The sequence below is a fragment of the Rhinolophus sinicus genome, chromosome 17 (assembly GCF_057876585.1).
Source record: "Rhinolophus sinicus isolate RSI-liver-muscle chromosome 17, RSI-T2T, whole genome shotgun sequence".
NCBI classification, from domain to species: Eukaryota; Metazoa; Chordata; class Mammalia; order Chiroptera; family Rhinolophidae; genus Rhinolophus; species Rhinolophus sinicus.
The window spans coordinates 155,706,417-155,977,459 of NC_142517.1; the positions used below are offsets into that span (position 1 = coordinate 155,706,417).

Below are 271,043 nucleotides of genomic sequence, written 5' to 3' on the forward strand. Positions count from 1 at the left end.
TGGTTGCCATTGGCACTTCAGTGGGTAAGATTGACCCTCAAGCTGATTGGCTGTGGGGTTTGGCCATATCCACAGCTTATGGGCTGCTGTGCGAAGGGTTTACCCCACTGAGTGGGATTCACCCCACTGGGTTCTTGTGCCTGTTGAGACCTACCTTTGTGTGTGCCACTTGTAGGGCTAATTGGGTGGTGCTCTGCTGTGTCCTGAAGCCAACCTCCAAGTATGTTTATTCTGGGGCCTCTTGGAAGGGGCTCCAGTGCAGGCCCAGGTCACCCACTGCCTGTGACAAGCTGGGAGCTACCTGGTAGGACCTACAAAGCAATCTGCAGTTGCTTGCTACCTGTGCTAAACCTGAAGGCACGTGGGAGAGGCCATGTTGCAAACCGGGGACATCTGCCACCAGTACCGAGCCTGGGGTAGCTTCACAAAAAGCCAGGACACCCTGAGATCTGCTGTGATCTCCTGGCTCCCTTAAGGTTCAGCTGCTGATAGAGCCTCGTGTGATATGCAAGTTGGATGAGGCAGGGTTTCAGGGAGTCCCTAGAGTGGGAAGAGTTATGGTCAGCAGGTTAATGTAAATTCTGGTTTGGTGTCAGTGCTGAGCCTGGAGATACTCAGCAAAACTCTCAGGGCACACTGAGTCCAGTTACCGCCCACCTGTGGCCTGCCAGACTCCAACAGTTTTCCAAGAAAGATTGTAATATGGTCAGGACTGACTGCTCACAGAGAAAGTAACTCAGGCATTGGGCAAGTTGGGTGGGGCGGGGTCCCAGAGGCGCTCACCAGACCAATCAGATTCAGATTTGGCCTGTGGGGCGGGCTTAACACAGGAAAGATGGCAACCTCCTGGCAGCTGCACAGGAGAAGAAATGCTCACAGAGAAATAGTGACTGTCCTCCAGTCCTTGCCTTGAAGCCACACACCTCAGTCTGCTCCCCCGTATGCCTCCAACACCCCACATGTCACCGTCCCTCCACCGGAGCCCAAGGTGAGTGCCCATAAGTGAGTGAGTCTGTGCATGGGCTATTTAAGATGACGTCTGTGTTTTTCCGTAGCCTTCCATCTCACCCATATGGTCAGAATCCCCACTATTTTTCACAATCAAATGTTATGGGGGCTCCTCTTCCCAGCACCAGTACTCTGGACAGGGGAGTCTGGTCTGGGGCCGGGGTTCCCGCCCCTCCAAGAGCAACCTCAGTGGCTGAGGTATCCCTCCTGATTCTCAACCACCACACGGAGGTTTGGGGCCCATTCTACATTTCTGACCCTCCTATCAGTCTCAAAGTGTCTTCTTTTTTATCCTTTTAGTTATAGGGCCTCTCTTCAGCTAGACTTCAAATGGTTCTCCAGGTTGATCTATAATTTAGTAATTTTATGTGTTCACAGAATGTGTTCACAGATGGATGCAGGCACAGTGTTTACTCGGCCATCTTGGATCCTCCTTAGTTAAAAATATTTTCTAATTTCTATTGTGATTTTTTTAAAAAATCTTATTAGCAATTTAAAAGAGTACTGCTAAATTTCCAAATACTTAATGGATTTTCAATATATATATTTGTTTTGATGTGTAATTTAATTTCCCTTTATTAAGGTAATTTTTATCATTTAAATTTTAATCATTTAAACTCATTTTAATCATTTAAGATTTGAATCATTTAATCATTTCAATCAATTTTAATCATTTAAAATCACTTTGGGGGAACTATTTTGTAGCTCAGTATTTGTCAAATGTAACAAGTTTCATGTGTAGTTGAAAATAAAGTGAATTATTCAGTTGTTAGACACAGTGTTTAATAGATCAAGTTTATTAATCATGTCATTCAAAATATTGAATTCTTTTTTCTTTTTCTCCCTAACATTCACCAAGAGGGGTGTGTAAAAATTTCCCATTATGGTTAGGAATTTATTTCTCCATTATTCCAGTTAACTTTTACTATATATTTTTATTTTTATTTGGTTATTTGATATATATTAGATGCCTAAAATTTATAATTGTTACATTTTCATAGAGTGTTCCTTTTCTCATTATGAAATAGATTCCTTAATATCTATTAATGATTGCCTTAAATTTATTTTGTCTGATATTCTACCTACAATCAGACACCATTCACTTTGATGGTGGTTTCGTGGTATATCTTTTTTCATATTTTTACTTTTAATGTCTCTGTAATATCATAGTCAATATTGGATTTTATTTGTTCTGTGTTGTATCCAGCCTGACAATCTTTGACAATCACTCACTAACACACACACACACACACTACATTTGGATTTAAATTTTTTACATCTTTTGGATTCATTATTTGTATTATTCCATTTTATAAATTTTGTTGCTATATTCTTTGTAGTTATCCCAACAATTGACACATGCTTCTGTGACTTACTAAATTATAAAATAAACTAGTACTTTTACTAGTGTCTGTATATTGTTAGGATGTGAGAATACTTTATTTTATGTCTCTTCTCTCACCTTTTGTGCTCTTATTGTCATTTTACATATGTTTTAAACCTGGAGGACATTATTACAGTCAAAACTAACTTAGATTTCCTAAAATATTAATGCTTTTTAATCCTGAATTTTTTTACTTACCTATGGATCATTTTTCTTCTGCCTGAAAAAAACAAAAACGTTCTTTAGTATTTCTTTTACAGTGAGTCTTCTCTTATTGAATCTCTCAAGTTTAACTTGCCCCAAGGGTCTCTCACTTTCAATTTTGAAGAATATTTTCACTAGACATAGAATTCTAAGATTTCTTTTCTAATTTAGTATTTTGAGAACGATATTCATTGTCTTCTGTAAATGATAATTTCAAAAAAAAAAACAAAAAAACACCTAAACTATGTCTCTCATACCAATAAAAAAATAAATACATGTCAAAGATTAATGAGATTAAACTCATTAATTAATGAGAAAATCCATAAGAACCCAAACAGCAGGATCAAGTAAGGATTTGACTTATAGAGATCCATGATCTGTACCTGACAACATTTTTTTTTTTCCTTCTCTGTGAACAGGAAATTATCTGCTGGCCACAGGTGAGTGTAATGTGAACAGAGACTCTGTGGTTATTGATTCAAATTCCCTCTTCTCTGTATGTTGCTTTCAGATGTTTGACCCACTGTGGTTTTGGTTTTCTCATACTCTGCTTTCTACCCCTCCCATGCCAGCAATCCAAAGATATTCTGAATTCTCTTACACGTTAGGAGCAGACATGTGACATTGTAGCCAGTCTCTCAGATTCTTCCTGTACCTACATGACAGCACCACATTATTCCAGGGCTATGTCAAGTCATCTCTAAACCTCTTTCAACTTTCTTGGGATATGTCCCCCCAAATGAAAAATGCTTGGGAGGCACTTAAATCTGTTTTTGAATGGGGGGTGGTCTATCACCACTCCCAATATTAGTTTCAACTATGAGGTGGGAGGAAGAATCAGATCCAGTCTTTTTCTCTTAATTTCTTCACTTCCTTTACTCCACTGTCCAGCAACAGAAAGTGTTTTCCCTTTTCCATGAGGCAGGAACTTCCCTTACATAGTGCTATTCTTCCTGTTCTAGTACCTATATTTAATTCAGTTCTGTGAACTTTGAGTCTTACTATGCAAAAGCTTAACATTGTTATGGACTTCTAAATATCAAATTTGAAGGTGAGCAGTATTTTTCATTAGTTATGTAACTGATATCCAAATTCTTACTGTTTGAAACAAAAGCTTCTTGGTCTTCATGATGGAAGGAATAGGAGAGAAACTCCCTTAGGAGAGAAGTTAAAGTGTAATAGGGGACAACTCCAACATCTTGATATACATAATTACCTCATACATATTTTTAATTGATAAATCTTATAGTACATTGTTGCAGCCAATCTTTATGGGATAAGAAAGATTATTGCCCTAAGCTCAATTCTAGAAATGTTTCCTATAAATGGTTGGCATTCTTAGAAGGAACTCTGGATAGGTTTATAACTATTGCCATTATTTCACACACTAACAAGCATTCTCTTGCAAAACCAGCCAATATCTTAGGAAACCATATTCTGATGTGCCTTGGTTGGCCTTTTTTTGGTGGTTGCTCAAATAGTTAAACACAGAATCACCATATGATCTAGAGATCTCACTCTTAGGTATTTACCCATGAGAAATGGAAACATAGATCTACACAGAAACTTGTAGACAAGTGTTTATAACAGGATTACTCATAACAGCAAAAAAATGTAAACAACCCAAATGTCTGACATTGGATGAATAAACAAATTGTGATATATACATATAATGAAATATTATTCAACAATAAAAAAGGAATGAATACTGACACACAGTATAGCTTGGCTGAACCTCAAAATCATTATACTTAATGAAAAAAGTCAGATACAAAGGTCACATATTGTATGATTCTTTTATATGATATGTCCATAATAAGTAAATCCATAGAGTCAAAAAGCAGTTTAGAGTTTACCAGGGACTAAGGGTGGGCAGGATAGGGAGTGATTACTCTCTGTTATGGTGTATTTTATGGAGTGATTAAAAAGTTTCAAAATACAGAGAGCTTGTGATTGCACAACTGTGATACATGCCACTGAACTGTGCACTTTGAAATAGTTGTATTATGTGAATTTCACCTTAATAAAAATGTTATTAAAAAAAAAACAGTTAACATAATTGCAAGCCTATCCACTAGGGGACTCTGCTTTCATTAAGCAGTATGACTAGTACTCTTTTTGGCAGAGGACAAGAAGAGTTAGGTTTGCAAATACATTTTCTGCTTATTTTGCATCTATTTTAGATATTAAAAAATAGAATCAAATGTACATTCTGGAAACATTCTTGTAAAAACAATGTTTTACATTTAAATATACCTCTTCAAGAAAAAAAGTGTGAAGCATCCATGTTAAGAAAAGATTTCTTTGCTTAGGCTCAGATCTCATAGTTCAAAAATTAAACCAACCTGAATAAATTATGAAACTAAATAAAAGGTTAATGGAAAGGATTTCAGAGACTCACATAAACCTAAATGAACAAAGTGTCCAAGTATTTATATCAATATGAAGTTTCAAATAATTTTTCATTATTTCTGTAAATACTTAAGAGAATCTTGAAAATGTTTATCCATATTTTCATGAGCACAGCAAAATTTGGTGGTCCAACGTGTTCCCCTGATTCATGATATAACTCATCATTTATTAAATAATGCAGTACATTTGTTGAAGTCATATCATGGGTAAAATAATTAGACCATAATCTCCCTGAGCTACGGTGGCCGAGGGTTTTAACAAAGCAACTTAAGAAATGTCATGCATCCAGATGAGTGGAATATTTATTTTCAGCTCCAAAACCATGCAATAAGTTACTCTTCCTACAAAGAGAATGTCTTCCTGCTACTATACACAACAAATCCCAGTTGTAGCAGAGAAAAATTAGCCCAGGGAAACATAGTCCGCAAAGTCAATCTGATCCAAAGCTTTCTGATTAGTGCTACATAACTATAGCATTGAATAGCCACTCTTGGGTTAATGTATAAAGTTAACATTTACCAAGGCATTCTAAAAGGAGGCAAAGACTTTCTAAGGAATTAGCTGGTAAATACTATAAAGACCGTATTCTGAGCAAAGTCAGAATGATAACATACTACATCTTCCATGAAACAAGAAGAAGGCAGTTCAGTGTAGACAGCTTGAGACAAGACATGATGTGCGGCTTGGCAGAAGAATCCAGAAATCCAGAAACATAAGCTTAATCATAGGCTTTAACTTAGAAAGAGCTGGAAATATACCAGAATCTACTCTACAGTCAATATATAAATCATATATAGATTTTCCCATGGTGCTTCAATTCAGTTATTCTAAAAAACAACAAATGAGATATCGTTTAGTTATGTCCAGGAAATATCTTTCAGATATTGTTATTACAGTGCATTGGTTTTCAATTGCTGAATAAAAATTAACCGCAATGTAGTGGTTCAAACATCACATATTTATTATCTCACCATTTCTATGGGTCAGGAATCTGGGCACAGCTTACCTGGGTCCTCTGCTCAGGGTCGCACAAGGCAGTGGGTAAGGTGTTGGCCTGAGCTGGGGTCTCCTCTGATGTTTGGCGTCCTCTTCAAAGTTCACGTGATTATTGATAGAATTCGGTTCCTTACAACTTTGGGGTTTTGTGGGTTTGTTTTTTTTTTAAAGTTTTCCACTGCTGAAACAAACCAAAAATCTGTACTAGAATGGTTGTTGAAAACTAAATCTAGCTAGCTTGAACAAAATAAGATGATTTATTATAAAGAACCTGGGCATTTCCCAGAAAACAAGAACCAAAAGTGGGCAAGAATTAAGCTTGTCACTCAAAAGACAAGAATTTATGAAGCCTCAGAAAAGAACAGAATCCAGGAAATGGAAAACAAATAAGAGTTCAGCGAGCATGCTTTCTCCATCTCTCAATCCTACCCTCAGTGAGCAGACTTTATTATTCTTTTTCTGCACAGAAGTTTTATCAGCTACTTATCAACATGGCTGGCAAAACCAACTAAGGCAAAGCTATCAAATATTTGCATGGTGCAAGGTATGGCTGAATGGAGCTGTGATCAAAGGTAAAGAGGACATAAAGATAAATAAACAAACAAACAAAGAATCAGTGACCTGTGGGACAACATTAATTGGCCAAACTTATGTGTCACTGATGTTCCAGAAGAAGGGTGGGAGGAATAGAAAAATATTTGAGGATAAAATGACTGATGTTTTCCAAGTTTAATAAAATGTATAAATCAATAGTTCAAAGAAGTTAAATAACTCCAAGCAGAATAAAATTAAAGAAAACCATATCAAGGCCTATCATAATCAAATTGTGGAAAACCAAGTCATAAAAAGAAAATGTTGCAAAAGTCCAGAGAAAAAAGATAGACTAAATACAAAGAACAAAAGAAAAGAATAATGGCAGACTGGTCAAGCACAAGAGTGTATGTTTAAACATTTTTAAAATAAGAAAAAAACCCATTTATTCTAGAATTCTGTACCCGGCAAATCTATTTTTCAAAAATAAAGGTGAAATAAAAAACGTTTAGACAAACAAAAGCTCAGAGAACTTATTACCCGCAGACCTTCACTATAAGAAATATGGAAGGGAGTTAATTAAGCAGAAGGAAAATTGTATCAGAGGGGAATGTGAATCTTCACACAAAAAAAGAAGAGCACCAGAAATGTTAAGTTATTTGTGTAAATATAAAAAATATGTTTCCTTATTTTAAGTTTTTAAAAGATAATTGACTGTTTAATGCCAAAATAAAGACACATAGAAGAGGTTCAATGAGATAACGTAAAAGTAAAATATTTTACAAAAGTATCACTAAGAGAAATGGAAATAAATTAACACTTTTATATTAAGTATAAATAGTATATTACTTATTAAATGTATAACAATAAAGAAGTGTATTTTATCCCTGGCAACCGCTTAAATATAAAATAACAAGGCATTGCTAATAAGCCAATAATGGAGATAAAATAAAATTATAAAAATACTCAATCTAAAAGAAGGAAAAAAAAAGTAAAAGACAAAAAACAAAAAGACCAAAAAAGAAACAAACAAAAAACAAAAGGAAATAACAAGATAGAAATAACAAGATTTAAACCTTCTAGAATGACTAAAAAGTGTTGGTGAGAATAATGAGGCAATTCTCATGCAGCGTTGTATTTGGGTGTGCAAAATGGTACAGTAACTTTGAAAGCAGTTTGGGAATTTCTTACTTACCATCCAATCCAACAATTTCAATACTAGGTATTTTTACTTAAATGTGAACATTTGTTGAAACTTTGCTTATTTATAGTCCCAGACAGAAAACAACTCAAGTTTCCACCAGCTGATGAATGCATAAACAAATTGTGGTATATTCATGATATGGAATACTACTCACCAGTGAAATAATGAACTACTGATGCATGCAACAACATGAATGATTCAATACTCATCGTGCTAAGGGAGGTAGGCCATCTCTACTGTATGATTCCTTTTATATAGAATTCTATAAAAGGCAAAATAATAATGACAGAAAGCAGAGCAGCAGTCACCACATGCTGGAGGTGGAGGGAAGGTGGATGACTATGAGGGGTATTTCCTGACCCCTAGAGGTCACTGTCCTTTAGACTTTAGCCATTGCAACGAACAACCAGGAGCATAAGTCTTCCTCAGACCTTTCAAAACCTATGAATTTTATGACTTTATTTTCATAATAGCCTCTATGCCAAAAAGTGTAAGATTTGGGTTTTGATTGAAAAACTAATTGAAATTGTTATAGACCAAGGTTATCTTGAACTGGATTCTTGACAATAAACAAGAAACAATCCCTGGAATACAGTGCATAGCTGAAAGAATAATGCTGAGTATATGCCAAAGAATGTGTGAATAAATGGATATTTCTTCCAAAAAACCTGGTGACTAAAGATTGTATGCATCCCTGCTGTGGAAGACAGAATTTTAAGATGGTCTTCAATATTGTACATCCTGGTGTACACATGCTATTTAATCCCCTTTTCTTGGGGGTGCACAGGATCAGTGAATATGATGGGAGTACTCGCAATCAGGTTTCCAATCAGTTGACTTTGAGTTAATAAAAATGGGAAATATCTTTCCTGGACCTGATCTAATCATGGTGAGCCCTTTAAAAAAAGATGAAGTCTCCTGATGACCTCAAAGAAGAAGCCACCATGAATTCCACAGCTGCAAGGAAATGAATTCTACCAACAACCTCATTAGCTGAAAGAGGAGATTCCTGAGCCTCAGAGGAGACTCAGTCCTGGCTGACACCCAGATTGCTGCTATGCTTGCCCTGGGCAGAGAATGCAGGAGTGTGGCTCCTGGACTTTGGACATATAGAAATGGAGAAAATAAATGGATGTATTAAGCTGATAAATCGCTGGTAATTTGTTACACAGCAATAGAAAACTAATAAGCCTGTCTAGAGGAGGTGCTGAAGTTCCATGCTGCTAATTATGACATAAATTTTCAACAAAATATTTCTTTGCTGTCAGTGCCGTTTGTGCCTTTGTAGTGGCGAGAACTTCACTCATTACCCATAGTGTGCACCCCAAACTGTAGAGGAAACTGTCAAAAACCAAGTTGTGAGATAGTCTTTCCCTTCAAGTAAAACAATATGTGGTGTATAGTTTTATGTCTTATCTCTCCAACTAGATTTGGAGGGAGCATGTGTTGTATCTTTTGTAACCATTTAAAAGTAATTATATATCACTCAAAGTTTATTCAATGTAAAGTAGAAAATCAAAGGACTTTTTTAAATTAAAATGTATTGGGATGACAATGCTTAGTAAAATTACATAGGTTTCAAGTGTACAAATCTGCAATACATCATCTATATGTCACATTGTGTGCTCACCACCCAGAGTCAGTTCTCTTTCCATCACCATATACTTGACCTGATTTACCCTCTTCTACCACTCTGCTCCCTCCTTAACCTCTAGTAAGCACTAAACTGTTGTCTGTGTCTATGAGTTTTTGTTTCTTTGATTGTCTCGTTCCTTTGTTGCTTTCAGTTGTATACTCCACATATCAGTGAATTCATATGGTTCTCTACTTTTCCTGTCTGACTTATTTCGCTTAGCATAAGAATCTCAAGATCCATCCATGCTGTCACAAATGGCATTATTTCATCTTATGACAGAATACTATTCCATTGTGTATATATACCACAACTTCTTTATCCAATCATCTATCAAAGGACACTTTGGTTGTTTCCATGTTTTGGCCACTGTAAATAAAGCTTCAACGAACATCAGAGCACATATATCTTTACAGATAAATGTTTTCAGATTTTTTTGGTATATACCCAAGAGAGGGATTGCTGGGTCATATGGTAATTCTATTCTTAATTTTTTGAGGAACGTCCGCACTGCCTTCCATAGTGGCTGCACCAGTCTGCATTCCCACAAACAATGTATGAGGGTTTAGCAGCTTTTTCTCCACAGCCTCTCCAACACTTGTTATTATTTGTCTTGTTGATGATAGCCATTCTATCCGGTGTGAGGTGATATCTCATTGTGGTTTTTATTTGCATTTCTCTGCTGACTAGTGATGTTGAGCATCTTTTCATATGTCTATTGGCCATCTGTATGTCCTTTTTGGAGAAATGTCTGTTCAGGTCTTCTGCCCATTTTTTAATTGGATTGTTTGCGTTTTTGTTGTTGAGTTGTATGAGTTCTTTGTATATTTTGGATATTATTCCTTTATCAGAGACGTTGTTTGCAAGTATCTTCTCCCATTCAGTTGGTTGCCACTTTATTTTATCAGTGGTTTCTTTTGCTGTGCAGAATATTTTTAGTTTAATATAGTCCCATTCTTTTATTTTAGCTTTTACTTTCCTTGACTTTGAGGTCAAATTCATAAAATCCTCTTTGAACCCAACGTCCATAAGTTTAGTACCTATGTTTTCTTCTGTGCTGTTTATTATTTCATGTCTTATGTTCAGGTCTTTGATCCATTTTGAGTTAATTTTGGTACATGGTGCCAGATAGCAGTCTAGTTTCATTCGTTTGCATGTGGCTTTCCAATTCTCCCAGCACCATTTATTAAAGAAGCTTTCTTTTCTCTTTGCATGTTTTTAGCTCCTTTGTCGAAAATTATCTGTCCATATTTATGTGAGTTTATTTCTGGGTTTTCAGTTCTATTCCATTGGTCTGTGTGACTTTTTTTCTGCCAATACCATACTGTTTTGATTATTGTTGCTCTGTAGTATAAGCTGAAGTCAGGGAGTGTGATACCTCCAGCATTATTCTTTTTTTCAGGATTATTTTGGCTGTTTGGGGTCTTTTGTGGTTCCATACAAACCTGATGATTTTTTGTTCTATTTCTTTAAAAACTGCCTTTGGGATTTTGATGGGGATTGAATTAAATCTGTATATTGCTTTGGGTAATATGGCCATTTTAATTATGTTGATCCTTCCAATCCATGAACACAGAATGTCTTTCCATTTCTTTGTGTCTTTTTAGATTTCTTTTAAAAATGTCTTATAGTTTTCAGTGTATAGGTCCTTCATATCCTTGGTTAAGTTTATTCCTAGGTATTATATTCTTTTTGTTGCAATTGTAAAAGGAATTGTATTTTTTAATTTTTTTTTCTGAGATTTTATTGTTAGTATATAGGAATGCAATGGATTTTTGTATCTTGAGCAAAGGACATTTTTATTGGTGAATCTTTCACCAGTTTCCCAAAGATGGTTAATATCATTTAATTAAAATATTTATTTTATTTCTATGACTTTCAATTTCAAGATCCTGATAAAGACCCACTCAACTATAGTGCCATAATTTTTTCTGAAATTAAGCACTACTTAGTCACAAAAGGAATAATAAATGTTAGTTAGTTACTTTAGCCCGATAATTATTTAGTAATTACAAAAGTTTTTAACATCTGTAATAGGTAGCATTAATACAATGCTTATAATTCCCAGATAGTTAATATTCACATCATTATATCAATTGGTACATATTCTTAATGCATAGGTGAAAAAACAAATGATTTCCAATTTATTGACTAAGGAAAAATATTTAATCCAGTTTTTGAGAAACCAGGTCTCCAAACTTTTTTAGTTGCATACCCAAATCAGTAAGATATTTACAAACACGTGTCCCGAGTATATGTATATTTATAAGATATAAAGAATTATGTTATATTCCTTACATCACAAAGAATGCAATAGAATTTTTTAAATGAACTAAGGATAACATAAACATTATTTTAATAACTTTTAATTTGAAAAGGAACAAAATGCCTTTTCTTTAAAAGTATAATATACATTATGTTATAAGAAATGAAATTAATATTTAATGTCTCGTTATTTATAAAAACTTTTCTGTATTATAACAGTTTATAAGAATTTGTGAGTCTAAGTTTAAGTTCAGTTTACTTAGATATTTGGGTTTAGTAACCCATTTTAGCTGACAAAAAAAAAAAAAAAAGCAGACCCAAATGGAAAAAAAACATATATCCTTTTTTTTTTACTTTGCTTACCAAATTATCCTACTCATTTATCTGTTGTCCACTAAAGATTTTTTTGTTGAAATTCAAGCCACTTTTAACTTCCCTGAAGCCCATCAGTTTTTTTGTTTTTTGTAAACTAATCAAGTGTTAATTATATCTTTAAACAATAGTGTAAAACCCACTGAAGGCCTTTGACGATTTTTAATCTAGGTAGAAAATTTGATTTCCATGTTTTTAAGTATTTTAACAACAAAATTGTATAATGATGGAAACATCTATTTTCAAAATGATCTTTCTATAGCCTGTATTTTGTTTTGTTTTGTTTTTAGAAAAGGGTTATTTTCTTTTTATTGATCAACTTAGATCACTGTAGCTTAAGCCTCTTAGTTTTGTTGGGAAACAGTTTGCATGAGAGTGGGAAATGTTTCAGTTGTACCATTTTCAGGTAGCTCACTTGTAGTTGCATTATTTATGATGTCGTCAATCAGTCTCAATTCTTTTTAAGCCACTAGTGCATTTTCTGAAGGTTTAGGTCAGTGAAAATTAGAGAAAAAATCCATAAGTCCACCTAAATCAGTCCCAATGAACTGCTATGTGTTGTAATAATACTTGGATCAGAGTGCTGCTGTCAACCCCTCCTCCATGTTAAACGCCCACGTCCCCTCCCATAGTAGGTGACCCATGACTGGCCCTGATGATGGACTCACTGTGAATGTCAGAGCAAGAGTAAAGCTTAATGCTTTTCTTAGTTTTCAGATAAAAACTGAAAGAGAGAGAGAGAGAGAGAGAGAGAGAGAGAGATCTAGTATTTTCTTCCCCAATCTTCAATAGATGTCTTGAAATCACTTTGTTTGAAATCACTAAAGTTTGTTGTCACCTTCACCAAAGTCTGGTGGGGCCTGATAAAATTTCAATTCCTAGGTCCCCTAAATACCTACTGAATCTGAGTAGCCGGGGCAATGATCAGCCATAACAAGCTTTAGAGATTATTGCTATACACCACAAAGTGAAAACTTGCCTCAAATCAAGGATTCCCAAACAAAGCAGAAGAACAGGCTTACATAAGAATTAACTTGGGATGCTTGTTAAAAATATCCAGACACTGGATTCCACCCAAGACCAACTAAAACCAAATCTTTAGGGGTAGGACCTGGAATTTTGCATGATTTCTCATGCAGGAACAAGAATAGAAACCACTACAGTCCATAATACTGAAGTGAGTTTTCTAGTAAGAACTTACACTTTTCTTATTCCTCTCAACATTCTTTTGCTAGCAAGCTTTTAAATTTCGTTGAGGTTTTTTGATGTAGATCTGTGGTTCTCACATTGTGGATTCCGAGCCAGCAGCACCAGCATCACCTGGGAAATTTGGAAATACAGATTCTCAGGCCCCATCACAACCTACCAAATCAGAAATTTTGTGGTGGGGCCCAGCAGTCTGTGTTTTAACAAGCCTTGAATGTAATACCGATGTGCGCTTAAGTTTGACACCACTGGTTGAGGTCAAATAATGAAAATTACTTCTATTATTCTTTTTTGGGGGGAGAGAGGACTTTATAATGATTTCACATTTAAAAACTATCTTAATTCCTTGAAAGTTGTATTATTGACAATGAATAAAACCTCACGTTTTCTCTGTGTTTCTCTTTTATGCATTGTGCTGCAGATGTTGACAAGAATAGCACCATTTAAAATATTTGCATTGGGGAAGTCTGAGATTAGAATTGAGGAAATCTTTTAAGGTGAAATTCTCACAAATACTTCCTCCCGAAGACCTTGTGCCAGTCCATGATTTCCTGGCAGATGTTTTCCATTATACTGTTACTGGGTCATGACAGACTCTCCACGGTTTGTAGTTGCCATGACAACCACATTTTTTGGTCTGCAGAGAATAGTATAGAGCTCAGAGGTGTATGTTTTCTCTTAGTAATGGAAATGTTGATCCATCAAAAGAATTGATTAGGTTGACAACTGTGCATTTGATAAATCAGCAGGAAATTTGGAGGATCACATTTATTACACATGCTTTATCCAGTGGACAGTATGTTGTTTCCACTAAATTTTCTAGACAAATAAAGATCCTGTGGTAAGCACACCAGTCTTTAAAACTATAAAAAGCTGAGGAAAATGTATTATTATTGTTATAAGCCATAGTTTTTCATGACGGAGGAGATGATTCTAGGGGAAAATAGCCACAAATTTTAGTGATTCATATTTACTATTTTACATTCATTTTGAGCCTATTTCCCCCCTTGGTCACTTACTACAAAAAATAAAAGCAAATATTAATTTGCAAAGCATTGATAATTTAATCACATTGTAGACATAAAAACAATACATATAACATCTAACTGTTTGTAATTTCATTTGGGAACTTGTTACCTATCAGGTTTTACATACACAAAAATGCTATGGCAAAACATTTTCAGAATTAAGTTCCTTTGAAAAATGAACCAATTATCATTTTAAAATTAAATCAAGAGAAAGTTTCTCTTCCTTTCTTTCGCTATCTGTATATGGACATGATAATTTTTCTCTCAAGTATTATTTATAACATACTGAAATCATGTTGTTTGGTTTATGACCTATATGAGAATTAAAATCTTTCAAACAGAGATATTTTAAATTATGGTAATTATTTTCAGTACTAGGTCCCATGAAGTCTGGATCAAGTATAATTTTCATCTAGTAAACTATCTAATCTAACTCCATTTCTTCTACAACAGTGATTAGAGTCAAGCTCAATTTTCTACTTTTTTTCCTCCAATACTTTACCTTTTTTTTTTCCTTTCTTTCTTTTATTTATTTATTATTATTATTATTTTAAGGAGGGCGCAGCTCATAGTGGCCCATGTGGGGATCAAACTGACAACCTTGGTACTACCAGCACCATGCTCTAACCAACTAAGTTAACCAACCATCCCCTTGGGTTTATTTTGATTAAGTGTAATTATGTATATGCATCACAATGATAGGCAATTTTTCCATTTTTATCAATTTTTTATTTTTGAATTAGATTATTTTTTGTAACAATGAAAAGTTGAAAATATTTCCTTTTTTCCTTTGTCTTGGAAAATATAAAATTCTTCATATTCTTTCACTGACAAGCTTCTCTGAATTACAGACCTTCAAATTGCTGTATTTGGTATTTTTCTTTTACCAATTTTATCTTTTTGCCTTGGATAAGTGATATGTGTACGTCTACTATTTCCTTCTTGTAGATTATCTGCTTCCTAAAGTTCTATATTTTGTCTTTGGTTTGTCTTTGTATCTCATGTATTACCTAACACATGCATAGGTACTCAATAAATGCTTGTTATAATCAATTGAAATAAATACTCTATTCCCCTGTAGATTAAAACGGAATGGGTGCTAATTTGGTACTGTCTTATTCATTTCAAAATTTTCCAAATAGTTTAAAATTAACATAGATGATTTTTATAATCTGAAATAAAACTAATCTAAGTTCTAAAATAACAACAATGAAATTCAATAGCCTCTTTTCTGCCTTGGCATTCCTCTAAGCTCCATATCATCTGGCAAATATGAGTATGGTATTTATGTTTTTCTGACCCTCCACCCTTTCTGAAATTATGGATAAAATTTTTTAAGGTATTAAATCTGTTTATCAAAGAGAAGTACATTCACACTCATAGGAGAAGCTGAGAGTTCCCCTCTTCCTTCATTCTATTCTATCCTTTCCCATCAACCTCTCATCCTTTCCTGCTTCGTGTGCTGGCCTTTTAGGAAAAGGCGAATCATAGAATTTCAGAACTGGAAAGGAACTAAGAGACTATTAGGCCACAGATTACAATCTCTAAAGCTCCTGGAGCCAGGCAGCCCAGCAGTGAGTGAAGTGGGCTTGTTGGGAACTGTGATGCCTTGGAGAAAACAAGCCCCGTCTAAGGGGGCCGTGCTGACTCAGTTTCAGCCAATTATTGCCAAGCAAGAATGTAGGCCAGATCTACCAACATTTTCAAGAAAATATAAAAGTGGATGTTTATATAAACATTCTAATTTTTAAATGTGGGCAACTGATACACACAAAAGAAGTACTGCCTGTAAAGTTAAACACATCTTCAGGCCAAATGTAGGGCATGAGCTGCCACTCTTCAAAATGTGATGAGACCAAACTCTCATTTCACAGATGAGGAAACTAAAGTTCAGACTGATACAAAAACATGCCTAAGACCATCCTGGATCTTAAACAAAAATTTCAGTGTTCTTCTACCATACATGTTGGTGACTTGATATAAATATTTCCTTAACAGGTTATGGAGGAAGTTTGCAAGCATGTCTTCTGTGGGGATGAACTGTTTTATATCTTTGTTCATGGAAGCAAAAAGGCATTTGTGTTTGTAGATCAGGAAAGTGGCAAGACTTTGTCTGAATAGATGACATTAGTCCAACATTTCAGAGGCAAGTAGGGTAATAATATCTAATTTGTGTTCATTGCAATTTTTTTTTACAACTCCAAGCTCTTTTGTGCAACCAAACATAACAATCTCTGAATTTCAGTTAGGGTTTTGTTAATTCAAGGAAACTGGTGCATTCTGTATTACTTCTACTAGATTAGTATTTTGATGAATGTCTTAGCGATTACTTGTAATTTAGAGAAAGAAAAACATGATCCACTAAAACTGCAAGAATTATCTCTTTTCCCAAATTTAAATTATTGCATTACATTTTGTTTTCTGCATTTAAATTTCCCTTTCTCTAAAGTCTCAAGAAACTTCCAGTAGATCTTTGGTAAGTGTCCCCCAGACCATTCTTATAAAAAGTCAAGTTTCTATTTCTTAGATAAAATTTTGGCCCTTGATGATATTTTATATTCAGATGGCCCAGCAAGCATTGCTCCTTGTTTCACAAATTACATCGCATTGGAAATAAGATCAATCAGATCAAAAATGGCTAAAATCTGAAGATGGGAATATAGCTGCAAAGATTAAGGAAGGCCTACATCACAAAATGCATCACAAGACATACTTTTAATGTTTAGTAAAGACTATGCTCTACAGAAGTGATTCTTAGCCCAGATTATCTGGGCTACTGAAAAACAGGAAAAAAAAAAATTACCAGTGTCCAACCAGGGATTCCGATTTAATTGACCTGGGAGGTGGGCACACACATATCTCATTTCAATCCATCTCCATGTAATGGTACTTGCCCATGGCTGAAATAGCAATGGGTCCAGAGTGGTGTAAATCCCCATCTAAATCTTCACACCAATCCCTTACTGCATCCCAGGATATCCAGCAACAGTATCTAGAGAGGAGTGACAAGTCCATCTCAGTCCCACATTGATGTACTGATTACTGAAGTGGAAACCTAGAGCCTTGATTAGTTGTATCCTAAGTGCCAAAGCTGATAGAGTCATGATTGCCATTCAGGTATCAATTTTTCTGTCCAGTGGAAGGGCTCCCAAATAAAGTGCCCTGTATCTATAAGACTGAAGGCCCTCCAATTCTCTGGAGGCTCAGAAGCAAGGAATAGAGGAGATGGGGCATTGGTGGTACCAAGCACCAGTTACTGGACATGCTCAGGGACATGGTCACAGTAGAGTCCACCTAACAGAAATTTAAGAGCATTCCATAGATAGCAGAAGAATTTCTACATGGGAGATTGAACTTTGGCAGACAGGGATGGGAACAGGTCTTTGAAACCTGTTTTAAAGTTACATTTGCATAGGAAAAATATTAGTTTTACCTAGATGATAGGTTTATTTGCAATACAAGAAGTTACAGAGCCCTGAGAGGCTAATGGAGAATATAGGATTAACCACACACCCCAGCCATCTGTTTGTGCTGCCTGTGATGGCTTAAGAAGTGGCTGGTTGTCAAAGCTATCCTTGAACACAAAGAAAGGGAGGCTGAATCCTAAGTATGGCCACTGCCACAGGCCTTGAAATAATGCTTTGGGGGAAAAAAAATCAGTCTTCTGAGCCACACTCAGTGGTGAGGTCTCCATTCCTGACTAAACCTAACCACAAGGGTTATAGTTCTTAGTGATCATTTCTCTACACGCAACACAATCACATCCCAGGATGCCGGACCAGTCTTGTTTCCAGTATGTGCTATGCCATGGACTGTTGTCACGCAGCAGCCTACCCGTCTGTCCCCTTGTACCTGCCCCTAAAGAAAGGAGAGTCTGTGAGACTAATCCTTTCAGGGACTTTGCTTCACCTTTGTGCTTACACCTTACATCTCCCTGTTTGGGCCCGGAGGATGGCTGGTTAGCCAACAATGAGTAAGATTCCCCACGCGGAGGACAACTCAAGCCAGGCACAGTGGAGTGGGGCCAACAGGAGAATCCACAGGATTGATAGAGGTGGGCATAGACCCCCACCTTCCCCTATTAAGGAGAGCTTATGCCTTTGTGGCTGCATTCCTTCCCACAACCTACTTGGGAAGAGATTCAATGGTGTAATAACATCAGTTCTCCATCTATCCATTTCAGTAGGTTTAAGCATAAAGGTTCAGCTGCTTGCAGGCAGGGGTAATTAGCTCAAATCAGTTTCTTAGTATAATATGTGAATTCATAGACCTTGGAGAAAACAATGTTGCTTTCTTGTGTATGCATCAATAAAAGCCACAGGACGGGCCCCATTCAGGGCTCTCAGTCCTTTGAGGGTGTGAGACCCTTGGCCCCTGTTTCATAACTTTCTTGATGTCTGTTTCTTACTTTCTTAACCCTTCGCCACTGCTTCTCGTTCGCTCACTGCCTGTGTTGCGCTGGACGCGACAATGGACTCAAAATCCTCATTTTCTACTTCTTCCTCAATGTTTACTCTGATAGCTAATTTTTTGACCCTCAAAACATAAAAGTTCCGGGCCGGCACGCTGGCTCAAGCGGTTGGAGCTCTGTGCTCCTAACTCCGAAGACTGCCAATTCGATTCCCACATAGGCCAGTGGGCTCTCAACCACAAGGTTGCTGGTTCAACTCCTGCAAGGGATGGTGGGCTGTGCCCCCTGCAACTAGCAACGGCAACTGGACCTGGAGCTGAGCTGTGCCCTCCACGACTAAGACTGAAAGGACAACAACTTGACTTGGAAAAAAGTCCTGGAAGTACACACTGTTCCCCAATAAAGTCCTGTTCCCCTTCCCCAATAAAATCTTTAAAAAAAAAAAAAAAAAGCATATAAATTCTAATTATCCTTATCTACAGGATAACTGGGACAAATTGCCATGAACTTGCTCTTCCAAGAGAGACTAACCTCAGGGATTGCATGGTAATTGTGCCAATATTTAAAGAGTTACCACTTATCACTTTAAAGAAGAGAGAAAATATGGATATACACCTTTATTTACACTTGAGCTCTGAGCAATTCTCTGATTTACATTTAATCCTCTGAGTGCCTTCAGATAGAGGTTTGTATGGTAAATAACCAACTTTTATACATTTTCTAAGTTTTAATTTTGAAACTTTGTTTTAATACTTAACCTCAAAAAAAAAAAAAAAAAAAAAAAAAACCTCTAGTGAGTACAAAACTTTAAATCAGTACTTACCAAACTATGTTTTACAGATTTTGAGTTTTTTGGTTATTAACAATTGCCACAAATGCTCATGCGTGGGTGTGAATAGACACACACACACACACAAACACACACACACACAGGATTTACTAGATTGGGAAATGCTGTCTTAAATGTAAACTGGCTTATTTACTCTAAAACTTTAAAAGTTTATGCCAATTAACTTAGGAGGATACGTATGAACACATTTTCAAAATTATTCAACCAATCAATTCACTTTGAAGAATCATGTGATGAGACTAGTGTTTTTAAAAGACAATTTCAGGAAATGTGTCCAACACGATGAACTAGAAAGCCATGGACTTTGGAATCCCTTACAGGGTTCAAATTCCAGCTCTGTCACTTGCCCAGCTATGCAATCATTGGCAAGCTACTCAATTTCTTGAATAGAAATTGGATAAGTAACATCTGTTTCACAAGATTGATCTGAGATTAAAGGAAATGAGTTATGTAAAGACCTTGGGACAGAGAGGTCCTCAATATATCAATAAATCTGAATTTATTCCCTCCCTTCAGTTCAGAGTCTCTTCCAATGGCCCTTAATGTACATGCACATGTATTTATATCACTCTAATCAGATTTCACATATGGATCTTGTTCTTACTTCACTTAATTATTTACTATAAATATGGGCCTGTATTAACATAGTTCATACAACTTAATAGGCCAGGTACTATTCCATGGTATTAAACATTAGTTTCCTTGGACAATTGCTTATTGTTGGACATTTGAGTTATTTTCAAATTTTCCCTTTCATAAACAACTTTGTATGAACAGCTTGGACCAAATTACTTATTTGCTTTTAAATTCTTTTCTAGGACTATATTCCCCAAAGTCAAACTACTAGGTCAAAGGAAAGAAACCATTATATAGCTTTTGTCACAAATAGCTCTGCAGAAAATTTGAACCAATTTATAATGCCGCTTAAAATATATAAGCATACCTTTTTACCCTAACCTGCCACCAATGGATCTTTATTGCTTTTGCTAGTTTAATGGGTACATACTGGTACCTTATATTTGCTTTAAGGCAATTTTATTTAATCCCCAGAATGCTGTGGATTTTTTAGTATGCCAGTTTACTGCCTTTATTTTTATGCAAATGTGCCAGCTGTTTATTCTACTTCTTTGTTATTTATTGACTAGAATCTGAACATCGCAGTTACAAGATCTGCAGTCAACCTCATGTTTTAGGGCAAATATTGATACTATATAACACCTGCTTCTTTTTGTTTTCAATTGGGGAATATTGGGGGACAGTGTGTTTCTCCAGGGCCCATCAGCTCCAAGTTGTTGTCTTTAATCTAGTTGTGGAGGGCACAGCTCACTGGCCCATGTGGGAATAGAACCGTCAACCCTGTTGTTCAGAGCTCATGTTCTAACCCACTGAAGCATCTGGCCGCCCAACATCTGCGTCTTGAGGACGACCAGCAATCTTTGTCATGTGACTCAACCCTTTGCTCCCCCGCCACTTCCCATCCTACCTTCTGAATTTGTTAGAGCTTAGCGGGTTTCAAATTATTTTAGTACAAGAATGACATCACTAAATATTCAGTGTTTAAATCTCTGTTTATGTCTGGGCAAGAGTGTTTGTGACGTCAAAGATCCTCTTAAAAACCTGAAGAACCACGATCCCAAGCTAATATCAAGAATTTATACCTATGGGCAAGCCTTTAAATGAGAGCTTCATAATTTTGAAACTAATATGGAGAAGGGCTAGCTAGGTTATGTAAGATAATCACAAAGAACTATTTCATATAATGCCAAGCTCTGCCTGCGGTATTTTTCTCCCTTGCCAAGCCCACTTGGTAACTTTCTATCCTGCTTTTTAGGACCAATCCTGACTTTAGACAACAGGTTCTATCTCCATAACTATAACTTAACATTAAGTTATAGGTGTAGCCAGCCCTGTCTTGATCTTGCACTGCAGTAACGATAACTAATTTATTGGTCTTAAACACAAGGATTAAGATACTGCCTAGGTTTTACCTCTATTGGCACCCCATGGGATAGTTATGTTTCCCAAAACTCAAGCTTGTTGGTGACAGGAGAGTTGGTCTGTGACCTGTTGGGGCCATTTCAGTAACTACTAACGGATGAAAAGCTAGGTGAATCATAATCCAAGTCTGAAACTCTACTACTGTTTTCCAGAGAAAAGTGTGTGTGCTATTCGCATGGAAAACTGAACAGACCTCTATTTCTAAGGTGCGCAAAATGAGGAATTGCTTAGAGACACACACATGACTCAAAAACTGCCTTCTCTATATTGGGGAAACATGCATGCTTTGTAAAAGCACAGATATTGAGGGCTGTGTATTGAGAGAAAACAGGCAGAAGAGGGAGCTATAGAGGAAATAACCAGACAATTGTCTGCAGAAACAGTTCACTAGATGTCACCCCACACTTGAGTCAGGATTAATATTTTTCCTAACAGACTGCCTTAGCAGTAAAAGTGCCTTCTGTGTCCTGGCAAAGAACTCTCATTTCTTCCCAACCTAAATGGATGGAATATCTGTATGTTGAGAATGATTCCCAGTCATAAAGTAACCCTGGGCTTTAACCAAAGGGTTTTTAATGTCCATGACGTTTTGACATTTGAGTAATGATGTACTATGCTAACTTATTATATAATTTTATATAATGCATATTTATTATATAGAAATTTGAAATGCAAATAAGCAAAAAAGGGAGAAAAACCTACATATGACCTTACCTCCAGAAATAAAATTATAAACATATGACGAATTCTTTATATATCAATATGAATATACAATATCATTTACGTGGCATAGTATAATAATATTCTATTATTTATTAACCAATATAATCAAACATTGATACTATATGCTTGAGATCCTAATATGTTTAAAAAAAAGTATTTTTCTCGTGTGTTTTATATCAATGTGTATGATATCATCAAATCTTACTTAAACCATTTAACATTTCCCTTTGAAGTAATGGTTCAGACTTTCTTAAAAAATCTGATCTTAAGCCACCTTTATCCAAGTACTCGATATAAAAATCTGTGTTTGCCACTAAGTTTTCAATGTTAAGGAAGGAAAAATGATGACTTGCTTGATATATCTACTCCAAGGAGGCCTGATATGGCGCAGGTTTCTTATCTGGCTGTGAGTGGGCCCGGGGGATCCGTGGATAATATTTTGCGTGTGTGTATGTCTTTTACTGGCCAGAGATTTTATAGATTCCAAAGGTTTTCAAAGATGTTAGTGATATATTCTTGAAAGCCAGATGTTTCTGTGTTCAAGTTCCTTACTGGTTTAGTTCAGGCAATCTATTTAATTTCTGTGATCTCACTTTCCCATCTGTATAGTAGAGGTCATGATATCTACCTTGAAGTATCATTGGAATTAAATGAGATCATGCTTTTAAAGGTCCTGGTTCATAAAAGCACCAGGAGATTGTTCCTATTTATTTAAAGGGATCTTTTCCTTTTTCAGAAGTATAATCCATGATTCCTCACATTAGATTAGTGTATAAGTAAATAATACACGTTTAACTCTGTAAAATATGAGTATTTACAGACATTTTATTGAACGGCACAATTATGAGTGAACCATCTTCGCTGCTGTTATTTACATGTGGTTTTTATCAATACACTTTTGATCTGTTTACTCTAAGCACTATACATCCTCACAATTTTTGTCTGTTTTTTTTCCCACCTCACTTTTAATCCTAACCGACCTGGCAAACTAATGAAATCATTAAGGTCATCATGAAATAAGTCCTGTTTGGTTATGGATATACCATCTCAGTTATATTGGTATTCGTCATGTGCTTATGGAACACAGTGAGTTTTGAAAAAAAAATAATGATCTGATACTCTGACAGCTTATTCTCTACACCGTTTCCATTATAGCTTGAGTAATAATAGGAAAGAGGTTGCTTTTCTTTGACAAAGTTTCTTTGTTACCTAGCCTGGTCAAGCCTCACAGCTTTGTTTGCACCTACCCAGAAAGTGAAGAAATAAAACAAGAAAACTTCTATCCCTTCTCACTAGTACACACACACACACATACACACACACACACACACGCCCCTTTAACAGTTTCCCCAAGAGGATATTGTGTCCAAGGAATATTATACATTGACCCTTTGTATTACCTTTATCAGAAATGGATTCTTTCTCAGTCATATTACTAAATAGGAAACACCACTGTTCTAGACGTAGCGTGGAAGCAAATGTGTATGCGTGGTGTATCTGTGTACATGTACACAATTCTATATACATAAAATTTAGTTCTTTGTTTCTCAAAATTTTTACACCCTATAAAACTGACAATAAAAAAAAAAGCCCAGCTCAATGGGAATAGATTAATCTCTATTTGCAGGCATTGCTGTTCTAATACCTGGCATTTTCTTTCTTTCTTTTTCTTTCTTCTTTTCCCTAGGTGGGCTTGTCTGAATGTTTCCAGAAGTTAGTAGGTGGCAACTTTTATCTATGTTTTCTGCGCTAAACATGTCTGCTTTTACCCTGGATACTGTGCAAATTGTGGTGCTCAAGCTGTTTTACTACTTAAGGCTGTACTTGCTCAAGCTGTTTTACTGTTCACTGCTGCTATCACATCAAGACCTAAGCATTTAAAAGAAGGTCAAAATAAATACATTTTCATCCTTTACTCGGTGAGTATTTATGGAGTGCTTAATATGCACCAGACACTACTTGTGTTATTAAGTATTCGTTTCTGTTATTAAATTATTTCTATTAAATGCGTTTATTCTCACTTTTGGAAAAAGAAAATCTTTATGTAGACTATAGTTTTATATTCAATAGATACTTTAATTCAATTGCTGCTCATTGTGTCTGCTTCAGAAGTTTTCTGGTTCATGAGGTTTACTAGTTTCTGCGTCTCTGTGAACTTTGAAAGAAAAATAATGTAATTCTTTTGATTATTTTCCATCATTTTAAAGTTTAGGAAAGATTTAAGTTTATTGAAGTAGTCAGCATAATTACTCCTTTCACCTACCCACCCTCATTGAACAAATTCCCCATTACCTGTAAATTGAGATAAACTGGTGGGAATAACACTATACATTTGGTCTTGGACTCAACTGTAAATTGACATGTTATTTATTCAATTATATTTTGGAACATCTTTTTACACATCTGGCACAGTGCTAAACAATGGAGACATGAAGAAGAATAAAAGTCCTTGTCCTCAAGGAGCTTCCAAGACTGAGCAACATGCTAAACTATTTGCTCCCATTTGATATAAGAATGATAGAAAGTTCATTGGCCTTTCCCTGTTACATACACCCAAGGGTTGTATTACAAACTCCAAACTGAGTTACTAAGGGCTCCCAAGGCTAAGCAGTCATAAACTAAAATCAGCACGTGACTGCTATTTACTGAAGAATCTATATCAATATTTTATTATTTATTATTTTAGCAAAATTTATTTTTAAAGTATGTAGCATTATTTACAATAATTATATGCAATACACTAAATATATATATATATATATATATATATATATATATATATATATATATGTTTTAAGTGTAAACATTATCTTTTTAAACACAAAAACAACCCTACAAAGAAGGTATTATGGAATACCTTCTTTAATACCAAAAGAAGAAACTAAGGCTTAGAGAGATTTACATGATAAAGCCAGGGCTGGGATCCAGGCTCTGAGACACAGGAGTCCATGCTTTTAATTGTCACATTGTACTAGATGTTGGGGATTGAATGATGAGCACATCAAACACTTCCCCTGATCTCATGGAGCCTACAGTCTAGTTAGGGAGCCTACAGATATTATGTCACACAAATATATAGACGTAAATAGTAATATGTTTTAGAATGTGCAAATACAGATATTAGAACAAAATTATAATGAAGAACATGATACAATCTGACAAGGAAAGAGAAAACATTCCTGAAAGTTAGATTTGAGCTACTTTCTAAAATATAAGCCATCGTTAAATGGGTGACTACAATGGGAAAGAAGTTGGAGGTCAAACAAAGCATTCCTGGATAGAGAGCAAGGTCGTGAAGCAGAGAACTATGGTGCAATTAAAGGAAATCCAAAGTGCCCGAGACACCTTTCACAAGGAGATTGGCATGTAAAGTATTAGAAGCCCGATTAATGCTGGACTATACAAGTAATGTTAGTAAAGTTTTTCCTTTTCCTATGAACTCTGAGAATCCAGTCTGTGATTTTAAGCTTCTAAACCTCAAAACTCTTGGAAATTTTGCAAACCTACTGCACAGAAACACAAAGACATATTTGAAATTAATTTTTGTGAAGAGCATTTTATTATAAGTATATTTTGAGTTGTCTATGGTTTTTATTTGAAGTTATTTATTACTTTTAAACTTTAATTACTTTTACCTTATCCTCATTACCTATTTAGTTGATTGTAGAATTTTTGGCTAACGCCATTCATCTGGAATGTCCAGTGTTTGCACAGTAATATTCTTTTGTCTATACTTTTCGATATACTACCTCAAGGTAAGTATGGGACATGTTGTAACATAAATATTATCTTACTCCATTTGGGCTCTATAACAGAAGAATATAGACTGGATGGCTTATAACCCAAGGGGATAAATTTCTCACAGTTCTGGAGGCTGGAAAATCCAAGATAAAGCACAAGCTAATTCGGAATTCGGTGTCTGGTGAGAGCCTGCTTTCTGGTGCCTCGGCTGTTTTCTTGCGTGTCCTCACATGGTGGAAGGAATGGGAGCGATCTCTGAAGTCTCTTTTATAAGGGCACTAATCCCATTCATTAGGGCTTCATTTTATGACCTAATCAGCTCCCAAAGTCCCCACCTGCTACTACCATCATGTTGAGGATTAGGATTTCAACATATCGATGGGGGGGGGGGGGGGGGGAGGCACAAACCTTCTTATTCCATGACAAATGTGATGATGCCTATCCATATTTGTATAGAAAATGTGTACACAATTTCACCCTCATAGTTTTCTTATAAGTAGGCCCTTTATTGTTAATTAGGTACTTTTTTTTTTCTGAATTGAAATGTGGGAATGAGTAAAATATATGTTTTACCAAAAGTCTTTTTTTCAATGAGTCAAATTCAAACAGTATTTGAGAGTCATATATGCCCACATTGCATGAGTCATTACCACAAAGTAACAACATTTCTACAATGGAGAGTGGTACAAAGGATGGTAGAGGCAGGGGGAAAAGAGACCCTCAAGTCTGTGCTCATTGAAAGGAACAAGAAAGGCTTCAGATCAGGCAGGATCTGGGCTGAGGCTCTATAATGAAGTGGAATTTTGCCAGTTTTTTAATGGAAGAGAGCAGAGGAAATAAAATGTAGATATGCGTGGAAATGAGACAATATCACATAACTGTAAAGTTATGATGGATTTGGTATTTCCGAAAATAAACAAACCAAGGCTGGTGATAAGACAGGACAGGTAGACAGCTTGTGAGACATCGAGGTGGAAGTATCCAGTTTGCCAACTTTTGAAAAGAAATCTACTTTTCACAGAGGTAGATTTTATGACCTGTAATAACAGAGGACCTACAACCAGTAGAGGAACCAGTGACTGCATTAAATCGTGAGACTATTTCTAAGGTATCTGACTTTCATGTGAGAAATTAAATAAAAATATTGTGATGGATATTGCTGAAATGAAATATACATTATTGAGACTCATCAAAACTTCTTTTTTTATGCAAATCAGTAGTCAGGGAAAATACACAAGAAGGAGATGATCAATATGTATGTACAAAGCTTTGGCTCCTGATAAACACCCATATGATAACATCAGGTCTAGTCAGCACATTAGTGAAATTTGGCAAGATGTATGAATTGTCTTAGCAACCTCCCCTGGAAATGAAGTTTGGCTGATGCAATGCCATCTTAGGAAAGGCCAGATCTGCATATCATTAACATTTGTGTTGGTGGGTTCCCAAAAATGCTGTAGTCTGCCCCAGAGTGAGTGTTATATTGAAAGCCCCCACTTGCTATACAGGCATGTGAAACCATCTGAGAGAAGGAAAAATTAGACATTTCTTCAAGCACAAATGGCTGGTGTCTAAACTCGTTGCAATAGTGCAATGTGAAGCAGCTGCACCTGCATGGTAACTAGGGAGCTATCTGGCTATGAATGTTTGTTTCACACATCAGAATTTAAAGTAGAGGATGGAATATACTGGGCAACATCTCATGAAAATGGAGTAGGGTTTTCTTCCTCTCTTCATAATTTGTGCCTGAAGTCTTAAAATAGGAGTAAACCATGACATAATGATATTTTCATCTGTGGAAAAATACATATTTTTCTAGGCAACTAATGGCATTTAAAAGGGAAACATGCCTATTTGTTCACTGACCACTCCCACATTATAACTATCTTGGAATTTCCTTTTTAAGCAATCTTTCCTAGAGACCCAGTATTGGCTGGAGACCAATTTACTCTATGCCAAAAAGTTATTTCTCAGGCCCAATTAATTATCTAGAAAGCTCATGAAATGTGTGCCTTGGCAGGCTGGGAAAAAAAGATTTTTTAATCAGGTTTTCCAGAGGAACTCTCAGAGTTTCCAATCCAAGATCCCATTTTGGCTTGAAGAGGGTGCAAAGACAGAAACATTAATAAAGAAAACTAAGGAGTATGGTCTGTCATACAACTGTAGCAAACTTGTTGGACCAGGTCCCTCCTAGTGGATTTGAAGGGAATGGTTACAGTATCCAGAACTACAGATCTCCTAAAATGACCACAGTTATTTGGGTAACCTTAAGGAAAAGGCCTAGAAGTCAGAGTCAGGATAAAGGTCTCTTTTTGCAGCAATTTGGGCCAGATAAGTGTAACAAAATCAAAGAGGACCAAAAGGGTAGTCTGGGATCCATACCAGGTAGAGGTCCAGGAAACTGATAATAACTTAGGACTTTGCTTATTTATACCAGTTGCCCAGTGGCAACACCAGCTTCGAAGAGGCTTCAAACACACCTTCAGCTGTTCAGAAACTCCCCTGCGCCCTTATTTCTATAGCCCCAGAGGAATCCTCTTTCACACTCAAAACCAAGATTCACTCCCCTACATTTCTTCTCCCTAAGGAAAATGATACTCATTTAAGGAAAAAACCTTCAGATTACTTAAAAGGAAATGGATTTTGATCTTTAGATTTTGCTAAACTTAGCTCTTGTCATTTATTGCAATGAGCTTCTTTCAATTTCTGCCTTTGAATGTATCTCCTAAACTCCATCATAGAAACCAAAGGCATCCTCCATCCAGTTCTACTTAAAGTCCCAACGCATATCTCACCTATTTCAGGAAAGTATCCATGATATATCCGACCTAATCATGTACTATAAATTCTATATGCAAATATTTTATATTTCATGTATCAGAACTTTTGACAAAAATTCACAGGTTTGGCAAAATACTCTGTTGGCAAGACTGTGGCAAAACAAACACTCTAAACATGGCTTCTGATGGCCATACAAAATGGGAGAAACTTCTAAGAAAAGAAATTTGTTAAATTCTGGAAAAATTGCATATACATATCTTTAACCTATTATATCTCATTATTTTTAAAAGTGGAAATAAAGGGAAAAATAAGATTTATCCTGTTTTTTTCCTACATGGACTGTTAATTCAGAATAAAAATTGAAGAAAATAAATTTCTCCATTCTAGTTATTAAATGTACAAGGAATGATAGGATTAGATTGTCGCTAACTTTCAACTTCTAATAAAACAATGAATCTAAGTTGTTAAAAAATGAAATTCAACTGAGTAAATTTTAAAGAATTTATTGGCTTTTTTCAGTGATTCATGAATTGGGCAGCACCCAATCTAGCAGATGGAAAGGAGCTCCAAGGAGTTTTACGAAACGAAAGACTTTTATAGACAGAAGGGAGTAGGAACAAAGAAGTTATACTAGGCAAAAAAATGGTTTATTTATGGCAAGGTCACTTTCCTTTAGGGAAAGGCAGGGATCTATGTAACTAGTGCTAATTTGGCAATTCCTGATTTACTTGTTTAAGATTCCATTTCTGGGAGAGCCAAAACTAAAATTAAAGTCTAATTTTGGTCATGTGGATCTTAGTATAAGTGCTTCTATTTAGGGCCTGTTGTCTTGTTTTTAACAAAGTTATGATTATGAATGCCTAGTATCAGAAAAATAAAAAATAAAAAAAGAAGGCAACCTAACCTTATATTGCTAGTACACACACAATCTAGGAAGTAAAAACTTGAAAGTGATCAAACTTCTAGATCTAAGTACCAGAGGAACATGTTAAATAACGCCATGGGGATGCAATCAATAAAACTGGAAACTCGTATGGAGTATTCTCGTTTTCATCGTCATATAGTTACTTGCATAAGTTCAATAAGAATCTCTTCTCGTAACAGGACACAATTGGAAACATCAGTTATGTTACCAAGGTTTGGATTGGAATGTCATATTTGGCAATGATGTTCACAGACTCAGATGTGATCAGACAGTTTTAAGGAACTAAGGTTAAGTCAATAAAGCTTCCTTCACAAAAACAGCCTGGTCTCTTGCTGTCAGAGTTTCCAGCCCTCAGAGGTGAATGAGGAAAGTCATTTTATGGGAGGCCCAAGAACCTCAGGCTATTTGGGGAACCTTGAAAAGAGAGAAATTCACCCAAAGTTATAGGTATTATTGGTGAAATCTGATGGCAGGCAAGTCCTTGGCTTGGCTTCCTAGCCTCGAGAGGCTTTTAAAAGTCCAATCTGAGATTTCTTACCCTGAAAACAAGATTAAAAAGAGCCTCTGTGTCATCCCTATCCTTGTTTCACTCGTGTAAGTAATCAGATCAAGTTTAATGAGACTAAATTTATTTTGCAAACAAATTAGTCTTACTGTGATTATCTTTGATAGAAATGGGGGTGACTATCAATAGAAAAAATATGTTTTAATAGAAAACCATCTTACACCCTCGTGGAATAAGATTCTGGTCCTATGCATTGTCTTTGAGGTTTTATTATCTACCTGTAAGCTGGGCTGGATCCTGAATTCATTTAGTTTTCTCAAATATCTGGCTATCACTATCTAAACTACCATTTCTAATTTTCTTCCACCCTTCTGACTAGAATAACTAAGTTTATTCTTAACTTTCTACTTTAAATAAGTTCACAACTGCAAATTATGCTGTATCAGAAAATAATAATAATAATAAGCACCTCACAACATCTGCTTTGGTAGGATCAGAACTTAAAATCTTGATGTTGTTTTGTTCCCACAAATGGAGATAGGCAGAAAAACTGGAAGAACGATAAGACTTCAGAATTATGTGTGTGTGAGCGGTAAGGGAATATAGTGGTTTATATTGAACTGGTTTAAACTGGTTAGGAAAATTTAAGCTGAATGAGAAAATTGGCTAAGGCATTCCGTTACTCCCTATGGATTGCTTTACAGAGTCAGTTTAGTGTCTACTGAGTATCAGAGCTGTACTTCGAATCAGCTGATGCTTTCTTTTATTTTAGGAAAGAGGAAAACCAAAAGTTATTCTTTGAAATTTAAAGAAACACAGAACTATCTTTGAACTAATTAAGAACACTTTTTAAAATTGTATTAGGATTCTTAGTTTTTAAGGCCATTTTCAGAAAGAAAAAATTTGCCTGAAAAAATTTTATGCCCAAATCTTATAGGATGCCTGCTGCCATTTCAAATATTTGAATTCCATAGGAAACTTTGACCAAAACTCACATTATTGTATAACCATGGCAAGATTCCCCTTGTTCTTTTTACTGTTTTGCAAATGAAACTCTTCTGCTTGCAAGTTACAGATACCATTTATTTCATCTTGAACGAATAGGACAAAACAAATGAACTTAAGCATTTTACTCATAAAACATTATTAATTATTTTGTTACTTATTTTCTTTTACTTCCTGAAAATTCACATTTAAATAAAATTTTTTAGAATTTTTTAGAAATAATGAATATGCCCTCATTTTTATATTTAATATATATAGCCCTGGGTTGTTATGATTTCTTGCTATGATCATTCCAGATGTGTAATAAATATGTATTTATGATAAGGAATGAGTGCCGACCCACAATAATATGTGGAAGAAATGCCTCCCTGAGGGTTATGGCTGAGATCAACTTGGAGGTAATAAAATTACAAAGCATCTTTCACTTCTATCATTCTCTCTGAGATGACTACAGAAGAGTAGGATGTATAGTCCTGTAGTACCCATCGTAAAGATTTATACAAATTGTTCCTTTCTTTCAGATTGTTGCTGCTTTCCTCAGTGTTACATACTGTCATTAAATTCTCCACCCTCACTATTACAGCTTCCATTACCACCCACATGGCACTCCCGCTTTATCCATGGGTGGCAGATGTTATCACCATATGTCATCCGATCAATTTTCCATTCAAGGGTAATGTAATGTTTGGGGGAAAGCCAACTCACACTTTAGTAAAGGCTTTCTCTGTAGTCTTCACCAGCTATAAATGCAAGCATCTTTTCAACTTCTTGGCTCTGATACCTAACCAAAAAATCAGCAGGGATCTTAGAGATGCTTTGCATGTTTCCGTGTTAGCTGGGCTCTCTCTCACAATCACCTGCCAAATCGTTTCCTATTAAGGAGCTTGGCACTATTTTGCTTTTGTCTACTTTCATCTCAGAATATTCTGGACAGAGAATCATTAGATAGATGAATACTGGAGAGTAGCGGTTTCAGGTCTGGTTCAAAAGTCTGTTACTTCTTGTTTATTTCTAGGATCTCTAGCTCACCTCCTTGTTCCAGAAGTTGGCATTGCTCATAGATTTTGAAATTCTTATTCCATAAAATTCTAAAGTGTAGCCAAATTTAAGACAAGATCAATTTATCTGTATAGTTCTCATTTGTGCATGCTCGTTCTCTTTTCATTTTGTTTTCTTTTTTCTCCCAACTCCACTCCCACTTTTTCTTTGGATTTATCTTTCGACACTTATTGAACATGTTATTTGCCAGTCCCTGTGCTATGCACTGTATATTTAAATATTAAATAAAATACAATCCCTTCAAATTTTTCACATCTTAAAGATAAACGTTAGATTATTTTCAAACCAGTCAAGTCTAAACCAGTACATTTCCCATCCGTGGTGGGTAATTAAGATGTGAATGCTTGGGAAAAGAAGTGGAAACAATTACTTGTTTTTATTGATTCTGAAATGATCTCCCTCTTAAGTGCTGAAGCTGCCTACAATTTGGTGAAGGAATGTCTGTTTACATTATCCACAATCATCAATATTTCAAAGACTTGGATTATGTCCTTTTCCATTTTTGTCTTTTGATAACCAGTGTCAAGTTATCAAAATCTCATGGTCGAAACCCCTTAATTCCAATGAACACCTTGCCTTTCTCCAGATACTTTCTAGTTACTTTATGCCTTTCTTAACCTGTGATAACCAGTAATTACTGTGGCTTTTCAAATGTAGACAAGCTTCAATTTTATATAAAGTCAAACACATTTATTTTTTACATTTTGAATTTAGTATACTTCCAAAAGACATGTAGGTTTATAGGCATTTTTGGTAACACGAAATGATGTCCTAAGAACCAAAGTGATACCAGTCTTTTCATGAGTTACAACTAATGTTCAAACATCATCATATTTTAAGGTTTAAATTACTTTTTCTTAAATTGTAACTTTATATCTACTAATGAAAACCACCTACTACTCTATTGTTTACTCATGCTGAACTCTGAAGTTTCCTGTAGGATATTCTCGTTTGTTTATTATGGCACACCCCAGGAAATGTCAATAGAATTAGGACACTTGGATATACAGAGGTTGCCAAAAAAATGTATACACATTTTAAGAAAGGAAAAAACTATTAAAATTGTAATACTCAATATGTACCGATAACAAAAGATGTATACAAGTGATGTGTATACATTTTTTGGCACCCCCTGTATTTTACTGTTCCTCAAGAACATTTTATTAATATCACTTAATTATTGTAAAATTGGCAACTCTATTTGCAGCTGTTTTCAGCATGAATCCCTGAGGAACCCCTATTATCAATTATCTTTTTATCCAGAGCATATCATCACCAAGAAAATTCTTTATTTTTTGACACACTATTTCCCACAACCCTCTTCTAAATTAAAGGTCAGATTTTGTGATAGTTTTGGAAGCAATTTTTAAATTGATCAATTGCCCCCATAAAAATGTATACTCTTAAAGCTCTAACAAAGAGATCTTAAGGCACATTTTTTTATCCTTACAAAAATACATTGTCCCCTTTGCTCCCATTGTTATTCCTGTTACTGCAATAGTCCATGGTCTTCCTCTTTGTTATGCATTCTGCTGGGAAGCATCTCAGGGGCAGGAAGTACAGCTGCTGTTTACTCTGGGTCTTTACACATTGCCCGATTCAGCACTCCAGTTCCATAGTGTAGACCACATATGTGTATGTAAGAAACAATTTGTCTCTATTAGAATGGAATCTCCATCTCCTCAGAGACTTGGTTGTGTTTACTGTAGTATTTTATTATGAAGAAAAATATCTTTTGCATAGAAATGATTAATCAGTATTTGTGAATTCATACTATTAGAAGTACATTGCTAATTTTCTACAAATGACCAATGAATAGATTCTTAAGTTACATTGTCCCTAAGTTATTTTATTAATTATCACTGAGCATCTCTTACTGTCCGATGATTATCATGGTCTTCTCACACTTGTGGAGACCACACTGATGGTTTACTAGCCTCCTGGCACCGGGCAACGTATGGCAACCTGCACAATACTTTGGCAGTTGCACCAAATTTTATCCTTGAGTTCATACAAACTGTTTGGGGGGCTACCAACAGGTCTTGGCGTTGTGTTCACTCCTATGGATCAGCTACCTCCAGAGTAGTGTTAATACTCTTCAACACCTTTTGATTTGACACTGCTGAATCTCAATTTTAAAATGCAATTGAGGAATCCTTTAATGACTTCCTCAGTGAAGATTGGAAAGGAAAAAAATGATTACCCATTTTTTTTATGCCTTGATATGTTTATGAAACCAGAGACATGAAATAGTTCTACTGATCCTTCAGCTTGCATGAATATATTTAAATATTTTTTTTCTTCTGAAGTACATAATTTCAGATGCATCTAGATGATCATTCCTCAAGATAATCCAAATTCCATTCATTTGGCAAATCCTTGATTTTCAAAAATATAGATTTTATTAAAATAGTCTCTTTAGTCAGTTAAGCGTGAATAATTTTTATTTAATCAGTTGGTCTGTGCCAAGCCTCATCTATATCCGTAGTGGTCATTTGTATTATCCTAAAACTTTACATTTCAAATGGAGAAAACTTCACCCAGTTAATACACATTACACTGAAGTCCCTTCCAATTACAACCAGCTCTAATTTTGAGACTTCCTTGAAGGCTGGTAATTCTTTGACTCTTTTGGGTTATCTTCATTTTCCAGCTTTTTAAGACTTCTTAAATTATTTAATAATGGTGTTTAGCCTTTAGAGATTTTGTAATATTTCCTTGCCACAAAAGATTGTTAAAGTCACTCAGACTACTCTCAAAAGGTCTGTTACCTGTGCAGCTGAGTTCTCCTGGTGATCAAGGGTCCAATTGTCACGGTTCCTTAAGAAAGCATCTCTTCTGTCACTATCAGCCTCTCTTTTGCCCATCACTCTGTCAGAAGAGTGTTCAAGGTAGAGACATGTAGCAGCAAGCAAGACCACTTTTCGCCTCTGCTTATATTTAGCTTCTTTGAACTGAAGAGACAGCCTGTGGCTGATGTGCTAGAAGTTCCTCGTTCTGGGTATACATAAAACACTGACCCTGTCTCCATTTCTTTATCTCTCATTCATTCTTAAAACTACTTCCATATGCCTCCTGCCCCAACCACTCCACTTTCCGTTCACCAAGCACTAAAAGTCATATTCAATGGGTGACAACAGTGCTGCTAAAAATTAAGTCTAACAGAGAAAGACAAGTATGATATCACTTATATGTGGAATTTTTAAAAGCCAAACTTGTAAAACGAGAGAATAAAATGATGGTTACCAGGGGATGGGGGTTAGGGTGCAGGACAGATATTGTTTAAGTCTACAAATTTACTAGTCGAATAAGCCCTAGGGATCTAATGCACAGCACAGTGAATATACACAACAATACTGTACAATAGTCATTGAACTTGCCAAGACACTAGAACTTAATTATTCCAACCAGTAAAAAGAAAGGATAATTATGTAACATGGTAGAGATACTAATTATCACTACAATGGCAATCATATTACAATATATACATGTATCAAATTAACATTGTTATACACCTTAAATTTATACCATGTCGTATGTCAAATCTATTTCAATGAAAAATAATAAATAAAAATAAAATAAAGGTGCATCGGACTCCCTGGGGAATCTTGCTAAAATGTAGATTACGAGTCAGTTGACTGGCACAGGGGCTGGAAGTCTGCATCTCAACAAGCTCTCGGGCATACCTGACTTCAATGAAGTACACTTTGTATAGCAAGGCCCTAGATAGGGCATCTTCCCGAAATTCTCTACTCCTTCGGATTTTGCTACAACACTTTTTTGGCTCTCCTCCTTGCTAACTGTTCCTCCTAAGTATCGTTTCTTCATTCCATGTCCTCTGTTTTTTCTTTATGAATGTAAGTCATCCCCCGAGTTTCATGCTCAATCTACTTCTCTTTCTAGAGTGATGATTCTCAGACTTTAGTGCACAAAGAAAGTTAACCGGGAAATTTATTAAAACTTATTAAAAACGGGGCTTCCTAAACCCCACCCCTGAGACTCTGATTCAGTAGGTATGGGTGGAGTCCTAGTCTGCGGTTTTAATTTTGATAAAGGAGTTTGTCAGGCCACAATTCTGAGAAGCATTGTTCTAAAGGCATTCATTCACTCTCATTGCTCTAACCATACCCTAAATGATTTCTAAATTATACCTAGGCCCGAGTACTATCCAAGATTTCAACTGCCTATATAATATTTCAATTGGGATATTAAAACAATTCAAAATTTCCAAACTAAATCTGTTATCTCCCCTGCATTCAACCTATTTTTCTTCCTCTACATGAGATAATGGTGCCATAATTAACCAGAAAAAATCTGGTTAGATTTTGTGTCCAAGGAACACTGGTCTACTGAGTCCCTGATCTACAGCACAACTGGGATAAGAATAAGAGTTTGATAAAGATGCTGAGTCACAAACTCCTCAAATCCTAATTCCTGAAGTCTGGTGTCAGGCCCAGGGGTGTGCATTTTTAACAAGGCTTCCTTCAGTGATTCTGATGCAGATGGCTTATAACCCACTCTCTCAGAAATGCTACCCTAGGGATATCTCCAGCTCTTCCTAGCTGGAGACCAGAGGGGCTTCAAAAGCATTTTCCATGGCAGAAGGCTTGGGGTGGGTGTAAGGAATAGCTTAATCTTCCCCTTATCTTTCTCAGAGCCTCCAAAGCTACTCCAAATGACCACCCATATTAAGTAAAATCACTACACGTGTTCTATCTAAAGCCAGCTTCAGGTCACGTTACCAGCCACTCGCCTCCTGAGGAGAGTGACACCCCTAAACCTTTTCCTTACAGTTATTTCTGAACTACCAGTATTTGCCCTCATGCCAATTACTCCTGGAAATAAAAAATACTTTCTTGCCACTTCTCTCTTTTTTCTCCCTTTGATCTTATTTCCAGGAGGACATATTCCTGATTTAAGAATTGAAAGAGCAAAGCCTATAAATATCTCAGGTAGGCAGTACATGCCTTGAAGGTGGAAATAACATCCATTGTTTAATTTATAGCTCCCCGAGGAAACTTTTTCAGACCACCTCCACTAGAGAGAGCTCAGTTAATAGCACCTTTTATAATAAAGAGCCGTGGTTTGTATTGTATTTAAAAAATTAAAAATACAATTTGTATTTATAGTATATGCTCCTGGTCTGAAATCTTTGTTAGTCCCTACCTAAGCTCCTTTAAGCAAAAAGGATTGGCTTTGTTGTCTTAAAGAATTCTAACTTGATGTTTTCCTCAATTGTCCTTTTATACTTATTAGGCCTTTCAGTTCAGAAGTGAAGTGATTTTGCCCAGGTTATTAGAATAAAATTGAAGTTCAATTAGTTACTTTGAGACATGACAACTAAGTGATTACCCCTTTTTAATCTTTAACAAGCTCCATTATTTACATAGGCAAATTGATGCCAGCATTTTAGAAATCTGAGGTAATGCAAACCACATAACTTTGAAATAATGGAACATTCTGATACTCAGGAAACTGTATATGCATGCTATTATCTTGTTGTCCAGTCTCAACTTTCTCTGTCTACATATCACAATGTACCATGAGGAGATACCTTTTTTTCACTGAGAAAAGTCAATGGGAGATGAATAAATAGGCAATTTACTTAGGTTTTACCCTGAGTGCTTTGCTTTGATTTCAGGTGGGAGAGGCATTGATTGACCCTATTTTCTTAAATCCAAAGCAAGACATTTTACTTCAGCTGTGTTCACCTACAGGTATTTTCCATAGTTTGGAGCTATTCTTTGACATATCTTTCATCTCTTTATTCCATTCCTCTCCGTATTCCTTTTCTCCGCTCCCTTTTTCTCTCCCAGCTGCAAGTATTTGTCCTCCAGAAGAGTGGGGGTGGGAGGGAGTGAGGGAGGGAAGCAGAGCAGGGAGCATGAGCCAGAGAATGCCAGGATCTGGCTTTTGTTATTGGTCGGTTGCTGCCTGAAGGAATAGAGGAGGGTGGAGTGAACTCCTCAGTCTGATCTGACGGAGCCGAAGTACGGAAACCATATTTACAGGTAAGAGCAAAAAAGAAGAGAAAAATTTATTTTTCTTTGAAAGGGAATGCTATCAATTCCTATTCAGACAATTTTATGATATGAAAATCATTCCGTAGACATTTCCCGAAAGTGTGTCCTTTTCCTTACTCGAGGAAGCTTTGCAATTGAGTTGTCCTTTCTCCCTGCAAAGCCCTTAGCTGATAAAAACACCAGAGGCATGTCTTATCCTTGATAACTTTCTAAGCAAGTGTATTGAAGCAAAGTTAATAGATAAGATGAGTCGTCAAGTATCTTTATTTATTCAAGCTTATGTTATTGGGAATCAAAGGAAGGGTGAGGACAGCTTGCTAAATTCCACAGGTCCTGGGAAAATGGAGCTTTATCTTAATATACAATATAACATTTCATATGGGGTCTTCTAATACTTACAGTGTAGTAGGTGGTTTAGAAAATAATTTTTGTTCTTTGTAGACCCTTTTAGTGCTACTTTAGAATGAATGGTATGTGTGCATTTAAGCCCTTTAATTTACTCCTTTGATAAATTTCATGGTACTGAGTAGTCCTTTCATTTTATTTAGTAAACACATATGATAATTAAACAATTGTTTATGTTTGTCAACATACATACTAGGACCATTTTCTTTAAAAGCTCAGAAACCTATTTGTGAAGGATTAAACATTGCTGTAAAAATTGCATCTTAATTGGCAAGTTTCACTGGTAGTTTTGATTATCAATCAAATATATCAAGCTAAGAATGCCATCATAGCATTTGTATTTTTGGGAATATTTCTAGGGCAATGTGGTTTTTAAAGCTCAAAAGTTAAGATTTTACTTTACCAGTAGCTTATATCTCTTAATATTGTTTTGTTTTGTTTTGTTTTCTCTTAGGGAAAATAGGAGTGCAAAATATGCAGACTAAATGCTAAACTTACAGTAAAGACATATGAAAAATGATTTTACTCCAAGTCATTTCATTTTATAGTTATTTTAATTTATAAATACAGGTCGATAAGGGTGGGGGAAGCTCATTAAAATTGAACTTCTTTTAAGTAAGATTATTACTGCCATGGGCACACTGGCAGTTGAGTAATACTTGGTGATTATAATAAAAGAAGTCTTTCAATGATGTACAGATTTTTTCATATATTTTAAAAATACTTTTGAATGAATCACAGACTAATAGGAATGAATATGAATAATTTCTAAGTTTTTTAGGGGGTCTTATTTTTGCCTTTTGTTTTTTAAGATATGGATTTTGTCTTTAAATAGCAGATAAAAACGTAATATTTCTTGCAAAATTAACAAAAAGAAAAACTACTGAATATTGAGTAAAAATTATCTAAATGAATGGAGGACTATCTTAAATTTCCTAAATGTACTAAATATAGTGAATAATATGTTTACACACTTAAGTGCCATATTGGCCCATGCAAATATTCTTGCATGGTTCTTTTCTGAATTATTTCTAGATTTCAGAAATCATATGATACTGAGATGTTGCCATGTTTCTCACTGACAAATTCTTCTGATCTTGGTTTTTTAAACAAAATGATGGTAGGAATTAATTCACACCCTAGGTTGGAATTTAAGGTGATATATAAGACCAGATATTTGCCTTCTTCCTGATAAGTGTTAGAGAAAATAAGCCAAGGCAGTTATATTTTTTGGAAATTATAAATTCTGAGTAAAGCTACCTCCAGGAATGAAGGAGAATTGATGAAAATTAGAGAGCAGAGTTCCACATGGTTTTAAATTATTCTGTTTCCTTGGAAACCAGCTGCTGCAGATGCATTTTGCTTTCTTTGGCTAAAAATATCATCCTTTTAATAATCGCTAAGGGAAAGGTTCTGAATAAAACCAGAGTATATTGTTGCTGTTTTTTATAATTTCCTTAATGGTTCACATATTTTGGATGAAAAGTAGATAAACCCTCTCTCAGCATTTGCTATCGTTCACTGGCAGACGTCTGCATGAGCCATCTCCATGAGATAACTGGGAGTTTTTACTGCAGAGACTACAGGGGGAGAGGGAGAGAGAGAGAGAGAGAGAGAGAGAGAGAGAGGGAGGGAGGGTGGGAGGGAGGGAGGGAGAGAGAGAGAGAGAGAGACAGAGAGACAGAGAGAGAGAGAGAGAGAGAGAGAATACAGAAGAGGGGAAAAAAGCATGACAGAAAACAGTTAAGAGGTTTTTGTCCAAGTGAAGGCTGAAACAAGGCAAATGAAAACCATGTAAGGCTGCTTTGTGAAAGATGGCAAACCAAGACCATTTGTTTTTTGTTCAGTGCAAACATTAAGATTTGGATGTAAGTTTTTAATAGAGGACACTATATACAACTTTGACTCCTTTTGCACAATACTTTTCCTTTTCTCTTTATGTTTGTAGTGGTTAGTAGTATACTGAATAAGACAATACATTAAGAAACAGTTTTTTAATGTACCAGTCATTTTAATCATAAAAAGAAAAGCTTGAGATTTATTTCAAGCTATGGATAGTCAGGAGGATTAAATACATATTTTGACATATTAGAATAAGAATTTTTTATACTTAATGCCCACACCATATTTCATTAATGCAGTCATTTCCTTACCTTTGTAATCTAATACATGAAAAAACGACACATTGCAACAACTTAAAAATGGTTTAACATTATTAAACATCAGCATAAAAACTTTTATATTAAGGTAATATATTTGAAATTTAATGGGAATTATTGTAAATACACATAAATACCTTTTGTTTTATTTGAAGCCTTTTGCTTTATTTCGAAAATAAGAATTCATTTTATGTGACTTTTCTTTAGCAGAAATAAAAATCATAACTATCAGTATATTTTATCCTACGCAATTTCTTAAATTAAAAATTTTTAATTATTAATTTTTTTTCCTCAGCTGTTTGGTGAAAGGGAAAATCATCATAAAACTGCGACATCTTTCCTATTTTATTGTAATTTAGATGAGATTTCTGTTATCTGTTTTACCACTTGTTTAAGTGTTTTTGACATATAATACTTTATTTTTGTATATTAACCTCAGTTTATTAGATTTACTGTTAGCAGTGTAGCAAATAAAGTACCACACACTTACACCTTGTTTTAATATATTTAATATCTGGCCAATACATAACTTATAGTTAAATGAATTTGGTATGTCAGCATGTTATTTTTCAAAGAGAGTTAGGATAATGGGAAGTATTTAGTTTTTATCAATTAATATGAGCAGAGCACTTTAGTGGAAACACTTTCAGCCTAAAGATATGACATTAGAGAAGCACGCTGACAATAAATCAGTTAGACTAGTAAATAGATTATGCAACCTGTGCAAATAACCCATTTTTTAGGCACAGTCAAGATTATCAAGTGTATTTCAAGTTCCTGAAAATAATTCATTGCATAGACTTACTCCCAATTACAGATAAATTTTAAGCATTGTTTGTTCGTAGTGTCTCTTTACTCCTTTATGCTTCTACTGCTGGAAGTAGCTTACCATATTCATATGTGAGTGACATGAGTCTCAAAGTCTCACAAAATGTATTCAGGCAAATGAAATATTAATAACTTCCCCTGTAATATAGACAACTTAATCTTGATAATGAAAATATGCTGGTTTGGCAAATAACCCCACATTACTAGAAATGAAGGGTGGGATTTAAAAGAAATGGAAATTATACCAAGGTAAGAAAGCTTGGGTCAGGTTTCACAATGTTCAAATCGTGCTACGTATGTACTTACGGTAATTCAAACAAATGAAAAATTGCATTAACAGTTGTACTATGGTAGGCCAAATTGAAAAATATCAGAAGTTATTTTTGATGTAGTCTATATTTAATAACTAATAGTATCATATAGGACTTATATAAGTATAAAAATGGCATTGGTTCAAAGCAGCATTATTACTCTTTATTTACATTGTGTAAATCAAGGTGCAAGGAATGCCTTTGATTATCAAATTAATGGTCATATTTGGATGTTTCATATATCTCATTGAATCAGTTGGACAGACCATTTAATTTCTGAGTCAATTCTTTAGATCTCAGTTGTTATAATAGACTAAGTAGTTTGACCTGAAAATTGTTGCATATACTTATTCTGAGAATACACTCAATGTAACTTTTTAAGCATTTAATTCAAGATTATGATGATGTTGATAAATGTCAATATTAATTCGATGGGTCATGTTTTAGCAAGAAAACTACTTGACATGAGATCAAATTTGCCATTCATTTTAGTCTCATGGCTAAAAAGGTAGGTAGTAGTCATGTGATTTATTTCCAAAGATTCTTTGTACTCTAGTTAGATCAAGAGCTTAGCATATTATCTTTTAATACAGCAACAAAGGGTGGTATATTCAACACATTTCTATATTTTTCCTGACTCACATGCACATTTGCAAAATTATTTTAAACAAAACCACCAACCACCAGGAAAAACTAGCTGTTAGGTAAATTTTTGTATCTTTAAACCATATTGACGATAAAGTGATTTGGCAAATACTCATTGCATTTTCATGTACTCTCTTTGAATATTTCAGCCTTCCATTACCCCAGAATCATGGGATTGCCCTGTAGACATAATTCCTTTCTGGATTGCTCATTTTTCCTATGAAGAAAACAAGGCCCAGAGAGGAAGTTCCTACAATGATTTTTTTTTTTTTTTTGGTGGGAAACTGAGCATTTGTTTTTACAAAATAATAACAGCCAAATACGATGTGTTTGTATTAAATATTGGATATAATGCATTAAATACTAGACAAAAGAAAAACATAATTTAGGACCACTTTGGAAAGTGAGAAAACGCGGTAGGCTTAACAACACAGGAATTGTAGAGTTACACAGAACTCCTCACTTTAGACCTTCCCGTGGTATTCTGTGAGTTAATCGCTTTGACTTACTGTCACAGTGTCTTTGACTTTTTATGAGTTTGCAGTCAGGGTCAAAAATGCATCAGTTCGTTTTCTAGTAAGTGCTGATATAGTTGGTTGTTGTCATATTGTGGACATAATACAATATATTTAATAAATGACACAAATAATTGCCTAAACAGGACTCCTGAATGTATTTAGAAAGCTTTTCATTTCCTTTCTATCCCATTTAGGCTAGCCATGAAAAATCAGTATTTGTCGCCAATCTTTACCCAGGTAATATTGGTTGTGATGCTGTCAGAATATTAAGGCAGAAAGAACCTGGGAAAGGTTTTCAGAAGTTATTAAAAATTTTTAGCTTTGCTTCCTCAAAATTCCTTTCATGTACCTCATACAACTCAAAACTTCAAATTTTATATTGTTTGGCCACTGTGATATCTGAATCAGTAAGGGGCCCTAAGTGAACTCACTCATCATGGCCGCTGAACTCCCCTAGGGCTGAGCGTTTGAGGGGTAATTCTGAGCTTGGGGACTTCATTGTATGCTTCTATGTTCTGAGATCGTAATTCTGAGCTTGGGGACTTCATTGTATGCTTCTATGTTCTGAGATCGTCACAACTTATGGACAGGGCTTACAGGAGCAGCCTCAGGGCCACCTCAGGCCTGTCCTCCCTGTCGTGGCTTCTTTGTGTGGTCATTACCAGGTACTTCCTAGACCTCTCTATAATCTTTTATTCAACTATCACAATTGTAATTCTCCGGTGTCAGGGGGTTTCCTTTTTCTCTGTATTGGCAACACCTAATGGAATGCCTGATACATATTTTGTGCCCCCAAATTGTTTTGCTGACTGAATAAATAAGTGAATAATCTTATCAGATACTCATCTTACCCTTTTCTTACACCGTCCCAATGACAGACACCCAGTACATTCTAAAATAGTCCTTCCTTTCACATGCTTCTCTGTTAATGTCCTTCAACGTGACAATGTCCATGTCACATAAATGTCGTTAAGCCATGCAGAGTTTTGTGTTGTAGACTTTTTGTTGTATAAACTCCATTTGAATTCTCCTGCTTTAACAGAGGATTTTATCTGTATGCATTCCTCATTTCATGACTCCCTGCACTGTACTGTTTTGCTATATTACTATTCTGTTTCTGAGACATTATATATATATATATATATATATATATATATATATATATATATATATATATACACACATACACACACACACATACATACACACACATACACACGCAGGTCATCATATATTAAATCAATGGATTAATTGTAAATTAGTTATGTTTTATATTAACTTGTAATATCAATGTTAAATAATGTCGATATAAGAAAAGACAGAAAATACAGAAACATATTTTTTACCAGTCTCTGAGTGCTCTCATACATATATTTTTATTCAATGAATCACCACAGCATATAATTAAAATTAAAATTGTTCCACAGTATATTTTTTTCTGTTCTTCATCCACTTTCTTCCATTTATATTGTGTTCTGGTGAACAATTCTGAACCAATATATTTTTTCTGTTCTTCATCCACTTTCTTCCATTTATATTGTGTTCTGGTGAACAATTCTGAACCATAAGCTTGGCAAGTGATAATGCTGAATCAGCTACAAAGAAACCAGGGGTGCATGCTGAGGGTTAGTATAGCTATTTTATTGGAGTTTAATATACATGTGAAGGTAAGGGTAAGCAGATAACATTGGACTGGTGGAAGTCCCAAAGCCTACCACTGCTAGGCAGAACTGACCAAAAAAAAACAAAAACAAAGACGATGTTGGGCCCTGCTGTGATGTCTGGCTGGGAATCTGAAGAGAAAGAGTGATGGCTAATATACCGTAATTGTGTTCAGTTCATTTATATGGGACTGTACTGTGGTATACATATACCCCTTAAATGAATGATTTCAATCAGCCAGTCAGCTTGCCTTTTCTAGAAATGCATACTCTGAGCTAATGGGGTCTTCTAGCTTGACTTACCTATTAGTTCTTTAGGTCGTACAGCATAAAGATTGATGGAATGAATAATAGACTTTGCAGTCATACAGACTATAGTTCATACAGACTGTAGTTCAACTCCCAGCCATAGCCTCTTACTGCCTGTGTAAATTTGGGCAAGTTATTTAAACTATCTGACCCAAAGTCTTCCTTTCTGTAAAATTCAGCTATCTGCCTGCATGAAATTGCAAAGATTGGTGGATCTTTGTAGAACATTTTTTACCACAGAATTTGGGACATAGGAATTATGTGCAATTTTAATTGTTATTGCTAGTCATCCTTTCTTGCTTATTAGCCAAGAATGGGAGGAGCAACATAATACCCAGGGTTTTTAATGGCTTCCTAAATATTATTTTCATAGGGTATTACAAAATAATAACAACAAAAATTCCTCTGTATTGGTTAGTTTTTCTGTTTTTCCATGTTTCTACAATTAAATCATTATAGATCAACTGCTTAAGTTAGTATCGTATGAGATAGTAGAATTGTGAAAACAGTTTTAACAGTGAAATATCATCAAGAGTTAAGGAAGAGTATGATGATTGAAAGTAAGATGTCAAATGCCAAAATACCTGAGTTCAAATGCTGCCTGTAATTATTCTCTATATCTAACCTCTAGATAATTAGCTTTATCTAACCTCTGTGCCTCAAGTGTTTAATCTGAAAATGGTATTAATAATAATGCCTACCTTGTGGGTATGCGGAGGATTAAATGAGTTGATACACATTGTATTACTTTTCTAATGCGGTGCAACAACTTACCACAAACTTAACAACTTAAAACAACACCCACTTGTTAGTGTATAGTACTGTAGATCAGAGGTCATGCATAGTATGGCTGAGTTCTTTGCTAAGGGCTTCACAAGGCTGACATCAGGGTCAGCTCAACTGAATTCTTGTCTGGTCACTTTGGGGGGAAATCTACTTCCAAGCTCTTTCTCGTTGGCAAAATCCGGTTCCCTGTACTCAGATGACTGAGGTCCCTGTTTCCTTCTTGCTGCAGCCAAAGCCCTTCTCAGCCCCTAAAAGGGCCAAATACATTCCTTGCCGCATGACCTCTTCCATCTTCCGAGTCAGCCAGAGAGACTCTTGTGTTGAATTCCTTAGTTTCTGACCCCTAGTTTGAAAGTGTTCATGTGATTATGCCAGGCCCACCTGGATAATCACTCTATCAGGCCAGTAATTTGAAACCTTAATTACATACGAAAATTCCCTTTGCCATATAATGGGCACGTATGTAATCATGGGAGTGATATCTCACTATATGTGCAATACTGGAGTTATACAAAGCATGCACCCTAGAGGGCGGGGAATCTTGTACCCTACCTTAATCCAACCTAAAACGTATGTGGCACATAATGAGCGCTATATGTGTGTTAGCTATTATTGAGCATCCAAAAAATTCACAGAAATTTTTAAAAATAACAGTGTCACAGTAATGGCAAGGGTATGATGAAATGATATTCCAAAGCACCATAAAAGACATAAATTGGTAGAACCTTTCTGCCAGGTAATTTGGCAATGTGAATTGAAAACCCAGTAATTCCACTTTAAGGAATTCATCCTAAGGATATAATCAGAGATATACACGATGATATATGAAAAAAAAACTTAATTATTTGGTGGTTTATAATAATAAATATTTAAAAAGAAGCATGCATCTCCTTTAGAGTTGTAGTTGACTAGTATGGCAGAGCTAGTCAATGAAATGCTATATAGCTTAAACAAAAATAAAAATCAAATAAAACAAAAATATGTGGTTTTGAAAACTAATAAGAAGGGAACATGATCATGTTATAAATGAAGATATTATGGGTTACAAAACTGCTTATATAGTGTTAATCCCCGGAGTGTGAGGTAGGCTTTTGGCAACACTTGGTCATTTAACAAGGGAGGGAACACACCCTGACATGTTTCCTCAGATTGTTATAGGTAAGACTAGGCTTCCAGAGACTTCTTAGGGAGCCCCAGTATCCTCCTGGAGTTTGAGAGCTTTTAGCAAGAAGGGGTCACTTGACAGGGACTATACTGTGACACTGTCGGGTCACGCCCATCCATCAAAACAGCAAAGGCATCCTCGGAAGAAGACTGTATCATTTCCCCTAATTTTCTGTGCTGTAGCCATGCATTCAATGCCTCAAAGTAAAATGGCATGCTCTGGTCCCTCACTCCTAATTTATAGTCTTTGTTTATACTAAACTGGCCAAATGAACAGTCTCAGCCAAGATTTTACAGGATTGTTTTTTGTTTTGTTTTAGCTATAATGCAAGGCATCTGGAATACATAATATGTACCAATGAAGACTGTAGAAGTTAACTCTCAGGAAAGCAACTACAGTGTACATTCTAACACTATAAAACAGCTACTATTAACCCCATTTTACCGGTGAGAAAACTTTGGCTCAGAAAGATTAAGTAAGTTGTTGAAGAACTGAAGAACTAATTCCTAGTTAGGAAACGGTGAAACCAGGTGTTCAGGTTACTGGCTTCACCCTCTGCACCACAGCAGTGAGTCCTGGTGGTTCCTGGGAGTCTATATATATTTTACAATCTCCCTAGAAAATGTTAATGATTAGCCTAAATCCTTCTGTAGTACACATGACTTCCCTATACCTGAAGGCAAATTAGTGGTAACAGTATAAGTTGCTTTTTTCTTCTTAGCTTTTTCCAGCTCCAGACTCTCAGATCTTAAATTTCAAATTAGCAGATGTGTTTTTAACTGGGGGATTCAGATATCAATACAAGTATAGATTAAAACAGCTCTTCCTTCTCAACCAAATGGGAGATGTACCAAACTCCATAATCTTTGGAACTAGCATATCTCCATAGGCACTCCAAACCTGGCTAATTTTGTTGTACCTTTTACTTTTCTGTGACTAAATTCTTGAGAAAAATCAATGCACAGCTCTCTCAAACCACCAAATTGTCCACGTCTCCTTTGGGAATTCTCCCTCATCCTTCTCAGACTCTCCCCATGTCCTACTTTGCCTTCATATTTTCAGAACCATTCAATCTACTTTCACTTTTATTCAGCTTTAGTCTGCATCCATCTCTAGGTCCAATAATCTGTCCCCACTTTTTTTTTAAATTTTATTGGGGGAATATTGGGGAACAATGTGTTTCTTCAGGGCCCATCAGCTCCAAGCCATTGTCCTTCAATCTAGTTGTGGAGGGTGCAGCTCAGCTCCAAACCCAGTCGCCGTTTTCAATCTTTAGTTGCAGGGGGCACAGCCCACCGTCCTATGAGGGAATTGAACTAGCAACCTTGTTGTTGAGAGCTCACTCTCTAACCAACTGAGCCATCTGGCTGCCCTCTGTCCCTACTCTTATTTTAGTTTTTTGCCTCTTAGACTCTGGTACTCAACCCAAGCCTATGGTTATGTCCCAGCTCTATACAAAGTATCTTTGCACTGGGGGGAACAAAAGGAACATAAAAATACATAAATGGTTGTGGAGATTTACTATTTAGTATATTTGGACTCTCCGGTGTCATAGTTATATCATAAAACCAATCATTGGATATTTTCTGTAAAATTTACCTGTTAACAAATATTTAAGTTATTTGGGGTAGATCCATATAAGCTCTAAACATTATTATTTTTAGAAAAATAATTTCCATTTTAGCAAGGGTAATGTACTCAACACTCATTGTACTTTGCCTCAAAATGTCAAATTACGTTTTTACCTTTACATTCTTTAAGTGACTTGTCTTGATTCAGTTATTTCTCATTATGTCAGAGATTGAACATAAGAATTAATAGCTTACAATTTTCTTCTAGTCTTAATTACTAGTAATCTTTTTTGTCTTTTGAGTCTGTAGGTTTGTATAAAAGTAATAAACTCATTTTGAATATGTAAATTCAGAATCTGACTATTCTAGTTGATAGATACACAAATTGTAACTCTTAATATTAGAAGCATATTATAAAAAAATATATTATTTTGTATACCTCTCAAAAGGAATGATTGAATATAGAATCAGTACTAATACTGTATTTTTATTAGATAGATTTTTTTAAAATTTAAGGAGACACCAGTTTTTTTGGACATAGGAAACACAGAACCCTGTAAGGGGACTCCAAAATAGAATTCTAAAAATTTTTACTTCTAACAAAAGCACAACTAATAAAATAATCTTTTAGGTGACAGAAAATATAAATGAAGTCGTCTTTACTTCTCTCTGTGTGCTAACAGTTTCTTCCAGCCATATACTCTCAAAATAGCATTCTGTGTTACAGGGCAACTGTTAATATTGTTTAGGATTGCTTTCACTTGATATGGGGATGGGACAAACTCAATCAAGGATGTTTATGGTAACTATTTTTTTTCCTCAGTAGCTCTCTCTTCCCACTTATTACTGTAGACTTGAATAGGCGTAGCATCCTCATCTCTCTTCACACTTAGTTTATCCTCCATTATCTCACTTTTTGTTGCCATGGAAATAATTGTAACATTGCAATTTTAGTATTAATACTACAACCAGAGTACACTACACTGGAATCAGATTGGCAAATACAGAGTTGAATGAATTCCTCTCTCTCTCTCTCTCTCTCTCTCTCTCTCTCTCTCTCTCTCTCTGAACAATGTGCTTTGGCATATTTTTTTCCCACCCTTTCTTTGTGTTTACTCAGATATTTAATCATCAACTCAAACTCTTGAATGAGTTTGTACAAGATTCTTCAGGCCATCAGGAACTAAAAGCAAATCCATACAAATTATTTACATTGATTTTGTATCAGTTAAGGAAAAATTTCCAAATAGTTTCCTATAACTGATAAATTTAAGGTATGTCAATATTTAAAAAGAAATCCATCAGCAGCTCTCAGTCTTGAGGAGCTTTTCTGCAATTTGTTTTAAAACCTCCATAAGTCACTTGAAGATAAAATAGTCTCTTCAACCAAACAATAGTCACTAAGTGACTTTTTAAGATAGAGACTATCTGGCTTTCAAATAGGCTCAACCCAGAGCCAGAGTCCCATAATCTGCAGTAGCAGGTAGTGGCGGTACATTTGACTTTTTAAAAATCTTGAATACGTAACTTTAGGGAGAATCGTGGGTAACATAGTTATTAACTCTTTGCCTCCATTTTCCCATGATTAAGTAAATCCTTGATAGTTGTCACTATCCATATATTCCCTCTTCTCCACCAAAATAAAGTAAGTATTCCTATAGAGTGATAAAGGAAAGCAAAGCTTACTTTTTCATTGTTAATTTTATCTGCCAAAGCAATGCCATAGAATGGCATAATGTATCTGAATCTGTCCTATCTAAAACCTAAAAGGTAAGAAGTGAAATAAGTCAGACTGAGAAAGACAAATATCACATGATCTTACTTGTATGTGAAATCTAAAGAACAAGGAAACAACAGACAGACTCATAGATAAGGAAAAAAAAATGATGATTACCAGATGGGAAGGGGGTTAGGGAGCGAGGTGAAAAAGGTGAAGGGATTAAGAAGTAGAAATTGGTAATTACAACAGTTATGGGGATGTAAAGTGCAGCATAAAGAAAATAGTCAATATTGCAACAACTATATATAATGCTGGGTGGGTACTAGACTTATCGGGGGAATCACTGAATAAATTATGTAACTGTCTAACCACTATGCTGTACACCTGAAACTAATATAAAGTAATATTGAATGTCAACTGTAACTGAAAAAAAAATTAACAAAAAGCCCTAGCAGATAAGATGGCCTCCACCATCATAAAATTATTGGTAAATCTAGAGACAGAGATGGTTCTAGGTAAAATTAAAGGACCACATTGCTTTGGGAAGCACTTTGACCTTCCCTCCCCTTCTTCCTAAATTCTTTCCCCACAAAGGAAACTAGTGACCTCTCCAGCCCTCTGTCTCGGCAGGTTTTCTGATTTCACCTGCTCATCTGAACTACTAAGTCCTCTCTAAGTATCTTCCTTAGTTCTGAACCTCTCCCTTCTCCCATCAAATCTATCTTTCCTTTACCATAGGCCCTCTATTTTCTTACGTAATGACAGGCTAATGAGTAGTCTTTTAAAAATACAAACCAAATCTATCACCCCACCACTTAAGCCCTGTACTTGCCTCCATGCCATCTAGAGTTAATAGCCAGAGTCCTCACAGGCTCTACCCCAATGCCTGTCTGTGCTCATCGCCTACTGTGCCCAGCCCAGGGCCTCGGTACACATCATTCTTTTGTCCGGGACTGTTCTTCCCCCAGATGTCAAAATTGCCAGCTCCCTTACCTCCTCCATGTCTTTAAGCCACTTCCTCACTGTGACATTAGCTCACTAATCAGTTAAAAATTGAATGTTCTCTATTGGCCAACCTTGTAGTTAGTACACCACTTAACTGCTTATTTTTCTCCATAGCATTGATCCCCATATGAAAAATATTTAATTTATTTATGTTTATTATTTCTTTATCTTCCCCCAACAACACCCATTAAGTGAGCACCATTAGAGGAAGGAATATTTGTTGTTACGTTATTCTACAGTATTTAAAGTAGTGACTGGTACATGATGAAAGCTCAATAGGTGTTTATTGTGTAAATGATAGATGGCTTCTAAACAAAGGGTAGAAGTCAAATCCATTTTCTATAGAATGGCATAAACGACTAAAAAGGAACACTTAGGTTCCCTTTATCAGAAATCTAAACTGAGATAACACTGAAAGAACGAGTCAATTGGTGTTCAGAATCCAGGCTTTCAGGATACAGTGGAGCAGAGGCAGAAACCAAAGTCATGTTCCGGCTGCAGATACAAGGAAGCAGAAAATACAGGAAGAGGAAGCTAGACATCACCAGAAGGACCTGGAACAAATGTGTGCCAAGGAAATGTAGCTACAAAATTGAAGGAGACTGAGGTCAATGAGGGGCACAGGGACAGTGGCCAGTCCCAAGGTTGCTACCTTTTAAGAAAGTCACTCTAGTTAGACTTGTTTCTAACCATCAGAAGGGCATAGATAGGACTGGTACGCTGAAGTTGGATGATTTAAGTTGCCATCTCTCCTTGACAGCAGGTCATCTCTCCTTGCAGGTGTCTTTTGTAAAATATGTTCATTCCCCCAATTGATGTATTTTTAGCAAAGCTATTTCAGGTGTTATGTTGGGCTAAAGGGGAAGAGACTTTTTAATTTAATTTAATTTAATTTTTTTGTTAGTTTCAGGTGTACAAAATAATGTAATAGTTAGATATTTATCATTTATATCCCTCATAAAGTGATAACCCCTTTCTCCCAATCTACTACACCTCGGACATCGCATACAGCCCTAACATTTCCGCTGTCTATTCCTAATGCTGTACTCCACTTGTCTGTGTGTGTGTGTGTGTGTGTGTGTGTGTGTGTGTGTGTGTGTGTGTAATTATAGTTGATATTCATTATTGTTCAGCTTCAGCTTCAGGTGTACAGTGCAGTGATCAGGCATCTACATCATTCCTGAGGTGGTCTCCCTAATGGGACTAGTGTCCATCGGATACCCTACAAAATCTTTACAACATTATTGATTATATTCTCAACCTGACTTTTGTATCCCTGTGTCAATCTTGTGGTTATCGACTGTGCTTTCTAATCCCTTCACCTTCCCTCTCCTCCCCCTCCATCTTGCAACCCTCAGTTTTCCCTCTGTATCTCTGAGGCTGTTTCTGATTAGTTTGTGATTAGTTTGTTTTCTTTAGATTCCACGTATAAGTGAGATATGTGGTATTTGTCTTTCTCTGACTTATTTCACTTTACATAATGTTCTCTAGGTCCATCCATATTGTTGCAAATGGTAAGATTTCATTCTTCTTTATGGCTGCGTAATACTCCATTGTATAAATGTACCACAGTTTCTTAATCCAGTCGTCTACCGATGGGCATTTCGGTTGTTTCCATGTCTTGGCTATTGTGTATAGTGCTGCAATAAACATAGGGGTGCATGAATTTTTTTGAATTAGAGTTTTGGATTTCTCCGGATAGATACCGAGGAGTGGAATTGCTGGGTCATAAGGTAGTTCCATTTTCAGTTTTTTAAGATACCTCCATACTGTTTTCCATAGTGGGTGCACCAATCTGCAATCCCACCAACAGTGCACAAGGGTTCCCTTTTCTCCACATCCGCGCCAGCACTTGTTGTTTGTTGATTTATTGATGATAGCCATTTTGACTGGGGTGAGGTGGTATCTCATTGTGGTTTTTATTTGCATTTTTCTAATGATTAGTGAGGTTGAACATTTTTTCATGTCTGTTTGTCATCTGTATGTCCTGTTTAGAAAAATGTCTCTTCATGTCCTTTGCCCATTTTTTAATTGGATTGTTTGTTTTTTTGAAGTTGAGTTGTGTAAATTTTTTATAAATTTTAGATATTAACCCCTTATTGGATATATCATTGGCAAATATCTTTTCCCATTCAGTAGGATCCCTTTTGTTTTATCGATGATTTCCTTTGCTGTGAAAAATCTTTCTAGTTTGACGTAATCCCACATGTTTATTTTTTCTCTTACTTCCCTTTCCCGAGGGGATATATCAGTAAAAATCTTATTCCAGGTAATGTCTGTAATCTTTCTTTCTATGTTTTCTTCTAGGAGTTTTATGGTTTCAGATCTTACATTTAGATCTTTAATCCATTTTGAATTTATTCTTGTATATGGTGTATGGAGGTGGTCCATCTTCATTTTTTTTGCATGTGTCTGTCCAGGTTTCCCAGCACCATTTATTAAATAAATGTGTCTTTACCTCACTGTAAATTCTTGCTTCCATTGTCATAGATTAAATGACCATATAAGCATGGATTTATTTCTGGGCTCTCTATTCTGTTCCATTGATCCATGTGTCTGTTTTTATGCCAGTACCATGCTGTTTTGATTACTGTAGCCTTGTCGTATAATTTGATGTCAGTTATCGTGATAACTCCCACTTTGTTCTTATTTCTGAAGATTGCCGAGGCTATCTTGGGTTTTTTATGGTTCCGTATAAATTTTAGGATTATGTGTTCTATTTCTGTGAAAAATGTCCTTGGTAGTTTGATAGGAATTGCGTTTAATCTGTATATTGCCTTAAGCAGTATGGACATTTTAACGATAATTCTTTCTATCCTTGAGCATGGTATGTTTCCATCTATTTGTGTCTTCTTTAATTTCTCTCTTCAGTGTCTTATAATTTTCTGAGCACAGGTCTTTTACTTATTTGGTTATATTTATTTCTAGGTATTTTATAGTCTTTGAAGCAATTGTAAATGGTTTTCTTAATTTCTCCTTCTGATATTTTATTATTGGTATATACAAATGCATCTGATTTCTGAATATTAATTTTGTATCCTGCTACTTACTAAATTCATTTATCAGTTCTAATAGTTTTTTGGTGGAGTCTTTAGTGTCCTCTATATATAGTATCATGTCGTCTGCATGTAATGACAATTTTACTTCCTCCTTACCAATTTGGATGCCTTTTATTTCTTTTTCTTGTCAGAAGAGAATGTTTTGATTTCTCGGTATATTAACCCCTCCAAGTCACAGATCTGAACCATTCTTTGTCTATCTTGTAGAGCCAGTCCAAGTTGGACTTTAAGTTATAATGTAACCTAAAAATCGCCCCTTTAATTTTATAAGCAAAATTAATAAGGGAAAGGAAGATGGTGAATGGGAAACCTAAAAGGATAAACACTGCTTCTGAATGAGAATGGGGAATTGGCCTGATTTTAGAGTAGATTAAATTGGGAAAACATGGAGCTGAGATGACCTGGACCTGAGTGGCAGCTTCTCCCTTGGCCTTGGCTTACGTTTCTAGTTCACCACAGTTCACACTACTTATAACCTACTGTTTCCTTGGTTGTGAAATCAGTTTTCTTGTGCCTATGCTGTCGTTTTCCTTAAAGTAGGACAGTACTTCTTGATAACTTTTGTTACAAATAACAGTAGACAAAAAAGATTAAGATGACTTCATGATTTTATTACGTCTGATCCTCTTTGCTCATTGAGGTTACCTGCGTTTGTAGGAATTTGTGTTTGCAACTGCTGGTAACAGTTACTCTATGTATAGCTATGGAGAAATTATTACTCTCGGAGGTTTAATGACTCATCTAAATTGACATTAACCAATTTTAAAAAATGCGTTGGTCTACCTCTGACTGGCTTTTACTAAACATGTTGGTACAAAGAGTGAAGGGACTTAAATTGATATTTTACCCAGTAAAAGATTTAGGGACTGTGATTTACCCCTTATAAAATTTATCGCGCCTACCTCCTTGGCATAGGACTCAAATATTCCCTGTAGCTCTGCTGAATTGACTGAAAACATGATAAGGCATCTAAATTCTGCAGGTAAAGCCATTCCTAGCAACCAATTTGATTTTTGATGGACAAAGAGCCCCAGGAAAGTACATGCCTTTGTATCTGAGAAAAAAGAAATCCCAAGCAAGATAGACATGCCCTAATCAGTATGCTCTGCCTATGACAGCATGCGAGTGAGTGATCTATTTCATTCTGAACTCTGGCTCTGTCAAAGACGGTACACAATTTACTAGAACAAATCAGATAAATGTATTTGACTCCTGTTTTGATGTTTCAAAACATTGAACCATATTTCCTTATGCAGCACTATGGTTCCAATTCTTAATTTTGACTTCTCATAAAATACTATATCAGATGAGGATACAAATAACAACAAATCAAGGTAGAATTGTTTTCAGACAATGTGGAGAGAATAATTTCTGTATGGATATGATAATGGTAGATGTTCAAAAAACTATGGCCTCCAAAAACGATTCGGAAACCTTGCCTATGCAATGGGCGGTCAAATGTTGCAATGCTCTGTTTCTGTTCCTGTTACAGGTACATGTGACAGCACTGCAGCTATGAGTGGAATTTTAAGGGGGAATTGTAAAGAAGTTGACAGCTCCTCACTCTGCTCCTCTGTGCAGGAATCAGATCATGACGTTTTTAGCTGTGACAGTGCTGACAGTGTTGATAGTGCCAATCCATCCACTTCTAATCATTTCATTGGTGAGTATCTGAAGCTGTATTTCAGGTTTTACTCCAAATTGTTTTATATGGTCAGTTCTCGATGTTTCTGTTTTTATCCACTGGCTTATTTCTGCTCCCAAGTTTTTCATCATACCAGACTTATTTGTGAAACATGATATCATTTTGGTTAATTAAGTCTCAGTAATTAAGTCTCCTGTTCATCTCTTTGGAGTAAGTGTGACAGGCAGAAATGAGTCCAATGGAAGGTAAGCAGATAACAGTTGAAAATTATTTCATATGTGTTTTCAGCTTTCTGAAATAGATCCATCTTTCGAAATCTAATCAGTTGAGCTCTTTTGAACTTCTAATACGGGTCAGTGAGCTGTGGATCACTTGTAGGGCTGAGTACAACACATTGACTTCTTAGTAAAATGATGTTGGCTTTTAAAAGAACAATAGATGATTAAATAAAGAAACTGTGGTACATATATACAATGGCATATTACTCTGCCATAAAAAAGAACTAAATCTTACCATTTGCAACAACATGGATCGACCTAGAGAATATTATGCTAAGTGAAATAAGTCAGACTGAGAAAGACAAACACCATATGTTCTCACTTCTATGTAGAATCTAAAGAACAGAATAAATGAGCAAACAAAACAGAAATAGACTCAGATACAGAGAAAAAAACTGATGGTTGTTAGATGGGAGGGGGAATGGGGAATGCGGGAGAAAGCGAAGTAATTAGAAAATACAAATTGGTAGTCACAAAATAGTCATGGGGATATGAAGTGGAGTATGGGAAATATAATCAGTAATGTTGAAAAGATTATGTGGGGTACCAGATGGGTACTAGACTTATGGGGGGATCACTTCATAGATTGTGTAGATGCCTGACCACTGCTCTATACACCTGAAGATGATGTAGCATAACATTGAATGTCAATTATAATTAAATACATTTATATACATGTGTGTATGTATGCATATATATGCATATATACTATGTTTCCCCGAAAATAAGACCTACCCCAAAATAAGCCCCAGTTAAGATTGTCAGCCAGACGGATGCATTTAGTACGTTATGACGATGTTCCAGAAAAAGATGACATGACTGTATTTGAATAAATCTAGATTATTGTACATGAAAAATAAGACTTCCTCTGAAAATACATTCTAATGCATCTTTTGGAGCAAAAATTAATATAAAACTCAGTCTTATTTTGGGGGAAATACTGTATAAGACCTGGTCTTATTTTCGGGGAAACACGAAAATAATTTTCAGGGAAAATAATATATACATAATCATTGTGATGTTTTGTACACCTGAAACTAATATAAAAAAATTAAATAAAAGAAGTCAAGGGTTGGAAATTCCTGAGACTGCAGATGTTTGGACCCTGGTAAACCTCAGATTCAAGGCCAGATTCATGCACTACAGTTAAGTGCAGCTTTCTACACACATGTACTTTTTCTCAGCTGTCAATGTGAACATCACATAGCTTAATGTGAAATGTTCTGACTTAAAATTCTAGCCATTTGTAGTTGCATTTTTTGTAACAGATGTGCACATGAAGATTTTAAATAGGTGAATCTTTTCCAACGTCTCTGTGTCCATTCAACCACAGTCATTTGCGGAAAGAGGATCTCCACATTAAATTTAGAAGAGTTAGAATCATGCACAGCATAATTCAACAAGGTCAGTAAGAGCCCCATAACTTCACCTTCATAGGATGATGCTTATAAACTCCCTCTGAAGCTGCATTCCATAAGTAAACGTACAAATTAGCCAACACAAAATAGTTGGTGTTCTCCCCCCCATAATAGTTTTTTTCTAGCATTATTTTTCTGGGGAATTTGGTTTGGGGTTTTTTAACTCACCAAAACAGCCTTTTAAAATTTAACCTAAAGTTTATACAATGTGGCTCTGTGACCCCTGGAATTCCGTTTTTAATCATCCCCCCCAAGAATTCAGAAGTTTGTTTGGTAGTCATGAATTCTCCCTCATCACTGTTAGAAACATTTAGAATAAAAATAGGTATAATTTGTAAGAATGTTTAGTCTTTGTATTATTAAGCTCTTGACTAAAGTACAACTTTTTATGAACTTGTGGAAGTATACAAAAAATAAGGAGGTGGTGAAGGAGCATTTGGGAGAAGGAGAAAACAATAGCTGTTTTAAGAACAAGATTTTTTAGTTACAGTGAAAGGTTATTTTCAGTCAGGGACTTGAGGGGGATAAGTGTATTTGAGATGGATCCATAGCCTTTCCACTCCTTCCTCTCAGTGACCGTAGAGGACACACCTCACTGTCACCCATGGTGCATAGAAGAGTACTGAGCACTGAATGGTGCTGAGACTTCTTCATTGAGTGAATAGATTAATTTCAGACAATTCTATTTATTTCATTTTTATTGACAAATGAAGGTTGTATATATTTAAGGTATTCAACTTATGTTTAATTAACACATCCATCACCTCACATTCTTTCTTTTTCTTTCTTTTTTTTTTTTTTTTGGTAGTGGTGGTGAGAACACTTGAAATATACCCTCTTGGCAGATTTCAAGTATGCAGTATATCATTTTTATAATTTCAATTTAGTTTTTAAAAGCTGGTGAGAATTAGTGCACTGGATGTTTTAATCCTTAGAAAAAGCAACAGTATATACGTACATTTAAAATAAAGATCTTCAGGAGCACTGTATTAAATCCGTTTTCTGTGTAAGCTTTCCTTCTCTAAGCCCCGGGGCATTGCAAATGTGTCCTAGTGTATTCTTCAAGTTTTTCCCTTTAGCCAGTCCTGAAAAACATCATCAATCTCGACCCTACTTCTTTGAGATACCACCTCACTTAGTGCAGTGCGGTAGTTTCCAGACACCTATGATTCTTTTTAACCTCCAGCATGCTTACAACCTCCCTGGTGTCTATGCCTCTACTAAAATTACAAATTGACTCTCCCGGAAAAATCAATTGCAGGACTTCTCTATGCAAGATGCCTATTGATTTCTATAGCTTGTGAGTTCGCAAAGTACCTATAATGTTCATTTAAACACCATCAGGTCTTACAACTGTGGCTCAAGATGCTTTCCAGATGAAAATGATGTGCTGGTGGTTTAGAGGGGCTTGAAAAATTATAGGTCAGATGCTTGTAATGAGCACCTGAACAGTTCTCTGGAAGGGCAAAAGTTGGAGTGAAGAGTGGTTTATATTTTGATAAAAAACTATTTGACAATTATTTTGCTATTTGGTTATAATTTTTCTGTTTCATCACCATTATGAGAGTCTGTGGAGGTGGAGACATCTGATGTTTACAGAGGAGAAGTTAGACTGGTAAAGAAAGCAGCTACAAAGTTTGATGAGCATTTTCCAGCACTGCTGTTAATGTACTTTTCTTTGTGAAATTTCCAGGGTTTTGAGGGAAATATTTGCTGATACTTCTCTGTAAGGAAATGGAGATAGGCATCACCAAACAACTTGTAATAGAATGTGTGATCAGAACCATGATTCAGGGTAAATGGGAAGGAGGAGAAAGGAAGGATAGATGAAATATGTGACCTATGGGGGTTTCTGTTACTCTGTGCTATTTTATCTTGATCTCCAATATAAAACCTTATTATTTATTTTATAGAGTTGGGCAACTTGTGGAAGAGAACTCATTTAAATTTTTTTGAGAGGCTCCAATGCTCTCTGTGTAACTTACTAAGATAGAAACAATAGTAAGGAATCAACCCTCATTATGAATTCAAAGAAGATTAGAACCAAGGGCCTTTGGCAACATCTAGGCTGACTCCCATATATATATATTTTTTAATTGATGCCTAGTTTTTTTGTTTTGTTTTGTTTTTTAAATTTTATTGGGGAATATTGGGGAACAGTGTGTTTCTCCAGGGCCCATCAGCTCCAAGTCATTTTCCTTCAATCTAGTTGTGGAGGGTGCAGCTCAGCTCCAAGTCCAGTTGTGATTTTCAATCTTTTTGCAGAGGGCGCAGCCCACCATCCCATGCGGGAATTGAACCAGCAACCTTGTTGAGAGCTCGTACTCTAACCAACTGAGCCCTCTGGCCACCCCGATGCCTAGTTTTATTGTCTTAAAAAAAAGGGGGGGTTACTTATTTGAAAATACAGCTAAGTACATTCTTATCTATGATTATTTACATTCGTATACTGAACATATCTGGTATTTGGACAAATCCTGTTATATGCCATTTACTATAAAGTTCTTAACAATGAGCATGGGTATTTTATCCTTTTGAGATAATGAAAGAATGCATCATATCTTCATTTGTGTTCCAAACATTAGAAAGAAAGTCATCATAATAAATCTTAAGCCTGAGAAGTGGAGTACAGCATTAGGAATAGAGACAGTGGAAATGTAATGGCTCTATGCAATGTCAGAGGGGTAGTAGATTGAGGAAGGGGGTTATCACTGTGTGAGGGATATAAATGATAAATGTCTAACTATTACATTGTTTTGTACACCTGAAACTAATAAAAAAGGTACTAATACAAACCCCCCTACCCCCCCCAAAAAAAAAAAATCTTAAACCTGGAAAGCTATGAAAAAAGACCCACCCACAACTCTTCCCCTCAGCACATAAGTTGTTTTACAGATGTGGAGACTGAAGTCTGTGGAAGGTAACTTGACAAAAATCCAAATGTGAGCTAGTAGCAGAGGATTTCATTGGAGATTTCTGGAGTCTCTGATGGGTCTGTTACATCACTGGCTACAAGCAGAGGGACCCAATCATCAAGTGAAAGACATGGCTTTATCTTTTGTGCCAGCTCCTCTTAGAAATAGGATGAATGAGTCCATCATTCGGTAAAAGTAATTGGCGTCTTATCTCCTTTTGCCTTTTTTTTTTTTTTTTTTTAAGTTGGTTTCTGGTGAAAGTGCTATGTCCTAGATGTAATATAGTACCAGTGATGAGTTTATGAATAAATTCAATGAGCTAAAGAAATAGTGAACAGATAATTTAGTTGAGTGTGAATAAACAATTTGCCTTCCCCTTTCTATAAGTAAGTGACAGGGCACACTCTTGAGACTTTCATTGTATGTTACTGACATTGATGGAAATATCTTACAGCAAACATGTTGTTTTACATTTGTATGAAGGAAATTGGTTTGTCTTGGTGACATAATGCTGCTTGTGATAATGTGAAAGTGTTACAATGAAAAGAAGGTGAGATGAAGCATTCAATGTGCATCTTTAACAGGAACTAACAAATCCAGGGTTACTTCATTTACTTTAAAACTAAAACCTTTGTACATTCCACTTTTGCCAGAGGGGTGAATGGACATCTTGGGCTCCCCCCACCAAAAGAAATAAAAATAAAAAATAATGATATCTTTCCATTCCTTGAACTCCAGGGCCCTACATTACTTGTTCAATAATTCAAGACCTCAGAAACCCACTTACCTTGCATTTCGATTAGAGTCACCTAGTCACAGCTTCTGATTGAATGGAGTAATTATATTCCATTTGCTGGCTAGGTACAGAATAGGCTTTTTATTTGCTTATTTGTTTTAAGCTCTGAAAAACTTAACTTGAATTTGGCTTTAAATTTGAAAGCACAATTGGATCGAATTTCACATAACATTTTATATATTAATATCATAGTGAATCTAGAAAAATGCTTATCACTTGTGATTTTAGCTCAGTTAGCTATCATAAAAAACTATGTGTTAAGGTAGTCTTGGTGGTGTTAATGGTAGTATTTCTCACATCATTCAAGAGACAGGGCTCTATTAACATAAGAAGTACATCATAGAAAATCTTCCAATTTCCCACATCTATTATTTACTCAGGATGTTCATACGTGGAATTGATATTGTAGCTTTATTTCATAAAGAGCACAAAAATGAAAGTTACTATTAAATATTAATATTAAAGATACCATCTTTACTTTTGTGATCAGAATATTTTCATCAGGCAGTGTAGTTTGTTTAGAAATATTTCTTAGAGTATTTGCATTTTACAAACCTCTTGACTAGAATCACATTCTTATTTTGGGGTCGCCTAGGAGTAATCATGGCAATAAATAAATGACTGCCCAACTGCAATATATCATGACTTAAAAAATGTATCTAAATTTCAGCTTTGATTTGGGTACCAGAGATTGGTTGGCTTTATACTTGTTTATGATTGTGATGATGAAATCATAATGCCTGAAGCAAATGTCCTTGTGTTTCTCAAAAGATTTTAAAATTCATCATGCAGATCAGGCAATCTGATGCTTTCTGACAGCTTAAGGAAAATGTATTTGCGTGCATGTGAACGCAGAAGAGAATTAAACATGGTCCTGCTTAAAAAAAGAAAAAAAATAGGAGCCTGTTGGTGCTATTTCTGAATTGGCTGCAATATTTAACCATTTCAGTCTGGAAAGTACATGTTTGTACTCTGAAACTATTACTTCTTTTCTTGCCTCAGGAATTTGGGAATAAACTGGGAATGTTTTAGGGCTCTAGAATCATTGTACTGTATGTTTTATATGTTCACTGATAGTGAGCTGCAATGAACTAGAACAATTAAATGTCTCAAATTTACTGAATTTCATTGAGAGTTGAATTAAGATTAAAAGTGTAGTTTTTAAATGTAACGAAGGAAGAGCAATCATAATAAATATAACAAAAGATAAATACTGGGTTTTCAACCAAACCAACACATAAATCCTAGAAAGTCATTTTCTTTTAATGATATTTAATTTTGAGGTAAGAAAGTATTTGTAGTGAGTTAAACTTGAAATGGAAACTCAATTCTTTGCATTTGGTTTTATCTTACCTCACAAATATAATAATGGGACAGTAATAAAGATTGATGTTTGTAATTTACAATTTTAGGAATATAATGAAATATTATGAAACTTGGGTTTTATAATAAACTATTAGTAAATCACTTTAAGGTCCTTAATGGATAGCTGCTGTGGTCTAAATTAGCATGACCTCTCTCCCCTCCACAAAAACCCCAAACTCTATGAAAATAATTTCCAAAGCACTGTGAGTGCTGGTGAAGATTGCTAGGCAGAGTGTTAAAAGCACTAGATATTTCTGATATTTCTGATCGAAATACAGTAGTGGCTCCCATTATTTGTGACATCATGGAGACCAGAAATGCATGCAGTGCTATATACTTTTATGCCATGATTGGACAATAATGTTGGTAGAATTAATTGTAACATGAAAATGCACATATTTTAATTTTAAATCATATTAGTAAAATTCCTTTGAAGTATTCACAATGAGAGAATACTTAATATATTTCATCTTTAAATTTGCTCTAATACCTGTAACTTCTACATTAAAAAAAAATGTATAGACTTTAAATCTTAATGATGTCAGCGTTGGGGGTACTTGATTCCATCTTTGAGGAAGTAGGTTTGGATGAAATAATAATTATTAATTTTAACATAGCTAATTTTTCTGGCATAGCCTAGTTCATGATTTCCCCCAATATGTTGTCCATTACCTTCTTGCTATGTCAGATCTGACTTTCTGCTATTTGCTATTTCTATGACGTCATTTTGGCTTGAAGAGAGTAGTACATATTTTATATATACACATTTTCATCTGCTATGTGTACTATCTCCAAGCCAAATGATGTTATTATAATATATGTGATATATTACATATATATATATACTATGTATATCATATATATATTGGCATACACACATTTTAAGGACTTGATACTTAGCAGAAAAGTTGATGATTAGGCTGCTAGTTATGTTGGTCATTAATCAGTACTAAAATTAAATGCTATGCTAAGATCATGGCTACATAAGACATCATACATTTGGCCTAGATTTTTAAAAAAATGCATAAAGTTGGAGAGATTGCCAAAGGAAGCCTAGGGAGTAAACTTGACTAAGTAATTTATGGACACTAATAAAGAAGCCTGTATATTTTAAAATTCCCCTCAATATGAGATAAGCAAATGTTTGATGAAAAATTAAAGAATAAATGGAATCCCAAAATGATAAACACAGGTAAACATTGTTATTTGCAGCAGAATAGCTCTTTTTTAGCATTTACTAGCTTTGCAGCTAGAAAATGGAAATGGTTGCAATTTATAATTACAAATTCTTTAAGCTCCTTGGTGGCAAGTGTGGTGTGTCCTATATTCCCCTACATTGTTTAATGTTAATAATCATAATACCAAACTTGATTATATGCAATAATTTCGTCATTTGCCCGACATTGTGCTAGATACTTCAAACAAATTATTTCATATTATTCTCACAGTGTTAGGTACTAAATAAGATTATTTTGGTTGGCATGCTCATGACTTTTTCCTAGATATGACATGACAGTCAAATGATTTCTGACATCTTAAAAATGACACGAGTGGTCTGAAATAGGCTAACTAATTGTCTAAAATTAATTAAGACTGTTGGATTCAATTGGGGTGTCCTTTAATAGGTACAAACCCAAGAAAAAATTGTTTCCATATCTGATGTTAATACACTTTTTATTTATGCATATAGTATTGTCTGTATAATCAAAATCACACCCCTTACTCCCTATGTAGTTTATTGACCTTTAAAATTTTTGTAAGTTAGAATTCAGTATTCTAAGATTAGAACTTTGAAATATTTTAATCAATATGTTTTTATTTATTACTTTAAAAAGCCAAATATATCAAAAGCTGTAGCTTTAAAGATGAGTTTTTGCAGTATTTTTTCTTATGGTAAAAAATTGTACAGAACTGATATACTATGCAGTTGGTCAAATAATCTATGAAAACCCATGCAGTGAATTACTTTGTGGCCAATAAAAACAGTGGAATGAATGTATTTATTGACATGAAAAATACATTCAGATTAATAAAGAAGTTTGCAAAATTCTATTACAGTTTCATCCTATTTATAAAACCTTATGTGTGAGGTATGAATGTAGTAAGATGCAGAAGTGAAAGAGAAACACATATTTCCTATAGAAATATAATAAATCTTAAGAGAAGTGTTCTATGGATAGTGGAATTGTAAGTGGTTTTTGTTATTTATATATTTTTCAATACTTCACAATATCCGTTTTCTCAATTTGTTTTCATATATTTTAGCCTAACAAGACTTATTGTATTCATTCATTGTAATGGCTTTCTAGAAGTCCTGCTGTTATGACATGCTTATAAATATATCTTAGGATAAATCCCTAAGATGGAAATCATAGTTGAAAGGGCATCCTTTTAATTGCCCTCCAAAGCTTTACCAATTCATATGCCTACTTCTAGTAATAGAATGCCTGTTTCTCCAACATCTGGTCAAACTAGGTATTCATTTCTCTCTCTCTCTTTCTCTCTCTGTCTCTGTCTCTCTTGCTTTGTGCATACATGTATATGTACATACATACTGTATAACTTGGCCAATTTGGTAAGTAAAAACTGATAATCCATTGGTGTTTTAACTTGAATTTTTCTGAATACTAGGAAGCTGATTCTTTATATATTTATTTATTTATTTTTGTGAGTGTGTAAATTTTCTATTTTGGTTCTCTTTTATTATGGTGATTTTCTTTTTCATTGTTTTGTAATATTAAGGATTACTTGATTAACACATTTACAGTATCTTTCCTATCTTTTCATTTTTCCTTTAACTTTTTATGTTTGCCATAGAAATATGTGTATGTGGTTAGAGATATCACAGATTTGGCCCTTAGGAAATGCTTGTTAGGCAAGCCTTCTCTGCTCCCAAAATAAATTGCACACAAATAATCTTTTCTAGCACTTTGATAATTTTTATTACGTATCTAAATCTTTAGACCATTTGAAAATTATGTTGGCATATTGTATAAGAGAGGAAGATAATTGACTAATTTTTAAAATCATATATTGATTAATGTAATATTTCCTATTGATTTGAAATTCAATTCTTATGTTGAATTGATTTTTACACATACGATCAGTGTCTGTGGTTTCCTTTCTATTTCATGTATGGTTATTCCTAAACTAATAATAGCATTATATTATGACTCTGTAGTAAGTTTTATCTTCTTACATAGGAGTTCCCAATTTTCTTTAATCAATACTGCGAACAGAAACATAATACATTATCATACTCTTTAAAGACTCTATAAGTTATTCTCACATGATTATTATTAGAATTTTTAAAAGAACATTGTCAAGATTGACATCTTAACAATATTGCCTTTCAATTCCAGGAATGCCATATATCTTTCCATATTTTACTGTTACTTTACCCAAAATAGAGTTTTGTGATTTTATTTTTTCCTTGCAGTTTACTTTCCTTGCTGAGTTCCTAAGTTTTTAAAATATTTTCATGCCTTAATTAAAAAGAAAACCAAAAAGCTTTTCTGCATTAAATACAGGTGGTTTTATAGGCCTCATCTACATTAATACTAGTTAGGATAAAATAAAATACAATTGAAAGTGGTAGAGATTGAGATTCTGGTCAAGTACAGCATATCTATGCTCATTGCCACTAAAATTAGTTTTGCTAAATGCCAAAACTCTCATGTACCTGCGCTTAGTACCTGCCATGACTGAAGGGATATAAATCCTCACATATATCACGAGTCTGTTAAGATTCTATTCTTCTTTTTTTTTTTTTTTTTAAGATTCTATTCTTAAAAGAATTAATGGAGCACTGTTTATTGAAGACCACATTGCAAATGTATTACAGAGTACAGACAGTAAAAGTGTCCTCCTGTCCCAGGAAATATACATGCTAGATGAGAAATCAAGATGAACAGACATGGGAAGTATCATTTTCAACTGGTTTAGTGTGTAGAATAGAGAAAAATTAACTCTGATATCCAGGAAACTTTGACCTGGAGAGGGTACATCATTAAATGGAAGCAGACGGGTTTTGTGGTTATAAGTTAATTCTTAAAAAAAGAAAAAAAAAAAATACTTATTGTCAAGTAAAATTTGACTCCCAATTCTAGATAATTAAACAAACAAAACATTGTTAACCACCTTTAGGATTCCAAGGATTTCTATCCTATAACTCAAAACCCATGGATTTCAATTTTCCACTTCACTGGGGAGTAGTGAAAAGATGAAGTGTAGATATTGCTTCATGCAAAAGGAGGAAAATATAGAAACATTAGTATTCAGTACAAATAAATAGATACAGTATTGACTGGGCCTCCTTTAGGTTTTTTTTTTGCAAATGGATTAAAGGATAAATCATCCACTTATTTTATTTAAAAAAAATCTTTCCTTGATTGCTAAGGTAGGATAAAAGGACAAAATTCTCTGTTTAGCATCCCACATATTGTGGCTGCAGTTTAAATACATTTTTGTTTCTTTGTGGACAATTTTTGTTTTGATAGCCTCCATCTGGCATTGATCTACATTCTTTTTGTAGTCTGATTACAGGCATGAATCAAAGAAATCAACTGGCTCCTCTATCTTAAAAGGCTGGGAGAAATTATACACACTCACACACACATGCTATTTAAATTTTCTGTTTAAGATAAAAGAGAAGTCATTCAGTGTTATGGTCAGCCAAGACCTGGCAGCATAACCACGTTCACTTAACTTCTTTTACTACTAATCATGACTATATCCATTCCTTTTTAAAATTTAATTTTATTAGTTTCAAGTGTACCAAACAGCGTAATGATTTAGACATTTACACCCCTCACAAAGTGATAACTCCACCAAGTCTACTACCCCTCTGACATACATATCTGTTACAATACCATTGACTATATTCCCTATGCTGTACTTTATATCGTGTGAATATATATAAATATATACATAGTACCTCATTGCTGAATATCACTATGGTCACCTTCGAAGTACCCTTGGGAAGCTATGCACCGACACCAGTGTCTAGTCCACCCTTCAAAGCAATTCTGGAACTCTTTTTCTGGAATGGCCATCTGAGCTGTCGTCGTATTACCCTTCATGTCCTGAATGTCATCAAAATGTCTTCCTTTCAATATTTCCTTTATCTTTGGGTTAATAAAGAAGTCATTGGGGGCCAGATCAGGTGAGTAGGGAGGGTGTTCCAATACAGTTATTTGTTTACTGGCTAAAAACTCCCTCACAGACAGTGCCATGTGAGCTGGTGCATTGTCGTGATGCAAGAGCCATGAATTATTGGTGAAAAGTTCAGGTCATCTAACTTTTTCACGCAGCCTTTTCAGTGCTTCCAAATAGTAAAGCTGGTTATTTGTTCAGTTGGTACAAATCCATAATGAATAATCCCTCTGATGTAAAGAAAAAAGTTAGCAATGTCGTTGCAACAAGTTCGTGACTTAATTGTCAGACCTCATATATATATTTAATTACAGTTTACATTCAGTAGTATTTTATATTAGTTTCAGGTGTACAGCGCAGTGGTTAGGCATTTATATAATCTATGAAGTGATCCCCGATAAGTCCAATACCTGTCTGACACCCTACATAGTCTTTACAACATTATTGATTATATTCCCCAAACTATATTTCATATCCCGTGACTATTTTATGACTACAATTTGTTATTTCTAATCCGTTCACCTTCTCACCCATTCCCCAACCCCCTCCTGTCTCGCAACCATCAATTTTTTCTCTGTATTTATGAGTCTATTTCTATTTTATTTGCTTGTTTATTCTTTAGATTCCCCATTAGGTGAGATTGTCTGGCATTTGTCTTTCTAAGTCTGACTTATTTCATTTAGCATAATATCCTCTAGGTTCATCCATGTTGTTGCAAATGGTAAGATTTCATTCGTTTTAAGTGCTGGCGTGGATGCGGAGAAAAGGGAACGCTGGTGCACTGTTGGTGGGAATGCAGATTGGTGCAGCCACTATGGAAAACAGTTTGGAGGTATCTCAAAAATCTGAAAATGGAACTACCTTATGATCCAGCAATCCCACTCCTAGGTATCTATCCGGAGAAATCCAAAATTCCAATTAAAAAATCTTTATGCACTCCTATGTTTATTGCAGCACTATACACAATAGCCAAGACCTGGAAACAACCGAAATGCCCATCAGTAGATGACTGGATTAAGAAACTGTGGTATATTTATACAATGGAGTATTACGCAGCCATAAAAGAAGAAAGAAATCTTACCATTTGCAACAACATGGATGGACCTAGAGAACATTATGTTAAGTGAAATAAGTCAGAAAGAGAAAGACAAATACCATATGATCTCACTTATATGCGGAATCTAAAGAAAAGAATAAGTGAATGAACTAATCAGAGACAGTTTTGGAAACATGGAGGAAAAACAGAGGGTTGCTAGAGGGGCGGGGGGGTGGGGATAAGGGGAAGGTGAGAGGTTTTGGGAACGTACAGAGGGATAGTGGATGGGGGGAGGGGGGTTCACACAGTGTGAGGGATATAAATGATAAACGTCTAAGTTTTGCTTTGTCTTGTGCACCTGAAACTAATTAAAAAACAAAAACAAAAAACAAACAAACAAAAAAAAAGATTTCATTCGTTTTTATGGTAGAGTAACACTCCATTATAGAAATGTAACACAATTTCTTTATCCAATCATCTATTGATGGGCATTTCAGTTGTTTCCATATTTTGGCTATTGTGAATAGCACTGCAGTAAACATAGGAGGTGCATATATTTTTTATAAACTAGTGTTTTGGATTTCTCTGGATAGATACCTAAGAGTGGAATTGCTGGGTCATAAGGTAGTTCCATTCCCAGTTTTTTTGAGATACCTCCATACTAATTTCCATAGAGGCTGCACCAATCTGCAATCCCACCAACAGTGTACAAGCGTTCCCTTTTCTCCACATCCTCACCAGCACTTGTGTTTGTTGATTTATTGATGATAGCCATTCTGACTGGAGTGATGTGGTATCTCATTGTGGTTTTCATTTGCATTTCTCTGATGATTAGTGATGTTAAGCATCTTTTCATATGTCTGTTGGCCATCTGTTTGTCTTTGAAAAAATGTCTATTCATATCCTCTGGCCATTTTTTAATTGGATTGTTTGGGTTTTTTTGGTGTTGAGTTGTATGAGTTTTTAAGTAAATTTTGGATATTAATGCTTTATCATATGTATCATTGCCAAATATTTTCTCCCATTCAGTAGGATGTCTTTTTGTTTTGTTGATGGTTTCCTTTGCTGCAAAATAAGTTTTCAGTTTTATATACTCCCATTGATTTATTTAAATTTTGTTTCCCTTGACCAAGAAGATATATCAGTAAAAATATTACTAAGAGAAATGTGTGAGAGTTTACTTTCTATATTTTCTTCTAGGAGTGTTATGGTTTCAGGTCTTACATTTAAGTCTTTAATCCATTTTGAGTTTATTCTTGTATATGGTATAAGAAGGTGATTCAGTTTCATTTTTTTGCCTGTATCTGTCCAGCTTCCCCAGCATTATTTATTAAATAGACTGTCTTTATCCCAATGTAAATTCTTGCTTTCTTTGTCATAGATTATATAACCATATAGGCATAGATTTAGTTCTGGGTTCTCTATTCTGTTCCATTGATCTGTGTGTCTGTTTTTGTGTCAATACCATGCTTTTTTTATTACTATAGATTTGTAGTATAATTTGTTGTCAGGTAACATGATAACTCCAGCTTTGTTCTTCTTTCTCAGGATTGCTGGCTATTCAGGGTCTTTTATGTATTTATTTATTTTTAATTGGGGAATATTAGTGTGTTTTTCCAGGACCCATCAGCTCCACATCAAGTTGCTTCTTCTCAATCTAGTTGTAAGGGGCGCAGCTCAGCTCCAAGTCAAGTCGTTGTTTTTGTTTTTTCAGTCTAGTTGTGGAGGGCACAGCTTACTGGCCCATGTGGGACTCGAACTAGCAACCTTGGTATTATGAGCACCGTGCTCTAACCACTGAGCAAACCGGCTGCCCATCGGCAGCTCAGCTCCAAGCTTAAGCCGTTGTTTCTCACTGGTCCATGTGGGACTCGACCCAGCGACCTTGGTATTATGAGGACCATGCTCTAACCACTGAAACAACCGGTCACCCTATTCAGGGTCTTTTATGGTTCCAAATAAATTTTTGGATTATTCTAGTTCTGTGAAAAATGCCATTGGTATTTTGATAGGGAATTGCGTTGTATTTTTATATTGCTCTGGGCATGGACAGAGTAATATATAAACATCTGGGTATGGACATTTTAACTTTATTAATTCTTTCCTATCCATGAGCATGGTATGTGTTTCCATTTGTATCTTCTTTAATTTCTCTCTTCAATGTCTTATAATTTTCTGAGTACAGGTCTTTTACTTTCTTGGTTAAATTTATTCCTAAGTATTTTATTTCATTTTTTGATGCAGTTGTAAATGGGATTGTTTTCTTAATTTCTCTTTCTGTATATCCATTCTTTAATTTCATTTTGTTTAGTGGTGACATTCGGCATTTATCCTAGCATCTCTTTAAAACATTTAGTTAATGAACATGGTCATATTAGTCAAGACTTTTTATTGCAAGTGAAAAAAGCCCTACACAATCTAGCTTAAATAAAGAAAAGGTATCTTAGTTTATGTAACTGAGAAAGACAAGGGTCATATCAAGAAAAAATGGTCTGGGGCTCAAATGACAACCTCAGGTGCCCTCCCGAGCCCCTGTTATTTGTGTCTCTTCTTTGATGGGAAGTCCTCATTTTCTCCTACTGCATATGAGGTTATAGCTTTTCCTAATGATCTGTAAAAGATTATGTGCCTCCGCATACGAGACATATACATCTTCCTAGCACTGTGATCTTGAAGTTAAGGAGCAGTGTCTGCCACTTCTGGCTCCAACAGTATAAATGGTGAAATATCTGATGTCTTTGTGAGGATTTTCTTAATGTGTCAATTATGTGTCTGTCCACTTGTGTTCAGGTCCAGTCTTGCCCTTCCTCTGAAAATTGCATTTCCTCTGACTTCATATGGATTTAGCTAATAAAAGGCACTAGTGGGACAATGGGAAGCAGGATGAAGGGATAAACCAGAGTATTCCAACCCACTCATCCATGCATCAGGTGGTATCTCCTTCCAGTGGTCACTGCAGCTTCTCTCTGGTTCCAGCCCTTGCTGTAATAACACTGCTTTTATGGTCACAGTCCCCACGCAGCAGCAGCCTCCCTCACAGATCTGGCTCTCACCCGGAAGCACCAGGTCTTGAGCTCTAGTGACATCACTCCTTCCTTTGTGCCTCCAGGTAGACGGGTGTAAGCATCTTCCTATTGTTGCTAATCTCTGAGTTCCTTTGTTTTCTCTGTTTTGTTTGGCATCACAGCTCTTTAAAAAAAAAAGAAAGAAAACAATAACAACAACAACAAAACACCAACTTTATATCTAGTTCACTATATGAAATTTCTTCCATTGGATCACATAGTATTGACTCTTTTCTGAACTGAACCCTGACTGATAACCCAAGCTTTGGTCACAGGCCTTTCACTAAACCAATAAGTGGCCAAGGTATGAGGTCCTTTGATTGGCTAGATCTCATTCATTTACCACTTTTGTAATAAGAGTAATGAGATGTAGAGTATGATACCAGAACAAAAATGGGAGGATTAAAAATATATTGGACGACCAATAATAATGGCTACCATATTAATAATTCATTTTCATCCCATAGTTAATAAACATGAAGATCTAAATTATTTTCTGAAAACAGCACTATAATATACAATAAAATTCTTCATAAATGAATAGTGAAACTGTCTCACACCAATTGACTTTAATATTTCTAAAGATCCTATCCTATTCTGTCCTTTTTTACCTTTTTATGGTTAATAAAGAGAATTAACACATTAAAGATCTGCTATAAGTCACATATTGTTTTAAATGCCTTACTTATCTTCCTTACAAAATACAAAACCAGAGTTCATATGCCCATTTAACAGATGGAGAAACTCATGTTAAGTAATTTGCCCAAAGTCACAGGGGTAAGAAAGATGAAAAACATCAGAAAGATGTCAACCTGTGTTTTTGGTAGTCTAGAGCCTACGCACTTTTTATTATGTTACCATGCCACTAATATTTCTCTCCCAACTGCATTGACTCTGCCTTTCTCTCATCATGTTTTTAAACATATTCACCCAGAGTTCATTCAGTATTCACTTTATGGTAAATTCACTTGATTGTAAAGTCATCTATCTTGAAGTCTATATGCAGATAGACTTCTGTAATGAAATCCATCGTATGTCTAGAATGGATCCAACTTTCCTTTATCCACACTTTAAACTTGATATTGGAACCATGTGCTCTATGATGTTACAGGCAGACCAATTTGGCGCCAGATCACTCTGCCACAGCACGCAATGTGTCTGAAATGTAAAGAAGTTAAAAAAAACATTTATTAAATATTAGATGCTGGGCACTCTCTAGAGGGGAATCTTTGGGAGGCTTTCTTACATCTTATTGTGGCACAGGAGGTAAGGACATATTCTTATATGACAGAAAGTCTGACTTGTTCCTCAGTTTTTAAAAGAGAATGAAAGTTTTCAGGCTAGCCCCACCAATAATTCAAGACTTTATTCAGGCATTTCTACCCTGTGGGACAGTAACCCTCTGGTTTCCAAGAGGGAAAATGCCCATCACAATTAAGACAGATACAGTGCGTAGGCTGCTCCATTAAAACTTGAGAGAACAAATGCTGGAAAGATCTTCCTTTTTTATTCTTGTCAGTAGATACTGATTTTTCTTTTTTTAGGTTTGATTTCTATTTTCTGCAGCTGAGCATGAAAGTACATTGACTAACACTCTGCAGTTTAGCTGTGTTCCTAAGGCCATCTGTAAGAATTTATGCATTTCCTGGGAATCTGATCAATTCTAGCAGCGATTTTCTATTTTTCTCTGAAATTAAGGAGCCCGGCAATCAATTTGATATTTAAAAGTTGGTTTCTGCCTGAAAAAATATGTGGGCCCAATGTCCAAACAAATTTTTATGCTTCAAAATTGATTTCCCTGAATAATTCTCTTTAATGTAGACATGCATGATGAATTTTTATGTGAGGTCATAAATATCATATCACAGAATTTGTTTAATCTTCTGTCTTCCTCCCTTTCTCCCTTCTTTTTTCTCTCTTTTTATTTTGCTTGGCTTTTCCCTCTCTTTCCCCTTTGTCCTTCATCCATATCTCTTGCTCTGGTAGGTAACTCTTATTGACCTAGTTAATATTCTTTTATATTTTTAATATCATATTCATAGATAAACATACATACATATTCCCACAACTATTTTTTTTCAAAATGAACCATATGTAAATTTTTCTTCATCTTTTTTTTAATTGAATAATACTTTATGGAAATTTTCTGTGTTATTTGTTATAGATCTTATTTTATTCTTTTTAATGGCTGCAAAATATTCCAAGGTATGGAAATATCACATTTTAATCAATCTCTCCCCTATGAGCATTCATTTGTTTCAGCTTAGTTTTTATGTTTATGAGCAAGGCTGTAATGCATGTTCTTTTGAAAATGACTTTGCATACTGGTGCTTTACTTTTTATGGGATAGATTTCTCAGAGAAGGAAAATTGACTCAATAGATATTGGTATATTGCTTCTTCAGAAAGGCAGCAAAACCCATACTTCTACCAGCTTTGGGTGCAATTACACTTTCACCCATAAGTCGCAAGCAATAGGTGTTTATTTGCTCATTCAACAAGATAAATTCCCTGCCATCATGATGTTTACATTGCTAGTCAAGAAGAATAATAAACTAATAAGTGAGTAATATGATAATGTCATAAATATGCTATGAAGAAAAATAAAGCAAGGTTAGGATTTAGGAATAGGGGTGGCTAGTTTAAAGAAGATGGTAGTAAGAGGCTTCTCCAAAAAAATTCTATTTTGATAGAGACATGATGAAGTGAGGGAGGAGGCCATGCAATATGTGGAATGGAAAGAGACTTCTAGAGAGATAGAAGAGCAAATGTGAGATGTCAGTAAAGAGCTTAAACTTGTTTGAATAGGCAGTGGGGGAGCCAAAGGAGAAGACAAAGATACCAAGTGGGAGGTTATTGTCAGGTAGGAGAAGCGAGAGATGTGGGGACTTGATGAGAAATGGTCAAATTCAGGATATATCTTAAAGCAGGGGAGTCCAAACTGCGGCCCGCAATCCATTTTGTATTGGCCCGCAGCAAATTCCAAAAATATATTTAGTTTACTTAAATAAACCAGGTGAGGCAATACGTACTTCACCTCGAGTGAGTGGCCCGGCTGTTTGTGTCTTTTACCGCATATGGCCCTTGGTGAAAAACGTTGAAAAAAGTTTGGACACCCCTGACCGAAGAGACTGATTGTTTGGATGTGGGGTTTAAAAGAAAGAGATAAAAATGAATTCCTAGGCTTTTTAAACTAAATTTTTACTTTGCAATAATTTTAGATTATTGGAAAAATTGCAAAAATAGCACAGAGATGTTCCCACAGACCCTTTGCTCAGCTTCCCCGATGTTAACATCTTACACAATATGGTACACTTACCCAAACAAAGAAACTAACATTGGTATATAGTACGATTAACTATATACCATTTCAGAGTTCAGAAAACTAGACTCATTTCAGAGTTCAGAGTTTATCCACAAATGTCCTTTTCCTATTCTAAGATCTATTCAAGGGTACCACATCAAATGTAGTCATCACATCTCATCAGTTTCTTCTCACTGGTGGCAGTTTCTCAGTCTTTCCTTGTTTTTCATGACCTTGACTATTTTGACAAATACAGATAGATTATTCCTTACATTTCTTTTTCTCTGGTGTTTTCTCATGATTCGACTGGGGTTATGGATCTGGGTGGAGGATACTACAGAAGTGAAGTATACTTTTTATTTAATCATATCAGAGAGTTAATGATATCAGCATGATGTATCACTGGTGATATTGTTAGTCATTTGATTAACATGGTGTCTGCTAGGGTTCTCCACTGTAACATTACTATTTTTCTTTTACCATAATCTGTTCTTTGGAAGCAACTTACTAAATACAGCTCACACTTAAGGTGGGGGTGGGGATCAAGCTCCACTTCTTGAAGTAGGGAGGGTATCTGCATATGTTTGGAATTCTTTTGTAAGGAAGCTTTGTTCCTTATCTCCTATTTATTTATTCAGTCTTTATTTATGTCAATATAGACTCATAAATATTCATTTTTATTCTTTGGGTTATAATCTAATAATATCATTAATTTTTATTGCTTAAATTATTCCAACTTTAACCATTGAGAGTTTTTTCGGGTAGGTTCTGTGTCCTTTTGCTGTGCCTCTTTTTTTTTTCTTTCCTTACTTCCCATCACTATAAGATGCTGCAGGTTCATCTTGTATCTATCCTGCTGCAATTCTTGAGAAATAAACCATTTCTCAAGGAGCTAGGACTTTAGTACGAGTCACTCGGTAAATAATGATACCATTTACTGAAATGGGAAAGACTGAGGTAAAGGAGAAAATCTGGACTATGGTTTTCCTTTCTTTCATTTTTGTTATTATTTTACAAGTTAAGTTTGTAAAGCCTATTAGCTATTCAAGTGGAGCTATAGAGTAAAGTAGGCAGAGGATATAAGAATCTCAAACTCAGAGATGAGATTTGGGAGTCATACATAAATGGTGGTATTTAAAGACATAGGATCTGCTTTCCCAGGAAAGACTTAGACAGAGAAGGAGTGTCAGTCCACTGAAGGATATAGAGGTCGGTAAGAATGGGAGAAATCAGGCAAGGGATTGAGAAAGGGCAGCAAATGAGGTAGACTAGCCTACCTCATGCATGGTGTCCTAGAAGCCAAGTAAAGAAATGTTTCAAGTAAATGAAAGTGATTGAGTCAAAGTCTCTTGAGATATTAAGAAAGATCAGGACTAAAAATTTACCATTGGATTTGGCAATATCCAAGTTCACAGCTGACTTTGATATTACTATTTCAGTGGAACTGTAAAAATGAATTTTGGAGAGTTCAATACAGAATTTTATCTGAGGAATGGAGAATGCCCTCTTTTGGGGATTTGCTATAAAATAGAATGGAGAAATAAGGTGGTAGTGAGATGGAGAACTGATGTAAAGGAATTTTTTTTTTTTTTAAAAGTTGGGAGATATTACAACATATTTGCAGATAGATAGGAATTATCTAGTGAAATGGAGAAAAAATGACAATGCAGAAGAAAAAGGGGATAATTGAAGTAGCAAAAACCTAAACTTGGCGAAAGGAAATGGAAACCGAGGCTTAAAAGAAGGGGTTGACCTTAGGTGGGAGAAAGAACAATTTCTCCATTATAACAGGGTTGAAGGCTGATTATATGGGTACAGATATCAAGGATATACAGGATATAGTGATGAGAAGAGGAAACTGAACCATGCTTCTTCCAAGTTTCTTAGAAGCAATATCATAAACAAAGAGACAAGATGGGAAAAATGTTGAAGAATTGTAACGGAATATAGGTGACTGACTCTTTTCATGGGATCAGAGTTGAACATGAATTGATATGGAAAATGTGACAAGATTGTCAGGCACTACTGGGGACTCTTGAAGTCTTTATCATGTATCAATAGTTATGCCAGTAATGCAATATTCTACATTTTCTCTAGTTAATAATCATCTGTTCAGCTACTAGGGGCAGGTTCATAGTAGGAAGACAGGTGAACTTACTTAGGTGATTTTTTATTTTCTAATTTTTTTGTCACATTGATTTGAAGAAGAGAGAGAAAGGCCTTGTGAGTGTATACGAGATCGTATGCAAGGGAGTGACTACCATGATTAATGATGGACCCTAAATTGGGTAAGTGGGGCAGTGTGAACCTGAATGGGGTGAGTGAAAAGTATGTAGAAGTCAAGAAGCTTTTTTACTGGTGAAGTATATGATCTAAGCAATTGGGAGACTCTTGTTGTAAATGTTCTTTTAAGGCTTCCCTGTACCTTGCTGATACTGTGTCCATGCGATGGTAGAACCTGAAACACCTTTTCAATGCCTTTTATGATAATCTAGCCAGTCAAGTTTGCACCTCTTCTTGGTTCAGTCTTGCTAACGTACAATCTTTTGGGACATTATCTACTTCATGTCTTTAATTTTTTTAACTAATGTTTCACTTATATTCTGTTACAATTCATGCAAATTCCCAGTACTTATGGTTATATGTTTTCCCATGACTTTACACAGAGATCTAACTGAACAATTTTAGAGAACTGTCTGCATACATTCAAGCACAGCTGATTGAGTAGAAGAACCCAGTGGGGACTATCTGATATATAAATAGCCTAACTAGGACTGATTTAATTTGTTTCAATAACTTGTCCACTTTACTGAAATAGAATGACTAAGTACTATTATCACTTTGGAAACTTTTTTGATCATGTGATATTGATTATTACACTTCAGCACATGTTAGGAAAAAATGGAAATTTATTTTTTATTGTTTGTTAAATGAGTGGATGAAGGTTTCTGTGTATTTTGATAACTGCACTTCAGCATGTGAGTGAAGGTACAGAATTGAAGTGGAACTGTTACTTACAAAATAATTCTAAGTGGAATCGATGTGACTGTCAGTGAGGTTTTAGTCTCTTAAAAAATAGGGTCAAACTTTACATGGCAGATTGATCTTTCCTGTTAGATTTCTTTGCTCTAGGCTCTTTGCTGCTACAGTCAGGGAGCTGTCCTTCAGAATGAATGATGCTTTTGCTTGTTGCAGGCATATTAACTATGCAATACGATAGTTTGCGTCGCAATTGCAAATGCAATTAAACTATTGAACTTATAAGTCTTATTATCACCTTAGAAACACTGAGCAGGAAATTCACATTTCTTCACTTGTGCTCCTTGATGGGTATGACCCAGACTTCCAGACATGCAGAAGTGGTCAGCTTAGAGGTCTCAAATTCTGTGATTCTGGGAAGAAAAAGTTTATTCTTCAAACCCCAGCATTTGCAAAAAATATATTTTTTAAAAGACAGGAACACAATAAGAATAGTATTTTAAACAAGTTGTATTTCCTTATAGCTAATCATTGAATCGTCCATTAAAAATAACAAGCTGATGTTATAGCTCAGTGATGGCTACCCTTGAGATGTGACCTTCAGGGACCTCAGTGAAGTCTAGCATGGCTATTGGTTAAAACACGCCAACAAGAACTTTGTACCTAAATGACCTTCTAAAGGTGCCCTTTAGACAACACGGTGAAAAACATGAGCTGGTGCCTTGCCCCTTGCCCCTCCGAATAGATGGATTTGTAGGATGAATTGCAGTAATGTCCATGGGAAACTGGGAAACCAAGGGGCCTGGGTCAAGGAGAGGTGGTGTTCACCTTTCCCTCTAGGCCTGAAATACTGCAGGAATTTTTTCTTTTTTTTCTTTTAAGATTTAATTGGGGAAGGGGAACAGGACTTTTATTGGGGAACAGTATGTACTTCCAGGACTTTTTTCCAAGTCAAGTTGTTGTCCTTTCAACCTTAGTTGTGGAGGGTGCAGCTCAGCTCTAGGTCCAGTTGCCATTGCTAGTTGCAGGGGGCGCAGTCCACCATCCCATGCGGGAGTCAAGGAATAGAACTGGCAACCTTGTGGTTGAGAGGACGCACTCCAACCAACTGAGCCATCTGGGAGCTCAGCGGCAGCTCAGCTCAAGGTGCCATGTTCAATTTTAGTTGCAGGGGCGGAGCCCACCATTCCTTGCAGGACTCGAGGAATTGAACTGGCAACCTTGTGGTTGAGAGCCCACTGGCCCATGTGGGAATCGAACCGGCAGCCTTCAGAGTTAGGAGCATGGAGCTCTAACAGCCTGAGCCAACGGACCGGCCCAGGAATTTTTAAAGTTAAAAAAAAAAAAAGAACTATTTCTAAGGGAATTTCTCAGTTGAACCCCAGGTATCAGAAAAGACCAGATATGAACCCATAAGTGTTAAGTGCACATTTTTAAATGATAATTTAAGTTCATGTATGTTTTATTTTTCATAAAACTCATAATCAGAAATGGGTACTCTTTAGATGAGCACAAAAAAAGATGTGTGAGGACAAATGGCTTTACATTTACATTAGTATACATGTTCTGAGTCTTTTATAAATTTCACCCTCCTTGAATATTTTGCAGAGTACCTTGGATGGGTATATTTATCTGCAAGTCAGTCCCAGATGTCACTTGTCACTGCTAAGGCCACCGATAGGAATGGGATCCCATTCAAGAAGTGGTATAACAGGCTCTGCTGGGAATATTCAACTCATAGACATAGGTTACCAGGAAAATGGCAGTTCCCACAGATCTTGTGTAGACCACCACTGATGTGCCCAGAGGGCCTGCCGGAAGAATAGCAGCCCCTAGATCTTCCTGAGGTACAATATCTAGGGATTACTCCTCCGCAGAGTTGCCTGGGTCCCAGACTGAGTGCTGTTGATGTGTAGATCTTAGCACCACAACTCTTTACATGCTTTCTTTCATATGTGTGCACACACACTTTCTCACAGTCTCACACACCAATGTCTCCAAGTCACATCCACACAATCAAGGTGCTGAATTGGAATGGTCTCTTCTAGCATCTACTACTGTACATTGTGCCTTAAACTGACAGTGGTCCTCATATCCCCAACACTTGGAACTATGTGTTGACTGTGACTTGTTCTTCCAGAATTCTTCCTTTGTGATGGACTCTCTCCTGAGGCTGGGCTGGCCTCAGTTAGTTGTCTATCAAATATATTTTTATGTCTGTGACTTTCAAACAGTTTGAGTCTCTCTTTTATATTGCCCAGGGGTCCTTTGCTTCTTTATAAATTACAGGTTCATTGCAGGTATGTAAATTTAGATCACTAGATTTCTTAATACTTTTGCTTCTCTCAATAGGCTACCTTAAATACCTAAAGAAAGACTTATTTATTTGGTTGTAAAATATAATTATGTTTTTAATTTAATTTCAACCACTGGTAGTCAAAAAAATCTTAAGTTCTTCTTTTAGATTTAGCTACATGTCTCAAATATATAGTAGTCAGTTTTCTTATTTGTAAAATAGGGAGACTGAACTAGATAGCAGTTTCCCACTTTTTTTATAGCAGCAAATATGTATTTTTAGGATAAAACTTTAAATGAAACCTCAACAGGTAAAAATGACATTTAAATAATATGTAATTAATTTTCATTAACAAGAAAATTTGACTTGAGATTATAAATGACACTTATAGACATATTCAATGTAGCATGTAATTTATTTTTAGTATTTTGTTTTAATTGCAAATAATTTTTTTAAAGTTTGTATTTAATGGACACATTATAAGCAGGTAGAGATCTGTTAGCAGGCTTGCTTGTTGATTTTTAATTGCTTGACTTGCAATCTCAGGATATATATCATTAACAGTGGAGGCAGAAAAAGTTGTATTCTGAAATATTTCTCAAAGTGAATGCAACAGGTGGTGCAAGTTATTGCTTCAGTTCTCTTTAGTTTGTCATCATTTGAGTGTAATGTTCTGAACAGAATTTTAAGGTATTTAAAATTATACTTAAAATTGAATTTGAATAAATCTTTCAAAAATCTCTCAAGTTCTTGTACTGAATCTGGGTTTCTCTGGAACCAAACTGGACTCAGTAATCTCTATTAGTTCTATAATTCCAACCACAATTTGAAAGCACTGTGCTACTGTTATACTACAGATATTGTAGTTTGTTCTAATTTCGTGTATCCAGACATATCCGTGAAGATACACATACAGTTTAAAGGGACACAGAGGCTCCTGGAAACATAGTCTTCCTCAGACAATTTTATTTTTCTTAAAGATTTTTGATATTTTAAGCTTGCTTGAACAACATCAGCATAAGTTGCTTGCTCAGGCTATTTCTTCATTGAAGTAACCCATTTATCGTATTTCTATATTAGCTATTGTTGTCTATGATCAGTGAGACATAGTTGATTTCTGCCTATTGTAGAAACACAATGAATGAACCACACTTTACAAGTTTCTTGACCTTATTTTTTAAGAAATTTTTTACACTTGTATGTGGACATACTGACTTACCTTAACATATTAGAATGGAAAGTTCATTAATTCTTTTTAAAAAGTGATTATATACATATTATTCTGAGGAAATAAAAGTGTGTAATTACTACCAGAATTTCATCACCTCTTTAAATGATTGCACTAATCATTTTGAATAATGGCACTATAATTTTAAAAAACAAGATTTTTCTTAAATCATGTTTATTTTATAGAATTTTTTTGTTTAATTTTTTTAAGTCTAAGTTATCTTAGCACCAGAATGTATTAATGTTTGAGTTACTTTTAGGATTAAATACTTCCCTTTAAGCAAATGAAAAAATGCAATAAATATTCATTGTGATTTTCAACACTATTTAGCTATAACATTTTGGTAAATTTTCCTGGATTTTTGTGTGTTTTAAAAATACAAATCTATCTCCTGGAGACTACAAAGTTACTTACATCTAACTCAATGATGATTAATAAGATGGAAGGCCTTTAACTTGTTCATAGAAATATTTGATTAACAGGTAAATAAATGCATGAAAGTGTGTATCGATGATTAGATGTTTACTACGTTCTTCTAAAATGGATATTTTTTCTGCTCTAAATTATGTACAATATGATCATTCAGTTTGATATTTAATGCCTTACCTACATGTCAAGCTACCTATTGATTTTCCTCTAGGTCATTGTGTTTACACTTTGTAATTAGCTTTACTCTTTGAAAATATAATCTTATATACATATTGAAACAAATTTTCTTTTTAAAGGAAAAAATAAGAAGATGTCAACAGACTAAAAAGATGTTTTCAGAGGCATAGAGTCTTCAGGAATATACTGGAGTTCATGAGGTCTCAAGGTTAGCAGTTTATACATTATTTTCATGCTTTACAGATCTGAGATACAACTGTAACTGTTCCAAGTTGTTACTGCTAATGTGTAATTAGATAATAAGAATAATGTTCTTACTTAAAATATATATTTTTAACAAAATCTCTTCAAAATTAAAAAAAATAATAATTTATACCATAAATGTATTATTTGGTTCAACTGGAGATCGTTAAAATATTGTTTTAGTAGAAAACCAAATTATAATATGCTTCACTTTTTTAAAGAGTAGCCCTGTTACCATAAAAATAAATACATATTAGGCATCCCTATAACATTTTATAATGATTTGTTAAGGAATGTACAACTATTTAGCACAGTTTTCATTTTTTTTTTTTTTTTTTATCTTTGGTTACAATATACACACATGTACATACATAATTTAGAAAAAAAAAGCTAACCAGCAATCCTTCTAAAATTATTTGAATCCCATTCCTTGACCCAGCAATCATACTTCTGGGTACTTATCTGAAGAAATCCAAAACAATAATTTGAAAAGATGTATGATCCCTATGTTCATTGCAGCATTATTTACAATAGCCAAGATATGGAAGCAACCTAAGTGCCCATCAATAGGTGATTGGATAAAGATGTGGTAGATATATACAATGGAATATTATTCAGCCATCAAAAACAATGAAATTGTGCCATTTGTGACTACATGGAAGGACGTAGAGGGTATTGTGCTAAGTGAAATAAGTCAGACAAAGACAAATATCATATGATCTCACCTATATGTGGAATCTAAAAAACAAAATGAATAAAAAAACAAAAGAGAAATAAATATAGATATGTAAATAAACTGATAGTTGCCAGGTGGCAGCAAGTGTTACTGGGCTGGGTGAAAAAGATTATGAGATTAGTAAGTACAAAATGACAGTTACAAAATAGTCATGGGGATGTGAAGTACAAGATAGGCAATATAGTCAATAATATTGTGATAACTATGAATGGTGTCAGATGGGTACTAGACTTACGCATCAGGGGAATCATTTTGTAAGTTATATAAATGTCTAACTTACTATACTGTAGACCTAAAACTAATATAATATTGAATGTCAACTGTACTTGAAAAAAGTAATAAGTAAAAGCAACTGGAAAAAAATAAGAAAAATATTTTTTAAAAAATGCAGCAATGTTTTTGCCTTAGAGCAAATTAATTCTAGTGGGTAGAAACACATAAGCCATAAAAACAAAGCAAATTATGTATTATGTTAAATAGTGATACTGCTATAAAGTAAAGAAAATGGGAAAAGGAATATACAGTATACGGAGCGATGGAATTTTAAAATAACCCTAACAATTTAGTACTGCATAATTTACACAAAAGAAATAAATACCACTTTTGCCCACATCGTGCCAACTAAAAACAAGTGTGATGAAATACAACACCTGCTGGTAAGTTTTCTAAATCATCATTTGCTAAGGTAAATGTTGTTAATTTATATATATATATATATATATATATATATATATATATATATATATATAAAAACTAATATGCGTCTGCCTTGATTTTGCCAGAAAGAAAAGACATAATTTTTAAGTGATAACACATTTACTACACACACATATTGTCAAAATGTTTGCAATAAAGAAATATACAATGAAATATGGATTAATCCATTCACTTACTAAAAGGGTAAAGACTGTATTTATCTGTGTATGGGAGGGCCAATTCATTTTTTCAAATTGAATAAATACTATAAATTTTAAGTAGTTGACGATCACTATGACAATACATATAGATGATACATGGTGCTAGAAGTCTCTCTCTCTCTATATTTTTTTTAATCATTCCTACTTTTAGGAGAACACTGAATACTGGGACTGAAGATTGAGGAGAATTATTTAAATACTACCTCATTCACATGATACGCTAATTTTTTACAGGACATATGTCTTCTTTTGTATATTTGACTTATTAGATTTGGAAATGAAATCAATCTATTTTTGATTATTAAAAAATGAGTTATCAGGTTTCTTTTGATGATAATCAGATTGGAATTTTTCTATTAAATGTTAGGTGCTGAGCACAGGAATCTGGAGGTGTTTATGGCCCAGATAACACTGTCCATCTATACTATACAGATGAACCCATCACATAAATTGACATTATCTTAAAAGTCATTCAGTCTTGACGTTAGTGGATAGAATTGAAAGGTTTAGCCAATTTTGTTTCAGAAATAGTAGTTAAATCAGTTCTTTTCATTGTTAATAAGTCAATGTGAAAGGAATATCTAGCCATCCAAATAAACAAAATTTGGATTAGGAGTTCTTAAAACCTATTAAATATTGCAACTCCTTCAGTCTTCCAAAAGGCAGGTATTATAAACAACACATCATCTAAAGGAAATACATGTCTGGTATTAGAGTAGTAAAAGAAGTTCAAAGTAAAGGGCATCATTGTTAGAGGGTCTATCTTAAGTAAGCCAAAGCAGAGGGTATTTATTACATGTTGTATTGTAGCCAGAAGAAATGGTCAGCTCTATGACGTTGACCAAAAAAAAACAGGCAACTGGTAATTTATATAATCCAATTTATAATTTATATAATCCAGTTTTCTCAGGCTGAGCACTGTTGACATTTTCATCAGATGATTCTTTGTTGTGGTGGCTGTCCTGTGCATTGCAGGATGTTTAGCAGCATCCCTGGCACTAGATGCCAATAGTATTCCACCCCGCAGTTGTAAAAACCAAAAATGTCTCCAGACATTGCCCAACGTCCCCTTGGGACAAAATTATCACAAGATGAGAACCACTGATTGATTATACCCTCACCTCTGCAACCTCATTAAACGTCCACTCCCTATCAACCACAAAACCTAACCACCTTACAGCATCTTGTTCTCAATTAGAACTCAACTGAGACACTTTAAATTCCAACCTCCCTTGTTAAAGTGGAACTCACCTCTGTTGGACCATCTGTGTGTTTTAGTTTCCTTTTATCTGCTTTTACTTGACCTTGTATCTAAAATGGTCTTACAAAATAATGAGTGAATGTAAAATAAGAAAAAAATTAGGGAAAAGGAAAAATAAGGTAAAAACTTAAGATTAAGTCAGGAGTGATGTTAGGTTACAAATGAAATTAAACCCTTTTTCCTCTCACTTTTTTTTCTTTTTATCCAAATTCCATGATACCTGGATCTTTCCACATTCTCCAAGTCTTGCTTGAAATTATAGCTTGTATACCAGCAGCTTACCTTCCATTCTACAGATTGTCCTTTCTTACACCATATATGCAACCTTGAATCCAAATATAGTGACTATTCTCTTTTCTTACCTCCAGGCACATGAGTGCTACAGGAGCAAATTATACCACTGCAGATGCGTGGTTTTCTGAGTTAGCTGTTCAGTAGCTTTCACTAATCCTTTTTCTCTGTGGTCAGCCTCTGTTCCAAAGGTTTCTCACCCCACTTAAACCATACAATCTCTCCCCATCGCTCTCAGTGCACCTGCTATTTTAACAAGAAAATTGAGGTCATTCTATGGAAACTACCTGTGTATCTTTGCATTTCCCTCCAGTATCAAACTGCTACATCTATCAACATTCTTACCTTTTTTCCCTTTAACTTAAAGAATCAAGAATCCTTCCTGCTACTGCAGGCAAAGCCAGTGTTTGAGATTTTTCCCTATCACTGATGCTGAGAGGCTTTTGCCATTAGTTCCTTCCTTTTTGTCCTTTATCTTCAATTTCTTCATCTTTGCTGGCCCCTTTCCTTCAACCTATACACATTCTTCAAGCTGCTGTCCAAAGAAGTGAATCAACAAACAAAAACAAACCGAGCTTTCTTCACAAGATTACACCTCCGCTACCATTCAATCTCTCTCCTCCCCAGTTCATTCAAGCTCTCCATAGAAGCAGTCTGCAAGCATTATCTCCAGTTTCTAAGATGCAGTCACTCCTGAGTACAGCGCTATCTGATTTCTAACCCCATTTAATGGAGCATGCTCTCTCTAAAGGTACTGATGACCTGCAGCCCTTTATCTTGCCTGGCTCTCTCCAGGGGTATTTGACACTGTTAACTTCATTTTTCTTCTTTCACACTCCCTGGGCTGTTGTGACATCCGTCCCTCTTGGCTTACCTCACACCTTGTGCATCCTTTTGTGAAGGCCCCTTTCACAGGCTCATCTTTCTCTGTTCTTTCACAGAGTCACGAATCACAAATTCAAATATGGATAGGTGGCCATAGACAATATAAGTCAGTCAAGTCAGCCCATTGAAAACAATAAATGCTCTAGCAGCCAAACAAACATGCCCACAAAAGTTCTTTTTTTTTTTAATTTTTTATTGGGGAATAGTGTGCTTCTCCAGGGCCCATCAGCTCCAAGTCGTCCTTCAATCTAATTGTGGAGGGTGCAGCTCAGCTCCAAGTCCAGTCACTGTTTTTAATCTTTTAGTTGCAGGGGGCACAGCCCACCATCCCATGCGGGAATTGAACTGTCAACCTTGTTGTTAAGAACTCATGCTCTAACCAACTGAGCCATCCGGCCACCCCTCCAGAAGCTCAGTGGCAGCTCATTGTCTTCAAATCTAGTTGTGGAGGGCGCAGCTCACTGGCCCATGTGGGAATCGAACCTGCAACCCTGTTGCTCACACTCTAACCTGAGCCATCAGGCCACCCCCCCCCCCCCCACAAAAGTTCTTGATATTTTGCTTTTGCTCAAATGACTTCCTAGAGACATTTCAGCTTATTCTCCTGCTCTTCTTCATCAAGCAAAGCCACGCTTATGACTTCACTATTAACATAGATGGCAATGATTCCAACCCTCTTCTTTGATTAAGCTACAGAATTGCATATTATGATATAAAATTGAGAAGAAGGTACAGAGATTTCCCATATATTCCCCACCCCCACACATGCATAGCTTGCCCCATTATCAGTATCCCCTACCAGAGTGGTACACTTGTTACAATTCATGAACCTACATGGACACATCATAACCACTCAAAGTCCATGGTTTACCTTAAAGCCCACTCTTAGTGTTATACATTGTATGGATTTGGACAAATGTATAAAGACATGTATCCATCACTGTACTGTTATACAGAGTATTTTCATTACGCTAAAAATCCTTCCCTCCACATTGTCATCCCTTATCTCCACACCCTAACCCCTGGCAACCACTGCTCTTTTTACTGTCTCCATAGTTTTGCCTTTTCCAGAAGGTTTTATAGTTAGAATCTTAACAGTGTGTAGTGTTCTCAGATTGGCTTCTTTCACTTAGTAATGTGCATTTAAGGTTCCTCCATGTCTTTTTGTGGCTTGATAGCCCATTTCTTTTTAGTGTTGAAAATATTCCGTTGTCTGGATGTACCAAACTTGATCCATTCACTACCAAAGAACATCGTTGTCAGTTATGAATAAAGCTTCTAGAAACATTCATGTGCAGATTTTTGCACAGACATAAGTTTTACCTCATTTGGGTAAATACCAAGGAGTACAATTGCTAAGTCATATGTTAAAAGTGAGTATATTTGGTTTTGTAAGAAACCACCCAACTGCCACAATGCCTGTACCATTTTGCATTCCCCCTGTCAGTGAATGAGAGTTTCTGTTGCTCCACATTCTCTCTACCATTTGCTGATGTCAGTGTTTTGAGTTTTGGCTATTGTAATAGATATGTAGTGCTATCTGATTGTTTTAATTTGCATTTTCCTAATGACATGATGTGAAACATATTTTCTTATGGTTATTTTCCATCTGTATATTTTCTTTGATGAGGTGTCTGTTCAGGTCTTTGGCCCATTTTTCAATCGTTTTTTTTTTTTTTTTTTTTTCCTTTCTTCCTCTTGTTGGATATTAAGAGTTCTTTGTATATTTTATTTTTTCCCAAATTTTACTGAGTTGTTTTCTATTGTTGAGCTGTGAGAGTTCTTTTTAAATATTCTGGATAAAAATACTTTGGGAGATGTGCAATTTGTAAACATTTTATTCCCCTTCCATGGCTTGTTTTTTGTATTCTAGACTGTTTTTTCTCAGAGAGTTTTTATTTTTGATGAAGTCATATTTATCATGTTTTCTTTTATGCTTATTGGTTTTGGTGTTATATCTAAGAGCTCTTTGCCTAACCCAAAGATTTTCACCTATTTTTCATCTAAATGTTTTATAATTTCAGTTTTACATTTAGGTATATAATCAATTTTGCATAAGATTTTGTATGAGACTGAAGTTCAATATTTTGCATAGACATTCAACTGTTCCATCACCATTTTTTAAAAAGACTATCTTTTCTCCATTAAATTGCCTTTGGACCTTTGTCAAAACTCAATTGTATTTGTGTGGATCAATTTCTGTCCTCTCGAGTCTGTCCTATTGGTATGTGCATTTATAGTTTTTCCCATTAACACACTGTCTTGATTACTGTAGCTTTATAGTAAGTCTTGAGATCAGATAGTGGGTATCCTTTTCTTTTTCAAAATTGCTTTGGTATTTTGACTCCTTTGCCTTGCCCTATAATTTTTAGCATCAACTTGTTGCTATTTACAAAAAAATCCTGCTGTGATTTTGATTGAAAATTCATTGATGTATATTAGAAAAGGCTCCAATTTTAACTTAAATAAGGAAAGACATTTTAAATAACATTCACTGCATGTATAAGATACAAAAATATCAATATTATTAAAATATAGAAAATTGTTACACATCACTAAGAAAAGAATACCTCATTGGGATAATTGGCAAGGCCCTGTGGGAACTTTTTACAAAAGAATTTTCAGTCACTTCTCAACTTAAAAAAAAAAAGTTCAACATAATTATCAAAGACATTTGATATGTAATGGTCATATAAACAAATATGACTGAGAAATAATGTGGCATACTAACATCATTTTTAAGATTAGACTGAACTTTGAGTTCATTTTTACTCTCTGTGGTAATTTAAGCAAACTGTTTAAATTTTCTAATGTTCAGACACTTTACAAGTAAAGTAGATACAAAGTCTGGCATATTGTAAACACACAAATGTGGATTATTATCATAAATACATTCAATGTTGGTAAAGATGTGGGGAAATGAAGCCTATCATACTATAAGTGATGGACAGGTAAATAGGTTCAACTTTTCTAGAAGGCAATTTGTTATTATCAAATAATCTTACTCCTTGCCTAATCTTTGACCTAGGGGTTCCAGATTATTTTTAAAAACTTCCATGAGATAATTAGTTATGAACTCAAAACTATGTACACAAAATATTCATTGAGGTTGTAAATATAAAACAATGAAAATGAGAACCTGCATGACTGAAAATAATGAGATAACTAAATCATTAAATATCTATGTAAAGTAATATTCTGAGATGGTTAAATAAAAGTGTATCTATAGCATTTTTTATTATTGGAGACCCATCTGAAATACAATAAGTGAAAAATGAGGCTATAAAATAGCTTTCACAGTATGATGCCCTTTATGCTTTTAAATTATGTATGTGCATGGAAGAAGGGATGATTATGTAAATTCATGTGTATGTGTGGATGCACATACACATGTATAATAAAAGTGGTTAGGTGTAAATTTAATTTATTGCCTTATGTTTTTCAGTAGTCTCCTAATTTCCTGAAAACAGGTCTTATTATTAAAATAAAGATAATTTAACAGATGAAATGTAAAGGGATAGAAAATCATAAACTATATAAAAAGATAATCAGCCAACTACTTGAAACATTTATTTCATAGTTTCAGTGAAGGGTGATTAGCCTCATTATTTAAAGATATCCACAAATTAATAACAATAAGATTCCAGTAGAAAAATGTAAGAACAACATGCATAAGAAATAAGTATGAATAGCTAATAACACACGGATACTTCATCTTCAATGGTACTCAAAGAAATGTGAATAAAATGTTATTTTATGTTTATCAAATTAGCAAAAGATTTTTATTGCACATCTTTTTCACTGTCATATACTGTTGATGAAAATATATTAGTAGCAAAATATGTTAAGAAACTTTTATATGCTTATTGTTTCTTATCTTAAAAAAAAAACCAATAGATTTGGGGTGGCCGGTTAGCTCAGTTGGTTAGAGCGTGGTGCTAATAACACCAGGGTTGCCGGTTCAATCCCCGCATGGGCCACTGTGAGCTGCACCCTCCTTAAAAAAAAGAAAAATAAAATAAAATAAACTGTTATATTAAAAAAAAAAAAGCAATAAATTTTCAGACAAAAGGAAGTGTATCATGGCATTATATTATTATATAATTGTTTGAAACATTGAAAATACATGTTCTGTATTTGGAGAATTATTTAAAAAATTGTGGTACATCCAGAAGGCGGATAGTATTTTACAGCCACTAAAATATCACTTATAAGAAAGTTTAATGACGTGAAAAATACTCAGAAAAAGTTAGATGAGAAAAATAGACATGAGAAAGTTGAGATAATATATAAATTCAATATATAATAGCATTAAAGTAAATTAAAGACTGGGAGAAGTTAAACCAAAATAGTCACAAATATTTTAAAATAACATAAATATTATAAATAGTATTTGAAGTACAAATATTTCCTTTCAAAAGTAGAATGACAAATGATTTTTCCTTTTACTTTATTCATTTAGAAATGTTCATAAATTTTATTGGGAAAAAAAAAAACCCAGAAAACTGCCAATTTCTTCCCTGACCCAACTCTTTTCCTGCTACTGTGTTCACCATCTCAGTTAAAAGTAGCCTAAGTCAGGATCCTGCAAAGTAACTGAGATTATTCCTTCTCGTTCATCAATCACTTCCAGAAAATGATGACCAAATTCTACTGAGTTTTTTCCTCATGCTATTTCTCATCCCCTCCCGAGACTTGTATTGTCACTACCACCACTTTAATTCCATTGCTCTTCATCTATCACGTGGATAAAAGTGGTAGCCAATTGATGTGTTTCCTTGTTTGCATCCTTCAGATCCATTCTCAGTACAGCTGCCCAGAGGCTCAATCTAGAAAAAAATATCTGACCATGACCTTCATTCACTCTCTTAAATATATTCAAAGATTTCCCATACATTGATCAGATCCAAGCTCTTGTCTCAATTATCCATCTGCCTTTTGCATTCTTCTTCAGCATCTTCGCTCACCATGCTCAGTTTGATTCTACATTTCGTCAGTCCTGAACTCTTTTATAGTCACCCCCTTAGTTTCATACATACTTGTTCTTGTTTGGAATATTATTTTCATCTCCTCCTCCCCTTTCTTCGCTTCACTCGCTTTTTATGCTGAAATGCTTGTGAGTAGATCTAGTGACTCCTCCTTCAGAAAGTCTTTTCTGAGCACTTTTCATGTTTTAGGACCTTATGTTTACTGTCAGATAATTGATGACTTTATTCAAATTATTTATTTACATGCTATCCTCCCCTTAGACCAGTGAACTCCAAACCATAATGCATATAACCTATGGGGTAGACAAGATCTTTTGAGAAGCCAAGTAAAATTATTAGTGTTTACTATATGTATGTTTCCTCATCATTTCTCACATCTATGCTTAAATATCATATGATTTAAATAATATATTTGTACAGTAATGCATTACATTATATATAAATACATATATAGGAGTGGAGTACATGCAGAAACTTTTTTTTACTGGTGGGAATGTATGATTAAAACGATTGAAGACCTTGCACTGAAGCTACAGAAAGGTGAGGAATATGGCTTATTTATCCAGAGCACATAGCAAAGCGCTTGACACATAGGGACTTTGTTGAACTTAACAGAAATTAAAATTTTAGCAAACTCCTATCCACAGTTAGGAAGTTAGTTATGAAGATTATAAATTTGGCTTAAGGTGGGAAATTCTCATTTACTAAACCTGATGTCTAAGAGAATTAGAGGGAATTTGAGAGAAAAAAATAAAAAGCAGTAGAGAAAAATCCATACTAAAGTGACTTTCATGATTGCAAAGTTTTTAAATTGCAAAGAATAAGAACAGATGTATGCTTATAGTTTCCCAAAGGAATCTACAAGCAACATTGTCATAGACTAGAAGATCTGCGAGGATTTACTGAAGGGAGTATACATTTTCAAAGCAAATGAAATTCTGAGCATAGAGTATGTTATTTGACCCCAAGTCTACAAGCTCAGAACCTATAAGTTCTTTAAAAATTTCTTTTACAGGGAGCTGCCCAAATTATATCGTATTTGTATTTGTATGGGGATACTTGCCAATCAGTTTCAATACTAATCTGATAGAAGGGCCTGAAGTCCAAACCAGAAGAAGCATTCCATTCCAATAGGTTTGATTATCTTATAGTGAATGACTCCTAATTTTCATAATATTATAGTTCTAGTTATCTATAATTCCAAACAAAGAATGTAGGGAAAATGTACAGAAAAGCCATCTTTAGGGTTTCTATTAAGGACAAATAGATACACAAATGAATGAATAAAATATTTACAAACTATTTTGGTGTTGTCTTTAGGGTTAAGTTGAAAGTAACTATCTAAACACCACATCAGATGATGGAAAAAATGTTTCTAATTAGGTTTTTAAAAAATTTTTGTAAGTATGATGAATTAAGAGGCCCTCTTGGATTTCTTATTCAATGTTATTGCTCTATGTTTTCCTGCCCTTTTTTTATTTTATTTTAAGCAGAGCACATTCAATTTAGTTGTTTCTTTAGGTTTTTAAATCAAACCAAAAATAACCATCTAAAAATTTGTGTTTCTCTTGGACAGTTTTATCTCGTTCTAAGGCACACATTTCCTGAAACAATGTTATTTTTATCTCACTTATGACTACCTTTAAGAATTTGAAGAAATAAAACTATATAGGAGAAGATCCAAGATGGCAGATTAGGTAAACTCTATGCCTGCTTTCCCAGCATCACATCAAATTTACAACTAAATTATAGAACAATCAGTGTAAAGAATCATCCGAAGACTAGCTGAACAGAAACCATATAACTAAGGATATAAAAAAGAGGCCACTTCAAGACTGAAAAAATAAATATTTTAATTAAAAATAAGCAAAAAAAAGGGGAACGAAATATATGGTAGAGATCTTTCTCATATGGCATCGTAGATTAAGAAAAAATAAAACTGACAGATGAAACCTATTTTAGAATAGCTAAAAAAAATCTTAGCAATTATATATATATATATATATATATATATATATATATATATATATATGTGTATGTATATGTATATGAAATATATACAGGTAACCCCCATATAACACGGTTGTTAGGTCCCTAAAAAGTGCCATGTTATGAGAATCTGTGTTACACAAAACAAAGAACTAGTACAAAAAAGGGAGTGAGCTTCCAAAAATTTAAAAACATACTGTTATATTTTTAATTAAGAGAAATGTCTTTATTAAAGCAATTTTCACTAAATGTATAACATATTACTATGTATTAATATTTTCTTCATCATCACTACTAAGCACCATTAACCGAGGGGATTTCTTTTTGACAAGATATCTTCATCCTCTGAACGTAATACTCCATGAACAAAACGGATTTAAAATTCTAATACATTTTAAAATTCTGCAGTCAAATCTGATACGATGTCCACACTTGAATGAAAAATTTCAAATGAGATAGCTTTTGCTCTTAAAAGCTCTTATTATGTTCTATGTTGTTCGGGGATTTTCCTAATTTCGAATGAGATATGCTTTGCTCGCAAAAGATCTTATTACGCTCCATGTTGTTCCGGGATTTCTCTAATTCTCAAACCGTGTTAGAGTGAAACCGTGTTGTAGAAGCGCCATGTTATACAGAGGTTACCTGTATTTTATTCATCAAAATGATTTTTCAAAACATAATGATATGATTTGTTTTGAACACAAACACTTAAGGAATTATCCTTAACATAGGTTTGATTTTCACTTGTCAATATCATATAACTATTTCTTGTACATCCAGTAAAGGTGGTGGCTTTATCTTTTTCTTAAATACAGTATAAACTGGAAGTGCTGATAACTGGCTGCAATTTTATGCTTTATTTTATCTCTAGGTATTTTATTTCTTAGGTCTTTAAACAAACAAATATAGTATAAATAATGGTCAAAAAATACAAAAGTACAATCAGAGTAACATAACTGACTCATTTCTAAACTCTCCTTAATCATTATTATCCTCATCTCAGACTGAGGGACTATTCTACTTTGAAATCCATTTTCAGTGCCTCCTGTAGCAATGGGAATCCCTCACTAGGCCATCTCTCCTTGACAGTCTCATGAGGTTAAAGGGCATAACAAGTGCTAAAAGAAGGCCAAGCTGCCTCATGCTCACATTGTGTGATCTATGTTGAAACTTCCAGAGGTTTATTGATGCAGTGGGACTAGAAAAATGAGAGCAGAGCCAATTTTCTCCATGGCCTTCACCCTTTCTCACAGACCACAAGATAACCACTGTTATCAAAAGGAAACTAGAATTTTCCTCTTCTGTTTTTTGTCATGCTAACATAATGGGATTTCTTTTTCTTCTCAAGGACGTTTTACTGGGTTAAATATAAATGTTTAAGTAGGATAGTGCTTACATTCAGAACAAGTAGTGTATTTCCATTTCTTCTCTCTCTTACTGATATATAAATAATAGTATTAAAATAATCTTATATTTAAAATTGAAGCCATTACACCAACTTGAGGAGAGTTACAAAATTGTGTTTATAAATAGGCAAAATATATACGATGATATTTTTTGTTTTCATAATACCTATCATAGAAGATTTATGTTGATTAAAACAATACAACATACAATGAATCCTAAACCTAGGAGAGAATGATTCTTCTCATAACTGTAAAATTTGAAAAAAATATAAAGAAAGAAAATAAGGTAATAATAAGATGTATGTAGTAAAATTATCAAAGATTGTACTGCTTTCTGTAGTAAAGGCACATCTATGCTTTAAAATTAAAATAATCACAACTAGGTGTATTTCATTTAGACAAGGGCTGAAAACTAAAGATATGCTTTGGCCATCATAGTCTTTTTCTTTTTTTAAATTCAATTTTCTGATTTTCTACTACCCAGTTTCTTATTGTGAGCTACTTCATGTTTTTTTTTCAACTGTCTGGACTTGAGGTTGTGTGAGTTTGATACGCCAGCTTTAAAAAGTTATTGCATGATTTAAAAAACATTGACGTGTGTAGGGCAGTTTTTCTTATATACTATCGGCAGATATGTAAATTCTTTGCAATGCTTTTGACAGTAGTATTTGGCAATATTTATTAGACTATTAATTCCTTTGAATTTTCCATCTCCCTGAAGTTATTCTACAGAAACACTCATATAGGTGCATAAAAGATGTTCAGTGATAAATTGATGAAGAGTAAAAACTCACAAACCTTCCAAATACCTGTCAATAGGTATTAGTTTAATAAATTACAGTAAATCCATATAATGGAATATCATATAGCTCTTTAATAAAAGAATGATATAGTTCTAATATACCCTAACGTGGAAGGACATCAAATAAATGTTATTAAGTAAAACAAACAAAGTGGCAAAATATTTTCATGTTTCTGTAAATAATTATCACTTATTAAAATAATAACACATTAGTATATTGCTAATGTAAACCAAATCGGTAATGGTAGCTATCAAAGGGTGGGATTATGGTGGACTTCCTGTATTCTACACCTATATTCCTGTAACATTTAAATTATTAGCACAAGCATACATGACACACAATAAAAAGCTAAGATATAGACACTGAAAGCACTGAAACATATAAAAAATAATTAGATAAGATGTAAATTTCCTATATTTATATCTGAGGCATAGTTTGGCTATTGATACAGTAAGAATAATGGTATGCAATATGGTTCAAGTTGTAAACACTTATTGGATTATGTTTAGAAGCTTTTAGGTACTTTTTGTCTTTTTATTTATATGATAAAATACATTTTTAGAGGTAGAAGTAAAATGTTACTCATTCTCAAAAAGAAGAAAAACACTTAAATATTTAGGTACATATTCTTCATAGACATAAAAAGAAACATTTGGAGCCTCATGAAAAGTTTTAGGCTGGGGACCAAGTCTATTCTAAATGCTTTAGATGTCTATTTTTCTGACTCACACTTTAAAATTCTACAGTAATCTGTTTTGAAAGATAAAAACAAAAAAACAATGTATTCCTCCTGCTGTTGAGAAGAAAAAATTGTCAGCTCTGCCTTAATCATGAACCAGGCAGTGGGTTGCAAATAAACTTGGCAAAATTTAGATGCCCTGTCCTTGTAGACCATTTGGTCTACAAATGGACAGATGATATACAAGATGGCCTTCCTGTCATCAAGGATAGAATCAAGAATGAGGCAACTTGCATGCAGGAGAAGAAATTTGTGTGCTAGCCTTGGAAAATTTTATGTCTGACTTGATCACAACGACAGGTTTATTGCCATGATGAGGGAGAATTAAAACCTTGCTGTCCTAGAGAGGAACTCGAAAATGAAGAGGGGATCACAGTCTGGAAAATGAGATCATGGCTTGGACTATTGTCATCATTATCAATAACAAACATATCCTGAGAACTCACCAGATGAAAGGCATTGAATTAAGTGCAGTGAGGCTGATATTATAAAACCCACATGAGAAGCTGACAGAATGATATATATTTTACACAGTTTATTTAATGATATATGTAGTCATTTTAGCCATCACCAGAATTAGTAACATTTGAAAGTTTCTGTTTCCCATGAAACTATGACTCCTCAGAAAAATGCAGACAAAATTTCCATGTTAAATCAGAGGTTCTCTTCATTCATATGTTCTTGGTTTTACTTTAACTTGATTTTCTCAGGTTCACACTAGAGATAGAAAAGACAATCTGGTTTTGAACTCCAGGGTACACACACATTTGTGTGCCAGTAATATGGTTACACAATTCTTTTTAATTAAATCTTCACTTTAAATACAAAGTGTCATATATTCTAGTAGCTTGTCAGGTAGTACTAGTACTTTTGTTATTGTTCTAATCTTAGTTCAGGACAGACAACCTCAAAGTTTTAGAATGCAGATTGCATTTGACCTCATTTATTTACTATTAATCATGCTTATACAATTTTCTTCAGAATGCATGTGAGTATTCTTTTTATTCCTCCCTAAGAGTGAATAGACTAATATTTCTGCAATGTCTCCATAAATTTCAACTAAATATAGTTTTTACATGATTCCACCTGTCAATGAACATGCCAGTATCCAATGACCACATGAAAACCATCCTTATCACTTAAAATATTTGTTTCATCAAGTGACACGTAGACTAACTGTCTTTATGACTTGTATATTTTTTCTAGATGTTTATTGACCCCACCTTTATAAAATTTCGCTTAGAATTTCTTGAGTTTGTAACGTTAAACATGTGCCAAGCCCTTCAATACATTGAACAGAAATGTGTATAAGAATATTTGAGCTCTGACTATTCTACAGGGACACAGGTACAGATGCAGATTCTGGCAGTATCTGCCATCCTTCCAAAAGTTAAGTGGATCATTTAATCATGATCCACTATATGGAGTTCTTTCATGTGTGTCAGTTATTGGGCACATTAAATGCTACCACAGAAGAACAAGATTTTAAATTGTGTTTTCAATTAAATAGTGAATAAACAATATGCCTTATTATTATTTAAGATGTGCTGTAAGACCATATGTTGTTATACTTGATACAGCCATTCTTTCCACATGGTATCAGATGTATGGTAGTCCCCATCAAGAAACTGAAAACAGAATTTATAAAACAAACAATCAAACAGGAAACTCTTCCTTCCCTTTCCTCTCACTATCTCAGTGGACTCTACAAAAGAACCATCCACAACAGCCCAGATCTCTCTTTTTCACATTGCGCTATTGTTTCTACTGCCCAGGACATAAGATAAATCAACTTCTTCAAATGTCAGGAGAGAAGAATGGTGGATAGCAAACTCTATTGTTACTGACCCATTCAATTCTGTGCTGCTTTTCAGCGGGGACACAAAAAAAGGGACAAAGCAAGGAGAAAAGAAGCTACTTACTGAGTGTCAGTGGGTTTACAGATCCCAACCTCGTGAGTACTGAGCTATAGGGATTTGTTTATCACATGGTGAAGATATTCAGAGCCCAAATAAAGTCCCTTAGTGCCAGAAACCTCACCTCGCGTTTTCCAAATGAGAATGTCCGTGGATGCTATGATGTAACGAATGATATTTATCTGCTCTTTCAAATCAGCATTATGAGTAGCCAAAAGTTTTATCATCATCAATTAATATTTTCTGTCAGTATTATAAGTGTAAATGGGAGAAAAATATTATTACTAACTTTAAATTCATTTGTTTTGAATTATTAGCAATTCAGAATGTAACACATCCTCTCATAATTTTTTTTTTTTTTTTTTACGTTTCATTTATGGTACCTCAAAGAAGTAATCAGAACTTCCTTTTTCTGTGTGCTCTAAATGCTTTTTTCACTTCTTTCTTCTGTTTTTCCTTTTCACCGCCCTCCCCTTTCTATTTTCTTCTCTTATTGATCTCAGAGTTTCCTTCTGCCTACCTTAATTACATTTACAACCTAGAACTGCTGTTTGCCTTCCATTCTTATTTTTGATTTGTTCAAAAAACACTTATTATCTCCCATGGGCACTGGCACTGAAAATCCTAAGTGAAGAAGAAATAGCTTCTGCCTTAAGGAAACTACAGATTTCCTTTTCCTTTTGGCTTCTGCAAAGGAATTAGAAAAGCAAAACCAGAATGACTGAGGATAAAGGAAGCCGATGGAGTTGACCTTTAGCATTATTAGCAAGGACCCACTGCTCTAGCAGTATCGCCATCAGTTCAGTGATGGCTACAATTCCTTTAAAGCACAAAATCTTTCATTCGACACTATAGGAATGTCTATAAATACAAACACCCCCGAGAGAAATCTAGTTAATTAAGCTCTTCCTATGTGGGACTCCCATGGTGCATTGTTTAATTTATTTTATTATCATTATTATATACCATCTTGCCTCTAATTGTGCTATCTCCCAAAAACCGGTAGGAGAAAAGTGGGACAGATGATTTTGAGGCTCTGGCATTCCAATCTCCAATGATACCTTCCTTCCTCTCACTAGAATTCTTACTTCTTTGAAGACTGTATTAGCTGCCTCTACTTTCCCATATTCTTCATAAAATGATTAGCTCTGTGTTCTCTGCCACTTGCCCACTGTCCCCATTTCCATTCTATCTCTTCCTCCATAACTCTTAGGGAAGAAGGGGCATGTCTAGTCTTTCATTATGTAGCCTTAAAAAGCCATTTTGTGGAATTGCTTTTGAAATGGATCATTGACATTTCCAATGGCTTTCTCCAGTATCTTTCCTTGACATTTCGCCCACTTTTTCATAATCATCTCCATGGATAGAAATAGATATTCTATTCCTCTGCTTCAGTTGAAGTATCTCCCCCTCATTAATTAAAAAATAATGAAATGGCTTCTTTTTGCATTGAGTCTTGACTTATTTTTTGGAATGTGACAATACATTTGTGAATACTATTTCAGGGACACACTCATCATCTGTGAAGGATCTAGTGTCTGTCCCCATTGCTGTGTACTGGCCTTAGCAGATTCTCAAATAGCAAAAATTGCTGAGTAGAACATTTCTATCACTTCTTACTCTACAATCATCCCAAACATATTTAGGCTCCCCCCCACCCCCACAAATTTGGTGAAGAAATAATCTTAATGATGGACTATAGCAAAAATGAACTATCATGGGGTAGCGGGTTGAAAAGGTGAGGTGGGTGCTATTTAAGCAACTGTGACAGACTTCAATTTTCTTTGAGTCTTGTCCTTTTTTCTTAAAAATCCATGCAAGTATTTGCATTCAACTCTATAGTATACTTACATGTATCATAATACAATAGGATATTTTGATGACTTGAAGCATTTTCTTCAAGTATTTTCAGTAAAACGAACAGATCAATATGCACTACTTTTACTCTGGTTTCCTAAGTCTATCATACCTCCCTTGATAGAAAAGGAGGACTAGACAAGAATTTGCTTTTCCCTTCACTCTATTGAACTAGGCTACTGAATTTTCATGGCTAACCTACTTGATTTTCTTCCTCATCGTGTACACACCCACTTTCCCCCTTACTCCTACGTAAGCTGACATTTTACCTGACATTAATGTAAAAGACTCACCTGTTGGTTCAATATTTGATTATTTTTCCCTATTGCTTATGTGTTTTAAACATTTTTACATAGCTCCTTTTAAGATATGTTTTCACTGAGAACTCCAAGAAGACAAAGACTTTGTTCTATAGTATAATTTACAGTGTGGGTACATAGCCAATGTGTAACAAGATGTTTAATAACTGCATTTTGGTGATAATTAAAACATTTTTTGACAGTTTTCTTTATATAACCTTCTAGCTTGAACTAATTTGGATTTATATTGCATCCAGGTGGTTGCCTGATATGGTTAACAGAAAGATAAAAGTAGGCAATTATAGTAATAATAGTTGGTATAAGAAAAAGCATAAATTTAAAACATTAATTTAATATGTACCTGGGATCTTTTTTGTGTGTGTGAGGCTGATTCTTGGTTAGGAATGTCTGTTAGAGATTATGCTGGAGCAAATTGTAAGAAACTTTCCTTGCTTATAACGAGAGGTGCTGGAATTCAGAACACATCTATAGGTGAAGCCTTATCCTTGAAGTTAATAGAACTCCAGAGTTGCTGGTCATATGCCAGTGAACTCAAAGGATGAAATGCCAGAAGTGTTTTGACCTGTAGACCATCGCCCAATAAAACAGCGTGAATTGCAATGCTCTCCTGTCCAAACCTCCCTCCTATTACTGTTCCTGGAGAGCACAGTGCATTCTCTCACTGAGGCACGGGTGTTGGCCGGCAACCAGTTCTCTCCCTCTTTTTGCTCTCAAATGCATTGAATACGCTGTTGAACTTGTTTATATTATTTGCTTCAGTGGCTTGCCCTGGCAAATTACTCCCTGTCTTTATTGTTAAATTCAGTGTACTGGTAGTGTTTTAATTTAGGTTTGTAGCCCAGTGTTTAACATTTCCACTAGTCTAAACAATGTTTGGGTAAGTTGATATTCTCTCTGAGACAGAAGCTTATAATGCTTATCTCTTCCTCTATTTGGAGGTCTTTTACCCAATACCTAGAAAGTCTTTATTTTTGCATTTAAAATTATCTTAATTCTATGGGAAACATAATTAATACCTATGTTCTTGTTTTTTCTCTACTGTTATCTCCTTGGGATGCTTACCTGTGAAGTCAGCCGCTCCCCATTCTCTGCTCACTCAGCCCTGGAGACATGCAGACTTTCCCCCTCTATTTCACAAGACACCTCATTGATCTTTCTAGTTTTATTGCACCAGTTCTTTGTTTTCCACAGGAATCCCTGCTGGCTTGTCCCTACAGTATTCCTGCTGAATTCTGAATTACCTACTTAGTCTAAATCTCTAAATTCTGAACTCTGGATTCAAGTAATGTTGAGGGGAACTCAGCTGCCTGGCCCTGCTTGAAAGAAATAGTCCATTTTCTGTGGTTAGTAGTTTGATAGTCCTTCTATATTTATCTTTAACGTAATTTCTGGATAATTTGTGTAATTTATGCATCTAGAAATAACATCACAGGAACATTTTGCATATACTTTTAAAAATCAAATATTTTTATGTGGCAGGCTTTTTTCTGAAAAAGTATGCCTTTCCAAAGAAAATGTTACATTATAACATCTTGTATTGCCCTGACTCCTTGAATTTGGAGTCAGTATTTTATATTCCATCAATCAATCAACCTCTTTTACTTGAATATCCATCCATCTACAGGGTCAGTTACTGTTCAGAGTTGAAAGTCTAGCTCAGTCTATATCTGGAGCTCTGGCCTCCTTCTGTCTCATTTCTTGTCAAGTTATCACATCATCTCTACCAACTGGATTTTTTTAGACAATGAGGAAGGGCTGTCAGGTTCTTTTACGTATTGTATAACTCACATATGGGAGATTAGAGATGTTTGTAAAGGAAAAGCCCTTTTGCCTTATTTTCTATGTGATGGCTTTTCCCATAGTTGCTGGAATTCGGCTTCTCAGTACTCACGAGCAGTGTAGAGGCTGTGCAACAGGACACTCGCTGTCCTAAGGCCTCGTTCCTCTGTTTTAGCTACTTTAGAGTGACCTAATTGGAGGTCTGCCTACCACATAATAGGTGATATCTCCCCTCAAAGTTTTCTGCCCATTTGATGACACATATTCTTCTCTCCACACATCTAGAGCACTGTGGGGCATCCGGCCCAGGTGACACACACCCTGGGATACAAAGATGAATTAGATCTATGTCTGTAGTGACCACAAATCCAGATGCAATGTCTGCTGACCTCTCAAGTTGTCACTGTAGATCTCATACCCCTCAGCAGCTCTTTCTGCTCTAAATGCTTAGGCCGTACACTGAGCAGTTAGCCCCATCTCTTCCACTGTGCACTCAGTGAAGGCACAAGTCTCCGATTACCCCAGGTTTAGGGTGAATGCTTATATTTGCCAAGGTAGGGGAGTATAGACTCAATTATTCCCTTCTATAGATTTTGTATTCTTCAAAGTCTTTATATAGCATCATAAAGGCAAAATCGTGTAGGTAGAGGGCAAACCTGCCTTCTTACCAATGAGGAAACTGAGACTTTGGTGGTCAGTGAGACTTTGGTGGTCAGGTGATTTGTCCAAAGTCTTGGCTAGCTCTAGAACTTGAAAATCTGTTCACTCCTGCAGTATCCTTGCTGGCAGTTTCCAAATACAGCTATTGCAGCCTGGAATAGTGATTAGAATTTTTGAAGACTGTTTTCCATATTGCCCATTCCCTTCCAGAACTTTGATACACCATTCTAACACTCCTGACATTCTATTCCCTTCTCTGCAAAATTAGTTTGTCTAATGCAGAATATCACTGATGGGACTGTTCTGGACGAGTGAATGGTATGGAGAAAATAAAAGTGTTGAGAACCAGGCCTTTGAGAATTAGATAAAGCTTTCTGGGGGCGGGGGGAAGCCCATACACACACATTTTTGCATATAATTTTCTTGGACTCATAAATCTCTTAACTTACTAGTACCATTGAGTGTTGATCCTGTCAGCATTAATGAATATATGCGTATATAATATATACACACATATATATTATATATAAGGTATACATTATAAAGTATATATAGTGAAATACAAATGTGTGTGTGTATATGTATACATATGCATGTATATATATATGTGTGTGTGTATATATATGTATATAAAACACTTAAAAAGACTCCAACAATTGATTAAAAAACATTAGCTTTTTTTTTCAGTTGTCAGTATGTTACGAATCTCTTTTCATCTCATCAAATGTCACTAACCTCATAATAATGTGTCTACATTGTATGGGTGTATCAAATTATATGATAAATTATCTGCTTCTAAACAGTGAGATTATTTATATTTTCCCACTATTCATAATGATCCTTAGATTTAAAATTTTAAATACATACACAGTTGTTCTCCCTGCATCAATGCCTAGAAATGAATTTTCAGACTTTTGATAAGAGATGCCAAATAAATGGACATTTACCTTGTAACCATTCTAGTTGCAAATGATTGTAACGTTCTCTCTTGGTAATAGGTTTTTACCTTGGAATATACGTGATTATTTAGGAATAGTCGTACTCTTTAAGATCTCTGGTGCAAATTTTTATGGAGTATTCAAGAGTAAATCTGAATGATTTTTTTTTTCTGAATTTACCAAGAATCTGTGTGTAGTAAACAGCAGCGGATGCTGAAACTCCTCTGAAACAGATCAAACAACAGTCGGTTTTTATTAGCAGTTGAAATATGCTGTGTGGCTCTGTCCTTTTCTGAGTAGGCTGAGGGTGACAGTTATCTGGCTTTCTGGGATAGCTAAAACATCAATTGACTAACATTTAATTTGAGGCCTTGGGATTTTTCTCGGACCTTTACTAGACCAGTTTGTCTCATCCATCTTCCTTAACTATGCCAGACATCTACCGGGACTTCAGAGCTATAGCTGCCCTTGTTTGTAAGGTTTTCCTGGATTCTTGTTATCATTTTCATTAATGAAATTTTTATCTAATTGTTCTGCTTTTTTTTTTATTAATAGAAGACAATGCTTTTGTTAAAGACATGCAACTTAAAACTACACCTTGCTAGTAAAGATAAAAATAGTTGAAATGATTTACCTAAGAGCTTGTGAACATTTAAATTATATTTTAGTTAGAATTTGATACTGGATGTGTGATCATTACCACATGTCCAGTATCATTTAATTACATCTTGAAAAGGTCACATATATTATTTTGTAAATATTATTTTAAAAAGCAGATTTACCTGGGGTAGCGGCAGAGACTTCTCAGTCACCAAACTCAATTATTTTCTTTCTATGCATGATTGTGTTGATGTTCTCCTGATGCAGGTAGAAGTTGATAAAAATAGTAAGGTTTAGCTTGTTTTGAAATTGCAATAAAATCAGTTGTTTTAAATCATTCATTCAATAAATATTGATTGAGCATCTATTATGTGCAAGGTACTATTCTAGGGCCTTGAACACATCAATAAACAAAACAGATCAAGATACCTGTGCTCCAGGAGCCTACTGTATAGTCTGCATACTTAGAATATACAAAATACCTTACAGTATTTTAGAAAGTGGTATGGAAAATTGAAAAATAGAATTGGGAAGTGGAATCTGAAGTACAGAGTAGGGAGCAGATTGTGATATTAAATAAAGTAGACAGCTTAGGCTTTTCTGAGAGGGGGAGAGAGTTGAAAGAAGTAGAGGAGATAGCCAAGGGTTACCTGGGTCACTAGAGTTCCAGGCAGAGGGGACAAATAGCACAGAGGCCCTCAGGCAGAGCGAGCTCGGCAATGAGGCCACAAGTTTCTGGAATGATTGGTGATAAGAGTCAGAGAAGTGAAGGGTGCTGTTTACATAGGCCCTTTAGGCTAATGAAAGACTATTACTCTGAGTAAATGGAGGGGCAAACCTTGTAGGCTTCTGAGAAGAAGGTGATGTGATCTGACTTACATATTTAATAAAAGGTTCTGCTAGGCTACTGTGTTAAAAATTGACTGTAAAAAAGAAAAAGAAAAAAACAGAAGAGAGAACTCTTAGTAGGCTTGGACCAGGGTGATAGCAGTGAGGGGTAAAAAGTGGTCTGTTTTTAGATATGTTTTGAAGGTAGTTCCAGTGGGATTTATTGACAGATTGTGAGCGCTACAAAAAGAGAAGATATTAAGTATAATGAGCAAGTAGGATCAAAATATGATCAGTAGAGATGGAGAAGTTCACTGGTAGCAGGACTGAGTGGAAAATCAGAAGTTCAGGTGAGGACACAAGTTTTAAAATATCCATTATACATTCAAATGGAGATATTAAAGAGGAAGTTAGATATTGGGGCATGGAGTTTAGGAAAACAGTCTGGACAGAATATACTAGTTTGGGAATCTGCAAAATATAGATGGTATGTAAAACCATGAGAGAACATTAGATATAACAAATGTAATATCTAAATATAAATTAAAGGGAAGAGCCAAGAACTGAGACCTGACCTTCTCCAATTTAGTTAAGAGTTTGGAGTGATGAGGAGTACCAGCAAAGGAGATTGAGAAGGACCAATCAGTGAAGTAGGAGGAAACCAAAAGATGCGTTGCCCTAGGTCACAGGTGAAGAATAAGCATCAAAGAAAAGAAAGTGATTGGTTGTCTCAGTTGCTTCTTATGGGTCAAGTAACAAGGCTAATTGAGCATTGGCTATTGCATTTAACATCATGGAGTCCACTGATGGCCTTCAAGAGTGCAGTGTTGTAAGCTGGTGGGATGCAAACCCAATTTAAGTGGGTTTTCGAGTGAATGGGTGAAGATTTAGTGTGTGTGTATAGATAATAATTTCAATGGGTTTTGCCACAAAGAGGAGCAAAGAAAAGGGGCAGTAACTGGAGGGGAAATAGTGTCAGGAGATGGTTGTTACTTTTTAAAATGGGAGAGATAGCAGCATATTTATGTGAAAAGTTAATGATGTGAGAGAAGGAAAGAATTGCTGGCTCAGTGTACCTGAGCAAGCAAGATGGGATGAGATGCAGTGCATTAGGAAAAGGAGCATATTTGAGGAATTTTAACCTATTTTGACACTGTATAATGATAGTGACATTATAAATAGTTTAAGGAGTGTAAGATTCAGAGTGCAGGTTGGGGCATGTGGGTAGGTATCTTTGGTTATTGTCACTTCTTTCTAGGTTATTAATTCTCAACCAGAGTTCCTGAGGATAACGACCATATCTATCTTATCTACTCTGTGTGCCTGGTGCCCAGGATGGATCCTGGCATATTAAGTAGGTACTTAGTAAACATTTTCTAGTTGACTGGTTAGGTGAAGGGGATATATTCTTTTCTTTTATCTGTGTTTCTTAAATTTAACATAATGAATGTTTATTAATTTTTAAATTAAAAAATGAATATTATTAATCTTAAAGAGATAATGCATCCAGGAATCAATAATTGGTAATTTCAAGTGAAATGCAATATTTGAAAAATAGTCTACCTTGGGGGATATGCTAAGTACTGTATAATTCTGAACCAAAATAAAAATAATAATGTATTGGCTGCCAATAATATCGTAAGGTTTTATATGTATGTAGTAAGATATCATAATTAGCCCCATTTTATAGATGAGGAAACTGAGGCTCAGAGATGTTAAGTATCTTGCCTGAAATCGCAATGTGAAGTTAAAAACCTGAACTCAATCTGGGGTGCTGTCTGACTCCCTCAATCCCTTGCTCCCATTTAATCTACTACTTCACAAATCTCTGTTTGCAATGCTGGTAGCCTGCATTAAAAATATTAGGCCCAAACCTAATGCAGTGTTTTCTTTTAGTCAGATTCATCCTAAGCAGTTTCTTCACCACATAAATTCAGAACTGTTTTCTAGCAGTTTTATGTTGGCTTAAAGAGTGTTTTTAATTAGTAGTCTTTTAAAGAAGTAGAGAAGCACATTTTAATGCGTTCAGATAATTTTCCTCAAATAACATAAGGTGTACCAGATTGCTTTTTTGTGACAGGTGCCTAACCTTATTACCTGGGAGGTGGGGGTAAGAGTAGGAGCTTACAGTATTGAAACCTATCCATAATTTGGGGCCCTGAAAAATGTTACAACGTGGAATGTAAATTACCTGTGCTTCGCCCCGCCCCAAAGATGGAATTCCAACTGACTTAGAGAAAAGTACAAAACTTAAGTCAATTTTAGCTATTTTCTGATTTTTAAAAATGTTGAGCATTAGTAAACATTGTAAAAATCTTTCCAAATAATAGTGAATCTATTAAGGAAAAAGTGAAGGTTCCTCGATATCTCCTTTCAATGTACTCCCCTCCTAATGGTAAGCATAGTCAATGCTGACCAGGTCTCCTTTCAAACCTTTTTCTGTGTACAGTAAAAAAAAAAGTTATCTTGATGTTCCCTGATTTGGGACATACTGATGAATCATGTTCATTTTTACATCTGCAGAGCGTCCCATATTGTGCGTGTGTCACTACTCATTGAACTATTTCCATATGGAAAGACATTTGAAATTCTTTTCAAATTTTCACTATCACAAAAAAAGTGCTACAGCAAGCACCTATGCCTTTCCACAGGATATGTTCCTAGACATTGAATTACTAATTAAAGGATTTGAACATTCAAAAATTTTGACAGATAATGCCACATAACTGAATAAAAAAGCAGACTGTTCTCTCCAGCGATCTCCGCAAAAGCCTGCTCTCACAGCACAGTGCCAACGCGGGGTGTTTACAAGTCTTAAATCCTGCCAGGCGCGCGCGAGCTCGTGCTCGTGTGTGTGTGTGTGTGTGTGTGTGTGTGTGTGTGTGTGTGTGTGTGTGTGTGTGTGTGTGTGAGAGAGAGAGAGAGAGAGAGAGAGAGAGAGAGAGAGAGAGAGAGAAAGAGAGAGAGAGACCCAGACAGAGATGTTTATTTGTGTCTCTGGGTTTTAATTTGTATTTCTTTGACCATTAGAGAGGTTGAGGAGCTTTTTAACTGTATATTGGCAGTTGGTATTTCTTTTTTCTTTTAAGTACTTGCATAGAATTCAAAATGTGCCCAGTTTCTCAGTGGTTTCTCCTTTTAGGTTTTGCTGAAATATGCTAGAGGGCACCCAAATTTCACCCAAGAAATAAAAGTATGTATACAGGTCATTATTTTCAAAACAGAAATTATTTCTTTTTGTGGATTATTTTTTTAACTATAAAAGTAAATCATAATATGGTTTAAAAAAAAGATTCAGGTGTGCAGAAACCTATTTAAAAAGCTATTAAGACTACTAAGAAAAATGTTAAAACCACTTACAATAATGACAGAGGTATCCACTATTAACATTTGGAGATATATATATATATATATATATATATATATATATATATATATCGCCATACATATATATATATGGTTTAGTAGCATATCATTTTACAAAAGTGAAAAAGGATTAATTACACATATTGTTTTGAAAGCTATTGTTTTAAATTTTGAAATTTATTTTGTTTCTATTATGAAATAATGCACACTCCTGATAAAGCACACAAATACATAGAAGATAGTGATGTAGAACTCAAAAGTTTGTGCTCTACCCTGCCCTTGCACAAGCTATTTTTTGGTTTGCTAAATTACTTCCTCAAAAAACTGCCTTATTATTTTGGCATTCAGACCCACATAGAAAGCCTACATAAGTAATATTGAAGTGGAAACTCCCTCAGAATACTCACTAGTAGTAATTAATCATGGAATTTTGCTTTTCCTGAAGTGTCATGGATAAAGCATAGCTTTGGGGTTTGAAGACATGATTGGAGTCCCATTTCTGCCATTTACTAATAGTCTGACATTAAAAACTATTTCACTCCTCAGTTGTAAATGGGATTAGTCACACATACCTCTCTAAAATACTCTTAAGGATTAACTGATAATACTGCCTGACACATGGAAAGTGCCCAATAAATATGGTTTGAATTTGAATTATCCAAACTATTCCATATAACTATATCTTATAATTTATATAGGAAATAATGTTGTTTCACCTCATTTATTTGTAACCAAAAATTGTTGTCATATCACAAATATGGCAGACAAGGTTTTTTTGTTGTTATTGTTGTTTTTTAAGTGTTGTGACATAAAACCTAAGAGCTTTCATAGGTTGTAACATTTATTATTTTCAAACAAAGGGAATCTAAATTATTTGGAAATCATTGTCCTAAAAATTAAGAGAAAAATAAAGATGAGCAAGCACATAAAACCTACAAGTAATCTCTGCCTTTTATATTTTTGTTTTGTTTGTTTTGGTGAAATTAGAGTGATATTTAATCATGGTATTTCAGTATTTCTGTGAAGAATCTATTGTGGACAGGATAGTCTTTAAAGAGAAGGTTTAGCCAGAATTATTTTAAAAATTAATATAATCCATATTTGTGGCATTTTTTCATAAGAACTCCTTTAGGAATTTCTATGCCAGTCTAAATAAAAAGGGAATTAATTTAAAATATATATTTTCCCACTACTTGCTTTCCTATTCTTTTAACTTTCTAAAAAATTATTTTACTGAGGTCGCGTCTGATTTTTTTTTTTTTTTAATCTAGTAAAGACTTTTATGCTTTACTTAAAGGACACTACTTTTGAATTCTTGAGTTCTTTGAATCTGGCTACTTAATCTACCCTTAGCTATCCTGAGATTGCCCAAAAGGCCTTAAAGGAATAATTTTTGAGCTGGTGTTTCCTACTGTGAAGATGATTCTATTTATAATCTGTGCTAATAGAGTCTACATTGTTATGAAGTCTCCATCTCAGAACCGTATTATAGCTGGTAAAGACCAGAAATGGTTGTCATTTTTTTAGTATGAAAGTAGAGCTTTTCCAAGATTCACAACTGAAATCTATTCATTTATTTGGGAAAGTTGAAAGTCAGAAGAAATATAAATTTAAATTTAAGAGATCAATTTGAATACTTACACCAAGTGAATAACAAAAACGGTCTGCTTATGAAATTAGGCTGATACAGAACTTGAAATCTGTAGCATAGAAAGTGCCTGGATGCAGTCAGATTTTTGCTTTTGCTTAAGAAACATACCCTTGTTACTTAAGCTTAATTTGAGCTTAAATGTGGTAGCTCTCAATTACATATAATATTGTTCTCAATGAGCTGTTACATTTTTCTTCTATGTTATTCCATTTAAATCTTCACAAAATTGCTGAAAGGCATCTCTTCACTAGGACTCAAATTGGGAAGAATCGAAGGGGTGGGGAATATGACACAATCTAGCATGACAAAGAGATAGAGACTGTATTTTTTTCTACCCATTAAACTCCCCTACAAGGCCACAGAGGCTCTAGAGTACAATGAAGATTCATTGTTATGGCAGCCTGAAGGAGCTTTCAGTCTTTCTGTAGACCATATGGTACAGATGATGTGTCCTTTCATATTTGTACTGATGTCTAGAGATAATCATCAAAATGACCTTGGAAATGTGCAGAGGTGAAAAAAAAAAGATCAGACCAGCCCATGTCTTTCCCGTAGTCTGTGGCTCCTCACTGAAGAATCATAACATTTTACAGTGGGAAACATACCAAGTCTTCAGCAATTAAATTGTCATTGTATATATAGAACCATGAATAATTTAAGATCTGGCTAAATAACTCCAACTTAGCAAGAAATTCAAGATGTAGTGAAGTAATAAATATTCTTCCCAGACCATGCTGATCATTGTTAATGATTCAAGGGCAAAAACAAAGACATTAATGAAACAACACCAAGTTTTCAAGTGTTACCACAATATATGAAACAGAAAAGGAAAGAAATGGATGCCAACTGAAAGAAAGCCAAATGTTCCTTTGCTATTATAGAATATTATTGTAAATAAGACTTTATGTTAGAGAGCAATTCAGTCAATCAGTGAGGCTGTGGATGATACGATGTCCTGTGGGAGAAAGAAAATCAAGGGGAACGGTGTGGATGATTTATTTTGAATAGACTGGCAAGGGTATTAACAGCTCAATTAAGTGCCAACAGTTTAGAATTAGCTAAGAGTCACTGTCTCCCTGAGACAAATAAACTCTAGCCATCCTGACTTGCTTTATGTTTCACATAAATGAGAAGTAGAATGTGCTTTCATTGTTCCTGTTGACAATAGAACAAACCAAAAAAGTTTTCATTTGCTGAGTAGAAATAAAGATTCATCCATCCTTGTTTTCTAGAACACTGTCAAGGCACAAATTCTTTTACATTTCTATATTTATACTAATGTAAATAAGTATTCACTAGAGAAACTTGACCAATTGTCATGCAGGGGACCCTGCTCGCTGCGCCATTTGTCATGCAGGGTGCCAGGCGGGGTCTCTGCTTCCGCTCCCCATACAAGAACGCAGGATATGGTGAGGCCAAAAAGGAACACACAAGGAGCCATAGATAGGGGAGTCATACCACTATATTCTCACTGGCGGCACTATACTCTCACTGGAGGCTGGATCCACACTGTCCGCAAACCGCCATCCACGCTTGCCAGCCCAGCCGCCATCTTCTTGCTAGCCCCATTCTTTCTCTTTTCTCTCCTCCTCTAGCGTAGCCACAGCAGTTATATTAGTGGCCAATGGCTCACTGGTTACAGCTGACAGCCAACTAGCCACAGCTGATGGCCATGCAATCACAGTTGGCCATTTACTACCTGAGCCAACACCTTTCTATGTGAGGCCGAGAGCCTGGAAACTGCTTTCTGGGGCTCTGTCCCCACACTAATCTTCTGAATCTTGCCCATTCCTTGCTGTCCTTTCTCCGTCTGTCTTCATTCAGCACAGGTTTGCTGGCTGTGTCGTAGGAGGCCACCGTTACTCGTAGATGAATCATTTTTCTCATCAGTTCTTCTGCGCTGGATTTAGGGCTTTGATAAGTATAGCTGTTTGCTAAAATGACAGCTATCGGCTTTTCCTCAAATACTGTTTCCCTGCATTTTTAGTTTTATCACATAACCTTGTTTTCTCTCCCTGATCTCCTGAAGAAGGCATATTTTCTTACACCTCTGTAGTCATCACTCTTTCATATCCACCTTCTCTTACCTTTTTCTGTTTGCTTCCAGAGCTAGACAGCTTTTACAGTCCCTTCGTAGGCTATCTTGATTCCAAATCTGCCTGAACTTTAAATGCAATTCCAAGGTCATTCCTTCATGGAGTGGTGAAGCTTCTGTTTCATCCTTGGTAGATCAATCTAATACCCGTAGTTATTTCATGTCTATTCAGAATCCTAGGATAGACATACTGTTTTGTGTTCTCCGCACTCAATATAAACTTGATCAAAGAGTATTGAAATAGACATTTTAAAAGTTCCTGCTAAGAGAAAATGAAGTATCCGTCACACCTTACTTCCATAGTGCCTTATCTATTTCCCCCAAAATCTTATAGTCTCCCCAAATACCAAAGGAAATAGTGGGAACCCCTACTGTCTGCCTGCCTGCCACTCATCTTTTTCTTTCTCTGTTGTCCCTAAGTGTTAAATCAAGTGGAGACGGAGAAATTATATGTTAAAAACTCTCACATGTACCCAGCAATGGAAGAAGTCAATTTCAAAAGCCCCTGCAGATCTTGATAATAACTATTCCTTTCTAAATCTAGCTGTTCATTGCTAAAATAGAAATCTGGGAGCAGAACAAAGTTGGATATCTAGAGGAATGTAACTGCCACCACTTCATAACAAACTAAAAATTATGTTCACTGAAGTGTTGGCTTGCAAATGCTGTCTATATCATAAAATAGTAGGTTACCACTTTGGATCTGATAGCAAAACAGGAATGTGTTGATTATTCCAAAAAGAACAGACCAGTTCAGAATTCCATACAGGTTTAAGATGTAATGTCAACCTAAATGAGTCAGATACTAAAATACAGAAAATCAATAAATACAAAAAAGTATGAAGAAAGTATATTTGTTTTCAATGAAGAGTCTAGTCTATTAATTTTCATGACTTGCTAATAAATCAACAAGAAAGCCTACATCCTTGGTTTATTAAGACTTTATGAAGAATACCATCGTCCAAAGTATGGAGAACTCACATTGCTGGAAAGGCCTGTGTTCTGACATGAAATCTCTGATGACTTCTCTTGCCCTACACCTTCCTTTTATAAGCATGTTGGGTAGGGTGGCTCAGTGGAAATATAATTAAAAGAGGGAAAAAAATATTAGTTTTTCTGCAAATAAGTAAATCACAATTTTATGGAATTACTTATTGATATAAGTTTATTATATACTAAAATAGACTCTTCACAGAAATTACACTTCTGGTGCTTGTAATCCCACCCCATTTAGACCCCTGCAGCCATCTCAATTAGTAATCTGGATAGAAAACCAACCACCCATTCCAACATAAAATTCATCCTCAGTGGCTCATTATTAAGGTGAGTTATGCTTGGGTATTGGCAACATTGTTGCCAGCTGTAGACATCATAGGATAATAAAAGTTGACGTTTATTGAGTTCACCATGGACTGGATACTCTTATAATCCCTTTACATTCATATCTCCTTTAATTCTTAGCAAAATGCAAGATATAACTTATCTCCTTATACAGTCATCTACAGACCCCAAATCACCCCTTCCTTCCTTGACAGTTTTAGCTTTTATCCCACTGTTACTCTCTGTAACATCACACTTCATAATTCTTGGTTTTATCAATGTCCATGTAGATGATTCTTCTGGTGGTAGTTTTATGACTACCTTCTCCAACACTGTTACCTTTCATTTTTCCTTCTGTGGACAAACCATATAGCTTTTCATAACCAATCATTGCAACCCTTCCAAGGTCTCAGTCTCGAGTCTGTTCTCCAGCCCCTACCTCCTATTTTTCTGTCTCCCTGATTCCTGTATTTCTTCAACCTCACTGGGACCTACCATGTATTGATACCACCTTTTCACTCATGTCTCCCTTTCTTCCTGAAATAAACTAGATTCCATGTCCATCACTGTAATCATTTCTTTAAATTTACCCTCAACTCCCTTTGCCCATCTCGCCTGCTTTAGAGTACCTGCCTGGCATGACCCCCAGCCCAGGTTCAATCTAATACTCTGCTTATTTTTCACCTATTTCCACATGGCTGGAGAAAAATGCACAACTATACTGATTTATTTCTATTTAAATTCATAACCACTAATTTCAGCTGAGCTTCAGTGGTAGCCACTAATCCCATCTTATTTCCCACGCCCACTAAGTCCCACCCTGTAGTGAAAACATCCTCTCTCTTCTTAAAACAAAACTCTAACACTTCCCCCCACCAGCTTCATGATCAATTTATATGGTCTTGTTTCCTATTTCACTGAGAAAATAAAAACAAGAGACATTTCATAGGCTCTCCCCCCATATCTCTACCTTTTATTTGTCATTAGGGATAAACTACTTATGCTCCTATCCATGGCCAGATACTAAACTTGAGCACTAGAGCTCATCTCCTGTTGCCTACCCAAAGATATTTCTCTAGTGGACACCCCTCTCTCCTGTACCATCAGCATCTCCCTCTACTATGTCTTTCTGTCAGTACGTAAGTATACTTGTTTTTCTTTAAAAATGAAAAGTCTCTTCTCTCACATCACCATCCATCTACTGCCCCATTTCTATTCACCCACTTATCAAAACCCTTTGAAAGTGCTATTTACACCCATCAAGGTCACAGTGTTCTCCATGTTTGTAAATCTAATGGTAAATTCTCAGTCTTCCACTTACTTGACCCACTAGTAGCTTTTGGGGGAGTTGATCACAACCCCTTACATGTTTCCCTGTTTTTTTAATTTTTTTTTTTAGACTTTCTTTGCTGCCAGAAAACCACACTGTCCTAGTTTTCCTCTGTCAAAAGTTCAGAAATAACAGAAGTAAAACCAAATGAATCACCGAACTAGTAATTAGTAAAAGATTATTGTGCACACATCAACAAGACAGTTTGTAAATGGGAGGACTCAAACCAAAACATGAAATGGAGGACGGGTAAATTGTTATAAAGCAGCTTATATAGTGAGTATACAGTGACTGTTTTCTTCACAGTGATTGGTTATAATATTAGAATTTTCAGTGGTTACATCATCTCAACCTTCGGAGACAGTTCAAGTTTTGCTTAAGGTTTCCAGAGATGGGGTGGCTGGATGGCTCAGTTGGTTAGAGCACGAGCTCTCAACAACCAGGTTGCTGGTTCAATTCCCTCCTGGGATGGTGGGCTGTGCCCCCTGCAACTAACGGTTGAAAATTACGACTGGACTTGGAGCTGATTGGCACCCTCTACAACTAGACTGAAGGACAATGACTTGGAGCTGATGGGCCCAGGAGAAACACACTATTCCCCAGTACTCTCCAATAAAAAGTTATTAAAAAATAAAAAATAAAAAAGATTTCCAGAGGCATTAAGTAAGAAATGACCGAGGTCAAGTTAATTTTGCAAAATAAGCTAAATTAAGCTTTGCTTGTATGACTAAACTGGTTTTGTCTGCTCAGGAATTTTCAAGGTTGGCCTCCGTTTGTTTTTTATTTTAACACCTCTTACTAAGTTTGCTGCCTCTTCTCAATTTCCTTTGCTGGTTCTTTTTTCTTATCTCCGCAGTGACAAGACACTGGAATGCACAAGACTCAGTCCTCAGACTTCCTCTCTTCTCTATCTACAGTCTAGACCAGGGGTGTCCAAACTGCAGCCTGCGGGCCAACTGCGGCCCATGATCCATTGTTAATGGGCCCGCAGCAAATTCCAAAAATATAGTTAGTTTACTTAAATAAACCAGGTGAGGCAGTACGTACTTCACCTCGAGTGAGTGGCCCGGCTGTTTGTGTATTTTATCGCATATGGCCCTTGGTGAAAAACGTTGAAAAATGTTTGGACACCCCTGGTCTAGAGGCTTTAAATATTATTTTTCAATAGAAAATTTTTATTGTTAGCTTAAAATCCTTCCATGAACTTCATCTCACATAGACAGACAGAACTGCTATCTGACATCTCCACTTGAATATATAATAGACATCTCAAAGTTACTTTGACCTTATCTGAACTTTTGTAGTCTTTCCCAGCACAAAGTGCAAACGCCCTCCTTGTAATTGCATAAGTGAGAATCCTTGGAGTCAAGGTTGTCTCCTGTCTTTTACCTCACCCAACATTCATCAAATCCTTTGACTACTCTAAAATATATTCAGAATAAATTATGTTTTACCACTTTCATCTGATCAAAGCCACCATCATCTTTCATCCAGATTATTGTAACACCCTCTTAACTAGTCCCTCTTTCTACTCTCCTCTCCTATAGTGTATTTTCAATATAGCAACCAGAGACATTTTTAATCTTATTCAGATCATTCACTCCTCTGTTCAAGACCCTCCAGTGACTCTGTGTATCACTCGGAGAAAACGTCCAAGTCCTTACAATGGGCTACTAATAATAGCACTGTCTGCCACTCTTCTCGCTCCCCGACCGGGTCCCCTCTGTTTCCGAACTTGTGTCCTCCTTTGCTCACTCTTTTCCAACATCCTCACCTCCTCGTTATTCCTAGAACTTGCCAGATCCTTTGCATTTACTATTTATTCTTTCTGGAATGCTCTTCACTCCAGATATTCCCATGGCTCACTTCCTCACCTCCTTCAGGTCTTTGTTCAAATATCACTTCTCAGTGAGGCCTTGTTTTTAATTTGTCAACCACCTTCTAAGCTGCACTTCACTATGTCCCACTGTTATTCCCTGTGCACTTAGTACTATAATATACTGTATGTTTTATTTAGTTATTGTCTTTTTACTTATTTGCTTCCTTTGGCTCCTTCTTCCCCGTTAGTATGAAAGTTCCTTTTCTGGGCCTAGAGGAATGACTGAAACATAGTCTTTATTCAATAAGTATTGTTTTCATGTATGAATTGACTTTCCGTTTTACAACTGAGGCTTAGAAAGTATAAGCTTAAAACCCCACAGCAAGTAAGCTGTGCTGCTGGGAATGGAATCCAGGCAGTCTGACTCCTCTGCTTCGCCAAGTACTTTCTACCTAGGCCTGCTTACCAATATTGGAGTCAGAGTTGGAGTGGCAATGAGTAAACCATACCTTGCTTATTCATTAATGGTGAAGCTGGGATGGTTACAGAAGAGAGAAATTATACTTTCAATACAATTTGGAAAATAAAGTGGAAACTAGTAGAAAGGGCTCTTAAGACAATTTTATGAATCTGGAGGCTGAAGCTTAATGGATGAATAGGCATTAGCTAGATGAAGGAAAGAGGAGCTATGTTGATTGATAGGAACAGCATGTGCAAAAACATGGAAGTGTATAGTTGCATTTTATGTTCAGTGTCTTATCACTGGGGAATAAAAATAAAAACATTTTGATAAAAGATAAGACTGAAACAGGAAGTAGATGGTGGAGGGTCTTGGTGTCATGCTAAGTATCCTGATAGTAAATTACTCAGGAGTTCTTTGAATACATTTGTGTTTTTAGATTGCACAGCTGGTGACAGTGTGAAGAAGGATACTCGTAAGTAGACTAGTGCAACAGTCACTCTAAACAAAGAAGGCTTGGACCAAAATAGCAACAGTAGTAATGCCACTGAAGAAACAGAACAAAGAAACTTTTGGGGAAAAAGTCAGTGATTCTTAGTACCTAAGTAAGTAGAAGTAGGAGTGAAGGCAGGAAAACATTGAGAATGATTGCAAGTTACTTGACTTTAGTGACGGGAGCGGTGTTGCTGAATGGGATGAAAGAGAAGCATGTCTGGTGGGAATGACTACAGGTTCGTTGTTCTACACACTAACTTTGAGATGCCTGAGAGAAATCCAAGTGGTGAAATGAGTGTGAAGATCTAGAGAGATGTCAAGGTTGGAGACGTAGACATGAAGGTCATCTGCATAAAAACAAAAAATCGATCCCTGAGAATGGATCAGACTGCCAAAGCAAGAACAGGACAGGAAGCAGGAGATTGATACTTTGGGCAATATCATGTGGGAATTGTTGCAGGAGAGAGGCCTCAGTGAAGAAGAGCCAGCCATGGCAATTAGGAATCAAAAGAGGGGTGGAAGATAATTAGGGGAATTTAATGCAACTAACAGAAATAGAAGATTTTGAAAAAGTCTGAAAAATAAGAATGGGGGAGTTTCTTCTGGAAAGGTTAGTTTTAAAAGAATGGTGGGAGCAGCTACCTTATTGAAGAATGGATGAGAGATGACAAATTAGAATGATTTTTCAAAAAATTGCATGAAAACAGAAATAATATCAAGATGTCAGTGCAAGAAAAGCTTTGTTTTGCTTTTAAAATGAGATGAGAAGGTGTAATATGGGCTGATACTTAACCTGTACACACTGAGATTATCCACTAGTTGTTTATGGCTGGTACCAAATCTGATTGGCTGGTTTATCTATTTCGATTGCTCAAAATTCAGAGTCGTTAGACGATGTCCAGAGTCATTTCCAAATATTCTTTATTTTCCCTTCAATGTGTATTTAGGCTAAGGGGAAGAAAGTAGAAAATGAATGGTAGAAGCTGTGGAAGAATGGCAATTGTTTATATCTGAGGCCAGCAAACTCGGGCCAAGAGTCAAATTTGGTCTACTATCTGATTTTTATGGCTCTTAAACAAAGAATGGTTCTATATTTTTAAATAATTGAAAATATAAAAACAAGACAAACATTTCATGACACATAACAATTTTATGCAATTCATATTTCCGTGTCCACATGGAAAGTTTTATTAGAAGACAAACACATCCATTTGTTTACATATTGTGTACAGCTGCTTTCACATTACGGCAATAGAGCTGAGTAGTTGTGACAGCTACCCTGTGTCTTGCAAAAGTCTAAAATATTTACTACCTGGTCTACTACAGAAAGAAAACTTCTTGTTGAACACTAATTTATAGCACAATTTCTGAGAAGAAAGAGGGAGAAGATGGGATCAAGGGTACATGTAGAGGCATTGGCCTGGAGCAGGAAAGAGGATGCTTCACCCTATAAAACTGGGGAAAAGGCTGGTAGGATTGTACAAATGCAAACAGCTTTGTAGATGCAAGAGGAGGGAGTTCCACCACTACCACATACACTCCACACCCTCAGTTAAATGTGTTGGCTGCCATCGATCATGACATTCTAGAGGACAAAACTGTGTCGTATTCGTCTCTGTCTCCTCCACAGCTTTCAGCACAGTGCCGTTATTTCAGCCACGCTCACTAAATATTTAATTGAATCCCAGGTGAAACTCTATTATAAGCACATTCCTAGAAACCTCTGCCCTTAGGGCCTTGCATTTAATTCTCTTACTATCTGGGCCCACCTTTATTAAAGTTTGATGTTATGTTTAGAGGTGTAATGGAAATGGAAGCTGGCTTCTTATTTAGTTAAATTCCAGTTCACTAAAAAGAGTCAGTTACCCAGAGAGTTAATATTCTTATTAAAATTGGCCTGTTTTCTCCTTTTTTTTCAGGCTGAATAGCTCTATTAGTCACTGAGGGGTTTTGAGAATAAATACTATACAAATATTAAGTATTGATACAGGTTTTTTAAGCTACTAACAAGGTAAAGAAAAAATAAGAACTACAAGGCGAGTTGACAGTTTAAAAGAGAAAAATTACTATAGAGTAGCATATATGGCAATTGTTAGTTATTTTATTTAGCCATCATGGTCAGTTTTAAATGTTTGAATTTGACGCACTTGGGTATACACTACTCTTTCACTGTCATTGTCATAATTTCTACTGTCTATACAAATATATCACAAATATACACATACAAATACATCACAAGCCTGGAGCTGAAAAATATTTAAGTAATTGCTAATGAGGAATTATTTAAAAGTGTCAGAATAGTCCAGATGACCAGCTTGAGGTTTACTTTTATCAAGGCTTAAATATACAGGTGTGCGCGCACGAGTATTTACAGGAATATACATATATTTGCCCTAATCACCCAAATCATCAGATATTTCTTATTTACTTAAAAGTAACAGCATGGCAGTGGTAATCATATTGCAACATATAAATAATATCAAGCCAATACGTTGTATACATTAAATTTACATAAAGTTATGTGCCAATTATATCTCAATAAATAAATAAGCGCCAAATTTAAAAATATATAACAGCATGTATGTTATATATGACAGCATGAGTATGTCAGTGATTATCTTTTACTCAATCTATTGTGAATACGAAAATTAATTTTGCAAGCACTCAGTTATTTAATGTTCTTTAGTCCCCCCAATAAATCTTTGCATATATGTGATGACCTGTAATGATATTCACCTTGGCATGATGCTCCTAATCATTAATCTCCTAGTAAGGCATAGATTGCTGAAAAGAATATTCCAAAATGACTGATGACAGTGTTATAGTGCCCAATGACAGATAATATATCTGTACATGAAACATAATAGTAACTAGGCACATTTTCATACTTCCATGCCGCAACCTCTAATCTACAAACTAGTGTAACTTATGTACAGTACAGCACAAAACTTACAATAAAGGGATGTGTCAGAAGCTGTTGAAAAAGAGAAACAAAATGAATGTGCAATGAAAAATAAGCAAAGTATTTTGCCTGTTAATCAATTCATATGGGAATGGGAATATGGGAATTTTAGATTATTCCTTCTGATTGCATTATTTTTCAGCATATCCAAAATTTTGGTTCTTTGCCACTTTCTTCAATAAAGCACTTTGGTACAAGAAAAAAAAAAAACAACAACAGTGCTTGACCTGTGAAGGTGAGACAAACAGTAATAAAAATAGTCTGTCAGCTGTCTCTATTGATGGAGGTATAGCTTTAAGGTCACTTGTTCTAACTGGTATTAAACTCCTCACAGATAAAGACCAGGAGAAACAGGATATGGTCGTCAGTTGAACATGCTTTTTACTAAGTATTTTATTTTAGGCTTTCTAACTGAACAACACTGAAATGCATTAGACCAAGATAAATGTTGAGAAGTTGACTTTTTTTTTCTTTTTTTTTAAATGACAAAACATAATTTATTAGGAGACTATTCTTTCTTTGGAAGATGTCCCAGAGTCATCCATGAATAAAGAAAAGGGATGTGTAATGGAACTAATAGTTGTATTAATGAGGAAAATCAGGTCCTATTGTCACCATCTAGTTTTAACTTATTAGAATTTAAGAGGATATAAATTAAGAGATCTACAAGAACAAATAGGAACCATATTAAATTCGTATTTTGTCATCTTCCTAGTCTTCTATTGGTCCCATATTATTAAATTACTCTGTATGTAATACTTTTTAAAAACTAACAGACCATTTATAATTGGTCCTTTATCCAAGGATAAAAGGTTACAGTTAGGGTCTATTACGTTTCTTAAGAAGCTCACAAACTCTTATTATTTTACCTGGAAACTTACCTCTTGTTAAATGATGGAATGTATGGATTCTTTCCTTAAAATATTTTTTAAATGGGAATAAAAATTTTAAATAGCATAGTTGTACTCCTCCTAGAGGCAAAGGAAATTGCTCAGTGACTTCTGTAAAGCCTTTTTGAAAATGACCCATGGTATTAGTATTAGATTGTGTAGTGAGAGAATTGGATAGTTACATCCCCTTGTTAGCACTTACCTCAGCCACACTTTTCATAACCAACCATGAAAAATCCTTACCTATCCATCTCTTTTCCTGAATTGTCTTGCATTATGTTACTTTCTAGCCAACCCAAATTTTATGCTCTTTTCTCTCTACCCTTATGCCATGGGGTTCTCACCGAGTTACTCCCTCTATGTCAACAGCCTTCTCTTCTCTGACAATGTCCATTTAAACCACCGGAAGCTCGACTGCCACCTATGTTGCAGCACTTGGTACCAAATTGAGCTTGAGTTATTCAAGTCATTCTGTTTTTGACTGGAAGGAAAGCAACATAATAACCAGGTGAAGAAGGACTATCTGAAAGAAAGCTAAACTCAAAATGTCTAGTATAATTTGGTTAACTACTCCATCAGATATGAAAGGGAAGTCCGTATGGTGAACCAGACTTTTTCCGTTTATGTACTTGGCTTTCAGATCTACTCTGTTAGGCATCTGTCTTTTAATCTTTAAACTGTTTGTCTCACTAGTGTTCATGATGTGATCTGATTTATTTACTGAGACTTAAACATTTGAGAGATCAAAAATGCTATTGTTCTTACATTTAGCTGTAGCTGTCCACTTTCACACAGTGCATTTAGGGATAGGAAACAGCTCTTTAAACACTATCCATTTATCTAACATTTAAAAGAAAATAGTTTAATTCCTTATATTTGTTACTAAGAACTACTACTTGTCAAATACAATTCTGCAGTTAAATAATGAAAAGCTAAGTACTTGAGTGAAAAGAGCATTAGTCTAATCTAAGAAAGTGGCCACTTGAAATATTTATGCCTTACTTTTCCCTTCAGTAAAACGGGATAAAGTTACAAGTGGTCCTTCTACCTTGCATCACTATTTAAGGATGAAAGAAAATGTTTCAGACATCTCAGGAGAAAAGTAAAGTCTGTCAAAAGGTTGGATTCAAGTTAGGCAGCACAAACCTCCTAAAAGGCCATATGAACTTGGACTCATACAGGGAGAATGGCTGAGATCTTTTTTCTTCCTCTCCAATAGTAATTACTTACTTTTCCAATTCAGTAATGATTCTTCTGTTTGTTCTGTGTTCTTGATATTTCACAAAAAGTCATTTCAATTTTGGTAATATATTCACTGAAGCCCAAAATGGACTGTTCATTTGGATTTTATGCTCTCTGCAAATATCGTAAAATTACATTTTCTCTCTTTTCTATAACTTTAATGCCAATATTTATAAAATTACTGCAATACAGGACAAATTATAATCTCTTGTCTTAAGAAATTCTCCACAATTAAACTAAAATCTTACTATTTTCTGCAGCACAGTATGTCTCTTGCCTCAAGAAGAAAGAAAAGACAAATGTGACAGACAGAAACTTAGTAAGGAATTTCTACTTTGTAAACTCCTTTTCTTTCTGGTCCATCTGTTGTAGGTTTGTTGGTAGGGGGAAGGGGTTTTCATTATCAATTAGTGTCTCAATAAGTATTTCTTATGTTAATGACTGTTAAAGTCCAGTGAAATTAATGTTGAATAAATATAAAACTCTTCTATATGTAGTATTAACACATGGACATTTTAATCTATGTTACATAGTTTTATTTAACACATGCCATAAATTGACAAGAAGTTTCTGTTGAGAGACATAGTATTCTTAAAGTGACTTGCAAATTGGCGGACCTGTGGATCCAAAATATAAAAATGCTTGTGAAGGCCCATTAGTAATGCCAGAACACAACACCCTGGATATGCAAGTATCTGTGTTCCAGAAGAAATCTACCTGTGACTTCAGAGAGACAGTATTAGATAAATAAGTATGTGCAAAATCAGAGACTGTTCCTGGACATGGCAATGGTTGAAGCACATCTTTTCTGTATTTGAAATAAAAGGAGGGAAGGAAAAAAAAAAGTATTGTCAAAAGGGGTAGTAATGATGATTGGTACTCGAGAGAAAGGCCCAAGAAGTTTTTTTTTTAAGTTGGGGGAATTTTTAACAAGGCTGAAAATGTGTTACCAGCTGTGGAACGGCTACAAGAGGCGAAAAATTGCAAGATATCCTGTCTGATCCAATTCTCATAACCTTGTTGTGGGGGCTGGATGGAGAAAGTCTGTGCAATATCTCCAGTTTTCATCTGTTTTTTATTTAGAGAAACTCAGAAAACACAAACTGGAAGCCAGTGTTAAGCAATAACTCTGTCCTCTGAATAACAACCTCCATATTACCATATTATCAAACATTCTAAGGACAGCTGTCTAAAAGCTTGTGTACACTTTTATGTCTATATTCCAAAAGCACTTTCTCAAGAATTTGTTCAACAGTATTGAGCATCTGTAATGTGAAATGCTTGCGATAGGCTCTAAGGATATAAATATGAACACCACAGAGCCTTTATCTTTGTGACCCCAGTTTATGTATATCTTTCTAGAAATGCAAGCACATTAATACAGCATGATGTATAATGTATAGTAAAGTAATGACAGAAAAACACAGAAAAGGGAGAAGGGAATGACCTTTTCCTCCCTACATACAAAAGATATGGAGATAGGCTTTAAAGAGAGGGGACTTTTGAGTTGAGTTTTAAAGACAGAGCAAGAGTCCACCTGACGAAGGGAAGAAGCGAGTATAAGCAATCAGAGGGCCATCTTACAGTTAATACTGTGTTATTGACTGAGAATGGGCTTCTGTTCCAGTCTCTCCTATTTAAAGCCAAGGATTTATTGATCAGTACAGATTAAAAGTTGCTTCTAAAATTGTTACCTGAGAAACACTCTCCAACCATGTTATGTTTGGTTCTTTTCCTGTATACAGTTCATAACTAGAACAAAATCCACTGATAGTCTATTTAGATTCAGAAGTCTTCAGCATCATGTATCTCTGGGATAGCAAGAAAGCAAGAGTTTCAACTGCTGGACTTTTGCATCACAGGCACCCTTCAAGCAGAAGGAAGATTTAGTATGAAGATACTAATATTTTGCCAATTAGATACTTTCACCTCAGGGTTGCCAATGTTTCTGCTCTTAAATTTCAGCTTGGACTACATAACGCCCAGCTATAATTTTTTTTTTCTTTTTGATTTCTCAAGATTTTCCCCCAATTTTAACATGTATCACATTCCTCTAGTGTTCTTACTTTTTTTTTTTTTTTTTTTTTTTTTTTTTGTAAAAATGCAGTCTCTCTCCTCCAGGCAAGTAAAACAATTAATCATAATGTAGGGCTCAACCGCTGGGTCAGAGCCGTGTTACTTACTGACACCTTATCATGTCACCTTTTTGGGTCCACTGCCACTTAGAAAAAAAGTGAACCTCCTTATAGTCCCTCAAAAGTGCATTTAGAAAAACATCATCATGTGTGGTCACTTAAAGACAATGTCGAAAGGGTGTCTGTTCATCAATCAAAAGCAATAATGTCTTTAGGGAGCCTCGCATCAAGCATCAAATCCAGCTGAAGGGTGGAATGTGGAGACAGAGTTCAAGTTCCTAGACATCTGAAAGCTTAAACTTACAGTAGTTGAAATAATTTGAATAATATTCTTATTTTTAAGAACTTTTCTGATTATTAAATTTGTTTTGGCCTAATTAATATCAACATAGTAACAATTCCAGTATTATTAAATTTTACATTGTATTAGTAACAAGACACAGAACATTTGTAAAATATAGAAAAATCCAAAGTCAAAAATCACCTATTACCTAATGTCCAAGAGATAACTATTTCTATAATTTCATTCTGTTTTTCTAATTATTTTATGCTTATATATATTTAAAAACATTGAGGTCACAGTGTGTATGTTGCTTTATACTCACACATAATCCCTTAATTCCCTTAGTTCCTCTCCAGTCTTCTTCTGTATATATTAGTTGAAATCATATTTGTTTATATTTGTGGTAATTTTTTTCACTAATTATTGTTTTGTAAACATTTTTATTGTTTGTATATAGTTGTAATGATTCTGATTGTGCTGGTTATCTGATAGTACACTATATTGATAAATATATATTACATATATTTAGGTGATTTCACATTTTAATTTTAAGTGTAGTTTTGTGAAATACCTTTGTATTTAAAAGCCTCATTCTTTTTGCAGTCCATTAAAGCATAAATTTATTGTTGACACCTAATTACACAATAGCCATAGAATATAGTACATTACAGTAATGAGGAAATGGAGTACTATAGCCATGGTTTCCTAGGTCAAAGAAATATTGTATGACTGCAATGGAGCAAACATATGTAGACAACAGTAGTCACCTCACTGTGAATCGCTGGAAAACAGTAGCAATATGAGGCCCAATTTTGTCTCAGCCATCATAATTGCATGTTCCATGGATAACTATCAGAAATCAAAGAGGCAAAGATCCAAAGCATGCTATAGCCTCTGAAGAATAGCCATCCCTTTAGTATTCACAGTTGTTAGCTAAAGTTATCACAGGTGATGATACTCAGATAAAATATATTTATAATTCTTTCTATTCTTAATCCTGCAAGGTTTGCTATTTCCATAAGAAATTCTTAGACTATCTAGATAAAGTTTATTGAGACTGCGATCAAAACTAGTTCTTACTAGTTTATTTACAAGGCTAATGACTTTCCTTCAATAGCATGTTGGTATTCTAAACTAAAACAGGTGTGAAAGCAATAGCTGTCCTTTCACCTGACCACTTGAATTAAATAACAACATCTTCTAATATGAAGGAACACATATGTACTATAATCACCTGTGTACATAACAACCATATACCAGTATAATGAGCATGTGCAGTTTCCTTCCTTCTATAGGTAAAAATTAGAGCCAAACATGCTTGGATCATGGTTTCATGTAACAGTGCTCCCTGATAAAAATAGACATGAATAATGAATACTAAATAGGAAGCTGACTATATGAACAAGAAAGAAAATGCATGCCTCGTTTCAAAGAAGCCAGTCACTAGCGTTAAAAGCAAGCCACGGGATTTAGCTCATTAAAACATTTGCCTCAAGGAGAAATCTAATTTATTTCTTCATGTTGTATGATTCATATAAAGCATGGAGGTGGATTTTGTGATCCGGATCATGATTTTAATGTGCATAGAATGCTTTTATATAGCTTTCTTATGTGAGCACCACAATTAAATTCAATTGATGATATTCCAGATTTGAAGTTTTATTGTGAAAAAGGTAGTCATTCTTTTTCTTTTGTATCCTTTAATCAGGCCACTGAGAAATTCTCTTAAAAAGTTAGCTGTGATGGAGGGAACTGTGTATCTGGGTAATAAGTTTTGCTGTGAGCTCTTCTATCAGACATTGAGTATTCAGAGGCCAAGATGGCATCTTTGTATCCTTAGAATCTTATACTCTTGCTGATGCACGGTAGGCATTCAGTGTTTGCCACTGCATATCTCTATACCGAAGCTTCCTCTTGTATTTCTAACTTTGGTTAATGGTGCTATTATTCATGCTGTCTCTGAAATTAAAAACCCTAGATTCAGGGTTCTCCCTCACTCTTAGCCTGAATATCTGTTGATTTACTTCCTCAGTATCTTTTGTCTCCATCCCCAGGGCTGCCATTGTCTTCAGTCATGGTTTTTTAATATTTTTCTGGGATATTTCAACAGTATCATTTGGTATCCCTTCTTCCAGGCCTCCTCTCCAATTCATTCTCCAGAGTTACCTATTAAAACACAGTTGTAATCAAGCCACTTAAATACCTGCTATGAGTACAAATTTACTCTAAGATAAATTCCAAACATTCAAATGCACAACTCAAGATCAGATATTGTCACCATTTTCACAGTGAAATTTTTAGTTTCCTTCATATATACATTAGTCATGCCTCAGAATCTGTATATATTCCAGCCCTTCTTCCTAGAATGCTTTTCTCCTTTTGCACAAAAGGACTCCTACTCATATCTTAATATTTATTTCCCATGCCATTTCTTCTGTGAAGCCCACCAAGACTACCTTAGATAATATGATCCCAGTAGAGCTGCCCTGCATTGAAGTCATACTGTCTGGTTTGGAATCTGACTCTGTCACGTTGGCAAGTCACTTGATCAGTCTTGTCCCATCTATGCAATGGAGATGCTAAAAGTAGCTACTTCATAGGCTTGTTGCAATGTTTATATGATTTAATTAACACATGTAAAGCACTTCAGTCTTAATAACTGCTTCATAACTATTAGCTATTTTTTATAGCATGATTCACGCCTGTCTTTATGTTGTTGTGTATTCTATGATAGAACTTATCCCAATATGTTGTAACTGTTAGTATCTCTTTATATCTGTCTCTGCCTCTCGATAAAGAACCACTTAGCTCAAAGACTGTGACTTATTCATCTCTTTAACTGCCAGAGCTCTGAACCATGTTCTGAACATATCAAAACATATCAGTGCATGTCAAATGAATAAATGTATGAGTGAATGAATGAAAGAATGAATGAACTCGGGTAAGTAATATGCCAGAGCTGTTTCTGTATGTCTATTATAGAAAGCAAAATAGATTCAATCTATTAGACAAGTGTTTGTAGACTTGTATTGGTGAAATAAAATATAGGAAACTCTTTTTCTTATTCCTTGACCCCCAAAAACTGTCTCACAGCCCCAGTAGTTATGATGGAACCTTTCCATTGACATGAAAAAGTCACTGGTCCTATTAAATCATTCTTTTTTTTACTTGCTCAATTCATGTTTGATTTTTGCGTGTGTTGTTTGATTCCATATTTTCTGTCCCAGTTTAGACATCTAATTCAGCATAAAAAGAAATCATCGTAATCAACTTTGGTCACTAAGAAATCAATGTATCCTTTATCTTCTCAGAGAGGAGGTTTGCTTCATTTATTCTTTTCTCTTGATAAATGCTGTTTTCTAATGCCTTTTGGTGATAAAAGAGACTGAAGTGTAAGAAGAAAATCTGGACACTTTCTTCTCTGTGTCGTTTTGCATAAAGACTTCTTTAGAGCAATGTTCAGATGATTTGTGTGCATATCGTGTATGTAGTAGTGGCAATTATTGAAAGATTCCTACCATTTAACCTACATCATTCTCAGTGGCCATTCACTGGCCACTTAACATCTGCTACTTATAGTAGTCTAATATCCAGATAGAGGAAGAATCAGAAAGCTAAAACTCTAACAGACTTGTTTACTTTGATAGGTAATGGTGTGTGTGTAGGGGTGGGGGGGTGTTTTAAATCTTAGTTTGCATTATCCAAAATTATTTGTTTTTTCATCTTTGCAGAACTAGGACATATTTGTCTTGTCCCTACATTTTTTTCCTAACTTAGAAAGCAGATAACAGAAAAAAATATAAATATTCTCCTCTGTGTACTTTATTTAAGGAAGGTCTTGTTTTGTAGTCTTTCACAGCCTCCCAAACTGAATATTATCAATATTAGATATCAATAATTTTTCATGATATTTGACAGTTGACAAAGTGCAGACCATGCAAATCAAAATACTTGTGAAATTACAAAATCTGTCTAACAAAACTAGTTTAATGCTCTCTACATGTCATATATAAAACTGGTAACTGATGCATAGAATCATTGACTTTTAAGGTTATAAATGAGATCAGAGACCAGGTTATCCAATCAATTTTAAATTCTTTGTTTATGACAAATTTCTTTCTCCTCATTAGACCCTCATTATTTCTTCTAATCTCCTCTTCACCAGACTCCCTGCTGCTGCCTCAATGTTCCACCAGTCTAATCACTCCGTAAGTGTCATAGTTATCTTCTTTATTCATCATTTTGACCATACTGTTTTCCTTATGCCTGGGTAACTTCCCAGCATCTTATATGTTGCAAAAGTCTCCTCACCTCAAGCTTCAGACCACTTCAAGGAGGATCAGATTTCTCCTTCACTCTCCCGACACATGCCTAAATCTCCTGTCACCCAAATTCCCTCCAAGTTCTTCTCATTAGTTAGTAAAGCTCTTGCTCTTGCTTCCGAGTTTTTCCCAAAGTATCATTTTGCAACTGGGAATCCCTTTTCTCCCAGCTAGTTATGCAATCTCACTTAACTATTAATATTAGTTCAGAGCCTCCATTCCTGCAATACAATTTTAGATAACTCTGTCCTCCTTTGCTTTGGACCCTGCCTTATTTTTCTTTTGTTCTTTTCTTCTCTCTTCCACTCTGCTTAGTTGTATTTTCTTTTAATGTACGCATTGAATGTATCCATCTTACTGAATGAAAGTCAGTGATTTTACTGAATATGTATATCTGACTGTTGTTTCATGTACTTTTAGGTTTATTATGTTTTCTGTATCATACACATGTAAATATTTTCCAGGTGTCTACTGTTCAGTAACTATCAGGACAATTAGTGGCTTAAAACAGCAACCATTTTATTATGTCTTATGAATGCTATAGGACGAGGATTTGAGAAAAGCTCAGCTAAGTGATTCTTCTCCACACAGTCACAGCTAGGATCACTTCATGCTGTCCAGTTGGTGGGTGGGTAGGTTTGGAGAGTCCAAGATGGCTTTACATGCATGTTAGGCATCAGGAATGGCTAGAACACAGAGCTGGTTTGGACTGTTGACCAGAATACCTATATGCGGTCTCACAATGGCAGTCTTAGGGTAGTCAATTATCTTACATGGCGTCTCAAGGCTCCTGGAGAAAGTGTTCTAAGAGGCTCAGGTAGAGACTACGAGTTTTCTTAGGATCTAGCCTTGGAATTTCCAGGACATTACTTCTGTAGCCTCTTAGCAAATCATTGGTTAAGCAAATCATTAAGAGTGGCTTAAAATAAAAGTAAGGGAAATTAGACTCAACCTCTTCATGAAGGATAACATAAAATTAGCAACCATTCTGTGTATGTATTTGACAAATGATAAATGATTTTTAATTATAATAATTTTCTGAGTTTAGGAAACAATATTGAAAATAAATTGTATTGATTATACATAAAATGCATGTTAAGTCAATATATAGTCAAACTTTAAGAAACATATCCCTACTTTATCTCCCTCCAATAATATGCTCAGCAATTTATTTTTTTTACTAGTTACATAAATTGTAATCTTCTTGGGAACAGTATACTTATATATATCCCTAGTAACTGTCTCAGGGCTTGCTGCATAGTAACCGCTCAATAAATGTTTGTTGAATTGAATTGAATTGAATTAGTCCTGGATTTTGAGGCTGTCATGGCCAACTTATTGACTTCTCTGAATGGGTTGTAAAGTTGGATGAAATTTACCAAAAATATCCAGCCTACTCAAGGGGTATATCTAATAGGAGGTACTGGTATATATGCCAGTTAATACAGTTCTGGGAAACACAAGTCATGGTATCAGTAAATCTTCTCCATCTTCCTTCATGCTGTAAAACGTTCAAGGGTTTATCCATTTAGCATGTCTATGTTCACATTACTGAATGAGCTAAATAGCATAAACATTTTAGATCACCTCTGACAAGACTTAGTTATTTTGTAGAAAAAGGGAGCAAAAAAATGGTTCTATTATGGCTCTTAGTCATTAGAGAAAAAGTAAGCTTATAGAAGAAGTCAATAGTAAGAATCAAAATATATTTTTTCAATTCCCAGCTTTTAATATAACAAAGTAAGTTAAAATGTCCTTTTAATCTCGAATGGAATTTTTCTTCTTTAAGTTGTGATCTTGTGTTTTTTCATTAATTTCAAATTTAAAGAACTCTTGGCTGATAAAACAGTTATATAAGCACAGGCAAACTTGTTCATTGTGTAATGTGAGAACCAAAAATTCTGCTGCAATTCTCTTGTCATGTCTCTGACAGAGAGTTCCAGAATTTTGATTGGAAAGATAGGTATATTTTGTTTTAATCCTGAAGTTATTTTATGAGATTTGTTTAGAATTACTAAATTTATTTCTATTTTTTCTCATGTATTAGGGAAAAAAAAAATCACCTCTTATCTCTCAAAGTCCTATCTATTTATTATTTGTCTCTGCTTTTAGGATAATGCATTTAAAAATTATTTTAAACAATCATTAGGACTTACATAATTTCTTCTCGTTTTACCAATATTAGATGACAAAGCTTGGTTAAAAGCAAATTAGGGAATTCATATTGCTGTTTATTTCCATGACATGTTTTCTATAGACTTTTCTGTTCCTGTTTTGCAGACCTGAAAACTGAGGCATGAGATCCTAGAATAACTCACCAAGGTCATTTAAGATAATAATAGACCTGGAAAGATATTACTATTTCATGATCATTCTGTCTCTTTCTAGATCTTTCTAGCTCTGTTGTCTACCTTTAAATATCTTTTTCAATATTAATGAATTTAATGGGCGCTTACATTTAATACATTAAGTTTATAGACTATTGTCTTTCCATTGGAGAATCACTATTACTGATAGCTTGTTTTAATTGCTAGCTATTTCTATATTCCTAGCATTTATAGTTTTTTCTTATTGTAAATTATTTTTTTACATACATTCATATAAACTTCACATATATGTGGTTTTTATTTCCAGTTTTACATCCCTGGCTCCTCCCTCTCCCATAATTTGGAAGCACCTTAGTTTTCTGCTGATTCTTTCCTTCCATTGGGCAACCATTTTATTTCACTGTTTTTGAAGTGATGCAGTAAGAGAAAAATGGCTGCCTTTTGTTTATTTCCTTGTACATAAACATGATGACATCATCAAAGATATTAGCTAGACTGTACATATGTTTAAGAACCCAGAGGTGCACTATAAGTCAGGAACAGTCTGGTTGTTGTTGTTTTTTCTTTTAATGCCCCAAGGTTTTTGAGCTTTAGCGTAGCTCTTGTATGCAGAGGGGAAAATGAACATGAGCATTTGGGAACAAGTACATTTAAATGTTAAGAAAAACCCACCAAAGGCTTTAAGTCATGAAACATTCTAAATCAGTGCTAACCCTACAAAAATATTATAAAGAATAATATTAAATTATTGTATTTAGAGACTGGGCTTTTTTAGCCACACTTGCCTATTCTGGCTTTAAATAATTTTTTAAAATTTCAATTGACACACAAAAATTTTAGTTATAATTATTTGCAAAAAAATAATTTATTAATGGAATGCTTAAGCAGATAAATATCTATATCTATGTCTATTTCTATATCATCACTTCAAAAACAGTGAAATAAAATGGTTGCTGAATGGAAGGAGAGAATCAGCAGAAAACTAAGTTACTTCAAAATTATAGGGAAAGGGAGGGGCCAGGGATGTAAACTTGTATATATCTAACTATAGTATACATCTAACTATACAGAAAATTTGTTTTCTTTTGTTCATGTTCATTTATGGTGCTTCTGACTTTTCCTTCTGTGTTCTTTGTTGCACATTGCATTATTTGTCACAAGATTTCCACTGGGATTAACAAGCATCTAGCTTTCAGTTACAATTCAGTTTAGACAGATTATTGAATAGTAAGAGATTTTTTTTCATCAAATTCCAATAACTAAATGTGTGTTTTTTTTTTCATTTGGAAATCTACAATCCATTTTCAAACTCTGAGAAATACTTTTAAGTGTTTATTTAAAAATATGTTTTTAGAAAATCTCACAGTATGTGTGTGTTTGTGTGTGTGTCTATATTAATTCAGTATTTATACAGTAGAAGATTCCTGTGTATGTTGAGTAGTCAGCTCTGAAACTACTTGTTAACATTGAAATTAGATAAGGTAAACCATATGCTTTATTGAGGTAAGCTGTCTAAAATAAGTTACTGTGATTTTAAGAATTAATATGGACCACATGTTCTTTAGATCTTTAAATTGAAATCTTCATTGTTCTTTTAAGTCAGCTGTTCTAAGAATGTGTCATCTTTTTAGAAGATAAATTAATCACCTACCTCATTTATATACATCAATAAAAAAGACTCACCCTCTCATCTACTTTGTCATAAGTAATTAGAATATCTCTATTTTTATTCTTATATATTATCTATTAGTGATTGAGATTTTCACTGAGGAGATTTTAAAGGAAACAGCCACTTATCCTTTTAGAAAATAACCTCCACCAAGAAAAAGAGACACCAGCAATTTAAAGGTTAAAACATACTGTCAAATCATTCAGTTGATCAAGGCTCTTTAATAACACTTGTACAAAAGTACTTTCAGAAAGCAGAAGGTAGGAAACAGCTTTTTGCTAGTTCCCCTTCCTTAAATTATTATTCAGCCTCTTATTAAAATAAAATCTAGTTAACTTCTTCTGAATGCTGGCTCAAACGTTTTCTATAATAAAAAAAAAATGTTGTGAAGGGATTTCCATAAGTTATGCTGCATTAATGACTTAGAGCAGCTTCATAATCTGTTATTTCTTCCTCCTAGCAGACCTCAGATGATAAAAATATCCACAGACACAGTGAAGTCAGTGGCATGCCTGGCTTTCTCAGACAAAACTCCCATGTGATCACATATAGGCAGCCTCAGTGAGGCTGATGCCGTGCAGCTAGCAGTAGGTAATGAGTCTTTGTGCAGAGTGAAGCTCTTGTCGCTGAACAATAAAGCATACGGTACCAGCAATAAAACACAGGGCTGGCAAATTTAAGAAGATTCCGCTGAACCAGGGAGAACCAGTGCCTTTGGTGATGCTGACACATATTATAAAATGATAATCCATTTATTTTGGATTTTAATAAATAAAGACTGCAAGGACTAAGACTACAGCTATTTGAACAGGTCAGTGATTTTATAAATTACTCCAACACTTTCTTGTGTTTGATCGGATTTAAATTAGGATGGGCTGGTGTGTGTTTTGCCTTAAACAAAAACTTTGCACGATATTTGCAGTGTGTAATATGAAAGATGCACTTGAACTGGCCCAATGTGATTAAATTGTTGATGTAGTCAGAGGTGCTAGAGAAATGTTTATATGATTATAGTAGACTGAAAAGTTATTTATCCTATTTAAAAATTTATGGGTAAGAGAAAATTCCACCAATAATTTCTAATCTCCTATATATGCATGTTTAATATAAAACACGATACTACTAATAGCTCAAATCAAAAGCTTCAAATTTATTTCCCAGTATTATAATGCAACAAAATGTTTTATTGCAATAGATTTTGTGTCTTATAAATTGGATGATATATCATTCAGAATTTATGGATATCTTTTGGCATACTGCAAAGAGGAAGGTTTAGAATATTTAAGTATTTAAATAAAATTTCAAAATGTTAGTGATACTGTCTACTAGAACAATGCATTTTATATTCAAATACAGTATTATATATATTAATCTGTTTTGTGCCTTTTATTTTTTATTTTATATTTCATTGATTGATGGAAAATGTTGTTGCATGAAACCTTTCATTTCATAGATATTTATTCATCAATAGACAAAATAACTTAGCTTAATTTTTAAAAGAATGGATTAATTATGGGATGATGCATATTTCCACTAATGCATCATTTAGAAAAGAATATGTGCCTTCATGTGTATTTATAAAAAATATGTTACACATGACCTTCTGTGTCTAGAAAATAACCACTTCTTCGTTTATGAGTAATAGAGAAGTTTATGTTTTAAATAGAGAGGTTGCTGTATGTAGGAAGACGAGGAAAGAGATTATTCTAGCAAATAATAGCACAACATTGACCGTCTTTGCCAAAGACAGACAAGCATTACTGCTATATGAATCTTTAGATTTAAATACATAGTTTAACTTTGGTTTACGTTTTTATTACTGTATTGTTTTAAAGGCATCCTACGACCTAAATCCTTTACGATTAATTTCTTGGACACCGTTTAGGATGATCGTCTTTAGGGCACTTCAACATTTTATGGAATTACTATAGTGACTTTATATATTTTTATAGTGAGTAAAATAAATGTATCCCTGTAAAATGCTGTTTAAACCACAACAAAAAGAAATATCCTATGTCCTTGATTATGCATGCAATATGTATTCCAACGGGAAAAAAATGAGCTGTACCAAAAACAAGAGAAGTTAATGAAAATTTTAAATTGGCCTTCCACATGTATTTAAATTAAGTATTTGGCTATGTGAGTTTCCTTAGTTACCATAGTCACTGCTGACAGCTTCTTTTGGTGGGGAGCAGGGAAATAGGACTCTACAACAAAGAGTTAAAAACACTAACCGTTAATAGACCTGGGGGGCTGTGATGCTGCCAGCCCAGTGAAGTCGGTGCCCACTCCCCATCATCTATTCCAGCTCTCTGGTGATTCAGGTATTCTGGCAGAACTGCAGCTCCACAATTCCTTACCCAGCATTCCGTTTCAGCTGCTGGAAGGCTGCCTGAGCCTTATGCAAATGAGACCAGCTGAGGCTTTGACTGCAGAGGAGAGGGGGCAGAAGGGAGTTCAAAGGTCACAGGGCTGGTGGAGAGCTGGATCAGTTGCCAGACAAAAATGTACTGAGCTCCTCTGCAGCAGTGTTTTGCAGCAGTTAAATGAAGTGTGCTTTATTTCTCAGAGTGGAGATTTTACAGCGTGAGTGCCGTAGTCCTTTAAAGTGCATGCAGGTACGGTGATAGATTTCATGATGCGCCTGATTTTATTTCTATAAAAGGCACTTGATGAGGATTGGCTATTTTAATTCATTGGCAGGGTGTTCCCCATTTTCAGGTTTCCCTTAACTAGTTTATTATTTAAATTTTCTTAGTATTTCCTGGATTTGAAACATGGGTGTTTTGTTCAAATGGAATAATTTCATGTGAGAAAATACTGGGTTTGGGCTTCTAAATAATTATATTTTTTTGGAAAGTTTTTGATGCAGAGAGATATCTAGGTTAAAACATCTAGATAAACATCAGGACTTAAAATTTTTAGAGGATTTTCACATTTTTCAGAAATGTATTTTAAGTAAGAACTGATTTTCTAGCCTACAATTCTTGTGAGGTATCTGGAATTAAATAATGGAGTTCTTTTGTTCATATCCCATAGGACGTCATAAGGACAGTTTAAATAAGTTATATTTTCATTTCATTTTAGGAGAGGGATTCAGTTTTGAGAGTCTTCATTCCATATTTTATTGCTAAACACCTTATCAGAAATAATTTCTTATTTTGGGGTGACATCCTTTAAATGCTTCTTTAATTTTCCTAATTGTTGTTAATTTTCTTAGGGAATTTTCAGATGATACTAATTTTAATTCAACACATTCAACTTCCTATGACATTTCCTTTGAGTTAAGTCTGGATTGTAAAGTGATACTCATAAATGTCACAGGCAAGACAAAAGTCTGTTTTCCCCCCATGCACTAAATATCCCACTTTTGTAAAGTGTATGATTACATCATAGTAAAGTCTGACCTGTACCAAACAAATGTATACTCACTTTTATTGTTTATATTGCTTTAAAATTCTCAAAACATAATTTTAAGTAAACTTAAAGTGTGATCAGACTATGTTTATATCATTAAAACTTTAAAATATATCAACTCAGCAATTACAGTGTTGATGGGAAATAATGTTATTTTAATTTGCATCCAAGTGTCCATCTGTCTACATCACAGGATGTATGTGTATGAAAATATTTTGGAAAGATGAGGAAGCAAAATAATGTTTAGTCACAGAATTACTGCTTTGTGCTTTTATATTTGCATAAAATATTTTAAAATGGATTTTCTAAAACTTACATGATAATGGTTCATGTTTAGATAATTACTTTATTTGCATTGAAAAGAAAGTGTTACTTTGTTATCCTGATTAAGATTTGGTCATTTGGCAACAATGTATTTTATTTTAATATGGGGATTGGTGTGGGTGGAGGGTAGACCGGAATAGGAGGTTGGCCAATGAAACAGTGAAGGACAATCATTTCAAATATTTATGAAATTACTTTGTAGTAGTCATGCAGGGCCAGATTCTCACTCTTCATCACTCTATGGGGACAGTATGACATTTATCTAGGATCCTGAGATTAATTTAGGAAAAGGAATTCATGCTTTGTGTGAGTTTTATAAAAATGGAAAAACTGCCATTTTTTTCTAAATTCTTTCCATTTTGAAACTTTCAGTAATGACTGAAGCTAACGGGGTTATATTTCAAATAAATTGTTTCCTTCTTATGTTGAATAGAATATGCTGTCCTGTAATCCAAATAACATGTTTGTAAATTTTTGTTTTCTATATATATTTGTGTGTGTATTATATATTATGAAATATATGTATATGTATAGAGGGTGCCAAAAAACTATACACATGACTTATATTCATCTTTTGTTATCGGTATATATTGAGTGCTACAATTTTAATACAGGTTTTTCGTTTCTTAAAATGTGTATACATTTTTTTGGCATCCTCTATATTTTATATGCCTATATTACATTATATATAATATGTATTATGTATGCGTATGTACATAATATTTCAAACAGCCAAATAAAATCTTTCTTATGGTCAACCATATTTAATTCAACAATTTTGAAAAACAAAAATTTTTAAATTTACTTTTAACTCAAGTCATGCCTATAGTTTGTATTAACTAACCTCTGTCTTGTTCTAGGCAGAGCATAGAGAGGAGGAATGAACCCAGTTTATAATTCATTTAGGCAGTCCAATACTATTAACTTTGTAAATGCAACCACTATCAGTTAGCACATTCTGAATATAGAAATAAAAACGGGGCAATGGATAGCCTGTGAAGATTCTTGGAGAAAACGTGATAATAGACAAATGTGAAATAAAGAAAATTATTGTGCTTCTGCGAACCAGGAGAAAGCTGTATATGTCCTGCAGCAAATTTATGGCTTTGAACATCCTGGATAATTTATGTGTCTATGCAAATTCACTCAAAACTTTGAAGTCTTTTTTGCATTAGCTTGAGCCATGCTACTTACATGCAAATCTCAGTAGCTTGTTCATAGTAAATTCACGGTCTAGATATTTAAATGTACACAGAAAAATGTATTTGTGTGATACAATTCAAATCAAATTGGGAAGCAGAAGTAAATAGAATGATGTAAAAAGAAATCATTGAAGGATATGTGCAGTTAGTGTACCTGAAGATTCAAAATGGTGTTGTATCAGACTTCAAAGGAATCTTTAGGGACTTTTCAAAAATTAATTTCCTCCTTTCTGATTACCAGTCTGTCTTTGTCATCCCTTGAAACTAGAGACCATACTGTAAGCTTGGAAAAGATTTTAGGGCAAACATGTTGTACTCAGTCTAGTATGGAACAGAGTCTAAAATCTACAAATAACTGTTGTCATCTCAAAACTGCAAGTGTAGGTTTTAAGTTGTATTATCACTCTATCTGTCCTTTTCCTGATCTTCTGGTGCCTATGAACCAGAAAGAAGAACAAAATTACTTACATGAAAAGAAAATGCTCAAAATATTGAGTATTCAAAACAGTCATATTTTTTTATTTTATCCTGGCATTTATTAAGAAACATTAAAAACAAATGACTGCATTTTTAATCATCTATTCTGGAATTAGTATAAAATTGTATCAATTTTATTGAAAAGTACAAGTACAATAAAATTGTAAAATGATCTTAAAGATTTTATTTTTATTCTATATTATTGTAAACATAACAATTATATTGTACTTGGTCAAGAACAGTTGGAAAATAATCCATGCTAAATAAACCAATTTTCCAAATAGTTAAAATTTATAGTTTTAATGTATAGTTTTTAAAAATGTTAATTGCTTTCATGGAAGCAAAATATAGTACATATCATTCTGCTTTGTTGAACAAGGTGGAATCCAGTTTAGGCTTTTCTTCATGTCATAAGGATCATTATTCCCACCATTGCACTGACTTATTGCAAAAAAGATAAAATTGTTCCCTAACATCAAGTGGTATTGCTATTACATACTTTTTGCATATAATTTTATATGCTTTTTATACATTTCCTATGCTTTTTATAATTCTTTTCTCATGTTAATGTTTATTGTTTTTTAATACAGTTAATAATTGCTACTTACTTATCCAAGAGCAACTCAAAAATCAAGTTTATGCACTTTGTTTTACGTTAAATTCTAAATCATTTAGTCTTTGGTAGGCAAAAGGAGAGAGCGAACCAGCCTCCATACTACTTCTGTATAATGAACTTCTGACACATACATATACTTAGTACAGTGAGCATAGAAACAAAACAAAATTTATCTTAGTTTTCCTTGTGTTCAAGATTTTGAAAATCATGTTTGAATTCAAGATCAATTAGAAATTATTTTTCTTGCTACAATGAGAATCTGTCATATTAAACCATCAACACAAATTTGAAATTATTTTAATAAGGAAATGAGGAATCGCTAATAGATATACCACAGAAGATACACAGACCAACGTTTTTATTGTTGCAGTTGACTAATCATTGGTGACATATACCGATTCTTGCCAACTTCAGGCGTTGTGGTTTATTTCATTCTCAAGTCCTGGGGTTTTGAGATTCATTGCCTCCCACCACATGCCAGCTAGGAAGAGTTGTGACTTGGGCAAACCTTCATCTCCATGCAAGCTTATGAATCCTCATATTCATTTAGAAATGCATTTAGTCATGTGTGTGTAGGTGTGCATGCATGCATGTGTACACACCTTGCATTTCTCGCAGATCACATGCAAGAAAAGGAAGACAACTGAACCATCCATCAATCCATATATCTTTGAAAATTCACTAATTCAGTTATGTGTTAAGTTGCACAAGGTAGCTAATACTGTACCCACTAACAGACATTCTCATCCATTCTGAAGAACTTTGCAGATCTGAAGGAATATGGGTTCCATAAATTTAGTGTCAAAAGATACTCTGAGAATTATTCCAAAGTGTTCGGGAAAAGCTTCATATTATCTTCGTCTTTTGCCCATTATCATTTTAAAAGGCCCAAGAACTACTTTGACAAAGCTGGGTAAGATTGTTAAATAGAATAAAACCTTGTAGATTTAGGGCAATGCATGAATGCCTAAAAACCAGGAAAATGTATTTTGTTTTTTTGATAGGTAAGTGCTTTTATTATGTATTGGCTATGTGCGTTCATGGTGCAACATGGCGTTTCAAGCAGCTGAATAGGATAGTGGTCAGGAGCTTAGGTTCAAGTTCCAACCCGGGTGTCACTTCCAAGATACAGTCTGCCACTTACAACCCATGTGGCCTTCGACATGGTACTTGGAATCTGTAAGCCTCATCTTTTTCATCTGCAAATTAGGGATAATTATCTATATCAAAGAGGTTTTGTGAAAATAAAATGGCGTGCATGCCTGGCACATCATAAAAGCATTATAAATGATAGTAAATATTACTTATTTTTAAACCATCGGATTTGATACCCTGGTATGGATAAGGCAAGTTCAGCTTAAGCCTAGAGTTCGAGAATCTTGATGAAATATCTTAGATTTCATGGATGAGGAAGAGACATATGTTTTCCAAAAATAGAAACCCATGAAGAATGTATTGGAGGTCATGGCTGGTACGTGTAGTTCTGAGCAGCTGAAACCTTCCGTTCCGATGGGGCAAGTAGAGAAGACAGTCACCATAGTCATTCATCAGGGTTCAAATTCTATGGGGCTTCATAGATACCTTTCATCTTTGCAACTGGAAGAACAGCCACAAAATCCCCACAGGTGATGTGGTAAAATGTACTTTTTTGAGCTCTTTTATTTTATATCCATTATTACTTTTAAATTTTCCAGTTGTGCCTTTGCTCTACCATTTTTTCATCTCCATGGTGACTTTGTACAGTGTGGGCATCAGTCATTCATGTCTGCTCCATCCTCATCTGTCTCATACATAGACAGTGGACTTGTCCGTTATAGAGGTTGCCTAGGACATACTCGGTGTCCAGGGAATCTTTGCTGAGCCAATGATGTTATGGACCATAATGAGTGTAATTCTACCTAATGACTTAAACATGCTAATTTGTCTGAATTGTGAAACAATCTCTGTCACAGATTTATTGCTATTTTAAAACTTCCTATGTATCAAACTGATAGTTGGAAATAGCACATTAATTGATTTGGCCACAAGATTTTTCAAAAGAAATTTGAAAAATATATTTTATTTATTTATTACTTAAAATTATTTTAATAGTAGTATACCTAGAAGTGCTTTTTGATAAATATACATTGGTAACAAGTACTGGATAAATTGGTGGGGATAAATAACATGACTCTCTGCTTTTGTGAAATTTGTTTGAATGGCGAAGCTTCTCCAGATAGTGGGTTTCCAACCTTTAAAACACTGTATGAGTTTGGTGTGATTTATTTCTATAGTGAAACACATTTTAATTTGTGCCAGTAGAACCTTCACTGAGACTTGAAAATTTAGGTATTTAATCTTACACTCTATATTATTTTTACTAATTGCTGCTTAGTGCATTGTCAGCTGCAGGCTGCATAACTACGTATTCTCTGTCTCACATAATAAAAATCTATACCTTGCTTCAGGTGGTGATTTAGTGTAAAGAACATCCAAATTGTTTTTTTTCTACGTATTCTAATTTTTTAAATCTCCTTTATTTCCTACATAGTACTTTTGGCAGGATCCCAGTGCTTGGATGGGAATGGTCCTAAAGTTTGACCATCTTTTATTCTGATGTCCACTTCAGAATATTTTATGAGGGAAATGTTTTTAAAAGTTCCTTTCCCTTCAGACTATTCTGATGATGTTTCTGAAGGAAAAGGATATCATATCCCTTAAATATCCTTATATATACACTGGCAAGTCTACTCTATTATTTTATCAGAATTTTTCTGAAAGACTGAAGAGAAACTTCGTAAGTGCTAAGGAGAAAAAAACAAAACAAAAACATGTTATCTTTCAGTGCTGCAGTGCTAATTCTAAATTCTTCCACATTTGTGTGGTCTTTTTTCCGCTCAATGTGGTAAGTCTTGTCAGTCATCTAAGGAATTAGAGTAAGTACTGTTCTTTAGCTTAATAGCAAACATGTAAAATAAATTTTTCATTGGTACTTTTGTTAGAGTACAAAAAATAGGCTTACGATAGGTACTCGATCAATTTTCAAGTTTTAAAAGCCTTATTATGTTCTTGGTCAGTTATCTCTGCTTTTGCTAGCTAAAAGAACATCCTGAAAGTTAACTTTAGGGAAGGACTTTGGACTCCCAGTCCATATGTATTTTATTATATCATGTTGCCAAAGACCAAGTAATGATCAATGTCTAGGGTTAAGAAGCATTAAAAACCAAGTTCTGGCTTTTTATGGATATTAATTCAATGGCAGGTACATGGAAACTTCTTGAGTTTCCCCCAGCCATCCAGAGTCATAAAGAACCCCTTTCCCATTAGTAAGTGGAGTAGCCATCCATCCCTTTGTCAGCATGGCTTAAGTTAATTTAACCTTTGCAATTTGTACAGAGTGCGAGAAGAGGATAAGGACGTTAGAGGCACCAACCTTTGATGGAAGCCAAGGCTTTTAACACTTACTCCCAGGTAGTGGAGACAGCATTGCATCAGAGCATACCATGTTTCCCCAAAAATAAGACCTAGCTGGACCATCAGCTCTAATGCGTCTTTGGGAGCAAAAATTAATATAAGACCCAGTTTTATGTTATGTAAGACCGGGTCTTATATAAGAGCCAGTATTATATTATGTTATGTTATATTATATTATATTATATTATATTATATTATATTATATTATATTATATTATATTATATTACATTACATTACATTACATTACATTACATTATAATATAAAGACCTGGTCTTATAGTAAAATAACACTGGGTCTTATTTAATTTTTGCTCCAAAAGACGCATTAGAGCTGATTGTCTGGCTAGGTCTTATTTTCGGGGAAACACGGTATTTGTACTACTTATGCCCTGCCCCTTATTTTGATAGAAGTGGAAACCGAGATCCAGAGAGCTAAACCTAAAATTAGGCCACTTTTTAGTAGTTGATCCAGGATTAGACTCCAGATTTATGACCATTCATTTACAGAGCAGGCACAGGAATACATATTCAGTCAAGTGTGAGAAAATGTCAGGTAAATTAGCAATTATGATACAGTGTAGAAAGTACTGTTAAACACATCAACCAAGTACTGTGAATGCCGAGAGGTCACTTAACCCAAGTGTGGTTCTGGTCAGAGAATATTTCTCAGGGAAAGTTTGTGTCAGGCTTCTTGTGCAAATTATCTAGATTTTTGAAACCTCAGTTTCCTTTGTTAAAACTATCAGGGTTTGGGAAAAGATTACAGAGAATAGATACAAAGTATCTGGCCCATAGTAGATGCTCGCTAAATGCTGATTGGTATTATAAATGGAATGCAGTAATCAAATCAAACAACCTTTTGGGAAAGGCAGACACTGTTTGGGGGAAAGTGTACTTATTCTAGAATCATTCTAGTTAAGTACTCACCAAGTCACAAAGTTATAGATGAGGGCAGTTTGGGGTAGTTGTTTTAGGGTAGTATGTGACAGGCAAGAGAGCACTGAAATTAAAACAAAACAAAACAAAAAAACCCTTTAAAATGGTCAGGAATGTCCCCAGGAGGCCCTTTGGTATACATGGCAGAAGAAACTGAGGGAGCCAGAAAGAAGCCTGCCTCAGAAGTGGATGACCCTAGTGGTAAAGGGAACAGATGCTCAAGTTTCTTTGGTACTTTGAACTAATGTGTTCACAATGAATCATTTCACCAAATTCAGCCAAGCTGGGGAAATAGTATAAATCACCAGTGCAAAGGTTCTTAACCAGGAGTCCGCAGATAGCTGGCACGCGTTTGTGCTTCTGTGCACTATGTTTCTGGGGAAAGCATTCATTTCTTTCATCAAATTCTCTAACTGCATATCACCAAGCTGCAAAGATGTTGAAACCCAAAGCACATACACTAACTCAGAACTTTAACTCAAGGTCACAGGCAACTCTGGCACAAGAAATACATACATAATTGGGGAACCCTACAATTATTTCTCTAACAAAAATATTCATTGAGCAGAAATGCTCCCAGGGTTCTTGGCTTAAGCAGACACCTGGACAAGACAGGTGTATTTGGCCAACTTGTGCTTCTCACATTGGCAAACCACCAGCAGCATTTTTCACATTGGTGGTGCCCCATGGAAACCCCTTGCGGGATTTTACCCTGTGAAATCATTGCCAAATCCCTATCCTGTTGGTGACAGATATGTTAATTTCTTGCCAAATGGTTTAAGTCAGAAATGGCCCTAGTATTGTTGTTTAGAGAGACGTATAAGCATTCTAAGAATGTGTGGAGTGATAAGTGTTCAAGGCATTAAAATCTGGTGCCAACTTAAAATAATGATTATCTTATTTAGCAGAGGCTTTAGCCTATAGTTGGTGTTTGATTAACATAATAGTGTAAGGGAAGTAGAGTGTCTTAGGGGAAAAACATCACAGATTACTCAGAATCACGGTTTAAAAAAATTAGAGATGAAAGGATTTAAAATGAACTGACATAGTTAAAATTGTATCCTGATAGTTAGGAATACATCTGGATAACTGAAGCTATCGCACCAAAGAATAAAAATAACATGGCGTGATTTTTTTTTTTTAAGCCAAGCTCTTATTTCTTAAATATTGGAGTAAAACCTGTATACAATCAATTGAGCAACTGTCTTCTTCATCCTCTATCTGGCCCACTAGACAATCTGGTTGATGAAGTGTGACATTGTGAATAATCTTGCTTTTGCCAGCTAATCTTTTCCCACCTGCTACCACAGATGAGCCACACGCCAGTGTTTCCATCATCCTTTTTGCAAGGCCTCTCATCTCATCATTTGAATTTGGTGAAGCAACCAGAAGAGACATCCACATTGCTTTCCTTTCTGAGTGAAAGTAAAGAAGAATAAGTTTGTTTATGCAATTTAATCCTGACACTGTGTTTCCTGGACCCTGGCCTTATCAAAGTGGTTGGAATAGAATGTTACCATAATTTATTTCTTAGCTTTTTTGTGCTTGCTGAAAGAATTTGATGAGGACGTAAAATAAATTATTTTGTTCTTTGACAAATCATGAAGGAATGTCCTCCCATGTCATGCTGTAATGCAGGTGGTTTAACATGTCCCTTTGATGTATACCACACGACCAAGGCAGAGGGACTTTTGTTAATGACCCTGACAGATAAGGTTACTTAGACTTTGATTAGCTAACAAACTAGCAAGGAAGCAGTGCAAAGGGTAAACCCAGGTAAAGGGGAACAGAGGGCTCTCGATGCCTCCCTTTGTTTCTGACAGAGTACCACATAAGGCTCCCAGTCCAGCAGCCAACATGGAATAAGGACCTACCAGGTCAAATCAACTAGGAACTCAGCTCACCACCATTTCTTTCATCAGACCACAGAAGAGACAACATCTCATTAAAAAGATCTCCCATTACCATATAAGGAAATTATTTGCCATGCCATAATTACTTCCTTTATAAATTTATTTCTTCCTGCATCAGTGTTGGGTAAAGCTGGTCCTTAACCTATTAACCACCACTCACCTTTTTTTAATTGTTTGATAAACTCATGATTCACCCTAATGACCTTACATGTTTTATTTACTGGGTTTCATCTGATTGTAAAGGACAGGCATATTCAGTTATGTTTGGTAGGTGACATTTCTTATGTAGATGTTTTTATTGATTTCATATCCATTCTAATTTCTCGTTAAGAGCCAAAAGCACCAGTTAGGGTTGTTAGAGAAAATGTGGGATGCCCAATTAAATTTGAATTTCAGATAAACAACAAATAATAAGTAAAAAACATATCTCAAATGGTGTTTATTTTATTTTTTTTATCTAAAACTCAAATTTAACCTGGTGTCCTATATTTTTATTTGCTAAATCTGGCAATCCTAAAGTAGTCCTTTTGCAAATTCGATAACTTGCTCCTCAGAATTGGGGGATTGATGATATTGTAAGGCATATTTTCTGTGATCATTTCCTTACAATATGTAGCAAAGTCTTAGGAAATAAGGACAGCGTGTAAGAAGAAAAAAGGATTAAACATTAGATAATATAAATGTGATAGTAAGAACTCAATGTGTTACCTATGGAAGCTGAGAAATATTTAGGCTGTCAAAAGAGAGTAAAATAAATAAGATTCTAGCAAATACCCAAAGTTTAGCTACAGCCATTCTTCCAAATGCCTTAAATGATACATTTTTATCTAACTTCTTGATTTGGCATTCTTAGGCAAGCTCTCCCACTTCGCTCTACATTTTTCTGGCTTTTGGTATTTTTTTCCAGAAATATATTAAATAAAATAATTGTAATTATAACCATAGAAAAATCTAGTGTAGTTTATCAGTATTGTTTTGAGGAGAGAGACGGAAATATTTATTCTGTTTACCACTTTTTCATTAAATGCTGAGAGGCTTCTGAGCAATGGTTACACCCAATACAGATATGAAATAAATACTATATGTTAATTAAGAACAACATATCCCAAATCACAGGATGTTTAGATGAGAGTTTTAAAATAAAGTAGTTCTTAATTAAATTTGATAATAGAAAGGGCGCATGGGTGCAGGAAAAGAGGAAGCTGTCCAAGTGGTGAAATCATGGACTATATTAATGAATGAAAAAACGAGATAAACCAATATTAGACAAGGAGAGAATATTGGCTTCGAAATCCAATTAAACTTATTGCAGCCTCTGAGTGAGAGTCTCTGGAGCAGTACCTAATTGGGTGGCCCCTTGCCTACTGGCCAAGTAGTTGAATGATCAGAAGGTTGACATCTGATCCAACCAAAAAATTGTTCACCCTTTGAGGTATTAAATTTGAGCTCCAAGACATAGAGAGCAGTTACTGGGCTTAAACCTGTAACAGTAGTGTACTAGAGAAAAGATCAAGGAATTTCTGCAGCCGTAAACCTAGAAGCTGTCCTTATTCCTGCATTTCCTCAATTTTGAATTTTAGCTCTATCTTAGATTGCATGAACTAGTTCAGTATTTTTCCAACAGATGTCTTTATGTTTAAGTTAGCTAGAATTGGCTTTTGGGGTACTTGAAAGCAAAAAAGCAAAAAAAAAAAAAGATGTTTTGAGGTTAATTTCATGTTTCATTTTGATGCTCATTCAATCAAATATACAGTATTTTGCTAGGACAGATGGAGTGCTGAATGAGATGAACATGATTTCTACTTCATGAAGCTTTCAGTCTAGCCAAGAAAACAGACACTGATAAGTAATTAAAGGACGGAAATAGAGTGGTTTCATTCATTTATCAAATATGTCTATTAAGCACCTATTATATCTATGGAAGATCAGTAAAGAAAATAAAGATCTCAGCCCTTACAGCCTTTAGCAGGGAATGAAAATACTAAGTAATAAACCTAGAAATACATAAATAAATAATATGGATTTAGAAGGTGGTAAGTGCAATGGGAAAAGAAATTTAAAAATGGATCAAAAGGAACAGTATATCAAAAGGCCTAGAGGCCAGAGAGAAATGGCAGGTTGGAGAAACTGAAAGGTTATTAGAGCTGAAATATTGACAAGACTAGTGGCTCAAACTGAAGATCAAGAGGTTAGCCAAGGTAGATTGTTAAGGACTTTATAAGCCATTTTGAAGATTTTGAACTTTATCCTAAGGCAATCCAAAGCCACTTAAGAGTTTTAAACTATAGACTGACATGATCAGATTTGCATTTTAAATTTATTGTTCTGCCCAAAACCTGGAAAACAGGTTGAAAGCAAACAGTAGTGGATGGGAGAGAATAATTAGGAGGCTTTTGTCCTAGTCCAAGTGAGAAATGGTGATGCCCTTGACTAACATGTGTTTCATGAATTGGGAAACAGAAGCTGTGTTAAAATAGCTGTTATCGAGTCTTAGATTTTCAGTTACTCAAAGTTATTGAGTCAATTAATACCTGCCAAGCTTCATCTTCTGCCTAAATTCTTGTATTCTTTTCTTCCCTAGTGAGATGGTATAGATGATGTAGTAGAAAACCACCTGCTCTGTTTACCACTCCACTATTAGGTCTAGATCAAGGGTGACATACTGGTAAGCACTGAGTCATTTGGCCCTCGTAATTTGTTATGACATCTTGTTATACTCATGTATTTTTTTAAAGGCAGTAACACTAGATAGGTGTTATGATTGCTGCACAAACAATTTAGCGCTTAACCAGTTTCATAGATATATGTTACTTTATATAATTATTGTTTTTTTTAATTTTTAGCATAGATACTAATCTACTCTAAGTGGTTCCTTCTTTGACCTGGGTCTAGCTCAGGCTCTTTCAGTCCCAAAGATATAGACAGAAATGACATCCAATCTTTGACTCCATTGCTTCAAGTCTTGCCAATTCCAAATGTAATACCAAAGGGAGGAAGAGACTTTCGATCCATTCAAAAATGCCCCTTCTTATTCTAGAGGAAGTGAGAAAAGAAGAGAACCAACTACCACCTGTTGCCATATTGGAACATGGTTCCATGTGGCCCAACTGAGGGTCCTTGATTCTTCAGAAATCTTCCCTTCGTAAAGAAGGTGGGGGAGGTGGATGGGGAAGTAGAGGTTAAGGACATGTTTTTTAACTGCACCAATTGCAACATTTTATTGTAAAAATGTACTTTTTAAACATGTTTCCATCTTGTATTACTTTGTCTTGGAATTTCTCCCTCATGCATTACTTTGCATCTTGTTTGATTGAAGTGAACCATTTTAAAATTTATATCCTGTCCTACTTTTATTTCAAGAACTTACTTAAAATATCTTTTTTTCTCTTTGCCCTGCTCAGTTATGCATGAACATTTTATGCCTTTCACACTCTTTTAGATGGAGAAAATAATATGCTAATAAAACCGGTCAGAATAGAGATTTTATTCTCAAAAGAGTGGACACTGCAGTATCTTCTTATTGCTGTCACATCTCTGGTGTTAATATGTCATGCAAAAGACATGGATTAGTAAAACAAGGCCATAGAACATGAGCTTGGGAGTGTTCTCAATTCGATGGAGCCCAGTGTAGTGGATGTTTACTCCTTGAGGGCAGGTAACATGTTCTACTTCTTTTTGTAGCCCTTATTCCACTCTAGGAGTCAAGCATATCCGTACCAGTTACATGTGCTTAGGTGAGTGGGGTAAATTGAAATTCATGATAATTACTTAGTGGCTTCTCATACTGTACTTATTTTTTACTAGAAATCACACCAGGGATGGCCAAAGAAGAGATTTTGATTAGGAATTGAGTACTGGGTTATGTGACTCTCTAGGGCTGGTATATGAACATACCCAAGAAGGGGAAAGTCCAGGGAGAAGCTACTGGAAAATAGACTAGAAATTAGATAAGCGATCCTCCGGTTTGAATGTGTATCCAGGTCACCTGGAGGACTTCATACAGCACAGGGTTCTAGGCCCTGTCCCCTGGGAATTTCTGATTCAGGAGATCTGGAGTGTGGAGCCTAAGAATTTGCTTTTCTAACAATTTCCCTCCCACATGATGCTGAGTGTGCTAATCCAAGTAGCCTACTTTGAAAACTACTGAATTAGACCTTGGAGAGCTGGGCAGGCTGCTTGCTCTGTGATCTGTGCAGGGAAGGGGTGATTTCAGAGATCTGTGAGGTCAGTACCTAGATAATGTAACTAAGGAGATGTCAGAATAGTTTTAAAGGTCTTGATTTCTCCCGATCAACAGGAATGATGGCTATACTCTGGCAGGAAAAGGAGAGAATGGCTTTAAGAACTCAAATGAGAGTTCAAATGAGCTGACAAATGAGATGGAAGATAGAATGTATAGAGTAGACTTAGTAATACTTTCAGCTAAGTTAACCTAATTTAGGAATGTAACACCATGTACTTATATCTAAGCTTTTATATATATATATATATATATATATATATATATATAATTCCCCCCAAATAATCTTGCACTGCAAAGCAAAATTTATGCTCTTTATTTGGGAGATTGTGCATAGTCATGAGGTAAATGGGAAGGTGGAGAAAGCCCAAGGAGAAGGGGAAAGCCATTGATCTTAAAGAAAGTATTTAGGAGAAACTGTGCCCACTCTCTTCCCCTCACCCTCCCCTCTCAGTCAGTGCTATCTTCCAGGTAAATAGCCTTAGGAAGTTTCTGAAACTGGCAACAGCTTCAGCAACCAGGTATCATGGGGACAGATTTCACCTTATTGCAACACTGAAATGGAAACTACCTAAAATTTAGAAACTGATTTCATATGCTTCAACTGTGCTCAGCTAATTAGGTTTCTCGCAAGTTAAAACTTGAGTATGAAGTTTTTGCATACTTATCTGTGTTTCTTCCGGATGAATTTTATACAAAGCAGTAATCATTTAGGACTTTTGGGGCCACTAGCATTTGTTTTCATTACAAAATTTCATGGACTCAGGTGGATTTTTCTCAATTTACCAACAGAAAGGTATAGAGGTATTACATTAAAATGAACTATGTAAAAAAAAAAAAATGGTACATTTTAGTAACCAAAAGTTCAAATGCTCATATTTAATTTAACTTAATTTTTGTTAATTTGAATTTTTTTTTTTTTTTTTTTTTTAATGAAAAACCTGCTTAGCGATCCCTTCAAGGAAAGCTCAGCTCATGTATAAAAAGCCACATAAAAATGACTCTGGAGACCTTGGCTACACATCCAGCGGTCAAATATTTCAATGCTTCATTGCTCCCGTTCCTGTTACAGGTACATGTGACAGCGCTGCAGCTATGAGTGGAATTTTAAAGAGGAAGTTTGAAGAAGTTGACGGCTCCTCGCCCTGCTCCTCTGTGCGGGAATCAGATGATGAAGTTTCCAGCAGTGAAAGTGCTGACAGTGGGGACAGTGTCAATCCGTCCACTTCTAATCATTTTCCCCGTGAGTACAGAAACCATACCTGAAACTGATTGTCTATTCTACACTGAAAATAATTGTATCATCTTGGTCATTTTTTTAAGCCTTCATACACACACACACACACACACACACACACACACACACACACAATTGATCTGAAAACCAATCATGATTAAGTAAAAATGAAATATGCTGGAGGCATCAGTGAATTTCTTTATTTAGATTGCTGTTCACAGGAGATTATTTGGTCATGTTAACCAACTGATAGAATGGAAAAAGACGTTTTATTATTATTACTTTTTGAAGAAAGTACCCCACTCTGGGAGTAGATGGGAAAAGATAAGTACAGGCACAAAGTATTTTATCCTTCCACAGCTGAAAAAATATTCTGGGAGGAAAAAAAAGGGGGGGGGATGTATTTGAGAATTGAAGGTTTAGGGTAGGATGAGAAAAAGCTTAACCAGCCATGCATTAAGAGATTAAAAAAAAAAAAAAAAGAAAGAAAAGAAAAGCAGCAAAACTCTCTCAAGTGTGCAAGTGCATGTAGTTTATCCCTTTATTCTCTCAGCCCCACGAATAATATTTAAAGCCCACAAAGATGAAGAAATGTATGGTTTCTCTGATTCATTTTCCTGCCACACTGCAGCAGCATCCCTTCCTATCAGGCAAGGTGTTGTGAGGTTTGAAAAAATGATGAGAAACATTCTTAAGGTAATACAACATACAAGCTAAAGGATACTCACTAGTAATAGCTAAATAATCTTCTTGAATTTATGTTTCCAACAAGAAGATTTTAATATACCATGATAGATAACTAGTCTCAGTTTCTTTCATTTTTCAATTAAGTAGATGATTATATTAACATATGATTCTACAGTGTTAGAATTTCTTTTGGAAATGTGATAACCCAGAAAACCAAAAGAATTAACCATGTTTTTAAGAGGTAATAGGGAACTCAATAAAACTGTTGAACATAAAATAAATATACCCAAAACCATAGTGTTCCTTTAAGGAAGCAAAACAAATAGAAAATACAATGAAAGATCAATTACAACTATTATAGCAGGAAAAAAAAATCGTAAAATATTTAGGGACAACGTTATTGTGTGATGTAGGTAATGTACAAATACATTTACATGTGTCATAATGAGAAGAAATGAGCTTATGTTTTTTATTTAAAAAAAGAAATATCTTTACCAATTTTGTCTTTATATTGATAGTGATAATAATGGTATCATCATCAAATAGGGTTTTGTGAAGATCAACAGAGCAGGTGAGATAATACACATGAAAGAACTTTGTAGAATGTCAAATACTAAGCACATGTTATTATGAATTATGATCATAGCTAACATTTATTAGATACAGGTTGTGCTCCAATAGCTTTATATACATTGTCACTATTCTTTACAGAAATCCTGGTAGTACCACTCCCTTTAGTTTACAGAGGAAATAACTGAGGCTCAGAGAGGCTAAGCATTTTGCCCATGATCAGACAGGATTTGAACCTTGTCCCATTCCATAGTCTTCAATTTTTCCATTATCTCCTTCTGCCTCTTAATTATAATATTGGACGTATCTTTAAAATATTATTCATTGTGAATTACAAAAGAATGCTGTAATTAGTGAAGAGACAGGTTATGTTTCTGGATATAACAATGTAGTAAAGCTAAATCTTTTCACATTAATTTATAAATATAAGAGTATAATCTTAAAATTCTCAACTGGATTGTCTTAGAAGGTGATAGACTGATAAAAATCTATTTGGAAAAATAAGCTAATGAGAATAAAGGGATTTTTTTTTTTTTTCAGTTCTTTGAAAAAAGATTTTATTAGTTTCAAGTGTACAAAATAATGTAATAGTTAGACATTTATCATTTATATCCCTCACAAAGTGACAACCCCCTCCCCCAATCTACTACCCCTTAGACATCGCATACAACCATTACATTTCCACCATCTCTATTCCTAATGCTGTACTCCGCTTCTTGTAACTACATATATATATATATATATATATATATATATATATATAAAATTGTAGTTGACATTCATTATTGTTCAGCTTCAGCTTCAGGTGTACACTGCAGTGATAAGGCAACTACATCATTCCTGAGGTGGTCTCCCTAATGAGACAAGTGTCCATCGGATACCCTATAAAATCTTTACAACATTATTGATTACATTCCCCAAATTGACTTTCATAACCCTGTGGCAATCTTGTGGTTACCTACTGTGCTTTCTAATCCCCTCACCTTCCCCCTTATCCCCATCCCCCGCCCCCATCTAGCAACCCTCAGTTTTTCCTCTATGTCTCTAAGACTGTTTCTGATTAGTTCGTTCATTTATTCTTTTCTTTAGATTCCACATATAAGTGAGATCATATGGTATTTGTCTTTCTCTGACTTATTTCACTTAACATAATGTTCTCTAGGTCCATCTATATTGTTGCAAATGGTAAGATTTCATACTTCTTTATGGCTGCATAATACTCCATTGTATAAATGTACCACAGTTTCTTAATCCACTCGTCTACCGATGGGCATTTGGGTTGTATCCATGTCTTGGCTATTGTGTATAGTGCTGCAATAAACATAGGTGTGCATAAAGTTTTTTGAGTTAGAGTTTTGGATTTCTCTGGATAGATACCGAGGAGTGGAATTGCTGGGTCATAAGGTAGTTCCATCTTCAATTTTTTGAGACACCTCGATACTGTTTTCCATAGTGGGTGCACCAATCTGCAATCCCACCAACAATGCCCAAGGGTTCCCGTTTCTCCACATCCTTGCCAACACTTGTTGTTTGTTGATTTATTGATGATAGCCATTTTGACTGGGGTGAGGTGGTATCTCATTGTGGTTTTTATTTGCATTTCTCTAATGATTAGTGAGGTTGAGCATTTTTTCATGTCTGTTTGTCATCTGTATATCCTCTTTAGAAAAATGTCTCTTCATGTCCTCTGCCCATTTTTTAGTTGGGTTGTTTGTCTTTTTGGAGTTGAGTTTTTTATAAATTTTGGATATTAACCCCTTATCAGATATATCACTGGCAAATATCTGCTCTCATTCAGTAGGATCCTCAAGGGATATTTTTAAAGAAAGCATATGTGTTGAAAAGCCATTCCACATAGCAAATAATAATAGAAAATGATATAATTTAATTTTTGTGGTACTGGCTAGATCTAAGAATATATAGAAAATCTCAATATGTTACATACAAGAATTTAATATATACAAGAATAGAGCATTATAGACCAATGGGAAAGAGAAGGAGTATTTAATAAATGGTTGTGGTATTAGAGTTAGCAAGCAAAGTAATTTAGATATACATCTCATAACATAAACAAAAATACATTAGAGATAGATTAAATAGATAAATATTTTTTTAAATCAAATCATGGGGGAAGTTGCATATTTGTCTGACATTTGGTAGGATCATTATATGAGCTTTGAAGTAACAAAAAGGTCACATTGCAATATACTTAACATATTTAATAATGTAAAATTACTAAACTTATCTGCTGGAAAAAAAAAAAACCCTACACACAAAGCCCAAAGTATTGTCAAACAACCTATATTGAAAAATAATATTTGTGGTTTTTGTGGTATACAGTTATTTTCTAGATAGAGTTTAAAAAAACACAATTTTTTTTAGGTAAATACTAAGACACATACCCCAAGGGTAATCCACATAACAGAAAATATGATTAGCAAGTATTTTAAAACATTTAACAACAGTGGTAAAACAATACTCGTGATATTTCCTTAGTATAAAATCATAATATAAAATTTTATCTCCATGAAGTTAGTGTTCCTCTCTCCAATAAAAAATACTGATATCTAAATCCTGGTGAAGGCCACAGTACAAATCACAGGTATAGACATTGCTATTGATGGTAGTGAAATTTAGAAAGCACTTTGGAAACTTGAGAACCATGATAATATTCACGTCTATAAATCTATACTTCAGATAATTTATCTAAAGGGGGAAAATCAAAAACAAGGGGAAAAATGCATAAATGAAAATGTTGGTGCTTGATGATAGTACCAAAAGCATGGGTTGGGGGAAGGGAAGAAGAACATAACATGTTTAGGTGTGGTGAAATAATCCATGAATTTATGGTAACTCATACATTAATTTTTCATGAAAATTCAATTTTTTTCATGAAAGTTATAAAGATTTTATGGCAATATGTAAAATACTTATGAGGTAATGTTAAAAAAAGCAGAACACAAAATTTCACCTATAATTTTAGTGAAAGTCAGTGTATAGATAGGGCAAAGCATGATAAGGTGCTCTAAAAAGTGAAAGCTATTTGACTTGTTCAGATATTACAATGATGGATGAATTTTTATATTTATTAATTTTTATTTCTGTTAATATTTTATGTATCCCACAACAAATGAGTTTTAAGCTAAAGTAACTTGAGTTTAGATTGTATGTATGTATGCAAACAGCAGATTGAAATGGCATGGTCAGCTAAATTGTGCAATACACCAGCTGACTAGTAAAGACTTTTTTGAGTTACGTCCAACAGATATTTTCCCCACTGAATAGAATAGACATGTTTTATGATGTCCAAAAAGTTATTGAAAGGTTTTTAGCTCATCAGTTATTATCAGTGGTACCGTGTTTCCCCGAAAACAAGACCTAGGTGGACAATCAGCTCTAATGCATCTTTTGGAGCAAAAATTAATATAAGACCCGGTCTTATTTTACTATAAGACTGGGCATACTAATAAAATAAAATATAATATAATATAATATAATATAATATAATATAATATAATATAATTAATATAATATAATATAATATAATATACTGGGTCCTATATTAATTTTTGCTCCAAAAGACGCATTAGAGCTGATTGTCTGGGTAGGTCTTATTTTCGGGGAAACAGGGTAATTGACAATAGTTAGTTTACTAAATTGCTGATTTAACTTTGTATTGAATGAAATCTGGCAGAGATTTCTCATGATTTTTAAAGATAGTTAAATCATTAATTTAATTAAAACTGTTCTTTTCATTTAATAGTCTTAGTTTACCAAATTCTCATTATGAAAAGGAAAGAAAAGTGGGAGAAAATGAAGAATCAGAAGATGAAAATTCTACCTAGAATATTTAATGTATGAAAGATCTGAGCATGTTAACCAGTTTGAAAGGAGTAGTTAAAGGGTTTCTTGTTTCTAGTAATATATTTCATATTATTTGCTAGTCCAAAAATTGATGCACAGTTTTAAGAATATGTTTTATTTATTTTTTCATCTAGATTAAAATATGTACTTATCTGAAGTGGTCTTATTATCTGCATGCGAATCTATGGACAAAGCCTTTTGGAAATATTATTGATGAATTCTGGTTCTTTAATATATTTTTTCTACTTTCAAAAACTAAAAATGAATACCTGCTTAGAGTAGAGAAGGATTTTTGATGACTATCAAATTTGTGTACTATTAGGAAACCAAATTTAATTTCATGTTAAGAATTTTAAAAATACGGTTTTTGAAATCTCGTGGAGCTCATCTTTCAAATTTAAAATAGTTCATGTATTTAGTGCTTTCTAAGCACTAACATATTGTGTAACATAACATTTTGTTATCATTACAAATATTAGACTTGATAAGAATGACACGTCAGCAGTTATGGTAATAAAAAATTCCATGATATTCTAAGCTTTCTGTAAAGATATTCAATATGCAACACATCACATTATGATAATAAAATCTTCCAAATAGAAATTAGTAAAGGCTTATGCCTTTTTCCTTGGACTTCTGAGTTTTGCTAGGCAACTAGCATACTTAGCAATGACCAACCAAGGTCATATCTTGTACTTCCCTTGAGATACAAGCAGCTGGATTCTGTATTGCCGTGGAACAGTTTGTTTCATCAAATCCCTGTGGCTTTATAGCCAATCAGCCTGTACTTGAGCACTGTCAAAAGGAGAGTTACAGAGAAGCTAGAGAGGACTGATTTTTTTTCTGTCCTCTCAAGGTTTTTGGCACTTCACATGAATAAAGACAAGCTGTGTGATGAAACATCCTTCCCAAAGGGAATACATTAATTTTCCTGCAACAGAGTTTTTCTACAAATAAATGTATAGTATTTAGGAAGTGAAAATATCAAGAGGTAAAAGGACAGCTATTCTAAATTGCAGGTGAAAACAGGTAGTGGATGTCCTACATAAGGATAAGAGTTCCATTTTTCTTTTTCTTTTTTAATTAAAGTTTATTAGAGTGACAATCGTTAGTAAAATTACATAGATTTCAGGTGTACAATTGTGTATTACATCATCTATATGTGACATTGTGTGTTCACCACTCAGAGTCAGTTCTCTTTCCATCACTCTATATTGGATCCTCTTTATCATTATCTACCACTCTCCCCTCCCCCAATTTACAAAACACTTTCACATTCTTGAGTCCATTTGATATCCAAAAATTGTTGTGTATTAGAAGCCATTATTGTACCCATTTTATAAAAGTAGAAATTAACACTCAGATGTGTTCATAATTTACCCAAGAGCTGAGATTATTATCTATGTTTTCCTTCCTCCTTTATTACTTAACCTCTCTTTACTCTCTGAATACGCAGGGCATAAACACACCACCACGTGCACCCAATTCAGAGTCTTCCACCAATGTTATTTCGTTCCCAGTGACTACACATTTAATGATCGATTTGGGAATAAATAATCAATAGAAAACAGATTTTGACATGAAACTTTACTCTACTGGAAATATCACTGAAATATATCTCTTCTCTATCAAGCGGTTAAGATGCCTTGAAGATTTAGATTCAGTTTCAACAAATACAGTATATCTATGTTACAGGCTCGGTGCTAGGTGCTTTCAGGAAGGTCAAAATGATAGACTACAAGTAGTAAATACAACTTGGAGATACCGTGACAGATCATGTCTACCCAGCATTGCCGTTTTAATTTCACAATTTACTATAGCAAAGACAAGTATAAGAATCTACCCCAGAATCAGTGATTCTTCAAACAATGGAAGTGTGTTCAGGGAGAAACTAAACAGTATTTTAGGGGAAGTCTTCGATTGAGCAGGATGTAGGACCACATGACCTTCAAAAGCTCCTTCCTACTCTGTGATAATATAATTCTAAGAACAAGGATCCAAATAGCATCTTAAATTAGAGCAGAGTCCAAGTAGGAAAAAAATAAGCAAGGTCAAGACACCTCTGTAAATCTACTGTTAAATTAAGAGATTCCCAGACTTTCTGCGTCCCCTTACATTGGAAAACAACCAATTAGCCAGGCCTTGTCAGATCAAACATGGAACTAGTTGTCGATCTATACTAGGTCATGTATCTAAACACCAGATGTAGACTAGTTGAATCATTAGGTGTTTAGTTTGTTGGAGATAAGGGAGTTAAGTAGCTGGGATAATTATGAGTGAAGGAAGATAGATATGACCTAGTGGTCTTTTCAGAAAATACTCACATGAATGTACTGTAAAGCCCATTGACTGATACAAAGGAATTGTTTCAGATCATTTCATCTGAGAGCTCCAGTAACGATACATCAGTAAGTTAACCACTGCTACTTCTTAGACCATCCTTCAGGCTGAAATGTGTTCTCTGCCTTCCAATCTCGGACTGTGAAGTTCTATACCTACTACAAGGTCCCTATCAATATTTCTTTCTCTATGAAAAATTTACCAAGTGTCTCCTACTAATCGTCTTTGCCATCTCCCCAGAACCTCCTGGTAGTTCACCAACATTCAAAATCTTCGGCAATGATTTTTTTTACTATCCTTTCCATCCCTGCATTCCCCACTAAGTGACGATGTCAGCAGCCCTGTGATGAATGGCTCATGGAACCACTAGTCTTGTATTTCTTTGACCACCTCTATCTATTCCATTCATGTCTTTTACCTCTACTTCACTTAGCAGCATGTCCACAGCCTCATCCAGAATATTTTCATAAACTAACATGGCTTTACAATCCTCCAACATACCAAGTTTTAGTATTCCAAACTCAGACCACACCCCTTTCCCTTCCGTTTCCTTTCTCCCTGTATGCACTTTTTTTCTTTACCTCATCCTCGTTTTCCCCAACATAGCACCATCTTGTCTATACACATTTTTTTCACCCTTCGTTTGCTCCATTATTTCAGTCTTTTTTTTTTTTTTTGGGTTTTAATTTGAAGACCAGTACTCTTAACCATTTTTCTCCCAAATCCTTCACTCCATGTTCCCTTTTTATTCAAAGTACCTGAACACTTTAAGAAGCTTTGGAGAAAAATGACAAAAATGTGTGTTTTCAAACTCAGCTACTCAGTATTGCCATGGAACCATCCTACCAGATGCCCACAGTCATTTTTTTCTCTCCATTTCAAAGCACTGAGTGTTTACCAGCCTCCTCAAGTCACTCGACCTCGTCTTACCGTACACGTAGCACATTTCCTTGCCTTCTCATCCTTCTGAAACCTGCCTTAATATTTGTCCTTTTCTGCATACCCTTACCTTCTACCTTTAAGCAAGGTACTCAAAATGAGTTTTGAATGAATGAGGATAAGTTCATCAAAGCAGGAGTTAGGTATTTGTATATGTAGCATCTAGTAAGCGCTTAAAACATATTTGTCTAAATGGATGAATGAATAGGCACTTATTATGCATTTACTATTTGCCTTTCACTGTACTAGTATGAGCAGCTGGAAATATAAAAGTAACTGAGACATAATCCAGTTTCTTCAAAAGCTCACGAACTAACAGCACTTTAGCACTTTTCCAACACTTACCGTATTCTGTTTTACATTGTCATTTGCACATAAACCTTATCTGTTTTAGAGATTTGTAGAGCTTAAGCATGTGTTCTTCTCAGTACTTAGCCTGGTGCTGGTTCACTTACTGTTAAATACTTGATAAATAACACTTTGCTGTGTAAAGAGTTGTCCTTTTTTTAGTACAACTAAACCATATAATTGAGAAAAAAAAGATGCGTTTATTGTAGGTCTTCATAACAGCATGAACATTCGTGGAAATAAATACCAACTTACAAACGAATCCTGTAATTTGTGATTGTGATATATCAGGATCCTGATTTATTGGTTATTAGATTCGAATATATGTAGCGGTGAACTGTGTTTTAAGTAGGGTCCCACTAATTATATATTCCTAACATGTACCTTTCACATTTCATTTGCTTATATATAGCTTTCCCAGGAAGAAACATCACTGTTTAATTGGATGCTGTGCAACTACTTATGCAGTAGCCAGTAGCTGTATAACACACTTGAAGGAATCCAAGTTGCTGTCACCTCATCATCCTTTGAATCAGCTAGGAAAAAAGGCATTACCACGTCAGATCACTAACATTATATAAGTGCAGTTCATTTAGTTGTCATTTGGTTTGGTTTCAGTTCAGGATCAGGACTTCACATTGAACCTTAATGAATTGGAACTTATTAGATTTAGCTCTTTATTTCAGCCTGCTGAGATATTTTTTAGAATTATGTTTGTCTTCTTACTTATTTGCTTTTTCTTCCACAGTCATGTGTTATATAAATATGTATCAAGTCCGTCCACTTCTCTTCATTTGTACTGTATCACTCGAGTACATTTAACTTTCCTATCTCTCTTGGACTGCCACAGGAGCTTTCCAGCTACTCTCTCTGCTTCCTCTCTCCGGAGCCTCAGCCTCTTCTCTATGCAGGACTATATTGTAGGACATCACTTTCCTATTTCAATTCTTAAGTTGCTTCTAATGGTGCTTATAACCATGGCCTCCAGAACCCGGTAGAGCCTCATGTGAGTAAGCCTTTGCTCTCCTCTCTGTCTTCCCTCCATCTCCAAGCTGCAGCCACATTGATCTTACCTCAGTTCTTTGAACATAACAAACCTTTCTTGCCCTAAGATCCTGCCTGAAACAGTCCTCCCATGACTGACTCTGTATTTCAGGTTTCAGTGATTATAGCCTGATCACTTTGTCCACAGTGTGCAGGTCCAAAGTCCTCATCTCTTAAAGACATGTATGAAAGGTTTTACAGGAAAATAGAGATATCTTGGATTTGCTCCCAAATAACCCAGCAAAAAAGAGAAATAGATTAAATGAGACTGAAAAATACTGAAGCTGGAGGTTTAGTTTACTATGCTATCCTCTACATTTTTGTGTAATTAAATTTTTCCTTTATGCATTAAAAAAATATACATAGGTCCAACTTATCCTAAAATTTCTGTGAAAGGGTCAAGGGCTAAAAAAATGACCAAGTACGATTTCGAAAATGAATCAAGAAAGGGAAGGGTGTGCTTTCCCTAACAGACCTCAACACATAAAATGTTGAAGTAGTTAAAACGCATCAGATTAGCTCAGATAGACTACAGATGGAACAAGCAGAGAGCTTAGAAACAGACCCTCTTTAAATGACAACTTGGAATGTGACAGAGGAGGCATTGCAAATGAGTTGGGAAAGGAGGAACTGTTCCAATAAATGTCGTTTTGACAACTGGCCAGTCACATTGAAAAAATGAAATTAGATTCCTGCCTCATACCACAAATAAAAATAAATTCACAATGAACTAAATACCTAAATGTTAAATTAAAACTGTAAAACTTGTAGAAAAAAATATAGGAGAGTATCTTTATATTAAGTATGATGCAAAAATCACAAAGCCTAAAAAATAACATTAAGGTAAACTTGCTTAAGTGACCAAATATGCCATCAAGAGAGTAAAAAGATGGGCTACAGACTGGAGGAAGATACTTGCAATTCATTAACTGACAAAGAATTAGTATTTAAATATAAAAGGAACTCGTACAAAAATAAGGATGAACTAATACAATAAAAAGTAGCCATAGAATATGAACAGATAATACACAGAAAAAAAGAGAATACAATTATGAACAGATGCACAAACTCCATTAGGAATTAGGGAAATTAAAATTGAAAGAAGCCCTGTTTCACACATATCATATCATTAGATTGGCAAATTTGTAAAGTTTGACAATATCATGTATTGACAAGCATGTGCTGAAGTAGGAACTCTCATAATGAGAGTCACGAGTGTCAGATGTTTCAATCACCTAGGAAACCTACTAGTGGAAAGTTAAAAGAAAAATTTATTGTACATTAGTATAAGATTGGGTAAACTGGTTTGTTCATATAACGATAAATTGGATAAAACGTTAAACTGCATAGTCAGGTTTACATATATATACTGTTGAGTGAAATATGCAAGTTACAGCGTTCTATGATGTGATAGCACTTACAGAATTAAATCACACAGAACACTATATTTTATGGAAGTAAAAATATACACAGGAAGAGATGATACACAGCAATGTGAGGATTCGTTCCTTTGGAAATGAAGGGTGGTGGGTGCATTAGCTGTATTTTCTCACTTTTACTTAGATTTCAAAAGGAGCAATCTGAAATGACTATGGGAAAATATTAATATCCATTAAATATGGATAGTAAGTGCACGTTATTTCTGAAGGTTTGAAATATTTTATAATATTTTGAAGTATTTTAAAATTTTAACAAGTTTTACATAACTTTCACTTGGAATAGAAGTCTGTGTCACCACGCCATCCCCGTTTCACTTTCTTCCCCTTCATAGTACCTACCACAATTTGCAACTATTTTATAGGAGAGCTATTCACTTTTTTGTATCTGTTTTATTTACCACTGTATTCCTAATAAGGAAAGGTGAAAGAGACCTGTATGTAGCACTTTAGAAAGTTCTGGGCCAAATATGGTCATTAAATAGAACCAAATATATTCATTCAAAGACTTCATCTTGTCCACAATGATAGTCAAGTGACATTGTCAGATGCTTTCCTTAAATTCTTTCACACAAATTCATTATTTAAGTCCTAAAATGTAGGGAACCATATCTTCCCCAGTATTAGGCTCTAGGCTGCATGGTGACATTTAGAAAAATCACCATTGAAAAGTGCTTCTTGTGCTTACAAAATACAATAGACAGTAAGTCCCACGTCACCTTTTTTTCCCCCCCTTATGGTGTTAGTATATTGTTTCTTTAGTTAGAAATGGTTGCCTGTGTTTGGAAGCCATTGTGAAAGAAAAATATTTAAGTTTGCTGTGATTTTTCTTTCCCTTGTGCATTAGCTGAATTTGTGAGAATGGGACTCTACTGTAAATTCCTTCCGTTTATTATAATTGAAAATGCCACAATCAAGGAGCCAGAAGATCTTCAATCTAGTTTTAGTTGTTTACAAGTAGCTCTGACCGTAGTTAGATATTTAACCTGTTTCTTCATTTGGAAAATGTGAGGGTGGATTAATTTCCAAGGTATTATAATTTGTATAAGATTCAGGTAATCCTTCTTTCCTCCAAATATGCTCATGATACACTTCTGATAGTCCTTTTGAGCTTGAGTTATTTATAGTATCATATTTGAGGACATCTCTGTTTTCATTGTTTATGCTTGTGTACCATTAGTGTACCTATATATAAAGTCCAATAGAATATTCCATTTTGTGTTTTTAGCTTGTAGATTCAACAACAACAAAATAAAATTACGTGAATTATTTTAATTAATTTTGTTTCGCGATGTTTTGATTAAACAGATAATGCACTCAAAGTATAGTACTTTAGAATGTTAAAAATGACAATTTAATAATGTAGCTCTGAGTAAAAATAAGTCATGGTGGTTGGAGTAAGGAGTTGTGTATGTTGGTCCGTTGACAGTGAAATACTACAGAAATAAATAGAATATTTATTTGCATAATGAATTTTAAAAATTCTCTTCAAAGCTGTCTTTAGTTGAAATGTATAAGTGAGCACTCTGGAGCATCTCATTAGCACAAAGGAATATTCTAACTGAAAATTTCTAAGGCAAATCACAAAATAATGAAGAATTAGAAGGAATGATATATCTGAAAGAGTTTTCAAATGCATAGGCATTTGATACTGTGAAATGTTATTTTAAAACTAAATGTCTACATTTGTCTCATTTCTGTGCTAATTGTATTTTAATATTGGTGAGGTCAACCCTACTTGTCAACATGATCTCAGGCATTTAGGCAATATATTTTAAGAAGCTTCTCTGCTTTAAAATGTCTTCTACCACATGACTGAAATTCCCACCATTAGTATAATCCCTTTTGTGTGATTCCTTGGTGGTGACTATTAAAATCCACATATTGGTGGCCTATCTATTTCTCTCTAGTAGTTAAACATGTAATGTCTGGACTCAAATTGCCTAATTTCTCAAATTCTCATCAAAGATTGTCAACTCAGAGGCAAGTAATGTAATATCTCTGACATTTGGCTTCCTCATCTATAAATCCTGATAAAAAATAGTACCTACGTACATTATAAATTTGACGGTGGCTTAAAAGAACAAATACAGGCAAAATGCCGTACATTGTACTTAATATTTAGTAAATGCCCCATAAGTGTTTGCTATGGTGATGATGATGGTGATGATGATGATGACGATGATGGTGTTTCCAATGAGGGATAACACAAATTTTATTAATAGTTACTCTGGAAAACTACTTATACAGAGAACAGTTCTGTTTTGGGTAAAGTGAGAGAGAAGTATGGACAATATCTAGATTAAGGATACAAACCCAAATGTTTTCAGATCCAGACAAGTCATAACTATGAAAAAACTGCCAGGTGTATGACAAGAAGCCATTATGGATCTGTTATTGAGTATACCTTTCTAAAGGGTTTTATATTTAATAATAGTAGTTTTATATTTAGTAGTAGTAGTAGTAGTAGTAGTAGTAGTAGTAGTAGTAGTAAGAAACCTATCTAATCTATTGAAGTTCTCCTTGAGTCTATACTCAGTTTACCAAATACCTGTTTGCTGTTCCTGATCTAGGTAGAGGAACATTATTCAGGGGACATTATGAGATTCAATCACAATTACTGTGGAAGTAAAAATTTCCAGAGTATACTCTCCATTCTTGCTGGAATTAGTCCTAAATAATTGTAAGAGTTCAGAATAATAATTATAACAGTAATAACTGTTATGATTAATAACTTTGATTAAACATTCAATGCTGGGGACTGCACTCAATATTTTACATGCATTATCTTAGTTATCATAACCTAAGAAGCTTCTAATGGTGATTTTAAGTAGCTGCCCAGAATCACAAAGCTAATAATTACAGCTTTTGCTCTTTATGTCAGTCTTACTCTGGATTCTGTATTTTTATACTATTATGTTGTTTTCCATAATTATTGTTGAAAACAATGTTACGAATCTTTTTCATTCTAACATTGCTTTTCAGACTTTGAAAACATCTAACAGTTTGTGTCCAATTCAGAAAATATAGTAAAGTCTATTCCTAATTAATAAAATAGCATATAGAGTCCATTTTATATAAGAGAAGCTCAATAAATATTAAATGGGTTGGGTTCAAAATGAGTAAGTTGTATTTGCTTACTACTTCTTTCATGTGTACAGCTTTTTGTATTGGTATCATAAACCTTTGTAATCAAATGATATGGCTGATAGAACTTTGTCCTCTTAGATTTTCTGAAGCTGAGCCACTTAGTCTTTTTCTGAGTGCTATTTTCTTTTCAGAGTAAAAGGAGCAGGGAAGAAGAGCTGCTGACGTTGTAACTGAGTAGCTAAGACTGGTCCTATGGCCCCTCTTATCCAGGCCCACTTCCCTACAGGAAGTGCTTCAGAGCTATAGAGAAGGGGGCTTCTTGGCAGCTGCCTCCCCTCTGATTGACCACATCAGGTTTTAAAAATATCTCTGGGCTCATTAGCATGAGCCATTTGCAGAACTCTCTTGTAGACCATCCTAATGGAAACATGTGAGAGCTTTTATGAGTGCACTCCAAGATGAGATTTATGGGAAGTAGTCACAGCAAATGTTTGATGTCTTTAGGACTTATTCTGGACTCTAAATACCATCAGAACATTGATAAAGCGTGACTTTTATGTAAATACCAGAGGAGAAATAAATGTTGGCACAGGTATTTCTGGAAATTTTCCTATAACATTTATCAAGGACAATTTGCTAGAAGAAATGGATAGTAACTTGAAGCTAAAAGTCGAAGAGAGAGAGGGAGGGAAGGAGGGAGGAAGAGAGAGGATAATGCAGTCGATTGGACTGAAATTGGATACTTATGCACTGAGAATATGGGATTAGGAAAGGAGAAAGGGTAGCCAACAGGAAAAACATTGCAGGGTGGAGGCCTGTGCTTGGCTCAGGCACACAGCAGACAGCAAGTGAGTGATAAATAAGAATATGCACTACAAAACCAATTGCTACTGTTCCAGTTAGCATCTCTTCGAATTTCCAGTCAAGAGGTAGTATCTAAAAAAAAAAGAAAAGAGGTAGTATCTATTGCAACCTTATAAGAAGGGTAGGTTTCTTTTTGAATGGTAAAAGAAATGTGAGATTTTAAAAAAAATGGTGTTTACTACTACACTTTACATTCATTAACACATTTAATTCTCACAGCAATCTTAGGAAATTGGTATTACTGTGAATCCTAATTTTACAGATGATGAAACTGGATTTCAGAGGCTAGTGACTTTTTTCAGAGTACTGGAGGTGGCAGAACCAGGTTCAATCCTGGGTCAGCCTCACTCCAGTGTTTGAACCATACACCTTTCTGTGGAAGCCTCAAAGGACCTGATCAATGAAACCTTCTTTTTCTTCTCTGATAATGCAGTTCTTAATCTAGGCTTGGTTTTAATACTTGCAGGAATCTATGTGGGTATGTTTTAATCTTCTAAGGATAAAATAAAACCATTGTCAAATGCTTTAATTGAAGGTCTTCATTGAACAGCTTTTATTTGTATTGCCTAAAAAGTAAAAACATTTATAGTTTTACATATTTGCTCTTTAACTTTTTTTAGAAAACCTTTATATTGTCGAGGTGATATTCACAAAACCACAAGATGCTTGTCACAGTATTAAATGCTGTTTGCCCAATGCAGAGTTTTTTAAGAAACATTTTTGTGATTATTCTTGGTAATCAATTAGTTCTCCAGTTTTCAAAATGGTGTTCTGTATAGAGTAGCAAGACTTTAGAATTCCTGAATAATAAAATAATGCATGTGTAAAGGAGTATGTGAGAGTATTATATGACCTGCATTCATTGTTTCAAAGGTTTAAGAACATGTGGGTGAAAATACCAGTTATAACCATAAAAACAGTGAAATTCTAGAAAGGAATATTGTTTTACATATATTAAATAAAGCCCTTTTGCTTTTGTCTGTATGCTTATAGTGTGGAGACTTAAGAGAGCAGTGGAAAAGATGGGAATAATGCAAATTGAACTTAAAATTTGATCTTTTCTGTAGTTTTTACATTATGCATTGCACAAAAAGCTGAATAATAATTCTTGTAGTCAAAAATCATTATCCCATTTAGCAAAGAAGTCATTGAAGTCATTGATGAGTAAGTTAAGTTTCAATATGTTTTTGTTGTCTCATTTCCCTTTTACTCATTTGCTTAAGTGAAAATGTCAACCAATATTTATATCCAAACTACACTCATCTGTCAGTTGCAACCAGAAGTTGGCAATGGATACAAAAATTAGGCAAGAATCAATTAACAATTGATTCTGCGAGAATCAATTGATTAAATAGAATTGCAATAAAAGTATATTTTATTATTTGTAAATTGTGGGCTACACATTCTTTATATAAATAAAATATATAAATGCATACATTTTTCGTGGGGAACCAGTTGTTAAACATTTACCAGAATACTTTTGGGTTAGCTGTATGATTATTTTTAAACTCACCATGGTTTTTTTTGTTTTGTTTTGTTTTGTTTTTTTCCAATTTTCTTTTTATTCTTTTAAATACCCTGGGTATAAAATGTTGGTGTTATCTGATAAAATTATATTTTGTGAATTTTCATAAAGATTAACTTATTACAAATTATGAAAACTGGAAGAATTTGGGAAAAAGGAATTACATGCCATTCATTATAATGAAATAAAAAAAGAATTTGGGAGCTAATTTGTAGATGTTTTTCGTTTAAGTATGTTTTTTACAATCCAGCTGTTTTCCTATGTTTCTGAACTATTTCCTGTCTTTTGCTGTAAGCTTTTGTCTGATTTGCGGTCAGTAAGCTCAGTTAGTTAGAATTTGAGTTTGTGTATTAGGCTCAATCCCAGATTGACCGCTGGATCAGTTTCATTCTCTTCCATTGACAAAGGCTAGCCCTAATTCTGAACAGGTAGCTGCAATGTCGGTTCTTCCATACTACAGAAAATGGCGAGAGGATAAATAAGTAAATGAAAACATATGACAATAACAGAAAAACAGTTCAAAGTGTATGGTGCTCGATGGTCTTTGTACACAGACCGTACTCACATACGACATTATCAACAAAAATATATTCCATCTGTGACTTTTCAACACAGTGGTGAGAGGTCTTTTTGCTATGTTGTCTTCTAGCAGTTGCTTGAAAAACTATGAGCATCATTTTTCCCCTCTTGGAAATTGAGGTGTATCATCTTATTAGTGTAGCTGTCACTGTCATCAACATTACCTAATATTTAACACCCAAACAGGACTGTCATTTATTTGGACTCTATGAAATTCATAAAGTTAGGCACCTTTGCTATTGAGGAGCACTGACAACAGGAAGATAATATGAATCATGAACCAAACAAACTGATATTTACACAGATTACATCATTATATATAATTGTGTGGCCAGCATTAGGAAATCTTTGCTGTCAATTCACATCTTCCTCCTGTCCATAGCCCACACAGGGCAAATTATATACGTGGAAGGATTATGGGATGCTAGAAATAATAGCCTTCACAGAGATAGGAAATACTCTGAAGTTAATTATAAAGGATTTATTAGGAGAAACAAATTTTGAGATGGGCCTAAAGAATGATTTGGTAATGCATTAGAGGTTGGAGAAAAGTATATAGCAGGATTATTGCTGGATTATCTTTTTGAATGTTGTTGTTTATGTGGTGTAAGTTTGGGGAGCTGTTCAAAAATTCTGTAACATGTCAGGAACGCATTTCTTTTCATTTAGATCCATCATTCCCATTCCTTTTGTGATGGTTAATATCAGGGCTTCAAAGTTATAAAATTATCAGTCACACATAAGGTAGGAAGAGTGACTTTGTTTTTAACAGAAGGTTCATGGGGCCCCAGTAGTGTTTTGCATGTTTGAATTATGGAAAAACTATAATAAAATCAAGAAAAAGAGTAACACAAAAGAGAAGTCAAGCCAATTTTTTTAAATTTATAATTTTACCTAAAATTGTTCCTAGAAAGATTCAGAGTAGATGAGAGATTTATTATAGGAAAATCCCCTCTTCTTTGTCCTAAATTTCTATTTATTGAGCTGTTGAATTAAAAATCACAAAGTATTTTTACTTCTTACCTGAACTTTTGAGTCGAATTCAGCAGTCTTAAGATCCCAACAATGGAAATCACATTGAACCACAAAACATTTTATTGCATTAGCCGTGAGCCTTGGGAGCAAATGGTGCTTCTTGGCGAGGAAAGTTGATGGGGGCCACATGTGGTCACCCCCTCCCCATATTGTACCTCATAGCTGTTGGCAAAATCAAGAAAATGGCAGAAATATCAAGAGAGAATCATTCTGAATCATTTAGAAGGCTCTATACACACAATGTAAAGCCTTATCAAAAAGAGAAGAATTGGAGACTCACAAAATCTTGTTTTATGTCCTAGAATTTATACACTGGCAAATAACATAGTATAGGTCATTTGGACCTGGGTTATTTCTCTGCTAGCTCAATCTGATAAAGATACTGAATTGCGTATATAACTACCTAAGTCAGAAGGACTTAGATATTTCCCAAGATAAAAGAGTTTGAAGAGTTCTTTCAAACTTACTAGTGAAGTCAGTCATTTATTTAACTATGAATTAGGCTAAGATTGTTATTCTAGCTGGAGGAATAGACTCTTAATAAGAGTAAGGCTTGGAAATCAAAGAAAAATTCTCAGATGAAGGGCATATATGTGAAGTGGGCACCCAAAGGAAATGCAACCATTTTTTCTTATGTTTTGGAATTTTATGTATCACATAAGCAAAAATATTTAAAAAAAATTTTAAAGTGAAATTAAAGGCAGTTTTGTAGTTAATTACTTGTGACATGATTTTCTATGTTACAAGATAAAGCATATAAGCACTTTGAAATTGTATTGCTTTCCATTTTGATCAATTTGAGCCAGCAGAACTTATGCCTAGATAAACCTTCCAAAAACTATCTAAAGTATCTGATCATCTACTGTTCAAAAATAGGAAAAAAAAGAAACTTTGCTTGTAGAGTGAATATTTTTAATTTTCTATTTTTTAAAATCAATGCAGATGCTATTATAGTTAAATAAAATATATTCACTTAAAATAATTACAAGTCCAAAGTGGCTTTTTTTTTTTCATGTATTTCCCAATTAAAAGATCATGCAGGGGATGATAGTTTTGATATTAAAAGGGAACCTCAGTCTTAACATTGAGAAACCGTTGCTCTAGATACTAAAATATGATTTATTCAGAAATAAGGATATGTCCAACGGGGTTGATAAGATAAACCATTCAGCACTTACTAGTATCACATAGATGTCTCTGTCAATTCCAAATTAATTACTTCGTTCAAATCAAAACCTGTAAATGTTTATTTTATTACAGCATTGCTTAGCAAATTAGTAAAACAGAAAAGATTTATATAAATATTACCATAAAATTCATGAACTATTACAAACCCTTGATAAATTGTAACTAATTATTCATTATATTCTGTAATGTAAACTCATAGTGGGTAATATAGCATTGGTATCCCTTAAATGCAGTGGGTGATATCTTACATTTGGTATTTGTAAGGTGCCTCCTCATTCAAAGGATGCTCACATATTTTCATACAAGGACTTTTATCTGAAGGATATTGCATTATAATTCCTTTTCTATAAGCAAAATGTCAAGGTTGCCTATGGATCAGATGGCCTCAAGTTTTGTTTTACCATCTCGCATTTTTATCCTCTTTCATGTGTGTATGAGAGAGATACGTAATTAAATAATTCTTTATCTGATATCTTTCTAGTGTGTTCTTCTTCAAATTTACACTTTAGGAGGGAAGTCACCATATAGTAACCTCACTTCTCCTACCTTATTTTAACTTCTTTATCCATTGTGAAAAAACAGTAGTCTGCTCTCATTATGATAATATCTTAAGCTGGAAATCAGAAGCCAAACTAAACAAACACCAGTTCTTCGTAAGCAGTCTTGGATCGTTGTAGTCCTGGGTGTTATGCTGAGTCTTCTCCGACCACAGCTGTTCTTGGCAGCTTTTACTGCAGGCGTCCTACCAAATATTATTATTTGTGTTCTGCTTGCCTCCTTCAATTTTTTTATTGAAATATCATTGATGCCAACCCCAGCTTTCTTTTTTGGCTTCTCATTTCACTTTATTCCCAGCAGGCACAATTTCCTCAAGTTGTCTTCAATTTGATATGCTAAGGATGGAAGACACAAAGACATAAAATATGGCCCGGCCCTCAGGGAACTCCTGGTTTCACTGATGGGAAAAGAAAATGTAAACAATTTTTAATAGAGCATAAAATTAGCAGAAATAAGGAAAAATGTGTGAAGCAGCACACAAGCAGAATATTTCTGTTTAAAAAAGGTTTGGACCAAGAAGTGCTTACAGATGAGGGGATGTTTGAACTATTTTGTTTTTATTTACTTGCAAATAAATATTAAAGAGAATTTAATATTTGTTTATTAAAGAGAATTTAGAATAAGTCCTGATAATATTATCTGTCTTTTCTTGCTCTGGATATAGTTTGTACCATGGGGGGGAAAAATGTCTTAAACAGTCTCACCACATTTTAGTCTTCATACCTGTGTGCACGTAGGCACGCACAGTACTTTATCTTGCTTCCCCTATTGCCTTGACCTCATATATTCCTTGCTTTTGCTTTTGTGACTTCACACTTGATATTTCTGTGTGCTATTAAATGTTTGTACAGAGGAGAATGTTTATTTTGTTCTTTGGAGCCGTCAGCTTTACCACTTACACATTTTTTTTCAGCTCATTTAACATATTCCCCTACTCTTACAAATCTTGAAAGGCAGGCAGAACTACCCTGTTTGCACCGGTCATTCTATTCTATTTTGAAATGTTTCTTTTCTAATAGGCATCTTACTATATCTTTACCATATTTTCTACATTAAAAATAATTTCTGAAATTACTGTGATAGAAAAGAGAGTATATCAAATTGAATGCAAAAAGTTCTTTTTTCTTTATATATGTGTATATATATTTATATATGTATATTTTATATATGTATTATATATTATATTATATTATATTATATATAACTATACATTATATTACATTATATTACATATAGTATATATAGTATATACAGCATATATATATATATTATATACATAATATATATATTTAATTCTGCAGCCCATTTCCCTTTTTCCATACGTATATTTTCCATCATGTTATTACCCACATAAGCCTCCCTAATTCTCACTTGGCTTATAGATCTCTTCATGGGTTAGTTCTGGGTCTCTATATTTTTGTAAGAATCAAAGTATGTACTTAAAAAATAATATATTAAAGAAAAGCATGTATTTGAATAGCTTTTTCTTTGGTATCTATGTATTGGTTTGGATGCTATAACAAAATAATAGTAGCTTTAGCTACATTATAGAATAGAGCTTATACTTAAGCTTTTATTATGTAGCTTAAATAAAATAGAAGTTTGTTTCTCTCTAAACGTAAGGGTGTAATTATGAATAGCCTACTGCTGATAATGGCAGCTCCCTGGTTTGGGGAACTCAGCTACGTCTGTCCTGTTGATCTACTGCTAGTATTTTTTTATAGCATCCAAACCAATACATAGATACCAAAGAAAAAGCTATTCAAATACATGCTTTTCTTTAATATATTATTTTTTAAGTACATACTTTGATTCTTACAAAATATAGACCCAGAACTAACCCATGAAGAGATCTATAAGCCAAGTGAGAATTAGGGAGGCTTATGTGGGTAATAACATGATGGAAAATATACGTATGGAAAAAGGGAAATGGGCTGCAGAATTAAATATTTATAATATATATATATATATATATATATATATATATATACTGTATATACTGTATATACTATATATACTTAATACACAATTTCCTTCTTGTGTTTAAGTTTGGTTCTTTGGTCTCTTTCCACCATGTTCACATTCCTGCCAGTGGGTAGGGAGTAAGAAAGGAAAGGGGGAAAGACACTTTCAAAACAAGGCCCAGAAGTTGCATATCCTATTTTTACTCATACCTATTGGTCAGAATCCAGTCAATTTATGACCCCACTTAACTGCCAGTGAGTCTGGATGACTAGCTTAAAATGATGTCAAGATGTTGGAGACAAAATTACCAGTCTCTAAGTCAATCTACACTCAAAACATCTTCCTTCCTCTCTCTCTCTCTCTCTCTCTCTCTCTCTCTCTCTCTCTCTCTCTCTCTTTCTTTCAACAGTCAGAGGTCTCTTATTGTTTTCACACTTATCATGCCATGGATTCAGCAGCTCGGTCTCCTTTTCGTTGGTTCTCACAAAGTGTGCCTCTCCAGGTGAGGCAGGCTGGCGTTTCAGTTGAACACAGGTACCTTTCTTGTTGGCTTCCTTCTTTTTGTGATCATTTTCCTTCACCCATTTCAGGAAGCTATCTCGGCTCTTTAGAGTGCTTTATATGCTCAATACGTACATTAATTCTCTTGGCAAGAATCTTGCCCTTGTTTGCTTATAACAGTGCCAACCGCGTGCTGGGTAACATTGTAGACTCTTCCAGTTTTGCCATGGGAATATTTATGGGGCATTCCTTTTGAACAGTGCCCATTCCCGTGATGTCTGCAGTATCACCTTTCTTGTAGATTCGCATATATGTGGTCAACATGTGAACAACAACTCCATGTTTTCTAAAAAACCTAGAGAACATATAGCGGGGGCCTCTCCTCTTTCCCTTTGTGTTGGTCATTTTGATGAATTACTGGAAGATGGCGGTTCCAACGGAAAAGCACACATCCTACTTTCTTCTCCCACACCAACCGCCTGTCTTTAAATCCATTTGCACTTCACCTTTCTGAAGAGTCTCTATTGCCAGGCCTTTTGACATAATCAGGCTTTTGTATTATATTATATTTATTGGTTCTTTGATGTCTCTATGCAGCAATCTTCAGCCATCAGATACTGAATTTGGGTGGTGTAAAGTCAGTAATTTTCTCTTTCTCTCCGTCCTAAATTCCCACTTTTGAGACTTGGATTCCACTTCGAGGTGGCTGTTGTCTAAGATTTTTGTCTCCTGCTGTTAACATTTTCTGTTTTATCTTCCCTTTTAGAGCAACCCCAAGTGAGGTAACTCTTGCTTGTCTCCTCTTCACAAAAGCACTTGTCTTCTTCCTTGGCTTTTCTATCATGTAGCACAGGAAGTCTGCCAGGTTAATTTTCTATCATTCTCCAGAGGTTCCTCCCAGTGTCCTTCCCAATGCACTGTTACTACAGCTTGGTTACCTTGTGTCTTCTTTCATCATGTGCCCTAAAGAAAATTCAGGAAAACCGTTCTGAAATGTTGTGGGAAAAGAGGGAAAATAGTCCTTATTTTACATAATTCTGACTTTTTAATACAGGAATTTGATTAAATATTTTTACTTATTTTAAGCTTTTCTACGTATTCAGGAGCTAAAGGGTAAAATAATCTTTATCAAAACACCGGCCCAGCTTTTGGATTCTGAATACATGCTCCCCTCTACTCCCGCCCCACCACCATCCATGGAATCTCCTGAGGGAATGAACAAAGAAAGGCCTCCATGCCTGCTCTGTAGAATTCACCACAGAGGGCTTCCATCAGGCCAGTCCTTTCTTCTTCCTGAAATGTGCTCCAAAGTCAGTCTTTCTTTTTTTCCCTCCTTTGATGTAAGCTAACAGTTTTCTAACTTTTAGGGATTTAAATTACTACAAATGGACTGTGGGTGCAACCCTTTTTTTCTCCTTGTGTTTTGTTTCATTGAGGTGAAAGTCACATAAAATAAAATCAGTATTTTTGAAGTATATAATTCAATATAGGATATATTTTTTAAATTTAACCTTGATTTTTTTCATTTTTACCATGAAGGATCAAGATACATTTCATTATTTTTAATTAAAAAAAAAAAAAAAAAAAAAAAAAAATATATATATATATATATATATATATATATATATATTTAAGCTATATGTTTGATACATATACATAGTAAAATTAATTCACGTATCCATCTCCTTACATAGTTACCATTTGTGTGTGTGTGTGTGTGTGTGTGTGTGTGGTGAGAGCACCTGAAACCTACTCTTAGTAAATATCCAGTCTACAATAGAATATTATTAACTAGAGTCATCATGCTGCACGTTACCTCTCTAGACTTACTTATCCTACATAACTGCAATTTTGTAAGGGTTCACCCATTTTGGGTACCGTAGTTAGTACCTAAAGAGTCCGTTACTGGCTCGCTGTCTAATCCATTGTTAAACTAGCACCTCATAAATTTCCCTGTAGAGGTCCTCCCTCTTCACAAAAGCTTCCTGAATTTTCTTCTCTTAACTAAGAAGCCTTCTGTTCATCCTATAGCCCTTGAGGAAAGCCAAATATACTTTGGAAAGCCAAAGTTCTCACCTTTCCTTCCCTTGCCTTTTTTTATTTCCTCCTCCCTCCTAACACCTCATTCCTTTATTTATTCTGCCCACTCCAGTAGTCGCACCTACCATTCTCTAGGATTTGCTTAAGTGCCAGACATTATACTTCTTAATCTTCACAACCCAGTGAGGTAGATATTCTCATTTTACAAAGAGGAAACAGGCATAGAGAGGGTATGAAGCCTGAAGAAGGTGGGAAACTAAATAGTGGCTGACCCAGGATCAAAATCCCATTCCGACTCTGAAGCCAACACTATGTCACACCGCCTTTCAGACACATTTCTTGTTTTTAGAGAAGTCATGCAGAATAATTGAAACAATGTGACAGTCCAAAAGTACGTTTTCAAATCCTGGCTCCATCTCTTTGGTCGTATCCTAGGCAAGTCACTAAACCTCCTATTTAATTTCCTCACCTGTAAAATGGGGCCAGTGATTCATTCTTTTATTCAATAAATATTTACTAAGCATTTCTATGTTTCAGCCACAGTTCTAGGCATTTAGGGTTTGGCAGTGAATAAGACCAACACAACCTTGCTCTCAAGGAACCAACATTTTAGTGACGAGGCAGATAATAAATATCCATATCACATAGTTGTAAGTGCTCTAAAGGAAAAAACAAGAGAGAGGAGAGGGTGGGAAAAAAGAGGGTAATAAAAGGCTTTTCCAAGAAGGTGAAACTTAAGCAGAGACACAAAGTAAGGGAGGGAGCTACATGGCTATCTGGACTAAGAATATTCCAGGCAAAAGGAAAAGTGCAAAGACCCAAAGGCTGAATTTATTAGTAACTAACTCAAAAGCTTCTAATGATTAAGTTGAACCTTACAGCATATATGTATTGGTATGTTTGAGGCACATAAATATCTTCTTTCCCCCTTCAAAGTCTCCATGTATTGCTAAGACTCAGTATGTCCTTGTTTAAAGCACATTTGAGAGCTGAACGCATCTAAAACCTTACTGTTTTTACCTCATTGCTATGACATGCTGCCTCTTACCACCCTCCAAAGAAGTCAGCCCGGAGGGCCTGTTGCTGTCTGCTTTGTGTCCTGCCACCTTTCGTTGCCACTGCTCTCTCTTTGCACCCGCCAAGTGGTGTCACTGCAGTGTTGATCAATCTCTGCCACAGGTGAAAGCTCTTGATGTTTCCATGCTTTTTAACAAAATGATAAAAAGCATATTCATTCCCAAACCAGAGAAAATCCTACCACTCTTGCCCCCAGTTTTCCATGCCCTCACTTACATCCCGTTTCCCCATGAACACAACAAAAAGCGCTTTCCTTTCTCTAGTTGCGCTTCCTTTACCGTGGTATAGCCCGTGTTGCTGGCCTCCTTTCTTCTCATGTGATGCGTGTTGTTGTTTTCTGGCTTTATGGTTTCATGCAATTTAGAGACGGTTACTCCTTCATGGCTTCCGTTGAACTCCTTCACCTGCTATTCCACTGTTCTCTTTTAGCCCCTGCTGGTTATGTCAGATCTTTTATGAATGAGTCTTCTTCCTGCCCAATATCTGACCACAGTGAGCCCTTGTGGGAGCCATTTAACTGGGCTTGATATTCCCCCTCAATATTCTCCTACTCTTGGCCTGAGAAGCCCTTTACCTCTGACGCAAGCCCACCCATCTCCTTTCCAGCAGGTGCAATAATTTTCCTGCCATTTTCTTGATTTCTCTATTGTCCATTCAGGGCTAGTTTGTTTTTCTTCCCGTTACCTGAAATCCTTTGTCATTTTCCCTGCAAGCTTTTTTGCACTAGCTGCTCTGTCTATTATAGCCACAGGTAGCTTGCCTGAGTTCTTTTCTCTTTCATTCTGGGCCCTTGAAGTAGGCATAGCCTATTTTTACTGAGAAATGATTTGTGGCAGTCTGCTCAAAATAGCCTTTTCTGTCTCTTTTGAAAGAGCACACTGATATTCTCTCTTCTTTAAAACCCCTATACTCCCTTCACATTGCACTAATGGCTCGAATCACATGCAAACCATGTTTTTGGGGTTCTCACTTTCTACCTAGAAGAAAACTCTGTCAGTAAGTAACACTTTCTTCCTCTTGCCTCATTACCTTGTACCTTAATTTTCACAGATACCGCTCCACCTATTAGTATATTGATTAGTGATTGAACAAATGCCTTTATCTAATCCTCTTCACCCAGAGACATGGTCAGAGCATAACTTTTGTCCTTTTGTGGATAAAACACTATGACCGGAGAGGTTGTGCAACACCCGTCCTCCCCAACCAACACACAGCCAATGAAGAGAGAGCTGCAGTTTGGATCCTTTCTTCTGTAGACGACTCTCTCTCCAGTGCCCTACAATACATGGGCCAACCAGTTGTACTGGAGCTGTCAATGCCTCACAGTGCTTGGTGAAACAAACAAATTCTCTTGGAGCCATTGTTGAATTCCTGAAGGGAGTGAATAGGTAGTTTTTAGTCTCAGCCTTTTCAGTGGAATTACATCAAAATGGTTTCTAGAAACCCAACTCTGGTGTCATTTGATAAATAAGCCTCACAGTTGATTTCCAGGAGGTTTCTCCTATTCTTGCTTAGTAGATTCACATTCTGTATCAGCCCTGGGGGATTTACTGAAGATACTTCCCTACCCGCAACCACAAACATACTGTTCTTTCAGATCTACTCGACTTTTAATACACCATTTCATCCCCTTAACCCCCATTCTACTTCTGTTGTCCTCTTGTCTTACCCATGTGCCACCACTTTTCAATTTTTCTATACTTACTATCTCCAATGTTTCTCTTCGTAGACCAGTGGTTCCCAAATGTGGTCCCCAAGATGGAAGCATCAGCATCATGTGGGAACTACTGAATCAGAAATACTGTTGGTGGTGAGGCCAGCAAGATGTGTTTTAATAAACCCTCCAGGTAGGAGCATACTGGGGCCAGCTGGTACAAGCACCTTAGCGTGTGTTGCTCCAGTCCATGTTCAGTGATGCTACATTGGTTGCTCGAAATTGGCCACGTTGGGAATATAAACAGCACAGGAATTGGGAAAACATTACAAATCAGAGCTTTTCATCCTAAGAGCCATTTGTTAAACATTTCTCCGTTTGCTACTGCCTCTAGGTAACTCGGATACACACTAAAGTTTGAGAATATTTTCATAGATCATATCTGACACTCACCCTGCTCAGGAGGATTAGTCTGCTCTGCTTCTTCAAGTTCTTACCAAGTTGTTCCCCTGACATTCCATTCTCCTTCTTGCTTGCAGTTCCAGGGACATAGAGGACTATCGTGTGCACTGTTTGCTTCCTCCTGTCCCGTTAAACAACAGCAGATTCTGTGGCTCTGAAATTCTGCCACATCCACTTCACTTATAATAGCTATGCTTTCTCGTTCCCTGGTTCATGTATTTCATTCACACAGGTAAAAGCTACCATGATTTTTCTCCAAAATGCTATGAATTCAGGAGTGCACTTATGACCAGCCCCCCACTCCACCCCCACCCCCCATCTCTGCGAAGTGGCTGAATCATCACAGGTATGTGATTTGTCCAAGGTCATCTGGTTACTTGTCAAGGCAGGAGAGATGACAAAATCGGAGGCAGACTGTAATCTCTCCCTCCAGGATCACTTGTGAAGTAGTCTACCAAATGTAAAATGAAGATATCACTAAACAGGTTTGATTCAGAAATCAAGTTAGTAAACATCAAACTCCAGAATCCTCAAGTGACCATGTTTGTGAAAACCTGAATCAGCGGCCTAGCATTAATCCTATTCGATCACCCTCTTTTCTTCCCTTTAAAAGTTTTCATCTTTATTTCTCTTCATTTTGCACTCTAACTTTCATCGATCGCCTCTTTTATTTCCGGATGTTCTGCCTGCTACATTCAGCAAACTATTTCTTCTTTCAGATCTAGATGACTCCAAGCTGATTTCCCGTGGTTCCGTTCTCAGCCACTTAAAAGAAAGGTTGCAGCTTTTTCTTTTGTAGTCGGGTGGATTTGATTGTTTAAAACAAGCTTTCTTTCAAAGACTAACAGACTCTACAAAAGCTTAATCATCGTATCTGTGTGTAGACTAAAATAAGACCTAGGGAGCATCATCCAAGGGTGCCTGTTCTTTGATTTTTGAGGAAATGAAAGAGCTCCTTTTGTCTCCTTTTCTGTCTGAAAAATTAAATTCTAATGTTCTCGGTGAACAGTGTATTAATTCTAAAACTATGCGTGTATTTTGAATTGGTCTTTTTGTTTTCTACCAAGGCAGCATTTAGAGTTGTGTTTTATTTCTTCTGTACCAAATCTGATTCCCTTTCCTCCAAGTGTTTCTTCACCTAGCCTTATTGCCTTTCCCAATTTACCCATTTGTAATGCCTTCTTAATCACTTTGAAATCCACCGTACTTTCTCCTGTTAGCCCTCAACCTCCCCAGGACATTAGCTGCAGTGAGTGGTGGATACATTTTGTGTACCATGAGGGCCTGCCCTGGAATTTTGTCCCTTCAGCTGGACGCCAAGCACTTTCCCTGCCTGAGTCTCCAGGAACCTCTCCAAAACTGCTCTCACACTGCATCTCTTTCTCTCCCAGAGAACAGATGAAAAACAAAGTGAGACATTTTATATTTACTCTGTGCATGGATATATCTCTCACTGGTCATGATTTCAATGCCATTTTAGGAATCATTGACCTTGTACAGTTATCCTCTACTAGGAATTTTATCAGAAATTACCTTATTTCTCATATCATAAAACTGCTAATATTCAAAATATTCAAAGTCAGCTCTTTGATGCTTCAGAACTGATGGAGCAAAGGCCTATTGACTTCATTCATTCAACATTTATTAAAAGCCTGCCCAGGGACACACAGGGACATGTGGATACCCCAGGGAGGCTAATTATTTGTTCACCATTTTCTTATTAGGCCAGGGTTTTCAATTATTTGTATACCATTTTCATTATGTTCAAAATGAGAGATTTATGACAGCACTAAACATCCTGTAACATTATAACTTAATCATAATTGCCTTGCTATTGCAATTTTCTGAACCAGAGGACTTCTGAAGAGGCATATAAAGGGTTTTAAGTTTAAATGATAAAATAAATCACATCTTCTTGGCAAACAGCAGCTATGCCATGCATTATGCACTTTCAAGATTTCGGCTGCCAGTGACTGTGACTTCAAGCAACGGACCAGGGAACGAGGGCAGTGTGTGTATGTGCAGGAAAGAGGCTCTTCCCGTGGAACAAGGAGAGCATGTGTGCACACCATGCATATCCTCCACAGAGACGAGTGGTGTCAGTGAAGGCTCTTTTATATTCTCACTCATGGGAGCTGTTTCCTTTGGTGGGAACAAGACCAATTTATAAGCTGCAAGTCTCCTGTGGAAATCCAGCTTTACTGGCACACGTCTTTTATTTATTCCAGTGATATTAAGTAACCCATTCTGGATATCCTTCTAGGAGCCCTTGGCAGTTGCCCAGCTATCCTGCCTTTAATGTATAAGGGATATAAAGGAAAAGCAAGATGCACACCGTGCCCCCAAAGACCTCTGTCTAGCAGATAATGCAGAAGTGGAAACAGTTAAATTATACAATTCAGTAATTAGACAATCAGAATATATCATGGTCTTTAGATTATATTTTTATAATAATCTATTATACAAATCAGAGTTCAGCAAGCTACAGCCATTGTAGGCCAAACCTATCCTGTCACCAGTTTTTGTAAGTTTCATTGGCACATAACCAAGCTCATTCATTTACATATTGTGCATTGTTTGTACTATACTGACAGTTAAATAGTTGCAAGTGATTGAGGGGCTCAGAAAACCAAAATGTTTACTGCCTGGCCCTTTATAGAAAAGTTGGTTGACCCCTGCAATAAAATATGTATGAACTTGTTTCAAAGGGATGGAATCAAATAGTATTGGCATTTAAAGCATCAACTCAAGACTTGCATGTAGTATTTTCATAATTTCTGTACTGTGTGTCCAGGCCTAGAAACGGTGATGAAATATGGCCATCATTACACTAATGATAATAGAAAACCATTAAGCATTTTATGAGTGCTTAGAATGCAGCCTAGGTATTCTGAATTTAGTGAGAAAATGTTCTTTTTATTTTCTTATCAATACCACAAATCTGTCATGCAATTAAGGGGGTGGGGAGTGAAATAAGAGAAACCAAATGTTCTCTCTTTTCATTAATAGTCTGTCCCTGCAATGACACTTTAGAGATTTACATTTACATTTTAGAAATCTAAGTCTAGAAACTAGCAAATCCAAACCCATTTATGTTTTAAATAAACTCTCCATTAGAATACTTTCTTTTGATTCATTAAAAAAAAAAAACACAAAACTTGGATTAAGTGAATATTTCTTCCTGGGCTATTTCCAATAAGTATAATTATGGCATACCCCATGATTCACCCAGATCTTTATTTTGCTACTGTTTTTGTCAGAACTTTGCACTTTCAAGTTTAGTTGAACATGGACTAAGTGCCTTACCAGATGTCAATTTCCATTTCCTATCTGCATAATAGATGCCCTTTATCTCGTTTGTAGTGCTGTGCCAAAAATTAATGAGATAAAACCTGAAAAACACTTAGCACTGTGGTAGACATGTGAAAATTGTTAGCTTCCTTCCTTTTTTTGATTCATTCTGTAATAGCTGAATATTTTTCACGTCATACTTAATGCAAATGGTCCTGTCACCTTAAATTTAGCAAAGGACCATCTGAATGAACTAGACACCTATTGTGTGGTTAAGATTATTTAATGTGTCTTAAAGCATTCATCCCAATCATTACCTGATAATACCATTTCAAGTTATTTAAACCTATTTAAACCTCTGGAGTAGGGATTCCCTACTCTAGAGGACTGATAATGCAATAATAGTGTTAAAAGGGAGGTAGCCAGGACTGTCTTTTGTTTCTTTCTATCACTTAAATCTCCTGTAACTGTGTTGGAATATGGAACATGAACCTCCTGGAGTCAGCAGGTTTTCAGTTTCTATCTTTAAGAAAGAATGTAACGGCCTATCATGAGGCCTCAAATTCTGGTAACCATAATATTTTTATCTTGTTGTTTTTTTAGGATTTCTTATGAACCTCTATGGACATATTTAGATGCTTTTTAATTACACACACACACACACACACACACACACAAAAGGCAACCTCTTCTGAGAATTGCAACTTCTTTATTCTTGCTTTATTCAACATCCGAATGCCATTCTTTGTTTTCTACATAACAGCTTCAATCCCCCAGCTCACAAACATTCCAAGACTCCTCACTGCATACAGAATAAAATTCAGTTTCCTGATCACAAGATTTAAGCGTAAAATTAAGCTAGCCTATTCACCTATTCCTTGTTGAATATTAGGGTTGGTGTCTTATTCCTTTGTTCATTTCCTCAGTGCTAAGAATAGTGCCTGGTACATAGTAGGTGCTCAATAAATATTTATTAAATTTAACTAGTAACTAAAGTATAAGCAGAACCTCTTCTGTCACCCCCCACTATTCGTGGGTCCATGAATGTGTTTTGTCCCTTACAACCCTGCGGTACTTTTCAGAACTATTGAAATACTTCCCATACTTTCAAAGCCCTGCTCCACGAAACCTTTTGTGATCCTTCAGTAACCAAGATTAATTTCTTTATTAAGTTTTCATAGCACTCCCTATATCTCTTACAATATTAAAGCAATTCATTCATTATACAAGTATTTATTTGTTATAAAATATGTACTGAGCACCTATTTTGCAGTGGTCTAGGCATTGAGGATACAGTGGTAACCAAGACTGACCATTAGGATATAAACCATTTTTACAGAGTTTATATTCTAATGGTCAAGATGGATAATACAGAAAAATACATAACATCAGGCAGTGATATAGACTAACAACAATAAAGGAGGAAGAGGAAATGGAGAAGGATAGATGGGTGGCTTTTCTATTATAGACTAGGAGGTTATAGAAGGCCTCTCAGGAAAAGGCATGTGAATAGAAACCTGGATTACTCCAGGAAGTGTGCCAGGCCTTGTGCTTGGCGCTGAGAATATAAAAACCGTGAAGCATGTTCCGTGCTCACAACATCATGAAGAGATCGCCCTGTTAGGTGACAATAATTGCACCCCAGGGTGTGGAAAGTACACTGATATAACCTGGGGAGGAAATCCATTCGAACATCGGTATGCTTGCCTTGCTTTTCTATGGCTTCTGTGCCCTTTACTATATTGTAATCTCGTCCAGGAAGGAACCATGTGTTGTTCATTTCCAGCGTGCCCCAGAATGCTTAGAGTCCCAATGTGTTTGAGCCCAGCAGGCTGTTAGATTCAGCCAGTGCAGTCCTAAGGAGAGTCGTCCCAGCACTTAAGCTGTAGCTGGGGGAGGAGCCACCTGCAGCTCTTGTCGTGGTTCTCAGCAGAGGGAGCTGATTGCCACCCCCCTGTGAATTACTGTACATACTGAGAAGCCCCGGGGCAGCATATCTGATGAGTGGGAGAGCTGCCAAAGCAATGCTGCCAGGCTGGGCCCCTGCGGTGCCAGTGAGGTCATCCTCTTCCTTTCCATTTGAAAAGCTTATTGTGATCATAGTGGAGGTGAGTGGGCTGAACCTGGAGAAACTCCATGTTTTTTTCTCTCTATATCTATAAAAAATGTACTCCAAGACCACACAGGACAACTTGATTCATCTTGATTGACAAAAGCCTGTCTCTCTTTCCCTCCCAGGAAAAGAAGGAATTTTAAATGGAAAGTTTAAATTCCAAAGTCTTCAGAAACCCTTACTCTCATTCTCAGAGGCACTTCTGAGACTTTATACTCTGGGATATTCAGCTGCCTTGATAAGGACATTGGCATTTGGGAAGGAAGAAAGCAAGCGGGTGAGAAAGTAACAGGATAATTTGTGCTCAAGTAGGAACATGGCATGTAGAATGTTCGTGTACACTGGACAAGTACCTATTTTGAATCCCTAGTTTTATATATTACATTATTTACATATGAGACAATATTGTCTACACATGGTGTCTTACCTAATGATAAGACTAGTCTAGACTGGTATAGATTTTCTGTTGATGACAGTAGGCATCTAGATATTGTGGTCATGGTCCAGTGCAGCTCACCAGGGTTGCAGACTACAATTGCATGATTCTGTAGAAATGAAAATCTGTTTTAGAGTCATAGGTAGGTATTACCCAACAAAACAATGTAACCTCCCTCCGTCTCACTGGCTCTACTCTTTCTCACATCATACCCGTTCTCTCCTTTCTCCTGAGTTGCAACCTAAGAGCTGTAAGTCACCACCATCCATTATGCAAAGCTCTTTAGCTCCCTCCCTCCAGCTTCTGCTCCTAAACTCAAATATCCAATCACAGCATAGGGAATAGCAGACCTAACTCCATGTTCTGTTGTAACCCAGTCTTCTGAATCTAGAAACATATGACACTGTGTTTTAATAGTACTCCTACTCATATCAAGTGAAACTATTGGATCAAGTAAACTTTGTTCTTTTTAGCTGTGGCTAGTGACAGACTCATATGTAAGAAGATTGGCGTTTTATGCAGAAGCCACTTGGAAATTGCCTGGGTTATGGGGGCTTAATGTATATTTATTCAGTGAGTGAATAAATATGAATGCATGCATGTGTTATTGGATGCATAAATGAATGGATAAATTAGGAGTGTACAGGTGAAGAACTCCTTGAAGGACTGAAAAATGTAAGATGATCTATGTGGTTTTAGAGATCTGTGAATGAGGATAACTGTTCTAACTCCATCAATAAGATAGGTCTTGAGATGCTTTCCCAGTAAAGTTGATGTATTTGTGTTATTCAAATCTAACTTTCCCATTTAGTTCCCATATCTAATAGCCCTGATGGGCAAGACAGGACAGATGATCACTATTACCACATGTGACCTTGGCTTCACCCTAACCAAATTAGCAAATCAAACAGATACCATATTTATCATGAATGGGTGTGTGACTAAAAACATACATACCGAATGTGATATTTGTATATTTAAGTCCCGTGCGTATTTAAATTCTAGAAAAACTTAGACTCTATGGATATTTTCCACCCAGCCCCAAATTCCGTCATGTGAATGTTGCTACATTTTTATTATTATTATTTATTTTTCCCTTTTTATTTATATATTTATTTATTTATGTATTTATTTTTAAATTTATTGGGGTGACAATTGTTAGTGAAATTACATAGATTTCAGGTGTATAATTCTGTGTTACATCATCTATAAATCCCATTGTGTGTTCACCACCCAGACTCAGTTCTCCTTCCATCACCATATATTTGATCCCCTTTACCCTCACCTCCCATCCCCCACCCCCCTTACCCTCTGGTAACCACTAAACTATTGTCTATGTCTATGATTTTTGTTTCTCATTTGTTTGTCTTGTTCTTTTATTGTTTTTGGATTATATACCACATATCAGTGAAATCATATGGTTCTCTGCTTTTTCTGTCTGACTTATTTCGCTTAGCATTATACTCTCAAGATCCATCCATGTTGTCACAAATGTTCCTATATCACCTTTTCTTACCGCCCAATAGCATTCCATTGTGTATATATACCACAGCTTCTTTATCCATTCATCTATCGAAGGACATTTTGGTTGTTTCCATGTCTTGGCCACTGTAAACAAAGCTGCAATGAGCATTGGAGCATGTGTGTCTTTATGTATAAATGTTTTCAGATTTTTTGGGTAGATACCCAGGAGAGGGATTGCTGGGTCATATGGTAATTCCATTCGGAATTTTTTTTTTTTTTCAATTTATTGGGGTGACAATTGTTAGTAAAAATTACATAGATTTCAGGTGTATTATTGTTAATAACTAGAATATTAAGCATTAGTTGGCTCATCAGCTTTTACTATTTTGGATTTTTACCAGTGCCAGAGTATTGCACACAGAGGTTTGGTTTATGACTGAGACTGAGACTGAGGGCAGTCACTAGGCCGTAGGGCTGACCCTTATGCAAAATGACCAGCAGTCTTATTCACAATACCTGGTCACAATGCTCAGTTCTGATCTAGGTCTGTTTTCTGTTTTGGTTTTTATTTTGTTTTTAGCTGAAATGTCTGACATGGTGGAAAGAAGTGTGCAAGAAAATATTGCTGGATCATATAAACAGGCAGATCACAGAACTATGATTCTAAGTTAATTAAACAAGGCTATATAACAGAAACCCATAAAACAGTTTGGAATTAAAGGAACAGACCAAGTCCTGAGTAGGATGAAAGAGCTAAACAAGAGTAGGACTGTGCTAACGACGCTTGAATTCTAACAGGGAAATGGAATCAAATCTCGAACAGAATGAGGCTGCTTCGAACTGTCTAGGTCTTTATATGGAGATTTGGCAGAAATGCCACTCTCTAGTGCATTTGAGTCTGCCCTGAGAGGAAGAACAGACTAATCGTATACCTGGCATGCAAATGGAGAGGGTGCTATTAATACATTTCTGGCTCATTCTCATTGGCTTAGAATTTGGTGGGATTAGTGCTTACAGCTGGTTGTGATGGGACCAGCAAGGAATGACACGTTCATAACCATTATGGAGTGGTTTATGCTCTCAAACATACTTTATGGAATTCTATGAAGAAGTACTTGTGCTTATGTTTAATGGAATTTTGAAAATGTGAAACACATGGTCATAAGTGCTAGGGTATAAGATGACTTATTTGTACTAATACCACTTCATAAATGTATTACACATTTTTATTGTCTTATGTTCAGAAAAGTATAGAAATGTTTCTTAAAGTAGAAAATAGAGAATTTACCATCTTTGTAGGTTTTCTACTTTTTGTGATGTTCATTGCATAAAAGTTGGAAAGTCCAAACCAGTGTAAAGAAAAAGATTTAAAAGAAAAAAAAAACTACAATGTTATCACCACCAAGACAACCAAGATTAGCATTGTGGTTTTTGGCCCAGTATTTTTTGTATATATTATTATATAGTTGCTACATATCATTAAACTTTTTTTTTTCCTATTCGTTTGTTCACTGAACACTGTATATGGCATTTTCTAGTATTGTTACATCTACACAACATCTACAAAAATTTATTAATTTTATTGGTTACAGAAATATCCCTTCACACAGATAGAGCCTCATTTTCCTCAACCATATTTACAGTGTCGAGCATTTAGATAGTTTTCAATTTGTCACCGTTATACATAACTTAATGATGAACATGTGTGGACATAAATAATTTTTCAAATTTCCAGTTAATATCTTTAAGGTTGATTCCTAGGTTCAGAATTATTGTAATTCAAAAAGATGAAGATTTTTTAGGTTCTTGGTAGACATTAAGAAAGTGCTTTCTGAAAATGTTCTAATAATTTATATACCACTCAGTAGTATAAAAAAGTATTCATCTCTTTTTACTATCGTCACAGATTAAGATGATTATAATTTTGTGTTATTTGCTAATTAGATGTGAGAAAATTATACTTCGGTATTTTTATTTTTATTTATTTGATTATTAATGAAGTTGAACACTTTTTTGTATAAACATTTGAGCATCATTTTCTGTCAGCTTTCTCTTTATGAACTTTGCTCATCAATTAGTTGTTTAAAAAATGTCCCACAAACACAGAAAAAGTACAGCCGATTTTCATTATTGATGGTAGTTATTTTCTATAAACTTATAGTGAACACTAAATTCACAAATACTGAACCAATGTTCTCAGGAGAAATACAGGGTTAGGTTTCTGGGAGCTTCTGGTCATAACACTTTCAGCCACTAATCAATACATGTCTTGTTTAGTGTGTTTCTGTTTAAAGACACCTTATTTAATATATAGTTGATTGATTTAGATTAAACTCATGGCCAACAGCATTGTAACTCACGCCTGGACAAAGCATGTCTAACACATGGATTTTCTCCTTCAGGCACATCACAGCCTTCTTGTATCTAGCAACACTAACCAGCACTTCAGGACTACGCTTTGGGGCCATTTTGAATAGAAATATCACCAACAAAAAGCACAAAAGTGCAAATAGTGTGGCACTAAACATACCACTCTAAGGACGCTTGTTTACACTGAGAGAGCCAAAATGAGAAGGCAGGCAATCACCTTGTTCAGCCTCAGTTGGGACCGTGTGGCTACTCAAATTTTTCACCACTCTCTGCATGTCTGTGAGTGACTGTGAAAGTGCCGCAAGTAATGATGTGGGGTTATCAAGAAGTTTTTTTAGCAAGTAGGCAAATTCACAAACACAGAATCCATGAATAATGAGGATTGACTGTATCTTCATATCTTAGCCATCTGGCCACAGGTGAGGGGTGATAAATATGGGTGAGTAAAGAAATGAATGAATAGACAGATAAATATAAATCAATTCATTCTAAAGGCAACAAGTCAAAAGAACACTCTCCTTAAAAACCTATAATTTTGAAATATAGACAGGTGTCGCATACCTAGAGCAAGGAAGAGCAAAATGAGAATGACAAAGCCAATGTGCTGACACCTGAGTAGAAACAGCAGACAGGAAATGGAAAGGGCACCAGTGTGAAGCCAGACAGAGGTGAATGTGTCTCATTTACCATCTTGTGATCTTGGATGAGAACCACTCTGATGAGAAAACCTCCATTTTCTCCTTCACAAAATCAAAATTAAAATACCCACCTTAGACAAAATGGCTCTTTCAGTTACATTTTGTCTCTTATTCACAGTAATAACCCTAGAACTTTGCATAATTCCCAATATATATGTCAATTATCTGTCATATATATACGTCAGGTATTCAATGCCCAAAATGTACCAAAAATAAATGCAAGAAAAAAAATTTAAAGTCCAAAATACTGTATATTTGAATTGTAAAACCCTTATCATATGGGACTAGTCACTGCTAATGAATGCAGAGGTTGCCAAAAAAATGTATACACATTTTAAGAAAGCAACAAAACTATATTAAAATTGTAATACTCAATATATACCAATAACAAAAGATGAATGCAAGTCGTGTATACATTTTTTGGCACCTCAGTTAACAATCTGATTGCTTGATTTCAGGCACTCTACTGCTTCATATAAGTGATTTATGTAAATTCAAATTATATGAATGATTTGTTGATTTCTTTATTTTTACTTAACATTTATATAGTACTTACTATGGGCCAAGCATTATTTAATGCTTTATAAAGACTAATTTATTCAATTCTTGTAGCAACACTATGCAGTAGGTATTATTATCAAAAAAATGTTATGCATGAGGCATGGAGAAAGTAACTTGTCCAAGGTCACACAGCAAATAAATGGCAGACCTAGGATTTGAACTAAGTGCTTTCTCTGCAGAGTTCATGTTTGTAATTTCTATTTTGTCACAACAATCCTAGGAGATTCCAGATAAAGAAATAGTGATTAAATAACTGACTGACCTAAGGTGGTATTGAACCTTCTGGTCCAGTCTGACTCCAAAGCCTGTGTCATTAGGATTTATAGCTCTAGGCCACTAGAGGTCTGGTAATAAAACAGCAAAAGCTTACAATGGTTTACTTCTTCAACTGCTTCTAACTGCTTCTAAGACACAGGCAACTTGCTTTCTCTCTTCCTGTTTTAATAATGCAGCTAGATCATCAGTGCCATAATTCTAGTTTTTGTCTAGGTCCTGGGAGGTGGCGCTCATGGAATATAAGATGGAAGAAGAAAGTATTAGCCCATTCCAGAAACTAGAAAGGGAGGCAGTAAATTATCAAGATTAATGGTTGGAGCTGTGGATTGCCACTGTCTCCTTTCAAATCAGGCTACTCTGCTATCAGCTGTGAGGTTTGGGTAAATTACTTCACCTCTCTGGACTTCAGTTTCATTTATGAAATTGTCACAGTTCTACCTACCTATTCAAACCATGATTGTATTGATGTGAGGATTCAATAAATAACTACCTATAAAGCACTAAGAAAAGCTTGGCATATAGTAAACATACAAATAAAATTTCAATAATGAATGTAACATTTTAAAATTATTCAAGTTTGTCTCTTACACAGTTTCACCTTTTTGGTACTAGTAGTTTTCCAAACGTTTATGGTCACACACCTCTATCATTAAAATTGGCACGCATACCAATATCCTTATTTTATGTATAAATTATGGAAATGTATTGCTTTCGTAGATTGCATGCCGTTTTAAATCAACCATTCACCAAGTCTTAGTTTACCTTTCCCCAATACCCCTGAAATGCCCTGGGCACCCTGGATCATTGCATCTCCCCTCCCTAAAGACTTCTTTGTTCAAAGGCACACATGGCCTCCTCAAATCTTTCTCAGTTCCAATGCTTACTAAAGAAAAACAGTAACTTCTTCTGTTGAAGGACAGTGATTATATCCATTATCATCTGGGAACAGTAATAGTCCCTTAACTTTCCCAATATTATTCACATACTCAAAAAATGTTCTGTTATCCCTACTGAATCCTCTGTCCAAGGCCAAAAATCTGGGAGCCAAGGCAGAGTATACCTTAAATTGATTATGCTTCTCACTTTTTTCCTTTTTCCAACTCTAAAATCCAAGAGCCTCTTTGGTCAGTAAACTGATCTCTGTCAAGGGGCAGAGAAGAATATTTTGCTTGTGTAAGTCACTTACAAATCAGATTTAGAGACATTGAAGACTGTGTGCATCAGAGGGCGGTCAGAGGAACTGGCTAATGGAGACTGCTGAGAGCCAAAATTGGAATTTGAGTTTGCTCCAGCTGATAAAAGAAACATCAAAATTATTGAGAAGTGATGCTCTTAAAAATGGAAGAGGTTGAATTCTGATTTCATAAAATACAGTGTACTCATTATTCTGCTTATTTTTTTTCCCCTCTTTCATCTCAAGGAATATAAACTTCTTAAATGTAGAAGGAAAAGAAACCTTTATCCCTTGTACAGTCCAAACCTGGGGTTACTTTGGCTTTGGAAAAAGTATTTCTTGTAAATAATGACCCATATATTAACAGCAGCATATGAAAGGGCAAATATAGATCCTTTGGTCTGTTTCTATGTATCCAGGAGGTAGGGGCCCCACCGATGTGATAGGAAAGCTGTAGCTGATACCACTCCTTGGAGCTGCCAGATCAGTCCAAAGATCTTTGGACTGATTATCTCCTTTGCTGACATGTTTGCAAAGGGAAATATCTGATCTATGAAGAGACCTAGGAAAAACTCTATACCTCACAGTAATAAAAATACCTCATTAAGCATTCCTTAGGAACTGTTTTAGTACGTAGGCTGTAGGAAAAGATTGTTTCTGTCTGTGTTTTTTCAATGTTGCTTTCACATACTTAGTGATAGGTATGCCACGTGCTTGTGAAATTATTTTACAAAAATCACAGTGTTTAATTATAGTGAAACCAATTAATAAAGCCCACTCATTTATTAAACAACTATATATTGAATATCTACTGTACGACAGATACTATTCCAGGTTCCTGGGATCTCTGAATGAACAAAATTAATAAAAATTCTGTTGAGAGGCACTCCTCCATGTGTTTTTGCTTTCCTACATGTCTTTTGGAGGATGCCAAGAATGCACTGACCTGACCCCTCTTTACCTGAGCCAGTTCTCAGTGTTGTGTTTGTAGCAAGCAACCTTGAACAATGAGGTAGCATCTCCTTCAGGGACAATAAACAGGCTTACTGCTTGCTGAAAAGCAGGCGTGTCCCATGCTCATTATGCCTTTGGTACATGCCAACCTACCATATGTGTAGTATCTATTTGGCCCCTCTATTGCCCTGTAGAATTTGGGGGACAAGATGTACCAACAGACACGTGTGCATGACGTTTGATGTGCTTTGAATATAGTTTGTTCTGACCCAAGAGTCTCATGTCTTTTGGCCCCATCCATGAAACATTAACAGGACAACTTCCTAGGTTTAGGGTAAAATAAGTCCCAAACATGACAAATCTCTGCTCTCGTTCCATTTATATTCTAGCCCATATCATTTCAGTTCTCTCCTGCTTTCCTATTTCAACAAAAATTTAAACACCCCCTTGCTTATTTCTGCATCTTGTCTCAGGATCTCATCAACGAGGATTTTTTCCTTGTCTCATCACCACTACCACCAAAGAGAGAAAAATCACCTGCTGTAGAACAGGCCTGGATAATATTTCATAGGCAATTAATAAATCTTGAGCAATATGGTTTTAACTTTATAGGACATTCACTGCTCTAAGGCAAAGATGGCAATTTAAATACTAAGAGACAGAATCATTTTGTAGATCTATCATTAATGGACTGCTACAGGCAGGAATTTCAGTCATATTTTTGCTGGCAGTCAATACCAATTAGTGATATTTTATCAGCAGGATTTCTCTTTTTAAATCATTTTATAATATTCAGGTAACTGTTCCCTTGACGAGCTATTGGGTTTTTAGAGGTGGTTTTCCAAGTTCACTATTGATGGATTGTTTAAAGGTTTATTATGATGCCAAGGTTGGTTTGTTATGTTAGATTTTTTGATATGTAAAATATAGAATATTTCAAATGGTTTCCTAATATAAAAGTTATGTGTATCCTCTAGCCATGAGGATGATGTGTCCTCTCTTCAATACTTTGTTTCATTGAAAAGTACTCCAGGAAAATAAAGTGTCTAGATATTAGTGAGGAAAGAAGACATGTTGATCATGAGGCCGCAGGGGAAAACTGTCAAATGTCATCATTTAAAATGAACGAAAAATATATTTGGAAATGTAAATGTTTATTTAGCCCACAGCTCACACATTCATTCATGTAATTTAGCTAAACAAGCATTTATCAAGTGAGTCCTAGATGCCCAGCAGTATGCAATATGCTGAGGGTTGCCCAGGGAGTCAGATGCAGTCCTCATCCCCTGGGTTTTAATGGAATTCTACTGGAGGAGAGACACACACTCATATTATTAAAACCAAGTCAGGGATGCTCTGGAAATGTGTAGACAGAGCACTCACCTTATCCTAAGGGTTCTGTGAAAGTCTTCCTGGAGTTGACATTTAAGCTGAGTCTCAATTTTAACTCCCTAGTATATATTGGGTGATAATTCTATACTAGACCTTGTGTATAATAGACATTCATAGCTTTAAAAAGTGTTAAAACAGACAATACGGAATATTGTAAAAACTAAGCATACGCTCAACCAAAAAAAAGGTATGTTTAGAAGAATCATAGGTAAAAATTTGTCTTTTTGTTTTTGGTGTTTACACCCTCCCAAATCACTCACTGACGGCCAGGAAACAGAAGGTACCTCAGTCACCCCAGCTACCCCTCCCAGCTACCTTCCCAACCTCTGTTTTAATCCCAGCTCTGCAGTCCTGGATGTGTTTTTTAAATTTAGAATTTAGGACATATGGAGCCAGTAATACAGCATTGATTAACTCCTTCCTTTTATGTTTTTTAATGATTTGGCTTTTTATTTGGGATGAATTTAGTGTAGTTGTTTTAGGCTTAAGGATTAAAAAGAGAAATCAAGCTTTCAGATTTCATCCTTCCTGGCAAAGCTCAAACAAAGTTCAAGTGTATAATCTTTGACCTGGTGTTCCTTTCCGAATGACTTAATCTTAAAGGGGTTTTGTTGCTCTTGTTGTTGAGGATTTTGAATTGTTTGTGGTTGTTAAGTGATGTTCTGGCCTGGGTTATTACATATGATATATTAGGCTTGGGGGATGATATTGTTACACCAGATGAAATACTGTGTGGGAAAGTCATTGAGCAGGTGGAAGGTGCTGTTTAATCCTGCCTGCAGAAGCGGATCTTGGTGGTATTGAGAAAATATAAAAAGCAACAGAACAGGGTAGTCAAGCCGAAGAACAGCAAATGTCTCCTCCTATCATTGTGTGAGAATTTTAATCAAATGGCCTGTCTCATGCAGCTTTATTTTGCATTGAGATACTCCATGTCCCCAAAATATTTTTCTGATGGTGGTAATGAATTGCATTGCCCTCTCGGTTGTAAGAGCCGGGTTTTCTGCTGCGGAGCCATATGGTTCCCATTTATTTTAATGTGTCTTTGACATCAGGAGAATTGCTGAGACAGCAGAGGAAAGTGCTTACACCTTGGACTTGCGCCAGAACTGCGATTATTTATGTTTAGTAATGACTACCTTTTTTCTCAGTGAGAAATAATATGACCTTAAGATGATATCCATGTTGAGATTTCATAAAATGAGTATAGGTTTATATATTTTGGAAACAACTGTTACGTTAGTAGCAGTGAAATGTATTTCTTAAGCATGACGTTTTAGGGTTTAATTGCACATGTGAGAGATTAAGGAAACAAGCTGGGAAGTAGGTGGTACTTATTTTCTCCCTGATAATAAAGGAACACGCTTTTTATTTGGTTTAACAGCATCACCAAGATAGTACTCTGCATATGTAATGATTTCCATCTGTGATTCTTGAGGCCTTTTACACAGGGAGTTATTTCTGATAATATTCCTGTGATGTAGATAAACATGATTCTGAAAATATTAATGGAGGGACTGAGAAATGCAGATGCTCATTAATGTAATCTGTATAATGGATTTTAGCAAGTATTAGAATTCAGTTTGATTACATTATTTAACAATTTATCATTTTCCTGGTATCAGGACAGGATGATATTTTCTCTAATTCATTAATACAATAAAGAAGCATTTTTAAACAATGAAAAGACAAATACCTCAAAAATGTGTGTTTTCAAAATGTTAACATTGGCTATAGAAATCTAAAGAAATGTACATAGTCTGAAAAGAAAAAAGAACTGATCACATTGATCAAAATTCTGTAAAGTGGTTCTTACCAGTAATAACATCAGATGGCTAGCTGAGTATATGGGGGGGGGGGCGGGGGGGAATCCCGACTACCGGTATGCTTTGGGCAGAACTAAGCAGAATGAAGGGCATAGATTTAGTAAAATACTTTAACATTACATGGTGTTTCAAATGTTTTGCTCAAGGATTTTAATGTATAAACCTTATTTAAGTGATGTATCATATAAAAACAAAACTGAACCAGAAGGAAGACTGCATGGCAAACATAGAATTGGAATAGCAAAATTCATGATACCTAGTACTACAAATTTGATGGATGAATTGATGAAAAAGGAAAATTAGAATGAAAATCAGTAGCTCTATAGTTTAAATATTAAGATTACATATAAAAGAGAACTTTTTCTTAATTTTCCCATTTTCAATTTTATAACTTTAAAATACAGTATTTATTCCTGTGTCCTAACAAATATGAGAACAAAATGACCCCCTCCACCTCCTTTCTTTAAAAGATTACTAACAAGAATTAGAAAGTGCAGGGGGCATCTTTATGAAATAGAAATGTGTGGATGAAAAACAGCTAGTTCTGAAAAATGATTACTCTTTGTGAACTAATCATTTAGGACGTCAAAGCTGGAAGGTCAAAGTTTACACCTCATTTTTATACGCAGCTTTCTGAATATCCATCAAAATCCTGGGCAGTAAACTATTTCTTTTCTAAGCTGAACATTGTAAATAGATGATTATGCTATTAAACCACCTTCTAATGTCAAATTGCGTTGAGCAGCCTGCGTTGTAGCCGTCTGGAGAGACTTAGGAGAGAGCTGGTTCCCTCCTCCACGCTCGTGTGGATGTAGCCGACAGACTGAATGGATGACGACGTGACATGCATGTTTATGATCCAAAACAAAGCTTTAGTCATCCAGCTTCTAGGGTCATCTTTTTATATTGTTTCTATTCTTGCTAATATTTTTTGTTTAAATGCAAATGAAGCATTTATACATATCTTGGTAGAATGCTTATTATTTCACATAGTCTTACGAGAGGGTTTTATTTTTGTTTTTTGTTTTTATAAACTAGTAGCTTAAACAAAAGGGTCTCATCTTAAATTATTTCACTCAGGAGCTGCATTGCATAAAAGATGTTATTAGTCTTAAGGGCAATTCACTGTTAATATTTTCAGCTTAATATTAGAATGTAAAATATAGCTAAATGGTTGAATTACCTAATCTTGTCTATGCAATGTGAAGTTATTATTCCTCTACAGAAGGACGGAAATCAGAATGATGACTTGTTCTTATGTGCGTTTATCATATTTTATATAGTCCAGTCTGCTACTTTACTAGTATATAAGTTGGCTGGCTGGTTGATTTGAAATGGGAAAGAGTGGCATTTAGGAGCTGGGAGAGAGATATGCTACAATTTTGAAAGCATTTAGAACTATCATTCACAGTTTAGGGAACCAAATAAAAATGTGAACTTGACATCATGAGTATCATTGTAAGTAGGGCTATTTTTTCTTGATTTTTGTTGTTGTTGTTTTTGAATTGCCCCTGTTGTAGGTAGTAATAAGGGCAATAGTAGGAGAAGAAAACAGTTTCTGATTTGCTCTCTGTTTGGTGGATTCTGACATTTTCTTTATGTTTACTGACTCTGTCTCAGTTCTGATTACATTTTTGGAAATGCAGAGCACTTTAATTCCAAAATATGGGGTATACCCAATATTGGTTATAACATGTCCAGGGTTTGGGAGAGTCTCTTTCTTTTGTTTGTGATTGTTTCTGTGTCTTTTCTACTGTTCGTAACTGAGTATGAAATACCACACTGAGTATAAAATAATGTAATATTGATTTGGCCACAGGTTATTACCTGATCACTTTACATTACATACTTTAGGTAATTTGTATTTTGTTCATGGTTGGAAAGAAAATATTCCTAATTAGTCTTTAATTTTTCTTCTCATTCACCGGGACCCAGGCACATCAGTCTTTTGGAGTTTTTCCCACTTGGATGATTTGCTACTGCCCTAAATACCTTTCTTTTTTTTTTTTTCCCAAGTATTTCTCATAAACTATATTTTTCATTCATGAGAGCTTTCATTAGCCTAGGCCAGTCATTCTTCTCTTTCTTTCTTTTTTTATTTATTTGTTGGGGTGACAATTGTTTGTAAATTTACATAGATTTCAGGTGTACAATTCTGTATTACATCATCTATAAATCCCATTGTGTGTTCACCACCCAGAGTCAGTTCTCCTTCCATCACCATATATTTAATTCCCCTTACCCTCATCTCCCATCCCCCTATCCCCTTACCCTCTGGTAACCACTAAACTATTGTCTGTGTAAATACCTTTCTTGAGGTATTTAGTATTTAATAAAATAATGAAAGACACAACTGGGACAAGTATGTTAAGGAAACATGAAGATGTGACTTAAAGGAATGAAAGGAGACAATTATATCAAGAAAGAACTGCTTTTGCTTTTAGTAGCAAACTAGACTTCATTTTCAAAGGAGCTATATTCCTATACTTTTTTGGTTGCTAGATCCATTTTCACTCCTTAGTTGTGCTTAAGATTTGAAACCATGTGGGTGACACCCTATCAAGAGTATCCAACTTTGACAGTCATGTAAAAGCTGAAGAAAATGTAAGAATATGATCATGGGAAATTTGCAGAAGTCACTTGTAAAGATTAAGGAGATTATAAAAAATCTTAATAACCAATCATTAGAAATTGATTTAATATCTAAGCTATTAGGCTAATTTCTACACAAAAAATTTCTGATAAAACTGGATTTTCCATTTGTAAGCTAGGCTTCATGACTTCTTAAGTCTGATTTGATCTTGATTTGTTCTTCAAAATGTAAGAAGCAACATGCACACGTTCAGAGCCCCTGATTAATTTGTTCTGTATATTTTAAAAACACAAGTTTGTTTTGTGTTTTTTTAATTAAATTTATTGGGGTGACAATTGTTAGTAAAATTACATAGATTTCAGGTGTACAATTCTGTATTACATCATCTATAAATCCCATTGTGTGTTCACCACCCAGAGTCAGTTCTCCTTCCATCACCATATATTTGATCCCCCTTACCCTCGTCTCCCACCCCCCACCCCCCACCCCCCTTACCCTCTGGTAACCACTAAACTATTGTCTGTGTCTATGAGTTTCTGAAAAACACAAGTTTTAATTGCCCAAGATTTACCAAGATATACAAGTTCATTTCAGCAATCTTACTTTGCTTCTACTAAATTTCCCCCAAATAAACTCCAAATATAGACTTATAAATCATCTGATATTTTGCTTTTGAGCATAGTGCATAGGGGAGAGAAGTGTACTATTGAATTTAGACCCAAATGATAGATTTGATATTTTTCCATAATTTACTCCGTGTTTAACATCTTACTGGACCATGAACTCTCAACTTCCATGTGCCAAATTCAGTGCCAAAATACACAGCTCTGTTCACTGCTTTCTGCCTTTCCAGGCATACCAGGGCTTTGCTGATAGCTGGTGACATAGAAAGGAACACGTCTGCCTTGAGAGGGTGACCAGCTTGCTGCTCTAGCAGGAGCTCCAGAGTGGCTGCACTGTGGTAGATCAATGGTCTGGAATCTGGTCTTCAGTTTTACAGATCCAGATATTTGATGGTCTCTGTGCATGCAGCGGAGGCAATCTCAGATGGCATGACACACGCTAACCATATTCACCAATGGCTGAAGGCTAAATTTGAAACAAATTTGATTATTATCAGCAAGAAGTAAAATTGATGTGTCAACTCCATAGTCTTGCTGACTTGAAGGTATATTCCAATCTGTGTGAACAGGTTGGTTTCTGAATGTAGAAATGGAACAAAGTCCGTTGAATTTGCTTAGAGCCTGATACTCATCTCCTTTATGCACTCAGAATATTCAGCGTATTTGTCTCATCAGAACCCTGGCTCCCCCAGGTAGTTCTGGAAACATACTATCCCATTTTTAGTTTTGGCTTCCATTTTTAATCCACTTTGTTCATGAGCTTGTTATATAATTTATGGTACAGATTATTTTATTTTATATACTTAAGTTCTTACCCTGGTATTGTGAATGAGTCAATTTCCCAATTCTACTTTCCATTGATTTCTAAAGTATTTTTCAGGAAGAAAAACTTCTGTAGATAGCTACTACCAATCACTCTGTGCTGTTATTCCTTTAACTTATAAAGATCAACATTATCTCCATAATATGTGAACATTGTACAATAACACCAGTATGCCCTGATGAAACCATAATGGTGTTCTCAAGAGTTGTGTCCCAGGCAGTGTGTATAGTACTGTGGCATTGAGACCCTTCTGTTTCAGGATAGTAACTGTGAATGGGATAAAAGAAAAGGAGCCGAAACATACCAAAAAATTAGTTTTGTGTGTGAAAACAGACATTGTTTTTTAAAGCAGTAGTGAAAGACAGCTTGCTTTTTTTTCTTGCTCTTGATCTCACGATAGTAAGTGAAGACTAAACTATAGAGACACACAGTTGAGTTCAATCGTTCTACAAAGAGCACAAACTACTAGGTAGGTATATCAGGGAGGTTTCAGATTCTGTAAGGCAGATGTGTTCAGTGAATTTGTCTGTTTTTCCCAGACTTGAAGCTTACAGGCTCTTTTTTCTGACTTCATTTTGTGATGTTCATCAATACGGCGCCTGGAGACAAGAGATAGCTATAAAGGCGCAGGCTCCAATTCAGTCGGAAGAGAGATGGGAGTGGCTCCTCAGTTCAGGAAGGCCACGCGTAACGTATCCTTCATAAGGCTGATCTTACAGTATTTCAAAGCCTTCCTTTTTTAATATATTCCGTAGGCTTCTCAGTCATTCTTTTTACAGTGCTATTTATAATATACAAATGCTAAAACAAGCATAAGTGCAGGTTTGAATTATAAACCCTCCGGGATTGGAAGCAGCACTAACCGTAGCACAACGTTCGCAAGGCCAAGGGCCCAATGAAGGGCCCTGCTCTCTGCTACTGTTGTCTTCTCAGATCCTTAGAAAATCATCTCTAAGCTGTCTTTTTGGGAAAGCGTAACCTGGCTTTTTAGGAAACTGTTTTGCAATAGATTCACCCAGAAGGTTAAAGAGTTCTTATAATCTAACAATAGAGGTACAAGAGCTAAATAAATATTTAAAAAGGAAATTTGTCTAGAGTACCATGAATTGTCTGAAAAGTAATAAAATTGTCAAAAGTGTTTATAATAATTATCTTAAATGAGCACACTAATTTCTTTTTTTTTTCTTATTTGTGAATACATGGCCTTGAGAGATAATGGCTTAAGGGCATCATTTTTATGATATAAGAGTGAAAAGGTTAAAGGTTATCACTTCCAAATCAGAAGCTCCAGCCTGCTGTAAGTTGGTGACTGATGGGGTTGTCAGATTATTGGCAGATGTTTGAATTTTGCTTTGTACGGCAATCTTTTACATTTTGACAAATTCTATTTTTTTTAGATGATTTACACATAGAGTTATAAAGCAGATCAGAGAATTTAAATCAAGGTGAGAATTATTTCTGCTGCCAGGCATACAAGTATGTTGCAGTGAACGTATACATAAATAAATGGGAAAATTATGTACACATTTGAAAGCATTTACTTTCTGGCAATCTCCTCTAGAGAAGTAAAACAGTAGGGAGGAGGGGAAGTTGCGAAAGCTAAATTCTTGCCCAAATGTCATATTTCTCTTCCTCTGTAATCTTCTGAATCTGTTCATTCTGTCTCAGTTTCTCATCACTACAAATGAAAGTTTCGTGAGCAGGGATCAACATCTGTTTTTTTTCATCGATATATCTAATTATCTAGACAGTGCTTGGCACATAGTAGGCCCTTTGTTTATGCTTATTGAATAAATCCATAAAATGAGATTAATCATAGCAGCCTCTTTGTATTTGGCTTGAATATTTTATGGGGCAGAGTGGGGGATGAGACAAAAGAACTTGAACTCCCTTGGAAGAAGATTCTCATATAAATCCAAAATAATATTGTAGTCACTTTGTTTTTGATTGCTTATACAGCCTTCCAAATCAAAATCATCTTTGAAGGCAGTAGCAGTTGACATCTATGAGAAGTAGTATGACACAAAATCATAGTTGTTCAACTCCCTTAGAGTGGCTTCAGCTCTCTCTGTGACATGATGTTTAAATGCCTGAGCTCTAGAATACTGAATCCCAGCTTCACTACCAGTTATATGACCGTAGCTGATATTTAAGCCTTGGTGACTTGGTTTCCTCAAAATGGAGACATGGGTAATATCAACCCAAGGAATTGTAAGGATAAAATAAGTCACGTGAAGTTCTTTGCATAATACACAACTTGGGAAGCACGCCATAAATGTTAGCTTATATTATTTTTTTGCTATCCAAGGATTTCTTCTCCGTTCACTGTTTCTTTCTGTTTGGTTTTCTATGTGAACATATGCATTAGTTCCTAGGATTACTGTAACAAAGTGCCACCAATCTAGTGGCTTAAAACAACTGAAATTTCTTGTCTCAGTTCTGGAGACTAGAAGATCGAAGTCAAGTTGTTGACAGGGCTGTGCTCCCTCTGAAACCTATAGGGGAAGGGTCTTTCCTTGCCTTTTCTAATTTCTGGTAGCCCTTAGCTTTGGCAGCATAATCACCATCTCCATCGATCTTCACATGGGTTTCTCCCTATGTCTCTTTACAGCATCCCTCTGTGCATGTCAGTGTCCAAATGTTCCCTTTATATATGGGTACCAGTCATGTTGGATTAAACCCAATATGGATCTTAATGGCCTCACCTTAAGTTGATCACCTCTATAAAGACCCTATTCCCTAATAAAGTTACTTTCTGGGGTGTTGAGGGTTAGGAATTCAACATATTTTGGACGCCAGGGGGGACACAATTCAACAGTATGGTTCTATATCCTTCTCCTCAATTCATTAAACCTTTCCTTATCCAATGGAGAAGTGTCATATAATATGGCATCAGATTGGGAGGTTTTAGGTTTAAGTTTAGCTTTGCCACTAACTATCTACAGTGAAAGAAATCACTCAAAATCTGCAAGTCTGGGTTACTTCACTATAAAATAGAAGGACTGGGCTAGATGATGTCTACTTTGTCTTCCAAATCCAAAAGGTCATGGTTATAATGTGTGGCCCTCTTTCTGTCAACTGTAGTGTGTATCTCAACCTTCCATGATGCTCTATGCATCTTGATGTCCCTGTAAATAATAAAATATTCCATGACATTTTCAGTTGTCTCAGTTTATACTTGGATTAAGATCTCACTGTCTATAATCCTATTTAGTGGGATTCTTGTCAAATGAAAGCTTTGTGATTTTGATTGTAAAAATAACTAAATAGTGCCAGTGAGACTTTTTTGTGAATTTTTAATGCTTTTTGAAATTTTCTAAAATTTTTAAATAGACACTTTTAAAATGCTAAGTGCCATCCATATCAAAATAAGATCCAAAGTGTAAAGGTTTGTAGTATGTGTCTTTTCTGATTATAGTATGATGCCACTCATGTGAAAACCAAAATCCAAAACTTAAGAGGTTAGGGGAAATGAAGAATTAAATTCTGCCACTGATTCATAATCTGTTGGCAACTTTCATGAAAGTTTGTTTAGACTAATGTTATAGAAAGACTTAAAAGTCTATTCCACCACAATTAGAAAAAAAATTTTTTTAAAGGAAATGGAAATCTGTTCCAGCTCTTAAACACATTTAGTGTCTCCCAGACAAAAAGGGTTGACCATAGATTCAAGATCATCAAGTAGCAATTTCTAATTCTTCGCCTCATCTGACAACTGCTGCCCTTGGTGTTCACTGAATTGTTTCTTTCTCTTTCAGCTTCCTCCATCCTCAAAAGGGAGAAGCGACTAAGGACAAAGAATGTGCATTTTAGCTGTGTCACCGTGTACTACTTCACCAGGAGGCAAGGCTTCACGAGCGTGCCCAGTCAGGGGGGCAGCACCCTGGGCATGTCCAGCCGCCATAACAGCGTTCGTCAGTACACTCTTGGCGAATTTGCGAGAGAGCAGGAGAGGCTCCACCAGGAGATGCTGAGAGAACACCTCAGGGAGGAAAAACTGAACTCTTTAAAACTAAAGGTAAGCAACATTAGAAACTCACTTTTTGCAAAAACTCCATATCCTTTCCTCAATTTAGTTAAGTTAACCACTTTTGTACTTACATTCATAGACCAAACTGGGCCTTTTACACAACAGACTGCCTGCTGAGGCCTTTTTAAAAGCAAAATCAGTATAGTCTCTTCACTGAAAGCAATGTGGAAAATTTACCTGACGTTGTTCATTCATTTTATAAAACTGTATTGTTGAGTAGTGCTAGGTCATAGCCCCTGTGCTGGGGCTGGGACTAACTGGTATCAAAAATAGATGTGGTACCTTCTCTCTTAGAACTTATATTAGTAGGAAAGAATAATATTAATCATGTAGAAAAAAGTAAAACCACAGCTTCGAGATGTGCAGTGAAGGAGAGTTACAAGGTGCTATGAAAGTGTATAACAGGGAATTAACGTGGTTTGAAGGTCAAGGAAAGTTTCCTCAAGGAAGTGACGACTGAACGGAAACATAAACAGATAACTGGGTGCCAAGGGTTGGCAAGATTGGTTCAGGCAGCAGGAAGAGCCAACGCTGCTTTGTGGCAGGAGAAAGCACAGTGAACACACAAAGGCTTATGAGGCTGGAGCAGAGACAAAGAGCTGAATAACATGAAGGAGGTGGAACGGGGCTTTGCACTATAGATCATGTTAAGGCTTCTTTTTTTTCTCTTCATGCTAAGGCCATCAGAAGTTATCTACAGTTTTAAGCATGGAGTTGGAGTGGTGGGAAATAGGTTCTGGTTCATGCCATGATGTGAGAATAGTTTTGGGGTAGAGGTAGTTCATGTTGGAGGTGGCATATGGAGTTAGACGAGTTAAGAGGCTATTACAATAGTCCATAAGAAAGATTAGATTGATGTTAGGGGAGATCAAAAGAGATGGACAGAGAGAAATTTTGGCAGTAAAATCAGTAGCCCTTGATGACAGTCTAGATTTGTTAAGGAAAAGAAGGGGACTATCAAGAATGACTACTAAATTTCTGGCTTGCAAAACTGAGTTATGTTAAATTCAGAAAAACTGAATTTTTTTTTTTTTTTTTTTTTTTTTTGGTAAATCTAATTTATTTAATTTCATTTTTTTAATTAAAATTTATTGGGCTGACAATTTTTAGTAAAGTTACATAAATTTCAGGTATGCGATTCTGGATTATATCATCTATATCTCACATTGCGTGTTCACCACCCAGAGTCAGTTCTCTTTCCATCACCATATATTTAATCCCCTTTACCCTCATCTACCACCCCTTACCCTCTAGTGACCACTAAACTATTGTCCGTGTCTATGAGTTTTTCTCATTTGCTTGTCTTGTTCTTTTGTTGTTTTTGGTTTATATACCACATATCAGTGAAATCATATGGTTCTCTCCTTTTTCTGTCTGACTTATTTCACTTAGCATTATAATCTCAAGATCCATCCATGTGGTCAAAATTGGTACTATTTCATCTTTTCTTACTGCCGAATAATATCTCATTGTGTAAATATACCACAACTTCTTTATCCATTCGTCTATCAAAGGACATTTTGGTTGTTTCCATGTCTTGGCCACTGTAAATAAAGCTGCAGTGAACAATGGAGCACACTTGTCTTTATGGATAAATGTTTCCAGATTTTTTTGGTAGATACCCAGGAGAGGGATTGCTGGGTGATATGGTAATTCTATTCGTAATTTTTTGAGGAACCTCCACACTGCCTTCCATAGATGCTGCACCAATCTGCATTCCCACCAACAGTGTATGAGGGTTCCTTTTTCTCCACAGCCTCTCCAACACTTGTTACTATTTGTCTTGTTGATGATAGCCATTCTAACTGGGGTGAGCTGATATCTCATTGTGGTTTTTATTTGCATTTCTCTGATGATTGGTGATATTGAGCATTTTTTCATATGTCTATTTGCTATTTGTATGTCCTCTTTGCAGAAATATCTCTTCAGGTCGTCTGCCCATTTTTCAATTGGGTTATTTGTTTTTTTGTTGTTCAGTTGTATGAGTTCCCTATATATTTTGGATATTAGCCCCTTATCAGAGGCCCTGTTTGTAAAAATCTTCTCCCATTCAGATGGTTGCCGCTTTATTTTGTCGATTGTTTCTTTTGCTGTGCAGAAGCTTTTAAGTTTGATATAATCCCAATCATTTATCTTAGCTTTTACTTCCATTACTTTTGGAATCAAATTCAAAAATGCTCTGTGAACCCAAGGTCCATAAGTTTAGTATCTATGTTTTCTTCTATGCATTTACTGTTTCAGGTCTTATGCTTAAGTCTTTGATCCATTTGAATTAATTTTGGTACATGGTGACAGATAGCAGTCCAGTTTCATTTTTTTGCATGTGGCTTTCCAATTCTGCTAGCACCGTTTATTGAAGAGGCTGTCTTTTCCCCATTGTATGTTTTTTGCTCCTTTGTCAAAAATTATCTGTCCATATTTATGTGGTTTTATTTCTGGGTTCTCAATTCTATTCCATTGGTCTATGTGTCTGTTTTTCTGCCAATACCATGCTGTTTTGGTTATTGTTGCCCTGTAGTATAAGCTAAAGTCAGGGAGTATGATACCTCCAGCATTGTTCTTTTTTCTTAGGATTGCTTTGGCTATTCGGGGTCTTTTGTGGTTCCAAACAAATCTGATTTTTTGTTTTATTTCTTTAAAAAATGCCATTGGGATTTTGATAGGGATTGCATTAAATCTGTTTATTGCTTTGGGTAATACGACCATTTTAACTATGTTGAGTCTTCCAATCCATGAGCTCGGAATGTCTTTCCATTTCTTTGTGTTTTCTTCAATTTCTTTTAAAAATGTCTTATAGTTTTCAGTATTTAGGTCTTTAATATCCTTGGTTAAGTTTATTCCTAGATATTTTATTCTTTTTGTTGCAATTGCAAAAGGAATTGTTCTTTTGATTTCTTTTTCTGAGATTTCATTGTACATATATAGCAATGCAATGGACTTTTTGTACGTTGATTTTGTAGCCGGCAACTTTACTGTATTCTTTATTGTTTCTAATAGCTTTTTGGCGGAGTCTTTAGAGTTTTCTATATATAGCATCATGTCATCTGCAAAGAGTGACAGTTTAACTTCTTCATACCCAGTTTGGATGCCTTTTATTTCTTTCTCTTGCCTGATTGCTCTGGCGAGGAGTTCCAACACTATGTTGAAAAGCAGAGGTGATAGGGGACAGCCCTGTCGTGTTCCTGAACGTAGAGCAAAGGGCTTCAGTTTTTCACTGTTAATTATGAGATTAGCTGAGGGTTTGTCATATATGGCCTTTATTATGTTAAGGTATTTTCCTTCTATATCTATTTTATTAATTGTTTTTCATCATAAATGGATGTTGTATCTTGTCAAATGCTTTTTCTGCATCAATTGATATAATCATATGATTTTTGTCCTTTATTTTGTTTATGTGATGTATCACATTGATGGATTTGCGTATGTTGAACCATCCTTGTGCCCCGGGGATGAACCCCACTTGGTCGTGATGAATAATCTTTTTAATGCATTGTTGTATTCGATTTGCTAGAATTTTATTTAGGATTTTTGCATCGGTATTCATTAGAGATACTGGTCTGTAGTTTTCTTTTTTTGTGCTTGTCCTTACCAGGTTTTGGTATCAGGGTAATGTTGGCCTCATCAAATGAGTTAGGGAGTACTGTCTCTTCTTCAATTTTTTGGAAGAGTTTGAGCAAGACAGGTATTAGATCCTCTTTGAAGGTTTGGTAAAATTCACTAGTGAAGCCATCTGGTCCCGGACTTTTGCTTTTGGGAAGGTTTCGGATGACTGATTCAATTTCCTTACTGGTGATCGGTCTATTTAGATTTTCCAATTCTTCATGATTCAGCCTAGGAAGGCTATATGTTTCTAAAAACTTGTCCATTTCTTCTAGGTTCCTGAATTTGGTGGCATATAGTCCTTCATAGTATTCTTGAATGATCCTTTTATTTCTGTGGCATTCGTGATAACCCCCTCTTTCATTTCTGATTTTGTTTATTAGTGTCTTCTCTCTTTTTATATTACTGTGCCTAGCCAAGTGTTTTTCAATTTTGTTAATCTTTTCAAAGAACCATCTCTTTGTTACATTAATTTTTTTCTATTGGCCTTTTTGTTCTCTATTTCATTTAGTTCTGCTCTGATTTTTGTTATTTCCTTTCTTCTGCTCACCTTGGGTTTCATTTGTTCTTTTTCTAGTTCTTTAAGGTGTAACGTGAGGTTCTTTAGTTGAGATTTTTCTTGTTTCTTGAGATAGGCCTGTAATGATATAAATCTTCCTCTTAAAACTGATTTCGCTGCATCCCAAAAATTTTGGTAGGATGTATTTTCATTGTCATTTGTTTCTATGTATCTTTTGATCTCTCCTCTAATTTCTTCTTTGACCCGGTCATTCTTTAAAAGTCTGTTGTTTAATCTCCATGTATTTGTGTTTTTTCCTGCTTTCTTTTTGCAGTTGATATCCAATTTCAAAGCCTTGTGATCAGAGAATATGCTTGGTATGATTTCAATCTTCTTAAATTTGCTGAGGCTAGTTTTATGTCCCAATATATGGTCTATTCTTGAGAATGTTCCATGTACACTAGAAAAAAATGTATAGTCTGATGTTTTAGGATGAAGTGCTCTGTAAATGTCAATTATGTCCATTTCATGTAATGTGTCATTTAGGACTGCTATTTCGTTATTTATTTTCTGTTTGGATGATCTATCCATAGCTGTCAATGATGTATTTAAGTCCCCTAGTATAATTGTGTTTTGGTCAATGTCTCCCTTTAGTTCTGTTAGTAGTTGCTTGGTATATTTTGGTGCTCCCTGATTGGGGGCATAAATATTGATGAGTGTATGTCTTCTTGTATAGTCCTCTTTACCATTATGAAATGTCCATCTTTGTCTCTTGTTACTTTTTTTTCACCCTGAAGTCTGTTTCATCTGATATCAGTATAGCTACACCTGATTTTCTCTGGATACCATTTGCTTGGAGTGTCAATTTCCACCCTTTCACTTTGAATCTATGTTTGTCCTTGTAGCTGAAATGTGTTTCTTGGAGACAGCATATGGTTGGGTTTAGTTTTTTGATACAATCTGCTACTCTGTGCCTTTTTATTGGTGAGTTCAGTCCATTTACATTTAGGGTGATTATTGATATGTGAGGATTTCCTATCATTCTATCTTTAGTTTTCTGGTAAGACTGTGTCGCCATTGTTTCTTTGCCTTTTTGTTGTCTATTATTTCTGTGTGGTGGTATTCTAGGATGTTTACCTCTGTTTCTTCTTTTATTACAGTATATATTTCAGTTCTGGATTTTTTTTGAGTGGTTTCCATTAAGTTTATGTAGAAGAAAGTTTGATGTTTAGAGTATTCCATTTTCTTCAGCATGCCTACATCTTCATTCCCATATTCTGGTTCAGGCCTGTACTCGCCCCCCTTTTATGTTTTGGTTGCCACAAACTGTCCCTGTTCATGGTAGTCAAATAGCTTCCTTTAGTATTTCCTGTAGTGCAGGTCATGTGCTAGAAAATTCCCTCAGCTTCTGTATGTCTGGAAAGGTCTTTATTCCTCCTTCATATCTAAAGGATATCTTTGCTGGATATATTATTCTTGGCTCATATTTTCTCTTTCAATAGTTTGCATATTTGGTTCCACTCCCTCCTGGCTTGTAGATTTTCTGCTGAGAAATCTGATGGTAATCTAATGGGCTTTCATTTGTAGGTTACCGTCTTCTTTTCCCTGGCTGCCTTGAGGATTCTTTCTTTGTCATCGATTTTTGACAGCTTCAATACAATGTGCCTTGGAGAAGGCCAGTTGGGGTTGAGGTAACTAGCTGTTCTATTTGCTTCTTGGATTCGAGGATCCAGTTCTTTCCATGAGTAGGGAAGTTCTGCTTGACTATTTGTTTGACTATACTCTCTGTTCCCTTCTCTCTTTCTTCTCCTTCTGGTATGCCTCTTATTTTTATATTGCTCTTTCTGATGGAGTCAGAAAGTTCTTGTAGAGTTCTTTCATTTCTTTTAAGTCTCAAGTATCTTTCTTCTTCCATCCATGCCATTTCCAGATTTCTATCTTCGATGTCACTGATTCTTTCCTCCAACTGGTCAACTCTACTACCTAAGCTGGCTATTTCATTCTTCATTTCTTTTATTGAGTTCTTAATGTCCAGAAATTCTATTTGGTTCTTTTTTAAAAGTTCAGTCTCTTTGGTAAAATGTTAAATTTTGTTCTTTCCTTGTGTTTCTGAGTTCATTAAACTGCCTGTCTCTGCTTTTTTGCATCTCGGTGAGTTTTTTAAGAACTGCCATCTTGAATTCTGTTATTTAAGTCACACATTTAAGTTCATTTTCTGGAGACTTTTCATTTTCTTTCTGAGCTGTTTTGTTGTGTTGGTTATTCATGGCCATTAATGATTTATTTCTCTTCTTAGACATCTACAAGAGTGGGTTCTGCAACAGGTTGATAAAAAGAGGTCTTTCTTTTGTTTTCCAGTAGGTATTGGTAGAATGTTTTATTTTTCTCTCCAAATGCAGCCGTTTTTTCTGTCTCACACTGTAGTGTTATGTTTTCTCTGCACTATTCCGGCTTCTCACACAATGAAGGGACTCCCTAGAAGGGGGGCTTCTCCTCTGTGAACAGTTGGCCTTGGTCATACGGCACCAACTCTGTGGGGAGATGTGGAGAGCTTCTGAGGTTCCAAAGCTCCTCTGCCCCAGATTCAGAGCCTGTGTGCTTCAGCATCTCTTCAGGGATCCACCCAGATAGGTGGGTACAGGGGCGGAGTGGGTTGTGAGAGGTGGCCAGAGCAATGGCGGCAACCACCACAACAGCCAGTCCTGCTTCCACAGCTCCCTCCTCTTTGCCAGGACTAGTTGGGCTGTGAGTCCATGTCTATGGACCACCGTTCTCAGAACTGCAAAATTCTGTTCTTTTGATCTGACACTCTACTGTTCCGCTTCTAGCACTGGGCAGATGGGGCAAATTTTTCTATGATGAGGATATATCAAGGAATCCATGAAGAAGAGCAGGTTTGGGTTAGGGGGCGTGTGGGAGGCATAGATAATCAGATCACTTTTGGACATACTAATTTTTAGAGGCTTTTCAGTTTTTACAGATATTTCAGGGAGTTGTACAGGTGTAGATACTGTCTAGGAAATATTGTTCAGCCACATTAGTGATTAAGTGAAGAGAAACATTACTTAGGAATCTTCTTTCATCGACCAAAGACACTCTTTATATTTGTATTGATCCATCAACCTGTCAACATATAGGAAAGACTCTCCCATTATTATCTAATGACAAAGGAAATCTTTCCAGGTAATCCAGAGTACTTAACATAAAGGGTCACTTGTTAAGTAGCTGAAGCACCATAAGTATACCTTTGTTACCTGTACCTTTAGTTTCAAGTATAAAGTCAATTGACAGAGGTGTCATGTGTGTTTCAAAACACCTTGTTTTTATGTATTTTACAACTTATGTGTATGCCTTATTTACAGTTGTACAAGAAGGCAGTCCCTTAAACTAAGCTGGACACAATCAGCCTAAAGCATTTTTCATATTTCCTTCAATAGTATTTTTGACAGATTTTATTGAAAGTCCCTTAAGATTTTTTGGTAGCAATCCACTATTATTGTTGTTGTTTTTCATGATAGCTTTGCATGATAGCTTTGAATGTGCTTTATACATTTAGTGACTTACCCATGCAACATTATAATAATAATACTCAGATTTGCTTCTGAAATCCGCCCTCTCCCTTTCTAACACACTGCAAACCAACTCTATCCCCTACCCAAAGAGTGAAGTCATTCTGTAACTCAAATATTGACAGAACGATAGTAATAGCTGCCCCTCATTAATTGATTTTTATTTGCCAGGCATTTTATAAACATTATTTAATTTAATCATTGCAAAGACCCAGTGAGATAGGTAAATTATGAGCCAATGTGTGCAATTAAAGAAAAAGAAGTACAAAGGTGTTAAATAGCTGGCTCACTCAACAGAAAACTGGTTCTATTATCTTGTTACATCCTATTCTAAAATTAATTATCCTCTATAGGCATTGGGAAAGACAATCTCTGTACCTATAGGGAGTCATCCCTTTCTGAGGTTTAGTACTGTGTGCAGTGGTTTTTAACAGCTGAGGATCTATAATTCTGAAAACCAAAAGATTTATTGTGGTGAACTTTGAGCCACATTGTACATGTGATGAGTATCAGGGGGGAGCCATACAACTACCGGAACCTTCCTCCATACCAGGCAGAGATATATTCTGATACCATAATTTGTAATCAGCTACTTCTACAATTTTTTTTTAAAACAAGCTGAAGAAGCTAAGAAGAAGCAAAAAGAGCATTCTATTATTGATTCATTTTTTTCATTGTACTTACTGTTGGAAGTTGGAGAGGCAGTCATCTGCGTGGCTGTCCCATCTTGGTTTGTCATTGATAAGTGAAAACATGCAGCTTTCCCTTTTGGTGAAGATGTAAACAAAAGGCATTTGGATATCATTGCTCCTTCCAACTGAATACCAAGCAAAAACGATGATGTGATTCTGAGATGATCTAATCTTAGCCTCACTGTACTGAAAGTATTCAGAAACTCAGAAACACATGTCACATGAACCTAATAAAAGAGCACAGCAATGTGGACCGGTCTCTTAAAAAGAAATCTGAAGAGAATTAATGGAGGAAAACGTGTAAGTTTTCGTTGTAATTCCTCTAGCATATTAACATTTATGTTTTAAAATATCATTGACTGTATTGGTCTAAGGTTTAGCTTTCCAAAAATCTAAAATTAGGTATTTAAAAACATTAGCTACCCCAAAATTTCACTCTGATACTTGAAATTTCACTTTTAATATAACATTTGTTTTGAAATACATAAATACCTCTGAGGTAAGTAGCAAAACAAATGTAGCTAAATCAATATTATTTTCACTGGGGCAGCAGGAAGCTTACTGACCCAGAGAGGAGTCCAAAGAGGAAAACCAAGATCGTTAAAAACACACTGTGCCACTTTGGTTTTGCCTTGAGGTGGTCCTCTGTGAGCAGTAGTGAACTGCCTATTGATTAAGGAGAGAGAAGGCAGCATCTGACAAGACAAATACTTTCCAAAGCCCTCGCTATGGAGACTAGGTAAAACACCACAGGAAACTCATTGGACTTGGCACTGGGTAGTTTCCCTTCTTCTCATTTGAGAATCAGCAGCCCCAAAACAGTAAGGAGAAGTTTTTCTTTCCACTGTGCCACCGCGTCTTTCCAGAATGTCTTCCTGGGTTAGAGAGCCCATACATGCAGTGGCACCTTCTCCAATGGGCTTTAATAGTGAAAGATTAGTAAAAAGAAATAAACACATTTCTTGATGTTTCCTTACAGTAAATATTTTGGAAACAAAATAAGAAGAGAAATTTAGTTTTTCATTGTAAAATTGCTTCTTATTTAGTAATTCATCTCTTAATCAAATTACGAGCTAGATATATTGAGAATTAATATATACAATTAGATTTATGGCACAAATCCAATTCTATTTCAGGGGTTCAAATGTGTCTTTTTTATTGGTGGTGTTTGTGTTCCAAATATTGTCTAAAAAGAATTAATAGAGAAAGCTGATTGAATAAAATGCATGTTCCTTGAAGAAATAGCTAGCTTTAGATTTCTAAATTACACAGCACAGTTCTTTTTCTCGCAAGCCCATTCAAACTTGTCATACTCTTCACATTTATCAATGCAGTCATCTTAATACTATACTCTTTTCCAAATTAAGTGCTTAGATTTCATCATCTGCGCCACATTGTTGAAGAATTACATTAGCTTCATTCCCATTTCACATGTATCTGTAAAATGCATTAGGCAGCCATGTGTGTGTTTCAAAGAACCTTGGCATCCCAATTGCCTCTAGGTTACATCTTACTGGATGCTACTGTCTTGTTCTAGGACATTTAATTTAGCTTTCACAGCTTGGACTGACCCCTCTTTCTCAATGTCTTTTCAACCTTCATTGTTCTTCCTCTCCTTTTCTGAGATCAAGGCTATTTCTACTCTGGTACCATTTCTAGTGGCTTTCCAGGATTATAACTTTTCTCAATTTCTTGACCATTTGTTCCTTGAAGAATGCTCAATTGTTCGCTCTTCTTTTCTCATACAAAAGAGTTGACAGATCATAAGTCTTCCTTTAATCATACTACTTTAAAAAAATCTTTATCTAATTCTTTTTCACCCCAAATCTTAGATTTTTGAATGTGCTTTATACATTTAGTGACTTACCCATGCAACATTATAATTCTCCACCTTCACCCCCAATCCTGCCTCTTGTATCCCTTCAACAGTCTTATGATTTCACTAACCTCCAGGTAAACATCTTAAATGTCCTAGGAGATATAAGGGATTAGAGGTTTGTGAGAGATGATTGACATAGGCTGTTACCACAAACTTATAGTTTCCAAATTTTGGATGTTTTCAGCTATTTTCCTCATTTTACAGTTATTTATTATATGGGTCAGAGTCTAACGGTCATGGTATTTGTTTACTCCTCTTATCCCTATAGAACTTTTCTGTTAGACACCATAGAGATTACTCAAGAGTATTCTTACTGCCTGTGTTTCCAAAATATATTCCTAAATGGAGGCCTGCTCCAACACCAAATGGAAAACTTTGGTGTTTTCCGAATTGAACTGATTCTGCTGATTAAAATTTTGAGAGCATCAGCGGTGTGGTGTACTGGAGCCAACTTGCAAAAGATGCTCACTGAAGTGGATTGTGCACATCTCTTCCTGATGGGAGCTTAAAATCGGCCACAATCGAAGTATTTACACCTCGGGACTTGACAAACACAACAAATTAGAACCTTTTTTTCAGAGATCCAACTGTTAAATAGTACTTCCCAGCACACTGTTGGATTTATTTGGCTTATTAGCCATTACTAAGAGTCACTGTTTGTCTAAACCAGAAGTGAGGATAGGAATGTATGAAAAGTTCATATATTGATATTATCATTCTTCCTGGTTACGTTTGTGGTGATAGGTAAGCCTAGGACTCACTGAAAATTCAGTTTGATAAAATTCTTGTAGGCTGACAGAATAACAAAACATTCCTTATTCTCTGAAGGCATTATTAAGTTGGTTCCAATTTGCCACCTGCAATTAACAGCAAATGAGCTGAAAAATTACACTATTAAGATTTCACTGAATATCCAAATGATGTGAATGTTTTCCTTTGCTAGAGACCTTAAAGATTAGGTCATCTGTCCAACTCATACCATGAAACCAGGAATTCCTTCAAATACATACCTATATGTAATTGGATATACAAATACATGTTTTTATATCCAGCCTCTTATTGTACATATGTGGCGACTCAGAGCATACTGCTTTTTGAGGTAGAAACCAATCCCTAAAATTAATATATTTTTACAAAATTAGGCAACATACTATGCTGATTAAATGCAGGCCAGGGCATATGAGTTAAAAGTCAGGTGAGAAAATCAAGAGTAACACATTAGTTAAACAGTGGTAACTGTCACTTGGATGACCTTCTCCTGCCATCTCTATTAGAAATGCCCACAAAACAAGTAGTCAAAAGAAGTGCTAACCGGTGAGGTGGTCATATTTTCAGGTTACTTCCTGTCTTCTTCTTTCTGCGCTCTTTTCCTCTGTGTCTGAATCACATTTTTCATTTCTGAATGAGCTGCTTCTAAGGAAGCTTTTACTGCTCTTTTGTTTCCTGCCCTGCAACACTGAGGCCAGCTCTTGCAGTTGGTTCCTTCCATACCCTTTTTCTTCTATACAGTTGTCTAAGACTTTTTTCTCCAAACTGGTCTTACAAGTCTGGCTCAAGTTTTGGAGTCAAATAGATCAGGGTTTTTGTCTTAATAAAGTCACTAATTATCTTTGTAGCTAGACTTTGGTCAATTATCTTCTCAAGACTCCAGTTTTCTCAACTATAAAAAAATACATCATGGGGCAGACGGATGGCTCAGTTGGCTAGAGCACGAGCTCTGGGCAACAGGGCTGCCGGTTAGATTCCCACATAGGCCAGTAAGCTGTGCCCTCCGTGACTAGAATGAAGTCAATGAGCTGCCATTTAGCTCCCGGGTGGCCAGATGGCTCAGTTGGTTGGAGCGCGTCCTCTCAACCACAAGGTTGCCAGTTCAACTCCCACAGGGATGGTGGGCTGTGCCCCCTGCAACTAACAATGCAACTGGATCTGGAGCTGAGCTGCACCCTCCACAACTAAGATTGAAAGGACAACAGCTTGACTTGGAAAAGTCCTGGAAGTACACACTGTTCCCCAATAAAGTCCTGTTCCCCTTCCCCAATAAAATCTTTAAAAAAAAAAAATGCTTCATAAGATTGTTTGCAAATTAGGTGAGATAATTTATATAAAGCTCAGTGCCTGGTTTTCAATACATGGTATCTTGGGTCATTCCCAAGGTCATCATCATCATAGTAGGCAGTAATTAGTGTTTGTGATATTGCATTATTTTTTATTTCCACTACTATTTTTACGTGTTAATATCTTTAAAATAACCAAGAAATTTTATTTCTAAGAACTCTTTTTGATGGCTTCAAATAAGTGTTTTTATTTTTTGTGGGTTTTTGTTTTGTTTCTAGCATTTTAGTTAACTCACATTTTCAGGGTTGTTTTTCTCCCCATAATCATTTGCATTTTTTTCAGGCATTTAGTTCACCAAAAATTGTATCTCATTGGAATTTATAGTAAAATTTATTTACTACATGATAAGGGGGGAAAAATGATTGAAAGCTGATTTTCATTTGAACCCCACCTTGTACTTGACCCAAAGCAGTATGAGAATCACTTCACTGATTCTGACAGGAGTGTGTCCCATCCCTCAACTATATTTAGATGGGCAAGTATTTTATTCTATGGGGCTTTGAAAATTGTTTACTTATCAGTTACATATCAGACAGATTTACAAAATTAAGATGTCTGGATACTATCTTTTAAAAATGTTACGGTCCTTTCATTTGTAGAGTAAGTCTGGACAAGTTTACACAGTGGCTCAAGAACTAACTGCCATCTTAAGGATCATCATTGCAAAAAAGCAAACACACACACACACGAGTCCTAGACCTTGAGAGATCCTTCCAATACAATATAAATAAATGTATACATATACAGGATAAGTATGTAATAAGATAAAGATCATTAAATTAAATCATGAGTTAACTCATTACTTATCACCTATAAGGTGACTAAGCTAAGGGAACAGGAATAACCCACTGAAGGCCTGCTCTTTATTTGCTTTTTGTTCTTTGCCTATGGACCAAGACGAGAAAGGAATCCCACACAAGTCCAATCATCTGGATAATTTTCAGGCCAGTGAATGCCTCATGCTGTGACTCATCTGAGGCCTGTGAAACTGTGAGGCCTTGCTCTGTGTGGAATGCCTTCTGCCTCTACTTGTTCAACTGCTACTCCATCTTCAGAGTTAAGCTTAGATGTGAAAGTCTTCCCTCTTCACCCCACTGCCAGCCCCACCTCTACGCGCCTCTCCTACATAATCTCAAAAGCCCTGCATTTACCCTCAGCTAAGAAATTCTTATGAAGTGGATTGTAACTGCCAGATTTCTCCTCTCCTTATTCCAATCCCTTGAGATCAAGACTTGTGTCTTGTGTGCTGATGAACCTAATGCCTAATACAAATAAGCAAAACAAGCTGTTCAAGATATATTGCTTGTAATAGTGCAGATGTGTAAGTATCATGGCAGCTAAGAGCACATGCTGTAGCGTCAGATATGTAGGTTGTGATTTAGTGCATACCCTCCCTGCTTGTGACCTTGGGCAAGTTATTTAGTATTTCTGTGCCTCAGTTTCCTCATCAGTTAAGTGGATATAATGATAATACTTAGGAGATTTTTGTGATGCTAAATGAGTTACTGCAGGTAAAGTGCTTAGAGCAGTGCCTAGCCCACAGATTCCAAAATTGTTGTTAATTAATATTGTTAGAATCATGTCACATCTGTTTACCCCACCTCTCTGTTACCTCCACCTCCCACCTTTGTTTTTTTCACACACAGGTACAGAGAAACAAAAGCAGGTTTGAGAGCCAGGATTATTTGGTAGTCTCATTAAACCCAATTTTTGGCAAGCTTTCTTTGAGCTCTTGAGAAGGCAAAATTATTTGGGGAAAGAGCACTGAATTAGAAATGACTCAAGTGCCATATTGCCTTCTAAGGAACCTATCTCAAAAGAGAGCATTCCTTTGAATGTGCTGGTAACTCTATATGCATTTATTTTATGAAAAGAATAATTTTTAAACACACTGTGTTTAATTCCATATTAGAGTCCCAGCACTATAGTAGGTGCCATAGAAAACTTGGAATCTATCTGTGAGATACAGGGAAAGGCATACTAAACAAGGGGTCAGGGAACTAGGTTCTGTAAACATATTTTGGAGAGGTCACAGTTAATCTGAGCCTCATAAATCCATAAAATAAGGAGGCTGCATCTGATGAACCAAAGCCTGAAAATTCAATGAATCTATTTTGAGATAGGGAACAGACACTTAAAGGCAACATTCATGTCAAGAGAAAAATAATGGGATACTCACACACAAAATAGAATATTATTCAGTTATGAGAATGAAGATGATCCTGCCATTTGCAACATGGATGGACCTTGAGGGCACTATGCTGAGTCAAATAAGTCAGACAGAAAGACAAATACTGTATGATTTCACTTGTATGAATCATCTAAAAAAGCAGAACTTGTAGAAACGGTAGTATGGTGGTTTCCAGGGGCAGGGGCAGAGATGAGGAGATGTTGGTTAAAGGTACAAACTTTCTAAGTCATAAGATGAATAAGTTGTGGGGGCGGCTGTTTAACTCAGTTGGTTAGAGCGCGGTGCTCATAACAAGGTTGCTGGTTCGATCCCCACATGGGCCACTGTGAGCTGCACCCTCCACAACTAGATTAAAACAACTACTTGACTTGGAGCTGATGGGTCCTGGTAAAACACACTTAAAAATAAATAAAAGTTTAAAAAACAAAAAAGATAAATAAGTTGTACAGCATGTGATTGTAGGCAACAGCACTGTATTATATACTTGAAAGTTGCTAAGAGAGATCTTAAATGTTCTCACCACAAAAAAGAAATGGTAATCCTGTGATATTTTGCTGCAGTGGTAATTGTTATGCAATATATAAGTGTACCAAATCAACCCGTTGTACACCTTAAACTTTCAAGGTATTATATGTCAGTTATAGCTCAATAAAGTTGGAAGGCAAAAGAGAAAAAAATGTACAAAATGAATATTCTTGTGAAGATGGGCCATGGAGTAAAGGAATCAGCAAAAACAAATGAGGCTGTCTTGGAAGACTTCCTGGTTTCTTTGCACTGGATCTTGAGAGCATGAAGGATGAGTTGTAGACAGAAACAGGGAGCTCACTGAGTTTTTCCCTTGTTGCTCTGGTAAGAGAAAGTGCATTTCAAAATCATCTATGTCGGGCTCTGTGTTTAAAGAGCATTTAAGCTCAATGGGTTTGGGCTGGGTTTTAAAGGAGTAAATGCATAGACTGGAGGAGAGGACGGGGGAAGGACTTCCAGGGCACCACAGAGAATATCTCTCAATGGCTGCATTCCAGAACTGAAACTGAGGAGGGGAAGATAAGCAAATTGACCAGGTTGAACTAGAATATTTCCAGTCTTCATTGGAACTGACAGAGATGATATTGAAGAGCTGAGGAGAAAACCTTGCCAGATCACTTCAATGCTGATGTGAGATTTTGAAAATCTAGTTTAGGACTCTTGTAGGTTCTTGAACCAAGAAGAAGTGAAAACATTATGTAGCTCTGTATGGAGGATTTTTAGGTTCTTAATTGAATCTCTATTTTGAAATAAAATTATTTGTTGTAAGTCAAGTATGTGAAAGTAAGAGATGCAGGTTTTATTTTGAAGGACACTTGTTTTTGGAATAAGAACCATTTATACTTTGAGCTACAGATTTTTTAAAATTCTCAGGTTCCAGTTGGATATTCGTGTTGCCCTAAAATTTTTATGTTTTTAAATATTTGCCAAAATCTATTTTTTGTTGACTTTTACATTTTATATAGTATAACAACCATTATATTAAAAAAAAAAAATCAAACTGTTGATATAAAATGGAGGGTTTTTTTGTTTTTGTGATGTTGCCAGTTACACAAAGGAGCATAAATATTAGAGAACATGTAAGTTAATTAGGAAGGAAGTACTGGCATGAATCATGCCAACCAAGTCCTGGGTGTTGTTCCACGTGTGCAGTGGAGTCAGAAGCTTGATGAGGTTCACATAGGAATCCAAGAATTAATAAAAACAAATCTAAATGCCACAGAGGTGACAAGATGGGAAAGATAACTCTTCCTGTTTGCTACTGCAGCTTAACCTATCACAGAGAATTGAGTAGATATTATGCAATTGCACACTTGAATTCCTTAGAAAATCAGATCTTTACAGATAGAAAGATGTTCTGTTTGCAGATACGAATTAACAAAAATGATAAGAGTAACCAATCAAAGTTAACATCCCAGTAGTGGACCATCAGTAGTGGAAACCTGAAAACAGCTCAACCAATACCATTGTAAAGAAATGCCAAGGAAGGAGATAAATTGCAGATCACACCAAGAAACAAAGCCCAGTAAAGGAGAATGCCCATCCTTGCAAGAACATAGACTTAAGCTCTGAAATACTCAAAAAAATGTAATTCAATAGCTTTTGGAAATGCATTTCAGGGACCTTTCGGAATATATTTTAATATATAATTGCTACTGTATTATTTCTTCTACTTGAGGGCAAAGGCCAGTTTTTCTTTGTTTTTCAATACAGTCAGAGTTATCCAGTTTAGGATTTTTGAGTCCATAATAAATGTTCTTATCTAAATATCAGACTTTTTCCTATGAAGATGAGGGAATGTCTGATGTCACCAGAGTATTTTAACTGTAATGACTGCGTTGTTAAGATATTTTTTTTAAATGGTAATAATTATAATTAATGAAATTTATAAATACATTTAAAAATTAAAGAATCAAAAAGCTTCTGTATTTAGAACTTCTTTGAATAATCCCTTACAGAGTTTCTGTACTTATTCCTGTGCTGCTTCTCAGGATACATTTCTTGCTCATATTCAGAGAAAATACCTCTTTCTTAGAAGTGAAATACTGATTCAGGGTTTTCTGAGGAATGAAATTTATTTAGAAAAGAAATATAAATAAAGGCAGAATAGTTATGGGTGTATGAGACATAGTTGTCCGCACGAGCTGTTATGCAGAAGGTATCACTGTGGGCACCGGTTCGTGTGAACTCCTTTGAAGGCCTAGTTCATTGTTCAGTTGCCCACTGGTAGGAACCCAGTACTGCCCTCTGCTCCTCGTCTTCACTGAGTGCACTCTGACCTGACTGCTTCATATCAAGCCCTCATTCTTGGAATGTCCTGTAGGTTAACCGTGTTTGTAATGCCAATCAATCGCACAGTGCAGCACAACTTTATTTTCTAGTACATGGTTTTGCTGGCACCCAAAAGGCAGGGTGATTATTTCAAGGACAACACATTTGCTGATTTAGGTGGCAATGGCTTCCACTAAGATGCTATCACCTCTGAACAAGGACACATTTATTCCAACATCAGAGCTGCCCATCACGAACTAAGTTTAAAGATAGCTTTCACCGATGGGCATCTGTAACCTTTGGTCTTTTTCACATCGCACTGGCTAAAAGCTCTAACAACTCTAGCTCCTAACATTAGGAGGTTAAGAGATCCAATTAGCCTTCTGTTACCAGTACTTTAAAAGCCTACCATCTTGATCCCTTCATTTTCTTCCCTGTGACTTCTCTAAAGAGACAAATAAATGGAAATGATTTGGCCCACGGACACTTATTGATTATGGGGACATGATGTTATGCAATAGTATAAAAGTAAGGATTTTAGACCCTACCCCTGCTAAGTCTCTTCTTTACTGCTTTACATTTCTAGATGACTAAGAATGGCACAGTGGAATCTGAAGAAGCTAGCACTCTTACAGTGGACGACATCTCTGACGACGACATTGACTTAGACAACACAGAGGTAGATGAGTACTTCTTTCTGCAACCCCTGCCAACAAAAAAACGGAGAGCGCTGCTGCGGGCCTCTGGAGTGAAAAAGATTGACGTGGAAGAAAAGCACGAGCTGCGAGCCATCCGCCTATCGCGAGAGGACTGCGGCTGTGACTGCCGTGTGTTCTGTGATCCAGAAACATGTACCTGCAGCCTGGCAGGCATTAAGTGTCAGGTAAGAATTCGGATTTCAGGGACTCCAAAGACAAGCTATTATGCACCCCCTAAAGAGGCAGTCATGTTACACATAGTGAAGTTTCCCACATGGAGAAGAAACCTTGGGGCAAAGCACGACACATGATTCAAGAAAAGAGAAGTACTCGTTCAAGGACATCTATGGGTGTATATAATATGCTCATACATATAAAATATAATGTGAAAGGCAACCCAAGCTATAGCCGAATCAATTGAAATTATTCCTCTTGGATTCATTTATTATACTAGCTTCTTCTGGCTTTTTACAAGCATTCAGGCACTTCATCACATCCCTGACATTTGAGTTTGTATTTTCTGATTCATCCATGGGGTACAAGATGGTGATGAGTTAGAGGTGGTATGGGCTAGTGGAAGAATTACTAGACTGGGACATAAATCTGAGTTCTACTCCTGGCTCCTCTTTTTGCGAGAAATTGGCAAGTAAGGTAAACGTCCTGGTCTCAGTTTCCCCATCTCTAAAAGGAAAGGGCTGAGCTAGAGCAGACCTTGGCAAACTATAACGCACAGGCCAAATTTGGCCTGTCACTTGTTTTTGTAAATCAAGTTTTTTGGAAGCATGCTCATGTTTTTGTTTGCTTGTTTGTTTATGTGCTGTGTCTGACTGCTTTCATGCTTCCACAGTAGGGTAAAGCAGTTACACAGAGACCATATGGCTCATAAAGCCTAAAATATTTACTTTCTAGCCCTTTACAAAAAAAAAAAAAAAGTTTATCAACCCCCTGGACTAGATTATTCTCAGGTCTTAATCTATCTGTAGTATCATTGGTGCTTCATGATTAGTTAGGTGTCATTATTCTATGTGGAAACTTGGCTTTTTTAATAAGGAGAATAGCTCGGCAGACAGGAGAGGACAGTTCTCATCAGCTGAACAGCCGGATTCATAGAAAAGGGGTTAAGGGGTAAGAAAGCAGCTCTGGACTCTGCTTATAACACCTGCTGACTGTGCTACAGTCTGCCTTCCCTGTAGCATAGGAAATTCCCCACGCTCGAATAAGGGGAGTTCAAGTTTTTCTGGTTCTCTGTGCTCTGCTCTGCATACAGGTTAATTGGTGCGATCTGGGACAATTAACAAATATCTTAGGAGTACCCTTGGATTACCCAGAACTTCACGAATCACTTGAGTGCAGCACTCATTGCTATGACACATGCTGAACCCCATCCCTCTATCTAGAGAATCCAATCACTGGAATAATGTGAGGGTATGGATTAAAATGATCATCCCCTTTCTTCGAGAAGCTTGTAGTCTGATGGAGTAGGAAGGAGAAGAAGGAAGCCAGGATCTAAACACATGAGTCCACCAGCCACAGTCATGAATGTTCACGCCCATCACAGACCTGCCAGACACATACACGCACCATGTCCCAAGGATCCAAAATAATGAAAAGCTAAACCGATGAGAGCAAATTATCAGGCTGCACAGTACTAAGTGGTGTCCATCTGGACACCTTGAGCAGAGAAGTTCATTTTATAATAAGCAAAGAAAAAAAGGACATGGCTAATATGGGATATGTCATCATTTAGATTAAAATAGCAAGTGGCGAGGAAAGCATTATTAAGTTTGTTTAAAATTGGGCATGTGAGCTGGCATGCATCAGAAGGAAAGGGAACTTGGCGAAAGGACAGAAGCATTAAAAACGGAGCAAAATTAATGGGATGGATAAAAGAGGAGAAGGGAGAATGGAGGAAGAAGTAAAGAAAGCACAGGAGGGGTCAGCAAACTAAAAATATACATTGTAATTTTAGTATAATACTGTAATTCATTTTTATTTTGACTATAAGTTTTCAAACTAGGTTGAGTCTTGTGTTTTAAAAGCTTTCACTTTCCCTTTTCACGTCTACTTGCAGTTTGACTGTCATTTGTTCTGGCATAAGCGGAATGAAGTAATCCCAGATTCAAAGGGGTTGCTAAAAGGTACAGGATTTTTATTGGATTTCTAAGAGTTCCACGGGGCTAATCTGTGTTCTTCCTTCCAAGGTGGATCGAATGTCTTTCCCATGTGGCTGCACGAAAGAAGGATGTAGTAACACAGCAGGTAGAATTGAATTCAATCCTATCCGTGTCCGGACTCACTTTTTGCACACAATAATGAAACTTGAATTGGAGAAAAACCGAGAGCAGCAAATCCCCACCCTGAACGGCTGCCATGGTGAGATAAGTGCTCACAGCAGTTCCATGGGCCCTGCCTCTCACTCTGTAGAGTATTCCATCGCAGACAGTTTTGAGATTGACACTGATCCCCAGGCTGCAGTGCTGCACCTGCAGTCGGCTGAGGAGTTAGATTGCCAAGGTGAGGAAGAGGACGAGGACGAGGAGGAAGAGGAGGACGGAAGCAGCTTCTGCAGTGGAGTCACTGACTCTAGCACCCAAAGCTTGGCGCCTAGTGAGTCAGATGAGGAGGAGGAGGAGGAAGACGAGGAGGAGGAAGACGAGGAGGATGATGACGAGAAAGGGGACAGTTTCGTGGAAGGTTTGGGTACCACCCATGCCGAAGTTGTTCCTCTTCCTTCCGTCCTTTGTTATTCTGATGGCACCGCCGTTCATGAAAGCCACGCGAAAAATGCTTCTTTCTATGCCAACTCTTCAACCCTGTATTACCAAATAGATAGCCACATTCCAGGAACTCCTAGCCAGATCTCTGAGAACTATTCTGAAAGAGATACTGTCAAAAACGGTACCCTCTCGCTGGTGCCTTACACCATGACCCCGGAGCAATTCGTGGACTATGCCCGACAAGCGGAAGAGGCCTATGGCACCTCCCACTACCCCGCTGCCAACCCCTCTGTCATCGTTTGCTGCTCCTCTTCGGAAAATGACAGCGGCGTGCCCTGCAATAGCTTATATCCCGAGCACAGGTCCAATCATCCTCCAATGGAATTTCACTCATACTTGAAAGGCCCCTCCCAGGAAGGGTTTGTCTCTACCTTGAATGGTGACAGTCACATTTCAGAGCATCCTGCTGAAAATTCTTTGAGCCTTGCAGAAAAGAGCAGATTGCATGAAGAGTGCATCAAATCACCCGTGGTTGAGACCGTCCCTGTCTAGTAGCTTAAGTTATTCTAGGACCAACTCTTCTCCTATTTAACACACTGTATGTAATTGGATTTCCTGGGCTCATGTTTGTTTAAACTGACCACCAAGAAAACTTGGACTGTAGGGAATCTTCCAGACTGTATTTTGTTTTCTCCTTTGTAGCTACATGACTGTGGCATTGCACAAATACAGTCTTTATGAGGATTTTAAAAGATTTCCGACTGTTTTGATAGAAAATGCTAATTTTAAAAAGCATATCTCACAATTGCCTACCTGTCAAACTGTGTGAAACCTGCCAAGCTGTGTAGATCAGAACTCCAAGTTTTGGATTATCGGGCCTGTGCAAGATTATTAACTAAGACTGGGAAATAATAAGATTTAGAGTCCTACTTTTCGATATATCTGAAGATGATGGTGACTTTTTAATGTAAAAGTAACTATTGTAAGAAAAAGATTTAATTGTTCCATGTGTATTTTATTTATGGTAGTTAGAAGTTATGTTTTGATGAAAATGAACAGCAGCATGTTCTTTTAAGCTGAAGATGCATAGTTAGAACCACCGAGCATGCCCACATGGATTGCATCTGGAATCCGTTCATGTTTTTATGATCATGACTGATCAGATTTGCAAATACTTTCTTAAGGGTGAAATAGGCCTATTTTTGCTATTTTGGACAAATAAATGAGTCTATATGTGCAGGTCCTTACACAGTTTTCTCTAAAGTTAAGAGTTAGGACAATCCTCTGGTGAGGGTCTAGTTCATTGCCCTCCCTCAGTTGACTCCAGAGATGGAGGTAGAAGGAATTGCCTTTCTTTTTTAAACAGCATCATCTTGGTTCTTAGCTTGGACAGCACCTTTAAACTCTACTCCCCTACATCAAAATGCACTTTAGTGCCCCTTCATGGTACCTGGTGAGGGGTGGGGACTGAGAACTCTTTGAGATGAAAAATTTTAATTTTTGTTAATCTGTAACTATTATAAGGTTCATATAATTAATATAGAGGAATCATCCAATGATACTTTATGAAGGAAAAATGACCTGTTTTCCTTTGTCACTCTCAAGACCTAACTCAGTAAAAACAGAGGAGGCTGAGGAACATGGAAGAGATACATCCTCAGCAACCAGCCTTTTCCACAGCGTGATCAATCCATCTCCACAAAACGAGTGTGTAATGAGATTTTCATTTAGTGACTAGCTGATGGAAGGGAGGGCCTCCACCCAAATATTCAACTAGGCCTTACTTTTTGAAGCATTTTGATTTCTCTTGCCTGGGACAATTAGCAGAACAGTCCAGAATGCATTGAATGCTTTCTAATTACCTCAAGTTCTCTTGTTAAAGGGGACAGATAGAAATAAAACATGCACTCCCCACCTTTAGATTATCTGTACTTGGTTCATAGGAGGACTTCTAAGATCCCATTTTCTTGTAAATTAATTTAGGTGACTAAATAGTGTGTTTTCCCTTCCTTTTTCAATGCAATATGACTATGCTAAATCTGTTTCATATTTTTGAACTTCTATTGTTATATCATTTCACATTTTATGCCTCTTTGAAATGTGTACATGCCTTGCTATTCAGTGATTGCATCGCTACTTATTTTTTGTCTTTTAGACTTGGATGTTTAGAAATATGGATATAACTATATCATAGATTCCAATTCCTTAAAAAAATACTGTTTTATTTAATTGAGCATAAAATATTTTGACCTAAGTCCTCCAATGGAAAAGTTTCTACTAAAACTTGATTTGGGAAAAATGTGTTTACTTGGCAGCTCTTTGATGATACGGTTGGTTCCTACCCCTTTTCTACCCCACCACTGGGCCAAATTTATAACCATTAATATTAACATGAAAGGAGCTTTGGGTTTGCCCTTATGGAGGTAGCAGTAATGAGGTTGGGGATGTTCCTTTTTAATGATGAGTCTTTGGGCTAATCAGATTGGGGTTCTGCTCAAATCTTGGTAGTATATCCTCTGTTGTCTACAAAGTTACAGTTTTCAGCTCTTGATCTCCAAATTATTTTCCCCTACCAATACAATCTAAAGAGCACAGGCCCAAAGAGATATGACAAGAGGCTATTGTTCCTTCATTCAAGCACATGAAAGAATCATGTGTGCCCTGTGTCCTAGATCATTACAAGCCCTTGAAGTATTTACCTGTGAAGTACTCAGCTTATTCTTGTTAACACAGTATGGCAGAATGGGGAAGAGGTGATTCTGGTTGGGGCAGAGTTGAGTAAGTCCAGTTTCTGAAAGGACAGAGATGTAATTCGGTTCAGCTTGATTTTCCCAAGAAAGCTGTCACCTACTTGTTTATGTTTGGCCAGTCTCTGTTTTGTGGCTTCATTTCCAAAAGGATGCTCAAGCTAGAAATAGACAAACACACACACACACACACACACACACACACACACACACACACACAGCTTATCCCCCTATCTGTTCAATTGGAGTTGTTAATCATTGCTACACAGAAGGATTAACCTTCCAACCATGACAACTTCCATTCCAAATTTACATATACATAACCTAACCCCTAAACATTTCTCATAAATTACATACACAGATTACCTATTAAAACACCCTCATATACCACCCAGACACACACACATATAATAGATGGATACCACACAGTGGGTAATGACAAATTATAGGCAGTGGCCAAAATTCAATACATTTTGTACTGAATTTTTCCCACCCTAAAATCTGGTTGGGTTTTATGATCTAAAAATATCGTCTAAAAAAAGAGCATAATTTTTAAAGATATAGTTTGAAAATATTGAGTCAAAGTTGCAAATAATACTAATGATAGAATCATTTCATTGTTACTTCCTTTCCCAGAAAAGCTGAGAGAGCACAGTGGTCCATCGGAGCTTTTTTTCCCCCATTAATAGCCCTTCTATTCAACAAAAACTGCCCACATGCCAGGAAAGCGCTTGCTATAGCTTTTCTAAGCTTTTTTAAAATGGGGATCAAGCTAGATGCAGCCAGTTGAGACACTTAAGATCTTTATACCAAGACACAATAACCTGACCTGCAGCTGTTGCATTGCCTCCATAGTAAGTATATCTAACCAAATTATAGCCTTTTTTGACACACAGCTTTTTAGTCATTCACTGTCAATAGCAAAGCTTCCTAGTTGGTCCCTGTTGTTTTAGCATCAGTCCTCCACCTTTTACTGGACCTTAATTCCCAGTTATAATCCAGGCCAAATTGATTTGCAAGTCAAGAGGATAGAGCAGCTTGCGTTTCCTTTGTCATTCCTTTGGGAGAGAGAGTCCATGAAAGAGATTTACTTAAGGTTTTTTTCCCCCATTGCTTTATCATTGATTATTAAGACATAAGTAAAATGATTGTCTCATGTCTTTTGGTTAATTAAATTATATAGTTACTTTTTTATATATATAATTACTTTTTGAAAGGCAATCTTTTGTTTGTGATGAAACTTTATCTCCCCTAGTGTCAGCCACATATAAAATGTGAAACTAATATTAATTAGTGATAAAATATTCACAATCTTACGTGAGTCAACAATAGCGCCCCCCCCCCAAAAAAAAAAAAAGAAAGAAAAACTAAGTTACAGAAATACAGGCCACAAATTAATAAAGAGATTATAAGTGATTGTATTCTTTAAAACTTTATACTCTAAAAGATGACTTCTGGGCAAAATTCTAGTTTGCTCATCATTAAACAGGAAAATATAATTTATTTCCTATAAATTGATAAATCCTGGTTCTTTGATTAAACTTCTGATTGTCATACAAGTTTATAACCCTTTGATCTTGATAGTTAGAATGTATTAAGTACCAATTCTTTCAACAAATATTTATTGAACACCCACAATGTTATAGGAACTGCCCTAGGTGGTAAAAAGGGGGGGAAACATTGCAAATCTAAGGGATTATGATGATAAAAAGTAGTATGAAATAATCAAGTCTCATTATAATCCTTTTAATTTGTGATTTTGTAAAGGGATATTTGAAAAAGTGACATCAATTCTTGTCGAATTACATGCAAACCATAACTAAAAGGATACTTCTTTTTCCTAAATGAGTGTGATTCTCTAGAATAGATCCTCCTTTCCTCTGCCTCCATCTGAAATGTATTAATTAAATCTGGACTTAGCTAGAATAACCGAATTGAATGAGAGAGAGATTTTCAGCTAATTGCTTCTTCAGTGTAAGACCTATATAAAAAGGTACTGCTAAATTTATACTAGCAAGCTCCTAGCAGTCAGTTTCAAAGGCGGACTGATTCATGCATACCCAAGAAACATTTCAGGAAACCTTTGAAACAACAATGTGGAACGCAACCACTCTTCTATTTATAAACAGCCTATCAAAATAGCAAAACCCTGGTTCCCGGTTCCAAAGGCAATACCCTGCAGCCAAAACAGGGAGGTCATTCTGCTCCTTCTCGTTTAGCTGGAGTTACAAACCATCAGATTACCAGGTGGAAAATTGACATCCAGAAGTCAAACAGAGACTGCCTATTTAAAAGGTGCCACAAGCTTTCCATTTCTCCAAATATGACTTAATCTTTCCCTTTAAAATGGCATCTGCTCCTTATTCTCTCGCAGAGTTTACAGTGCCATTGTAGTCGGGATAAAATACCAGCCTTAAATGGGAAGTCCCGTCATGCTTTCAAAGGCAAAACTTGAGTGTCATTTGAAACTGCAACTCTATAGACCCTTGCTTAGCACAACCAACGACAAAAGTTTAAAACCTTAATCTTAGTTCTAACACAAATTTGCAACTACTGATTATGTTATTCTTTCTGAGACCTGCTAACTTGTGCTAGAGTAACTTAAATGCCTAAGCCAAATACCACAGCTTTGCACAAATAGCACAGCTCATCAGACATGTTCTGTAGCATTAAATAATGTAATTGACTGAATTTAACTAAATATCTGCAACTTGAAACCACACTAGAATGATGAAAGTGCCAGGGAGGGGTGAGGGTGGAATATAAGCTTAATCAGTGGTGGTGTCTCCTCAAAACCATACAGTTTCAGCAGACTGAAAAATAATTTTGTTATACTAGAACAACTAGATTTGCAAATGACAGCCTGAAACCTAAAAGGGGCTGTTACCATGTGAACACTCACAGCCTTGGTGTCACCATCTTCTGCCCATCACCCGCATCACTTACACCTTAACTGTCTAAAAGTCATTCGATGCTTTAAAAATAAACGCAGAGCTACAACATGCTAAAGAAACTTTGTAAGATGTAAACACATTTTATATTAAAATGACTGACAGACTTGTCAAAAGTAACGAATATGGAAATAAGAGAGGTCTTTAATATTTTACCTTCGAAGTCTGTATTCAATGTGACTATAAAGTAGTCACTTCTAAGTTTTACTTTAACTCCTTTCATAACTTTCAACCTAGACCATAAGACTCCCTTCCTAACCAGTGCAGGTTTTTTTTGTTTCTTTTTTTCCCTTTCTTACCAGAAATTCAAACTCAAACGCTCACTGTGAGCTGGATTTTACCTGGTGAGCCGTCCTGGGGTTAGTCTAACTCTGTGCTGTCTGGGTGGTAAACGTTATGCCTTGGGTTTTGTACCCTGACAGTGGTGACTCAGATTGATGGGAAGCAGGAAGGTATATACAACCAGATTCAAAGCCTAAACCAGTTCATTTTTTGTATGCAATTTTTATAATCTAATTAATGTAAAGCCTGCAATTTTAGTAAATACAGGTACTTGTTATACATTCATGGAAAATGAGATGATTTTAAAGATTTAAGTCATGCTGGCTACTTTCACTGGTGAAATATATCACTATACAGGGTAATTGTTCTTTATTTTATACTTTACATTTGCTTATAATTCAAGCAAAGCCAACTCTAGTATGTCATTTTATTACATCTCATAAAAGTTTCTGGCAGAACTGAACTTTCAAAGGAATATGATAGGCTTTATTTGGGGTAATATTTAGATTCAACAAGCTAAATGATGCCATTCCTTTCTCTGCATTACTCATTACTATGGTGATAGGTCAGTTCAATAACTCATTTTAGTGACATGGTTGAGGCCATTTAAATATTTTTAAGATAATGTATATTAACTAGAAGGATTTAGGAGAAGGCAAATTTATGATAGAAATTAGTCTTGCCTTTGTCTAAGTTAATTTATGTGACCTGATTGAACGGTTTCAGTTACAATTTTGAAATGGCTTCTTTGGTAAATATCCCTCTTTTGTTTTTCTCCCTATAGTTTTACCTGGCTTACGAGTATCTTAAAAGTTATTTATTAATGAGTATTTGGAAGGAAGTTGATTTAGAAAATATCTCTTTAAAAATTATCTAGGTGCTTCTATCACCAGAGATCTTTATCAAGTCCTACTGCCACTCCAGATAAGACCAGAAACCCCCTTGTCCGGGGTCTGGCCTCCTGATTTAAAAATGAGGTTGAAATTTCTAACTTTATAGTACAATTTATCCAATTTTGTTTTGTTCTTCCTTTTTATGTTGGTGACCAAACTTGCCGCCTTAGCCATAAATAAAGCCAACTCCCTTTAAAACAAATTCAAAGATCTATATACCATTTTGAAATTTTACTTAAATATGAAAGAGATTAAATGAAATCCAAATATGAATTATCAAAGAAAACTAAATATCTAACCCTAGGAAATAAATTGCCTGAGGTTAATTTTTTATTTGTTTGTTTTCATTTTTATTTTCTTTTTTATTTATTTAGTGTTGATCCGTGTGTGGTTTAATGATGCCTAAATGATATCTAAACTTGACAACTTTCAATTTAAGTAGTTGGCAAAGTCATTTCCTTTGTACTACAATCAAACAGTACAATCTACTGTCAAAGAAAGGTTCCTATCTGAATCTTGATTCATTAGGCACTAGGCATGCCAAACTGTTATCTCAGACTAGTTTCATCTTTTCAAAGATACTCATAATGGCCAACTGTGTGTGAATAATGGAAAGTTTGAAATTCTTCTGTATTCTTTAAATTTTATAGTCCTGAGACTAGAAGAGATTTCCAGAGGTCATCTGCCTCATCCATCTACCTCCAGGGAGGACTGTCACTCAGGCATGCCCGACAGGATAGATGCCCATCTATTCTTCCCATCTCTAGGGAAGGCGGTTTCCTTGGCAACACAATCCAGTTCTCTTAGGTTTTTCTCACAATAAAAAAATATCTTGGCCAGTCTTTGTGAGGGAGGCACCTGGCAACAGCTGTGGTGATTTGGGCCATTGTACTGGGAGACTAAAAAAAAGTTGGGTTTTCCCCGTCTTTGATGATTATTACATTTGATGATTCCATCCGTCTCCTAAGAAATCCAATTCTTAAACATAAGGATGTGGGTACTGAGACAATGCTTAGTAACATGACCTGCTCTCCACAAATATGACTATAGTTGGGTTATTTTTCTTTGGTTTTGCCATCGCTATGATGTCAGGAGGTAATTTCAGGAAAAGTGAACATTTTCTAACTTCTTGCTTCTAAATAAATACCTTCTGATTAATCTTTCTTTACCCTAAACTGACAAATTAGAATCTCAAGTTTTTCCCCTTCTGGGGAAGATGGGACTAGCTGTGGAGAGTTTGATACGGAATAAAATGACTCCAGAGAAATTACTCAGCCACCATTTGATCCCAGGCTTTATCTCCATGTTATTTAAACAATGGCTGCTTGCCTTCTCAGGAATCAGCAAAATGATTTTAAAATTTATCATCCTGACAAGGCCTGAAAACAAAGGGAGGCATCTGGGAGGGCTGAAATTTTTTTCTGATTACATCACTTGACCCAAACAACCCCTGAAGCTTTCAGAGTGTTTTCTGTTTGCTTAGAGTTGCTTCTAACTCAGAGTCAGAAGTAACCTGAAGATAAGGAGCACCCTCAAAATCAACAGTTCCTTTCCTCATGGGATTTAGGTACAGCTGCTTGTCTCCCCAACTCAGATGCTCTTGTGAAATGACAGCCACATCAATGTGGTTGCTCCCCACAAATAACACGAGGGGAAATAACCCTTTTTGCTTTAAAAAAAAACACAAAAAAACGAAAAGCTATAGAATGTTTATGTAAAGAATGTTGAATCATTTGGCCCATGTTTTAATTGACTCTAGGCACCTCTGTGGAAATAAGTCTGAGGCGTAGTTCGTGAAACCTGTTTCAAAAGTGTTTGATGTAAAATAAACGCTAGACATTTACAGAAATAGTTTTTAAAAATTAAAAACCTGTAGATTACAACTCTGTTCCTAAGAACCTCAGCCTTTATTGTGTCTTAGTAAAGTTGATCTGCTTTCATTTAGTTTATTGCATTTCTGGTGTAATAGCCTCTTAAGATAGAACTATTAATACATATGTACTGGTTAATGCCTGTTAATGCAGAAAATGGCACTTTGTTATTTCAATGTGTTTCCCTCAGTGTCACAGGGTATATCAGTTTGATAGGAAAAGGTCATTTGACATTGGTCAAAAATGCATTTTCCCCATTTAAAATATATATGTATAATCAGTTGCATAGACAAATGTCACCTTTTGCAGTATCGGAATCATATTTTAGACATCACCTGTGTATCCACTTTCCAGCTGCCGTAGAAATTTGGCACATTTACAAATTCTGGTGAAATCTAGTGAGCTGAATGTAATGGTAGATCAAATGATCCAAAGCGCTTGGGTGTTATGCTTCAGTCTACGTTGTACCATTCACACACTGGGAATGGTCTTTACACAAGGGAAGTCTTTTGAGAGTGTTTTGATTTTGTTTACTTGCTGGCAAAAAAATGTAATTTAAAAATTCAGTGAGATAATCTCACTGTAACGTTTTTTGACTTTGATTGGTTTTATCTTTTAATTGATTTCTTTTATTATTTTTATTCAATTTCAATAGTAATCTAATCACTTAGAAAGGTTGAAAGGGGAAAAAATCAAACAACAATTCATACATGAAATCATTATACGCTAAGATGTCATGTTGTATGTCATACAGTTGCTAGATTGATTTCTCTTGTGTATAAGTTATAACATCAAAGATGCCAAAGGGTATATAAAATAAGCTACAGTAATATTCAACAGAACTTAACCTGGACTTTATGTTGTAATAATTTATTCATAATAGCTGTAGTCTTCTGTATTTATATTTTCAGTATTTATTATGAATGACATGGAAATTCGTGTATTTATTGTGGCTTTTTATTGCTGTGTGTATATATATATATATACATATATTACAAATAAGCATTTTTAAGTCATATCCTTAAGTTTCTTTTATTAGTGGCACTTGTATTATGCTGTACTTTTTATTATATATTGTACAATATCTTGTCCATTTGTTTGCAGCAGAGTAAAACTGGTTTCTAAGTTGTATAACTGTTACATATTTGTTGTATTTTGTGTAAACTCTTTGTTCTTACGTCCTGAGCTGTCACAACACACTCATGAACACCTCCCTTTCTCAGTATAACAGAGACATGTCTTAAAAAGTTGTGTGTGAAGCCAGTTCCTGTGAAATGGCTCATTACATTATCATCTCAAAGATGTGTTAACTTTATTATGTTTGATCTTTAAGTGGAGATTCTTAATAACATTTTCTTCCTCAATTATTCAACCCCTTCATCAAGTAATAATGTATAAACAAATATGAGGGCCAGAGAGGAACTTTCTATTCAAATTAAATTTGAAAGGGCATGTTTACAAAGACAAATGCAACCTCTTTAATTCACCTATTAATTATTTTTGTTTTACTTTGCTTAAAGCAGGATCTGTGTGATTTGGTGTTTTGAATATATGTGTGCATATAGGTCCATACATACATACATACATACATACATACATACATACATATATATATATATATATATATATATATATATATACTTATTTGTTTAATAATGGTGACTTAAGATAACCAAACTTATTTTTATTGGCAGTAAAATGACAATGGATCCTTCCTAATATCCTATTATATGCAAGTTCCTTTCCTCAAACAATTTGTTTTCTTATGTCTGGACACTGGATTTATATTTTTGAAAGTTAAATACTAATATGTGATTGTGTGATTATCCCAAAACTCAAATTTGGTTGTGTTGCTTACTTAAAATATCTTCTGTGGTGTTCCTTCCTCATGGCCAACAAGATAAAATTAAAACTCTTTGACATGCCCCAAAAGATCACCTAAGATCAGGGTATAACAAAACTCTCTAGCCTAGTTTTGTTCACCAAACTCTCTCTTTGCCTCCCATGGCCTCCCACAAGACAGAGGGGTTAGACTTCACCTGCTTCGCCATTTTCCCTGCCTCTGTTCAGCTTGCCCCTTTTGCCCAGAATATACACCCTGCCACCCCATCCTGACAGCATAATTCTAATGACATCTACTCATTTTTCAAAAGAAAACTAAAATGTCGCTTTACATTGCTTTTCTGATTCTCCTGAAAATTAAGTCCCTACACTTTTATGCCCAATACAGACATTTATTAGAGCCTCTGTCTCACTGCATTCTCTTATTTACGTATCTACTCCCTCTACTGGACTCTCTAAGAACAGAAACTGTCTTGCTAACTCTCATGTCCTAGGCATCCAAGTTTAGTATCTGGAACATAGTAGATGCTTAAAATATGTTTACTGACATATGTGCAGTACAAAAGTGAGTGGTGTATTTGCAGTTCAGATGAGGAAAAGATGGCTGGCTGAAAGGGAAGAGAAGGTGTCAGTTGCGGGGGAGGAGGAATTTCACCTGATAGGGGACATTCCATATTCAACATGATGGGACAGCCTGAGGAAAGACTGAGTCAAGACTGAGTCACCCTCTTCTGTGCAGAGCACAAGGACGTTGATAAGAGAAGATGATTTACTTTCAGGAACAAATGAGCAATCAGATGAGGAGAATCTATTCAGATATTGCAAAGCTTTAAAGACCAGTCCAAAGAGTCTGCCTTGTATCCCTAGAGAAATAGGGAAATCCTGAAGCTAATAGAAGAGGAAGTTCAACCAAATTAGAGTGATGTTCAGCCGTGTGGAATCTGGCTGCAGTACACAGACGGTTTGGGAAGATGGGAATGCCAAAGTAAAAAGCTTGTAGCTATTGCAATCACTATTTCAAAAAAATAATTGTCCTGGCCCTACTCTATTTAGGATACTGTGCTAGAGAACCAGAGGGCAGTGATGAACAAGACAGGCAGAGTCCCTCCAGACAAGCAAGTACAGACGTGTAGGTGATGATGGCAAAGGAAAGGTCCATTATTTGAAGAACTACTTAAGTATGAGAGATTAAGAGCAACAAGATTATGAGCTTAAGATACTGTAGGTGGAGTTTGGGGAAGGATTTAAGAGAACAGACATATTAACAGAAAGTAGGATATTATAAAGGAGGAAGAGATGTGTTCATATTGGACATTAATTGATGTCAGAATACTCAATGAAAGTAAGAGATGAACAGAAAGTCTACAGCTTAGATAACAATGTAAGATTTGGAGTGAATGAATATTTTAAGAGGAGACTAGAGAGAGAAAGAGGGTATAATGTAGAGGAATGAACTGTTGAAAGGCTGGCATTGCCAGTTGTGCTCTCCAGAAGTGGATACTGATATATATATATTTAAAATCCTCTGGTTCTTCCAGGACAGAAGAAGTCTAGTGCAATCAATCTGCCCTCAAGTCTCTGGTTAAACTCCAGAAGAGCAGGCCATATTGAGGGCTCAGCATCTGTCTCTATTGCTGGCAGACTATACATTTGGTAGCAGTAGGAGCTTTATCAACCTTGGTAAATGGGAAACCTTGCTCATGGACCCAGGTATAGCTTCTATGTCTTCCACTGTCACCAATTCATGTGCCTATCATGGCAGGACTAGAGCAGCTAATGGCAGAGACTGGCTGCTGTCCGCTGGCCAGATTATTCTGTCTATATCAATACTATCCAAAACAAATATAATGTGAGCCACAGAGGTGAGTTGCATTTTCTAGTAGCCACATTAAAACTAGTAAAAAAAAAAAAAAAAAAAAAAAAAAAAAAAAAAAATATATATATATATATATATATATATATATATATATATATATATATATATATGTATTTCAATATGTTTCATTTAACCCAGTATATAAAAATTATCATTTTAACATGTAATCAGTATAAAAATCATTATTCATATTTTACATTATTTTTTTCTGGACTACTAAGTCTTTGAAATCCAGTGTGTATTTTATACCTATAGCATGTTTCCATTTGGACTAGCCGCATGAGGCTAGTGGACATAGTATTGGACCGTACAGGTTTAGCACCTCTTCCGTGGTGGATGCTCTCTGGTAGGTGATAACATGTGACACTAAGATCTTCACACTGTGTGCCCACTCCCATATGTCTATCCACAGATCCTACCTCAGACCTCCTTTTTCCTAATCAATCTCTCTCCTTTTGGGCCCCTGACTAGACAGCCAGGCCATTCACCTCTGTGCATGAGTCCATATATATTCTAACAGAGACACATCTTGCACACAAAGAGAATGACTGGGTGTACCACCAACACTACCCATTTTAAAGCTTTTCCCTAGCCACTGTCTTGCAAAGCTACTCCTAAGTGAGGCTGCAGTGCAGCTGCCATATATTTTTGGCTTGCATTGCATCCACTTAGCAAAGAAAAGTGGTCTTTTTCCTCCTCCATCAGCTGGCCATAAGGAATCTTTCATATGGAGTGAGTGGTGAGCTGAGGGAGAAGTGCTGGTACAACAGTAGGAGATGCCATGAAAGACAGCGCTACCTGTTCATGCAACTTCCTGTGCCTTCCAGTCCTGTCTGTACTTGATCCCAGTTTTTCTACTTGTCTTCAACAGATTGCTGCTAGTCCTGTTTTATCTTTTGATTTATGGCGTTGGTAGAAGCCAGCTCACCATACATGGTTCCAGAGACATGGTCACTTGGTATTGCATAGTCAGGCACTTAGTCTCTACAAAGCCTCAATAATATATCAGGAGTTGTTTTTTAAAAGCCATATAAATTACTGCTACAAGTGGCAATGCCTAGATCCCAGGGCCTATGATGTGTTTCTACAGCAGCACTTGCCATAACCTCTACACTGCATCTTTTGCCACCACTGGTACCTGTAATGCCATAGTGTCTGCAGGTCACGTGGCCCAAGCAGAAGGGCTTTGTGCACTGCAACCAAGACCTGCCACACAGACCTCATTTACTCTATATCCCACTCAAAGCTGGCAGTCTTTCATGTTGTCCAGACGTGGAATATGCTGGATCCAGTACTTGAAGAGGCTTACCAGGTACTGTGTTTCTCTCCTCATGGTGGGAGGTACAATATTCAGTAATTTCTCTTTACTGTGAGGGTGATGTCCTGGAATGCCTCAGACCACAGGATCCCTAAAGATTATACTGATGTGCAGGCCCTTGAATCTTCGAAGGATTTATCTCCCCCCCTCCAGAGTGCGTGTGTTTTACTAAGGCCTCTAGCAGGCTGACAAAGTATTGCTCATCTACCCTGATTAGCGTAACATCACAAATGAAGTGGTACTCTGCAGGATGCCTAGAGTCTAGATGTCCTTGTAATATATTATGACAAAATACAAAACTAAATATGTATTGTTTCCAATTTCATTTGAATGCAAACAATATCAGATCCTCTTTTCTAATTGGAATAGACAAGAATACATTTGCCTAATCAATATCCTCATCCATGTTCCTGAGGTTGGTTAGGCTTCTCTAGCAAAAATACTACATCTGGCATAGCAATTGAGGCTACCATTTGGTTGAATTCACAATAAGCTACTCATTCTCCAGGATCCATCTGCATTCTGCAGGGGCTACTCACTACTGCATTGAGGTGACTTAAGTGGGGATATAATGGAGACCACCACCCCTGCACCCTTTAGGTCCTTAAGTGTATCACTAATTTCCACTATCCTCCCTGGAATGCAAACTTGATCTGTTTTATTTTGATTGGGGTAGGGGGCAGGAATAGTTTCAGAGACTTTCTCCGAGCCTTCCCTACTATTATAGCCTATACCCCACAGGCAAAAGGTCCAGTGTAGGGATTGCTTATATACCAAATATGTCAATCCTAATTACGTACTTGGAAATAGGGAAAATGACCACTGGATGGGTCCACAGACCCAGTAGACTTACTGTAAACTACATCACTGTTGATAACTTGCTTCCTATATGTCCCTACTTGAACAGGGACTCATGGTGAGGCTTCAGTTCTCGATCATTGTCAAGTCTAACCCAGTATCAAACAGTCCTCTAAATGTTTCGGTATTCCCCTTTCTCTGCTGATCCAAATAAATGGTTGTAGATCTCTTTTCAGAAGAACTGGGGGGATCCTTACTATGTATATTTGTATGATGTAGCTGGGTCTTTTTTCCTAGAGACCCGGCCTCCTTTTGGGTCATTGGGTTCCGGGTCTGAAAACTAACTCCAGTCTGGAAAGTGGGCAAGAGATATTACAATATTTTATTGGGGTGACTACCTTCATGCTCCTAGTCATCCATCCTAATTTCTGTTGATGTTATAAACTGAGAAGTACCCTTTTTGGCTGCCCATCTATTTTGTGTCTAGATACACCAGTTTCTATTAACCATTTCCATAACTCTCTGTGGGTCAGTACCCCGTGGTAACTCTCATTCTGCTGCTCATTATAATTGCATCCTCCTACCTTTAAGCAGTTACATGCCATGAACTGCCCTCTATTGTTTTAGAGTTCTATCATCCCCTAGGACTGCTACCTTAGGCCAGGAAATGTCTGTGCTCCACATATCATCAGTTACAGTGTCCACATTACTAGCAAAGTACCAGGTGCAACTCCAAAGTTCCATATTAACTGTTTTGGGGGCTCATTCTTGGTAACAAATGTCAGATTGGGTTTTCTAGAAGCTGACTCTGAAATGGAGTTTAACATGCAAGATATTTATTAGGTATCAACACCCTATGGAAACAAGGGGGTAGAAGCAATTGAACAGAGGGATAAGTTGAACTGTGATGCTGGTCTGTCAAAGCCTTAGCCCAACTCACAGGGAACCCTAGAGCCACTGTGGCCAATTGGCGTTTTCCCCTAGTGAACAAAAATGACAGGTCTTTATAGCCCCCCACCATGATCAGTTATTAAATGTGAGTACCCCAGGTAGGTCACACTTTTAAGCAATACATCTCTCTGCAGCTAAGGCCATCCTGAAAGAGAGAGAACAAGTCAGGCCGTATATGACTTTAGGTGGTACATCTCCATGTCTCACACAACAAAAGAAGTAAATAAAATAAAATAAAAAAAAGAAAGTCTCACAGGCTTTGAATGTGGATATTTATTTAAAAACAAACAAACGTAATATTTAAGAGATAAATGTAAAATCTTGACCTTAGACTTAAAAAAGGAACACATACATTTACCAATACAAGCTTTTACCTTCATGATAGACCCCACATGGAGTGCTGAGTTCAATTCTAATTATTGCAGTTTACGAGAAATATCCACTTACTGGAATGTGTTCAGAGGAGAAAGATCAGAATTGTAAAGGGGTTAAGAAGTACCACAAATGAGTAATTAAAAGAACTGATGTGTACACTAAAGTTTTCTTCAGATACCTAAAGAGACTTGAAATTATTCCCTGTGGAATGAATAGCTAGAAGTCTAGAAAGGCAGAAGATGTCCTGATATATGGAGGATAATTTAGTAATTAAAACCAAATGAAAAAGCAGTGCGGGTGTAAGTTAGCTAGATGAAGTGGGGAAGGGACATTTCTGATCAAAGCAGCTATCTCAGGCAACTGTGTAAAGTTTGAATTTGTCAAATGTAAGACCATGAGAGAGTGGTAAAGAGAATGAACATAAAGTCAGTGCCAGATCATACTGTTAGTTGTACATACAACTTTGGCTGCTAAGTGGGGATAACCAGCCTGGCGATTTAGAAGGGTAAGTCTGACAAGGTGGAGTGAATTAGGGAAGGTGTACAGGATAGGAAGCAAGGAAATCAATTACAAGTAGCCATGATCAATGGAACCATGTCTATCTTGCTCATCCTTGTATTAGCAGTACCTGGCATTGTATCTGCACATGGAAGAATCTCAAGAAATATCTGTCAAATGAGTGAGTGAGTCCTCAAGCAAAGTAGCAATGGCTGCCTGAACTGAGACAATGGCTGTCAGAACATAGAGGGGGCAGCCCATTCAAAAGATGTATAGAAGCTTGAATAAAGATTAAGGGAGACGAAGGAGTCAAGATAGATTTCTTGACTTGCACCTAGTGGTACACTTGCACTAGACTGGGAACCCTGAAGGAGTAGTTGGTGAACAAAGGAGGGTAAAGGGAGGGAAAGAAAGACTGAATTTTAATGTTCACCTAACAATCTATGATTAGGAGCTATCTTTGTTGAAATTTTTTAACAAAGTCTCCACTCATGTGCTTTCTGATAGATGTTTTCTATGCACAAGTTCCCTATGATTGCCACCACCCTGTCAGTATGCAACAACCTCTGATTCTTTGTCAAGTTTTCACTGGTAAAGCAAAGCAGCAAGCCAATTACTGAGATCATTCAGATGAAAATTTTACTTTTGCCTGAATTAGCCAGAGAACTGAAGCATAAATGGACCTTTTCACTTGACTGATTGAGATAATTGCCTCACTTTTCTAGGGGAGACCTATAACTGGGAGGCTGTGTTTGGTCATCAAAACATGTTTATAATATGCATTATTGACTTTTCTTGAAACAACTATGCTTGGCTAGGTGCCACACTCAAATGCTTGCCCTCATCTCTTTACATATGTGAAACAGTGCAGAGAATTACCATACCTGGGAAAACTCAATGCTTGAATTCTTTTATTTGGGGCCAGCCTGAAAATACATCAGCTTAGGCCTCCAGAAGAGGTAAAATGGCATCTAGGGGGATCTGGGAGGAGGTGGCAAGGCAGGAGGTTGGCTCAGTGGATAAGATGCAAGAAGTGAGAATTAGCTCCAGGTGCATGAGAACAAATGGCTTTTCCTGAAAGAAGTGGGTAGGTGGACTTGAAAGAAACATGTAATTTACATTTATTCTTGGAGATGTGAGAGTAGTTAATAAAGAGACCTGAGTAGGGGTAGACATTAAAGCAGCAGCAGGACTCAGATCAGAGCCTTTGGCCTGCATCCTATGTAATAGAAGCTTTTGCTAACAGCATGGGACATGGGGAAAGAAATTCCAAAGAAACAGCACAGCATCTGAGCTTTCACACAGCATTTACTATCTGGTGGCCTGCTGCTATGACAGCCTGGGTGTGTACAGACAAAGCATAGTCAGTGAAAACCTAGAAAATTCACAGAGGAGCAAGATGCACATCAGAAAAAACCCTCACAAATTTTAATTCTATGAGGAAAGATTGTTATGTTAATGTGTCTGTAATTACTTTGTGATGGCTCCCCTTACTGGCCAATTGGTAGAACATACTAGATCCCAGAGAGAAGTAGAAAGACACATCACTGAGGCATCCTACTTCTAAGTTTCCTGCATTAAAAAAAAGAACGAGAGAAAGAAAAAGCTGCTACAGTGATTTTATTTTCTGAGTACCAAAGTAAGAGAAGGGAAATTTCAGCCCTGGCATTTATAAAATCCACCTGAATTATTTTTTGGTTTTTATATTTATTTATCCTCAGTGAATATTTAAAGAGTCTGATGTGAGGATTTATGATTGTAAAATAGTATGGCTGCTTTAAATTTTTAAATTTTTTAAACTTTTATATCATCCGATTTTAAAAATTATTTGAGGTAATGGATGAGACACACACACACACACACACACACACACCCATCAGGATTGATATATCAAAATGAGCTGCATTTTTTTGGGAGATTACATGCGTACAATAAGAAAGCTGTCATTGTTTAAAGCAATCTTAATTTTTTTTCCCTTTATTGTTTGGAATATACTTTTAATTGTGGCAAATATTAGTCCTTTAAAGATCTATTTGGTATTTTGTAATTCCATAAGTCATTCAAAATCAACTATTCTGAAACAAGAATGAACTAGTAAAGTTAAACCATTGTGTCTAAAATAATAAAATAGATGTCTTTCAAACTGTTCTTTAGAATTTCCCCCAAATAGTCTTTAAAATGTCAAATAATGTACTAAGTATATATCAGCCTCTCCCACAGGCTATGTATGTGGCTACTTATTTAAATATAAGGACTCAAATATTTTATTTTAAAAATTCTTTTTATATCTATATATAGGTATCATCAAATATTTTTATGTGCATTTTATCATCAAGAAGTCTGAGGAGACCAATTCAGTCACTAGTGCAGGCTAATTTTTTGCTTTAATCTAAACTAAGACTAATAAATCTTGCTTGAAAGACAAATGATATTGGCATGGAAAAAATCACACCACTAAACTGATTTTTTATTTAAGCTGATCCTACAATAGATAGGATACTCTTGAAATTAAGAGTTTACATTGAAATTGTTCATTCTCATATTTTTCACTATTTCAGTTTTATTTTTATTCTCGTATATTCACCATGTTAACCAAGAGATTCAAAATTATGCTATGTTTAGAGGCAAACAAGCCTCTAAATCTCATTGGTTTAAAACCTGGTTTCACTTCAGGTTCATTTTAAATGGGTGAGGCACTCTGCTCCAAGTTGTCCCTGACTCAGGTATTGAGACTGATGGAGCCCCCACCATCTGAAACATTGCACTTAAGGGAGAAAATGTGGCTAATCACACACTGCTTCTTAAAGGTTTCTAGCTGGAAGTAACACATGTCACTTCCACCACCACTGCATTGGCCAAAGTAAATCGTAGGACAGAAATAGAATTGCACTTTACTTCCTATTGTCTTGATTCCCAACAAAGATACTTTAATCTTTTATAGAAAAAAGGGGGGTTGGGTAATGCTATCCTACTATGTGCTTAGAAGGAGAACAGAAATATTAAGGAACAGCTTCAATAATCACCACACTCACACTAAATGAGTAGCTATCTTAATGCAGGAAAGGGGACAATGCTTCTTAGCTGAGAATCAAATACAATAGACTTCAGTGAAATTTGTATTTATATATATATTTTTAACAGAAAGAGGCCTAACATTATATATGCTAATTAAGTTTAATGTCTGAACGGCTTTCCAAATCTTGTTACTGCAATAAATTGTGCTTAAATTGAGCTCTCTGGGGATTTCACAGTGATTGATTGATTAGACTGTGGTTAGGGCCATTCAGGATGGATGTGAGGAGTGGGGCAACGGTGTGAGAGCAGCTCCTTTTAGGGCTCTGGCTTCAATCTTGAGTGTTGCTGTGGTGACAGCTGCCAATGGGAACCTACTGAGAGCTCAGTAGGTGCACTGCCTGCCAGACCTTTGTATCAGACTGTGTACCATCCCCAGCCTTTCAGATCCCAGCAGAGTGAACTCTTTAGCCAGAGTGCTTCTACTTACTAACCTAAAAGACAGTTTATTCCTCCTTGAACAGTCAATTGCCAGAGGTCAATTCAAACAAATTCTATTTTCTCTTTCTTCCTGTACTCTTCCTCTCAGTTTACTTTCATATAATACTCCACCCTTTCCCCTTCTTATAGTTATATAATTAACAGTTGTTAATAGAGCAACCTCAATTTACAAATTTAGTTATAATGGAAAACCCAAAGAAACAAATAGGTCTTCTAACACAGCATTGCCCAACAGAACTTTCTGTGATGACGAAATGCTCCTTATCTGTGCTGTTCCACACAGTAGCCACCAGCCACATGTGGCTACTCAGCACTTGAAGTGTGGCCAGTACAACTGCGTAATTAAATTTTTAAATTTATTTCATTTTAGTTCATTTTAATTATCCTAGCTACATATGGCTAGGACTATGGTATCAAACAGTATGGTTCTCGAATTATATTTAAGCCCAGGAGTTGTACCACCTACAGCTGGCCTGGAAGGACTGTCATTAGCAGTAACATGTTTATTATCTGCTCTAAAGCATAAGATTGTTATTGCTGCATAAGGTATGCCTTGGCCTACACGAACAGCCTCTTGTAAATTTAATTATGCAGCTAAACAAAGAGGAGGAAAAGGAGACATGATGGCTTGGGCCTTTCACAGGTAATAATATTCTGAAGCAAACCTTAAAGGGGCAAGATGTCACTGTTTCTACATAACATATTAGCCACATTACTGTGATTCTGTAAAAGAACCAGATCCTAGCTACAAATCGTCAGTACTTGTCCCAGTCTTTATGCTAGTTAACTGTATTGCTTAGGGAAGACCCACAACAGATTTGTCTGTTTATTTTTGGTTTTGCCTAAAATTTCTCTACTGTATGAAAAAGGGGATGATAATATTTATTGTGCGTTTACTAATATGACAGGGATTTGATATAAGTCTCACTTATTCTTTTTAACAAAGCCACAAATTATAATTATACACATTGTACAGATGAGGAAACTAAAGCTTATAAGGGTTAAGTGGTTAAGATTTCCCAGCTACTAACCGGAAGAACCAAAAGTCATTCAAACCCGTCTGTCTCCACAGTCCAAGTTCTTTCTAGTAAACCTCTTTAGAATGTTTCTAAAATTCCTTCCAACACTTAATCATCACTAAAATATGTGCCATGTATTTAAACACGTAGAATGAATTTTGTGTATAACCAAAAACAGAATTCTTTTTTTTAATAGCATCATTTTTTAAGTGTAATATCTTATGGTTTCTTTTTTTAAATTTTTTAAATTTTTTTTTGGGGGGGAATATTGGGGAACAGTGTGTTTCCCCAGGGCCCATCAACTCCAAATCATTGTCCTTCAATCTAGTTGTGGAGAGCGCAGCTCAGCTCCAAGTCCAGTCGCTGTTTTCAATCTTAGTTGCAGGGGGGACAGCCCACCATCTCATGAGGGAATTGAACTGGCAACCTTGTTAAGAGCTCACGCTCTAACCAACTGAACCTTCAGCCACCCTCCCAAAACAGAATTCTGTACTCCATTTTTAAATATATGATGATGACTATAACTATTAAACACTTACTAACCTGGACCCATCTAAGCTGCCCAAATTCAGTGGCTTTCAACCCTAGCTTCACATTAAAATTATTTGGAGAGTTTTTAAAAAATACTGATGGCAGAGATCCTTCTCAAACCAGGTAAAGCAGAATCTCTAAGACTAGAGGGATAGTTTGGTTTAAAAGCCTCATTTGATTGCAATGTACAGGTGGGGCTGAGGACCTCTGGACTACATGTGGAACTTGCAGAAACCTGGCTGTTGAGTCTCCTGCTAGAACTTCATGCAACTGCCTCCTGCAGCAAACCCCTTGGCATCTTGGTTGATTTTGTGGACACATGCTGAGGGGTACTGTCAAGCTGAGATGAGGAAGCCATCTTACGCAAATAAGCCTCTCCTGAAGAATGACTAATCATGATGCAGAGAAATTTTTCATTCTGAGCCTTAGGGCTCAGAAGCCTCTGTCACAGGTGAAACTGGAAGGAAAGCAGTGTAAAGAGGGCAATTATCTGAGAGGAGAAGGGAGGACTTGCCAGTTTCGTTTTGAATTCCACTGCATGTGCCTGGGTGCTATAGCAGTGCACGTCCACATTCAGGTGGCAACAGGCTTTAAAAGTCTTGCCTGCTGGCAATTAACACCACAGGAAAGCAGGTATTCTGAAGCAAGATTCCCCCCCAAGGAGCAAAGGCGTTTAATAAAAAGGGTGGTTCATAGACTAGAAACATGGGTTTGCCTGCACTCTCACATATAAATCAACTGCCTTTTGTATTTCTTTTCTTTTTTTATCCAAATTCTATGCAGATTTTTCTCTTACAAAAAAAAGAGTAATTGTAGACCAAAACTTCAGTAGCTCTGTCATGCAGGATCTCTGATCCTGCACTCCACATAAGAACACAGGATATGGGGAAACCAAAATGAACACCCACGGAGCCATGGATAGGGAGTTCATGCCACTATATTCTCGCTGGCGGTTGGGTTGGAGATACAGGAAGCAGGAGCCGCTATCTGCCGTCTGCTTCTCTGCCAACTAACCAGCCAACTTGCTAGCTGCAATCCACGCTTCTCTGCCAACCAACAACCCCATTTGCGTAGCCACGGCAGTTATATTAGTGGCTAATGGCTAACTGATAATAGCTGATGGCCAACTGATCACAGCTGATGGCCATCTACTACCTGAGCCAGCACCTTTCCACATGAGATAGAGAACCTGGAAACTGCTCTCTGGGACTCTGTCCCCATACTCCACCCCTACAGGGTCTCGCCTCACAATCTACTTGACAAGTATCTTCCGCAGGGGCCCTGTGTCAGGAACCCAACTCACAAGAAAAAGTTTCAGTCCAGTTCAAGTAATGTCCCATAGGGTGTCCTTCGATGTCCACCTACTTTCTGGGCGCAGACAGACCTCCTGGGCACAGCCAGGGTTCTCAGGTTACCTCCAGCCTTTCTGGGCATAGCCAAACTTCCTGGGCACAGCCAGGGTTTCTCAGGGTACTGCCAATCTTTCTGGGCACAGCCAGACTTCCTGGGCACAGCCAGGGTTTTCAGGGTACCACCAGTCTTTCTGGGCACAGCCAAAGTGCTTACATATTCTCAACGGCAGCTGGTCAAGACACAGGAAGTAAATATCCGCCAGCACCGCAACAAGGGATCTTCCTGCACTACAGTCTCGCTGGCGGCCGGGCAAGACACAGGAAGCAAACACCCACCAGTTCCACTATATGGTGGTACATTCCCAAGCAAACAGTTAAGCGGTCCATCAAATCAGAGAAGGAAAGCAATTCCCCATAGTCCACAGTCATTCACCAGGGCTGCGCGTTAACCTCACAATGTGTGCCCTCTCCACAGGGCGAGGGCTCCAAGTCCGCCCCAACCTGGGGGTGAGGGACCACCCTAACCTCACCCGCATCTTCCACCAAGGACTCAGCAAGTGTTTCCTCCTGGGACTACAAGTCCCACATCTGGGCTACCCCAGCAAGCACCTCCCAGCCCACACAGCTGCAAGGATTTTTGTTTCTCCAGCCTATGCTGGTTGGAGAACTGTACAAGTCTTCCTACCCCTCCAAGGGGGTCCAGCTCTCCGGCAGCTGCATGGCTTTTTCTATGCTGGTTGGGGAACCATCCTCATCCTCCCTCCACTCCATAGGGATCCAACTCCGAACAGTGGCCACCCGACACCATACACTGTGTGGGGGCCACATGTCCTTCTGCCCAGAGTCAGACATCATTCTTACCTGGCTGGAATCTTGCTTGCCGCACCAGGTATCCAAGTGGGTGGTGGCCTCAGTGCAAGACGTCCACAACCCCCGTAGCCATGGCCAACAGGACGGCGTGCCATCCGGAGGCTTGAGTGGACCACCAATTCACCGAGGGGTCATGTTTCTCCCAAGCAGATTGCGTTTCCTGCTCCCGGTGCCACTCCTCACGTATTTCCCGAGACTGAGTTCTCATATGCACAAGCTGCTCCACGACCTTTCAGAGAGTTTCAGCTGACACCACACTCTGCTCGCTGTACCATGTGTAATGCAGGATCTCTGATCCAGCTCCCCACATAAGAATGCAGGATATAGTGAGGCCAAAAAGGAACACCCACAGAGCCATGGATAGGGGGTTCATACCACTATATTCTCACTAGTGGCTGGGTTGGAGATACAGGAAGCAGGAGCCACCATCTGCCATCCGCCTCCCTGCCAACCAAAAACCCCACTTAGCTAGCCACGGCAGTTATATCAGTGGCTAATGGCTAACCAGTAACAGCTGATGGCCACCTGATCACAGCTGATGGCCATCTACTACCCAAGCCAGCATCTTTCCACATGAGGTCGAGAGCCTGGAAACTACTCTCTGGGACTCTGTCCCCACAAGCTCTAAACACAGTTTAACTCTCACATGATTTTAAAGAGCTCAAAGTTTACATTAAAATACTGTTTTACTAAATTCATTCCTCTACTCATCCTCAAAAATCTTTAGTGACATGACTTTTCTCACAGCAGTGATTCTCAAACTTGGAGAAGCTTGTCTAAAATGCATATTCCTGGACCTTACTCTTGAACGTCTAGAATGGGACCCATTCGAAATCTGTATATTTTAAGGATTCCAGTGCAACTGTTAATAGGTGGTTTTAGTAGGCTGAGTAATGGTCTCCCAAAGATGTTCATGTTGTAATCTTCAGAACCTGTGATAAATTAGCTTAAATGACAAGAGGCTTGGCAGATGTGATTAAGTTAAGGATCTTGAGATGGGAAGATTACCCTGGTTATCCAGGTGGGTCAGTGTAATTACAAAGGTGCTTAGAAGAGGGAGGCAAGAGGGTCAAAGTAAAAAAAACAACAACCAGGGGCCGGGGGTGGGGGGGATGTGACAATGGGACCAGTAGTTGAAGTGATGTGCTTTAAGATGGAGGAAGGAGCCATAAGCCAAGGAATACAGACAGCCTCCAGAAGTTGGAAAAGACAAGGAAACAGATTCTCAGATCATCTCCTGAAACCTCCAGAAAGAATGCTGATGTGCAACACCTTGATTTTAGACTTCTGACCTCTAGAACTGTAAAATAATAAATCTGTATTGTTTTAAGCCACTAAATTTGTGATAATTTGTTACAACAATGATATGAAATTAATACAGTGATCCATGAAATACAGCATTAACTCAGATAAAACACTTTAGGTAGAAATCAACTTCAATGCCTCCCATTATAGAAAAGGAACCCAGAGAGTGAAAAGTAAATTACCCCACTTCACTCAGGAACTTAGGGAAAGTTCAGGACAAAATGGAATTCTCTTAGTTTCCTTCTATCTCTTTATCCTGGCATTCAAGCTTGCTTCCTCCATCTAGTCCAACCTTTCCCACATTATCCGATCACTCCTATGAAAAAAGCAAGCTAGTCAGCACATTCTTTCCCCCTGAATAAGCCCCATAATTTCTGTTTTACTACCTTGGCACTTATACTTACCTCTTCCTTAAGTGTTTACATTCTTAAATGTTAAGGTTCATTCAAGGTCAGGTCCTGCCGTTTCCTGAGCTATCCAGAATCAGATGAGCACTGGCCTCTGAACTCTTGTGGTGTCAGTACAGCTGCTTTTTAGAGATCGTGATGAAGCATCCACAGTCAGTCTATTCCTCAATGTGATGATCTGATTACCTCTGGGGCTTGTTGATGGTCCATAAAGGAAAACTGAGGCAGGAATGGATGACTAAAGATCTTTAATCTAAGTCAAGTGCCTAGATTTTCAAGTTCTACTTCTATAGGAATTACGCTTAATTATTTCAACAGCTTTTTAATAATAAATAACTAATGAACTTTAATTACTCGTTTTTGTTAGTGTAGATAGATATCTTGCTTGTTCAACAATTAAAAACTCAGTTACTTGATTTATGGATGACAAACTCAATATTTACATCTCAGTAGAGTAACACAACCTTCTTAAACATATTTATTATTGAGCTATAACTCACAAACTATACAATTCACCATTTTAAAGTAATTTTTAATGTATTCATAGAGTAGTGCAACAATCACCACTATCCAGTTCCAGAACATTTTCATTGACTTCAAAAGAAACCCTTCAACCATTAACACACTCCCCATTCTCTCTTCTCACCTCCCACCTCCACCCCCACCCCGAATCAGCCCCTGGAAACCACTAATTAATTTCCTCTCTCTATGGATTTGCCCATTTCATGTAAATGATATCATCCAATAAGTGGGTTTTTATGACTTTTTATTTTTTTTATTAAGCTTAATGTTTTCAAGGTTCATCCATGTTGTAGAATGTATCAGAATCTCATTTATTTCTATGGTCGAATAATATTCCATTGTATGGATACACTACGTTTTTTATACATTCATCAGCTGATGGATATTTGGATTGTTTCCACTTTTTAGGTTATATGAATAATGGTGCTATGAGCATTCGTACACTAATTTGTGTGTGTGTGTGTGTGTGTGTGTGTGTGAAAATATGTTTTTAATTCTATTTGGCATATACTTAGGAGTAGTATTTTTGGTTCATATGTATACCTTATTGAGGTATCGTTTCCCACTGTTTCAGTGATGACACCGTTTTACATTCAAATCAGCAATATATAAGGATTCCAATTTCTCCACATCCTGGCCAACACTTATTTTCATTTTTAGTTTTAAGTATATCCATCCTAGTGGGTGTGCAGTGGTATCTCATTGTGGTTTTGATTTGCATTTCCCTGATGAATAATGATGTTGAATATCTTTTCTTGTGTTTTATTGACCATTTGTATATCTTCTTTGGAAAAAACATCTATTCAAATCCTTTACCTGTTAAAGAAAGGGTTATTTGTCTTTTTTTATTGTAAAGAACACAGCCTCTTGAATTCATATAAGAATCTAGAAACCGGGGTACACTTCCCAAGAATTAGCCAGCATCTTTTCCCTTTTCATAGATTTGTGTGTTTCAGGTCACCAGTCCCACTATAATCCCACTATATATTCCTTCACAGCAATCAAACTTAGGGCTTCAAATGAGGGGCGAGACCAACCTCCCAGCTCTAAAGAAATTTGGAGAGATAGCTGAACGGCTGCCTCCTTCTTGAGAATCAGATCTCTGAGAGTCCTTGCTTAACCATCCAATCCATGGCAGTCAATCACTTTCTAATTAGAAAGCGATAATTGCATTATCCTTTTTTCATATTTTTCATGATACTCATTATCTGGTATCTCTCATATGTTTGCTTATTGATTATTTCTTCCTTACAAAAATTTAAATTCCATGAGGACAAGACATTGCCTCTTATAGTTGCATGACAAATGCTGACACAGTGCCTGTCACATAGTAGATTGGAACTGAGGTTCAATTTTCATGGCTGTTGATCCTCAGAAAGCAGTATGGGTCGAAGGAAGATTGGTCGAAGGAAGAAGGAAAGTTCTTACCTACCACAGATAGAAAAGACAGGGTGTGAGTGCATATCGCTCCCCGGAAGCATCATTTTGACAGCACATATCTAGTAGTCACACATATCTAAATTCAAAATTCTAGCTATGCTACCCACCATCAGAAGAACCCAGGACGAGATGTTGAACTTATCTGAGCCCCTCTCCCATGCTGAGAAAATGGGGACGATAATACAAATCTTACAGAAGTGTTTTGAGATTTAGAAACAATGCTATATCTAGCACTGCATTTCCTACAATAGGTGATCAATACATGTTAGCTGCTTTTCTTCTCTTTAAATGTTTGTTTCACATACAAATTTATTGTGAGTGGGTGGGGGAAAGAGAAATTAGATTTAAAAAAAAATGTAAAAAGAAAGGGCATTAGGGAAAAAACTAAGGCTTATCATTTATTTGAATACCAGTTAATGAAGCTATTTAACTGTATGAGTGACTTGCAGATTCAGTACCATTTGGGAGACTTTCCAATTTCCCCTTTCCATTGGCATTGTTTCCCAAACTTAGCTAGATATGGTAATATTATCTGAAAATATAGGTTCTAGAATTCACTTCAGACCTCCAGGTAGTAACCTGCAGATCTGTGTCTTAACTCACTCCTCAAGGAATCTGGTGATTGGCCAAGTCTAGAAAATTGATATTGTATCTTTTATTTCCCAGAAAGACTAAAACCTTTCACAGCTGAATATTAAAAATAGAATATATTTCTGGTCAAGACAGTGGAGCAGGTAAATGTTGTGTTCACCTCCTTTCAGGACCACATCAATTACAACTAAACAACAGAACCACTATTATTGAGAATCGCCTGAAATCTAGCTGAACCGAAGCCCTACAACCAAGGACATACAGAAGAACCCACCTTGAGATTGGTAGGAGGGGCAGAGACTCGGAACAGGCTAGGTCCACACCTGGGTTCAACCATTAAAAATTGGGAGGGATATCTTGGCTGCAGAGGTCCCCCCCTGAGGGGTGAAGGGTCCCACCCCTCCCCAGCCCAGGGTTTCAGTGCTGGGGAGAGAAGTCTCCATAACTTCTGGCTGTGAAAATCAGCAGAGATTGTGGCTGAGTGAGATGGAGGGAGGCTGCACTCCTAGGTGCTCCTCTTAAAGGGACCACACTTGGACTTACTCACTGATGGACTCACTTGCTATGAGATCCAGTGCTGAGGCAGCAGCTCGAAAGGTACCAGGGACATAGAGGGATAAACTGAATAGTTTAGCTTCAGGGTGACGGCTGGAGGGGCAGCTTTCTCCTGAAGAGAGGAGCTGGTGGCAGCCATTGTTTCTCTGTTGAGCCCACCCCCACCCTGCATGCAAATGCAAGCAAATGTCATATCCAAGTCTCCATTAAACTGGCTATCACTTTTCATCTGCCCCACCCTAGTGATTCCCTGAGACAAGGCCCCACCCAACTTTAAGGCCCAACCAAGCTGCTTCCAGTGGCTTTTCCATATAAACAGACTGCCTTGGCTCATGCTGTGGACTTTCCTAAAATCTCTCTAACATTCACAAACCCCAAGTAAGCAGCATCTGGCTTCAGTTTGTCCCATACCACTGGTTGAGCAGTCCTAAGCCCTAAACTACCAACAGCCGGCTTTGGTTCACAACTTGGTCTCTAAGGACAGTGTGGGTGGCAGCCATGCTTTGTGACTCATGCCAGGTCGCCCTGAGTGGGACACAGACTGCAGCTGAACTTGGCCTGCAGTGGGTTCCCTCCCAGGAGGCCGTACGTCTGACAGGCCCACTGAACAGCTTCAGACTAGGCCGGAGCATCATCCAGTCACCTCCAAGGATGACACACTCAAAGGACAGACTGGGCCTGCACCAGATATCCTTAAAGCGAACCCTGCTCTGTAGGGTCAGACCCCACACAAAAGCTCCTCCACTGCAATCACAAGCCAGTCCTCATAACCAATCAGCCTGAGGGTAAATACCTCCTATTGACTTGCAAACAGCAATCAAGTGTCCACAACAGGAGGGCACACACAACTCACACAGGGACACACCTGGAGCACCCCGCTATGTTGACCAGGGAGACTTCACCACTGGGTCCCACAGGACACCTACGACATAAGGCCACTCTACTAAGGCTGGGAGACATAGCAGCTCTACATAGAAACAAACACAGGGAGGCAGCCAAATGGGGAGACAAAGAAACATTTCCTAAATTAAAAAAAAAAACACACACAAAAAAACAGAACCAAGCTCCAGAAAAAGAGCTAAACGAAATGGAGACAAGCAATCTACCAGATGCAAAGTTCCAAAACCTGATTATAAGGATGCTCAATGATCTTAGGGAGAACTTCAACAAAGAGATAGGAAATATAAAAATGGAAATAGGAAACATAAAGACATAAAGAAGAACCAGTCAGAAATAAAGACTACAATAACTGAAATGAAGAATACATTTGAAGAAATCAGCAGTAGTTTAGATGAAGCAGAGGACTGAATCAACGATTTAGAAGATAAGGTAGCAGAAAACATGCACTGAAAACAGCAAAAAGAAAAAAAAAATCCCCCCAAATGAGGAGAGTTTAAGGGGTCTGTCTTGCAGGGTGGCATTCAGGGTCTCTAGTCCCGCTCCCCGCATAAGAACACAGGATATAATGAAGCCAAAAAGGAACACCCACGGAGCCACAGATAGGAGAGTCACACCACTATAGTCTTGCTGGCAGCTGGGCTGGAGACACAGGAAGCAGGAGCCACACTATCCGCAACCTACTGTCCACTTCTCTGCAATCCACAACCCACACTCCACCGTGCTAACTGCAATCTGCATTTGCCAGCCACCATCTTCTTGCCAGCCCCCATTTTTTCGGCTAGCATAGCCACAGCAGTTATATTAGTGGCCAATGGCTCACTGGTTACAGCTGATGGTCAACTAGCCACAGCTGATGGCCATCCAATCACAGTTAATGGCCATTTACTACCTGAGTGAGCACCTTTCCATGTGAGGGTGAGAGCCTGGAAACTGCACTCCTGGCTCTGTCCCCACAGGGTCTCTGGGACAACAAGTGTACCAGCATTCACATCATAGGGGCACCAGAAGAAGAAGAGAGAGAACAAGGAATTGAAAACCTATTTGAAGAAATAATGATGGAAAACTTCCCTTACCTGGTGAAGGAAATGGAAATACAAGCCTAGGAAGCAGAGAGTCCCACACAAGGTGAACCCAAAGAGGCCCACACCAAGACACATCATAATTAAAATGTCAAAAGTTAAAGGTAAAGAGAGAATCTTAAAAGCAGCAAGAGAAAAGCAGTTAGTTACCTACAAGGCCGCTCCCATAAGATTATCAGCTGATTTCTCAACAGAAGCTTTGCAGGCCAGAAGGGATTAGCAGGAAATACTCAAAGTGATGAAAAGTTAGGACCTACAACCAAGATTACTATACCCAGAAAAGCTATAATTTAGAATGGAAAGGCAGATAAAGAGCTTCCCAAGCAAGAGGAAAAACCTAAAGTAGTTCCTCACCACCAAACCGGTATTACAAGGAATATTAGAGGGACTTCTTTAACACACACACACACACACACACACACACACACAAGATAAAAAATATGAGTTATAAAATGACAATAATTACATATCTACCAACAATTACTTTCAATGTAAATGGATTAAATGCTCCAATTAAAAGATAGATTGGCTAAATGAATAAGGAAACAAGACCATTACATAGGTTGCATGTAAGAGACTAACTTCAGATCAAAAGACACACACAGGCCGGCCCCGTGGCTCAGGCGGTTAGAGCTCCATGCTCCTAACTCCGAAGGCTGCCGATTCGATTCCCACATGGGCCAGTGGGCTCTCAACCACAAGGTTGCCAGTTCAATTCCCCGAGTCCTGCAAGGGATGGTGGGCTCTGCCCCTGCAACTAAGATTGAACACAGCACCTTGAGCTGAGCTGCCTCCCAGATGGCTCAGTTGGTTGGAGCGCGTCCTCTCAACCACAAAGTTGCCGGTTCAACTCCTGCAAGGGATGGTGGGCTGCGTCCCCTGCAACTAGCAACGGCAACTGGACCTGGGGCTGAGCTGCACCCTCCACAACTAAGACTTGAAAGGAGAACAACTTGCTTTGGAAAAAAGTCCTGGAAGTACACACTGTTCCCTAATAAAGTCCTGTTCCCCTTCCCCAATAAAATCTTTAAAAAAAAAAAAAAAAAAAAAAGACACACACAGACTGAAAGTAAAGGGATGGAAAAAGATATTTCATGAAAATGGAAACAATGAACAAAAAGCTGTGGCAGCAATGCTTCTACCAGACAAAATAGACTATCAAACAAAGGCTATAACAAGAAGGACCCAGTCATCCCACTTCTGGGTAATTATCCAAAGAAACCCAAAGTGCTACTTTGAGGGAACATGTGCAACTATATGTTCATTACAGTATTGCTCACAATGACTAAGACGTGGAGGCAGCTTGGGTGTCCGTTAATGGAAGAATGGATAAAGAGCAGGTGGTATATATATACAGTGGAGTATTGCTTGGCCATGGAAGGGAATGGGTTCTCGCTATCTACTGCATCATGGATGGACCTGGAAGGAATTATGCAGACAGAGAGAGACAGATGCAAGGTGAGTTTGTTTATATGGAGAATCTAAAGAACAAAACAAACAAAACATTAACAAACTCATAGACACGGATAACATTTTGATGCTTTCCTGACAGGAGGAGGATTGGGAATGGGTGACAGGGGGTAGGGTGGTGGAATTAAGAAGTACATATTGGTAGTTACAAAATAGTCATGGGGATGTAAACTAAAGTATAGTGAATATAGTCAATAATATGGTAATAACTATGTATAGTGCCAGGGGAGTACTAGACTAGTCAGGGGGATCACTTCTTAAATTATACAAATGTCTAACTATGCTGTAGATCTGAAATTAGTATAAAATAGTACTGAATGTCAACTGTAATTGATAAATTAAAAGCAGGGGGGATGTGAAGGGGAATAAGAGGTCCAAATTTCCAGTTATAAAACAAATAAGTCATGGGGATGTAACGTACAGCATAGGGAACATAGTCAATAATACTGTGATAGCCTAGTACAGTGTCAGATGGTTGCTGGACTTATGGTGACCTCTTATTTAGGTATATAAATGTTGAATCACTATTATGTAAACCTGAAACACAATATTGTACATTAGCTATATTTTAATAAAAATATTTAAAAAATAATCAGGATACAGTTGGGTTGACTGTTGGGATAGAAATGATTCTAGATAATAGGAATTCTTATCAGGACTGCATGAACGAGCTGCTAAAGACCTATTGGATCACACATGAGGCAGGCAAAATGTTGCTGGGGACACAGTGACATGCTGTTGTATATGGGACATGAAACTTAAGATTTACAGTTTCCTAGCCAAGATCAGCTTTCCTCTTCTAGAGCTCTACCAATCTGAGTCTGTGCAAAACTGAACGTTGTTTAGATTCAAAAGTAAAAACGCATAATGCATTTCTTAGTTTATGGTCTATTTCTAAAGTCACTGCTAAATTTGGTGCTAGAACCCCATAAACACCTTTTAGGAGATGTAGTAAATCGTGAAAATGGTTCATACACTTTTAGATTTGTGCGGCATATTAAACATACCACGAGAACAAGGTCAGATAGAGCGATCATAAGTTCTGGAACTAGAAGGTCATGGGGAGAAGGAATGAAGCCGGCAAAAAGAGGTGAGAAAGGAGGAAACAAAGGGAAAGCGCGTTTCCTGTTCCTATCTAAATGCAGGGACTACCATAAGGAAATGGTTTTGCATCTTGGTCTTTTCTGCACTCCTCTCCTCTGGCCTGCAGTGCCCGCATAGCTGTCCCACCGGTTGCCAGCCCTGCCACATTCATGGCTCTCCTCTACCCAGCAAACAGACCCCTTGTTCCTTCAACACAGTGCAAAACTCTCAGCTAAATTTAGGAGGAAAGTCTGATCTCACTTAACACCCTTTTACTGTCTCAGTGGAATCTACCTTGTTTTTAGGCAATATCAAAAAGTAAAGAGCAACAATAACAATGAAATTGGGCTTTTGGCAGGAATGCCAGGGCCTCTAACTTTATCCCACTTTTCAAACAAACTTGAGGGGTACTGCAGCTTGTATTACCCATGTTGTTTGAAATTTGAAACTATTTATCAAGTCCTAAAGACTCTTTATTCAGACAGTCCAAATTCTCTTAAATGAGCAGCATTTAAAATAATGTAAGTTACCAAAAAAAAAAAAAAAAAGAAAAGAAAAGAAAAAAACTTTAATACTGCCCAGTTTTCAGTAATACTGAAGGTAAAGAGATGGAACCAATCTTTTACTTAAATTGTTTGTGTCACTGTTTTCATGATAGTAAGGGGAAAAGTATGGTCAATATGAAGATTCACAGTTATTTTGTTATTGTTTTGTTCTGTTTTTCTTGTAGTGGTTTTTATTTTTACATAATTTCAGATTTATATAAAAGTTACAAGAGTGATACAGAAAATGTCCATATACCTTTCACCCGGATCCCCCAAATGTTAAATTTTACCGTCTTTGCCTTATCTTTCATATTATCTTTCAATTTTTCCCTCCTGTAAGTTGCAGAAATGATGCCCCTTCACAACTACGTCCTTCAATGTTCCAGTGATTTGGATCCACTCAGCCAGCTGGGTGAGTTTTGAAACCTCTGAAGTTCACAGGCTGGAGGTTATAATGCCTGTCTCCCGGGCTTTCAGATCAGCATTAGACTCGAGCTGCTGTTGACTGGAACCACTCCTTGGGAATTTGAAGCAGCTTCTGGAGTTCCCTGACAAAAAGAGGGCAATAACTCTTGTCTTTCCTGTCATGGCCTTGCTTTCTAATGCTTTTCGACATCCAAAGCTGCTCCAGTATGAAAAAACTACAGTTCCCCTCCCACCTTAGCTGCTGACCTAATTTAGCTGCACACTTCCTATTAAATATTTATTAAACATCAGTTCATGGAAGCACTATATCAAATGGGTGTACAAGGGTAATGCTCACTGGGCAGGTTTCCAACAATCAGAAAGCACAGTTCTGAATTAGGAGGTTGTCTGATGCTCTGCAAAGAGTAAGTGTAACATGAACCTGACGATTTGGAAAAATGGTTCTACATGATAGCAGGAAATATAAAAACGTGGGTTAAAAAGGAGAGCCAGAAACACCATAAATACAGGATAAGAGAAGCCACGTTTCATCTCCCTATGTGGATATGGGAATAAGTTTCCTTCATTTACTGTTCATGTTTCACATTTGCAGTTGTTCATTTTCTTGGGCACTAAGGGCAGATCCAAGTGCTATGGAAGCTGAAGCTTTTAGTGGGGAATTCTTGTTATGAAAATAAAACATGAAGTTACGAACATATAGTACAAAGGTAAACACTGATAAGAATTTAAATCGCAAAAAGTAAATTTTGAAAAGCTGACAAATACCATAACTGTCACAAAATCAATAAAAATAACATGTTTTGTTAATTAACTACCATGCATCTATAGTACGTTTTCTCTGTATTTTTTTAGCTGCATGCTCTCTTCATATGATGACTTTGTACTATTATTTTCTACGTAAAAGAGTATGAAAAAAATCCATTTTACCTCTACCACAATTGGATAAAATTTGTATGAAAAAGAAATAAACTGACATCTTTATTTGGGCCAATTTAAGCAATGGCTTAAACTTCTTTTTATAATTGTGTCCTTCACCCTCCAGTTGCTGCAGACAAAAGTTTCCTGTGATGAACAACAGGGTGGGAGTAATACATTAAGTCAAGTCTTCTCTTGGAGGAACTTATCAGAGACTTTCCAAACGTGGCCTTTTGCTAGAGTGAGGGTAGACGACCAAGAGAACCTTGGGACATGGGGAGGAGGTGGAAGGACAATGAAAAGGAACAAAAACATTAAGAAAAGGAAGCAGAAAACAGAGTTAGGTGAGAGGATACTGAATTACCTTCCCTTAACATTGATTCATAGGACTTTGGTCACTTTTCCTCTTCTCCCATCACAGAGTGAATTTGAATGCCAAGGGGCAGGCACACTTTCATTGTTGAGAGAAACAGATCTAAAAGTACGTGACAAGTAGACAAGAATAGGTGATGAACATGATTAGCATCACGGTGTCCACCTTTTGGTTAACTATGGAAAGACGTAAGATGGACAAGGATAGTTCATCCTTGCTGCAACACTTCAAAAATAAAGACCAGAAGTATAAATGCCATCAAAATCTTGACTCTTCTCAAACTAAAAAATTTGGTTTCATATTCAAAGCCATGCCCATTTAGAAGCAAAACACATTCATTTGGGTTTTGTGGTTTGGGGAGAGGACTGCCAGAGGAGGTGGAAGCCACAGTGGAGCATTCCTGAACAATCCACTGCAGGCTTATGGCGCTCACCATGCCGGCAGCTCCCGTTCCATGATAGTCAAAATAGCAACAGGACCACAAATCATTCAAATCCTGAACCATTTTCTTTGCTCCAGTGCAAACTCTTCTGCTTCTGTCACATGGCTCCAGCATTCCTGCCTCCTCCACGTCTTTCCTAACTGAAACAATGGCAACTCTCTTTGCACTTTATATAAACACACAATTCCCATGGTTCCCTTATAACTCCATTGAATGAACATGCTCTCTGGCTGGAACGTAATGCAAATCCTTTCAAGCTGCATTTGTTCAATGCTTGTTGCTTAGCTTTCATATCCGGTAGGCCCTTTTAACGTATTATTAAGTTCTCCATCTAACTCACAAAGCATTTTGCTTAGCAAAGCCTCTTATACAGATAAACAAATATTTACCATTAATGCTTTATGACAAATTAGAGACAACAGGGCTAATTCTGGAGAAAATAAGAATAAACTAATGGTAAGCAAAGCAAACCACCTTATCAGAGTTATCAAACCACCAAACCAAAGTTATCAAAATGCCCCTTATGACTTCTGCTTTCAAAATACACTCACTGTATTTCTCCTATTCTCAACTACAGTGAAATCAGTAAAATTTGGTCAATCACCTTTGTGATCAGTCTGCCCACCTCCACACCCTTTCATTTCCTCATCATCCTTATGCTCCTGCCTCTTCACCGAATCTTTCCTTAAAATTATTCCCCCAAAGGGAAGACTATACAAAATACAAATCTTCATTTTCAAGAATAATAAAGCGAACACCTGAGCACCAACCTTAATAGAATGTACCACAGACAGTCCCTGTGAGTCCCCTCCCAATCCCATCCCTGCCGTCCCACATTCCAAGGTAACCACTATCCCAACTTTTGTGTCAATTCCTGAATTTTGTGTTAATTCAGATTTTTGTTATTCTTTAGTTTTAATACTGCTGATGTACCTCTGACAACACATCATTTCATTTTTTTACAACTCAGTAGCTATCCCCAGCTTATCTGTATAAGAAATAGATCCATATTGCCAAGGATAGGGGACATCTCCCAGAAGAAAATAAGAGGGCAATGGCTTTCCATCACAGAATGACTTCAGTTCCCCTGGGAGTTTACAAAAGTCATTAATAGAAGCAGAAGGAAACAGAGCTGGAAGGTGGGATTGCCAGAGCCAGGGCATCTAGCATGTGAGTCTGGAGCTGCACACCTGGCAGTGATAGGGTCAGGAGACGGGCCAGCTTTGCCTTCTCGGCTTCTAAGTTGACCACAGCCCACACCCTGTTCTCAAGAGTCCGTGAAAGATCACCTTTTACCCCATTCAAAGAATAAACTCCATATTACTGGTGGGAAGCTAAAGGGCAGACACCTGGCTACTCTGAGTTGTCCCTCAAAGTACAGCTCACGCTCATGTCTCCAGTAAAACTTCCCTGACACACACACACCCACAGCGCACTGCTGTGTGCAGGGTCACCCCTTTAAGTCCCTTGGAATTCTGTGCTAACCTCTATCCCTGACTCTTACGCCAACTGTAATCATCTATTCAGTTGTCCCACGTCCTTATTGAGCTGGAACCTCCTTGAGGGGAATGGATAATACCTTTATTCATTTAAATAAGTCATCAAATGTTTGTTGAACTTATAAATGTATATAAACCTTATTAAAATTAAATACCGAGATTTAAATATCATAATATAGAACATGTGGTTTTGTTACCCTGAACTTACTAAGAATGAGGGATTTTGAGAAGCTGTTCTGTTAAAGTGTGTCCGAGTATTCTCCTTGCACTCTCCTGGCTTTTGGCATGTTAAATCTCATGCACCTATTGAAGGTACTGTGTCATCTGTACAGGTAAAAAGACCTTTCCATAGTGATGCACATGAAATAAAGGTGTTACAAAAAATATTTTCCACTTTCATTTGTCCCTAAAACCAAACACATGTGTATTGTACTAAATAAATACAAGTATGATTTAATCATCTCCTGCGTTTTATAACACAACTAGAAATTGTTTTTACTTTTATATTTAGGAGGCGAACAGCAGGTAAACAAATGCTTCTACCTTTTAAATAATCTTTTCTAACTTTAGAGTTCTATGAAGATAAGTGCCTTTACCGTTTTAACTAAGCTGTGAGATAAAAATTAGTAAAAAGAAGATATCAAAATAATCAGACATTACATCACCATCCGAAATTAACCATGTTACATTGCTGTATACATTCCCAGATTTAATGTTTTCTACAAAAATGGGATTGACCTGAATATATTTTTTTCAACCAGATATTTTTCATTCAATATATCCTGGATGTCTTCTCATCTCAGTAAATACACTTCTAAAGCAATAATGTTTAATGTCTGTATATGAATCTATACATGTGTAGCAAATCATGATAAAAAACAAAGGAAGATGAACACAAAATTTTTAAAAAGTGAATATTTATATGGGGAGAAGTGGATTTGTGAAGGGTCTAGCCATGATTTTTAAAGACATGAATATTTTTCATTATTTTTATACCAGATATATATTTATACATAAAAGCTTATATATAAATATTATACTATTTCATAATGTTTAAATTCATTAAAGTAATATCCTTCAACAGTATTTATATAGTTCCAATCTTTCACAAAATAACTATTGAATATTCTTAAATTGAAATGGTATAAATACCTTTCTTTTTATTCTAGAATAAATTTCTGGAAATAGAATTGCTGAGTCAAATGGTTTGCACAATTTTAAAGCCATTAATACGTATTGCTGACCTGCCATCCAGAAAGTTTATGCCAATTTCTATTTCCACCAGCAATGTGGTGGTGTACTTTTCTCTCAGTCCTCACCAACACTGAGCATAATTATGGAAAAAAAAAAAATCTGCCAATTTGATTAGTGAAAACTTGTCTTTTATATTTTCTCTAGCTTGCATTTCTTTATTGGTATAAGTAAGCCTTTTCAAAGTCTTCAGCCATTTCTACTTTTACTTTTATCAATTGCAAATATTTGTTTATTCATCTGTTAGTGTTATTATTCTTTTTATTTGTTAGATTTATTCATATAATCAAATATGTTGTGGGGACAGAGCCCCAGAAAGCAGTTTCCAGGCTCTCGGCCTCACGTGGAAAGGTGCTGGCTCAGGTAGTAAATGGTCATCAACTGTGATTGGATGGCCATCAGCTGTGGCTAGTTGGCCGTCAGCTGTAACCAGTGAGCCACTGGCCACTAATATAACTGCCGTGGCTACGCTAGCAGAAAAATTGGGGGCCTAGCAGGAAGATGGTGGCTGAGCCTGCAAACAGTGCAGTGAGAGTTGTGAACAGTGTGGCTCCTGCTTCCTGTTTCTCCAACCCAGCTGCCAGCGAGAATATAGTGGTATAACTCCCCTACCCATGGCTCTGTGGGTGTTCCTTTTTGGCCTAGCCATATCCTGCGTTCTTATGTGGGGCACGGGAGCAGAGACTCCGCAGGCTGCCTTCAGGACAGATGTTAACCTTTTGTCTGTATTATATTGTGGCAGGCAGAAAAATGCCCTCCCCAAAATGTTCACATCCTAGTCCCAAGAGCCTCTGAATGCCATCTTTCCCCAAAATTAAGACGTATCTGAAAAATAAGCCCCAGCATGATTTTACAGGATGACATCCCCTGAACATAAGCCCTAATGTGTCTTTTGGAGCAAAAATTAATATAAGACCCGGTCTTATTTTCGGGGTAACACGGTATGTTATTTTACATGGCAAATTGGAATTAAGGTTGCAGATGGAAGTACAGTTGCTAATTAACTGACCTTAAATAGGGAAACTATCTTGGATTATCCAGTGAACTAAGTGTAATTATAAAGATTCTTAAAAGTGGAAGAGATAGACAGGAGGGATCGGAGTCAGAGAGAGATTTGAAGATGCTACACTGCTCGTTTCAGTGATAGAGGAATAAAGCCACAAATCAAAGAATGTGGGTGGCCTCTAGAGGCTGGAAAAGGCAAGGATATAAATTCCCCCCTAGAGTTTCCAGAAGGAACACAGCCCTGCCAGCTGCTTGACTTTTGCCCAGTGAGACCCATTTCGGATTTCGGATCTCCAGAACTGTAAGGTAATAAATGTGTGCTGTTTTTAAGCCACCAAGTCTGTGGTAATTTGTTATTGCAGCAATAGAAAATGGATACACATTTTGCAAGTGTTTTTCCTAGTTTTCATATGTGGAAGTTTTACAAAGTTATCAAAATGCCCCTTATGACTTCCGCTTTTAAAATACTGTGGGGACAGAGCCCCAGAGAGCAGTTTCCAGGCTCTCGGCCTTATGTGGAAAGGTGCTGGCTCGGGTAGTAGATAGCCGTCAGCTATAACCATTGAGCCATTGGCCACTAATATAACTGCCGCGGCTACGTTGGGGAGTCAAGGAGAGTGGAGGAGAGTGGAGGAGAGTCGGTCAGTTGGCAGTAAAGCGGACAGCAGGTCGCACGTTGTGTGAACCCAGCCTCCAGTGAGACCATAGTGGTATGACTCCCCTACCTATGACTCCGTGGGTGTTCCTTTTTGGCCTCACCATATCCTGCGTTCTTGTGCGGGGAGCGGGAGCAGCGACCCCACCTGATACCCCGCATGACAAATACATTCACTGTATTTTTCCTATTCTTAACTACAGTGAAACCAGTAAAATTTGGTCAAAAACACAAGTGGTCTAGTTTGGCTTCAAATAATTCTTTTTCTCAGTTTTAAGAAGTGTTTATAAAAAAAAATAGAGGTTGTTTCCTCTTCTCTCTTTTTTTTCTTTCTCTTCTCTTGGAGGTGGCTGGGGGCTGAGGAGGTTAGGAGGACAGGGAAAAAATGGCATTGCTAGGGGCTGAGGTGATGATGGTGAGACCAGAGGCCAAGAAGGCTGATGGCATAGTCAAGAAATTAGTTACATAAGGGGATTGAGTAAATAAATAAATAGATTGAAGATAATGGAAGCCAGGTTGCTCACTGTCAGAAAGGGCTTTATAAAGATGGAAATAGAGAAGGTCAAAGTACTGGATTGTAATCAGAGAGAGAGAGAGAGAGAGAGAGAGAGAGAGAGAGAGAGAGAGAGAGAGAGAGAGAGAGGCAGTAATAGAGATGTGTGTACAGATATATAATTAGATAACATATAAATATAAACATTTCTGTCTGCCAAGAGGGTCTAGAAGCAATGATACCCTAGCAGCAATGAGCACGCGGAGCACCCAGATCAACCTTGATTTCTAAATTCCTCCACAAGAAGGAACCAGCATCCATGAAGAAATGTTTGATTCCAAGGCTGGGTCAAGGAAAGTATAAAATGAGTCAGAAAGTGCAGAAATGCTCACAGAGTGATACAGATATGCTAAAAAACCTAACAGGAATTAGCTTAAAGAGCCTTGAATGGCCAATTTGGGGACAACTGATACATCGAGATAAACAAAGATAGTAACGAGGTTATAACCCATTGGACGAAATAGGAATCCATCAGGCCAGAATGAATGAATATATGCATAAATGAATAAATAAATGAATAAATAAGAAGTGAAAGCTTTTCCTTGAAGGATAATGCCAAGGAATTAATGTAGAAGGAACGCTAACCAGTGGGTAGGAGTTTGAGGAAGAATTATGTTTGCTAATCTGAGAGTATGTCTTAACAAAATACTTATTACCTACAAATGGAAAAATGGTGGCCTTGAATCTGGCAGGCACCATCCTGAATAGATTATCATGGATAACATCTCTACTGGTAGGAAGAAATAACACTGAAGGACTTCTGATATAATACTATGAATACAGTATCATTTCTGTGCAATTCCTGATCAATGGCCTGAATCTCGATATAAGAAAATATCACATGGCCCTAGGTTGATTGACATTCTTTATACTCTAAAACTGTAAGCTACATGAAAGTCAGGGAAAGACTATGGAGCTGCTTCAGATTAAAGGAGACTAAAGAAATATGAGAAGTAAATGTGATACATAATCCTGGACTGAATCCTGGAAAGGAAAAAGATATATTGGAACAGTTAGGAATATTTGAATGAAGTCTTTGCAATAGATTGGTTGGTAGTGTTGTATCAATATTATCTGATTTTGGATGGTACTATTATTATGCGGGAGAGTGTCTTTGTGTGAAATACACTGTGGAAACATACTCTCACAGCTAACATTCAAAGCAATGTTCTGGCATGACTGATATAGTATTCAAGGGATATATTTGGGGAAATTCTGTCATCTTCTGTGTCACTCTAAAAGCTCGGGGACATGCGAAACGTCCTACTTTTTCTGATCAATTATGAATATATTAGCCATCAATTTAGTCTTATTTATATCTACTCAAAATGTCCATCTACATAAATTCTTTAGGTAATGAGTTTCATAGATTTGCTCTTTGCTATGTGAATTAGTACTTTTATTTTGTGATTCCACTATTTTTATATTACAGGATTTTATAATAAGTCTGTGCCCTCTGTAAAATATCTTTTGAAGAAGTAATATATAGACTCAGAAAATTTTTCCTATCAAGCTTTCTTAAAAATTCGGATCTATCTTGTTAGTCCAAGAAAAATCTTTTTGTTGTTCATTTTTCCTCTTTATCCTCCTTTCCTATGCTCATAGCCCTTCTCCACTGGCACTTATTCTGTGTTTAAGTATTCTTGAAAAAAATAACAACAATTGTTTTATATAGAAGATGTACTGACTTGCCTAAATTGTAATGTGACATGGATTTCAGTGTTTCTTACCTTGCCCTCATGAAGCTGACATTTTAGTGAAGGCAAAAGACAAGTTCACTCATAAAATAAAACAATAATTTCAGGTAGTGGTAAATGTAATAAAGAAAATAAACAGGGTGATGCAGTAGTGACTGAGTTACTTTATAAAGGGTGGTCTCTTCTGAGAATGTTATTTGAGCTGAGACCTGAAACATGTAAAAGATATGAAGAGCATTCAGACGAAGAAAACATAGGCTCTGAAGCAAGAACAAGCTCGACATGAGACAAATAGAAGGCACAACTGCTGTATCTGAAGTACAGTGAACCAGAAAAAAAATGGTCATAGATGCGGCAGGAGAAATAGACAAAGACTGAATCACCTAGGGTCTCATAGGCTGTAATCAGGAGCATGAATTTTATTCTAAAAACAACGAGCACCCTTGGAAGATCACACAACTAAGGGATCAATATATTTTTTTTCTTGTTGTTTGTTTGGTTTTTAATGTAAGAATCTAACTTTAGTTGCTGTGAAAAAAAATCAGCTAAATAAATGACAAAGAAGCAGGGAAATTAGTTAAGACACCATCTTATTCTGTGTGAGATATAATGGTTTGGAGAAGAGCAATGGGACTAGAGATAGAAGTTTCTAATGTCATAGTAGCCCAGAGAGAAGAGAGTTTCAAAAAATTTTAAATGAGGTTGTAGTCAATAATTTCAAATGTTGCAGAACTTAGTTAGACATATGAGGACAGAAAAAGGGATATGGATTTGGTAACTTGGAAGTTGTTAGTGACAGAAGACAGATTGGAGGTCATTGAAGAATGAATGGAAGTTTTCCATTAAGAATAGTTGACCCTCATTTCCTCCTGGTTCCTTCCCAAATCCCATGAAACTAACAGTAAAAATACAGAGGAAAGTTCATAAATCCATGGGGCAAAAGAGTAGGAGAGATTGGAGGACAAAATTTTGGAGTTTTGAAAGTAAATCAATTAGTAATGAGTGTTCAGAATGGAGGAAGGTTAATCTAAAATCAACAGTGAAGACAGCAGAGCAGTAATCCATTTTGCACTGCGCAACCACTGGAAGGATCAAGAACTGGTGGCACCAGGTGCCTCTGGAATTAAGGGGTAAATGGAGTTGGGAAAGGAGGACTGGCTAAAAGTCTATTTACCCTTCAGGCCTCTAGGTCCTCTTCCACATCCAAGCAGATGCCTAGAGATTCACTCACTGGAGAGGGTAAAACAGAGAGGGTCTCTAGAACAGGGAACACCAAGCACAGTGGAGGACAGGAGTCTTGTACGAAAAAAAAAAAGAGGTAGAATATAGGTGAGAAAAGTACCCTTCCAAATATATTAGAGTGTCAATATATTAGGAGACTGATATAATAGGAATTCTAGGAAGAAACTGAGAATATAAAAGAAATAAAATGAAGAAATATTTGGAAAATTTCTCAGAATTGAAAGACAGAAGTATTTAAAGAGCACAGCAAAATACATAGTAATAATAGTCACTGTGAAATTTCAGAACATTGGGGCAAACAGGCGGCATATGTTTTGAGAGAGAAAAATAAGGATATTAAGAAAGGATCAAAATACAAAATGCATGGGAATTTTCAATAATGGAAATTAAAAGGGCACAACACCTCTAAAATGCTGAATAAAATGATTTCTAACCAAGAAATTTACACTCAGCTAACCTGTTAAGTGTCAGGGATACATGACCAGGGTAGAGTTAAGGTATTTCTAGATATAAAGCTTTTTAAAAAATGTATAAATCCTGAACCCTTCCCCCAAAAGTTATTGCATGCGTAAGAAAACCAAGAAAGAGCAACACAGAATCCACAAGACTGGAGACCCAGCATGGGAAAGAGAGAGGCAAAGTGGTATCGCCAGAATGATGGTGAAGATGTCATCCCAGAGCAACTGTGTGTGTGCAGGGGTAGAGGATACAAATATTTTTCAAGTATTTTGCTTTATCCAGGATCTGAAGATTTTCAGGTAAACATCATGGAGAAAAGGACAGGTGAATTGACAGTGATAGAAAATAAATATAAAGACAAAATACTGAAACCATTCTAGATCAGGAGACAAGTGTGGACTAGAGAAGAATGATAGTGAATAAGTAACAAGATCCATGGTCTGAATGTCTCAAACAGGTAAAGAACTAATATAAAATGAGTTAGAAGGACAGGAGGTGGTAGTCAGACAGTTTATGAGTGATCAAGCTGTCAGAGAAGAAATGGTTACTAGTGATGACAAGGGAGTATGTGGCAGAGTAAAGGAAATGTACTGGTCAAGTAATGAGCCCAGGAGGCTGGTGTCATCTGTATGGATAGGAAAGTCACACACGACGATGTAAGAGGTAGGGATATAAAGAAACAAAGTCAAACAAAAACTAAAGTAGTCAGTCAATGAATGAAGGGAATTGAGAGAAATGACCTATAGATTCACAGCAAGAAGGGGTGGAGGATGATATATCCATATAGCATAGGGTATCTTTAGATGTCCACCTTCAATTAAGGCAAGATGAGGAATTGCACGATCAGAGTCCAGGTTGTTGATATAAGGGAGTTTTCTGATCAAAGAACAGGAGTAAGAGATGGCAGAGTACAAGGTGCTTGGAGGTGGGTTAGAGGAATTGATGAAGTTAGGGATATACAAAGGATGTAGTAGTTTCCAGGGAACCATAATGGCAATAAAGGATAATAGAGTGTATTGACTTGTGGTGGTGTCTGAAGTAATTAGGGATGTGAGGCACGATGGAAATTGTCATGGTAGTCTTAAAGAACCCTAGGGCATTGGTTCAATGGGCAGTCTTTCTACTTGAAGTGTGGTTCTAGGACCAGCAGCTTTGGCATCATCCAAGAACTTATGAGAAATACAGAATCATAGATTCCACTCCAGGCTTGATTAATCAGAATCTGCATTTGAATAATATCCCCAGGTATGCACAGTATAGTTTGACAACCATTACTATCATCATTTAGGTCTAGAATATGGGGCATCTGTTTTCTCCTCTAGCTCCTGGCAATGGACTCACCAGAGACTGACAGTGCTGACTCCATCATGGACTGTGCCTCTCCAAAATAGCATAATTATAATAATTCATTGATGACCATATTATTAGACTTTAAACTTGTTGAAGATAGGGACCATTTTCTATATCATTAGTCCCTGATGTCTACTACAATCACAAAAACTAAACAATAATATTTCCTAAATATTGTTGAAGACTAGAGTTGTTGAAGATTAGAGAACAATAGTGACTCTAAGTGTGGAGGAGAAAACTCTTCTCCAATGCAGTTGGGCTGAGAGTTGAATGACGATTTGAAAAAAGTACTTAAAACAGAAAGCTATAAAAATGAAGCTATATATCAACTATTTTTAACACACACACACCCACACACACACAATCCTACATTTGCATGTATATTAAATCCTTCACAAATATTCTGTTCTAAGGTCAAGGCCCTTTATTTGAGTATGAATTGGTTTATGAGAATTATGCAACATCTTTCCTGCACAAACCACACTAAAAATGCATCGTGTAAAGATACTTTGTCTTGTTTTCTTTAAAGTGTACTGTGAACTTAAGCACAGAATCTCCCTAGATTTTTGTTTTCCCTATCTTTTGCTATTCTCATTCACATAAAAGTTAGCAACATTT

General features: G+C 36.1%; 1 protein-coding gene across 4 annotated transcripts; it reads left to right on the top strand.

Annotated features, from left to right (window-relative positions):
- Positions 1–38,134: 38,134 nt before the first annotated feature.
- Positions 38,135–229,088, top strand: CSRNP3 (cysteine and serine rich nuclear protein 3). Of its 4 annotated transcripts, XM_019727331.3 has the most exons (7): positions 38,181–38,252; positions 55,899–56,069; positions 82,610–82,698; positions 151,664–151,834; positions 203,947–204,206; positions 222,146–222,442; positions 224,459–229,088. In XM_019727331.3, exons 3-7 carry the CDS (start codon positions 82,686–82,688, stop codon positions 225,524–225,526), a joined length of 1,809 nt encoding a protein of 602 aa, XP_019582890.2. In that variant the 5' UTR covers positions 38,181–38,252; positions 55,899–56,069; positions 82,610–82,685; the 3' UTR covers positions 225,527–229,088. The 4 variants fall into 4 exon arrangements, with proteins under 4 accessions (XP_074193352.1, XP_019582890.2, XP_019582891.2 ...); XM_074337251.2 differs by lacking the exon at positions 82,610–82,698 and having other exon boundaries at positions 38,135–38,252; positions 224,459–225,673; XM_019727332.3 differs by lacking the exons at positions 38,181–38,252; positions 55,899–56,069; positions 82,610–82,698 and adding an exon at positions 134,592–134,823 and having other exon boundaries at positions 224,459–225,673.
- Positions 229,089–271,043: the final 41,955 nt, after the last annotated feature.

Coding starts and splice junctions, on each gene's coding strand:
- CSRNP3 (XM_074337251.2), top strand. CDS start 55,922: ATGAGTGGAATTTTAAGGGGGAATTGTAAAGAAGTTGACAGCTCCTCA. Junction 151,835..203,946: donor CACTTCTAATCATTTTCCCC/GTGAGTACAGAA, acceptor TTTCTCTTTCAG/CTTCCTCCATCCTCAAAAGG. Junction 222,443..224,458: donor TGGCAGGCATTAAGTGTCAG/GTAAGAATTCGG, acceptor CTTCCTTCCAAG/GTGGATCGAATGTCTTTCCC.